This window comes from Anas acuta, chromosome 2 (genome assembly GCF_963932015.1).
Source record: "Anas acuta chromosome 2, bAnaAcu1.1, whole genome shotgun sequence".
Classification (NCBI taxonomy): domain Eukaryota; kingdom Metazoa; phylum Chordata; class Aves; order Anseriformes; family Anatidae; genus Anas; species Anas acuta.
The window spans coordinates 18,982,561-19,261,936 of record NC_088980.1 but is presented as its reverse complement, the minus strand read 5'-3'; the positions used below and the strand labels follow the sequence as shown (position 1 = coordinate 19,261,936).

At 40.5% G+C, this 279,376-nt stretch overlaps 2 protein-coding genes and 3 long non-coding RNA genes across 13 annotated transcripts; 1 reads left to right on the top strand and 4 right to left on the bottom strand.

The window, feature by feature from the left end:
- Positions 1–46,030: 46,030 nt before the first annotated feature.
- Positions 46,031–153,680, bottom strand: PIP4K2A (phosphatidylinositol-5-phosphate 4-kinase type 2 alpha). 2 transcript variants are annotated; one of them, XM_068673748.1, is made up of 10 exons: positions 153,285–153,679; positions 96,207–96,304; positions 95,088–95,184; positions 78,115–78,267; positions 66,740–66,886; positions 64,222–64,260; positions 54,637–54,750; positions 51,082–51,325; positions 50,215–50,318; positions 46,031–48,379 (listed from the first exon to the last, which is right to left on the bottom strand). In XM_068673748.1, exons 1-10 carry the CDS (start codon positions 153,423–153,425, stop codon positions 48,299–48,301), a joined length of 1,218 nt encoding a protein of 405 aa, XP_068529849.1. In that variant the 5' UTR covers positions 153,426–153,679; the 3' UTR covers positions 46,031–48,298. The 2 variants fall into 2 exon arrangements, with proteins under 2 accessions (XP_068529849.1, XP_068529850.1); XM_068673749.1 differs by lacking the exon at positions 64,222–64,260 and having other exon boundaries at positions 153,285–153,680.
- LOC137852235 (uncharacterized) lies at positions 127,549–147,587 on the bottom strand. 2 transcript variants are annotated; one of them, XR_011093743.1, is made up of 2 exons: positions 142,624–147,587; positions 127,549–127,933 (listed from the first exon to the last, which is right to left on the bottom strand). It is a non-coding gene; the product is annotated as an uncharacterized lncRNA (long non-coding RNA). The 2 variants fall into 2 exon arrangements; XR_011093744.1 differs by lacking the exon at positions 142,624–147,587 and adding an exon at positions 128,096–142,613.
- Positions 153,681–159,629: 5,949 nt separating the features above from the next.
- LOC137851669 (uncharacterized) lies at positions 159,630–162,183 on the bottom strand. The gene is made up of 2 exons (XR_011093341.1): positions 160,279–162,183; positions 159,630–159,929 (listed from the first exon to the last, which is right to left on the bottom strand). It is a non-coding gene; the product is annotated as an uncharacterized lncRNA (long non-coding RNA).
- A 19,230-nt stretch (positions 162,184–181,413) lies between these two features.
- On the bottom strand, positions 181,414–196,912 carry LOC137851668 (uncharacterized). Of its 2 annotated transcripts, none has more exons than XR_011093340.1 (4): positions 196,773–196,912; positions 195,681–195,747; positions 187,975–188,035; positions 181,414–181,520 (listed from the first exon to the last, which is right to left on the bottom strand). It is a non-coding gene; the product is annotated as an uncharacterized lncRNA (long non-coding RNA). The 2 variants fall into 2 exon arrangements; XR_011093339.1 differs by lacking the exon at positions 181,414–181,520 and adding an exon at positions 185,133–186,078.
- A 1,522-nt stretch (positions 196,913–198,434) lies between these two features.
- Positions 198,435–262,229, top strand: ARMC3 (armadillo repeat containing 3). 6 transcript variants are annotated; one of them, XM_068673744.1, is made up of 21 exons: positions 198,437–198,549; positions 203,089–203,132; positions 207,155–207,203; positions 213,772–213,852; positions 216,589–216,706; positions 219,410–219,535; positions 221,292–221,360; positions 221,690–221,865; positions 223,347–223,541; positions 224,334–224,517; positions 230,372–230,524; positions 230,650–230,755; positions 244,122–244,371; positions 245,401–245,537; positions 248,900–249,068; positions 249,934–250,034; positions 251,111–251,203; positions 252,709–252,798; positions 255,400–255,597; positions 258,384–258,546; positions 259,602–262,227. In XM_068673744.1, the coding sequence occupies exons 4-21, from the start codon at positions 213,829–213,831 to the stop codon at positions 259,809–259,811; spliced, it is 2,562 nt and encodes an 853-aa protein (XP_068529845.1). In that variant the 5' UTR covers positions 198,437–198,549; positions 203,089–203,132; positions 207,155–207,203; positions 213,772–213,828; the 3' UTR covers positions 259,812–262,227. The 6 variants fall into 6 exon arrangements, with proteins under 6 accessions (XP_068529842.1, XP_068529847.1, XP_068529845.1 ...); XM_068673741.1 differs by lacking the exon at positions 213,772–213,852 and having other exon boundaries at positions 198,435–198,549; positions 259,602–262,226; XM_068673742.1 differs by lacking the exons at positions 198,437–198,549; positions 213,772–213,852 and adding an exon at positions 198,567–199,597 and having other exon boundaries at positions 259,602–262,226.
- Positions 262,230–279,376: the final 17,147 nt, after the last annotated feature.

Sequence of the window (279,376 nt, the reverse complement as noted above, 5' to 3'; positions counted from 1 at the left end):
TTGCCTGCTCCTCAGAGACCACAAGTAGTTTTCTGTAACCTTACCAAAAACATTTGGATCTTGAAGGAGGGATGTGCTTCTCCTCCCACCCCAACCTGAGCAGTCCGAAGGACCAGAGCTGGAGATCCTTTTCTACTCACCTCCTAGTCACCTGTCTGGACCAGTGTGAAAAGCCCTTGCAGTAGTTATTGAAGGAAGTTAAGGATCCACAAAACAAAAAAGTAACTTAGAAAAATTCAATAGCAGGATCTTATTAAAACAAAACACAAGCTAATTAATTTTCTGTTGAATTTTCACCCCAGTCTGTTGCAGATGAACGCAACGTGCTGCTCGTGTGGCTGAATCCCGAGGCGAGCGGCACGTGAAGGATCCGTGCGAGATGGCTGTGAGTTAGCTGGTGCTGCAGCCCGGCCGCACCGCCTGCATGGGGAGCTGATCCCGCAAACCCTCAGCCAGGAAAAGCTTTTGTTGCTGCGAGGGTGTTTGGTGCCGCGAAGGGAAGGTTCCCGGGCATATGGCTATCAGATGAGGGCGGCGCGGCTCCCGCGATGTTCGGGGCTGCTGGAATAGCTGGCTGACAGAGCTGCGCAACTTCACACAGGCACGATGTAATCTGAAGCCCTTCTGCAGGGAAACTGTAGGCAGCGAGTACAATTCTGGAGCCTGATATAAATTCCTTCCTGTTCGACTGCCAGCAGGTCCACTGCTGCGCATTACCAAACCGTTGTTCCATAATGTAATTGAAAAGTTCCTCGTTAAAGGAGCATTTTCTGTAGCCCCAAGCGCACAGTGGTAAGGTCTTGGCTGTCTTCTGTTGCCATTTAGTTGTAAATGCTGGTCCATTTGCTTCATTCCCTTTCTTCTGCTGAATGAAATAATGGTTCTGACACTTTCTTCTGGATTTCCTTCATCTTTCCACCCATATGTATTGGTTAATACTATTATTTTAATTAATTTGCTTTAACTCCAATTCATTGATACATGCATCTACTCCATGGCTTTATCTGTGGAAGAGATGGAATTAACTCCTTTAGCTCCTTCTCAATGCTTTTCTAGACCTCAGGAAAAAGAAAAAAAGGAATCTGTTCTTTCCTTCAGAAAATGTTCTCGCATGCTTCCAGGTTGTGCCGCCTTTTTATAGTTCGCCTTGTGTTTTTGTTTATGTGGCTAATTGCTCGTCAGATTTCCTTTAGCCCTCCTAAGCTACCACTCCATGTCTTGCTTGTCGTAGTTCGTGCTCCTTTTAACTGATCTGCCTTTTTCTAAGGCTAGTTGCTGGGTCTTGGCAATAGTCAGAGCCTCTCACCAGCAGCCAGTTTTTGCGCTGACAATAGGCCGATGTGTGCCTTGAAAGCAAACATGTACAACTGCATATTAATTGCTAACAGTGTAGTGACAAGCACAATATATATTTTTTTTTAAATCCTCAAAAAAAAAGAAAAAAAGTTGGATATATGTTAAAAAAAAAAAAAAGAAATTATTGAAAAGCCACATTCTTAAACTGAGGAGCCAGCATGCATGAGGTGGGCCACACAATTTAATCAGCTCTGTGTAAAATCTTGAAGAAATTCTCTTGCAGGGAAAAACTTCAAGAGCAGAGGAAAGCATTTTGGGCCCCGTGATGCCCTGTGCATAGGAAATGTTGCACATGGGGGCCTGCATGGTTTCTGCTGGTTTGCGTCCCAGTAAAAGATTCACAAAGCAAACATAGCTGCCCTTCTCCAGCAAGGCAGGGCATTATTTGGTGAATTTATTCATTGCTTCAGATACGCTTTTATCAGACCTCAGCAAGATGTCATCAGGATCCCTCTGCGTGTGTTTTTATGACTGCTTTGCTTTAAAGCTGTGTGGAGCCAGCTACTGCCTTCGCCTTTCTCCCTCCTCCCCTTCTCTCCCCTCCACCTTTCCATTGCTTCCCCCCGCTACCTTCGGTGCAGGCTGTGAGGTCCGTCTGTCGGTGGGGATTTACTTTCCCAGCTTTTCTCTAGCCGTGTGTCTGTAAATGGCAGGCAGCATTGCTCCTAATTACATGTTGCCCCCAGATGCTCCACGGGCGATGCTGATGGATGGCTGTGTGGGTGGTGCTGGAGGCGAGGGGGAAGGGGCCCGGGACGCAGCTCCTGCAGTGGTAGCAGAGCTCTTTGGGCTGGCCTCATCCGTCGTCCCTCAGGATTTTACCCATTTACCCTTTCCCCATCATTGTAGAAACGACACAGCATGCAGCGCCGAGGAGCTGCCGTGGACTACAAGAGCTGCTAAACCCCTTCCATTGCTTGGCTTTGGTTCACCCCTAGTCCTGGCTTCTGAGGGTCTGCTGGCTGCATGGGCCCTGCTTCATTTCATCAAGGATATTTCTGACAGCGACCTTCGGTGTGACTGGAAGAGGGATGGAAAGCTGGGTGATGCTGCACCTGGAAAGGAAGCTCGCCGCACACCGCAGAAATCCCAGGGAAGGCGAGGAGGTGGGAGTGGGGATGTCCAAGCCCTCGTTTTGCACACAGCTTGACTCCTCAGGGGCTGCTGATGGAGGAGGAGGAGGAAGTGAGAGCGTGCACACGTGTGAAAGCGCATCTGCAAAGGCTGTTTCCTCCTCTCTGACTGCCCTGCGGTCCCCAAAGGGTGCTATTTCTTCACGTGCCCGGGTAAGCTACTGGCAAGATGTGGATGGAGGCAGGCAGCACCGGCCTTGGGAACTGAAGCAGAGGGGCTGCATGGGGTTTTACACCTCGAGCTTAGTGCCAGCCTGGGAATTCACCCCCCAGAGTGTGCACTGAAACTAGAAGGCATCTTGGGACAGCGTGCGGAAGTTCATTTAAGAACCGAGGGCATGAGGTGCAGTGTCAGACCGATGGTCCGACCTACTGCTTCAGCGAGGATGGATGTCAGGCTTCCTGGGCTCCCAGCACCCTTTCTGCAGACCTGTTGGTGGCTGGGGGGTGCAAGGGCAGCTTGGCAGCCCTCTGGCAGCCCCCTGCTTGCAGTGGTGCCCGGCGGCCTTCCTCATCCCAGGCACCGGGGCTGGGGGGTGAGGGTGAGCAGCAGCCAGGGAGCGAGTGGGGCTTCACTCAGGAGCGGATACCACCACCAGGAGAAATGCTGGTAGCTCATTGTTTCACTTCAAACCACCCTTGCTCAGTTTCTAAGTGAGTTCCGAGGTGGAATTTGTTCTCCCCTGCCCTTCTCTCCACGGGGACTCAGCGTTTTGCATGGCTCCTCATCCCACAGCCTGCCAAGTGCAGAGGGTTCGTACACAGATAAGGAGATAACATCGTTGCTGTCGTAGTTCTTGTGTGCCGTAGCTCTTTGTACATCATGGGTAATCGATGGGGATATTTCCTGCAGCGTGAGATGTCTGCATCGACAGCAGGATGGGGTGAAGGGGGAGAGGGAGACTGCAACCCTATGCCGAAATCATACGGATTAATGGGAGAAATGAGCACAAAAGTGAAGAACGTAGCTAAATACAGGCCCTTTGGGCTAAAGAAATGTAACAATGAGAAGTTTTTAGCCCAGCTATTAAGCATGGATATTTCTTACATGCCATTCGATGAGTGACGGATGCTGCCAAGGCCACTTGAGGACCCAGCGGGGCAAGGAGGCTGCGAGGCAGCTGAGCCTCCCCCTGCACCCCCAGCACGGTTCTGCAGGTGATGTTCTCTGCCTACTGCCAAGATGGTCAGAAGGGAATCCACAAAGACAAAATAATAACAGTGAACAATAACTAAAAATACAGGAGGCAGCAGCAAAAGGTTTAATTTTTTTCTCGGGCTGGATGTGGCCGCGGAGGCAGCTTTGTTCCGGGAAGAGAAAGTCCCGCAGCACGGCAGGCGCGCCTGGCTTGGGCAGCCTGTCCTATCTGTCATCGTTACGAGCACGGACAGATGATGATGATCTCCCCATTCTGTTTCTGCTTTCTCATGGTCTCCAGAGATGCTCATCCAGCTGTTTTCACCACAAAATGTATTTGGCTAATCCATCCGTTTTTCTTCCTCGCTTCCTTGCCGTGCTTCCTACCTTTATCAAGCTGTTGCTGCCCTCTCCGCACTCCCTGCTGCTCCCAGCCCTCACCGTTTGTGTTAACATCCTGGTGCTGGAAGGTGTCTTGCTGTCCTCCTCCTGCCCTGATGTTCAGGGCACGAGGTGGGTGCGAGGCGAGGGAGGAGCAGGGGCTCTGCTTTTTGGTGGGACCCTTCTCATGAATACGGGCTCTCCTCACATGGCTCCATCCTTGCACCCACATCTATTTTTCAGGGCTAAAACCAGGCAGCCAGTTCACCTGGCACCGTCAGCTTGCGGAGACCAGCAGGTTTCACAGGGCTGCAGCAGTCACTGCAGTGTCTTGAAAGGATGGCAGTCACCTGGGGAGCCCCGCCGAGGGCTGGCAGCCCTCCTGGCCGGGCTGTCCCTACCTGCTCACCTGCAGGACAAACGCCCGGCAGCGCGGTGAAAGCAGGGGCATGATGGATGCGCTCCAGGTGTGACCTCTCACCCGTTACAGTAGCCGAAAACCTTTGTGGGGAAGGCGCGTGATAGAAGATTGCGGGACAATAAAAATAAAAGATCAATCAGGTGAGGGGTTCTGTTGTTAGGAACGTGTTAACTGTTTGTAAAGCACACAGCCACCCGACAGGCCGGGACACACCTGGAGGGGCTCGTGATAAAGCCACTGGTGGCTGAAGTGGCTTGGTCCAAAGGGCAGCCCGGCCTGGAGGTGTACGCGGTGAGTATCTGCTGCAAGTGCTAGGGCACACGCAAGGAACTGAGCACACGGCCCTTTATCAAATGCCGAGGGGAAACGTGGCCCTGCAGCCATGTAACGCTCTTGTTTTTCCAGAGGAATGGGACTAAGACGCCCCTGTGCCGTGCCTGACCCTGTGCCATGCGTGTCCGGCCAAAACAGAAGGGGAAGGGCATGATTTGGTTTCTGCTCTCGGCCTTGCTATTTGTAGTGCCATTAAGGAGAAGGATTTGCTTCTTTTTTAGAGAACATAACAAAGCCCATGAGCCTCAGAATAAAAATAATCACGAAGGACAGCATCTCTGCTGTTTCTTTGATACCATAACTCTGATAACCGCTGTGCACTCCTCACGTTGCCTGGATCCAGAAGCAGCCGTCACGCTGGCATTATGAACCCCCTAGCTGCTCCAAACCCTCAAAGCCTCGCAGGGTTTCTGTAGCCAAAATAAATAATGCTCAGGAATGAGAGCTTCTTAATCCAGCCCCATCACTGACAAAAGACGACGTCTCTACTCAAATTTCCGTGCCACGTGCAAGAGGTGTTGGATCACGATTTTGGAGTCGGTTGTGTCTCTGCTTTGCGCTGCCACCTTCTGCAGCGGTGGTAGTCTGTAAAACACGGATTTATCCATGGCAGAGGAAAGGTGGAGGAAGGGTTGTGTTGCCATTCCTTTTCTCTGAGTGCCGCCTTCTAAGAGCCGCATGCATTCGCATCTCCTCTCCCCGCGGTACAGCTGCTATAATGTGCCTTGCGCCTTTAAATGTGCGAAGCACCATGTCTGTCTTGCAGGACCGTCAGCTCCAAGATGGGGGAGAGACAGGCTTTGTTTTCTCTCTTATGGAGATTTCGCATTTGTTCCTCCTTCACCACCACGTTGGCTTGCGGAGCGGGTTGGTAAACAATCCCATCCCGTTTGCCGACGTCTTTATATTTTCTGCACGCAGGAAGCAAGATGCACGTTTTCCCCCTGCATGGGAAAAGGAGAGGGAAGGCAGATGTACAAAGCTCCGTCAGGGAAGCAGTGTCTCCTGCTGCAGAGCCTCCTTGCAGCAGACAGGCAGCCCCAGCTCTCCCCCTTGAAACTGCAAAGCGCAGAAAATAAACAAGCAGCTGCATATTCTCGAGTGCCTGCTGACTATTTCTGTCCTCACCTCTACTGTCATTTCATTTTCAGGTTGTTTCATTATTTTTTTTTTTGCCCAGCTCGCCACTATTCTAGAGTGCAAGACAACAGCAGTGGAGGTTGTCCTTCACATGGTTGAATTAAGCAAAGGTCTGGCTCTGAACCCCACCACGGGTGGGCACAAGAGCCCGATGCCATCAGTGGGGAGGGGACTGGGTGCCTGGGGGCTCCCTGGGGAGCCAACTTTGGGGGACTGAGCCCGGATCCCCTCAGAGGAAGGCAGGTTTCCACGCAGTGTGGTGCCTCGGTGCTGAGAGGAGGTGTTTTGTGTGGGCCAAGGTAAGGGAAAAGCAAAATGAGTGGAGCCACATTAGCACTAGAGCTTGTCTGCACACTCAGAGGTTCACCCGTGCTGCCAGCCCCGAGGAGTTCATGGGGCTGTCTGACAATTTGCAGGGAGGCCTCCAGGCTTTCCGTGGTCAGAGCTCTGTCCTTTTTCCCCCAGTGCATGTGACCTCCTTGCAGTCGGGTTCTTGCACCTTCATTGATCCAAAGGAGATGGTCTGGTATCAGCGAGTGGGACAAAATTGTCCCCAGTGATACTGTTCTTAAGCAAATCTGCTGCTGTGGTAGTTCTTACACCTCTTCTTCCTGCCTTAACCCTACCAAGAAAACTGCCTTGCCCTGTACCAGGTAGGAGGCTACAGTCTGACTTCTTGCTGCCATTCCCCAAAGCATATGTGTGTATACATAATGCATACACGTACAGTATATATGCAATTACATAGCCCTTTTTTTTACTGTTTTATTTTAAAGTTTCCTTGAAATAATAATTAGGAAGCTGTTGTTGTACTTTCCTTCCAAAGCAGGTTCCACATGGATTAAAGAACCTGAACACGTGATTTGCTTTTTAGCACTTAGAGCACCAAAACGGCTATAAATAAATTCAAATGTAATTTTCTTGAGAAAATAATTCCTCTGTTATACAGGCCCTATCTGCTATAATCTTCAGAGCCTGTTTTACCTGTGTAATTTGAAATTATTCAGAAAAAAACTACCTTTTTTTTTTTTTTGGATGCAAATCTGTTTTATTCTGCTAAATCTCAGTCTCCAAGATGGCTTTTTCTACTATTATTAATTCCCACAAGTAATTGGAAAAGGCTTATATCTTCAGGACGCCACTTCAACCTTCCAAGAACCTATCTGCACACACACCCCATGCTCCTTTAACTACCTGGCTCTGTTTAAAGCAGCGCACTTGCTAACTAGAGGTGGATGTATGCTAGTAAGCTGCTCCTATACTGCTGCATCTCCTGCTTGAAATGGAGATGGCATCATGCATACTAATGCATCAAACATTGGTATGAGTAGAACTGCATGTGCAGTAAACGTTTTACCAGTATAACCACCTTGGTAAAATAAAATTATACCCCTGCCTAATTATAATGAAATAAAAACAGGCTGTAGACCAAGACACAGTGGTTAATTCATTATTACAGTATGTTTCCAGCTGCAACAGAATATAAATATCATCTTTTCCCATGTGGGTTATTTTAATTTTTTTCCATAATGTCAAGGATTTATTATTTCTAAACGCAATCACGACATCAGCTACAATGGGAACATTTTTATCTTTGCCCTGTGTGCCGTATAGACAAACCTCTGCAAGGCAAACAGCGAGCCTGCAGAAAGGAGCTTATCTCCGAGGTTAAACAAGGTGTGGCCACACCGACGTGGGTCTCCCACACCATGGGAAAGTCGTTTTTCCAGCCCCTAATAGTGGTCCTCAGCCTGCAACGTGAAGAAAGTTTTATAGCTCTATATTTACACGTTTTTAGCACCATCGTATACTTTGTTTTCAAAAGAGACGTTATATTTAGAAGTTGCTCAAAATGTGGAGCATGTGTTAAATTTCTTGTGCGTAATCTGTCAAGACTAATTTGATTCGAGACCAGTGCCTTTTTTCCCCCCATCTGTTTGGAAAAGTGCAGTTGTAGAGACATCAGTCATGTAACACTTTCCGTGGAACAGCTTTACTGACAGTTGGGAGTTGTCAGTAACCATGTGCATTTCAAGCTCTCAGTCTGGCTACGAGGAGAAAAAACCTTCTGACACATAATTTCCAGGGAGCAGCAGAATTTAAGGCCGGAAGGACCCGGCGCAATAGTCTGAGTGACCTCCTGCCTCGCCACGCACGGAGGAACTCATGTTTCAAGCCTAATAGCTGCAGAAAACACCCGCGTTTAGGCCAAACACACACCCCACTTAACAGCGTTCGCTCACCAGTCACCAGTAATTTATTTCACTAGTTAGCCACCATCCTTCAGCTCGCGTTGTGTACATAACTGTGCCTTGCTTCCTGTTTAAACCGATGGAGCTTCAGCTCCCTTAAGCTCTGTGAAAGCTTTGAGAGGTGCTGGATCTCTGTTCCTCGTCCAAACACGGGGAGACCAAGGCCTGCGGTGGGTAGGACGATGCTGGAAGACACAAATTGTTGGAAGGAGCAAAACAGACCTGTGAAGGGAAAACCATGAGCATGGGGCTGGTGCCTGCGGCCCTGCTTTGAGGTTGCTCCTCCAGCATCGGGGCAGAGCCAGGAGCAGGGCTGGCAGGGCTCGGCAGGTCCCCGTGCTGCCTGCCGTGAGACGTGGAGGAAGGGGCACGCAGGTGCCTCTGGAAGCTCTTGGGTTTTCAACGGAGAAGCAGCAAACTTGGGTCTTGTCCCTGAGCTGCTGAGAAATTTGGAGTTGTCTCTCTTGGAAACAGTGAAGGAACGGCCATTGTGTTCACCCTAGGGAAGCTAACATGCTGAAGGGTTTCACAATAAAATGTTTTCTATCCTCCATGACTCTTTTTTTTTTTTTTTCTCTTCATTTATATCCTGGGCCAAAGGAGGTCAAAGTCAGAAGTGATGTAGCTACCACACCCTACTTGGCCTTTCCTTTCATCCCCTCTGGTGTGCACCAATCTTTATATTTTACCTCCTTTTGTGATGACGACGTGTTCTGCAAATTCAGATTCATTTACTGTGCTCTCCAAATCTTTCCTGAGCAACCAGCTCTGAGTGGCCCTGCTTGAGCATGGGGTGGACCAGATGAACCCAGAGGTGCCTTCCAACCCCAACCATTCTGTGACTCTCTGATACCCTAACATCTATGGATCAGGACAACATCTCTTCTGCTGAAAATCTTTGACACTTTTAAATGTCTGAGCTTGCTCTTGGCTGCCTTGGAAAGGTTATGGTTTCGCTATGCCCCTGCAAATGTTGATGTTGACTCTTTGGGTGTACAGCCTTTCCTTCTGGTTATTTACTCTTCCCCTGACCTCTGAGATTTTTAAAAATGTTGCTCAGGAATTGCTGTATAGTTTCTGCATAGTTTCTTCCAGTACAGTGCAAAAATATGAACTAGCACATTTACAGTTACCTTTTTCCTGCAAATTGGAAACAAATCTGCTTAATCGTATTTATATTTTGTTGTAATTTCATACAGTTCTTATTTCAATTAATTAACCACTGAATTAAAGGCCCTCTGGAATTCATCCAGTCCAACACTCTGCTTGCAGGGGGCTATCACCAACAGCAGGTGAGGCCAGCCACGGTCCAGCTAAATCCTGGAACATCTCCAGGAGCAGAAGTTCCACGGCCTCTCTGGGTGACCTCTTACACTCCCTTCCAGGTGAACATTTCTTCTCAAGCCCAGCCGTCAATTTGTGGCCACCACCCCCTTTTACAGCCTCATGCACTGTGAGGATGAGTGGCTCATCTCATGCACTAAGAAGACGAATGACTCCTGTCTGCACAGCCACCCTTAAAAATGCTGTGGGCAGCTGTTCAGCAGCTATTGGCCTTCCCTTGATCAGACAAAACAAGCACAGCTTCCTCAGTCACCCTCAGTCCACGCCTCTGACCATCCCAGTAACCTTCCACAGGACCCTTTACAGTCTCTCCACACCCCTTTTTGAACAGCAAGACCCCCAAAATGGGTGTAAAACTGAATAGATCTGACCACTGCCCTCATGTAGCCCAGTTTGTGGTTTGCCCTGCTGGGGTGAGGACATGCTGGTGATTCATGCTCAGCCTCATGCTCTGCGTAACCTCATCTCCTTTTCACCAGGGTGACTCTTCAGTGAGGTGCTTCCCAGCCTGTCACCGATGCACAGGGTCATTCTGCCTGATGTGCATAATTTGCACTTGTTGAACCTCATGAGGTGTCCATTGGCCCAGATCTCAAGTTTATTAAGGAGCCTCTGCTCTGAAGCTTTGTCCTGTCGGTCCAAATAGTTTAGTGGCATCAACGTATCTGACTGTGCCACCATCGAAGATGTTGATGAAGATATTGAACGATGCAGATCTCAGTGCTGACCCCTTGGGTGATCCTCTGGACACTGGTGACCACCAGACATGGGGCCACCACCCTTTGAACCTGGTGTTTCTGCCAGTTTCCAGCCCTTCGTACAGTCTGTCCTCACAGCCCACACACTGAGCTTCCAAATGACGGTGTTGTGGCGAGATGATGTCAAAACCCTACCAAAGTCGGGGTAGATGACACACAGAACTTTCATCTTCTTCACACATTCAGTCATTTCCTCTTAGAAAGCACACAGGTTGGTTGAGTTCAGTTTGCCTTCAGTAAATCCATACTGACTGTTCCCAAGTCCTCCTTGTCCTCTCTGGCCTTGGAAGTGGGTCCCAAGCGGGATATGCTCCATCATCTTCTAGTGACTGAGATGATGCTGATCAGCAAATAGTTCCGCAGTTTCCTTTCCTGTGTTTCTAAAGGCAGATGAAGTTTTAGACCTTTGCAGCTATCGGGGACTTCCCCAGTCACCACAGTTGTTACAGACAGCAGACAGCAGTCTCACAAGCACCCTGACCAGCTCTTGCAGGAAATGAAATGTGTCCATCTCTGGTATGCTCCCTTTCTGCATTTTGCATCATTGAGAAGATGCTCATGTAGCCAGCGAGGTCTTCTGCCACAATTCCACCTTTGCACATAACCATTTTTTTTTCTTTTTTTCTGGGCTCTCAGTATATTTTCTTTAAAAATCATTCAAATCGTTTGGACACATTTCCACTTCATGGTTGCATCCCAGGAGACTGTATTTAGTGAGTCCCTCAGAAAACTGCAGTTTGTTCTCCTGAAGTCCAGAGCCTACAGCTTTGTTGCTTATTTCCCAGCCTTTTTCTACATTCCGGATTTAGTTCTGGTCTCCTAGGAGAGATCCTGACACAGTGACCACATTTGCCACCAGCAAGTCACCAGCACATAACCCCTGGCTCTCCCCTTCTGCTTTCACGGTAAGAAATGATCACCAGCCCAGTGTAAGAGGCCCCTGGATTGCCTGCTCCATGTTGTGTTCCCTTCCAGCACATGCCTGGATGGATGAAACCCTCTGTTAGGATCAGGAGATTTCTGCCCATCATCTCTAGAAATCCCTGTGCAGGATCCTCCTGGGTGGGTGCTCTGTGAGCTGCAGCCCCCTCTCCACTGGGACTGCCCCTCTGCTCCGTCCCCAGGGACTCCCCTGCTCTCAGCTTTCTTGCTGGAGCTGTGTGCTGTTGGGAGGCTCCTTAACAGCGAGCACAATTCATACTATTCACGTTTGATTCACGGTGACTCACATCACCTCGACTCATTCTGAATCTCTTGATTCATGTCATTCTCGTTTCCTAATCAAGGTGCCACCAATCCCCAACCTTACAGTCAAATGCAGCTGAATCTCAGAAATCTAATTCCTCTCCTTATTATCTGGGCTTGGTGTAGAACTGAAATTATAATAATAATGACGTATATTTCTTTATCCTCAAGCTCTTTCAACCTGACCTGCACAAAATCTAGCGTTCTCTGATGTACACACCGTGACATACTGACCACAGATAGCTGCATTTGCAACCTCGCATGTGGCAGCCGTGAAGGTGGGGGCTATCAGAGGGGAATGTGAACAACACTTTGCACTGATGGAGGTACAACACCAACGTTAACACCGGGCTGAACAGGCAGAATTTTATTCCTTTATTGGTTAATCCCCCAAAGCCCCAAACAATCATGCAAAGAATAGACTCTTTTGAATGAAAGTCACATATTAACTTTATATTTTGCTTGCCCTCCAGTTGAGCGCGTTTTTTTCCTCCCTCTCCCGCTCATTCATCTGACCAGGACTGTCTGTAAGAGAAGAACAGAAGTGAAGCTTGCAGGTCTTTGTTTTGAAGCAAAAATCCCAATGCAGAAGTTGGGCTGCTCCTGCTGCCAGCAGGTAGGGCAGCCTGGCTCTACGGTGACGCATGGCCCTGTGCCACATGGCAAATAACGCTGGTATTAATCTCCCCTTGCTTTGTTCTGCCCCCCTCCTCCCGGTGTCTGATTTCATGGGGCGGCATAGCCAAAGGTCAGATAAACTACATGATGGCCAGAGCTGCTACTGAAGGAAGAAATCGGAAATGCCCCTCCCAGCATTTTCAGCAACAGGGATGGAGAGCAAATAAAATTTCTTTTGCTATCAACCTGCCTGATTTGTCATCTCTTGTTGCTGTTTCAGTACGGAAAGCTGTGGTACAGCCAAGGGGAAGTGGCCAAGACCAGCTCTGTTAGAAATGTTTCTGGGTCTGCCTGGCTCAGTACGTTTTTTCCTCAAAATGTTCTTTCTTTGGGTGTTTGATCATTTGCAACAAATGACAGTCCCAAGCTAAAAAAGATGCTGAGCTTTGCCTATGAGCTGCTGTGACCGACTGATTCATTAACTACCCGCTTTTCCCCAGGTTTGATTCAACGTGCTGTTCACAAAAAAGATAACTAGCCACAAATTAGTCAAGCTGAAGTTTGATGCGCTTTGCTACAGGGCAAATTTTTTTTTTTGTTGTTACCAGTTTCAGATGACTGATTGCTCCTGTGAAACTCGCAAGTGCTTCTTGCATGTTGTTTCTTTTCCTCCATGACTACCAAAAGGGCTTTTATTCAAATGAGGCAGAGCCCGCAAGCACGGGGCACTCTGTGAGCAGCTAGCAGGGAGGGCTCAGATGGGTGTGCTTTGGTTGCACGTTTTTCCTCGCTTTCCTTTGAACCAAGCTGCCCGGTGGTTTCCGACGACGGCTGGCTCTCCGCTACAGGCGCTGGGTAGTGCTGACACATACAGGACTTAGCTGGAAAGAGAGAGAGGAGCAGAAGACAGAAATCACTTCCTGTGCACGCAGGCTTGTCTTTTTCTGTCTAATGTCAGGAACCCATCAGAGCTCCTTCCCAGAGAAACTCCCTGGGTCGTGTCTGAGCGACTTCAGGGGTGAGACAAGTCGCCTGCGGTTAGGGAGATGCAGAGAGCAGTGGGTTCATTCTTCAAAAGCTTCACAAAGTCATGGGCAGGCGTTTCAGCTCCAGCCTTGCCTTGTGACCTTCAAGACCACACGTAAGCAAGCCTGCAGCATGCAGGGCTTTTTCTTGCAGCTGGGCTCTTGCTGTGCACATGGGCATTAGGCTGCTGTCGGCTGGAGCAGGCAGCATTTCATTCCCAGCTTGCACAGGTGTGAAAGCCCTGCTCTCTTTGGTTAGCTTACCCAGGGGGTGTTACTTTGTGGAGAGGGGTTATTACCGCTCCGCTTTTGTTCTTTGCCATTGGTTCTGCCTTATTTTTATGTGGATTAACTGTTAATAATAATGGGGAGCGTTAAGCTTTAGCAAACAGCTGAGCTCTGCACAAATCCAAGGAAAATGCAGCCGAGGCCACGCAGGAGCCCCAGCGAGCCGAGCCCCCAGCCGGATCCATCACAAGAGGTGCAAAGAGCAGGCAAGCACGTGCCAGCTCCTCGTGGACCTGGGCATCCCCCAGTGCTGCCCTGTGGACTTCTTCCACTCTCCCTGCCCCTCACCATCACCCAGGGATCCTGCCCGGTGTGGATGGAGGGGGAGAAGCACGAGGAGAGCTGGCCTTGCCTCTGGATGTGGCCGTGGAGGGAGGCACCGGCATGGGAATGCGGATGGACAGGCAGAGGTGATTAATGGTGATATGTGTTATTTTAATCGAGTCATGTTTGGCTTCTCGCTTTTGTCAGCACTCTATTTTTTGCTGTTGTGGTGGTGTGAATTTGGAATTAATGTAAAGTATAACAAGAGTCCCTCAGCTGGCAAACATGGCTGAGACTGAAAATTAAAATGCTATGTAAATCTCACAAGATTAGGGCATAAACTGCAGCAGGCGGTGGAATGGCTGAAGCCTGAAGATGCTGGAAAGCTTCTCTCTACATTAGTCCTGATAATACAAAATCAATTTACATTGAATACATTTTTCTCAAATAACCATTCACCCTGTGCTATTTGATGTTACTAATGAATGCAGGAATTGGATCTTAATATGTTCCATGGAAATATGCTGCGGAGGTTTTATTAGTTCTAAAAATACTTTGTGGAATCGCCGTACTTTGTCATTAAAATTGCCAGGTTCTGTGATACAGATATACTGGAATTGTAATTAAAATGCTGCGGCACTGGCGGCGGCATCATCATTCTGAATTGAAATCCTGGGTCCTTTCCGAGGGCTTTTGAACCAGCATTTATGAGACCCTACTGCCCTCCTGCTTTATCCCCCGTGGTATTTATTACAGTGAAGGAACTGAATAGATCCCTGTGAGGGGTGGTGGTGATGGTACCCGGGGAGGTGTCGGTCGGAGTCACACAGGGAGATGAATGCACGACAGTTGTCCATGGGGTGCCTCCTCCTTTCCTGGTGCCCATGGAAAGACACCACAGCCAACTGCACCCCTGGGATGGGGAGGAGATGTGGGGCCGTGACCTGCAGGCGAGCGGCGGGTCCCATGTGTTGGGTGGCCACGTGCCTCGGCAGCCCAAAAATCCCCAGGGAAGAAGAATGGACATGGAGGCACGTCGTGCGTGGACAGTGAGGGATCCCACTGGGCCTGGTGGCGAGAGACAACCTCCAGCACCGCAGCACGTCTGCTGCTCGCGATCCCTGTGACAACCGGGATGGCTGCTGAGATTAAAACCTTCTGGCAGGGCGACCGGGCTGCACAGGAGTTCAGTACAACGATACAGAGCCCTCTGCTTGTAGGTCACCAGCTTAAATCTGCCTTCAGTTAGGAGGCGGTGGAAGTCCCCGCTCTTTGACAGTTGCTTGGAGCTCCATCTGCAGCACTGATGGGGAAAATATCATTTCTCCTGCGCCGAAGCAAAGCTGCAAACCCTTCAGCCGGGGACGGGTTCGGTGCTCGGCAGAATATGGCCGGAAGCAGGGCCCCGCTGTGCCCCGCGGGGCCGAGCAGGGCCGGGGCTCTCTCTGGCTCACCCATGGGTGCTCCCATCCCCACGGGGCCCCGTTGGTATGCCTTGGGACACCCTCCTTGCCTGCCTGAGCCGGCTGCCTGGCCTCACGAGCTGGGCGATCGCCTCTGCCCACGGGACCCCAGGGGCCAGAGCTGCCGAGAGAGGGCCGCATGTGGCTTGGCTTTCCGTCAGCAGTCCCTTTCTTTGACTTTCTATCCATAAAAGCGAAGGGAACTGAACGTGAGGCACCTAGAAGAGAAAAATCCCATAGGATGTCAATGGGACTTTATTTGTGCAAAGCTCTTCTGTCTTTATATATGCTGTCATGCATATAGGCAAGCACCCCAGGCTCTGGCCCAGCTGAAGGTTAAGTGCCCCAAAACAAAGACTGTCGGAGCAAAAGTGGGGAGATGACTTACAACAGCAGCGTTAATATTTTCCAAATCCTTTTCAGCCATGCTTACAGCTCCCGTTTATTCTGTCACTGATTAATTTGATCAAACATTGTGAACAAATAATTTGTATTAAAAATCATGCAAGTTCCACCCTTCGCGTAGTTCACTTTGGGCAGGTATTTATTGGATAACATAGTCTCAGACTAGTGAATGTTGACATTTAATTAATACAGAAGCTTAGCACTGTGAATATGAAGAATAGAAAAAGGCCCAAGAAAATCCTGTGATAATGAAAGGAGATGACAACCAGGTTCTGCTAGTCAGACATTTCTGTTGACATTGAAGGGTCAAATGTAGATATCTGGTGGAGGGCTGCAAATAACACACTGCAGGTCAGGGTTTGCATGTACAAATAGTTTCGTGTGACGCCTGACTTATACCTGCTTAAGCTGTTTGCACTTACACTGGCAGTGCTATGCTGGGTATTTTTGTCATGCCTATACAAGGAAGATGCTGCTGAAATAGGGGTGTGTGTGGTATAACGTGCCAAGACAGCACTGTGGCTGTGAATGCACACCACACAGCTATGGAATTGTTTTCCACAAACTATCCTGGTGAGAAAGCAAAATTAGGCGAGGAAAACTGCATCTATATTAGGGGATTAGCTATCATGACCTACATACCTATGCTGGCAGAACTCTGTAGTAGCTCATAAGCACTTGCGTGCTGTCTAAATTGTGACGGGTAACATCCGCCCACGCAAAAAGCAAACAAACTGAAAGAACTTGATTGTAATAAAAGGAAAGCATTTTATCATAGAAATCTACGGGAACGGTTTCTCTTGTCATGCATAAATCAGGAGCATGAGCTTGTCTGAATTTTCCATTCCATTAACTCCGTAGTTCTTGAGTTTAGATGAAAATAGTTTTGGAGAAAGGAAACAGAAAGAGCTATTCTGTGCTGCACGCTGATGGTACAGCAAGACATGCTAAATTGCCCAGCCACTTTGTTGGATGTAAACCTACCACCAAGTTCTGTTCATTCCGTGGCACACCTTAAAACAGTAATTGTGTTCAGGATACAGTTTATTGTGTGTGCAGGAAGTATATTGCTTTGTCTTTAGATTATTGGGCTTTATAGCTACATCCCTATTCTTTCGTCCATTTCAAGCTGAAATTTGACGGGAAAAAAAAAAAAAGCAAAAAAAAAAAAAAAAAGCAAAAAAAAAGATGTGTCTTCTTCTCTGTGTCACATTGAGATTCGACAGAGAGGTTTCCACTGAGTGGAAACAGATATTCCATTAAAAGTCCACTGCTGCTGTATAATTTAAATGCTTTTTCAACACCACAAACTACCTCAAGCCAAACAGCTGGTGTTGACTAAGAACAGTATTTCAGACTGTTACATGCTGTGATTATTACTTCCCAAACAAGAGTTTATACTTCATTTTCAGTGAAGATTAAATTAATTAGGGTGGCAATGTGATATGGGAATAAGGAGGTGAGTGAAATTAACAGTTTTCACCTACTCTGAGGTTTGTTTAATTAACTATTTCCATTTGGAAGTGTTCTTCTGGGACTGCATTTTAGCAGTCATACCTCTTTTTGAGCAAATAGACTTTTGCAGGTCCCTCACAAAAATACACAAGCTCATCAGAGAGAGTTACTTCTATTTTGACTACATGTGACATAGTAAAAGAAAAACATCACGTTGAACAGACTTGGAAACACTGTCTTTTCGTAGCATGTATTGGAAAGTGGTAGCATGCTCCTGCTAAGTGGGAAGAATGGTGATGTATGGAGAAATTGTATTCTGTTCCTTTATTATATTTGAGGGAAATTTTTTCTCATGTTGCAGGAAAATTGTCACACTACAGAGGGCTACAAATTCCTCTTTTCCTCATTAAAATGTGGTGATTATTATCCTAAACCATCAATACTGTTTGGAATGCTTCTCTCTCCACAGACTAAGGATTATTCCTCCCCCATCCATAATGGAGTTTAATGTTTAAAAGCTTAGTTCTGCATTCATAACACACCACTGATATAACAAATCTTCACTATTCTTACCGTTGTCTCAGTATTCCATAAGTCATTTAAAAACGACATAAACATGAAAATCTTCTGCTTTAGAGACCAGCTCCTAAGAACGTGATTCTGCAAAAACGCTGGTTGCCCTCACATGCCCTTAATGACCACTTATTGGCAGTAACATAACTTAAGGGCTGAATTGATGCTTAACCAGGCTTTTGACTTCACAATAGCATTTGTAAAAAAATCTAATTATCATGATACAGTAGAAATTAGAAAGCAATTTGTAAATCTTTTGGTCAATGTGGTTAATACAGTAACACTAGAGCAGCCAAAACATGCATGTAGCTTTACTGAGGGGAGTAGTCTGCATCTAAGAGAACTATCTAAAAATAATTGCAGATTCAGAGGTAAAAAAGCATCGATCTGACCAGATTTTCATTATTCCACCAATTCTGTAAGTATAGTTTGTATTCTACCAATTATAGAAATTAAATTAATCTGTTTTCCTGTTTGAATGATAACTGTGAATAAAGATCTGGATATGTATTTCTCATTTAAAATACTAAAAATTGCATAGAATGAGTAAATCTTAGTTTATAGTTTCTTCTCAAGAACTTTCTGATGAGCATTGAGACATATGAGCTGTTTGGATTGGACCCCAAGGAATGTTTCTTTTCCCTGAAACAGCCTGGAACTGGAGTTACACCAATCATGGCAGTAAAATTGAGACTCATTTTTTTCTGAATATTTTTCTATTTTTGGTTAAAAATGACTGTATTAGTGACAGTCTCACGGAAATTGAACAACCTCTGAAGTACATTTGAAAACAGTGGATACAAAAAGCGTGCAAATAGAGTGAAAACAAATTAATGAGAGAGCAGAAGTTCTTCTGTAGCATCATTTAACGCAGCAGCCTTCTGAATTCCCAGTGCTCTGCTTTAATACTCACCATCTCAAAAAAAAGAGCAATTCAGAGGGTGCATGTGCTATTTCAAACAAGTCAGAAAATCTTTAACCGTGCGTTACTTAAATATGTACAGTTCCTTAAAAAATCATCACTTCGCATTCACTGACCAGGGTTATTATTTTTGCTCATCTGCCAAACTGCGCTCATTCTATGCAAGAGCCAGCCATTAGCATTGCTCGGCAGCAGAGGACTGGTGTTTAAAATCAAGCTTTTTGACAGGATTCTTTTAAAAATTAGTTTCCTTTTGTGATTTGGATACAAGCTGAGCCACCTATATTTCATAGAGACAGAGAGGACAGAAGCATTTTGTTTCTGTGCAGCATGGAGTACCTGTTTTGAGTTAGCTCTGGCTCGTCTGACTCCCCTGAATGATTCTATTGATTTCAAGGGGTCTCCTCGCATGAGAAAAGTGAGCAGCAGAGACTGGATGCTAGTTTTATTGTTTCATCCAACGCAGATTCATTTTCTGGGATCAGTTATTCTGCTTGATGAATGGGAAGTGCAACTAAAAAATTGAGCCTAGAAACCTAATGTTAGCGGAGACCCTATGAAAGTCTGATTGTGAAATATGATCCAGAAGGCATTTACTAACAGACAAAATTTGAGAATCATTTCTCACACAGGCAAGACTGTTAAAGTCAGTAATACTTTGCTTTTCCATTACAGCCAACAGGAATCCTGCTGCACAAAGGCTGAGCAAAGCAAAGACGGAAAGATCTGGTGCTCGGAGCAGCAACACTTTCATTTACCGAAACCTCATGCGTGCAGAAGGTGGAATTAATTTAATTGCAAATAAATGTCAAGAAATAAATTAACGGAACAGTGCTAAATTTTGCAACGACGATATGTTATGGGTAAGATATTCTTTTGTGTCAGTCATCTTAAAGAGAGTGAGACAAAGGAAACAGGGTAGGGGGAAAAAGGCTGTACTGAAAACACATAGAGAAATCAAACACAGGAGAACTGTTGGGGACTTAATTGTGCTAGAGGTAAATTGGCCACTATTCTTTCTATCAGAAAGAGACGAGAGTATTTGATTAAGTTAAACAGGAGCCATTTCTTTGTTCCTGAGAACAGAGAAAGAAGCATTACAACCAGACAACTGAGACAGGGAATCCAGGAAAAAAAATCTATTAAAGAGATAACAAAAGAGAAAAACACTTATACTAATTCTGGCAAAATTCATAAAGCATCCTGAGAGGTTTATAAACGTGGCATTCACCTTGGGCACACAGAGAATAGACTACAGCGGAATATTTGAGGTAGGTCCAAAGGACTGGTGATTTCTTGCCATTTTTAAAAGTTGAAGGCCCAGTAATGCCTAAGAAATAAGCTGTGCAACTAAATCTTCCGAAGACCAATAAAAAAGCACAGCTGTGTGGATCTGAAATTAAATGTTATAAAGACAAAAGAACTCCACCTCCATAATATTTCAAATTATTTCATGGGGTACTGTAGAAAGGCAGGCCAGCAGATCTGCTGAATGTTTTATCTATTTCACCTGGCACAGGCAGCTCGCACATTCTAACGAAGGGGCCAGCACCAGCAGCATTATAAACAAGAGCGCAAAAAGCCGTAATTTCTTGAAATCAGTCACGTCACATCAGTAGCCTTTTACCTCCACAACAATCCATAATATTTACTGATCAGATTGTAAAATAAAGCAAAACCTTTGCCTGCACCTATATTCACTTAAATCACTGTTCACCTTCAAGCAAAAAACAATTCCAGCCATCTGCTGTTACTAATTCTTTAGAATTTCATAAATGTTGAAATAGTCATAGTTAAAAAATAAAATCTAATTCTTCTACTTCTGATAAACTCATGCAGAACGTATTTTACAGCAATCTGCATACTGAACACATTTGGTGCTTGATCTTACTGGGACTAATTTAGGATAGATAGTGTTTTAAGAGCAAAATATAGCCCACCAGCTTCCATATTTAGGTTAAATGCAAAGATTTATTATTCCTCTAGGTAAACATTGACCTTGGCTTCACCTTGGTCAATATTTACTTCTCAGGTTAATAAATCTTTATATTAACTGCAATTGAAGTCACTCTCTGCTTAAGAGATAAAGACCAAACAGGACCTCATATGAAGACAGCATTCATCAGATAAACTCTGCAACTTGATTTATCTTCTTGCCCACTTGTCTTAAAAAATGCTAATCCACAGATAGTGAAAGATCTTTCTCTCTGCAGTGGTAGCTTTTTGTTTTTACCTGTAGTTTTGTGCACTTCACCTACATTTTAAAATAATGGCAGAGCTTTGTGTCTCTTACACTTAGGAATGGCAAGTGTTTCCAGGAACATATCCTCATCGCTACATCACTTTGTTGTCTGGTTATCTATGGGCAAAACATAGACTATTTTATCCAGTGATGAGCCCTCTCGATCACAAAGTTGGTTGCTATTCAGTTTGAATAAGGTGGCAGGTCTGACATTTTGGAATTCATAATTATTTTGGAAACAAGGTGCTGAGTAGGGGTGGTGAGAATGACTGCAATCAAACAGCAGTAATAAATGAACAAACTAATGGGTAGTGACCTTGAAAAACTGGAAATATTGAACTTACCAGAAGAGAAGGGACATCAAAAATGACTTAACTCAACTACCAGGAATGAGGATCTCCATTCCTGTACAGGAAATTGTCATGAGAAGCAGCTTGAGAAGTAGAGGATGAAGTTACAATTAGAGATTCCCTTGGAATTAACAGTGAAAAGGGAAACCAGAAAAGAACAGGTTTATACATCTTTTCTTTCCACAATGTCAAACACTATTGCACTGATTAAAATCTCACCATGCTGTTTTCTCCACATTTAAGATGTACTTAAGGAAAAAAACAACAAACAACATATGTTTTTTTTTCCATGGGTCTGATTGAATCCAGACTAGATTGTACCTTATTTCAATTTGAGTGGGTTCTGTACAGTATGAAGTATTTCTGCTTAACTGTTGCCCAAAAATTGAGGAGTTGTAGAAAGATAATTACTCAGGTTATGGAGATATTAAAAATGGCACTTTCTGAGAAACAGAATCAAAGCAGCATTAACCTTAGAAACGAAATGGCCAAGCAGTGGATTCCATTTTTTAAAAATGGATCTCACTTAAATAAACATCAACCACTTTACTCATGCAAGATTCCCTTTGAAGTCAATGGGATTAGCAATGGATAAAATTCAGCCTAAATTCTGTGTAGAAAGGCAGGTACAAAGTCAGTGAATCATTTAAATCCCCCAGATTCTCAGCATTAGACTTAGAAGCTGCAGAAGTCTCGTGTTTGTCCTTTGCACTGGGGTATTTCATTATGCACAAATGGGGGTGCAGGCTGTGTCCTCTCTGAAACACACTACATCAGGAATCTCCACCTACGTCCCTCTCTTCCATCGAGGTGTGTTTTCAGGATCCCATTGTCTTTCTCCACGCAACGCTGATGAGTTTACAATGATGCCTCGATGCCTTTCTGCGGGCAGTGCAGGGAAATGTCATGCAAACTCCATTAATAAATCATTCTATTGGCATAAAGTGTTTGAATGGCACAGCCAGCTCTGCTAGCCAGACAATGTATTTTCATGGCTATGTGCGTAAGTGTGGGTGTGCAAAAACTATACAAATACATACACTCATCTTCCAAGCCCCAAATAAACTGATCTGCATATCTTTTTTCTTTTTCTCTTTTTTTTTTTTCTTTTTCCTTCGCTGAAAAGAGCAGCTTATTCACCAAATGACAAGGCATACAAAAGGATACGAGCTGCATAAAGCCAGTGGTGGCTGGTATAATACACCTCTGACTTTCATTGTAAGTGACGGCGCAGTAACCATTCATAGCTGTATTCGCCCTGCACTTTCTTATTTCTAGTTCATGAAAATAAAACGCAGCGAGGAATTCAACATGGCTGCAAAAATCCGCCGAGATTTTAAGAGAATTCTCCCAAGGATAAGCGTCGATAAATAAAGCCGGTTTTCCTCGACTCACTGCCGTGTGAACCCCGGGATGCGGATTTAACTGTTTGCAGCCAACACCGCGGCGAAAGGGGAGCCCTGAGAGAGGGAAAAGCAAACAAACTCCGGCTGCCGGCTCCCAGGAGCCCCCTTTCAGCCCCGGGGGATGCCTCGGGAGCCGGAGGGGAGCCCCCGAGGGGGGCACCGAGGGGGCGGCGGGGACGAGCGGGGCGCCGCCGACCCCGACCCGGGCGCCCCGGGGCCGGCAGCCGCTACCCGGGCAGCCGACGGAGGGGGACCGGATCCCGTGCCCGCAGGGGTTAGGGGGTCGAGGGGGAGCCCCGACGGCCCTTGGGGGGGGTTTAAGCCCCTTTCTTGCCCCCCTCGAGCCCTCTGCCCACCCCAAAGCGGCGGCCGCCCTACCGCACCGCCTGCCTGGGGAGCCGGGCGCGCGGGGCGGTCAAAGGCGCGCTTGTGTAATTAATAAAGTAAATTAAAGGGTTTTAAAAATTAATTCTACTCATTTAGCCGCCAATCTGTTAATGAGGCATGGAAACCCCCGGGGATCGATAGTCGGGAGTAAAAACGAAGTAGGTGAAGGAGGTGCCTGCTGAATGGTAAAAGGTTTATAGAGGAAGTATCCGTATCTCGGGCGATATAAATATATATAAAAGGATCCGTATAAATCTTTTCCTGCTCCGGCGGGGTCTGTTTTCCATCAGCAGCCGCGGTCTTCCTGTTTTATGGGGCTCCAAACTTTCCCCTCCCGCGGACCGCGGGGCTCGGGCCCCGCCCGGCCGCATCCTCGGGGCCGCCCCATCCATCTGAGCACCCCGCGCGCGGCGCCGTTACCTCCCCCTAATTGCGAGTGCAACCCCGAACTGAGCCTGCTGTCACTCAGGCACCTCTAAATGATTATAATTAGGGTGGTTTCTTTCTTTTTTTTTTTTTTTTTTATGTCAAGTGAATCCCGGCGCTGAGCCATGCCGGCCGGGCTGGGCTCGAAGCGAGCGCCGCGACATGGCGGGGGCCGCCCCGCCGGGAGAGCAGCAGCGCCCCGGCGAGGCCATCCCCGGAGCTCCCCTTCGCCCGCCCCCAGCACGGCGGCGGGGTCGGGCCGGGCCCACCCCGGGGCCGAGGCGGCTGCACGGAGCCCCCCGGGCCGGGCAGGAGGCGCCGCGTGTGCCCGCAGCCCCGGCGGCGTGCTCGGGGCCCGCTGCCCGCCTCCCGCCCCTTTGTCTGCCGCCCTCAGGCGACGGCCGCCATGGCCGCCGGGCGGGGCCCGGGGTGGTGGGGAGGAGTAGGACCGAGGAGGGGTACAGGGAGCCCCCCCGGCAGCCCAGGAGGCGAGGGGAGGTCCTCAGCGGGTAAATGTAGGGAGCAGGGTGGGCTTCGAGCCCAGCGGGGCAGCCTGGAGAGGCAGCAGTGCCTTCATGAGGTGTTGAGGTGCCAGGTGTTGGGTAGCTGAGGCATAGCTGAGGCTGGTCCCAGCCCAGTGCGGTGCTGAGGTCTGCGAAGAACCATGGTAGTCGTGCTTGTCCCCTCAGCATCTCCCCAAAAAACAGAGCTCTTGCTGAAGAATTGGGCACCCAGGCTCTGGGTCCTCCTTCAGGCTGGTGGAGTTAAGCCCCATCCTCGCCAGACCCAGGCTAAGGAGGTGCACCCCTCCGGGTGAGGGACATGGCTTGGTGGGTGACATTGGTATTGGGTTGATGGTAGGACCTGATGATCCTGAAGGTCTTTTGCAACCTTAATGAGTCTGTGATTCTAAAGGGATACCAGGTTTGTGAGGCTGGCAGGATGGGAAATGAGAAGGGAGCCTGCAGTCTGTGCTGAGGACCGTCTGCCAGAGCTGAGGGATTCTCACACCAAATGAGCCTGCCAAGATGCAGGGGTGCAGTCTGCTGAGGCTGCTGCCTGTGGGGTCTTAATCCAGGCTGAAAGCGAGAGAAATCGTGTTTTGTGTGGTGTGTTCTTTCTAAATGGGATATGGGGCACCAAGCTCTCGGAAAAGCTTAAAACACGAGGTTAGGTTGTACATTCGTGTTTGGGAAGCAATCAGAAAAACTGCACCAAATATAAGAGCCATGGGAGCACACCTTTTTGCCAGCCAGAAAGGAGATGCCCCTTGCTCTCGCATTTGGTGGAAAGACTTCATGAGAAGCTCTTTCTGCCTTATCTCTGGTTTATTCATTTCTGCCCTTGTGCTGCCAGCTGTGCCGTGCTCGCGGAGCTGTTTGGCCATGAGTGATGCAGACTGAAGATTTGTTATGGCTATTTGCTGGTTTTCCTGCCAAGTCAAATAACTCCAAATTCTACTGGAGAACTGTGCACCCCTCTTCCCCTGCACTGTCTCTTCATTAACATGGGTCACACAGCACCGACCTGCAGCTTCTGATGTCCCAAGGCAAATGGAGTATGGGACAGGTAGGATTATAATCAATAAAGAGTTTATCTTCTATTTTCTCATGATTCTTTGTGTTCTCAGTGAAAGGCTTTTTTTTTTTTTTTTTTTTTTTTTTTTTAATTTACAAGAAAATACTGTCAAAAGAATAATTGTATACAAAGGAGAATTCAAGAAGCATTCAAAAATTAGGAAATGCAGGATGAAGCTTTTCTGTGCAAATTAATGCAGCCTTACTCTAAAGAGCTTTTGGTCTACTTTGATTCTGAGAGTTGACATCACCTCTGCTACAAGACTCCGTCATTAATGCCGAAGATAGACCATGTCCTTTGAGTGAGTCGGGCTGTGCTTAAACCACTGTCCTTGTGAGCCTGGTGTTCATGCAGGCTGCGGCGTTGTGTGGTTTGTAGAACAGTGCTCAGGGGGCACTGGAGACATGAGGCAAAGGGGATCTGATTTTGGAAAAATATGGAGCTACCGTAGCTTCCAAGGAGAGCTATTCCTTGAACACATGAAGCCCTCCAGGACATTAAGATTTCACGAGAGCCCAGCTCCCAGTACTGAGGTCCAAAATTGATCCCAGCCTGGGGCCATCAGTCTTTGCCCCCCTGCTGCTGTAGGATGCTGGTCTCCAGCTCCCCACAGCCCCGTGCTGCCCGGCCATGGCAGGTTGTGGACCCATGGGCTGAGTTCCCAGACCTGCCTTGCCTCTGTGGGCCTGATCAGCAATGGCTGATCCCAGTTACACTCACAGGGCCTGGTCTGGATTTGCTGGCTTTCACTTCAGCCCTGTCATCCCCCTTCCCAGCCCCACCAGCCCTTCTCGCTCCCTGACAAAAACTGTTTGAGAGATCTAACGATTTGGCTTGAAATTTTGTGTTTCTAGGTCTTGTATGTACAAGAAGAGAACAATGCCATCTTGCCTCGCAGTGATGTAGTGCAAATAGTTCAGTATTTCTAACGAAATGAGCTAGCAAGGTGGGAAGACCAGAGAAAGACCCACAGAGAAATGACTGTGGCAGGCTGGAGAGCCCCTGCAGGAACATGGAAACAGCAAATCTCTCCTCAGAGCAACCACATGGGAATGAAGAACTGTGCTTTTATTTATTTATTTATTTATTTATTTATTTTTATTTTTTTTCCTTCTCCTTGCTGTTGTCTTGACCAGCTAAAGTGCTTAAAAAGAGGTCCTTCAGAAGTCACTAGGAGTGTCAGCTGTTTAAAATAAACCTGCGCAGGAATATTTTTCAGTATGTAGCCTGCTACTTCCCTCTCCCCATATTCGGTTTGCTGGAGGAGGATGCAGTGGCAAGGGTAACAATCTGGCCCCATGGAAGTCAACAAGAGTTTTCCACTGACTCCAGGAGAGTCAGCATTTCACTCGGGGCAAGAAAAGTTCCACTCCTTTGCTTCCTTAAATTAAGCCAAGGTCAGTGCAGACTTGGTGAGCCCCAAACATTACAGAAAGCTGTTTTATGAAGCCTGCAGACATTGTCCATGTTTGAAGTAAACCAAATTGTTTTAAATTCCAATTTCAGTAGGAAACGCAGATGTGATAAATGCCACCTATGAGCAGGAAACTGACTGTGTATACGGATCAACATGCTGCTTGGGCTTGGTCCAGAAAAGTGTTTTATTTATGTTACAGGAACCATAGTTTGTTTAGTAGGAAAGTTTGGTACTGTTTTTAGGTTAAATCTTAGACTTTTAACAATAGGTATTGCCGCTGAAGCTTATGCTATCACTACTTCTCAGTCCCGCAGGGGAATCATTTGCTTTGTATTTTATTTGCTTAGTATATTATTTGTAATAGTTTAATAGTGTTTGCAATATTAATGATTTAGGATGGCCGTAAACTTGTGCTTAACTGTGTGTGGGAAAATGGTTTGGGGTGCTACTTATATGGCCAGTACTATGAATGAGAGTCTGAATATTCATAGTGCTGGCCATGTAAGATGGATAGATGAATGCCATCTATGAATAGTGTTTTGCAGCTATTTGCAGCTATTATTTATTAGCACGTGGAGCTTGGTCAGAGAGCCTGGCTGTGCAAATGCCATTGCCTCACCCTTGAGTTGAGCTTTGGCCCCACAGCAGCAGCACATCCCAGTGAGCAGCGCAGCAGGAGGGCTCCTCGAGGAGTGGTACATGCTCTACGGTGCCTGGAGTCGGTCTAAAGCCACGTAAATGGCATATGGGTGTCTCTGGCCTGTGTGGCAGTGGAGGATGGAGTGAGGGTGAGCTTCTAGAGAAATGAGGATGCTTTCCCTGAAAGCATGGGTTTGCACTGATAATGGCTTTCCCCTGAGCACCTTCACAAGGAATGAAAACCAGTTAATGAAGTGCTGAGATCATTTCTGCCCAAGCACCCACGTAGCCAGAATCTAGTCCTCACTATCTGTGCTTATGAACATCACCAAGTCTCAGCCCAGACTTTCTTTGGGTTGAAAAAAAAAGGAATTTCTGTAACAAAGCCTTGTACCATAGCAGCTCAGAGCAGGAAGCCGGGGAGGGACCGTATCCCCTGGAAACTGCAGGGGGCACAGTGTCATTACTAGAGTTGCGCTGGGCCAGGATATCTCGCCTTCCTTAACGAAAAACTAGCAGGGGGTGCTTAGTGTCAGAAAATCAAGTCCTGGGCTTGGTGAGTCATACAGACGCCAACATCTGATGCTGGTTTTGTGCTACAGCTCATTGCCAGTCAAAAAAGCCATACCTGTTGGAACACCTTTTGCACTTTCAGCGCCAGCGGGTCGTCTAAGCAGCTCGTTTGTCCAAGCAACCCTTTGACCTTGCCTCGTATAGCACAAGGTGGTACAACTGCAGGTGTGCTCGCAGCTACAGCACCGTAGCAGGCCCCGAAACGGCAGTCAGCGCGGGCAGACAGCGCTGCTAAATCAGCACAGCGCGATTCCTCCACAGCTGAGCCTGGTGAGGAGCCAAGAGGCAGCTCCGAGGGCACCGATGCAAACTGACAGCGAGGCCTGTCAAGGAGCCCCGTGTCACATCAGGGACAGAGCTGCTGCCATCCCGTAACGCAGCATTTGTTCTGTGCTCGTATAAGAACGCGATGCAGAGGGATTTGCTGAGCACCCAGCAGGAGGAATTTGAGGGAATAGGTGCGCTTCGCCTTTTCAGAATGGTCGAAAGCACTTTGCATTGAATACAAAAGAATTATTCTTAATCAAAATGCTTTCTGCTAATAAACAGTACTTTGAAATAGGTTACTTTGGGAGATGAATACATTCAATGTCACTTTGGGTGTCTGCTTCTTACACACTGCTGTGAGAATCACATCCCTCTCACCTGCTCTGGTACAGCAGTAGGAGGAATTTGAGGATGCTTTCAGTGTGTGGACACAGATGCGGTCATTCTAATGGTATCTTTTATTTTTTTTTCTTTCCTGCAGGAATGCCTTGTAGAGCTGACATCACCAGTTCAGCAATCTACAGTGCTGAATAATCGTAAACATGTTTGTCCTACTTATTCCCCTGGAGGATTTTTCCACTTAAAATATTTAAAGGAATACGTACTTGCTGTGACATAGGTGTATTTCAGAAATATTGTAAGATTGTACTAATTCTAAAGTTCATAGACTTAACAATGATTTTTTCCACAATTAAAATCCAGTAGGTTTTCCCTGTAGATAAAAGAACTCTTGACTAGTTCAAAATGTTATAATTGTCCAAGTGAAAACATTTGCTTTATTTATAGGAAATCATCATGTGGTATTAAATACATACATGTTAAGAGACTGTTTTGTGATCTTCAGACTGATAAATTAACTCTAGAAACATTGGCTTCTTGGCGTGTCATCTCTGTGAAGTACAGCTAGAATAAAGAGCTGAATAAAGAGTTTGGTTTCGCTTGCTTTTTTCATGCACTTGTGACAGTGTCAGGTTATGCAAACCTTTCACCTCTAACCAATAATTGTCTGAAGGGATCGGAACAGAAAATACAGATTTATATTGTTTTTAAAAAGATTTATATGAAAAGGAAAGTTATCAAGAGAACATCACTAGCAGTTTTGAATAACAGTACAATGATTGCTTGCTCTTGTGTAAGCTTAATGTTTATCCTTCGGAGTAAAGAAGAAAAGAGAGAGAGACTGGGGAAATGATGTTTCCAGATCTGCTGGGAAACACTCTTAATAGCTTCATACAATTTGTTGTAATATGTGTTAGCGTTTCAACAAAAATGTTAAGAAAAATATAAAGACAGGGTGTACTTCTTATTTTAGTTTTTGTTGGGTACTAGCTTGGGTTTGCAGCTTAGTCAAATAAATATCCTGAGAACTTACCAGTACATTCTCAGGAGATTTTGTACCAGCACAGTGATTTGGATCATATACCCTCCTAGTCCAAAAAAATGGGATTTTTCCCATTTATCTTGCCCATCTGTAACAATTTACAACAGGATACATTTCAGTCGGTAGGAATTCCACCTATATTTAGGTGACTGCATTTTCAGATAACAAACTGGTCAGCTCGAGCAGGAACTGCTGGGTCCTTGTCATAGGTGGAGTTAGGAAAATCTGGTGTTAAACCAGACAGGCTCCCAGGATGACAGGGACCCGGTTAGGGAAACTATGCGGTGCTGACTCCTGCAGGTGAATTGCAGTTTAGGATTTAGAGATCAAGCCTCCCCAAGGTCTCTCCCCTCTGACTTGAAAGAAATACCTTACCCCGGCTCCGGCAAGCATTGTAACCATAAGCGTTCGAGCAGCTGCGCCAGGCAGAGACCTGAGGGGATTCTTTGTTCCACCTCAGTTCTGTGCTGTCAGCACCTTGCTGCAGCTGGGGCCAATCTCTGGTATTCCTGAGGCAAACCAAAACAAATAATTCCGTTAATCTGACTTCACCAGCTCCAGCACTTTCTGCAGATCCACATTTTGTGATTGATTAGGGGCTCTGTGTGAAGCTTTGCCGTGATTAGGATATTCTTATTGTGCCTTGCTTAGAGCCTAATATCTAGAAGGGTTGTGCTTCAACTTCCCCTAGTGTGGGGTGCTCACGGTGTCCCCCTTTTCTACCTGAACACCTGTTTCAAAGAAAATGTGCAGGAACTCTGTAGCTGAAAGTAATCTGTGCTCCTCTGTCAAATTTGGTTAAAGCTGGCCAGAAGATTTGGACAATTACCGGCCCGTACACATACAGAGACACATGGTGCCTGTACGTCTCTGCTTCCTTAGGAAACGAAGCTGAAAATGACATCCGTATCTTTTCCTAAGATCAGAAGCCAAATTATTACATCTGTGTGCGTGGGGAAATCCTTCCTTTATGACTCCTGTACTTAGTGGCAGAAAGCTTAAACGCGGAACTTGAAAAAAGAAATGCTGCCTTAGAGGAAAGCTGCAAAACTTATGAGGCTGGCCAGTGTCCATAAAGGAGCTGGGCTGAAAACAAATTCCAGGGTCAGACAGGACAGCGGCTATCCAGCCCAGCCTAGCTGTGCATTTGTTCCTTGGCTTGGGCTTTTACAGCTTGTTTTCCAAATTTTTATTACTTTTATGGAGCTGTCTGTAAGGAAGATGAGAGGTTTTTGAGAAGTGGACATCGGGACTGAGCACAGCAGTGGTCTCAGGAATGCATTGTACTGTAGCAAATTAATCCCTTTCACTCAGCGTTTCCATTTGCACCCTGTGCTGCAAGCTTGCGTTCTGGTGCTTGTTTGAACTGACTTCTGCTTGGCTCTGAGCAGCTGATTCTCCAAGTAGTCTTCTCCCCTTCCAGCATCACCTGCATTTCTGATCGCCCCATGGCTGTTCCAGACCATCCTGTCGGGTTATGGCCACCCAGCTCAGCTGGTAAGGGAGATGTTACCTTCACTGCTCTCTGCAGCCCTTAGTGCCACGTGCTGACCAAAATCAGTGTGTGGATCATTGCTGACAACATTAAAAAGTGGTAGATCTCTGGTTGCTCAATCTCACACTTCTGTTGCAATCGCCAAATAGCTGAGAAGGTTTCTGGTGAGGTGAGTCTTTCATTCCCTTCCAGCGTTGGTCCATGCAGATATAAAAACCTACTCTTGCTGCCAGTCACTTTCTCACCCTAAATTAGTTTGTGGTGGATCTAAGGATGTCAGCCTCAGTGGTGAGCCTTGTGGATCAGCATGACTCCATGTGATACAATCTATTTTAATTTAATTTAATTTAATTTAATTTAATTTAATTTTGTTTTGTTTTGTTTTATTTTAATTAAGAAACTTCAAGCATAAAGCATGTACGGAAAACTATTACTAAAAGTGCAAAGTCAAGCCATGGAAAAAATTCTCTGACCTCAGAAACGTAACTAACTGGAGGATTTTAACTGGGCACCTGTGTGTCATTCCCTGGGCATGGATTTTGATTCCACGTTCATGATGTTTTCCTGGAGCCTCGTTGAGCAGGGTGCCTCCTGTAGAGAATATCCAACGACACACATTGAAATAGACAATGGACTGCAGTCCGATTTCTTCATTTGTCATAGAGGTGATAAAAGCATTGTTAACGATTACGCCAGTTGAATGATTTTCTGGAGAACTGGCGTCCATCCCTGCAGGATTCTTCATTTTCCTGGACATATTATTTTAAAAAAATCTACAGGTAATCACTGTTTTCATGTTTGTGAAGTAGGGCTTGTGGGAGTTCTAGACACTCAAAGGTGACGGTGACCTAACGAGAGCTGTGCTTTGAATCCACGAAGTCCTATTTAACATCAAATACTTTGAAGAAGCAGGCTTCTGGCATCTCAAATTATTATTTATATTTTCCCCCTAATCTGTCTCTAGTTCAGTTCATGCTCTGTAAAATGGGAATAATAGCACTGGTTGCCATCTCCTCATGTAGGAGAAAAATAACAACATGTTAGAGAAATGTTCTGATACAGAGATAGATGCTCATGAATAAATGACTGGTTCCTTTCTTGATAGTAGAATTTAAACAGCATGTAAAAATAATGCTTTGGGTTATACCTTGATTAACAGGAAGAAAACCAAATGCTAAGCTTCTGTTCATTAAATTAACACTGTTTTATCTGCACTGAGTAATGTAGAAATCTTGTGGAAGAACACTGTGCAATTGTGTAACCAGAAATCATAGAGGAAAATCTGATGAATATTTATGATTCTGGAGGAAAATCAAAGTTGTGCAGATATTTACTTCTATTCTTTTCCCAAACTCAGTGGCAGTAATCCACTAACACATCACCTATTTTTTTTTCCTTTTTTTTCAGGAAACTGCATGAAAGATTATTTATCGGGAAGGCAATGTGAAGAACATCAGCAGGCATTGTGTGTCCATTTCCACATACTCCCTCCCTGCCTGTTGCCATATACATATCGTAAATCCTCTACATTGTTGCCCTCTAAGGAACTGTGCAACTGCTTCATTGTTCGCGTGTCAGTTTGCATATGCAAATGACACGATGCCATACATTTCCGCAGCAGAAAAAGCTGTTTCTATAATCAGGAAAACTAGCAATTAATGAGCTGGGAGTAGGAGCAGATCCTGCTACAGGCAGGAACAGCGGGCTTTTGTGCCCTCTCTCTATGACTTGTTGTGTATCTGCTCGGTTTTTCAAACTGTTACACGGCTGAGACAGCCCCTGGTTGTCTTTCTGGTTAATTCTCCCTTCTGAGGACTCAGCGCTGTGTAAACACGCAATTGAAAGCTCATTGACTCCGAAAAGGAATTTAAAGGTGGGGGGACTTGATGTGAAAAAATACATCACAGAACAGCGAGCTTTCAGAAACCTTATTTCCTCAGCAGATGTGTTGCTCTCCAGGCTGTCTTACAGCTGAAGGAAGGAAAATAGGAAAGCAGCAACAACTGAGGCAAACTTTCACCAGCAGCGAGCATGTGTATGAGCTGGGAGATGCTGCAGAGAGAGAACATTAAGAGGAGACATCGCCTGCTGGAAGCTTGCTCTGCTATACTTTCCGTATATACTTCCACATCATCCCTGTATTCTGCCACTTTTATCTACTAGCAGCCTAGTCTGGTACAAACTAACAAATTTTACAAATGCTTTTGGATTGTAGCATGGTATTTAAAAGGAAACACAGATGTTAGTGAACAATTCAGAGAGGAAATGAAAAGAGGAAGAGCATCTGGAGGCTTGAGTCTGGGCTGGAGCTCTGTTTGTTGGTTGATTTAGTACTCCTTGGCCTTTGCAATCAGATCTGGCCTTTGTGCTTTTGAGTAGGTGCCCCGAAGTATTGCACAGCATATCTGCCTCTGCTCTGCTCTGGGCATGGTGCTGTGCACAATGCTAATTCAAGGGCTTGGAAGAAGGACAGCTGGATTTCCTCGACACCAACTCCAGTTGCAACAGTCACAGCCATGGGTTTTACATCCCTCCCAGTTCTTATCGACCTCCTGGTAACGCTGATGCCCAGGGGCAGCTGTCCACAGTTAGAGAAGTTTGGCAAGGGACAGTCCTCCAAAGAAAAAGGGGGTCTGGGGACTCTTGTCTACCCAAGGGCTTTGGGTTTCAAGCATTGCTCTGGGTGGAGGTGAAGGTGGTAAACCTGTTCCTTTTATAGATTTAATGGAAAGGTTTGCGAGTGTCTGCAAAACAAACTTACACCACCTGTGGTGATAATAAATATTTTACGCTCTGCAGAAGTGAGTTTGTCTTAACAAAGCTCTTGGTTACAGTTACCTGCATGTTTCTGTTTTCCTCGTGCATGTTTACTGCATCTGCACATCTGAACAGCATTGACAGAAATTTCTTGCCTGCATTCAGCTTCCCTTGGACAAATACGGGGCTTGGAAGCAGCTGTATGTTGGGCATGAAATAGTGCAACGTTATCACAATTCCCCGATATTTCTTTGCTTAACATCCCAGTACCCCTCTACTCGCTCTCCCTCAGCCTCTCTTTGTCCTTGGTGAAATGTGAGAATTAACGAGCAATAAGGCTTCCATACAGGGTCTCTCTTTGGATCTAAACTTTACTATTTAAAGAAATAGCTTTCTGTTTTGCACCCTTCCATCGACTTTGTCAACGTGTCCTGGAAATACTGAATTATCTGTCGCTATCAGGGATGTAGTTCATGTCTCCTAATAAATGATATAGGTGTTATCTGTGTTTAATGTAGAAATGTCTGCCTTTCCTTGAGCCTTGGTGCTGTATATTGTATGCTGTCTAGATCTAGTCAAACTTAAAAGCAATGTAAAAGACATTTGATGGGGATCAGCCTAAAGGTCAGTTCTTTGTTGTCTTTGGAGCTTGACATGAACAGTTGGAAGGAGAGGGTACAATCGGTGAGATGGGAAGGGACATGGATTTTTTTCCCCAATTTATTTTTAAAATTATCAAAAACGTCATTAATATAAACTGTAAAGACAAAAGTTTTCTCCCTTTTCCCCTTTATAATGTAGTGATTTCTTCTTCTTCCTTTTATTTTTATTTGTGTATTTATTTTATTTTAATTTTTGTTATTATTTGAGGGGCATTTTATTCTGCTCTGGGGTATTGATGGTTCTAATCCTCAAAACACACTATTCAAACCTCCTGGAGGTTTCTGCCAATAAATAAGCTAATTTGGGCTTCTAGGGCTGCAGCGAGAGGAAAGTATTTAGAATAGATGCAACACTTGTGGAGGCCAAAGGTATGAGAGGGTTCAGGGAGGGGTAGGTCCACCGAGGGCTATTAAACGTAATGGTCCAGATGCAGTTGTGTTGAGAGTGGGGATGTGGCCTCTGAATGCAAACCGCTTGGTTAGATCAGAAGATTTTGAAGTATTCTGTATCTATGTTTGAAGATGGTTTTAGTTAGCATGTGGCTGTTTTCTAGATGGCAAAATTGTATATGAATGTTGCAAATATATCAGTTTTTTTCCTTCCTCAAAATATGGAAAATAAATTTCTGCCAAGCTGTTTATGCCCTTTATGAAGCTTCCTCTAAATAATATAGAGGAGAGTACAATAGCTTCAGGTTTAGACAATGCAGACAATGTTCTTTTTTGAGTGACCTGTTCTGTTCTTTTTGGAAATCTAGTAGAGTTTTACCAAAACGAGTAGGATTGAGCCTTAAATGCTTAAAAATTAGCAATGTGCAATACATTAATTTAGGTAGCCACATTTCCATACAGTAACAAAAGAGAACTGAGTACTGCTAGCAGAACAAGTAAAGGAGTGTACATATGGGTTATGCTGAGTTTCAGTGTTTAGAGGAAAAATGATGAAAAGAAAGAAGAAAAGCAAGCTGCTTATGGAAATCATTTTCTAGCTATCCTGAGTCATAAATAATTTGTGCCAAAACATGAAGAACTAAAAATATTTCTTCAATACAGGTTTGGCTTTTCTTGTATTGGACCAGGCAGCCGTTTGAACAACTGCTGTGTGCATATACATATTTTTAATTATAACAATTAATTATACTATCCCCTAAGGTCTAATGGAATATCTATCAACGAGGGCACAGAGACAAGTCTAGAGCTTTATCATTTTATGAAAGAAAAAAAGAACTGCACACGTACAAAAAGATTTTAATTTCTTTATATTCTTTATAAAACCAAATCACACCATTGTTGGCTGCATATGAACATGAATGTGTTTTTTTTTTTTTTTTTTTTTTTTTTTTAACCTGTATTCGTTGTCTTTTAAAAATAATTCAAGTTTTGGTGGTGCCTTTATGTGCCATCGTTCTCTTCATAATGTGAAAAATGCTTTCATGTTTCTGATAATTTGCAATCTTGAAGAGATTGTCACATAAAGGAGATTGCATGTACCGAACTGCATGTGCTGCACAGATGAGGTAATGTCTGTGGTGCACGCTTCAGATTAACCTGGTTGGAGCACAGAATGCCATTTTAATGATGAATTAAAAAACAAAGGGGCGTGTGTGTGTGAACATATTACTTTGGGCAAAAAGGTGAAGTCCTTCTCGGGGAAGGTTAAATGTGAGAGAAGGAAGCTATGCTGCAGAAATGAGCTGGGGAATTAATGCTTTGTCAGGGGGAGTTTGGAGAAAAAGGGTATCGTCCCGAGTTGACATATGACTTAATGAGGGGCTGAAGAAATGTAGTGGAGGTGTAGAGGGGAAACAGATAAAAATAATTCTAGTTTCCTCTTACCATCAGAAAGCCAGGTGTTATATGTTTTCTTTGCCTCTTGAGTCTAATAAAAGACTTGTGGGAGTCAATGAAAATATTTTTGTCTCTGTGTTCTATTTTCCCCCAATAATAGAAATTTTGAGAAAAAAAATGAAACACCGTTGTAGTCCTTAAGGCATTTCTTTAGATGATGCAGATTGCAAATGATTTCCTTACAGGGCAAACAGTATAATCCTAGATCATAGCTCAGCTTCGAAACCAGTTTTGATTTATTTTCACAAAACAAAGACTTAAGAAATTTAATTGCCAGACGTTTCCAAAATCTACTTACCATTGCACGTGCTAAGTTCTGTTGAAACGTACCCTTTCAAGAATAATTTAGGCGCAGTGGAAATACTACCTGAAATAAACTGCTTTATGTACAAAGTGGGGGAAGAGCACGTTTTGTAGATTACCACACCGAGGCTTTAGAAATGTGGCACAGTACTGAATATCTACATCATTTTTAGCAAACGCTGAGACTTTGTAGCTTAATGATTGAGAGTATTTACATTTTCCAGATGGTAGGAATTTCGGTCTCTGTTGTGCAGAAAAACTTTTTGCTTTAATTATATATATTTCTTTTAAACTGAAATCATAAGCTGTTTCACTGACATGCTCCATTTATCATAGGGGTCCACCTTCAGAAATAGATTTTTCATAACTGCAGAAGTGGAAAGAAAAGCTGAAAGATCAGCCTTTATTAATTAAAGTCAGTCAGTCTTGATGGTAAACTTGTGTGGATAAACACAAGTGAGCAAAACCTCGCTTGCCTGCTGATGTGCCGTTAGCAGGAGTTATGATGAGATACATTTATATTAACAGTCTGAACATTTCTGTTAATATTATAAATGTCTTTAAATAAATGTTTATAATTGACTATCATTCTCGATAGCCAAGTGGCTATTAAACAACTGTATTTAATGTCAGTAGTTTTATGCCAGTCGATGTAAATCCTTTCCTCCAGGAACACAGCTGGGGATACAGACAAAAGCATGACTCGGGACTCCAACGCAAGGATTTTTCCTTGAAGTTAAGCACATGAAAAGTGATTTCCATTAATGCCCCTTCCTGCACAAAGCCTAGAGAAGTGAGAGCAAGGAGGCAGCGCTCCGTGTTGTGCTCCACGTCACACAGAATCCGGGTGGTTCTCCTCGTCTCTCCCAGGCCCACCACCAGCAGCAGAGCAGCTGCCATTACGTGTTTCATTTCGGCTGCTGACTTTGGGCTACCACCACATCTTTTGTGTGCAGGGGATTTCCCAGACAGAAATCTCTACACTTGCACAGCGCAGAGCATGTGCGATGAGCCTGGGGCTGCTGGGAAGCGTTGGAGTTACTGTAAATGTGCAATAAATTTGGCACTCGGGGGGTGTTTTGGACTTAACTGTGAATGTGTGAATCAGCCATGCGGCACATTAATGGCAAATCCGAAGCTTCCAGGCAGTGTCTGACTTGGCGTCTGTGCATCTACAGATGATATGGACAAGAGCTTCGGCAATGCCTTGCCTTCCCAAACGACGAGTAGCTGGAGGAAGGGGACACGGCTGGGGGGATTTTTGCAGGGCAAGTGGCTGCCTTCCAGCCACCGGGGACACTTCGGGCTTTGTCTTAGGCTTGTGGTTTCCTACAGTGAAAACTGTGGGGCAAGACCCCATGACAGTCGGAAAGAAAGTTTTGCCTGTTTTAATAAATTAGCTGGAAATTTATTATTTTAATGTATTTTATTTATCTTATCTGGTTGGGAATTCTTTTGCCCAGTCTCGAACCTGGAAACTATTTTTAGTTTTAAGAGGAGTTCTACCTTGATGAGGTGATAACCTGCAGTGGCATAGGAGGATCTGGTGCAAAATGATTTCATTCACAGCCTCTGTTTTGTGAAACAGGCTTTCTCAAGCCTACTGATGGAAAAAGGAAGCTTGAAAATAAAATCTGAAATTAATTTTATAGATCTAACGATGTGCTCACGTTCCTGCGTATGTGTATATACAATTCTGAACGTTACAGTACAAATTATATGGTTAATAGTTAATTAAATGCTTGAATCTCATGCTGTCCTTCAGGGTTATAGGTTTTCAGAACCTTACTAAATATGGAGAAACACACATACTGCATAAAGAGCATCTCAGGGAAAAAAACTAGGAAACGCTGCCCAGCAGAGCGCAGAGGATGCTGAGGATGGGCTCCTAACAAACCACCGAAGGAGACTGGCACTAATTACAAGACTGAGGCGCAAACAAAAGCAGGAGGACAGAGGGAATGTCACCACGTTTGGAAATACGCACTGACAGCTAGGGCTGCTGCTGCGGCTGGACGTGCCTGCACAATGACTGGTGCCTGCCCCAGGGCCGCACAATTGGGGTTTCTGCCCTGCGCGCAGCTGGTCGTGGGTGGTGGAGCTGCTGCCTTGTAGCCACGTCGGTCCTCTGCCATCCTGCTTCCTTCCCGTTAATATTATTATAATAATGAGTAGAGATTACCAGTTCTCTCTAGAATGATGGTGTCTTCCCAAGACGTCCTTGATAACGTTTCTTCGGCACGTGCACAGAAGTTATCTCTCTCTTTTTTTTTTTTTTTTCCCATTTTGTTTAGAAATGAACTGCCTACTTCTTTCTGTTTGCAGCCCCTCACCCCAAGGACATGAGACCAGGCTGTGAGCTTCTAAGTCAAGGATCGGTCCCTTAACTACCCTAAAAAAAAAAAAAAAAAAAAAGCCAACCTCAGTGAACTTTGGCATATTTTTCTAATTGATGTGAATGAGATGAAAGGGAGAGCTGACTCCTGTGACCTCTGCAAGATAATTGTGTATCGTGTGTTGCGTGGATAAAGGGGTGTGCCATAGCTGCAAAAATGCGAACTGACACCGTTCTCCCCTCCAACAGCACCCCTTGGTGTGTGTCCGCAGAGTAAATTAACAGCTGTCGCCCTTCGTTTCTCTTCTGCTCACCTCCCACATACTTTGGTCATTTGCATGATGCAGCTTTGTGTGTTAAAAGGTTTGATGCTTCGAGTTACCGAGATTCTTGTTCCACCTTATTTTCATTTATGCAAGTGTAGTTATTATTATGCCGATTCTCCATCTTTACCAGAGCAAGACATCAGGACGGATTTGGCAGTACACCTGGGCAGGTTCTTACTCGTTTTGTGCTATTGTAATCTGGAGGAGGAATGCATGGACATGGCTCTGTAACAGTTAAAAACTTACCAAAGGAATTGGTTCTTCAGTGGTACAAGCTGCCATATACAGTTAGGATTGAGATCTGCTCTCCATTTTTTTTTTCAATAGCATTTTTTTGAGATGATTTTGTAGCATTTCTTAATCAAAAATGAGTAAGATTGAAAAGGCTTTGAGCATAATTGGTTTTACATTATACGTTTGTGAAAGAATTATGCTTCCCATGTTTTGATTTCATGAAAGCTTTCGTGTCTGGCTCTAAACCAAGCTTCTGCTCTATCTTGCTCCTCATTGAAGGTTTTGGAGCAAGCCAAGCTGAAATGCATCCTCTTACTACATTGCTTCAGTCAATTCAAAGTTGAAATGCTCGTGCTTATGTTTTAAATTACATATTTAAGCCTTTTTCTTCTGGAATTGAGAAGGTCTATCACAGATTGTATGAAGTCGCTTTCCTTGCCCTCGGTTAGGATAAAGAATTATCCTGTTGCATAGAGAAGCTGTATGGTACTAATTATGCTACAGGAAAGCTAGCACATATTGCATGTGTGTGCTGGAGCCTGATTTGTTCTGCTCTCATCTGGTCTGTGGGAATTTCTTTTACAGTTCAAGGGATGTTTGAGCCGGCTATTAAGTACTGTGGGAGCATTAGACAAATGGGACTGAAGACACCGTTCAGGGGAAGGTCTGTCCAAACATCTGTCTTGCTAACTGATTGCACTTAATATAGTTATACCCAATTAAAGCTTTTGGTGAGTTTTGGCTCTTGGTTTGCAGCTGCAGTTATGCTGTGGAACTCCAGTGCAGATGCACTCGTTCTGTGCAAAGCAGGCTGCACTTCAGTAAGCATCCTAAATAGATATTGAAATATGTCAGTGCTTTTGCCATGAGGTATCTGGATCCGTAATAAGGGAAACTGGAAATATGAGTTTGTGCTGGCATTGTTAAAACAGCAACACCTTCTAGTTTAGCAAGGACAAATTGCTGTGAGTTACTGATGATGAAAATGTTCTGCTTGAAGAATCTGGTTCAATACCTATTGTATTTAAAGGGAGCCTTTCCTGGGCTTTGGATCAAATATTAATTTCTAACTAAAGGTAGTTGTAAGTTAGAAGATATTTCAAGTGCCTTTGGATTTCTTTTGATGTGTCAAATGTGTTATAAAGTAAACATTAGCTTGAAGAAAGGGCTTGTGCATGGCAGAATGGACTTCCAGCTTTAGAAATAGCACAACTTACTTCTTAGCACTGCAAATCTTGGCTATAGAAGTGTTAGTTAAAGCAAAACCTGGCTGTGGCTATAGGGTGGTCAGTGCAAGGGAAGTAGGTGAGAACTGCTACCACAGTGATTAAAAACCAGAGCAGTGCACACAGGGCTGTGAATTGGTTTGGAAAGGTAACAGTACAAGTTGTGGGAGAAGCAAGAATAGGCGAAAGCACTTATTGCGAGCAGCTGGCTTAAACACAAAATTAAGCTACATGGGAGGTCTGTTTAAAACCACTTTGTTTAGCAGAAAAGGAACAATTAGGATTAAAACCAGTTTGCTTGCTAACATCCAGAATTAATTTCCTGGCTGTGACTTCATGTTAATATCTGTATCATATGAAAGACTTAAAACCAAACTTTGGTTGAACATGCAGAAAGTATCCAGAAATGTCTTTGTATTAGATTCCCGGCTAGTTTCTTTGAACTCATTGAACTTTTCCACCTTTCATTTTCGGGATAGGCTGTGAAATTTAGTCCTCCAGTTATGCCTGGCTGTGAAATTACATTTTCTAGTTGCTGAAAAGTCCTCTAAGTGTGCAGACCCTCTTCTTTAGTTGCTCCGTGTAATGAGAGAATGCATTTTTTTGGAAACATCTTATCAGGCTAAGTCCCTTGGCTTCCCTTGTTGACAACTACTTTCCCCCCTGACATCTCAGATGCTGCTTGTAGGACTTTATTCTAGAGCACAGCCCCCGTCTTTATTTTGTTGGTCTGTGGGTACCTTGCAGGAGTTGCACATGCCCTGGTGCTCACGAGGCTCAGTGAGTTTAATTCTCTCTTAGAGGGCTTTCAGCAGGGTGTCTGTCCTGCTCACAGCTTCTGCAGAGCGCAGTGACTCCCTGACTCCCTGCATTACCATCATCCTGTGACATCCTCGTTCTTCACATGGGCTGCCCATAAAGCATGGATGGATTTGAACTGATAGCTTTAGTTTTAAAGCACATAATAGCAATAAAGCTTGTCTGTTTGAAGAGCTTCTTGAGCTTTCACCTTGTGGGCACCTGTGGTTGGCTCATTGCTTAATGTTTCTCACCTGTTTGCTCTTAACACTCATCTTTGCTAGGGTGAACATGCTTTGTCTCTCACCTTGCTCAAACAGCTTCTTTTATTTTTAGTATGCGATGGGATTTGGTTGCTAACAGCTCTGTACCTTTTTTTCCCTCCTTTTGAGTTTTGTTGGACAGAAATCAACAAATGCTGTCTTGGTGTTCTTGCTGATAAACCTTGCAGTTGCTCAGAGGTAATTTAAAGCACTGTGCCTTCGGAGGGGGTTTGGATAATGAGCCCTGATCACCGGCATGAGAACATAAGGGAAAGTATTTTGTGCTTAAACCATTTCTATTCTGATCTTCCAGAATAGCCAACATTTGAAGCCTGAGCTTGCCTTGGGTACATAAAGGCCAGGTCACCCCTTCCTGGCCACCAGCCACGGCCACCAGCCACGGCCTGCTCCCTCGCTGTAGTTGTGGTTGTTGCATCTAGAGGCCTGGTGAGATGGCTGGTGCCCCTTCCCCAAGGAGAAGCCCAGTTAGGGGGTCCCCCAGTGCCTGAGAAGGAATAGGACACTTCATTGTGGACCTTAAGAGACTGACAATCCTTTCACGTCCATCTTCTAATCTGAAAAACTCGTTTCTTTATGGATTAGCTCCACCTTGCTGAAATGTCCCTGTGGAACCCATCATCTGCTGTAGGCCGGACACCTCAGTCCTCTGGGTGAGGTCAAGAAGCGTGGCTGTGGGGACTGTGCCTGATGGAGGGTCAAGAAGGGGGGAGATCAGCAGGCTACATAAAGCATAAGGACGCGTTTCTGGCCTGTCAGAAGAAAACCCCATCCAAATAAGCAGTGCTTCCACAGACGTGTTTGGTGTATTGAAAGGGCTGACAGCTGAGATGAGTGGAAACACTCAGAGAAACCCCTCAAGGCAGGGAATATTTTGTTGCTGTTATGTGGTTACAGGGTACAAAGGAAGACAGGGCCGGGCCCAGAGCATGAAGTCCATCTGAGCACCATGTGCCTGATTAAGGCCGGCGCTAATTAGTCACACCTACTGGGGCAGGAAGGATCCTCAGGCACCACTTGAGCCCAAGCAGTTGGGCTAAGCAGGTGCATCTCGGAGGGCACGGGACTTTCCCCCCAGCCAGAGTCCAATGCGAGCCTTTCATCCACAGCTGGGGGAATGCAAACTTAATTTCTGTCAGCGCAGTGACGGCAGCTGGCCCTTGTGTTGGGTTTTGTGTGCCAAATAGGCTGGGGACAGAAGTGTCTGAGATCCTCTTATAATGAAATGTTTTTTTATGGATCCACTTAAAAGTGCATAAAAAGGAAAAGAAAGTAAAGAGATCTGGCCTTGGGCTACTCACACAGAGGCAAGGGGAAAGAGTGGGAATGGAGACAGGGGATGAGTTAAATCACGTCCCCGTCCTGTATGGGGTTGCCAAACTGCTGCAAAACACGAGGGTTTCACAAACTCCATTTACGCCAGTAGGATACACACAGCTACATAAAACAAGCCAGTATGAATTAATTGGGCTGACTGGGAGCAAAGCAGGAACCCTTTATATAAACTCAAAGCACACTGTGCAATAACTTCAATGTCCAAAAACAGTCAGAGCACTGGGCAAGTGTAAATTTATGCCAGCTCACAAAGAAGTATTTTTCATATCTTAATTATCTATGACCAAATAATTATTTAATATCATATCACTGACAGAGATGAGACTAGAAGCTTGGAAAATGGAGAATATCATTAGGAAAAGAAAGATCGTGGTATCATTTGCTTTGGTAAAAAAGTGGTTGGTATTTTATTGCAGTTGTAGCAACAGCTACCGCTAAGCAGTATCTGCGTGCTCCTTTAGACTGAGTTCTGTACATGGATTACTAGGAAAATCTCAAAATACAAATGTGTAAATGTATTTATAAAATGGGACTGACAATTGAGAAGCACCATTTACTTTTTTTTTTTTTTTAAATTGGGCATTAAGATGGAATAGGTCATTCTGTCTGGCTCAAACTATTTTGATTATTTTGTTAAATAAGGAAAGGAAATATTCAATTTAATATGTGCCAAAGCTAATATTTACATTGTTCAGTACATAAAGGCGGGATCGTATTAAGAGAGACTGAAAGAGGGAGAGAATAAACCATTCTCAGGGCCCACTGTAGATAGAACAAATATTAATGGGCTTAAATTGTAGTAATGCAGAGTCAGGAAAGATATTAGAAAGAAGTCTGTCTCATGTTATAGCTAGTGAGGCCTGGGAAAGGCTAGCAGAGGGATGCCATGGACCTGCCCTCACTGGTAAAGATTAAACCACTTCTTGCCATTGTTTATCTACAGCTGACCTGCTCTGGGACAGACCATAACTCTTCCTTCAAGTCCCTGCAGGTCCTATTTTCTAATCCTTTTAACAAGGCTACTGTTAGATTGTGATTCTTAATCTCACACAAATCCTCTTCACCACTTGAAGCTGTGGCTCTCAAGCTCTTTCTATCACTCGTTCATGCACCTTCCCTTGCAGCATAGCACTGGATCTCTGATCCCTGGTGCAGCAGCCTGCCATTACCATCCAGACGTGCCCGAAGCCAGCACTGCTGCACTGCCCAGTGCCTGCTCTTTGATACCACGCTGCATTGTAGAGGCTGTGCTGAGTTCCTGAAACAACAGCTGGCACAGAGAAATTAAGATGGAAAGGAAGGAGTGAAGCGGATTTGTTCTCTAAGTTAACTGCTTTGTTTTTATTTCTATTCCCATTACATGAGAAGTGTGAAAGCTTGAAAGAAACAAAGAAGCAGGGGACAGCACACACAGAACAGACACTGAGTGATGGTGGAGCACAAGAACATCAGGACGACACGATGCCCTGTGCTGCGGGTACTTGCTAACCTGTACTGCATTGGGAAAGGAGAGGTAAGCACAAGGGAGTAAGCTGGAAGTTCAGATTATACATTTACATTCTGTATTTTATGTAGAAAAAATGTTTCCATGAAATTTTAATTTAAACATCATTTTTGCTGCAGTCCCTGCATTAACTTGCTAGTTACCTTGAATATCATCCGTGCTTTCAGGTTTTCTTCAGGTGAGAAAGAGAGAAAACATTTCATCAGAAAAGCTATTCTCTTCCTTTGCATTGTTGTATACATGCATTTCCTAAAAACAAGGGCCTTCAACTGCTTGCTGGAGCTAGCAATGCCTGTCAAACACTGTTTGCCCTGTGGCAACTTCCCCAAAGAGATATGGCAATCAGTCAGCCCTGGTGATGCAGGCCAGGCAGGAGGGGGATGCCCCTGTGTTGGGATGGCCACAGGTAGCTGCAGCCTTGTGAATCTGAGCTCTATAACCACGCAGAGACAACTGAGTGTCAGCTGGGGACTGTGCTGTACCAACAAGAGCAGCTCCTCACTAAGAACCATCACTTTGAAAGATGGGCTAGCTTAAAATTTAAATGTATTGTAAAAAAAACACCACAAATAACAAACAAACAAACAACAACAACAAAAAAAACACCTGAAATTTATCATGTCCAGAAAAGTGAAATCTAAGCAAGTCCAGAAGTCTTAGAAAAAAAGAGGAGAGCTCAACGTGCTGTAAACAAGCCGTAACACTTAGCTGCTGAGCGGTTTGCTGGAGCATGACCAGCACGTTTTGGCCCATTGTGCTGGGTTTGTGTATTAGAAACTTTTACTGTATGCACATCCACATTATAAAAGCAGCACAGGAATGTGGAAGCCTGGTCAGGGGATACTGCAGGTTTTTAGGTGACAAACACAGGGAACTGGCCTGGGAGCTTGCTGTCCACCTCTAGCACATCCCAGTAACGTGAGCAGCAGTCCTTGAGCACCATGATCATACTGATGCCTAAACAGCTGGAGCAGCTGTGTGATGTGCAGGCTTAGATTAATGCTGGAGACATCATTAAATGAGTAATTAAGAAGATTCCCTCCCCTCCCTATCACCTGCTTTTAATAGAATAGCTCCTCAAGAGCCTTCCCTGTGGGGAACATCGGCTTTAGCATTAAGTCTGTCAGGTGTATTTTATGGGTAAAAGTATTTCTGAAAATACTGTCTTGCCATGTCTGTGCCATAAAACACAAAAGAAGTAAAAAAATGAGAAATGCATTAAGAGAATTAGAAGTCAGGATAAAGAAAAAAGGCACTTTTCTGCCATTTACCTGGGCTGTGCGGTGAAGGCTGCGTCATGTGCCAGAAGCCCTGACAAGCAAAGCCCTGAAATGCCTGGACAGAAAGCCTCTGAATTACCCGGGCTTTTTCCCAAGTATTTTTTAAATAATTTGTTTAGCTTAAGATCTTACACACATTAACAAAGTTCTGCCAATGTTTATATCAATTAACTATTGTGGGCCATCTTCCCTTTTCTGTAGCAATATTAGGATTTAATCCATCACATCATCACTCCCAAACTTCTGTATTTGTTCTTGGAGCACAGTCTAAACACAAAAAAGCAAAGGCTAAACATTTCAAGCCACTTAAATAAGCATGGAAGGAGCAAGGTAAAATCTAATGCAAAAGTTTAAAGTGTCTTCTTACGCTTTCTTTATGATATAGTCTACATGCTCATTTTAACATCCCAAGTTCATCTGTAAGTGATCAGAAACGTAGTTGAAACACAAGAACAGAAGATTTACCTAGTGAGTCATCAGAGTGCTTTATTTTATAAAGCCTTGCTCATGTTTGGAGTGTAATCTAAGCACTAACATACAATAATGAGTCTTCTTTGCCCTGTCCAAATAAACAGTTTATCAACAATAATGAGTGACAAAACTGCTACACAGACAAAAAGAATGCTTTGTTGTAAATTTCTAAAATTGTCTAAAAATGTACACTAATTGGCCGCAATTAAATATTTACTCAAAGTACGTGTACCTCATTTTTAGTTCAGGGTCTCGCTGTGGCCTCACGCTTTAAGAAGCCGCAGCGTACTTCAGGAAATGAAACATGGGTGATAAATGGAGACAACCGGGGTGTACAGGGAGAGAACAAAAAAAAAAATACCAAGCCACAGTACCAACTTATTTAAATACATACAATACAAAAGTATACACATACATTACAGTGCTGCAGACATCACTAAGTCAAATGTAACAAAACAAAACAAAAAATAATCCTGAAGGAAAGGTAGGGGAAAGGAGAATAAAATTAGTACACAGCAACAGGGATAGTATTGCCTTTGGCCACTGAAGAGAGTGTAATGGGTTGCTATTGTATAGGCTCCTCGGAAGTAAAACACTACATACATTATGCACAGTTGCAGGCTTAACAGCACTGACATTAGTTGTGGAGAAGGCATGCTGGCACTCCTGATCTGAGTTAGAAATGATGACGGGGAGGGTTTGACTTCTTTTAAATTGCCTATAAAATCTAACAATTTCAATAAAGAAATTTCAAAGGCACAGCTTTAGCACAGTGTATAAGTAGATAAACTTTAAGCATATGTAAATTTGTCTTTCAAGCATGGAGTCTGTCAGGGAAAAATACAAGAAGAGAAGAAATACAATGTCGTGTTTTAAAAATTTTAAACAAGTTAAACATGATCAGCACAGTTTTAGGCAACGTACTATACAATCAGATTTGAGTAGATGGTAGGACAGGCCATTTTGTTGACGAAAGACGACCTTGGGAAGAATCCCTCTGCAATAACCTTTCTCTTTTTATTGTAAAAGAGTCTTTCACGGAGGTGAGCAAAACATTCACTTTAGTACACTACTGCACGTTACACCTTGGAAGATGACAAACATTACTTCATTTGTACTGCAAAATAACTTTACATGTAAACTCAAAAATCATATATTGTACACAAGTCTGAAATTCAGAAATATCCCTGCCTTCCTAATAATGTAAACAGTAAAATTCAGGGTTAATTTTTAGAGGGATAATCTATAATAAAATACCACTGTTTAAACAGTACAACATAAGCATTTAAACTTCAAATTCCCATTAAATTACAAGAGAATGGAGTTTCTATCAGTATGCACATCTCTCGTGGGTGAAAGATGTAGCTACTATTGCCCAAAACTATGCGCGTCTTCAAATAAGCTTTTTTCCACTTGTAACATTATTAGTTCCTATATTGCAAGAATAAAAAACAAATGAAAACTTCAGGTAACAAAGTAAAAGAAGCAAGGTTTTTCCCTTAACATAAGTTTACTGTAGCAAAAATGTACACACAGCATGAATTACATGTTAGCTCTTCGTAAGATAAGAGACATCAGCTCTCAGGTGTCTGAAAGCCTGAACTTCCTGATGCAATGTGCTGAAAAAAAAAAGGAAAAAAATAGGAGACAGAGGGGAAAAAAAAAAAAAAGAAGAAAAAAAACAACTGCAGTGAACCTGATGGGAAAAGCCTCCGGCACCAAGGGCTTACTGTTGCAGCTGTTTTTTTAAGGAGTGCCAGTGTGCATGGTATAAGTGTAACATTCGCAGTAAGGTTTTTATTATTATCATCATCATCATGAATACTGTCATGTATCTTTTAGTTCAAAAAATAAACTGATCCACAGTTTACAATTTGATATCAATATTGTAGATTTAACATGCATTTACTCTTCCCCACCCCCACCCCACACCTCTTTGCTCATTTATTCCGTTTCAGCTGGTAGCATCAGAGTATGACTGTCACAGTGCACTCTGAGTAAGCTGTTCTATTTATTTAATTTAATTATTATTATTTTTTTTTTGCACACACAAAAGAGTCAGAAATAGCTAGAACTATGCTGGGAATATCAGGCAGCTGTTAAAGCGAGTATTCCACCCCACTTCAGTCATCTTTGCCAGCAGATGTAAACAAAGGGGTTGCTTTCTGCAAGATGAGCGCTTCTCTGAGTTCCTTTTTTCCGTACACTTGTAGCCACTGCTGTTGTCCCCAGGTCTTGTGTCTGTCCCATGTAACATGAGAGGTTACGTCAAGATGTTGGCAATAAAGTCCAAGAAGCGCTTTGAATACTGTTCAGGATTAACGGTTGAAATTTCTGCACCAGCCTACGCGGAGAATTGGGAGGGAAAAGGAAAGAAGGAAGAAAAAATATTTTATTCAATGCCTTGTCATAGACAGCGTTACTTAATGCATTTCACTTGCAGTCCCAGAACGAGGTACTATACACAAAATCTAATAACTCCCACAAGCAAAATGTTCAGGATGCCTCTCCAGGCTCCATGCCAGGACAGGGACGCTTGTATGGTGGTTGGTGCTCACCACCACAACCCTACAATATCCACCTTCCATTTCTGAATAGCATTCTTCGCTCCTCTTTACTCTCACAGTACTTCTGTCTCCTCTATAATTTCTACAGCACTCACTTAGCCACGCTACCCACAGATTCTGGTCTCTTGAGCAGTGGTGTCTTCATGTTGAGCAGACTGAATTACTGTAGTTGGATCTGGTGTGTCACTACTTGCTTAATGTGTTTTGCTATCTGAACACTAATTAACCTGCTTTGGAACACATGGTAACAATGAGTAACATTTTTTCAACAAATATTCATCTAAACCTGCACTCCCTGAAGAAGCTGTACAATTGCTACTTCAATGAGGTCATAATTTCATTCATATTTTTTATTGGACATTTTCAGAGAATTAGTCATTTATATTTATATTACTCATTTATATTTATATTTCCTCATTTTACAAAAGGGAAAAAATGTGTGCATGCAATTACTGAACATACTTCAGTGTCAGGTGGCTGAGGATGTAGACAGTGAAAGAAACAAAATGTTTACACGAAAGTAATGTTCTGTAGTAAGTTCTAATCACAGTCAACTTCCACAATCATAGCTGCTATTTGCAATATAACTTTACCCCCTACTTAAGCCAGAAGCATGATTTTTTAAGTCCGCTGCTTTCAACGTTCATTAGTAATTGCCAGATAATGGTCTGCATTAACTTTCAGCTGCTTTGAGAGCACAGAGATTAATGAGCACGTTGTTTTGGAGAGACAAAAAACACCTTCTGCAAGCCTGTCCAGGGCTTATTGCTAAGCGTTCTAAATCACTTTCTGTTGGAAACTAAAAAGCTCTGAACTCTTTGGTTAAACCCCCCCACAGTGCCCTGATTCTTGGATACTTAGACAGAGGAGGGGTTTTAGCCTCACAGATGATGAAGCTCTTTTAAAAGAGTTTATGAAATTTGAACCTTAAATCACTATATGGTGATAATGGAAGATACCAATCTGAATTCTGCAAGACTGGGCTGCTTCACCATGGCTCTTTGGTGTCTGCTGCTGGACAGCAATTTCAGTCAAAAATAAATTAATGGTAGTCAAACAGAAGCTTTCACTGAATAGTATCCAGGTATTTGGTATGTACATTTCATACTTAATTTTGCAAAGCGGACTTTTTAAAATGTATTTTTTTAATGAAACCTTGTAAAGTGAGCCGCATTATATGCTGAGGAATTAACTTTCAACAGGCTATACCCAATAATGAAACCATCACTAGGGCCCTGCATCTGGAATAAGATTCACAACAGCTTTCACAGAGTTTCATACTGGAACAAGTGCCTGGTGAACAGCTTTGTTTGCAATAATAAGGTGCATCACACAAACATGGTACAAAGCCCTAAATAGGCAGCATCTCATTAGTCTTCTTTATGGGTAAGAAAAATGTGTACAGCTGAAAAGGGAGTTTTACTTATAGTATGTAATGTGTAGCTTTACTATAAAAAAGTAATCTGTACTTTTGTATTACTTATGAAACCAGGAAAAAACAATTTCACCTTTCCACAGATCTCCTGGAATGTGCTATATCAGTGTACTAAACAACAAAAATGCAGAACTATAAATGGTATCAGAGAAAAAAAAAACAGTAACAGATACTTACCCCATGCTTTACCGTTTTTGCAGCATGGGCAGCTTTCTTTTTTGCATCATAATGAGTAAGAATGTCAATAATGGCCATAAAGTATATTTCCTTCCTAGGTGCATCTGCAAAGGGCAAGTACATGACAGTAAGAATGACTTTTGAGACATCTTAGTCATGAGCCCTCCTTCTAACAAAGGAGACTTAAAGATCAGTCAGCAGCTCAGGCAGGTTAATGTCAGTCAGAATCACAGTTCTATAAAGACCACAGGCTCAAGATGTTCTTAACTGAGACTTTAACTGCACTCGTATATGATTCAAAACCCCTTGAATGAGCGTAAAATAAAACACCAGCATACAGAATACAAATTATTGCTCACTTAATGTGGATTTCAAGTTCCTTCGTGGTTATGCAAACAAGTAGGGAAAAACTATTTTTTTTTTTATATGAAAGGTAGTACTTCTGAGTCAAGAAGAACACATATACTTTATTTATAAATAAGAACATGCATTTATCAAATGCTGATGACAAAAATAAACAATTTTCCTGTCTTGAACAGCTGCTGAGAACTGCAGTGTCTGAATAGGTAAGCAAGTATATGGGTTGATTGTGCAGTAGGTGAACTACATGACTGCACCCTCACACATCACAATATCTAAGAAATATGTTCAGTACCAGAGCTGAGCATTACAGATGTCTTCTGCTTTCTCCAAACAGCCTGATGAAAAAGTTTGGTGTTTGCTTACACCAAACAGCTACCAATTTCCTCTCCTGCAGAGTGAATTTATATCATGCAATGTTACTTTGCCTTTGTGTGGTTGTGAGGTGCTAGGATTCTGGTGCAAGAATCAAAACATCTGAACATGCAAATGTTTATTACTGCTTACTTTCATGGGATTTTATTCCATAAACATCAATAGCTGGATCAAATTCCCCTGGAGCCAAAGGCAGCGAGCTGTTCAGCGTATTTCCTGGGCTGTCAGGAGGAGTTCCAATAGGGTGGGTCCCATCACTTTCACCTTCGTCTTCTCCATCGTTCTCTTCACACTCTACTTCTTCCTGTTCGGCTCTTTCAACATCATGAATTCCAACCAGCAAGCTGTAGTCCATGAGTTTTAGCTGAGCAAGGAACTAGGAAGTGATAATAAGCAATTTATCAGTATCACAGAAAAACGTTAAGATCAACTTTCAAATATGGTAAGTTACATGATGCCATCAGTCAAGGACATCAGTGCTTCTGAGAGGAGCAAAATGGAGGATTAAGTGATAAAGCTGGCAAAAAGGTACTTGAATTTATTAAGATATACTAACAGCACAGAGGTCAGTTGCAACTTATACTGAAAAAAGCTGTAGGACACTCTCCCAAAATCCTCAGGGAAAAGTAATTTTTCGTGTGGTGAAGACCAGTGTCTGTCACTCCAGTCTGGTGTTTTAATTAGGGCTACTCTGCTAACCACTCGGTGTCACACCAGCCTCTGTGCATCAGGCTCATGGGCTGCTAGAGCTGGTGCTACATCTGCTTCCTCACGCCCTTTTCAGCCTTGTTAAAGAACCAAGCCAAAATGTTTAAATATTCCCGCAGGGGAAACGTAGTGAAGGCTTACATGAAGAAGAAATGGAGTGGTGCTGTATTCCCTTCAGAGTGAAAGGTTCCCAGTGTAAGCCACATAAGCAAAATGTGAATAGAAGGGTATTTTTGAATAGAGGCTAAAGATGAGAGTTTGAAGACAACTAGAAAATGAACACAGTTGCCATATAGACAAATTGTTATTTCAATTGACTGGAACAGAATAAGGCAGAAAGTTGAGAGAGGGAGACGGAAATAAGAAATGTATAAAAGCAAGAAGAAGGGATAAACAGTTCAAGGGTGAGGGGCAGGCAGGGCAGCACTGTGCTGCAGCTTCAAAGCGATCCTGGGATTTTGAACTTGCCATAGGATGACCCGTGGAGCCTCTGCTTACGATATGCACAAAGAGAGCCTGAAAATACAAATTGTTTCAGCTTTTAGAAGCTCTAAAGGGCTACAAAACAGAAGTTAGAGCAGACCAGAGGAGAAGGGATTTAAGGCAGATTTTGGAATAGCAGCAGGGATAAATGAGTATAAAAACACAGGGAAATAAGAAATGGTCGTCAAAATCCTTATTCTGAGAAGAGAGAGGAATCAGAGATAACAACATGACTCTGAATTCAAGTGCTGGAAATACCTTATGAAGAGTGAGATTGAGAAGAGGTTTTAAGAAGAAAGAAGAAATTGGTTTCTAACCATTTCAATATAATAACGCAGAAGATTGTTCACAAGACTCAAAGAGATCTGGGCTGGTAGAGATGATATACAATGATATACAAGAAGAACAGATGAGATTGGCCAAAGGCGATGGAGTGGAAAGTGGAGGAGTGGAAAGACTCCAGGCACATCATTAGGTACTTGATAAATATCGAGAGAGAGGAGAAAAATCTACCAATAACCATAAAAAATAGCATGAAAGAGAACAGACCCTTGGGAAGAAGAGTGAACTGCAAATTAGAAGAAAATGGGTCTTGGGGAAAAAAAAAGTGTGCTGCTGATGACAGCAAAAAGATTTAGGAAGATCAGCACATAGAAAAGATCATCTGATTTAAAGTGGAAAAAATATCCTGATGTGCTTTTTCTCAGGACAGTTTCAGTGGGATGAGACAGCAGGAGAATGAAGCAGAAACGAACCGAGAAAAGTCACAGAGAGGAGGCCATCAAAACAGCAGCAATGTGCCTGTTTGAACACGAGAAAGAGATGTAAGAATTGATTGTGAGAAAAATACAGTACAAGAAAAAATATTTAATGCAAAAAAGAATGGATACCAAGTCATATACTTTAGAACACTACTCCATAACATGTTTAACTGTGAATACTGCCTCATAAGATACTCGTATGCCAAGTGCTGTGCATTTCTTTTCATTGTAGTAAAATCTGAGTGTCTAACATTGGATGCAAACTGCATGCTACTAGTCTTCTAGCAAGGGCAGAAGGACCAGTAAAGCAAAACAAAGCTGAGGAATAGGGTGCTGTTGTTAAAATCAGGTGTCAGATCACTTCACACTAGTGGTCTACATGTATGTTTAATGATGCTCTGTATAAATTTCAAAACCATAAAACACAGCCTCTCAAGACATTATCTGGAATCTGCCATTGTATTTGCAATCCAGTAAATGATGTAGAAGATAGCACACACAGTCCACATTCTGCAACAATTAAGTATCTTCTCTATTCCTTGCACATGTTTAAGATGTTGTCTGCAACCTACTTAATGTAAAAGCTTTAGTCAGCAACTGCAGTACGGTAAAAGGTCACAAAAATTTAGCTCAAATATACCTATCTCTAGAGCTGTGACATTGACAGAGCAGTTTTCTAGCACAATGCTCCAAATATAAAATAAGCGCATATTGATATTTTACAAAATACTTACATTTTCATAATTATCATCATCATACATTTCTCATCTTTATGATAATGGGAAATTAGATTTCTTCAAAAGCAAATGATTGCAAATTCTAAAGTTCCAGTATTGTGTTCAGCTATTGAGCTTTTGAACAACAACAGGACACAGCTCTGAAGAACTAGACCAGTCAATTCACAGAGCCATTCTGATAAAAATAGCTGAAAGCATTATTAAGTCACTGAAACATTTTGCTATCAGGTCTCTTCCAACAAGGCAAACAGATTTTAGGCTTTGAGTATAGGGACTGCAAAACACTGGGCTTAGTGATAATACTTTGAATTATGGAAACTGAAGCCAAGTTGTATGAACTAGACAACCCAAAATTTAGTTTACTTGCTGAGTAGATAAATCAGGTATAATAAGTATTACATTAAACTCATGTAGTAACACTTTCTATTAACTATTGACTACATTCAGCCAATTACAAATTTATGATATGACTGTGCTGTGATAATGAGTCCACCTGCTGCACACAAGCTTCTGAGGCACTCTGTTCTGGTGATACAAAAGAAGATTTAAAACTGCATTACTAATATGAAGCAAATAGAGCATGAACAACTGTAAGCAGGGGAAGCAACATGGGCTACAGTCCATTTATGGCTCCAGCTGAAGTCAGGTAGTCTTGGTGTACCTCCACCTGTAAAATACAACCAGCAATACTCACCAGGGGCATTTGGAGGTACTGTGCTTGTAAAGCACTTATGTACCAAGTAGTACCATCAGTTTAACATCACATCATCAAGGCAGGGACAAAGTATGGCCATCAGCTATGCCATCAAGCCATTTATCAGATCAGCAAAAGTAGTGATCAACTCCTGAAAGTTTAAATTATGTTTCATTTAAAACAGTCAGTGCTTACAGTCCTGCAAACAAGAGCTTTCATTTATGAATTACAGGTATGGTTTCCTGGGCTAGCTGTAATTTGGCACATATTTTTACTACATGTAACTGAACAGGTGCACTCTTACCTCAACGTCCTTTTTGAGCTTCTCAAGGAACATCTTTTTGTTATTTTCATCAATGTGAATCTTTTGGCCATCATTAATAAAATCATTGTCTTTGAACGTCGGCAACTCTTTGGCCTAAAATAAACAAAAACTACTGTAAGAGCCAGAACACAAACAGAAGCACATTGAAGTTGCTGGTTCAGCATGGGTACAGAGCAAAACCTTCCCCAACCCCACCAGAGCTAAACCTTCAAGCCTTCCAAAATGCAGAAGGCTCTCCAAGGCCCAAAAGAGGGCATTAGCGAGCTGTCACAGCTGAAAGCCCCACCACTGCTTCTGCAGTTGAAGCAAACACACCTCCACTGCATGCAGCTGTTCATAACTGCAAACAGAAACCCATTTCCTTAGTTTATCCACACTGTGAATAGCCTAGGTGTATATTTACTGGGAATGATGTAAATTTTAGTGAGACAAAATACCAAACTCAGCACTTCATTTGCATCTAACCTTCAAGTCCATGCTTCTTCCAAGATGTCATTTGTCAAAGTGACTGACAATAAGTGAAGTCGAAACACAATCTGTACCTCGTAACAAAGCACTTCTGCACCAGATCTTATAGATTTAGCCAGATTGGATTACATTTTATGTAGCCACCTCAACGTCTGTAAGTGCCTAATACCAAATAACTGTTTATAAAGTATCAAGTGAACATGAATTATGTAATGCTGCTTAGAAGTGGTGAATGTCAGAGAAGACCGCTGCCTTTTAAATCTGTAATTAAATATTCTTGTGATGGGAGCATTAGTTGAATATCTTCATCTTTAACTCTCCCATGAAGCAATTTGCAACAGCATTAAGGAAAGCCAGAAACTCTCACATGAGCACTGCAGATAAAGTAACCACTGGTTTTAGCACTAAGACCCTCAAATGGGCTCTGTTTTCAGAGGGCAAAGACTGAAGGCTCGCTTAAAAGAAACAGAAAACCAACAAAACAAGCAAAAACCCAGTTTCTCTGGGCTATTTGGTCAAGCAACCTGGAAGTAACAGCAACTTCTTCAATCAGAGCCTTGAAAAAATTTGCCCATTAAGACTGACGATCAGCCTTTCTCCCTGCCCTCACCTTTAATAAGCATTAGAGAAGAAAAGGGTTTGTTTATGCTGGAAATGTTGCAGAACACCTGAGTCTTCATATGGAAAGCCAATGGGAATGGAAGGCAGCTAACAGCATCCTGCTGGAATGGCCTCCACGAGTTTCATCAGTAAGACATTGCTTCTAACTTTAACATAGACAGAACTTTTTTTTTTTTTATTTTTATAGGTTTATTTTCTTTCTACAACACAGTAAGGAAAAGCATCCCCAAGTTACTTTTCTCCCAAACATGTCTTGGATTGCACAGCATTAAAATGTGAGTATCAGAGCAGACCCTGCAATGCCTTTCTGCATCTTCCCAATGGGCAAAAGTTCCTTCTGCTGTTGGGCTATGCACACAAGTGGCTCAGTTCCCTGACTGTCCCAAATTATTTTCTTGGACCTGGAATTTATGAATTGCTGAAGATCCCAGCATGCTCCATTTGTTTAGAGAAGTGACGCTTCTCTTCCAATAACTGTCCCAAACATTTAAACAATTCCCTAAGATTTTAGTAGTTATGAATCCATGTTAAATCCATTGCATCTCAGCACCTATGAACTTTGCAAAAAACTAAGGTCCGTGCCTCACTGCCCTGACACGTTACTGCGTCGCGTCTAGAATTTTATGATGTATTAGAATACCCTCTAGTGTTGCTCCAGAGACTCCGTCTATTTTAGCTGAAAAAGGAGAGGAAAACCCCGCCTCAGGCAGCTGAGATGGAAGCACAGCCGTGTGTCCAGCCCACACGGCTTCCCTGCACGAGTCGCTCTGAAGTGCGCTGCTGCTTCGCTCGCAGGCACCGTTAGGTGCTCCTTAAAGCAAACAGCGAGTTGTTTACTGCTCTGTGACAGCACGGTGGGCACTGATTTTCCTTCTGAACTACACAGTAAGTGGTTTAGGACGAAGAAGAGTAGGGGAAATATCAGATAAGCATTCTGGACTGGCAGCTGCAGGGATTATCATATGCGATTGAGCAAACTGCCCCACGGACGAGGGCTAACTCTGCAGAGGCGGGGCTGGGGATCCAGGGATGCTGCCAAGGCCAGGGGATGGAATCCAGCGCGTGGGATGCTCAAGAATGGAGAGGAGATTTGGATGAATTAATTTAGGCTGGAACAATAATGAAAAGAATGCAGGAAACCAAGCTCCCTTCCCTTTTAGCACCAAAATCACTGAAACGTCCTTATCTTAGATTATCTTTGCACCTAGTATATCCCACGAGGCAGAGGTTAAAGTGAAACAAGCCCATCGATTCTGAACAAAAAACACACCCTATTAATGCTGTTTAAAACTGGGGGAGGCAAGGAGGAAGGATGTGCCTGTGGTTTAGACACTGACATGTAGGTTCAGCGCCAGGCCCTGCCGCAGACTTCCTGCACAACGCCGAGCAGCTGATGAGACCCTGCTGGGGTGGGAGGGGAGGCGTGCTTTTCCTCTGAGGGCAGGCCTGTCTTCAGCAAAAATAAACCTCAATTGCAAACAGCATTTTGGGAAGATATTACGATCCAGTAGCGCAGGTCCCACACGCCACTCTCACCTTGCCAATAAGCTATTTTTATTAAAACTGAGCTACGAATCTGACACAGCTGCATCTTTTGCCTGTCATCACAAGGCAAGGGGCGCTCCCAAGGACATTCAGGGCAGTGAATCAGCTCTCCCAAAAGCTGGACTCTTACCAGCCTTGTAGCCTCCCCCGTCCTCAGTAATCACCCTGAGGATTTTTATCTGAGGTCATGTTTCCTCACCCAAATGCCCAGAGCAGTGAAGACTTGGCAAACACGGACCAGAAGAAATCAAAAGCCAAAACTGACGCAGGGACACAAAAGGGAGGAAGTAAAAGCAGCAGGTACAATATAAGAAACTGGAGCTAAAAAAGCTGTGAGTCAGTGGTTGCTCTCTCACCATGTCACTTGTATGATGCCTCCCAGCCTGATCTATTCCTTTACTAGACAAAGATCTTTTTTTTTTTTCCTTTTTCTTTTTTTTTTTTTCCTATGCTAGGCTATGTAACTCCACATTTACTTAAACCTTAATAGCCCTAGGGTACTGTTGCAATACCAAATAGTACTCATGACAGCCAGCACAAGTAGCAATTCTAGTAGCACTTATACTGAAATTAATGGCTTAAAGTTAATTTGTGAATTTAGGAATTAAAGCCCATGAAATATGCAACTAGGAGGGGCTCTAGTAGTTATTTAAAATTCTTAATATATGTACACATATTGAAAAATTCGAACACGGACATTTTCCTCTTATGCACTTGAATAAATACAAAGAAAACCACATTGTAGCAGTTTGAAACACTATCTGAATGAAAAAATTGAGACTTTGCTTTAATGAAATAATTGATATGATCAATTTTTAATGAAGTCTCAACTATTTCCAATGAAGCAAAATCCTTGTTGGAAAAAGATTCTCCCAGAATGTAATTCATTATAATGAACATATTACTATCATTAAAGAACTAAATATTTTAAGAGCTGCACAGGAGATGAACATCTAACTACTTCCACTAAATTAATAATAGATTTTCTTTCTGAACCACCTCCATCATTTTTAATCCCCTACTTAAAGATGCAAGGAAGGCATACATAGACAAACACAAATTTTACAAATATGAAGTATTTACTAAAAAAGCATGCTACCAATACACTTCAGGTTGGCATTCTAAAGTTTGTCAGGGTCACAGACAATTTTAATGACAGGAAGGTTTTACTGTCTTTCAAAAGGCTGAAAAGCAATAAAGGTTTCTTTGACTAAGAAGACAGAATATGTAAAGCCAGATAAAAAACTAAAATTACTGTGATACAGTTCACTGACTTAATGTTTTTGTAAAAAAAATATTGAAAGGTAAGAACCAGAGGTAAGGTTTAATTTTGGTGTGAACAAGGATCTAGTTTTTGCAGATTTCTTATAGGTCTCAATTCAGCATATTAAATATTAATATTAAATTATTACATTATAATACTAATATTAAAATGAAGATTTTTTTTTTCCAAAGGGATTTTTGTACATCATGACCTAGGATAATGATCCTGGCTAGTATTAATGCTGGTATTTTGGAAAAAGTTTGCCAAAATACCTGTAGGACAGCTAAGTTTGAGAGTAAGTCTTTGAGTGGAGAAGGAGAAAAGACTCACTAATTTCACAACCTGGCAGCAATTTCTCACCTAGCAAAAGCAAAGATGAGATTGTAGGAGAAATGCTGCATGGTAATCTTGTTTGTTTGTTTGGAACTAGTCACCAGCTAAGTTACTCACACAGCTAGTAACTGGCAAACAGTTTATAACTTTTGGAAGTGGTATAAAACATCCGCCAGGAGCGATGTTCCACACCCTAGGCTTCTTTTCACAGCGAATAGCTCCCATGAACTTAAAAAAATAGTATTTTATATTAAGTAAGTTAGATTAACTTCAAATTTACGGTGCTTACCAGCATACACAGCATTTAAAAAAGGATATTATGCTACATATAGTTTGCAGTAATTTGGCACAGGTAGTTTTGAACTGAGACAAAAGTCTGAGGTCACCAGATCCACAACATGGAAGAATAACTGGAGCCTCCCTTATGGAAGTCTGCAGCATTTGGTGTCATGGGAGTGTAAATGGCAAAGGAATCAGAAATGTAACCCCGAAAATGGGAATTGAGGGGGAACACTGGAATAGTTTTAAAAGCTACCAGAGAGATTTTTGTAGGACAAAAGACTGCAAGAAATTGGATTAGGAATTCAAGCATGTATCAGAATAGTAGCTATACAGCTTTTAAATGCACAGGGAAATGCATGCACAATTATCCCTAAAGTTAATATTTTCCTACTGCAAAACAAACATGCAACATATAATGCAAGACAAAGATGTCGTTTTATTTTTATTTTTTTAATATATGGAAAACAGACTTTTAAACAAGTAAACAAACAAAACCCCAAAACCAACCTAACAAAGGAAAAATAATGACTTGTTTTGAAAAACAGCAAGGGTTAGTGTCATGTGAAGGCTGAACACTGAAAAAGGAATCTGAACTCTGAATGTTCAATGTAATTTTTGCAGTGTATTGCAGTGTGAAGTTATAAACTCTGTTTATGCCCACTTGAGATTGATTCCATAGAGAAAGGGAAGATATGCTTCACGCCTGTTGTGTGATATTGCCATATGAAGCAGACTGAAATCGTTACAAGAAATAAGTAAAAAATGCTGTTCTGGCATTAACGATTTTAAATTAGCAGGAAAAAAAAAAGCTCAGTTTTGAGGATGATCTACCTTGAATCAAGTTTTACCTATCGACATCAGAAGAAAAAGGGTAAGCTTGTAAACAAGTAAACTTGGTGCTATGCTCCTGTGCCAAGATCCTAAAAGAAAAACTGTCCTCTCAGAAATCAGTTAAGCTAAGTACAAGTTGTTGTAATGTCTAAAATAAAAAGTTAAGAAGTGTCTTGTTATATCTAGCAGCATCTTCCAAACTAATTATCAAAACTATGTATTTTGCGTACAATTTAAATAAAATGTAATATAGTAGCTGTTAGTGATAGCATTTTTTCCAAAAATGAACTTAATTAGAAAATTCTTTGTTCAGATATATTTTCTGTCATTTTTATGCATTTATATGTTATGAAAAAACACCACAGAGTTGGCAATGCAACCAATTTTACATGAATTTAAAGACATACAGTTATCAGTCTATGACATTCACCAAGAAAGATGAAATAGGGTAGGCTTCACATCAGTTAGGCTTTATTTTTCTTATTCGAATTTCCTCCTGAGTTGTTCACTCACTAGCTACATCCTAAAGTTCTTTGTAAGTACAAGTATACTCAGCTGTAACTGCTAATTTGATGTCATACTGAAAGTACAGCATAATTATGGACAGACCACCAGGGGAGTTCTGCATTATCCTTGTTTCACTTAAGAGGGCAAAATTGTCCAAGGAATGAATAGAAAATGCCCACTACTCAAAAAAAAAAAAAAGAAAAAAAAAGAGAGAGAGAGACAACTAAAGACTAAAAAAATAAAGGAGCAGCTGTCAGAACTTGACAACTGTTGAAGCATACTGTTCTTTTTAAATTCAAGACATCTGTAAGTGCATGTTATGATACTTGTTGCCAAGAAAGTGATGCCTTTATTATTAAAAATATCACTTATAATGCAAATGAGAGGAATTGTGTGTTAAGGTGAAATCTTGGGGATGGAGCTTGTCTCCACACTGATTATCATAAAATATTGAAATGACAGTTTCGGAGTTTATCATCAATATGTTGGGATATTAAACAGTTGAAAACAGTCAAAAAGAAGATAAACTGAGAACAGGACAGAAAGTAACATTCTCAGAGTCATTCCAGTCAGCTTTTCTTCCTAAACACTGATTAAGATGTTTGAATTGTAATACCTATTTTACACTACAAAACTAAAATAGAGAAATACTTTTTTTTTCTGATTTCTTATTTTATGGTCCATTAAGTTTTCTGCATAATTGACTGCCTCTTATTTGTTAACTAAATAACAAAGTGTAGCTTGATAGGAAAAAGATTCAAGAACATCAAAATGTTAGCCTTTTCAAAGTAATTTATTTAAAATTTGCTATCTGTGTTAGAAAATCACTGAAAGATCTGTTTTTCTGTGTTCTGGGTTTCACAACTGTAAAGGAAGCCAAAATACTATGCTCAATATCCTGAAAACTATTTGATGACTTGAATCTGGTATTTCAAATTACTTAAGAGCCCATTAAAAACTACAGCATTGGCAGACATTTTTAGCCCTCTATTTGAGCACCAAAAGCTTCCCATCTTTTATTACTTTTTTTTTTATTCAGATGTGAAGAGCAATGGCTATCTTTATAATATGTAATTGATCAATGCTGTCATTAATTGGATTTCTATTGTTATTTATGTCATTTTAGGGTGATATTAATAAATTGATGATTTAATTTGCCTCTGGCTAAAAGTTTGCTAATAAGCTGCTACACCAGATAGTTATTTGAGATTTTTTTTTTTTTTTACTAGAAGAGCAGTTGAAGAGCAGTTTCTTCCACCTTAGGAGATTTCAACACAATCCTCAAAGTCTTCAATGTAGTGACATGCAAAACACACCTCCTGATAGCAGGTCTTAGCACTGCTTATATAGCTTCAAAAACCAAGCTTTCTTTGTCTGTTCACATCACTAAACAAAACCTTTTTCATTTAATCTCAAAAACTGCTCTTTAGAAATACTTGAAGTAGTTTATGCGAGTAAACTAGTGCCTATTGCAGGAGAGATTCAGATCACAACGATAATGACTGTTCCAAACATCTACAGTGAAGACACTTGATAGTGTATTCTTCTCACCCTTTCTAGATGAAAAGATAGATTCAAAAATTTACACAAAACATGTAATAAGCAAAATATTATTTTTTCCTTTGCTTGGAATAATCTGCAAGATTCTTTCTTAAAGTGTTTGTAAAATTTTGTTCCTTCTATGAAGTTAGCAGTCTGCCCAATTCATTCTCTTGCTCTGAAATGTTTGTTCTGATCGGTAGCTTGTCGCCTCCTTGCTGCGCTGTATTGACATTTGAGGGGAATTATGAGTAATAAAAATCTGTTCTAGCAGCCTGAGACTGTTTGCTTACAGCTTTGATAGGCTTAAGATATTTCTGCCTCCAAGAAATCAAATTCCTTTGAAAAGAAAATGATGTCTGAAACTTAAACTATCTGGAGAATTTTGGGGAGCAATTTTTTGTATATCTTTCATATAAACACGTGAAATGGAAGGGGAGGCTCTAGACATATTGAAGTTCATAGGAATTTTGTCATTGGCCTCACTAAAGTCAGAATTTCATACTATGTATAGAGAATATTTTTTCTATATAGTTATACAAAACTATACAGCTTAGTTTCAACTTTGCAATCATCAACTCCAATAGTAATTTTGCCATGAACTTGCATGGAAACAGAATTAAGGCAGTGTTTCTTTCAGGTTCTCACTCAGTTTACTAAGTGATACTGTATCACTTAGTATTACCATATAATATCTGTGTATTATTATTTATTTATTTATGATTGAGTGAAAATGCATAATATTGTTAATTTTTACATTATTATTCCAAGTATTAATTATAATCTAAAGTAGTCCCATCCAAATAATTTGCCCTCCTCATTTATACCAAATTATTTTAGTACTACCAGCAGAGCTTTTCAGTGACAGTAGGTTAGCACTTGCAAGACACTGAAGGGTTAATTTATTTGCTTCCAAAACACTAGGGTTGCGCTATTAAACAAGAACAAAAATAGACCACAAGAAAAGAATGAAGACCATTCAAGACATGATCTTGAGGGCCTAGTACAGCAAAAGAGAGCTAAAGCAGATTACTGAAACTGCAATTGGCATTTGGCACATGTTAGTTGCATAATGCTGGAAGAAGAATTTAAGTGTTGAGTCATACCTTAGGAGGAAGTGGAAAAACTTAGCACGCAGAGTTTTTCTTGCAGCTAGAACTGCAGCACTGACAGCTATTGCATGCCCCTTACCCCTTACTGTAGTTGTGTCATTCACAGAAGAGTTAAAGAGGCTGGTATGGTATGACTAATGCTTAGGATAAAAACAAGTGATCAGAATGGAATTTTGGGACAAAACAAAATGAAGTCTTTTAAGCAAATTGCTGAATGATCTTATGCAACAGCATAATTCAGAAGGAATATGGAAAACTTAAGAAAACTAGTGGTATGGGTTCCTAGACTTCACTCAAAATTTGGAAATCTAATAAGTCTTACAGATCAGAGACTATACCCCACCTTCAATTATTTGCAGAATCTTTAGACAAACCTCTCCTTAAGTGCCATTGGCGTATTTCACTGGAACCTCAGATAAATGTTTATTTTGAGAACGTTCAATTTTCCAAATGAACTGAAGTTGGAGATGGAGACAAACAAAGTGACCAACTTCCTTTTAGAGCAAAGTTCCAGCTACAGAATTTGAGGGAGAATTGCTCTCATTATAGCTACATATACGTCTAACTCTGTCATTTGTTGGCTTGTTTATATGACCTTTATATACCAAATGGTTCTCACAATTCAAGGTTTGATTCTACTTTGCATTCACATTAGAAGTGGTGCCATGTCACACCTTTCCATTAACTGACATGGAGTGTCCATAAATCTCTGTACTAAAGAGCAAGAAAAAGAAGATGAAGAAGCAAGAAGAAAGAGAATGAAGTTCTTGATGTTCTCCTACCACAGGGCAGGCCCTGAAGAAACTAAGAAGAGAAGAGAAAAAAGGAAAAGGAGGAGGTAGAGGAGTGGCTCACTTACCTCTGAAATTTCAACACCATTGCAAACCAATAGTCAAAGGTCTGCAGTAAATATGGGAAAGATAAAGGAGGGAATAAGGTAGAACTCAAGAGGGGAGAATATGACAGAAAACAAAGAAAAGAGGCAGAACAGCACTGATTATGCTTGTCCTGACACTAGCTAGCAGTTTAGATAACTGAATAGTAAACAGAAATGCACCATACCTTTTCTTTGTCACTGGCTTCTCGAGCCACAGTAGAGCCCTGAAACAGAAAAAATGGATCTAAAAATGTGCATATGTCAGAAACTAATTTGAAATCGTTACGATAACAGGTCAAAAAGTGGATGAACTGCATCTTCTGAACTTGAGAGCTGTTTTAAAGAAAGGTGACACAGGAGGTAGAATGTCCATAGCACTGAACTTCTGCCATCACTTGAAGAAGATGTATCATGAGAGAAGAAAGATGGATTAAATCCTCAAATGCTCTACATCTATTTTCCCCCTGACTGTTGGGTTTTCTTCCTCACCTCTCATCCTAATTTTGAGACAACCTTGGAAGCTCAGTTGGCTTGTCAGACTTCTGATCTTTTTGTGCCAATTTAGCTGTATAGCTGTGGAATAGCCTATTCTATATAACTACTTGGACATACGTAATACACATTTGAAAAGGATGTCACAATATAAATACATACAAATATTTAAAAAGATCATAAAGTACAAACAAGAACAATGTACCTCAGTGCAACATGAAGTCAAAAGAAGAGATGAGATCAACAGTGGTTTCACAAGATTTACAGTGTTTGCCAATGGCGTCTTGGGTATTTTAAAATACTAGTTATAATCATTAAAAAATTAAGTAAGTTATATGGGCTTTATGAATAAGCTTTAAGTGACCAAAAAATGTCTGTATATATTTCCTCTCATTTTTTTTTGGAGTAGGACCACACCTTTAAGTACCCAGAGTTTATCTATCATAATAGCAGTACAAGAAGTAATAACTATAGTTATATCTTCATTAACACAGTAACATGATAACCATTGGATATTGAAAGATGGGTAGATCAGCTCTCTTCTTGGAAAGTATGCACTGTGTAAAGAAATGCTGGAGTGGAGCTGCACTAGTTTAAAGAATATGAGGATTCCCAACCACACCTTTTCATACCCCGTTTGTTCTGTTTGCAGAGACAAACTTAGAAAACTCAGAAAGGATGGAGAGAAAAGATAAATATGACAGTACACCCTCAGTATTTTGTATGGACCAGCAAGCAGCGATTTCATTTCATTATATATTTAACTGATAAAACAAAACAAAAAACTAGTGAAAGTCTATGATATTTTGGTTTAGTGATGATACATCTTTTACATTGTATTCTGTGCTCCACCTACATAGCTATTGGGCCTGGACAAAGGTGAGCAGAAAACTAAACTGGAGAAAAAAAAAAGAGGATTTACAATAGTAGAAATTACGGAGGTTGTCAAATGTTAAGAATACTATTTATATTTCTTTTTGTTGTGCTTTTGTCCCAATTTTTTAATGCCTCTGGACATTATGATGCTCTAAAACACATGTAGTTATCTCAAATTTTTGGAAGTTACTCATCTCCAATTTAAGTATGAGATCGCTCACTCCTTCTTAGTGGCACTTTTGGAGAAAATCCTCCAAAAGAAGCCAAGTTATGACTGAATAGTTGATTTCTGCCCATCTACTAGTCATGTCATGCATCAATTGGTTAATATCAAATGAAAAACTGCTCAAGTCTGTGAGGGTAAATTCAAAAAAGAACAAAAACAAAATTAAAAATATCTTTCTCTGGTAAGCTCTGTTGAACACTGAAAACCAAAAAGTCAACAGTCAGGAAATCAGCTCTTGCAAACCAGGTTCAGTCAACTATCTAACCAATTTCTAGGTAAATACCTGACAGTAAGGAAGGATGGTGCAATATGTAATGCTATGTGTCTCTTAATACAGAATGCTAAGTAAATATCTTAAAATAAGTTTGCAGATGCACTTAGTGGTTCAACAAAGAAATTAAATGCATTAGAAAGAAGTAGATTTCTCAGGGAAACTGTATGGTGGAAATAAAAAAACAATTCCTTAGAGACAGGAAGACTAAGACCATACTTTGGGCATTCATTCTAAGGGCTTTATATTAAATATTGAGAAAAACTACATTTTGGAGCAAAACTAAAACACACCTTATGAGAAAAGCAACAGAAATTCTGTACTAAGAACCATTCTCTTCTTACTTGAATTATTTTTAAAATACAACATGAAATATGAAGCTTCCATAGCAGTGATGTACTTAGCAGCATAACTACTTTTTTAGTAGTTGGTTTATTAACAACATTATGACATTATGCATTCATTTTATAAGTCTTCTGCAGAATCAGCTGTGGCTTTCCATAATGTTGATAAAAGCCTATAGTAAGCAGAATTGTTATTTTACTTGTGTGAAGTGTTTTACCCTTAGACATTTAGTTATATTTAACAAACATATTTGGTTAAATTGCTCCATTTAAACCATGCATAGTACAGATAAATTTGTACAATTTCTATAAAATCATTTTTCAGCTTTTCTAAACTTAGATACAGAAATAAACCAGCAAATGCTGGTTGTAACATAACACAGTTTTAAATTAATTATATTTTTGAGCAATCTTCAAGCATCAGCAGAATATAGTAATTATGTTAAAGTTTTTCAGATACTTTGTCAGTTATATTATCAGCAGTTATTTCTCACCTTTAGATCATATTTTCTATAAACAGATAAACGATGGCTGAACACATTTCTTGTAACAATCATATATATTTCAACTCCATCGACAGTGAGCCGGTACATGCCCAAAAACTGGGGAAGAAGCGTATTCCCATGACACTCCACAATAAACTGCAGAAGCAAAATAAAAAACAGGAATGAGGATGGATATACTTTACACAAATATATATTTACACATTTTTAAAGATGAATCAACGAGAAAGAACATATCTATTTATTGAATATGTATTTGCTTGGAGACAAACCTTTGAAAAATCATGCCAGAAACAAACACTTCAGCAGGAGGCTATCCTGCTTTTAAGCCAGTGTTTAAAAAATAAAATCTTGAACTGCAAGTTACAGGTTAAACTTGTAACTCTCAACTTTTACAGACGATGTTATTGAAAGAGTAGGCTCCTTGTGGCAGACCTGTCCACTTCTGTGGTCCAAAAGTGCACCTAATGCAGATAGCATATCTGGTACTGACATCACGAAACAGAAATACTTTTCAAACATCACAGTGCTGTATTTTGTACTCTGTTGTCCCTTATTTAATTTGTATATTTCTCTGTTCTCAGTATTTGTTTATTATGATGACCATTTACAGTGCTGTCACCAGCAAGGCATATCATTTATTATCAGCAGCTATCTGCCAGTTCCCACGTGATGGCTGCATTTCAGGGTCAATAGAGTCGAGCAGAGAAATGCAAGATCTCTGTTTTTTTTTTTTTTTTTTAATTAATTTAAGAATCATTTCACACCCTTAAGGTTTCCATATTGAAATAGAAATGCGCTACCAACATTGGAAAGTTTGGTCAATTGTACCTGAAGCCCAACTTAATATGTATATATATTTATTTAAATCACCTGCCTTACAAATATTAGTTCACAGTACTATTTAACAACCACTGGAGGAAGCAGAAAAAGTACAGACTACATTGATGATGAGAACTATTTAAGGATGAATATTTATTCCTACAGTAGGAATGTCCATACTATATTAATCCTAAAACCAACTTGCATACATCCACTCTGTTAAGTCATGATGATGCAGAACAGAAAAGCAATCAACAGCTTTGTTCTTTCTGTTATTACCAGTTCTCAAACAGAGGAACTTGGAGAAAATTTAAAAATAATTCTTAATAGGAAGCAAGAAAACTAACCAAGAGTCAGCTTTCAAAGCACACCAGATTTTAAATGTTTGTTGAATAGTGAAACCTCAGTTTCTTTTCTGCCAAAGTGACCTGGTTATTAGAAACACATTACTCTAAAACACAAGAGACTTCAGAACAAATTGACAGAATAAGCGATTTGAATTGTTTAACAAAGATACTTTGCTTGATGACAAATTATGTAACAGAGCTCTTGGAACTGTGAAGATGTAATTTTCGTAATTTAACTGACTGTAATATTTAGCTGTGCTGGTTTTAAGGAATTTCTCTCACTAACTTTATACTGGAATCTGCGCATACCAAATACAGACTTTCCTTTTTTAAATGACAAAATCAAAAATAGCTTTTAAGAAAGATTTAAGAGTTTTGAAAACAACCCTATCTGGCATGAACCAAAGTGAATGCACAAGAAAGCTTGAAAGCTGCTGATGGTGCATGGAACAAAATTTTGGCTAACAACTCTGACACACAAGCTCTTGAGGCTACAACAGTTTAGGCTGTGACATTTTCTGTCTGCCCTGCAGCTTTACTGGAGGTTACAATACCAAACAGATGCCACACATGCTCCAGTCTAGCATTTTAAGCTCAAACTGCCTATGAATGGGCAAAACACCCTAAGCCACAACAGAGTCTCAGCGAAAGCGAATCAGAACCTCGGTAAGGAAAGACGTATCCCCCTGAATGTAAGCAGCTTGGCCACAAAGGCAATTTCAGTACTGAAGAGTGCGCAAAGATTGATCGCTTTGCATCTGAGAAGTGCTTCTGTTTTTACCAGATGCGGAAGTGGAGTTGTTGAATTAAAGGCTTTTTGGTCACAGGACTGTTATCAACCTCACAAAGCAGTTACAGTGTGTTCCAGGACACATCACTCATTTTGAATGTCAGCAATTTCTCCTAAAGATCTGATCATAAAGTGAAATTACAACTATTAACGCTAAGGTTATGGAAAACCTGTTTAAAACAGCAATTCCTGTTATTCAGGCTGCATTGATCATGCTGCTACAAGCATAAGTACATGGCATATATTCTAAAGGCAAATGTCTTTCTACTGCTTTAGAAGGTGGGAAGGATTGTTCTCACAACAACGTTCACTGGATGATTCTTTCTATAAGATCTTTAATTTCTGTGACAAATCTAGCTTCCAAGAAGAGCTCAGTGCCACTGAATTTTGGGGCATTCAACTGCATAAAGAATCCATCCATTTCTAATATTACAGCTCTTACTTAGAAAGTTTGACTTCCCATGCTGTAAAAGAAACACTATTATTCCAGTTTTCCAGATGGGGAACTGAGATGCAGAAGAAACAGGGAATTTGTGCCTCTCAAAGAAATGGACCTGGGCATGTCAAGTACCAGGCTAATCCCTGCCTCCCCTGTTGCCTTTCCTCCAGCTGCAAGGGCAGAGTTTTGACACTTAAATCATCTCTTCAACCCCAGCTCTCTGATTTTAACCTTTCTGGTCCTGAGAGTCCCCATCTGTAAAACACCAATGCCATTAACACAGAACACGTACAAAATACCCAGCGTAACAGCATAAAATGAAGCATTTGGTTGGCAGTATACAGCCATCTCCCAAACCGTTATGTGTGATGTGCCATGGGAAAAGGCAACTAATGAGAGTAGCTTAAGTCCTATTTGAAAGTTGGAGTCAGTCATTTGCTAACGTTGTTTCATTTTAATATTTTGCTAACGTGTCTTCTGAAAAGCCCATGTCAGTAGCATGGAGCACAGGACATCTGATAAAAAGGGATTTGGCTGTATGACTGCAGACTGCTAGAAGAACTTCCTTCCCAAAGCAGATCAGGTACTGCAACCATTGTTTCCTACTTGTTGATGACTGTGCAGACTTGTGCCACTGAAAGTTAAAGAAAAGCCCCTAAAATTATTTCAGTGCTTTCCATGACAGCATTTCTTATCCTGACGAGGAGACAAAGGAAAGAGGGAGGAATGCTGCTCGCTTCCAGAATCTACAAGGTTGGTCTAGAACTTCCTACCTTTGAAACTATCAATCCCCCATATCTGCATCACAGAGGAGGCAAAACGTGTCATCTGTTTGGGTGGGAGTCCAGCAGGACTTGCACTGGTGACTGTGGTTGGTAGATTTTCAATTTGTCCATCTTGATATAAATGGAGTAGCAATTTAGTCACCCCAAGGTGCTTTTTAGGAATGATTTCCTGAAGTTTCCCACTCACAGCTGGAATAAAAGTGAGCCTAGAAAATAAGCCGGTACATGCTTAACAGGACTGCTAAATTTCAGTGAAAGAAAAGACCTTCACTCCTTTTTGTTAATTCTTTCCAAAAAGAACATTAAAACAATTCTATCAAGCAGCCTTGCTAAATAATTCTATAACACTTAGCTAATACATTTACAAGTCCTTCTACGTAGTAACAAAATCCATTTTTTAAAGAGTGTTACAATAAACACCCTATAATTTTTTCTTATTAATTCAGACAATTTTCATTTTTCTGCACAGCATGAGGACAATACTACCATTAACAAAATAAAGTATGATCAGCATGTTGACACATTTTATCAGCTGTGCAGCATATAGTTTTTAAATATGTAATTTTCTGAGCTCTCTTGAATCCCATGCTTAAAGCTGAAAATGAGTAAGAAATTCTTTATGACCTTATATCCTCATTATTCTTTGTATAAATACAGCCTCAAATTTCCTTAATAAGAACAGAACTTATCCTATCTCATTTTACATGAAAAATATGACTCTTAGCTTCTTACTTCCCCTTGGTAATGCTAGTAAGCTATCAGGAAGACTAAAAGATAACATGGCGCACATAATTGTATTGGCAAATATACTATGCCATTTTTGGCTCTTTTAAAAAAATATAGGATAAAATTCCCGTTTTTGCTATTTCTCCTCTTCTTGAAAATTATCTGGGGAATGAGCTTGACATCAGTGAGGACTAATTCCTGAAATAGATCTATCTATCTCATTTCTTATGTGAAAACTCAACATTGCTATTTCTGACAGGTAGCTATTTGGAAACGTTAATTCAGAAACATACAACATGCTCATTCTCTGTTACCCCTTTATGTGTTATCTTCAAGATTTCCCACAACTTGATTAAGGGAACACTGTGCTTAAGTTATCAACTGCTTAGACGACAAGTCTATAAATTCACTAGGACACTTTCATTAATTGAACTGAATGGCAAGCAATATATAACTATTTACAAATGTTTTGGATGCTGAAAGACAATATATTTTTGGGGGGGCTCAACTTTCACATCTTCTTTCCCACAATCAGAAAATATCTTCCAGCAGTATGTTGTGTGTACATGCATGTGCATGTGGGATCAGCTCCCAGAAAGGAGGTTGAAGAGTTGTCCAAAGAGTTATATCAAGTTTCAGAATACTCAGATTATTGCCATTTACTTGAAACCTACTAATTTTACAGGAACATATCCATTCACTATATATATGACCCACTGAAAGAATTAATTAACTGAATTACAACACACAACAGGAAGTTACAACAACGTTAGATGTAGATTTTCATGATACATAAACTTGTTTTACTCTAGTAAATTATTTAAGAAAGTAATTTTATTTCAGGAAGTGTTCAATAAATAAAGTTTTTAGCATACAAGCCCTGTGATTCACAGGCTCATATTTCATGTTGATTTAGACTCGGCCCTGAGTTTAATTTACTGTCAAGTGCAACGTAACCTGAACGTGACCAACACCTGTGATTATCTAGGCTGCATATCCGCTACCAGGAACATTAGTCTTGATAATGCTACAATCAAACGAGGCAATTGCTGGTGTCTTCGGAAAGTGCTCTGCAGAGCATCAGGAGCAGAATACTAAATACACTGAATATACAAGGAACAGCTGCTGGTGAAATCCAGGCCTCAACAGAGACAGCTGAAAAACCTCATTGGAAGATGGGATATCTACCTATGAAATACCCAATCTTTCAGTGAGGTGTTTTTCAGTAACAATTCCAGTCCATGGTGGTCTGGCCCATTTGCACAAGTTGAATTCCATCTAATGCCCATGTTAACAAATTTCTTATCTTTGTGGTCACTTCTAGCATAGGTAACAGTGAGCCAAGTGATGGAGGTGAAACATAGTCTGTTTGGATAAGAACACTTCAATTCCTATCTCTATTTTTTCTGCTGCTCCTGTTTTTTCATATCAAAGGTGCTTTATAGGAAAGTTATCTTTCCACAGGGCAGAAGACCGTGTTCTGTGCAGCCTCTTGATTCACACCAGGAGCTAGTAGAATGGCTTTTCCAAAGCATGCTTTTAAGCGAAACTCCCATAAATCTTACCCTCTTACTACCATAGGGGACACATAGAGTCAGGGTCACCATTAGATGGAACATACCCTTCATGAAAGTTTGCATTTAAATAATAGCACTTTTTTTTTTTCCTTTTTACTGACCCTTCTCCTTCTTTTTGTCATACATACAGATGTAACTCAGGAAGAAAAAGGGAGCAAAAAGAAAACCCTACCCATTGACAACCCATGCAAGTAATGACATGGATGGGGGATGACACAAACTTAAATACAGCTCTGCCTTAGTAAGCTACTGGCTTGATGTTAGGTTACCTCAGTGCAAATTACTAAACACCTGGTTCCTACCTGCTTCTCTGGGATATTCCCCAGCCTAGGTTGCCACCACTTTGGGGACAAAACTGCTTGTAACCTGCAGTAATGATTCTCCATCTATTTACGATTATCATGTTTTCACCTACCTCCCACTCAATAACCTTGCACTATTCCTTGATTTGTGAGCAGCCCTGAACCATGCACTCTTGGTACATTTTCCCCATTTTTTGCATTATTGTCTATGATTTTTCCTTTCAATGTTTTTCCTGTTTCTTTCACATTTTTTCCTCTGCAGAAGTTAAGATCGTATTTTTCCTGCTTTTGTTTTCTCCTTTATGCTGTTGTCTTTCCCTTTTAGCTCCTTCCATCGTCTCCTTTCTTTTCATTCACTTCCAGATCACTCCCCTGTTCCCTGCCTCCAGTAAACGGGCACTTTCTCTCCTTTACCAGCGTGCTGTATCTACTATTCACTTCTGCAGGTTGCCATAGAAACAGGCAGGCAGTGCAGTAAGTATCAGTTCTGCATGCAATTACCTGTGCAAGGAAGAGAACATGCAGTCAGCAGCCAGCTATGGAAAACCTGAAGGATACCCACACTCGTGATTAGTTTTATCCTCGAAAGATTGTATGCTAACAATGCCCTCTTGTTCACTTGGTTTGAGATGGCTTCTCAATTTTGTTTTCCTTGCAAAAACAGTTAAATCACCTGGGTGTCAGCAGTGAGGAATAGTGCATCCCTTCTGAAGTCCATTTTAATGAAAAAAGGTGTGCAAAAGGTGTTGGTTTTTATGAGAAACAACTCAAGTTGTTTTCATTTTATTTTTTAAAATATCCATCCTGTCCTTCATCTTTTCTCGAAGAGGACATTGATTTACACCAATTTAATCTTTAAAGCAAGTTTAGCTTGCTGGGAAGGACAGCATGTCTTGATTCAGACAGTTCACAAACAACATCTTTCTACAGAATTTTGTTCAACTGGCACTGATTGTCCTTGAAAATATTTGTCCTTGAAAAATTTGTATTTGTACACCTGTTCTTACACACAGGTTGAAATCCTGGCAATGCACTTATCACAGCAGACTTTGCTAAGCTCTCCTGTAACAATGACAAAAGGAGCTGTAGGCTAAACTCCAGTTTTCTGATCCATGCTTTGGGCGTCTGGAGCACAGGTTTTAAACAAAACATCACTAGCTTTGAAGCCATTTCAAATGAATATTTGTTTGTTTTATGCCCTCAAAAACTATTTAAGTATTTAACATTAACACGCTTGATTAACTTACACAATTTTAAGTTGTTCAATCACTAAATGTAAATAAGGCCCACACAGCGAGGACATTTCCTGTATGGCAAAGTCTGATCCGCTTGACCATATTACAATGGTTCTAGCATATTTGAGAGGTAAATGATGTTCAACTGAAATAGTGCCTGAAGAGCAGATAGGAGAGTTCTACTAATAACTGATAGTATACCAATATTTTAAGCAGCCCAAACTGAATACGACTAAAAGCAGTATTTCACACTAAGTATCAGAAAATACTGTCGTAGTTAAAAACTGGCCAGCAAGGAAATTCACAGCAGAAGAACTTAACGCAATACATGTCTATATTTACCATTGTGGTTAGAAATCTGGCTGGTTCATGGTCTAGGCCATTTGATTTTTAAATGTAGATGGAAATCTGGACATGGACTTTACACTTGCTATAAATGTCAGCATCTTTTGCAACTTCAAGCACGGAGAAAGGCTTTAATCCCTCTATTTGTTTAGGCCAGAAGTGGTGGGCTTAGTTGTTTATTTTTTCCCCCTGATTTTCTTTTTTCAGATTTGCAAGAAAAAAAATAATGAGCTGTAGTGTTCTTACTCAGTGCTGAAAGCATCAGACTCATCTGATGAGTAGACAGTAAGTGTGAGTGTTTAGACTGAAGTGTTCACCATCTGTCTGAGGCTGTAGGCCTGACTGCCACTAACAAAAAACCAGCCGTCATGTCAGATGGGGTAAACGTATGAATGCAACTCACAATTCTGGATAGTAACTATAATTTAAAATTGTAAGAACTATTATTTACAATTCAACAGTTTTAATTTGGGTTTGCCATACATACTTATATGCTGTTTCTATAGTAACTTCTCCCGATAAACCTTCAAGCCTGGTACAGTTTTAGTTATTTACCAATTTCTAGTATGTAGCCTTAGGCTTGGAATTCAATCATTTCATTTTTAATATTGTTAAGGTTTTTATTATTATTATTTTAAATTTTAAATAATAGTAGTAGCAATACTGTAACTTGGGAGGCATCTAACCTGACTACTTTTGAAAAACACTACCCAACATTGCACTAGAGCCTCTACCCAGAAAGCTGTTAACTCAGTCAAACTCACAAATTTTATTTTCACTCTTAACAAGTTACTAGCCATTCTATTTCATGGAAATAGCCCAATTTCTCTAAGTTGTCCAGTCATGTCCTTTATAATTTTGGTTCATTAAAAACCAGGCATTCTACACTTGATAGTGGCAGTCTACGTCTATTTCTGATCTTTCAGTGATTTAAAAAAATCACTGCTAGTTGGAGGTGGATTTCAGAGATGTTCATGGGAAAACTGCCCTGCTGTACTTCTGTGCTGACCCCACTATCTCCCAGATGCCTCACTGGTAGCTCAGTAATTAAAAAAGGTGCAAGTGGAATGACAGCTATTTTGTAAGTGGCAGGGATAATGACTATTTTGATGACTGAAGAACATACACAGTCTCTCACACCTCTTGACTTATCTTAACATAATCCACTCCCTAGTCCTCCTTGGTTAAAGACAGCTACCCAATTGTATTTATTTTTCAGAAATTCAAGAAGTCCTGGAAACCATTTGGTAAGGCTTATTTGGTTCTAAGCAAGGAGGGAGCTACTTCCAAGGCCTAGAACAATTCCATCAACTTGGAGCTGTTAGGAGGAATAAGAAAACAGGTGAGTAAATATTATGGTTTACATGAAACTCACTCAGAGTTTCAATCTGTGGGAGAAAAAAAAAAAGAAGGACTGAGAAAGAGATAGGAAAAAGATGATCTGTCACAAATGGCACGCATTTCAATCATGATCGTGTCAGAAGTAACTGGAAAATAATTACTGCCTTCCTGGACAGGTGGTAGAGCATGCAAGACACAAAATGTTTATAAGTTACTGTTCATAATGGACAGATGACCTAATGTCAGGTCCCTTGGAGGTACTAATATGACGTGGGGAACTTGGGAACGTGGTAAACATTCACGTGAATCATGAAATTCCCACAAATCACCTCTCTGGTCTTCATGCACCTGAGAAAGATTATTCCTCCCAGGAGAATCCCTGCACTACATAACTGGGTCTCACCATGTCTGCATGCCCTTCTCCTAGGAAGACCAAGTGTCCAAGGTCTGCTCTAAGAGCCACAGCTCTGCTCTGAAAGCAACTGGCCTAAGTTAACACCACTGAATGGTTTGCCAGTACAGAAGCAGCCTAAGGCCCACCTGTGTGGGATGACTTGGTCAGGAGAACTATTTAAAAACCTGCTCACCAGGACAACGGGTTCTCTGGATTTTGTCAAGCATGCCAAGTTATGCTTCCCTTGTCTGAAAAATGTCTAGAGAAATGAGGGGACAAGCTGCTGTACCTAATGATACCGAGCTTGTAATTACCAGCAGCAAAACACAGGACATGGTATCAGTCACCTTGCCAGAGTTAGTGGGATTTAATTTAGATTTTCTTTAATTAATTAGAACAATTTTGTTCTTTTAACAGCACATTACTGAAGACACTGAAATTAATTTATTTCATTAAAAGTCCAATTATTAAATTGCCTCTGTACTTGAATTCCTTGGCATTTGTAAAGTGCTCTCAAGTTCTGAGACAAAAAGAAATACCAGTTGTATCTTTATGAATCTTTTGGAGGCAACACTGAAAGCTTTCAGATTGAAGCTATTTAAGATACTTACATAATGATGTGTAAGATGTTACTAATACTACATAAGCGCATGCTTCCATTCATATATGGACGTTTGCCAGTAGAAAATCAAATCAGATGCCTGGTACAGATAACTTGCAAATCATCATTACTCGTAACCTAGCCTATTACAAACCCTGATGTTTGGAAAGCATGAATGAATAAAGATTACAATAATGGTTAATTCATGTTAGCACTGTCTTCATGGACACACTCTTGAAAGGATGCGGCTGTTTTGAAAAGCAATATGACTTCTCAGCTGGATTAACACTTTCAAAAATCTGGATCATTAATACTAGTTACTAATACCAAACAAGAAATGGACTAAAACTTCTAATTTTCCCACACTGCTTCACAAATGAAAAAACGTTTTCAATTAAAGCTAAAACTGTAACTTTGAACATTCTAATAGGCAATTACCCCAAAATTACAATTAAATAATAGTTTACATTTCTCATTAGTAAAATTGTAATTAAAAGATGGTCTTAACGAAGATTTATGATAGGGACAATATTTGTCTGTTAAAATAAATACATGCTGGTCTTACATTTTATTTACACAGAACAACAACACGCAGAGGGGAAGGAATTAACATCTATCTCACTGAAGGCTTCACAGCCACTCTGGGCTTGAACGGGACTCACAGATCTTACTTGAACACAACAAAAGTGGAGAGGGAGGCAGATGGAAGAAGAAACCAAGGATGGCAAACAATTCCTTCAATTCCTAGCATGCCAAAATCATGCCTTTGTCTCTCTTCGTCCTCAAAAGATGGCTTTAAAACTGGTTTTACACGAGTAACAGTATAAAAAAATAGTCAGGGTGGGTACTTTATATTCACTTAGTGTTGCATTCAAAATGGAGTTTGTGATTTCTATTATAGTTGCTGAAACTATTAGAAAATGACTAAACATCACCACAAGACAAGACAAGACAAAACAACAAAAAACCTGATTGTCCTTAAGTCTTTACCTGGAATCCCAACCCACGGAAGTAAGCAAGAAAGTGGGAAGAAGGGAAAAAACACACCTCCTTCTGGGTATCATAGTTTATATGACTTTTAGCGTCTTTCCTGGTTTATGCAGCTTTAGATCTTATTCAAACAGATCTGGGACTAAGAAAGTTAGCACTGATTTTTATTAAGGCTTCTTCTGTTTCCCAAGTTCTGTACCTGTTCTGTATCCTTCTGTACCATCCACAAAAATCATACACTGGCACAGTATCAAAACTGCCAGTGTTGATTTGAGGGATCTCCTCTTCTCACTTTAAAGCAATTTATAGAAATGCATATTAGCAAAACTTTTTTTTTTTTTTTTACATTATAGCAGGAATTTTACATTAATTATATATATATATTTTAATTTCTCATACAATACACCATTTATTATTTGACATCTGTTGTTAGTGAAACACATTCAGTGATTAGAACAGGAAGAAAGAGGTCATCTGCAGCATTCATACACTTGTACACAGAGACCTCCAAGCTAGCCCAAAATAAAGTAGTTTCAAGCCTGAAATGCAAAGAGAATCTTCCTAATAAAGAAAAGGAGCTTACTCATTTAAAACCGTTAACACTAAAAAAAAAGATTGGCATTGTAATATATTAAAAGAGATCCCACACCCTGACAATAAATAGCTTATTACCTGATGGTATTTCTTCAGTATGTTGTGCATTTCTGCTACATCTTCACTTGTTATAGTTTTGATGATATATCTTTTGTCATAGGATGTATGAAACCGGGCACCACTGCGTGCTTGGGAATCATTGGCAAGCGGTGCACTTCTTGTCAATGAGTTCTGTCAATTGATTAAAAAATACACATCATCAGACAAAAATATACAAATTTTAATAAAAACAAATATAAAACATTTATATTTATTTTAAAATATTTTTCAGTATTCATGATGCATTCAGTATGCATTCAGTAAGCTGAATTCGGCAAAGCATTTATTTAATTATATTGCATTACCTTGACAAATCATTTAAAAAATATTTTCAGAACAAAAGAGTGTTTGGGGAAACGTACAGACCATCACCAATTTACAAGTCAATGAAAATTTACTGCCCTTTGTTATGTGTATGTTATCAGCATTTGGGAAGTAAACATATAGTCATTAAAATCCAAAAGAACCACTGTACTATACCATAGTAAGTATATATACAGGATTCATCCCTAATAAGATCATTTTACAACTGAGTAGGACCTATTCTTGAGCCAGTGTGATCTGATACGTAACAAGAGTTAGATTTCTGAGTTCTAGTACCAGAGCTATTCCAATGATTTCCTATCTAGTATTAAGAAAGTGATATTATTGTATAGTTCTTTTGGCAAAACAGACACATCCATCTTCCCACTGCCTCAGGAGGGGAAGATCAGTTAATGACTGTACAGCAGTCAGGAGAAAAGACAGCTAGAGGTTAGAGACCATTTTTAGACTGAAGCTTGAGACTACATGTGCTCCAACAGTAGCAAAAGCTGCTGCTTTATTTTTTATTTTTTTCCCCAGAAAGTAAGCAGTATTCAGATCAGAATTTTTATAATTAAAAACAGTAAAAATAAATTAGACAAAATATAACAACTTGCTTTTGGCTCATCTTTCTTTACCAGTAAATGTTACGCCAATTGTTACTTAATTGAATCACAGCATTTTAAAAAATAAATAGTAAGAGCAGCAGCACAGCCATGAGAATACACATGCTTACACCTTGTATACATTTCCATAAACACGGCCCATACTCTGTAAAGATTAAACAAGTTAATTACAGCCTGCTGGAATATAGTCAGGAACTGTAGTATTTCTATGCTTATGCAATGTACATGTACTTGCAGTAAGTCCATTTGGTATATCACTCCTGGTAAAAGGAAAATCCAGTTCCTGCTATCATTTCTCATTACACCACACTGCACCAACAGCTGTTGCTAAATTGAAACACACTTCCCCCCTTCCACACTCAGACGGAATAACGCTTTCTCTCCAAGAAGAAAAGCCATTTTCACAGAAAGAAATGTAATTAAATTTTGTATCTAAGTGGAAACTTTGCAACAGATTTTACAGATTCCTAAATATCAAAATTTCAATTCCAGCAGCTACAGAACCCGACATGTTCTTGGTGTTTGAAAAGGCCACACAAATCAAGTCAGAAAATACTCACAAAGTAATTACAAATAGTCTCCCTCTACCACAACCTGGTACCCAAAACACCAGCGGTTATTTTATAGGACTTGTATCTTCTTTGGAAGGAAGATTTATGCTTTCATTCCAGCAATGCAGGAATCTGTGATCACAAGCTCTAGGAGCTTCAGCAGGAGCTGCACATGCAAAAGTGTCCAACCACGGTGCCAGGAGGTCAGCACAAGTGTCAATTATTATTAAGTAGTAACCTCAACCACGAGATGAGGGCAACTAGAGCCCCAATTTAAGTAGGCACTTGAACACACGCAATTACAACTCTGTATTTCTAATTGTGTACAGGAAACCCACTGGCCTCAACAGGCCTTCAGAATATTTAAGTCCTGTCCCAAATGTGGGATGCTTTCTTAAATCAATTTAACATGAGGTAAGAACGTTTTCCCACAAGCTTACTTTGTTCAACTGAAATACTCAGGAGGAGTAGGAATAACACTAAATCACCTAAAAGCACACAGCTCTACGAGGCCTTATGAAAATGAAAAGCTTCGTTATGACACGTAGGAGAAATAAATCTTTGCGCACTTCTCCCTGTGTACTTCTAGACTTGTTCAATGAATTAGTCATTATTAATATCTGTGACAAAACGTGATGCTTTCCTCTGCAATCCTCTCTGTCCACTAAAGAAAAAAAGTATGTGAATGCTTCCCTACTGCTTATTATAAATAAATAATTTCTCTAAACTGAACAGAGCTTTTGGGACAACCACTGAAGATTCAGTTCCTGCTCTGCACTGGCCTTTGGTAGCAAATTTTAACAGATGAAAGCCCTGATACACTGAAGATACTAGACATGGGAATTTAAGCATTATTGTAGTTTTCCATACCTGCTTTCAGATGTTCCTTATTCAAATTCATTTCCCACCACTCCATCACTGAAATGTTTTTATGTACAGACAATGTCTACTCAAGAGAACACATACTATAAATTGACTGAATTTTCTTAGTACTACACTTGATGTCAGTACTCCATTAATTTTAAAATTGAATCATAAATCGAGGTAGTCTTAGAAACCACCCTCTGTTGAAACCTTCTGTGTTCCAGTGTCAGAACTTGGCTTTATTTCCAGGGCTTATATTTAATTGTTTTAAATGTCAAATTGATAATATATATATATTTTTCCAAATACTATGCAAATCCAGTTACTTTCATCACCAACTCTGGAAAATATGATGAAACATAATAATTATTCTTAGTTTTGAAAAAAGCTAAAGCATGGGTAATCATCAGCGTATATAATGAATTGAACTACTGCTAAATTATTAGGCTATAATTCAGTTAGCAATAATAAAGGCTACCGGGTAATTATTTGTTATTGTTCCCAGAAGAAAAAGGTGCATTATTCTGAGGTTAACTGTTGCAATAAAGCTAAACTACTTGTCAGTAACCACAGTTTTCTGAACGTATTGCTCCCAGAGAATCCTACCCTTTAAACTGTAAGCCATGTGGTATAAATCTTGAAAGCAATTAACCTAGGGGGAGCCTTAAGTTGTTTTGCTATAAAAAGTTGCAAAGAGTATACCTGCCAATCTGCCAAGGAACCTCAGAAGGAGGAGGGAAAGAGGGAAGACAATAAGGAGGACATGGACTAGCGTTATTGTCCAAAATTTCAGGTACTCTTAAGGTATATTCCAACATTCTTCACCAAAAGGCACATCAGATGTGAGTGAAAGATCTGGGAGTACTCAATATGACTGAAAAAAATGAGTGTTTTTTATTACAAGTAAAAGCACCCTGCTTCCAAAAGTCTCTCTGAATCTCTGCTGGTAACGCCACGGCTGAGATGAAGCACACAGAAGATGCTGCTTCTCTGGACCTTTCAACTGCTAAAACTCAGTCAACAATTCTGTGCCCAGAATGGGACAAAAATAAACCATTTTTACCACAAACCACCTCACTGCTATTCCTATAACCCTTCACTCCTTTAGAATCTGCTGCCTTTGGTCTTCACAAGCACTTATTGCACTCTTCCAAGTGTAAGACCTTAAAATAGTTCTTCCTGCTTTTCAGGTAGAGCGTTCCTGCAAACACAACCTCCTCATTAATAACCAGAAATATATAGTACATATTTATGTATTAACCCATCAAAAACAACACATATATATTCTCACTCTTCTTCTTCTTATTATTTTTTTAATATTTCTTGTTGGAATATGGTATGCGACACATTTAAAAACACAGACAGTGCAAGCAGTAAGAAATTCTAACTTAAAAAGAGTGACAGCCGTAAAAATAAGAGAATGAATTATCTACTATTCCTTTTATCATGCTTCTTTCATTACAATTCAAGCCAGACATAAAAAATAGAAACTAGTCAGATTCCAACAGAAATTAATAAATGTAGTCATATTCTAAATCAACTGGACGAAACCTCATTAAGTCACTTAGTTTTCACTGATTCTTGTCTTCTCCTGCAATAGCTATTTTTTCTAATGGAAATGAATTCTGCCTGATTGCTAACTGTAATGACAAGTTAATTTGCAAATACAACTATCATACTGAACACATTTCTAACAAGAGAATATAATACATCTGTAGATAATTATTTAGTGTACAATTTACTGCTTCTTAATGTTTTAATAGATTAGAAATGGTGAGGCATTTGTTTCTGAGTAGATGGCTATTTTATTATTAGTTATCTATATCAAGTTTAATTAAGAATGCATATAACTATCATTTTACCACGTACATAATTAATTTGTTAGAATAAACCAAACAACATTGTGTTAAGCAGCACCACTATATATGAGCACAGGTAACCTGACTGCCTTCTCTACAATACTCTGACTCTAGTAATAAATTAAAGATCAGATGTTTAAACATTAAACATGTAGAAGATAAGAAAACCCCTCTAATTAAATTGTTGACACTTTGTTTTTACTAACTCTCCATTCCTGTAATAACTCTTTCAATACAATGCTCTCTTCAGAGACAGAATACAGCTCCTTTGAACACTTGAAAGGAGGTGGAAAATGAAGGATATTTAAGATCAATGATAATTGCTGTGTGTTCTTTTGATACTTGTGTGAGTTTAATTAATATGTATGTTTTAAAAAGATGAAAAATTAAAATGAATGCCATCATATTGGGCTCATTACTAGTCAATGTATTATCACTTTGCTGATAATGCATGGCTCAGCGTTGTCTGTGGACAGTTTTCTTTGTCGTGTTTCACACTTACCTCTGTGAACAGAGAAAAGTTCTAATTCCTCTAAAGCTGCTGTGTACCATGCAAAATATCCTACCTTTCAAATATACTGATTATATTCCTTTATAACTAGAAATCCATCTTCAATAAAATACATGAAGTTGTTGCATGATTATCGCTACAATGAATCTTTTAAAAAAAATCACAGAAATTGGTTTGCACTTGAAAAATCATTATTCAACAAACAACGTGGAAACAATATGGCTACTTAAAAATATCTTAAAAACACCCAGGTTGAATGGGGCTTTGAGCAACCTAATTGTGTCCCTACCCATGGCAGGAGGTTGGAATTAGATGATCTTTAAGGTCCCTTCCAACCCAAACCATTCTGTGATTCTATAACACTTAAGATCCTCCACTTTTGAGGTAAATTAATCTAATGCACCTGTTTGACACAAACTGTCAAGTGTAAATCAAAGCATTTTGCACCCCATTCAACCTTGACAAACAAACCTGCTATACTACACCATCAAATAAATAGTACATATATAAGACATGGAAGAGAGTCTTTGCTGGAAAATACGAAGTCTCGTCTAAGTTAGCACATAAAGTGTCCAAGGAGGTCCTGCTAAAGTCTCTTTCACGCACAGCCACTAGTAAAGCTGAAACTGGAAGACATCCCTGACAGAAATATCAGTAACATCCCGTGTGGTGTCCAATATACAGTCTACCACACAAAGCATGTAAAGTTTGTGGAATTTTCTGTTTTAAAATTATGTATTACCCCAAAAGACATATCAAGATGAGGGCATAATAGCAGAGCAGAGCAGAAGAGAATGGAATGGAATGGAATGGAATGGAATGGAATGGAATGGAATAGGATAGGATAGGATAGGATAGGATAGGATAGGATAGGATAGGATAGGATAGGATAGGATAGGATAGGATAGTAAATAAGTTAAGTATCTCCTTTTTCCAAATGGAAAATAGAAGCAGGACTGAGGGAGGGAGGGAGGGAGGGGGAAGGAGAAGCAGGAAGAGACAGATGATGGTTAATGCCAGACTGAGTTCCCTCGGGCTCTGCTTCTTAATTAGGGGAAGATCAAGTGGAATATGAGCAGATAGGAAAGGAGCCTCTCCTCACTTAGAACAGATCTATGAGCCGCAAAGAGAACAGGGAACATAGGAATTTCAGACATAGGAAAAAAAAAACTTTTGAGTTTCATCCTCCAAAGATACAGGTTTGATGTCCTAACAACCCTTTTGCTAGCACTCACTGCTGATGATACCTAACACTTGCATACTGTGTGAGGAAACGGTGCAGTAGCCATACAGTATCAGAGCCCTAATTAGAACGAGGTAATAAAAATCACCTGCTTACACTATACCTTCAGTGAGCAGAAAACTCAAAGAAAACAGGGTCACAGTACCCTGTTCGTGTTTTCTCAGCTGTCTCAGCTTCTGCCTCTGCATGCCTCGGTCCTCGCCCTCACGACTCCAACATCTGCCAGCCACACATACCCTGCCCCACTTAACAGCTTCACTTAGCAGCTCTCCCGAAGCCTACTGCTCTGAGTGGCGGTGCTCTGCCAATTCCCCATTCACCTCTAATTTGTGAAGTTTTAATCTTGTGCCTGCTGGCTTTTGGTCTCAGGAGAATGGAAAGGGTTTGTACTTTTGAAGTGTGAATACTTTTATGAGGTCATTTAAAGACTACGCTAAATTACTTGTGTAATTACTTATACAACTGAAGACACATTTAGCGTGCCAAGTTCAGAGATACCTCTAGCAGATACATTTCTCTTTTGCGTACCTCCCCCTCTCTCCCAAATAGTTTCCCTCTGAGAAATAACTGCCTGAAAGTCTCACTGCCCTTACATAAATCAATATAAAAAGAATCAGCTATGTTGCACTGAATAGCAGGCAACCAGAAATATTCATCTAGTCTTTCCTAGTAACAGGCTACAAATAACAAAGAATTTGTCCTGTATCACAGAATAAATTTCTGATGAAATAATCTAAGTACAGTTATAAATATATGAATATATAAATAAATAAGAGCTACACCACTTACTAGTATGTCATTTCCCAAAGAGTTCTTGATACAGAAAGTTACTCAGCACACCTAAATTATAGCATAATTTCACCTAAGAATAGCATATTCTTTAACAAGTTAATTACAAGTTCACTTCATTTTACTATAGACCCCTTCTCTTCCCTCAGCATCTCGGTCAGTGTAGAATTTTAGCTTACTTGCTACAGTGAAAGTGCATTAGTTAAGGAAAATGTGTTTTCTAGAGGTGCTCTTGGCACTTGATCCAAAATCCTTTGAAGCTCAGAGGAGCTCCTCTTGAGCCTTCAACAGAATTTCACAAACTAGAATCCAACATGAATGCTACACATCACAAGCCATTTCATATCACCCAGCTTCTCTTAAATTGAACTCTGATCTAGGCTTTCGGTCAAAGCACAACTTCGAGAAAGACAGTCTTGATTTTTCAGCTTCAAAAGGCAAAGATTCACCACTACAGTTGTTCTAGTACTTAATCATTTATATTGCTGAAAAGGTGAGTCTAATTCTGAATTTGAATGATTTTCAGTTCCAGTCATTCTTACTTATCTAGTATCTACAACTGTTTCTCTGCAAGGATACTCACACGTTACTTACTTCTCAATTCTCATTTTTACAAATGAGGCAGGCCAAGCTCTACCACTCCCATCACAGGCATTCTCTATGTTCTTAAATTCCTTTGATGCCAGTTTCCCATATTTCTTCTATATCCAAATTGTCAACATGCTTTGTTTTTAAAGATGACTAGCACCAAAACTATATATAGTATTAACTTCAAGCATAAAACAAATAGATGTTCAAAATGTTATAGCTATTCCTGGTCTTATTTTACATCCACCCAAGGGAGCAGTTACGCCTCATCAGGAGCTCACACTAGTGCTAAATTCTTGTCCTCTTTGACCTTTTGTTCCTTTTCAGAGCTACTACCTCTTCAAATGCAGCCTTCCCCTCTGTAGTTCTGCTTCCCCTTTTATCCATATAATTATTCATCTAACTGTATTAAAAGGCATCACGTTTGGACAGGCTCAGGATGCCAGGTGATCCAAGTTGTTTTGTATGAAATCCTTGTCTTTATCACGCTTTGCCATTTGGACAGATTTTGCATCTTCTTCAGGTTTTCACTGCACGAAATGTCAATTGCTCATTGACAATTAAATTTTGATTGTTGTCATTTAATCATCTATTATTCACATAATTTTTACTATCTGATTACCCCCCCCCCAATAATTAGCATTTTAGAAAATAACAAAGTCACAGAATATCAAGCCAAACACTTTGTAAGAGGCATCCTCAGTCTCCTTTTATCTGGCACATTGGTCAATAAAAGTAGCAGCCTATTGTAACTAAGAAATTACTGTATAATTGATAATGCTAATTATACCAACACCAGATAGCAAAAAAAGGTAGCCCGATTTACAGAACTGTTGGTTGCTTCTATCAGCAGCAAGTAAAGCTGTTTGGAGCTACATGCTCGGAATGAAACATTTTTTGTGAGAAAGCACATAGGGCACAGCCATAGGCCCTGCCACTGGATTACAGGAAAGGTTTGCCCCCCCCATCCATAATTGCAAGCTGTATTTATAACTGGCAAAGCAGTGCCCCCATCTTCAAAGACGAACTGCTGGTGAGGCTCTTCCTCCTCTGCCCACTTTGCTTGAAGCGTTCACAGCAAGGATATTTATCTCCACAGTGGGAGGCCAAGGATTAGCCATGGCCTCTGAGAGGGTGGGGAGATTTAAAGGTCAATTTAATTAGCTCATTCTAATCTTTTACACATCTAATGTAAATGTCATTGTTTTTTAACTGCTGCTTTAGCAGACGAGATTATATTTTAGAAACTTTGAACGTGTGAACTATGTGTCGGATGTAATAGAAATACTTCATGTAACTAATCTAAAAAGAGAGTCTAATAGAAATTGTCATCGAGACAGAGCTTTTCATAAAAAGAGAAAAAGGGCAATAGGAAAATTCTGGTGATAAAGCTTGGAGAGATTTAGGGGAACAGTAATTTTTCTAACTGACTGGCTTAACAGCCTCTCATTGATTTAAATCTTTCCCATCTTGCGACGTCTGGACAAAAGGAAAACAACAGCTTCTGGTACTGTGATCTCATTCAGAAGTCGTGGGATGCTAAAATGAGCGTCACAAGACATTCCCCTACTATTTCAACCACATACCCCAAAGACAAATCAGATCAAATCCCAAGCTATTTACGAGCGCCTCCGGGCAAGCTTTGCATGAACGAATAGGCAAAAACAAGTGCACAGATGATGCTCTGTGATGACTGAAATCATAGGTCAGTGGGAAAGCCTGGCAGGGGTTCGCTGCTGTTAGGGGAATTACGTACAGAGGATCTGGCTGTTCTTCTGTGACACTGCCTGAGCCATGCACAGGTTCTTACAAAGACGAGCTTGCAGCTTTCCCCAACTTTTTTTTCATTTTATTTTTAAAAGACCTTGGGAATCATTGATGTGGACGAATTAGACCTGGATTAATGATTAAGAAGCATATCAGACAGAAACAGTGTCATACAACTGGATGTAGAGCCTCGGAGGCTTGTACTTTGAGTTGTAATTTGAGTTGTAACATCAGAAGCATCAAACGCAGAGATGCATGGTTTTGTTACACAACGAAGGGTAGGGAAGACTTTGGGGTTTACTTTGAGTGTTGGCATCACACGTTCTACCATTGCTGTTGAGCACATTCTTATATGCAATAGGATGGTACAATGGAAAATACTTCACAGTAAATTCTTTTTTTAAATTTTTTTATTTTTTTCCTTTAGAAGGATAGCTTTAAAGGAAGACATTTCTCTCCTAACATATAAGTTGTCACGTTAGGAGGTGGGAAAATTGCTTTTGCTAGAGCCTGTGCTGATAAATTTTCTGGAAGGCACACTCCATTACATCTGCGGGTTGAATTTGTCTGTCAGTCCATCAAGAAACACTGATCTCTGACACAGACATATGTCTAAGAAGTCTAGCATGTAGCAATGCATACCTGACCACTAACATATCCTGCAAACACTCATTGGCATGACCTCCCCTTGCCTTTGGCAGATGTATAGATAACACTGCACGAGGATTTCTTGTCAGCTCAAAAGCAGGGCTCAAATGAGCTATGGTGAATGTCATGGAGGCTCCGAAAGAGAAAAACAAACCACTCTGGTCCTATGAGTCACCTGTCAGAAATATCAAGTACCTGCTATGGCCTCATTCAGATGTGGATGTACACAGTCTGAACACCTATGAACATTCAAAAGCAAATTGCATTCAGAGAGTCAATACTGTGGTGAAAGACATGAACATCTTGAACAGAGAAAGGTGAAACAAACTTTTTCTTCTTTTTAGCACTGAGCCATCCCTTTGTGAGCAAGGTCATGAGTTCTTTGACTTGGTGTAATGAGAGCATAATCAATAAAATACGAGATTCTTTCCTAAATCAAGTTACCCTATTCAGACTGTCTGGATATGGAGCTGCCAGTTTAAGCCATACGCTTGCTTTGGAAAGAGTTAGGGATCTTTATCTATGAGCCTTTCTCCTTCAGCCCTGCAAAGCTTGGCTTGATGCCTCATTTTCAAGGGCTGCCTCTGTAATTGCTCAGGGTGCTCCTATTTTTTTGCTCCATTTTTTGATGTTGCCCACACATGCTAAATTACTTTTTTTCTAGTTCGAATATCTATTTGTGAATGTTATTTAGTTTAGGCAAGACACTGCTGAAAGCAAGGCAAAATAACTGTTTGCTCCAGGGAAGACTAAGAGAAGCCAGAGGTTAAAGTACCTTAGAGCTGTCATACCTACTAATGTTCAGTCCCACAGTCCATAAATCCCTATTTGGACTCACACTTGAGGCACCAAATCCTGGAACATCATATTCACATTGCGTACTTTTTTACATGCTAGAAAGACTACAAACACCACAGCTTTTGTTAGTACAACTGGCTCAACACCTTACTACCACTACCACACGTGCCCATGTCAAACAAGATGTTGGCAGCTCTGACCATCTTGGTGCCAATGTCAGTTTTGGATCCAGAGACTGATGCTCTGCTACAGGTCCCTCATTTGGCAGATGAACTGAAGAACTTTTCATGAAGAACTTTTCCACAGATTTACCATGCTAAAATGACCATCACAGTAATTTTCTTTCAGATGGCTCTTGCTTCCAGGACTATTTATGCATTTTATTAAATAGTCAGTGAAAGGATATTGTCTTAGAAACAAGATCCAACTCTAAATGTAGTTGTTGCTGAGACATTTATTGCTGATCTTGTTGTCTGTAGTTTGATGTTAGAGGCATCTTGTCGCTTCCCAAACCAAGGGCTGATAAATGAAGGAATTTCAGTGCAGATGCATGAGCATAGAGCTCTATTTTAAGCCTCCTAAGGAAATGAATTGGACGTGGGAAACCTAAAAGATACGCATTCATCTGGATCATTCTTCCATTTACAGCCCCCCTCTCTCATACAGGAGAAATATGAAATTACTAAAATGCACCTTGGACACTCCCAGCTGGTTCAATCACAGAGCCACAGAATGGCTGAGGTTGGAAGGGACCTCTGGAGGTCACCTTCCTCATCAATCTAGCCACCTAAGGCCTAGCAAGACTTTCACAGCTCATTTTCATGAGGGAGAGACATTTAAGATCACTCCTCACTGTGTGTTTTGTTTTGAAAAAACAGCAGCTGATTAAAACAGTGGCACTACTGAGTAACACTTAATCACTGATGGCACCAGCTGTACTCGTCATCCAGAGGTGCTGTGAGGAATCTCAAATTACTTACAACTTAGGGGCTGACACTTCTGTTGAGGGGTAGGTCTCTATAAGAGGATTATATGCACAACTTTTGCATGGATTTTTTTTTAAATACGTCTCATTAAAGACTGTAGTTACAACAGATTAGTATTAATAATTCGCTTTTCCTAGCTGTAATAGGCAAGTTGTGCCTCCCTTTCAAGGACTGGAGAACACAGATACTTCAGAGAACCCTTAATAGCCGTGGGGAGTCTAAAGAAATTGAAACTCTCCTTTATGCCTTCATCTGTGGTCAGCAGCCAGCTCAGGACATTGCCTCAACAGCCATCACTGCTCAAAACAGCCTCGATTTCTGTGTGCTGAGCACACAGCCATGCACTGAATGGGGAACCTCTGCAGACAGATGTGGCAGGCTGACCTGACCAGCAGCCAAGCACCCACACAGCCGCTCACTTATGGTCAAGAGCAGATCCAGGACACAGCACCATACACGCTGCTATGACGAAAGTTAACTCCATCTCAGCCATACCAACAAGCCACTAGCCTGTTCCAAAATGCTGCACCATTGCTGATATTTTTTTGTTCCAATGAACACATCGTATTAGGATGTAATATAGTCTGTAAACTCCTAATATGTTATCTTGGAACTGGATAAGTCACACAAAATGAGCAAAAATGTTCACAGGTTGAGAAGAATCTTGGTGATTTGAAATGTAAGTACCTCAGAAGGAAATGATATTAAAGGATAACTTCTGAAAAATTAGCCTAGAATTTGCAGTATTTACCTGAAGCTATGCTACAGTCTCCACTACAAGCTACTTCGAGAAATTCTTCTGTATAGAAAGCTGTGAAAGATACTGAAAATTTAGGAGAGACTCACATCAGGAGAAGTGAAAGACACTGAGTTCATATGTTTTTTATTAAGGCAATTTCAAATTTCATTTTTGGATTTTAAGCTTGTATATGAAAAAATGCACATGCAGAAATAACAAGGAACTCTACACGAAAATGAACTTATGGATCATCTACAAGTGCTTTATGAATTGTTTATCCTGCACAGACAGCCTCTACAAATTGCTCCTGCAGACAGGCAAAGCGAGAAGTGAACATGTCTCCTATTACACTAAGTAATAAAACTTTAAGGAAAATCAGTTGCCCTCTCCCCCATCGCCAGCAGAACATCAGTGCCCTCTGGTATGAGAAATTCTATTTTATAGGGCAAGAACTCTTTTGCCTAGTGGAATCCAGATGTAGGATTCAGCAAGAACTTTAAACAAGAACAGATGTGTGAGAGGACAGTAAATTAAGTTTTTTTTTTTTTAAAAAAAAGCAACAGAAGCAGAAGCACTTGTAACAGTAGTAGACCCTCTTTTTCTGGAGTTGGTTGGAGGAGGTGTCAGTTAGCTGCTAGCTTGCTTATCTGTCATAATTTTACAGTTTCCAGAAGCCAGTCCTACAACTTTTGACAGAATTGTATTAATGGATTTTGTTAGGTAAGAAATTATGTCAAACAAGTTGAAAATAAACTCCAAGTGACTCCATACATTTTGGAAAAAAGGCATTTTTGTAGAATAACTTTTGCAAAACCAGTATCTGAAGCTAAGGGGGAATGCAGAAATTAAAAATTAATTTAGGACCGTAGTGAGTGATTTCCTTTACTGAATTATTATCTTTTTCCCCTGCTAGGAACAGTTAATGTTCTCAAATATTTTCCTGTCAATGTTATAACAATCTTTAGAGTTATGGATTCCTCTTCAGTGAAATAGAAGACACTAACAAAAACAGTATCTCAAGGTAATTTACCCTATCAAGGCAAAATTTGCCACTATTTAATGCTCTGGGCTGTGGAATTTCTTTGACACTTAGAAATTATCTTCAGTATGAGATCTAAATCACACAAAAGCACAAAATCTCCTTCACTTTGATAATTTATCATCTATATAAGTGGTTAAAATGGTTTTAAAGGTTTTACAGTACTCAAATTCAATTTTGATTCACACTAACTAATCATCACCTGTGTTCCCTTTCACAAGAAAAACAGCCAGACCATTTTTATTTGATGCAATAAATACCCTAGTAATAGGTGATCAACAAGAAGGAAAGTCAGGGTCCGATAAAGCAATTTTTGACATAGGAACAAAGTTTCTTAGCTTAGGTTAAAGATATAATATGTCATAACAAGTTTGTAATTTGTCATAACAAAGGCAAACTTTGAACAAAGCCCAATGTTTAACTTTGTACTATATTCTCCACATTGCTGTCCATAATAAAGAATGAATCACATGTGTCTCTAGGAAACTAACCCCATCCCAGTACTAATCAAAACATCTTTCAGAGATGCCCAACTAGCTATGAAAGGCAGACAGATGTAGGATAGGTTACCAAAGATGCTTCAACAAAAGGAGTAGCTTTTCATCATGTGAAAGGTGGGAGCCCATTACAGGAACTGTAATCGTCATGACTAGAAATGGCTTCCTGCAGGGCAGGAACTATGTCAGTTCTCCTGACTCTGAAGTTGGATTGAATGTAGGGAAAAAACTGTACTTGATAAAACTTAAATCCCTCTTCAGGGTTAAGAGATCTCTGCGGGGAAATATCTGTATTAATCGCACTGTATGTGAACTAAATCTGTCTGTGTGTTAAGCAGTCCACTAAACTACTGTACAAAGCAAATAACAGAATGTCAAGAATTAAAATGAGTATGGCCTAGTAACTAACCATACACTAACAAATTCTTTTCATGAGGTAGGGTAGTTTTTTGTTTTTTAATCTTTCCTTGTGAGTTAGCGCTATCTGCCCTCTGGAACAACTCATCAAGGGTATCTGCAGAACAATCTGAAAAAAAGAACGTTTAAAAGGAGTGTTCTGCCTAATTTATACTGATGTGTCTGACTAATGAAGAGGGTAAATGGCTTTATTTATCTACACCAGTCCTGTCTTGCTCAATAACAGGAATGACATTGTTCATAATTGATTGAGACTCCTTTCCTGAAATATTTTATAAGAAACACACTATGTAGAGAAACTTATGTGCTATCTCTTCCCTTAACTATCTCTCAGTTTGATATTGTGTTTTTCCATATCGTGTTTGGTTTCTGAGTATAAGTCAATCATTTTAATCAACATTCAACTTCCTGAACGCAAATATTATCTAAAAAAAAAAAGTATATACATACAGTCAGCTCCCTTTGTCAAATTAGATTCCTTTTCTATATCACAGGAAATGTAGCATTAAAATGAAAACAACTTCTACTTTTAATGGGGGTAACCCCTTTTTTACATACAAGGCCAGGGTGACATGGATTTTCATTTATGTGTATTGTAAAGATAACTTAAGTTTAAAAATGTGTTCAAAACATATTACTACTCTGAGTATTTTTATTTTATTAGAACAGTCCAGTAGAATGAGAATTCAGAGTGATAAACTGCTTGGATTGAGAAAAAAAGAATGGTGAATGCAGATATTGTCTTCCCTTTGGTCAAAATTATATTAACTAATCTTTTCCTTTATGCTAGATATGCTTGAAATACTGAATAGCACTGAAGATGTTGCAGCTAACGCATAAGTGTTGAAACAAAAAACAGGATGTGGTTGCACTTTCTTCTTTTGGATTGTTGTTTGGTTACATTGTCATAAAAATTCAAAACACATAGCTAAAAACCACTTATTTTTAATCTGAAAATTAGGACATTTTATTTAGTTACAATTAATAAATCCAATCAGTAGTGGTTACAACACAGGGATTCCTGATTTGGCGAGCATAGTACTAGAGATAAAAACAGCCCACAATACTGTGGTTTGCAGAATTTTTGATTATGCTAATTTTACCAGGTTTAACTAATGACAGAATCTTCTCATATGTATTTACTGAAGTACTAATATATGTTTACTGAAATACAACTTTGCCTACTAATGTCATTACCCCATCTTCTCAAAGGTACAAAGCATGAACTGACATCATAATTTTAAGTTTAGGACCAATCACATCTTCCTCTCTGACACACTGACCCTTTTCCTTTATATCAAGAAAAAGGAAAACCTTCATATAAAAGGATCATATATTCCCTAACAAAGCGTATCTCTTTGGTTCACCAGGAAAATAGTACCAGGAATGCAAACTGGTATTTTTGCAATAGCCCCAGCTGTTTTAAGTGTTGGCCAAGTCTTGATGTATTTCCTCTTAAGCAGTTCTTCTGTAAACAGGACAGTGAGGAATCCTGCAACAGGCTCATGACAGCTTTACCAAAGGAAAGTAAAACAAAACAAAACAAACCCCCTTCTCCATCTGCTGGCAAAGTGTCTTCCCAAAGTTAGTGGTTACATAGTGAGATTCATACCCGAATTTCTACCTGCACTTGTGCAAGCATACATTAACCAATGTATGTATTTTAACACAGTGTTTCATATTGGGAAAGGTGAAAATCAGTGAAGAGGACAGCTGAAAGAATTAGATACAGATTTGGGCTGCAACATTCAGTCTGCTCTACGTAGCATGAATGGGCATGTTATCACAAATGCATTTTGTACAAATTTTTTAGTTACTCAAAACCTTTTCTAAAATTTATTACTATTTATTAAATATCTTCTAAATATCTTAGTGACAGACTAAGGCACAATTGCAACCCATATCAAAATAGCTTAAAAGAGCAAAAGACCAGGACAAGAAGCAGACAGTGGGTCACACAGCAAGTGCTATGTAGGACAGGCTGTCTAGCAGTGTGATTGCAGAAGGAATTATCCCTATGATGGAAATGATGTGCATTAGGAACAGTTAATGGAAAAGGGAATGTCAGTGAGTATTGGCAAATCTGACTGAAGCAGAGTTCAAGAACTTTCCTTTGCAAAGGCTGAAAGAGGCTTTGACTGCAAGAAACAACGCTGCCAAATGTAGAGCAATTTCTTGTTTTGCTGTATCTGCTCTTAGCAAGCTATTTGTTTCCAGGCCCCTTTAAAAAAGGGAAAAATGGAGTGTAATGAAGCAGTATGAAATTGCCTGGCCACAGATCATTCTTGTCTAAAGAAAAAAAAAAAAAAGCATGAAGGAAACAGACATGGTGGTTTCTGAAACCACATCTCACATACACATATCCCTAAAGCAACTGTTATCAGAGTGACTCAGCTGAATACAGCATCTCTTGTCAGCAGCATCCAGAGATTGTTTCTTCTTCCTCCTGCAAGAGGTATCACCCCTCAGTTTTAATGACTGGGAGATACTGGGAAATAAGGAGGACAGAAGATAGCAGCAGACTGCCAGAAGACAGCCAGGGGAGGCAAACAAGTAAGTCAGAAATGTTCTGGCTGCAGGTGGGGGAAGGAATAGAGAGAATGTATTCTTTTTCTCTTAGTTTTCCTCCAAAGTGTTTCAGCACTTTGTCCTGTTAGCAACTGCAGCTTTATGAACCTTTAAACCTTGCATATATCCCTGATTTAAGAGTTTTGAAAGTGAACTTACCTGAAAGTCTTGATCATCAATTCCAAACCTCTCTCTTAGATTACGGAAAACCATTGGACAATATTCCTTAAATTTGAAATGACTTGGCATGTTTTCTCTGAAAGAATACAAAACCAAATCAACTTCATTCACCTGCATATGTAATTAAGTAACTCGAGAGTATTCTGTTCATGCAAAGCAGAAAATAAGGAGATTTACAATCTCCCCTCTAGAGCCTTCTCTTTTTGAACAAGATTCGGTCTCACCATGTTCTTTCCTTTACCATGTTTAATAAACTATTTGTCTCTAACAAGCTGAACCTGGACTCAAAAGCAGAAAAGACTGTTTTGTCATTGCCCTTAAATTATTTCAAAAGTGAAACCTTAGATTGCATTATACAAGAATTACTATACCTTTGGTAACACTAGGAAGTACTGACAGTGCCAAACTTCAAGAAAATTGGACTCACTGAGTACAGAGCTAGTTTTAATATTCAGTTGTTCGTTTCATACTTATACTTGAGAAAAGTAACTTTGAACTCTGTCACAGAGTAAAGAAGACCCAAAATAGCAGAATTATTCATTTTTTCCAAATATTCTTAAATGGGTTGTACACAAAGCATCATTAATAGTTTTGTATGTATGCACATCCTTTTCATGTAGCATCATTTTAAAGAGATGTGGATATTACATTAAATGATCTTAATACATGTGGAACTTTGATTGATATAATATCCTATTATGAATTATTAAAAGTTGCACATTATTAAGCTTTGAAATATGCTTTAAATTCTCATTCAAATTTTTAATTTAAAACACTAAATGTTTATGCACCCCAATTTATGTTTTAAAAAATTCCCAAATAAATGTTTATATCAGCCATAAATAAACACACCAAGAGAGGATCATCTTCAATATATAAGATATCCATAAGGCAATAATAAACCATATGGAAGAAGAATACTACCCAGCAGCCCCTGCTGTTACTTTTTGGAACAGCACAGATGGTTATGTTTATCACAGGATTAACTTAATCATCAAAACTTCAGTCACATCAACTGAAAAATAACAGAGTTCATAGTACTTCATAAAATATCACTGCCACTATCCCCCTCTACAAAGAATTGTTGCTTGTACTTACTTGTTGAAAAGGTGATTGTCCACCTTAATCTTCGAGTATGCTTTGAAATCATCTGGCATCAACATAACAGGGATTTGAACATGGCTCAGTTCATTGATCTAGAGAAAAAAAGAATATATTTAGTTGCTGATATCTTTGCAAAGATTCTGCATATGTCTTAATTAAAAAAAAAAAAGTTATTTGGCCTATGGTTTCTTGTATCCTGGGAGTGAAAATTAGTGAAAGAAAAATGCAAACCCAGATTTATTCTTTCCAGATTAAATGCATTGACAAGGTAGACACTTTGGAAAAGAAGAAAGAGCATTCCATATTTATACTGGTTTCAGAAAAAAAGTGCTTCAAAGCACACCTGGAGTGTGCTCTTTAAGGAAGGTCAGTGAGGATGCCAGCAAAATGGTCTTTAATGCTAACACACTGTTCTTGTTTAGCCAACTGAGCTATATTTTCCTAAGATGATTCAAATTTTGTATTTCAGATGACTATTTGTCTTTTCAGCTTATGAACTAGTCTTACCCGTCTATGTCTTGAAACTATTTCTAGAAAACAATCCCCAAATTTTGAAGGCACACGCTTTTGACTCAGTAAAGCGGCTTTTTTTGTACAACAGTGCAGACCCCAGCCAAGTTTTTGCAGTTGCAGCATTCAGGCACATTTTTGATTGCTCAAGTTTGACAAACTACTTAAATATTCAAATTTGTGCTTAGAAATAGATGCAGAAGTTTTATGGTTTTCCTTATTTTATTATATTTACTGGTACCATCTGCTCTTTCTAGTTTGGAAATAAATATTTCCAGTCTCCTCACTATTATATACTGAGTACATAATATATAATATTCCTATATATTTGACATTTCAGAAGTATGCACTTCTGGCCATATCTTTATGACAAAGTGTAGACAACTTCACAGTTACGTAGTTTGTAGGTGTGTTTTTATAATTGTATTAATCTACTGCTATTTTAATAAACTTTAAGTAAAAGAATGATAAACATAACAGAATATTGTTAGCTTGCAACAGCTCTTTCAAATCATTAACAAAATATTTCTCCATTTCCATGATCAAATCTTTCCGCATAGCACATTTTGCTTCAACAGCTTTCTACAGAGTGTAGTTAGGGGGAGAACTCTCTGTATGAGAGCACAAACATTCAGTAGAGGTGGATGTAACGAAATAGGGGTGACCTGTGCTCTTAGCATTGGTTTTGCTTATCCAAAAATGTTTTCCAACTGGAAAGCTGGTAGTTCCCTGCAGATGCTATCCTGCTTAAGGGAGGCTTTCTGAGAAGCTTTCACTGAAGCAGCCGTAGGTTATAAATATTGGAGGATAAAAAGCACACTCACTGCAAGTATAACCTTCTGCAGAACTGAACTTAAACAAAACGTGAAAGCAGCGAGGAACCTTTTTGCTCTTAAACAGAGGAAAGAAACCAATGCAATCAGGCAGGTCAGACAGCCTCATCACTCTTCAGTCTTTTTTAAGTCGTGGTAATGTGTCTTGCCATGTCTCATTTTCATTATTCAGACCCCTGCAGCCCACAGGAAAACTGATAAATATCAGTTGAATTTACTTTACAGAATGCTTCCTTAGAAACCCCTGAAACGCTATAGATCGAAGCACCACAGTTGCAGAGCAGAGCAAAGAAATGGAAAGGTATCTGGGATGGGTGAACGTGAGCCGCTCCTTGGAGTCCCTGGGAGAACGCTCTTTCCTCCTTCCAAAGTGGGAGAAAGAAGAAACTCCAGTAAATTTTTGAAAACACAGCTGTGCAAACCTAATAAATCATGCTGACACCTCATTAGCTATGACATAAAATAACAGCGCATTGATGGAACATCACAACATCTACCATGCATGCTCTTTACTGCACTTGATATCGCTGCACATCAATCTCACCCTGAAACCACAGGGCAGCTTCACCAGCCTGCAGGACTAATCTAGCTCTAGTACAAATAAAACTAGGGATGAGTAGATAGATTATACTCAGTAATGAAACTTTAGGTTTGCTCATAAAAAAATAGCTACTCTCTTAGATTGCCAGATTGTACAACAAATTCTGTGCTTGAAAATGGGATAACCGAGACCTACATGGCAGCCAAAAGTGATCCCAGGTCCATTATATTAAATATGCTGAATTCACACATCTTAAAATGACCCATCTAAAACAACAGCAAGTTCACTTGCAAATTAGGGAGGTTTAGACTATCACAATTGCATCAATCAAATTTTCACATGCATTCACTTTCTTAATTTGCTAATGTACAGCGTTTCTGAATACATTTACAGATTTGCTTTACAGACTTAGATTTGTGCTATAGCGGCACAGTTTTAATTGTGCCTGTAGGCCTTATAAACATCGTCTATGCAGTGAATAACAGAGCCACGTGTAATTCTATTTGCATACTTCAGAGCTTGTTGTATTCTAACCAGGAATTCCAAAATAGTTCTCCCAGGAAGTTCTCTACAAGATGTGAATGTACATACGTGCCTTCCTCACGGGAACAAAGAAAAAAATGCAGTTTAACACAGAGTTACTTTTTTTTTTCCTCCTAAAATTTTAGTTTCAAAGGAGATTCACTAACTGAGGTGTGTAAATATAATTTCTCTAATATTTTAGAGAAAATATTCCTCTCTAGCAGGAGAGAAGAAAAAGCAGGTGATGAACATACAGTAGAAGTGACCTTTGGTATAGCACACCAGCTGAGTAATGGCATGTCCCAGTGGCACAGGCCATTAATTAATTTAAACCCTTCAAGTATAATAAGGTCTGCTTCTTTGTGCAGTAGTGCATTTTTCGGATGGATTTGATGAGGCCACATTGAAAGTGAACACCACAGAGGAAGGAATAGCTGTGACATTACATCTTGGTGCAAACTGGAACCACATTGGGGGAAAGAAACAAGATCCAGAACTCCCCCAGAAACGGGCCTTGGAAAACTGAAAGGAGAGGGAAAGGTCAGAGGGACCCATCCTGCACTTTGCTATCCCGGTGTAAAGAAACAGCCACGCTTGAAACAGACCAAATCTGAAACACATGGAGGACACTTTCAGCCTTCCAACTCATCTCAGACAGTATTTTTGTAAAACAGTTCTAGTTCTGCCACTTACAACCTTTAACTGCACTGTGGTGTTTTTTTCTTTTTTTTTTGCCAATGCAAAATTTTGCTGTGGTTTCTCATGTTATTTGCAACAGACTGCTTACTACATCTTTGAGGAATTTAAATCCCATATAATAGCCTCGGAGAATAGATTATTTTAAAAGATGAATGACTAGGATTTTAGCTGCACAGTAACCATGCATATTATGTGGAAATACCTCATGTCTATTAATAACATGTGCAAATTCATGAACACAAGATACTAAGAAGTGACCCGGAAACCTCTCTTTAAGTAATTTATTCAAATATCTTCTGTGGTATTGGTACAAAACCTGCTGGTTATGTGAGACAGAGACATCCCCCATGACTACCAAGCTTTAAGGAATACACTTTTAAAAGCTTCACATGGCGTTGTCCCTTTAAATATTCGGTACAAAAAAATAAATAAATTTGGCTGTAGGGATCTGCTCAGCCCCTTGGTTCAGCGATGGCAGGTGGGAGGGGGAGAAGGGGAAGGAGGCTTTCAGGCAAAAACCGACTGATTGCAACTCATTTTGCTCCTGCAGGTTCAGGATTGAATTCACACTGTCAGGAAAACAGAGGTTGTAATTAAACTGCAAATAAGGGAATAATAAAAGCTACTGGACATTGAATAAATAGTAAGACTCAGCTGGTAATGATTCTGAAATTAGCACACAGAGAGGTGTTCCCAGAAAGCCATCTTATATTGGTGACATTTCAAATAAGCTTCTCTAATTTATATGATTTGAAATCAAGCAATGAATATATCATAAATTGTTAGGCATTATTAACGACCCTTATTTAATTCAGATACATTCACCCTAAACACCACATTACTAGGGCAATGCATAATTAAACATTAGTTTTCATCCTGTCAGAACATAAGCAGCAATAAATTGCTTGTATGCAAAGCAGACAATGAGATATTTAAGCAGCATATAATAAAGGCAATTTACAGCACATATTGCATGTTTAGCTGGAGGAGCCAGAACAATGATCCTGTTCTCCAGCAGATACAGTCTGATGCCTATCAGTACGACGCTGCAGTGAGAAACCTGTGTAACACACTACAGCTGGTGTTACTGGTGAAAAAGAAATGGGAACAAGCAAGGCACAACACTGCCCAAAATTTCATTCCAAGCATTTCACAAATCACATGCAGGCTACTTAGCAGTGCCTAGTGGCGGCTTCTGAAACTCTCTTCCTTTGTAAAGCCTTTATTCTATCTGTGGTTTCTTGTATTTAATATCTCAGCTTTAACACACAGCACTGATACTGCCTCCTTTTAATTTAATGTATCAGCCAACCAGACTTAAGATGAACCTACAGGAGGATTAGGTATTTCCACACCCAACAGCTTGATAAAACACTTTAATCACAGTCCTGGCTTTTGGCAGTTTCACAAATAGAAAAACTCCTGCTCCTGCCGATGATGGCTGAAGTTGTGGAAGCTTCTCCTTCCCTTTTCTGTGTTCATCTCCCAGCTCGCTTTCTGAATTGAAACCCAGCTCACAGCAGTCTGATCTACTGAGACAAACAAGCTACAATTGGTTTGTTCGTCTGAGAGAAAGTCAAGTGCATTTTTCTCTAATTTATGTATTCTTAAACACAGATTTTGGAAGAAGTGGGAGTGGAAGAGAGTTTGCAAGAAAGAAATCATTGAGGTCTAAAAATAGAATTGAACTTTTAACACCAGCAGCAATTCTGGGATTTTTATGTGCAACATATTTTTTTTTTCTGCATTTCAGTTTCTTCTCTGGCAAAGAAACTCGTACAGAGCTCTGAAAATAAAAATGTTAGGCGGCATTTTTCGTTAAGCTACAGGGCCACTATTTTGGTTCATCAATCCAGGCACACTTCTTCAAAGGTGCAGTTAATTCATTTACTTGGAGGTGAATGCTTACAAAAGCAAGCTCACTAGACTTGCCCTTACCAAGCAAGGCTGAGGAGTAAGAATGCAGCAGGGGAAACCAGCTGAGAGCATAAAATGTTATGTTTAGGAGACTCATCCTTCTTTCTTCTGGCACCTTTTTGATAACTGAACACTCTACAGGTCTTAGGAAACAGAGCGTTTTCCTGCTTACTAGAGCGTACTCATCCAGAAGATAAGGATTCATAACGTAATTCATCCTATTATCCCACAAAAAGCCATTTCTAAAGCTGCTCCTGGCTTGCTGCAGCCTGGCTAGAGGCACAATGGGCCCCGTGGTGTCGGGCACGGCCAGGCAGGCTTTTGAGCAGCCCCCTGCCAGATGGGAGCACGCTGCAGCATCGCTACCGGGACAGTAACCGCCTTCTGCCCAAGTATAAACTGAACCCGAAGTGATTACTTTACGGCGCTTTGAAATCTACCTTGAAGGGTCTGAAAAGGGTGGAGGAGGTCAGCAGCTAATCAATTTTGTGGAAGACATTTGCCTGTTACAGGGCAAAATCATCATTTGATAAATGTCATTTGACAGTTTAAATTACACTCAAAGCCATTCTTGCAAGAGAAATAAAAGGTTAAGCTAAGTTCTGCTGTAGAGAAATAAATCAGTTCGGCAAAATACTCCTTAATTTGTTTTAAATGAGGTTTTCATCATTTCAATCACACAAATCCATCTTTCTTTTTTTTTTTTCCTAAAAGCACAAGGTAAAAAGTATCTACCCAGACATTTTTTATTAACTACACAATGTACTAGGAGTTTAAATGCCATAGGAGACTTCTCCAATGTAAGTAATTTCTAGTTACTTATTCAGAAACAAGTCATTAAATTAAACCAATTATATGATTAAGAGAAAAGCACAGGGTAAAGTATTTCATTTTCTCCAAATCTTTAGGATCATTTTCATGTCAGGTATACGGAGGGAAAAAAAAAACAAACCAACATAAAAGCCCAGCTAACTGCCAGAGAAATACGTGTTGAAGTTTTACGTGTCTCAAAACATCTACCTGTAATTACTACAGAGCAGCTTCATGTTTTTACAGTTGAGGTGATACCTGTCATTAGATTGTTGGCTTTCAATGAAACTGAATAATCAAGTGCTGGAAAAGCAAGCCCAATTGAGCCAAATGTTTTTCAAATTGTCTTAACGCAGGAAGACATACTTTTCCCTAAGAACTAAAACACAGAATTTGAATTACTTAGCAGAGCCACTAAATACACTTTATTTATTTATTTTAGAAATTCTTAGAAATGAACACATCAATTAATGATGACTTATTTTTTATAAAAACAAAAAAAGACTTACGGTCTTCGAATTAAAACAAATAAAAAAGTTGCATAGTAAAACAGATGTTTTCATGAAAATTTTGGTTGTTGTTCTCAATGTTACAATGTTATTGTTGGGCAGGGACGTATGTAGTTCATGCATTTGCTGGAAAACAATATTGTGACATACCTGAGAAAGCCCCGAAGAAGATATTGTGCCATACTGAAGAAAGTCCCAAAGCAGAGGAAAAAATGGTTGAGAAGAGCATTCATTTCTTGGTGTTTATCTTTAAATTTGGAAAACCAAGGCCCAAAATTCAAACCGAGAATTTCATAGCTCGGTTATCACTCATGTTCAGATAGTGTTTAAAGAGCCTACAGCAAAAGCATTAAAATCACAAAATCTTGCATCAAAACATTTGTAAAGAGAGCGTAAGTCTTTCAAGTCTCTTGGACATTTCCACAGTGCAGAGAATCCAGAACATCTGCTATATACTGTCAGACAAGTGCAAAGCCATATTTCTACAGATTTGGTTAAACTTCCTGTGCATCTGCTTACACCTTTCAAGGAGTGCAAAAATTAACACCTTATAATGTGCCAAATAATCAAAGACCTAATTTGAATTAAGAAGCTCAGATATAGTGTCTGTCATGATATCCCTCCCATATTCCTAAAAAGCTAGGAGAAATGCAATTCTGTACAAAGACACTACTGTACATCAATTAAATGGAAAATAAAGTAATAGGAATGTGAGTTAGAGTGGTGATTTTGTCACACAGAACAGTTTGAGTAGTAAATGGCATACAAAAATAAAATGCAGTCTTGGTCCAAAAGGAAACTGTAAAGCAATGAAAGTCCTTCAGATCTGGATGAGATGTGCCGTACACAACAGATGAGCTCATCCTTGTTTGCTAATGCCACAGTCAGAAGGAGAACAAGACAAGGCATACAGCTCAGACAACAATTTGCAAGCTACTAGCCACTGGGCTTAGCACAAAATTGATACAACAATATTTAATTTTTTGAGCAGAAATATCTCAAGTAATCTTTCTTGAACCTCAACTTGTGTGTTGGGAAGTTGATGCACTTTAATATAATCTTTGATAGAACAGGCATCTTCAGCTGTTGTTTGAAATACTGATTTAAAATAGACGTACTTGTCAGAAGGACTGATAGCAATCTGGTTTGTATTTTTCTAATTAAAGAACAAAACTCTTATTTGGCAAGGGATAAACTTTACTTCACTTGGCTGTGTTCTCAAAGGTTCACAAGAGAATAAAAAGAGGAGGATGCTATGAGGCGGCAAGCATTTATTTATACCACAGATGTAAAAAATAGGTTGAATTTTATATGTGAAGAGATACACAACTCAGATAAATGTTCTGCTGATTTCCTAAATGATCTATTGTGGATTCTGGAAGAAAAACTCAACAAGCAAGAACAAAATGAAATAAAATTACACTTATATTCCATGAATCATGTTACTCAGACTTGGAAAACAAGCAAACCAAAACAAACAAACAAACAAACCAGGCTTAAAAGAGTCTATTAAATAACGATCATCTCTCATAACAGCCTATAAGATCATATTTGTCAAGTATAACTTTTCTGAACAGGAAAAATGAGTTCATGCAGTTAAATGTAATATTCCAGTAAACCACTGAACAGATACGGAGATGCTGTAGTCTTACCTGAATACTATAACCACAGAATGAAATTCAAGAGAAAAAAAATACCTATTCAGCAGAGAAAAGCAAATTGTAATGGGAAAAGAAACCTAAGGAATCATTTCACATATAACACATGCAACTCAGCTGCTTATTCAAGAGGAGGATTTCAAGAGCATCCTGCCTCAGAATGACAGGATGGAGCAGTTGCAGAACGAAAACCATAAAGCAACACTCTGATGTGTCAGATGGGCACCATTACTGTCCAGAAGCACTAACAAATGTAGAAAAGCCATATATACATATAAATATATTTACAATGACATAAAGGAGCTAATGTACTGCATATGATTATTATTACTATTACTATCATCATCATCTTTTTAGGGAGGATTGGTAACACACTTTAATATGCTGTCACACATACCACCCTCTTAAATATGCAGCAATTAAGGAAATTGTTGACTTGTGGAAAAATGACATTAAAACTTAATTCCTTTGGGTCATTTCTGACTATTGATCAAGTGAAGGCTGAAGCAAATTTTCAGAAAACCAGAAGCAATACCATTTGCATTACATAAATTTAATTTATGAAGCAAAATAACTGGACATGTGTGACACCAGAGACAAGTACAAGTTAGCCTACAGCTAAAACTTTTTGTTAGCACTCCACCAGTATCCTCCAGTCAAAGTAACGTTTTTCGGTGCAGCACCAGAGAAAAACCCGTACTGTAAGTCCAAATGGATGAGAAGCACTGCATTTTCTCTGTGTACAGAAAACCCTTGATTTATCTCCCTGAGGCATCCTGGTTGCACAGTATTCTTGAATTTACATTGTTTTTACTTCTAAGTATTGTAATGCCTTGCCAACAGTTGAGGTCAGGCTAACTGCGAGATAAATTAAAAATACACAGTTGCTCATATGTATACTCTGCAGTTTCTTGCTACAGAAGCCATGATTTTACGTGCCGGTTGTTTAGGATTTGGGAAAGAATAGTGTCCTGTTGCATTTACTGGAACACTATGAACTGGGTTTTACTTCTACCCTAGATATCCTTTTTCCACACTGAATTCCAGTTTATTTTGGCAGTAACGCTATATACAAAATTTCACAGATTTATTGTCATTTCTTACTGGATATTAACCGACCATATATAAGCACTGCGGAGTTCATTTTGCTGCAGGCTGAGTGTGTATATCACGATATGGCGTGTCATGACTGGAGGAAGCCTCTCCAGCCTGCAGAGCTGCAGGCTGTATGGGCGGTTCGGAAGAATTGAGGGGCACTGAGGCACCGCTTGGGGCTCAATGATGGCAAGTCCCATCACTCTGCAATTCTGATTAAACAGGAAATTGAAACACTTAAACAACTCAAGGCAAACATCTTTTTATCCCTTGATATGATGCAAGGTAAAAATTGTTAAAAACACAACTGCACGACCTTTTTCCTCAGTTTACAGGTCAGACTTTTGTTACCAGAAGATTTCATGAGCTTATGGGGACAACAGGACACGTTCAATAGGCAAGAGGATGCAAATCTTCTTTCTATTTGTATTTGTCATAGTCCATAAATAAAAAGCAACCAGTGGTTCCAGTGTTTTCAGTGCTGTTTATCTGAACATGCACTGGTGTTGCAGTGCTTCTTTGAAGGGAGCTCAGACAGAAACACCCAAACTTTGTCATTCAGCAAGCACAGCAACAACAACAGCAACTTTTACCATAAAGCTAAAGACAAAGATGCACTGTAAAGATACTATATTTTATGCATAGCACTTCACAGCTGAGCCCCCTCACTGAGTGCCAGAGCCCAGGCCTGTCCCACAGGCCAGGCCTCAGCCATCACCCAGCCACAGCAGGGCTGTGTAATTATCAGGGTACGGCCCTGAAAAATTGCCAGAGAAGTGGATTCAACGACAGAGAACCAAATAAAAAACTGTATGGAAATTTCTTTGGCAGCCAGAACCCTGTGTGCCTTCCACGTGCTGGGAACATACACTTGTTAGACACAAAGTACACGACACACTATTAACAAGTGCATGGAGAACCTAGATGAAAATTCTTACTTTTGGTGAAAGCTACTTGGTTCATAGACTGGGTATACATTGAATTAGTTAGGATGACGATGACAGCAGCACATTGGTTTCTACTACACTCTCCATGGCAGCATTGACTGGGTTGCTTCAAACCCAGCCAAAAGCACTTTCTCTTGATTTCATGGTTGATGTTACTATTTGATCAGCCCCCACTCATTCCTGCTCCTGAACTTCAGGATCACATTTCTAAGACTAGAAAATAGCCTACAAAAATGCTCTCTCATCACTGACATTCGTTTAAGGTTATGTATTGCTGATGAACATTCTGAGAAAGGAAATCTGGCTATCTTTTTGATTAACTCCTTACTTGAAAATTAAAATTAAAAACATTTAAGAGATTCAATTTATCCCCTAAGCAAGAATTTCATATACAGAGATATATTTTTATACACACAAATATACATATAAATTAAAAAAGAAAAAAAAAGAAAAAAGCCCTCAGCTACTGAGCTACCAACACACATTTTCAACCATTAGTGCTAATCATAGCATACAGAATTCTGCAACAAAAAGTAAAAAAAAGAAACAGCAACAACAAAAAACCCCACAGCACAATCATTTGATAGTTCTGAATAATGCGCCCACAGCAAGCAAAATACTGCATTTCTGAAGATTTGAAGCCAGGCAGTATCAAGCCAAGCACTATGTTTGGGAGCAGAGGCATCAGGGGCACGGGCCGGTTAACGTGGCTCCCAGCTGCTCGGCATCGCCGCACCAGCGGCAGCGCTCAGGAATGTGCACTCGTGTGCCCTCTGCATTCCTCTCTGTGCACACACTCACTTTTCCATCTTCAGTCTTACATAAAAAATATTTTTGAAAAACTGAGTTAAGAAGGAAACACCGGCCTTAGTAATAATTTGAATATAAACCAAAAGAACTGAATAAAATATATTTTTTTCAGAGAACTTCGCAGTAAAATATACCGCCATCGTATATCTTACCTCAGGGAGGCTTAGACCAAAAGCTGCTGTTGTTAGAGACAGACATTAATTTCTGCTGTTCCCAGGGGGAGAAAAGTGGCTGAAGGGTAAGTTGGTGGCCCTCCAAGCCACAGGAATCAGATGGAAGCATGCAAAGAACAAGTGAAGAAATGTGCTTGCTATTCTTCCACCATCAGGAAAGATATGAAAATTAGGGTGGATTGAGAGTATTTACTTCAAGCTTGAAAGCTCAGGCCTTTTCTCTTGTAAATATTTTGCCCAATTATTTATGTAATCATGTATGATCTTATACAACTTTTGACTTAAAATGCACAATTAAGACCAGAGCAGTTTTCAGGGAAGCTAGAAGGGACGCCTCTGCCTAGTTGCAAGAAAGATCTCGAGAAGAAAGGAGGTTGAGTGAAGCACAGATGTTTTCAGAACATATGAAGACCTCTGCTTTAAACAAGTCAGCGTTACCAACAGCACCCCCTGAAGCAGCACTTCCAATTTTCCCTGGTTTCACCTGCTTTTGCACCATCACTTCTCTTCTGACACACACGGTATGGGATTGTCAAGTGCTGAACCCAAGCTGAAAACCAACACAGCTGTAAACAAACCTGCTACCAAGACTTTTTTCTCATTTGGGTCAGTTTGCCAATATCGCCCACTCTGAGGTCACATGAGAGGACAAATATGTTTCTTTCTGCAAGTCGTTGGCTTAAAATATTCAGACTACAAGCAAAAAAAACTCAAGTTGGAAGTGCTGTGTGTTGTTCTAGATTTAATTATTAAAAGGTGAATACAAATTCATCATAAAACGTATTTTTGAAATTTAAATAAGTATTAACTTCAACACCTTGTAAAATGTACTGTAAAATAACAACAACCTGCACTAATGACTGGACTTGCTGCACACAAAGCAACTTTGGTATTAGCTTTTGCTGATAGCATTTAAGTACACTAAAACAAACAAATAAAGAAACAAACACACAACAAAGCACAAACAAACAATAACCAGAGTTTCCTGAACTGCAAAACCAACTTTGGGGAACTAACTTCCTTTTCAGGTGCAGGCAAAATATTTTATTTGTTTCTATTGGTTCAACTAACATTTGCAGAATGGATAGGTCCTTCAGACTTGAGGAACCAACTGGAAGCCAAAAAGGCAAGAAGACTTGGTGTTGTTTTTTTTTTTTTTTCTGTTCCAGTAATAAAAAATGTTACAGAAGATGAGATCTAGTTTTGAAATACTGAGGCACAGTTGTGACTTGAATTGATTATAGTCTCCAGATAATACCTGATTTGCTTAAAAAATACTACTGTGTCAAGTATACAACTTCCTTTGATTAAATTATTTTCCACTTTGTGTACCCGGAATATTTTAAGACTGTTTTATTTAACTTAGGAAAAAGAATGCCTGTTTAGTGCATTGATTCTCAATTTATCAGGGTTTGACAAAAGTGATTTACAAGAGGATCCTTCTGTGAAAAAATAAACTTTGTCTGCCACCCTACTGTCAAGAATCTTCAGAGGAGATGGGGATATGTTGTTCTTTCTACTCAGAAAGACAATAATCACTTCATTAATTACAAATGCAAAACAGAATTAAAATCAGCTTCTTGTCTATCAATTTAAATTATCACTTAAATGACATTTTTATTTAAATCATTACATCCAAATTCATAGTTTGTAATGTAGAAGTAGAATTTGGAAGCAGATGTAAGCAGATTTATCCTCTGCTTTCACAGATTACCAAAAATGGAGATTCAAGTTCAGTCAACTATAAAATAATAATAATAATAAAAAAAACACAACCAAATCAATCAGGCAAGCAAACAAACACCAAAAAGAAAAAGCACACAGCAACTCACCAGCCATCAAACACATGCTTGTAAGTACTTCAATTTAACATTGTATTTTTTATTTCTGATGCAAAGGTTTGCCTCAAAATTCACTAGAGAATTCAGGCTCAGCTCTACAGATTCACATAAAGAGGGCTTTGACATAATTTTGTCTTATGCTACCTTTTGGTCTTGAAGAATGAGGCTTCTTTAATTCTGAAGGAAACATAATTTTATCTATTCATAGCAAGAATACATACAACTGCTAAGCAGTATTGAAAAACGCCTAAATAATCCCAAATACTTGGCTAGGAACTGCCATGACTAAGCCTCAGCAAGACTGAAGAAGTATATATCCTAAAAAAGAAAAGCAATTAGATTTCTTTTTATGTCTTAAAATACTGTCATTCTCCAGTTCCGTATACCACACACTCTAAAAATGTTACACATTCTTCCCAGGCATATTTACTGCCTCAACAGAAAAGAACACTCATACCAAGTCTTGTATTAGTTATCACAGAACCACAGAATGGTTTGGGTTGGAAGGGACCCTAAAGGTCACCCAGTCCCAACCCCTGCCATGGGCAGGGACACCTCCACCAGAACAGGTTGCCCAAAGCCCCATCCTTCTGTGGGCAACCCGTTAAATCAAATCCAAAGAAGTGTCCTCTCTTGGACACAAAGATATATGAAAAAAACAACCAAACAAAAAAAATAGTTCAGTGACATCAAGTATATATAGAAAAAAACAAACCATTTAATACTAGGGCTGTAGAATTTCGAAGTTGGAAGCAATCCCTTTTGAAGTGCACTCTACCTCTGCCTACGCGTCCACTTGCAGTTAGGTATGACCTTCAGATCATCAGTAAGCTCTTTATCAGCCAGCCCTTTATACTGCAAACTCCCAAACTTGAATTCAAGTAGCAATGAAACTAAAAGCCCTGCTGAACTTTTGGTTAGGATTATCTTTCCAATGCTCATCTCTGTTTTCCTTCCTTAGACAAAAGACTCCTTTGCAGGCTTCAAACACAGGAAGCCTGCCAGCAGTGCACTAATTTCTTCTTGTCTCCAGGCCTTCTGTATTGTCTCCCTCCCACTTCTACTGCCTAGAAGTAGATAAGCCCAGAAGGTAAGGCAGATCAACGAAAGCCAATTTTCAGGAGAGCTGCACTTGGCACAACACGAGGAATATGTTGTTTTTCTAGGGTCATACTCCAGGAAAAAAAAAAAAAAAGAGGTAAAAAGAAATGCTTTAGACCACAGTGTGTAAACTCAATGGGATAAAGATGACTCATATGGCCCTGGCTGGTTGAAGTGACCTCAAATACTAACACAGACGCCATTAAAGAAAAATCTAAATAAATACACATTCTAAAATCACATACCATCTACCCGTCAGTGCTAAAAATGGCCTCACATTAATCTCTGATAAAATACTGGCTGATGGATAAACAAATGCTGTTGTAACTGTAACCTCAACAGTGAATGTGCCCATACGCAGGACTGAAAGATCTAGAAGCAAGAACCAGTGTTTTGTTTCACGTCTGTACACCACTGAGAGGAAAGGTCCTCCCTTTCTTTCAAGGCAAGGACCCCTGAGCATCACCTGCTGTGCAAACAGGCATAAGCTAAAGATGTCCCAGCTTTTAGGTACACACAAAGAACTGAGATAATTCATCCCTCTCCTTAGACGCAGTTTTGTTTCTCATTGATGAAGCAAAATATTTCCAGGAGAACTGAATACATCAAGCTCAGAAGAATCCCACATGGAAAGCAGCCAAGTTTCCTCAACAGTGTGGTGGAATTAAGGACAAGTATCACCCAAGAAGGACATCTGAGATATTTCTTTTCAGGCTTTAGTACATGTGGACATGCTATATACAGAATGCTGTATTCTCTTATTTCATTATCTGGAAATTATTAGTTTTATCCAGGTCATAATGAAGTTAGAAGCTTGCTTTGCACTTGAAAAGTCTCACTATTAAACCGCAACTTAGGACAAATACACGCCAGGAAAAATTTGCACTTTTGCCATTGTAGCTTATTACTTCATCTCTTGTGAGCCAGAGATGTTTGCACAAGCTGTTTTGGAAGGAGCACGGTTTTGTAAGCACACTGAAAACACGCAGCAGTGTTTCATCAACCTGTCTTTATCCCGGCTCATCAACCATGCCTGTCAGAAATCAGTTCCCTTTAGAAGCACGGCTTCACACTTGTGACTTCAGCACCTTGCCCTGATTTTTGGGTGCTCACTTTAAAATGCTCCTGCTCTGATTTCCAGGAGTGCCCAGTGCTGTTCCCAATGACTTCTGTTCAGTTTGGGATGTCTATACTCCAAAAACTAGTCAGATGTTTCTGACTGGGGCTTGAATAGGGCAAACATCACAGCCACCACTGGAGATTTATTTAGGTCAAAGTTTTCAAACTGAGGGAGCATTATTTGCTGCTGAGATCTCTTCCCTATGCAAACTCTGTCAGTTACAGAAAAAATAAGAATCCACAACAGATGTATTAGCTAAAGACTTATGTAAATAAGTTAGCATTAAGTGGTGAATTTATTGTTGACTAGTGGCACCCTGTAAGCCAATCATCTCGTTTTCACATAAAACATACAGGTCAAAGATTTACAGCCCAAGAAAAGTATTAAAAAGCCAGTGACAGAAAACTGGCTTTAATGCTTTACGAAAGCATGAATATTGATGTTTAAGGAATCTTCTGCTAGAACAAATGCTGAAGGTAGCATAATAATTACATTAAAAACACTGTTGCCCAATTTTCCTTTCAGAACCTCTAACCCACAAACTGTCACCAGCTGCAAATTTATTTTTTTCTGAAAAAAAGGAACAATTTGCTAAAAGTGACATCACTGCAATAATCTCTTGTTCAGTTTATGAGACCATCTCAGCAAACCAGATATTTGAACTCTGGTTTAATGAGTCCTCTGCAGGACGTGAGAAGTCCAGACCATGAGAAGGATTTAATGTGCCACTCAGAAAAAGAGAAGAAATGTAGTTGCAGTGAAATTACTGAAATGCTTATGTGACTCTTTAACAGCATCTATGCTGTATTTATAAAAAATGGTCATTAATTATTTTTTAATAGATTCTTTGAAAGGAGAGTGCTTAAAGGAAAAATGTTTCCGAGTTCATAAATTACTACATTGATTGCTTTATAAAAGCTAGGGACAATTACAAGCGTAATTATTCTTAAAACATCCACTTCATTGTTAACACCTTAAAAGTATAGTGAAAGCGTTTGGTGCAATAAAGAGGAAAAATATCTGAAACATTAAGCAAATCGTTACAACAAACAAATATACATCACTTGCAACATTCTTACCTTACTACTAATTACAGCTTGTTTTATTGCCTTATGCTGCTGATGTATCTGAACAGCAGCCTGAATTTGGCAACAAAGTACTTCTGAACAGTATGCTTAAGTATCCTGCTTACATTATTGTCTCTGGGCAAGCAATAAAACCAAAATCAAACCTGGCATTCACTGGATGTGATGGGGTTGGTGAGCAGGGGACTTCCAAAACAGTTAACTTGTTTTTACTAAAAACAAAACAAAAACAAAACAAAACAAAACAAAAACAAACAACAAAAAACAAAACCCACTACCAGACAACTAGGAGACGTGGAAGCTGGCATCTACCTACCTCTCAAGTTGGTTGCTCTTTCAGCTGCTATCAAACAGCTCCCAGTCACAAGCAGACTGGTAAATAACCAGGATCCGAAACACTGGAGTCTCTTAGCATCTCAGTTACCAGAAGCACCTCAAGTTTTCATGCTTAGCCACTGCTAGTCTCTTAGCCTCCCCTCTTCTTAACCCATTTCTGCCAAAATGAGCCTTTAGCAAGTCCCATTTTGCAGGAGATGGGCAGACACCTAAGTCTGTTCTCACCTCCTCCACTTTCTTTCCTTCAAATTTGGTCTTCCCCATGCAGAAATTACATCCACTGAAGAATCCAGCTTCAGGTTGCACTAAGATTAAATGCAACCATCAAAGCTGTAAATAGCTTTTGCAACTATTAATAACACGTCTGAGCAGCAATGCACAGAGCAGAATTCAACTGACTACTGACAAGATGTGAGCTGAGGCATAAGGTTCAGCTGTGCTTATCTGCAGTGAGGGGTCCAGATCAGTCCTGTCACGGTCAAGTGTTTAAAACAGTTTGTAAGCACCTAAAAGCACCATTTTCTCCCCATTAATCCCAAATGCAGCCTGGGGTGCCCAGTTCAGTTCTAGATGCCTGTTACTGTACAGGCAGAGTTGACTTCACTTACAATTCTTTCACTACTCCACTCATCAAATATTTGCAAAGCACCTACTTACTGAGAACTATTATGTAGTAGGAACAATTTTTGGAGACCGAGGATGAAGACCACTGACTTCTAAGCAAAATACTCTCTGCCTAGCAGAGGATATAAATACAGACAGGCACATGAGCAATTATCAAATAGCACGTGTAAAGGTGCTGGAAGCACAAAACCCAACCAGTGATGCTGGAAACACACATTGTAAGCAGAAGACCTGTGAGCAGCTGCTCATTTTGTGAGAACTAAACCTATGCATGTGAGGTGAAGCAGTAGCAACGCTCACTGCAGGCAACTTTTATACATAAGCACTTCTCTGTCAACACACTTCAATGAGAAAAATGTTTTTCATGAAATAGAAAATCTTTTCTATTTCATGCACTAATCCAAACCTACTTCTACTGTAACTTTAGAAAGCCCCCCATTATTTAAAAATAAAATCCTGGATGCATTATTTAACCTAGAAGCACATCATCAAGTCTGATTTAGTGAGTTTTTGTGTTCGTTTGGTTTTCTTATCTGGCACAGTCTGGATGAAAATATTTGTTTGTAGCAGGAGCACTACCCATGAAAGACAGTGAGCGAACTGAAGGAACTTAACGATAACTTTAGGAAGAATTTGACAGGACTTCGGTCGACTCTTGCAAAAAGCAACATATACATATTCTAGGAGCAGAGAGGCAAGAACCTGCTGGCACATTCGTGAGGAACTGTTTAGCAACAAGGTGATGAACAGCAAACTGGAAAGCAGACTTGTGCTAAAGATAACCAAACTTTTTCTTTTCTGGAGCAGTTTCCTTAACAGAAAAGAAAGTCTGTAACAATGATAAAGTCTTAAAAATAGGCTCTATGTGCAATGTAAGTAATTAACTGGTTAGCTGTTGGATTTGCTCTTTGGAAAGTCAGGAGCGATCCCTGCTCCTGATCCTAGTGCACAGGCACTCATCTCACAGCATCACAGCTCCAGAAAAGGTGGCTGCCCTTGGACAAAGTAGGATTCGGGTCCAGATACTTTGATTTTCTTCTCCCACTGCCTCCCAGATTGTGTCCTGGGAGTTGTAATGGACTGGGAGTGATGAGTAGCTCTGTCGTTGTGGGCATAATCTAGATCAGAGCAATACTACGGAAAGCGCACACAAGTCTACAGTCAGAAGAAGGCTTCCTCACAAACACTTTCTGACATTCAAGGATGGTGACTAATCTTGATGGTGTCTTTTTCAAATGTGTGTCAGTGTCTCTTCTGAAATAATCTCTCGATTTTCCGCTGAACTAACAATAATCAAGAGAAGCAGAACAAATCAAACAAGCGTCACAACAGCTTCTTTGTGGGCAGCCTTCCCCCTCTCTTACATGGCACCCTAAGATGTCGAATTTAAGATTAAAAAAAAGAAGCCAGAGCCATTAAAGCAGTAAGGAAATAAGAAAACAATGTACATTATCTTTCAGAAAATGACTGTTTTTTGCACAACAGAATTGATACTGATTTCAGCATTCAATTTCAAGATAAACCAGTACCATGCAAGATGTACAATGCACAGCATGCTGTTATAAAGACGGGAATTTCCAAGTGAAGGTGCCTTTGGACGGAATCTGATGTGAGGTGCTGAGGCATGCGACAGTGATGAAGGCCCCTGTGGTGTTTCTGAATGTGAAATAACTACACCCACAAGTGTCTCAACCAAAACGTAGCAGACTATTGTGTCCTCTGAACAGGTGAGGAAGTATTTTAAGCATCAGCTATGCTACCATAACAGTACTTCTTCTTATAAAATTCTCAAAGTCTATCCACGAGTGATCTGCAATGCCTTTATGCTGTCTTTTATCTCATGTTTTCTCATGGAAATGGGAAAAACAAAGCGTCCACTGAAAAGAATTTTAAAACCTTTTAAATGACGAGCTCTTGCAAAGGGGAATATGATGTGAATGATTCTGGAGCAGGCAGAAACACAGAAGTTGGATGATCTATTTGGTATGCAGCCAACAACCCATACCCATGGAGAAGACGGCTACATGAAAAAAGGAGGTGGACCACAAGAGGTGAAGGACACGGAAAGGTTTGCCACGTCTCCTGAAAGCACGCAGGATGCACAGTCATGATGTTATAAGCTTCTACTGAGATTCACAGAGCCTGACTGTCCTCTAACTCGAAAGGCTGTGAATCAAAAATATCTGTGCTAACGTCTATGAAGTTCCTTTATAAAACCACTGAAATAAAATGGTGAGTCAGACTGGCTGTGTTTATCTTCCCCGTATCCAGAAGAATAGGGCCTGGGCTGCAGTATTCAAACTACTGTAATTTAATGGCAATTCCTACTGACTTTGACAGGTTAACTGAAAGAAAAGTCAAGAACTGTAGAAAGAAGCTAAATGAAGGAGAGGAGAAACTCAGCAATAGGAAGGAAGCTAGCCAAAAAGCAATCCAGGCAAAAAAACAAGGTATCAGCGTGACACTCAATCTAAAACATCTATTTTTGGAGTTACAAGTTGTTCTGGGCACCACATCTGCCCAAGTATCTTTGCAGTTGTACATGTTTCTAAATAAATACATAGAAAAAGCTTACCTGGCCTTTCACACACAGCGATTTGGAAAGGAAACAGAAGGAGACTGACCAACAATACGGGCAAAATGACAATTCTGGATTGTAAATAAAGCAGTGCAAATTCAACAGAAAAGAACACTATTCTTGTTCCAATCTTTTCTGACCTAAATCTTGTTATTGCAAGGAACAGCTAAGTCAGCTGCTTTCTGAATTAAATTTAACTGCTTTCCTATAAACCGAACAACAAAAATCCTAAACCCCAAGCACGAAGAAATGGCAAAGGGCCCTTGCAATGGCCTTTCCTATTCTCCTGAAAACCACTTTACGTGTGAGTGGTTTGTTATACTCAGTACTGATGGATATTTGGGTCCGATGCTGACTGTGGTGGGGCGTCCCAGACAGCCTCCATTCCACTGCATCCCCCTCTTTGCCTTTCCCCTTCCTTTCCCCTCACCCCCAGCCAGTCCCCAGCGTGTGCTTGCTCTTGCTGAGCCACAGGGAACACTATGGTGGTTTGCAGCTCTCCTTGCAGTGAGTTAGCACTCCAAAATGGTTTGTCCCCCAGCCAGCACAAGGCAGCAGGAGGGGGGATGCAGGACACGACAGCAAGCAGTGAGACAGGTAGCTCGAACACTGCACTGTCACAAGTGTTTCATCCTGAGCAGCCCGCACTATAGCTATGGTAATCCTTCCCACATCAAGACTTTTCACGTATTTATTTCTGATGCCATCAGCTGATGGCACGAAGCCATCACCTGGATCTAAACAAGCAGCGTCTTGCCTCAAATTTAAGGGGACTCTCAGGTGACAGATGGGACAGGACTGGAACAGTTTGACTTCCAGCACTATGATTATTAAAAAAAAAAAAAAAAAAAAAAAAAAGACAGCATACTCCACATAATTTTCTGAAGCTCCAGAAGTTTGCTGTGATCTACTTCTAGGTTTCAAATACTGGATGCATCAAGCTAATCCTTCTCATACAATCCTGACAATCTTGGCTGGAAAAGAAAACTGGCAACAGATATTGGTCTCTGATTTAATCTGGGATATCTTTGGATAACCAGGAAACACAAGGATGCTTTCCCTCCAAACAAACAAATTTTAAAAAGGAACAAAAATATGTGTTTGTACCAAATCATTCTATAACCTGCTTAAAAGGGGTATTTAGTGTTCTCAATGTGATACATTCAGCTTTTTGTTTTGCCACTCTGTATACATGTAAGTTATATTTATTTGAAAGGCTGTAAAATAAAAATGCCATGAACCACTGCATTTGCTGGTTGGCACTAAGCTCACGGTGAGGCTCCCACTATGCTACCCTACACGGTAACTATAATGCATGGTTAGTACTAGGAAAACCACGTTTTGTTAAACAGTTATGTCTCGGTGTCTGATAGGAAGTTCTGCTTTTTAAGAGAGCAGAACACCAGCAGTATGGCACTGCAAACTCTGTAGAGGCGAGCCACCCTATTTCCCTGGAGAATACAAGGAAAGCAGGGAGCCTCGTGAAAAACACAGTGATCCAATTAGAGTGCTAATCTTCCTGAAAACTTACAAATGCATTTAAAAATAACAGCGCCCCAAACCTGGAAATATAAAATGTTTTAAAAGCCCCCCTCTCAGCTGGGTCGGATCCCATAAATCAACCAAAGCACGAGATACGAAAACACAAGGCAAGTTTTTCAGGTTTCCTCCGGTACTTGGGAAGCAAGTCACACAGCTGAGAACAAACAGAGAGGCAAACCTGACGTTATCAGACCCGAGGTTTTGCTTGTGTCTAGACAGCTCCAAGAGGAGCCCACACAGGCACACGCAATCAGGCGAGGCGCGCAGAGCAGTGAGCGCTGCCCACCGAGCGCCTGCACACCTCTCCCAGTACCTTTCCTTTACCTCTCCCAGTATGCACGCAGGTCCGTGCTGCTCCTGCAGCTGCCCCAGCCCACGGCTGCTGGACCAGCCCGAGGGACAGACCAGAGGAGAGAAGCACCCGTGTCCAGGACTATGCCAGAATCCCCCATCTGAGCAAGAAGTCGTCAGGCTGGAAGCCACCTTCTGCTGCTGGGGTGATGAAAGCAATAACATCAGGACAAAAATATTGGCATCTCACAACTTCAGCAAATTATAAATCCAAACACCTCAAGAACTTCAAAGTGCACAGAACTTTTGTTCTCACCATACATATTTATCACTGCATACAGCTACAAGAAACTTGCAGTGGGTTTTCCTAACAAGGTCCTTTTATTCTCAGACTTGTTTTGTCTTTTCGATAGGAGGTTCTCCCTTGGATACAAATACTATCAAATTTTTTGGAGATCCACGGACAAAGTAGCCTGAATTCAAGACCAACATTTTTGCAGAATTGCTAAAGAAGATAACAATCTCCTTTGTGGTTGTGAAAGACTATGGAGCACTTTGGTACACGCTGTGCCAAATCCTGACTCTCAGCATCCCTGCTGTGGGTTTAGAGAACTACAGGTGCTGCAGCAAAACATCTGCCACAACTGAATTAAAGGTTTAAAGGCTTTTTCTTAGAAAAGAACAAATGCCAATCTTTGTTAATTATCCTGAAGGTTTCAAAGTAACAAAGATGGATCTAAAAATATGAGCAGTAAAATCTCACCAGAAAATATTCTTCCTGCGTCCTTGCCTGCAGCTGGGGACCAGAGTAGCTACAGGTGAGGAAGGGGAGGCTGACTGTGTTTCACTCACTATAGTCTTCCAAACCACAACCTGATAAACAGGAAACAGAAAATCTAGAAAACCTGCATTTTACAGCCTTTAATATCTCCACAGTGGAGTGCAGTGTATGAAATTCAGAGCAGGCAATACAGCAAACTACCACAGACCCGTTTTTCTCCTGTCCTACCAAGTACCTGTTGAATAAAGTAACGCAGCTGATGAAACTCCACACCATTTCTGTCCGATACAGAAAACCAGGCCCATCAGAAGGAGAAGGATGGCTGTTTGTTCCGATAATCTCTTCCATGTGGAGGAAATCCCTAGGCACACCACGCCACAGCTGCGTGTCCCAGGCGGGTACCCTGGAGCCCACGCTTGCTGGAAGCTCCCACAAAGCACAACCCATGAGCTAGATGTTTAGGAGCCCAGTTTCACTGTAAGCAATGGGTATTTTTTGTAAAGCACCAGGGATCAGCTCGGACTAATGGAAGCAGCCTGTGCTGCAGGATGCCAAAGCAAAGGGCACTTCTCTGCCCCTCGCTGCAGGGATCACACAGCATCACCAAAATCCCGGTTCTGCCTCATGCCAGCCATCACCACCCAACCACAAGGCAGAAACCAAAGGAGCCATTTAATTGCTAACCACTTGTCAGATCAGATGTAGATGCTTCTCCAGCAAGGGTGTGCATAATTTAAGAGACAAAGATAACACAACAGGAATGTCTTGATATTTCTTGGGACGATGATGGTGCTTGCAGAGCATTTTTTCATTAATGCTACTGAAATTGCTATTATTGTTACACGTTTGGCTCGCAGCCCACGAAGATAAAGGTGTATTTTGTGTGATCCAACGCTTGATCAAACCACCACGTTTATCAAACAGTTCTATGAAAAAAATGCAGAACTACCATTTTGAGGAGTCTTGCCTGTTTTCCCTTAAAACATTACAGCAGCAGTCTGACAGCAGGGTTCTTGTGGGCAAGTGTCCCACCTACTCTGAGGATGCTCTGCTGATGCTCTACAACCAGATGACTGTAGAAATCTCTTTACTGGTTCTTTATTATATTAAGAAACCAATTTTTACAGACTGTAATGCAAGCATATGGCAGACTACACAGCAGATGACAAGCAACTGAGGGTTGAACCTCCTGAGCTATACCTGCTTTGAGTTATAACTCCATGGTATCTCAAACGCTTCACAGAGTACAAAGAGGAGAAACCTTCCAGAGAATTAATCAGATGAAGGTATAAAGATTTGGCTGTGGGGCAATGGAACACCTCCTACCAAACACAGGCTACCTGTACCAAGATCCTTCTCAGGAAAGCCCATTCACTCCTAAAACAGCTACTGCTAGTAATGGGAAAGGTATCCTATTCCATTCACATCCTCTTCCTCGTTATTTTTAGGCAGAACAGTTGACTAAATGCGTCTCTGAGATCTGGCAGCTTTCTTGTAGAAGCTCTGAAGTGCCTTTACTCCTTTAACACAGCTTAAGACCTAACTTATTTGGGCTCACAGAAATCGAAGATTCATAACTTTTCAATATTTCAAGACAATATAAAATAACATCTATTTTCTATCCAGGAAAGCAAAACAATCAAAAAGTGTTAAGAAAACGGAAGGGGGCAGTGAGGCCATGGAAGTATATAAATAATGCAGGGAAGGAAGAAAAAAGGGGAAGCATGGTCACCAAACTCCTCATCCCTCGTTACATCCCATGTTTTATTATCTAGCCGGTGAGATGTGGTGAGTAAGGAGGAAATGAAGAAAGAAAAGGTATTTACAGAAGGAAGGAGATCCGTCAGTAGCTATGCTTCTTCTGATACAAACTATTGTTAGCACAGCTGTAAAATTCAGTCAAGCAGGTTAATGGACTGAACTCCTTTTCTGACATCACACAAAAAGGAAAAACTTTTACACTCCGCACTGATAAAGCTTTATAAGGAAGGAAAAAAACAGCACAGATAACATCATTATTGCAACATACTATCTGAGTCATTAACACTTTTAACCCTTAAGGAAGCAGTAAAAATGGGAATTGCATGCTTTTTTGAGCAGTAAGTTTCTCTCAGGTGTTTGTTGCTAAAAGATCTCTTTTTTTCCAAGAAGAAGGTGCTTAAAAAAGTGTGAGGAAACCTCACTGTAGAGGTGATTCATCATAGAGATAGTTTGAAAGTTAAAAGATAGCCACAACCAGGTATCAGAGCAATTATTAACATCCTTTATTATTATTTTTTAAATAAGAATAGATATTTAGGAAAGCAAGTGTAAATTCAATCCATTACTAGCACAAAGAAGGACTGCACATTTCCTTACTCACTGGGACATGCCATGTAAGTAAGGACTACTGGATAAAGGAAGGTTTGCATGGCAAGTTTCTCATCTGGCAACAGTTTGTTTCTGGAGGTGTTTGAAGGGCCAGATGGGGCAGGGAACCTGATGTGATCACGTCTTGCACAAAGAAGAAATCTTTACCTGCGCTCCCATACGTGCTGTCACAGCAGTATCAATTCCTGCTGCAAGCATCCCTGCTATTTACTACAGAAACAGATCCCCTCGAGGACAAAATCCAGCCTCCAACCAGGCAGTAAGTGGTGGCCTCTCCAGCTCCTTTGAGACTCCAAGTCTCCACGAGCTATTTAGCTCCGAAGTCAGCATTCCCTATGTCTCTGGGTTTAAGTTTCCACAGAAACTTGTGAACAAATCATTATATCTGAAAAAACAATTAACTCACTGAGTAAAGATTATGCTACAGCTGGCTCGTTATTGTTCCCTCTGTGGCTTCAATATTTAGGGTTTGAAACGAGATTTCAATGGAAATTATTGTCGGTTTGAATTCCTTAATGAAAAGCTTCAATTGCCTCCTCACACAAAGATGTTTTTTCATTGTAAGGGGATCTGTGCTAGCCATTGCCGTCTCGGGAGGAACACGGTGTCATTAGCTGTCACACACAGCACTCCGAGGCTGCAGAAACACAGTCTGGCTTGTCCAGCTCCTGCTTTTTCCATCATTACAGAAGCAACTCTGGGATCTGGGCTAATTTAGGTGTTAAAATATTTAGTGCTGCTCTGTAAACTAGATGTCTTCCAGTCCTCCTATTACAGAAGGGTATTTTGCAAAATATTCATCACTTGCAAAAAGCACTTAAAAACGAGGCACAAGGAATTTGTTGAAGGTGTTATTTATGCTCTAGGGCATTGTCCACTGTGAGAAAAATGGCTCAAAAACATGTACTATAAACAAACAGGAACAAATTTAGACTAAAATAATTTAAGGGCACACATACAGAACGGTAATCCTCCAGTCCAAAATGGCAAATTCCAGTGTAAAGTGATTATAATCGTAAACACAACCACGGTACAGGCTGACCCCTTTCTACTTACAGGAAAAAAAGCCAACCCAAACGTTGAGTCAGAGGCTGTCTTAAGAACTGTCCTGCCCGGGGAAGAATTTTGCAGTAGGACTCAGCTGAGAAAATAAAACAGAATTTGATGCTGGTGTTATAGTCTAAAGTTTCTTCTCAGAAACACCTGGTCAACGAGAGCTGCCAAAGTGACTTACACCCTTCTAGGTTCTAATCCTTGTGGATTCAAAGATATAGCTTGTAGGAAGCTAAGATCCTGACTCCATCACCGCTAAGCAGTCTGCACCAAGGGAGAGGTTCCTTCTCCCCAGGGAGAGTACGAGGAGCTAACCAAGGCACACTGAGCTGGATAGCAGAAGTCCAGCTTCACCTTTAGACAATCCACTTGTACGGCGCAAGCATTGTGTGAGCATGAGTTCTCTTTCCATGAAGGTAGCAAGTCTCTTGCAGGTAGTTTGATATACCAGCCCTGGGCTCTCTCAGATTTTTTTTTACAATACTTTATGAAGAAATGGAAAGCAAAGCTTTTCTAATCAGCTACCCTGGGGTTTTACAGAACAATGTTCAATTGTTTTGTTAGAGAAGTTTGACTATTTCTCCCTTCCTTTCTCTGTCATAAAGTTGATATGCAAATAAGAATTAGCTGTGTCCATCAATATTTCTGATTTTCTGCAGAAACACTTGGAGAAGATGGAAAAGCTCTCATATGCTTGGCTGCAAATTGTTCCTTAAGAGTTCAGAAACTAGCTTAAGATACTTACTATCCTGCTGTAGTAAGATGAGCATTTTTGGTTCCAAAGTACCAAATATTGGTCAGTACTGATGTAGATTTGACTTAATGCAGTCCCTTTCAGCAAGAACAAAAGGTTATTGCTTAGAAAGAAATACAGCTTTCTTTTCTTCCTGTTTTTGCCCATATTCCAATGTCCTTGCATCAGAAATGCAGGTCCACAGACTGTGTTTATTCACTAGCCCATCAAGAACAACCCTTCCTCATCTCCCACAAGTCAAAGCACTTTTGGAAATCGAAGGTTTTAAAAGTCCTGTGTTTAACTATTTGAGTTTAACGTTTTGGCTTCACACACCAATACACCCGGTATGCCTGTTACACCACGCAGTGCTGCTAATTGCTTTTAGCAGGCTGGTGTAATGCTACAACCACAAGGGCCAAAGTATACCACTTAAAGACGATGCAAGAGCCCTGAAATGCTTTACTGCAAATTGTTCTCCAGAGATCTTTCAGAACCAGCAAATTCAGGCAACAACTGAGATGCTCTTAACCTCATCTTATCATCATAAGTGCTGCTAGGAGAAATTCTGCAAGTTTAACAAGATTCACCAGGAGCATCAGAAAAGCCCATCCCTCGATGAGGAGAGCAGAGATGGTGTGACATGAAGGATGAGGGTCATGAATACTCAATGTGTTATCAGGAGGAGTAACTTAAGTCCCGGAGGAAATGCCAAACTCTCCTACAGGACACACACTTCCCTGCAATAAGTACTATCAGCATGACAAAGAACCCAAAATGTAAGATCATTTCCTTTTTTGTGTAATACAGTCCACAGCGTTCTTATACCTACTTCCCTGCTTGCAGAAAGTTGGTTTCATAAGTAAATGGACTGGATACTGTTTTTCTCCTCACAAGGATGGGGTCTCGACCTATTTTTAACAGCCAAATTTCCCTGACTACGTCAGCTGTCAACAATAATAAAATGGAAGCAAGTTACATATTCACCATCCTCAAGAAAGCTTCTGTAGGAAAACTAGTGCGATACCAAAAGAAATCTCTCTCCATATACATATTAGCAAGCTGATTTTATGCCTCCCCACTCTCGGATTACATTCACTACCTCCCACATGCCTGAGTACCACAATGTTGCATCCACCACAGTTTTGCCAACAGGGAGAAACCTGCTTCTCTTGGCTTCCTGACATTGCTGGGGTTTTGGTTGGTGATAAAAACCTGAATTTTTAGACAGATCTTTTACATCCTTTAGGAGTCAGTAATTGATACGGGGTGGTCCTTTGTCTCAAAATCCCTTTGATTTCAGTTTCTGTAAGCGTTAGGTCAGGTTGTATGACAATTATCTGTTTTTCCTCATTTGCAATATACATTTGCTTTCCTCCAGAGCCAAGGGGAAATGAACAGCACAGGGGATATGCTGCCACTTCATTACAATTCTCCGGGTGTTAGGATGCAGTCTGCTGGCAACCAGTCCTCAGAGCTTTCCTTTTAGCCTTTTGGTCCTGACATAAACAACGCATTCCTCAGCTTTTACAGCTAGGAATGGTGCCCTTGGTTATCAACACAGCCCAGCTTTTAACCCTTTGTTCTGCTGTTTCCTCTGTCCTTACAGCACACATTTCTATTCATCCTGCATTTGTATCAATCGCAGGATTTCTGTTACAAATCTCCACAATTCCACAGCTTTTTCAAATGATTAAAGAGTTCATACCTAGATGAGCTTAAAGGCTTAAGACCCTAAGATATCTTCAAGCTTTTATCTAGTCTTGTTCTTTGCTATAGGAAGGGGATGGAAAACAAAACACCTCGGTTTTTATCCTCTCGCCTCTGCCTCTAAATCCCCCACGGTATATATACACTACTTCAATCTGAAAAACTTATTGGGGATTTCACAACTAACAAACTGAAGTCTTGAAGCTCAGTAATTGGTAAAGAATAACATATCAGAAGATGAACCTGTCTCAGAATGGGAGACAGGTTGGGGAACATTAAATAAACATGGATATAAAAAATAAAGCAAACAAAACGGACCGCAAGTGTAACATGAAGGGATGCATCACCTATGTAAAAAATCCCTTGATTTACACAATACATATTCATCTTACTTATGTTTGAACTTTAACTATTATTTTCATTTACCCGCAGCTAAATATGCTCTCCACTAAGTTAAAGATTTTTTTTTTTTCTGTATAATAGGGCGCATGCAGACACACGCATAAACTTAGGAAGCACAAGGAAATTAAAGACTTCCTTGGCTTTTTAGAATATTAGAAAACAGCTGATGATTATTTACAAAGTAGATTTTTTTAATTCAGAATTTGTATAATGTACTGAAGCATTAAATAGTTTAAAAGTAGGTATCAACTAAAGATAATACCTTAAATACATTTGACTGTGCTTTAATGGCAGAAAAACAAGCTTTGCTCAAGTTACCTGTGCTTTGCTATCCAACACAATTAATCTTAACTCACCATCTCTCAAGATTTTTGAGATAATATACTTTACTGTCTCATACCTCAGTTTTTATACATATATGAAGCAAGAAAGGAAACGAAAACTCAACTTTAACTTGTTGAATCAGCTTGAATTATAAAAAGGTCCACTTTAATAGCTACAAAACAGGCTTCTGCCGGGCAAAACTATCAGTCTAAAGTTTGGATCAAAAGACTTATTGTAGGTGAGCTCTTCTTCCAGTTGTGTACTATGATTTTTAACATCTAAGGAAACAAATATATACAAATACTTTCAAATTACAACTACTGTAGCTACCAGCACTAACACTTTATATTTCAGAAAAAAGCCAGTGCCTATGCTGCCTATTAGGATAATCACTAAAAAAAAAAACCTGTTTTAAATGGATTTTTAACTGTACTGTGTAGGACATGACCACTTGCTTGAGTGACTGACAGGGGTGAAGGCATTAGGTGATGCCTGCATTGGCATCTCCTTCTGTGTTAGTATCTAACTGCTCCAAAATTAGTATTTTTAGTGCAATATCTGTTGCTTTCTTCTTCAGCCATACATTTCACCTCCTGCAGTACTGCAAGAAATCCCCATGCCTTTATTTACATCCAAAAATGGTGTACACACATCAAATGTGAGCCTAACTTTATCAGAGAAAGAAGGAGTTATTTATGTTCGTACAACGCTCTTCATTCCCCTGCTCCAACACGAAGACACACGACCATTCACATGCTCAAGTCTCACTATCACACCTTTACTGCTGTGGGCTTAGATCTTTGAGCTGCACTTTGAAGCTGTTGGTGACTTGCTAGAAAGACACAGGCAGCAGCACAAATTGGGCCAATGCACACGTGTACCATCCCTGGTCAGCTCCAGCATGCACCGAAGACAGCAATGGCTTGCTGAATTTCACTGCCCTGTTTTATAGTGGGCACTGCCCCCACCACCCATTCCATGCAGTTGTCTCTTGACACACAGGTAGCTAAAATGGTATATTGCAAGAATTGAAAAGAGTTACACCTTGGGAAGGAAAGAATGACTTATTTTTTCTCCTCCAGGACAACAAAATAAGCTACTACTACCGTTACAGAAATCTAAGGAAAGAACCCACAACTGTTACATGTACTTCATAAAATCCTTTTTTACTCCAACAAGGTATGAAAAACTGTTACTATTGAATTTTAAAGCAGAAACACTGGTTTAAAGTTAGTAACTCAGGCTATTTCACAAGAAGTCTTATTGTAAAGTCCCCATTTCCAGAATTGCTCTTAGCATCCATTTTTATATCAGAGCAAAATCAAAAACATCTAGCCCACACATCTGCAGACAGAAATCCAAGCATATAATCCAGAGAGGCCTGAAGCTAACAAAAATAATCTGTGAATGAGGTTTTAATTTTTTCCCCATGTCTTATTTTCATGTGTCTGGGAACACGCGTGTTGCTCGCACTGATGTTTCGTTTTCAGATTTTTCAGACTGACCCAGGTAGTCGAGGTTGCTTTGTAGGTAGTAAGAACCTGAAGCCAATAGGATGATGATTTTCTCCCATGTTTTAAAGCAGCACTCGCTTAAAATGGCCCATTTAACTTTTCAGACAGCCCCTTTTATCTTTGCAACCTAGTATTTTGCAGTGATCTAAGCTTCAGGCCACATTTGCCTTGTGCATTCAGTAATTTTCTGGATACAACAGGATTAAGTTTGATCCTTAAAACAACACAAGTAGGTATGAATAGGTTTACCACTTTCTATTTTCAGGGATGTCTGCAAGAGAAACCCCCACCCCTATGCAGCTTCATGAGAAATCACTCGGGTTTCTTCAAATCACCCCTCAGAAATACATGGGCAGGGGGATGGGGTTGTGTTTGTTTGTTTAAGGACAGTAGGGAGGAAGAAGTAAAGGGCAAGAGGAGAAAGGAAGGCAGCTGGCTTGCTGCTGGCTGGCTTTTACATCAGCCAACACTTCTGCTGGGCAACTCCTAGCTTGGCTACCAGCAGCATGTGGCAGAAGAGACCTTTGAATGTTGTTTCCTCATTCCATATACTTAAAACCTCTATGCTATGAACAGTGTGACTACATAAACGTTTCCTAAACACATTCCATATGACCTCCAAAAATTGAAATGAGCTATCTGAATGCCCAATCCATCCAGAAAATGGAACGGGCACGTTCTGGTCAGGTCGGAGGTGTGGAACCCAGAACCTGCTCTTTGAGAGCTTGCGAGGCTGGCCTTTAAACGAGCTCCTCGGGTATCACTGAGGAACATGTACCAGCAGCCACCTACTTCTTGCAGCAGCCTCTCAGATGCAGAAGTAGCATCAGACAACTTTACATAGCAGAAATGAAAAAAATCTCACAAGACACAGACAGCAAACTACAAAAAACAGCGAAAAGGGCAGTGGGAGCTGAACCAGAGCTTTATTGTGATTAAATCCCTGTATACAATCTAAACTGCTTGATTTAATCCAGTTGTTCACTAGAGCCAATCAAATACAATTGATGAGCATTTCATTTCTTTTCAATATAAAAATGGCATCCGTATCCAACATCCAAGTGATGGGGACAGTAAGAGGTTAATGTTAGTAACCAAGAGTAAATTTATTTATTTATATAATTTCTGTTCAACTCTTTCTACCGGCAGTACAATGTTTCATTAAAAATGGGCTAAGCAATCTGGCTCACACAGGTAGGCATTACATTGTGCTGGAACACACCACTGGAAAGCACTGTTTTTTTAAGTGCTGTTATTTTCTTCACACTTCAGTTTGCTTGCTGCATTAGAATCTGTAAAATACAAATATTCCAATAAAAAAAAAATACATTTTAGTGGCATATTTAGTAATTACTTTTTATTATAGGTATTTCAGTGAAAAGCTAGAGAGAACGAAATGGCAAAGAACTGCAGTGCCAAAGGTTTGTCTGCCCTGGACAGGGGAGCTGATGTACCTTGAAACCGTGCTGTTCCCAGTTCCAACAGAAGGGGATAAGGCAACCATCCCCTTCCTGCTCCCCAAAACACCCCACTTGCATTACCTTACAGGGCTGTGCTGGAACAAAACAGCACGTACCATTTATTAGGATGAGGGCACGGTGCCTTCGCAACTTTGTGGTAGCTTGCATTCAAGCATATACATGGGCTGTGGAAGGACCCATCATTTCACCACTTCACCACTCAACTCAAAATACTACTGAAAAAACTCTACTGATACTGTTTTGACACCTAAACTCCCATTAGCAGCAGTTTCCCATCTCCACCACAAGAGTTGGATTTCTAGGAGGCTGGAGGCAAAAGTGAGTTTTAGAGACAAAATTTATCTAACATTATAAGTTAATAGAAATGTTAAGAATTAAAAGTTCCCAGGCATTACCAAGCTCTTATATTTTTATTTTTGTAGATTTTGTTCTTCTGTCTCAGCAAAGCATAAGTGTTTTTCTTTCTGGGGGTCACTTACAGTGATTGCTGCTGTGTTTAGGCTGCAAAACATGCAGGGAAATGTTCCTATCTTTACTTTAAAGATGGGTGTCTGTTTCTGAATTTTAGCAACAGTTTAAGTTCAGACTTCAGAAGGTGCTAAATTCTTTAAAATCCACGTGGATTTGAAGAGCATGGCTCATTGCGTTTTATGGAGCCTATATAACAGCTCAAAGAGTGCCCAAAGGGGACGATCTTGCTCCCTCCCACACAAGCCTGCTCCCTGCAACTTGCAAAGGGGAAGGAGGAACAGGACAGTTTTCTGCTATCATAAGGAGTTAAATCAACTTCTGGGATCCCTTTTAAGTACAATCCAGCCTGAAATCACTTGTGCGCTCCCATGCAGTGGATGTTGCAGTACGGAGGTATTCTGCCTATCAGTTTGCAGATTACTTCCATGACACAAACATCAACTTTGAAGTCTAAATATACTTCTGTGTGCGGAAAGTCCCAACACATTCCTCTGAGCCTTAAGAGAAGCTTAAGAACAACATTAAGACATTTTATTAAAATACCACTGTCTGATGACTTTTAAAACTTAAGAAACAATCAGAGGTTAATAAAGAAAAGGGTAAGAGGTATTCCATATTAGAGCAAAAGACAAATATGGGTAGGAGGGTAGGTTGGGGTATCAGTGCTTACTGGTTTCAGCCTGCTCTCCTGCACCTACTGGCGCCCAAGGATGAAGACAGCCTGGCTTCCCTTCCAGTGTTACTGCACAGCCAACTCCTGCCACCACTGTTTTCACCATGCATCCTCAAAAGCAACTCAGAAGATGAGAGTTAGCTGCCCCATCTCCCAGGAAAGGTTTTCCTCCATCAGATTCAGTGATACACAGGTCTCTCAGTTTTTGAGATTGACCATTACAGTCTTAATTCAAGAATAATTGAGTTAAGCCGTGCAACAAATGCTATCTTCTTTTTAAAGGTGTTACAGATGTTTAACAACCCCTTTAAGTGAAACAAGGTCAAGTATTCATTGCCCTAAGAAACACAAAGAGAGAGAAGTTAGCACACACAGGGAAACAAAGTATATTTCCATCCTCTCCCAAGCACAGCAACTAGATTTACATGGAAGGTTATTTATTACTGGTACCACATACGGAAATAGTATGGAGGTTTAAGAGCTTTTCTATTGGAAAGTACATCTTTAATGTTTTTCAAGTCATCTTTTCCCATCAGCTCAATTTACCTGAGCAACTTTAAGGCAACTTTAAGTCTCACGGATCATGTAAGATGTGCTTTATGGCACAGAGGGCAACAGAATCTGGTCACAATCTATCTGGATGCCTCAAGTCCACCAGAAAACATTATGCTGAATATAAACCATGTAACCTTTATGCTGTCATAAGAAATTCTATGTTAATTATTAAAATACTTTATAATAAAAACTTTCCTATAAATAATATGAGCACGCTAACCAGGAAGCCTTTAACTGCACATATTACACATTACTCAGAAGTAATCGTTATTTTCGTTTAATGCTTTGATGTTTATGTCACAAAAATCAGATTAGTAACTCTGCCCAGATCCTGTTAAAGCCCAAGCAAAGCATCAAAGCAGTTTTATTGTTTTTGTTAGATACTGTAAAGAGATTACACAGTGTCCATCTCTGACCATTCGCTGTAATTCCTTTAGTTCTCTTCAGCCTTACATTTTTTCCATTAAGTCTCAAATGGAACAAGCGGCAGCTTTGGACTTTGATAAAAGGTCACGTCTCATAACTTTGTACTTTATTCATCTCCTCAGCTAAAAGTTTTAGGAAAAAAAAAATTAAAATAGCAGCTCGTTCTCAGCCATCTCCTAACACAAAGCCAATGATGGTGGTATTATTCCATGCAAGACTAGATTTTAGTCACTGTTTCAGAAAAGAAGTGAGAGGGAACTAACACAGCACCAGAAATACACAGACGCCGATGGAGGCCAGTGGTCCATAAAAACAAGCACTCAGTCACTGCTGGATGATGCAGCACTTGAGGTAAAGGCTTGAAACTTGACCGTAAAATTCCTGTGTTTGAAAAAAGCTATTAACCTAGCTGCTGCTGCTATTACTTGAATCAAGGAAGCAATCTTTAATTTTAGCTGAGGTGGTGCATTGAGGACAAGGGCAAGATTTACTTCCTACAATAAACTGCTCAGCAGAGCTTTCCCTCTACCCATTCTTTTACAAGGGAAAGTAAGGTTCAGCATTTCGATTATCTAGGTGGGCAACTGAAAGCATGAAGATTAGATGGTAAAGCGAGAACTGAACACGGGTCGTGATTATCAGTTGCCTCCCTTACCAACCCTTATGAACCTTTTGTACAGTATCTAACATAAAATTGATTGAAGTCTCCCAGGTTAAACCAATGAAGGGAACGTTAAGTTATATCAGAGGAGCACCCTCTGCGTGAGCTCATTCGAGTTAGCTACACATTGCAACATCTGATCAGAAACATTTTTATTTAGACTATTTTAGTAACAAATATGAAACACATAACCAAACTTCAGAGAATTTGCCAGCAAGCCTTCAGAGCAAGAAAAACAAAACCAAAAACACCCCACACAGTACTAGTGTTTTAAGTTTCAAATTCACTACAGCAAGATCATAAGAATTCAATTAAATTTCTACTGTGCTGAAAAAAGTTTAAGAAATAATACAGAAAACATACATAAATTATGAACTGGAGTAGCAATAACTTGTCACTGACAAAGCAGATGTCCATCACCTTGACAGTTTAAAATTCAGTGCTCTTCTTGCAACATAGACAGCAATGAAGCCTATAGTATATCATAGTGATTTGTGATCAAAGATTAAAGATAGCTTATATTATCTAAAACCTCAAATTTGCAACTCTTCATAGGAATAGCATCATATTTAACAGATAAATTTTAGACAAACTTGAGATATGTAATGTAAAGGTAGAAAATTCCATAAAAATTCTTCTGTGAGCACCTTTTAATGTGAAGCAAACCCATCAAAATAACAACCTTAACCTGCTGGACTTTCAAAGACATGACCCCCAGGTGTCCCTAGCAGCCCTGTCTGAGATATAGCACAAGGTCACAGTGCAACAACAGCACAACATGAGCAGATGCTTACAACTGAAAGCCCACCCAGCCCAGCCTTCTGTGTGACAGCACCTATAAATAAATACCTTGGGGAACAGTGTAAGAAGTGAACACACATGCAATTTTCCCTGGCTTCCACATAGCACAGAATGTAGTTTCTATTTAGCAAGACTCAATGGGTTAGTTTTATAAAAATTAATCCACTATAACCCACGTAAAGTTTTAGCACCCACAATACCCTTTAGCAACAAGTTTGACACCTTGCTGCAAGAACCACAACTTGCTTGCAACTTGAACCTGGCTCCCATATCTTGCATGGCAAAAGTCAAAAGTTGCTTCTTACCCAATCCTCAGCTTAACTCTTGATTTTTAAGACTTATTACATATTCATCAGTCATCTTTTTCAACACAAGAGTCTTGACTTATTAAAGAGTTTTTTTTCTTCAGAGCTGTTCCAAGTTTTTGACCATTGCTGTTGCCATCATCTGAGCTTTCAGCTCTACTGTATTTCTTGGCACGAGGAGAGGATTGTAGCATTCAGGATGTCACTGCAAGCTGGATTTACACAGTGCCATGGCAACCTTGTCTGGTTTACTCTTTGTTCCTCTTCTAGTAATTCACAACAATTGCTTGTTGGATTCCCATCGCATGGTGGCATAACACCAAGATCTCACTTCTGAATGGTTATGGTCAGCTTTGATAAAATCTTCATGTCCTGTATCCGTCTCCTTGTCACACTGAGAGATCTAGGTCTTATGAGCTGTCTAGTTATTTTCTTCATAAAGTGGTTTGCGTTTTTTCACCTCCATTTTTTAGTAGCATCTTTTTGAATGAGATAGACTTTGGGATTGTATTTGATTGTACACATTAGAAATGCTTAAATTTTCCTATAAAAAAAAAATCAAAGTAGTCTACTCTCACCTAGCATTTATTTGAGCCTTTCTATATGATGACAAGTTTAGAGTAAGCACAACTAGTCCACAATACTGCTGTAACACAAGCAGACACTTCCACTGATCCTTAAATTATATGATTCAGCCCCTTTAAAAAAAAAGGGGTTAAAATATCCAGAGACAGAAGCATGGGCTTGATAAAGTTAGATTTACGTCTGTTTCTCTCAAAAAAAATAATATCTGGCAGCGATTTAAGTGGTAGCTGAACTTTATTCGTTGGCCAGCTCCTCCTCTCACTGCAATAAACCCAGTTTCCACATAAGTAGTTTATATTTTAATTAAAAAAAATAATCACACACAGCCCCAAGCTTCATCATCTAGCCAGTGCAGCAGTTCACTGGAAGTCAATCCATTCAGAGATTGATGTACTTTTGTAGACAGAGTCCATGCAGATTTTTTGACAAACTGCACAAACTCATTCACAAACAAGCTCACTGTATTTTGTTATAAAACCCAGACTACTACCACAAAACAACTGCAGAGCAGCAGCTTGCTACTTGTGAACTACTCTCAGCAGAGTGCCTTTACACCAGCCACACTGCACCAGTAACTCCGGGTACAGAAGGCTTCAGAAGAGTTCATACAGAAACAAGATTAATCTGGGAAACACATTTTCAAATGAGATGACATGTAAAAACAGTACATTTATGCTCACAGACATGATTAGTTGCAATCATTAGCATTACCCATGTATCTCACTGCTATCTCACATTTATGTTGCTTACGGATGGGCTATCTACATGTCTTATCACATACTGGTACATTACATTTGTGGGATAAGCTATAGCAGCACCACCATCTGTTTTCATTTCATGCCTTGGGTCTATAGCAGTACAGGAGTTTAGGGACAAGGGGAGATGGAGTGAATCACTTTGCAGGAAAGTGAAGGGATTCACCTGGAAGAGCATACAGGTAGGTTAGCAGTTCAGAAGCACAGGGTGCTGCACTGCAATGTGCAACAAAGAGGAACAGGTCAGGTTCTACGTTAATCCCATCGGTTGCTCCCTAGGCAAGCAATCAAGCCACCCATTTTCATTAAAGATCCACTTGCCAATGCCTGGCTCCCCAGCAGAAGCAGAGCCTGGACAGGAGCAAAGTCACTGAGGATCTGTCCTCTGGTACAGAGTTTAACAGATAGAAAGTATGTGGCTTGGGGGTGGGGACGCTGCAGTCAAGCTCTTGCTTGTTTTCTGCCTTCTGGAAGAGTTCCTGCATAGCCAGAAGAGCTTTAAAGGACAATTAAAGATTTCTGAGAAATGCGGTGAAGAAGCAGGTGAACAGAGCCGTTCTCTCCCACCTTCTGAAACGGAGACATGAAAAATACCTCCATCACCCTTTCTGAGAACTGCTGTGTCTGAACACTAGTTAGAAACACAAAAAACAACACATATACAATACCACAGGAAACAAAAAAGCCCCGCAGGCTGCAACACAGCATGCAGACATCTGAGCTTGTGCTAAACCCACAGCTTGCACTAGAAGCTGTCAGTACACAACACCTCAAGCTTAGGTGAGCTGCTTACATTAACCACCGTGCCCAGCACACTGCAGTTCCCAGGACCCAGATCAGCTCTCTGCCACCATGAGAATCTCATTTTCCTTCCAAGATTAGTCTGGCTCTTAATGTCATTCTTACCATTGATCAGTGCCACACATCCCAAAAGGGCAGCACTGTTCTTTATTTTGCAGCCATGCATTCATTAGCCAAGCCTCAAACAGAGAAGACTCAGCGTTGTACAACAGCAGGTAATTGGTCTTATTAAAAAAAAAAAAGTCAGTTCAGTCAGGATCCTGGCTTAAACATTTGAGAAGTCTGGGGGGAGCAGACTAAGATCATTTCCAACAGACATTTGCCGTATTTAACTCTGAAGATCATATTTATACAGATTTTGAACTGAAGCATTTCCTACAGGAATTAGTAACTGCTCATCTTTAACCTGATCCTTTAATATGGAGTGCTCCCTATACACAATTTTGCAGTTGAGGCCCTCATGCACCTCAGGAACTTTTGCTAAGAACACTAAAAATAGATTACTTGATAAGATTGAAAGAGTTACATAAATCAGTAATTTAAAACAGCCTCATCTTGTTTACTTACAACTTAAGCTGAGGATATGCAAGTTACCTAACTTTTTTGGTTTGGTCAGATACTTGCACTGAATGACTGGATGTGCACAACAGGAACTGAATGTAGTGGATAAAGGTGGTGCACTTAATCAAAATAAAAACTTTATCAAAAATAAAACATGTATTTTAACTCCTGAGAAACATTAGTTTTAAGGAGATGGGTCCTGTGCTGACACATAGGAGAAATTCCCCTCTAAAAATTACACAGCAGCTATGTACAGGAACAACTATTCTTCCCATCCTGTATCAGGTATTTCTTCATGTATTTCATGCAACCACCTTGGAGCAACAAGTTACTGTCACTTTTTGTATAGAGGCCTCTACAGGAGGAAGGAAAACTATGAAGTTACATTCAATCCAAAAAATGTGCATTGAATAATAAAGACTGTGCATCAGTTCTTAAACAAAGCAGGTATGAATATGTAATGCCACAGAGCAAGCTCTATACTTGCAATAGCGATACAATTAATTTCCTTATCAGTTTCTAGAATACTTATATATGGATAGCACATTTCAGTTTCTTAGATATTCAGAGTTTAAAGGCAGGGCACTGCTTTACCCACAGTGCACAAAAGATTTGCAAATACTCAAAGCAAACATGATTTTTCAGTTTTCCCTCAAAAAAAAAAAAGTGTTTAAAATAAGATATTTAATACTTGGCACATTTAACATACAAACAAAATGCATGCTTGGCATCCAAGTACTCAATATTTCTTTAGTTTTTAAAACATACTGAAATGAACATATACATCACGCCCAGCACATCAGCGTCATGTAGTCACTTAGCAGTATGTTTTTCAGTGATGGATAGAATGAAGCTCCCTCGTTTTACCTCCCTTAGCTTTAGCCTCCAGATAATTTTTGTAACCCCTCTGCACAATATACATTCCCATTTCTTTAACAGCCAGGATGCTGTTTTGCACACAATAGCCTCCTGTCATTATACAGCCTTGATTCATCTCTTCAACATCAAAAATGCTGAGCAAAGACATAGGAGTCTTGTTTAAAGATGTGCTAAATATTGCTGCGGTCTTACCAGATACATGGTGAAGCTTAGCATGAGCTGAGAAGCCTGGCTACACAAACACCTGCCTATTCAACTACAACATTATTTGCAAGCTAACTAGAAAATTAATTTTACTAACCAGCGCAAGAATCAAAAGAAAAATGCAATCAGGCCTTTTTAATGAATAAAAGAAATCATGATTTAAAGATCAGACCTCTACAATAAGATATCGTAGCATATCTAATGGTGCTCTGAGACACTGCAAATTTTATTGCAGAACTTAAGACTGATGGAATGACAAGGGCAGTTCAATGATGTTAGAAACGTCTCTAGACAATACAGTGACATAACTGCAGTGACAATGCAATTATATTCAAGTAACTGGGAACAAAAAACAACCAAGCGAGGATTAAGAACCTAAATGACTTCTCCACTCATTCAGTTAGGCAGCCTTTATTTCTTTTGAAGACACTTTATCTGAAGGCTCCTTAAATACTTGTCTTTACGATAAGTTTACTGATGCACACCCATTCACTTGGTAAACATTTACGCAGTTACAGTTTGCATCAGTTGTCCAGAATATTTTCCAGGGAAAGCGTTATTTCACTTTTCTTGCTCCCGAATTCAGTTAGACTGAGTTCTTGACCTGACAATCCCTTAATGCAAGCACCTCCTAATACACTTCTACACAGAAGAGCTGAACTAATCCCACATCCAGTCACCTGCTCTCATGATCACACCAGCACTCCTGCAAATATTACAGTAATCTACTTCCCCCCTTCTCCCAAGCTAGGTACAGCATCAAAGAGAGATACATTTGTGAACATTTTAACAGGAATGCACTTTTACAGCTACCTTCATCTTTGACAGCAGCCTACCAAATCTTACATATTTATTCTTCAGGGTCTGAAATGTGAGAAATTTTCAAATTTTTCTAAATTAAATGAAAAGAACCACCTCATTCTGCCACCTCACTTTAATGTGTTCTCTACACTGACACATCCAGAAGCATGAAGGCTTGCCCTGTCATTCCATTGCTTTGGACCAGGGAAGTGATTGTTGCTCTGTACTCAGCAGAGTGGGGCCACACCTTGAGTACTGTGTTCAGCTTTGGGCCCCTCACTACAAGAAGGACATCAAGGCCCTGAAGCGTGTCCAGAGAAGGGCTACGAAGCTGGTGAGGGGCTTGGAGCACAAGTCCTGTGAGGAGCGGCTGAGGGAGCTGGGGGTGTTTGGTCTGGAGAAGAGGAGGCTCAGGGGAGACCTCCTTGTACTTTACAGTTACCATAAAGGAGGCTGCAGCAGGTCTCTTCTCCCAAGCAAGAATAGATACAGGAAGAAATGGCCTCAATGAGAGGTTCAGTTTGGATATTAGCAAAGATTTCTTCACTGAAGGGGTTGTGCAGCATTGGAGCACACTGTGCAGTGGTTGAGTCACCATCCCCGGAGGTATTCAGATGTGTAATGTGGTGCTTAGGGACATGGCTTTGTGGTAGACCTGGCAGTGCTAGGTTAATGGTTGGACTTGATGATCTTGGAGGTCTTTTCCAACCTAAATGATTCTGTGATTTGCAACCTTTTCACCAATAGAAAAATGGACAGGCAGATAACTGATCCAGCAGGCCTGGGGCCAACCTACAAGCCTGAAGCCTTGTCAAAGGCCCCATCCACCACACCACAATTCTGCTACGGTGGATTTTTTTGTTTAATAGCTCATTACACCAGCAATAAAACAGACTTCAGAACAAATGCAGCAATGTTTCTTGGGAGGATCTAAGGCTGCTGACAAATATTGTAAAGCTTTTGAAATGCCTAGTTGTTTTTTTTTTGTGTGTGTGTGTGTATGGAACCCTAGGAAATGTAACGCAGTGGACTACATACTCACGTAACACTGATGTTTCAGCCCTTATTGTGCTTGACATAGGGAAGAACTATGTCATGAGGATACCAGATACCTGATCTTTTGAGTATTAAAACAGATTTTTAAATGAAATACTAATATTTAGAACATTCATTTTAACACATACAGAAATATGAAGACCCAGACTCAGTGTCCATAGTTAAATTTAATCAAAATACACTATTAGCACCTGGAAGTCTTCCAGGAGCCTTCTGTGTCCTTGGCCATCTGCCAAGACAGCTGATTACATTTTAAGTCTGCTGAAATTACAAGGTTGTATTTGAATACACTATTCTCCACTTTTGGTAAGGTATTTACAGGTTTTTTTGTCACACATATAAAAAGTAGCTACCTCACTACCAATGTTACATTTGCACTTTACCAACACAACCAGACATACTTGGTGTCACCTAGATTTCAGATATGTTTGGTTCATTTAGCAAAGCAGTTACTAACCATTACACTTCAAGTTTCTTCAGCCATAGGAAAGCAAGGAACTAGTGACAGCTTACATGAGCAAACCATAGCTAGCACCAAGATTTGAATCCATGTATGAAACATGATCTACAGAAACAAAACTAAAGTTCAGGTATTGGCCAGTGCTTTCTATAAGTATGTTGGAGCCAAGCATCAAAATTCCTGGTTCAAAAACCTCACTCAGGTTCACTGCTAAGCACAGTCAGGGTGTGCAGCAGCAGATAGCTCTTACAATAGCATTGTGTGGAAAATGCTGAAAGGGGTAGGAAGCATGGAAAGCAATCACAATGATAAAGTCTTTACAATATATCATCAAAATGAGCTGAGGTAGCTTGTCCATGTCCCAAGAATACTGGGGAGTATTACACCTCCTAAGAATATCTGCATATGCATGCAGTCACAATTCTTTCTGGATACCTTCAGACAACAGTATTATTTAAGATATCAGAGAATATCCAGGATACAAAATATTATAAAGTTAGACAGTCATGATTCATATAGCTCTTATAAGAACAGTAGAAAAGTTAGCAGAAACAAACAAACAAAACAAAACAACAACAACAACAAAAACCAGCACCCTGGTCCTGAATAGTTTAGAAGTATTCAATGCACAAGACTTATTCAGAGTTACTTCAGCTCTGAAGATTCCTCAGGCCCAAAGTAGGGCTTGCTGTCACTAAAAAAGGAAGAGCTAGAACACTTGCACAAAGCAGATGCATCATAACTCATGCACAGCCTGAAATCTGGTGTTGAAAGCACACTAGCACCTTAAGTATTGCCAAGTATCAGATCTGACGTATGGAAGCCTAAGAGAGTAAGAAATTGAAAATGCTCATCGTCAGACCAATTCATCATCATCAGAACAACAAACTCAGAAGACTTTACCATACAGCACAGTGCTACAGAGTTCATTTTGTTCATCCACTGCTCTGACTGTAGCTCCACGGCCGTCTAAGCCAGCATGAGCGCTGGATCCAGCACTCCTACCCCCTGGCATTTGACATGCCTTTTGTTGAGCTCGGTTAGCGGAGACTGACCTGAGCAGCAGCCAGCAGTTAGATCAGCTTAGGCTGTGGTTTTGCAGCCTTTTGCTTCATGGCTGAGCTGAATTACACAGCTTGCCACTTGGCAAGTGGGAGCAGCCTCACTTCCCCTGCCCCCCTCTCCACTAACCCCATTTCATAAGAAGGCAAGCTGGTCCCATCTATGATCCCAGGAAAAGTGAGAAGGAAAAAAAAAAAAGGCAAACCCAGACTTTTTGCCAGATTAGTTTCTGGTCTTTTAGCAAGCTGAATTGATTTACTGGATGATCAGACAAATACTAGAGCCAGCATAAACTAAGCAGGAGGCACTGGGCCTCCTGTTATTAAAACCAGATGCAGCTGGGAAGGGCTTGACCGGAATCATTCATCCCTTTACCTTATACCACAGGTAGTGCTGCTGATCGGATGTGACTTGTACTGACTGGATGTAGTTTAGTACAAAGACTGCCTAAGAAAAGGCTAGCTACAAACAGCTCTCTCGGGAGAGAAGTCTCTTGAATTTGAAGCATGTCTTCTGTTGGAGTGGCAGAGAGAAGAGATTTAAGAGAGTCTCAAAAATACCTCTTAAAATGTTGTGTTGGACAGCAATCGAGAAAGCTTTCAGTAAGCTAGTTACCTCTCATGAAGCACATGGTAATGCATGGCAACTTCATAGAAAATTGTCATTTCAAGCAGAGTCCTCTTACATTTTTTGCCCATGTAAATTACACATGCTTGCTTGAGACAACTATAAAGTAATACCGCTATGAAATTTTTCAAGTACAATATGAGTGAGGTTAAAATCTCAACAAACAAGGCTGAAGGGACACACGACTCTGAGCCAAGCACCTTCTCCCCTTGTGAGGGGGACAGACCAGACTCCAGCCACTCCTTGCAGCCCATGGGGGCAATCCTGCCCCTGCCTTGGGCACTGCTACTTGCCAGACCCCACCAGAAATAATTACTTGTTTTCCTAAAAGTAACTCCTCCTTCCCAAAAGGTTTTTTCCTGCTGAATTAGTTAACAACCAAGCTAACAGTAATTTAAGGGTTGGAAAAAATTGGGCTAAGAGCAACAACTCTTGCTGCTGGTAGGAGGTAAAAGTGAAGCAACATATCACAGCTGAACCACAAGTTAAAGTTACCCACTCCAAGACTCCCATATGCACTCAGATTCTCACAGCACACGTAGATGCAAATTATTTGTTGGTCTGGCAAATTGCTCCTTGGCGTATGCATAAACTGTCCTCACAGGAGGGATTTACTAAGACAGTCACAGACAGGAAGGGGACAGGCACAGAAATGAGTGCAATGCACATTCAAAACTAGAAGACGAGAGATCCTATAAGCATGGAGAAAGTACACTGTTCCTTTTCTGTACTGAAGACCTCCTTACATGATGTCAGGAAGAAGTCTCATATCAGAAGACTAATCGAAAAAATAGAAGCATTTTCCAATTTCTGCACAAAGATGCTGGAGAACAGGCAAAGGTTTCTGTACTACTTGCTGAAAAAAAAAAAAAAAAAAAAAAAAGGCCCAAAGCATTAAATGCCAAATTCTAAGATGGATGAAGTCTAACACATTAACTTCTAGGTTCAACAATAGCCTTAGGCTTGGTGTTGGTGTCTCTCGCTGGTACAAACAGAAGTGTTTCCAAGATCCAAAAAAAGTTACTATGGATTTGGACTGTCTGTACTCCAGTTTAAAAATAAGAGACTGCACCTCCATTTCCTCCACATTTTAGTTTGGTTGGCATTTGCAGCGAAGAAAAAACCTTCTGCAGAAAGGAGAAACACAGCCCAACTCTCAGCATGTTCTCCCGCCCACTAATTGCTACCACCAGTGCTTAAAAAGGCCACGAGGAGAATTAAGTAATTTTGGTAGTTATTTTAGATTAAAGCAACTCACATCACATCCTTGTCCTCCCTGCTCCCCCCACACAAAGTTAATTTTCCGTGGGGCACCGCTGAGGTGACAGCGCTGGGTTTTAGTTGGTGCCACCCCTTTCTTCTCACTTTGTCTCACCAGGACAACGAAACCATGCTTTTATTGCACATCTCCACCAGAAATTAGAGAAGCACAACTGTCCCAAAACACAAGGCCCCAAACGCAGGACCTCCACACCTTAGGTTACGCCCTGTCCCCTTCCCAACAGGGGCAGGGGAGATGCAGTGCCAGCTTTAAGCAGCTGGAAGTCTCTTGGAGCAAAGTGATTGCACTGCAGCTTTACTGGCTTCAGGTTAGGTTATTTTGTGCTTCCTGAACTTAAGCACTCCTTGGAGGAAAAAAAAAGATAAATAATTGAAGCAGTTCATTAGTAAATCACCATGCAAAGTTAACAAGATTAATTAAATGCCTTCAGTTTCACAGCGCTGGAGTTAAATGACAAGGAAAATGTCACTGTTATGTAAATTGTTTATATTCACACAGGAAATATTTTATATTTCCAATAAAGCAACGCAACTATTCTGCAATCATAGCCTGGATAGTTAAAGATGATTAACGATGCTGTGGAGAATTTGTATTGTTAGCTTAGCTCGGCTTTGATGCAAACTTTAATCCAAAAACTCGAGACATCCACCTAAAGCATCTAATTAATCACCTCGTACACTTCAGAGTGGATTTCACTGCCCTGAACCCGAGCCAGTGTGACCTGCCTAGGTGGGGAGATCTCACTGGGTTTGGTTGCTTATCTAGCACAGTGTCATCTAACACACCTTTCCTTTCCAGCACAGCTGCAGAGCTGCCTGCTCGGAGAGGGGCAAATATATGTAAATAGACTGGATCAAGGCTTCAGGAAACACGAAGTGGTAGGTTAATCAGGCAGAAAATCAGCTGTTCTGTCCTGGAAGGCACAGCAAAATTCAACAATACCAATCTTTTGACTAGTCCGTTTCTAAAAAAGAAGAAAGAAAATTGCAAGCTGCCCTCAGTTATGCAGTGGCAGTGCTGTGACTCACAGCACATTGTTTATTTTATGCTCAAGGAGTCTAAAAGCCGAGCGTTTCTGTTCCTGGTTTGTCAGGCTTGCTGTAAAAAAAATAAATACATCTCTCAAGCCTCAGTTGTGAAGAGCCACTGCAGTGACAGCTCCCAAACCATGTCCAACATGAGAGGTGAGACTTTATGCTCCTCTCCACCCTACCCTGAGCTCTAGGCTGCTGTATATATCCAAAAACTTGGCCAATACTGGCAGTAGTTTTAAAAACACTTCTCTCACAGAAGCCTGATCAAGAAGTTTGGCACAAATCGTTCCAACAAACTATGGCACAACTGCATCAACAGCTCTAGGGCAGGTTTAGCCTTCCCGAACTGAAGGCATTTCAGCAAGCAAGAGATCATTTTCATCAACTAAGTATATAAGGTTACAGCCTATATATAACTAACCTATATGGTTACAGCCTGTAGAACTTTAAATAAAACATTTGGCACATCAAGCACACAAGGAGAGGGAAAAAAAATGACTACCTGGGCATATGCCATCAGCCCACATTTGAGCCTGGTAAGAAAAATGGGGTGCACCAGAAGCACAGCACAAAGCTCTGGATATTCGCTGCAGTGCCTGGAAAGTGAGATACAAGATCAAGCTTCATTCTGAGGCAAACTTTTTCTGTTCAGTGAAATGGGATTATAAAAATGAGAAAGTTTTCATCAGCATTTCATAAATACGTGAGTTAGCAGAGAAATAGTGGAGGATGTTTGTGTCAGGAGACTTGCATGCTTGGGGTGTGGGTATTATGGACTGATCAGCCTCTAATGAGCGTGTCAATCCCAACACAAATAAAATGCAGGATAGAAAGCTGTGGGAGAAGGCAGCTGTGGCAGTATCTTTATCATCAAGTCCATCTTTTGTAGGATCTCTGCCTAACCCTCAAAAATTCATGTTGTTATTTATGGAATACCTGAACGGACTTTCTGCAAGTCCAGAAACAGGCTTTTTGGACAAGTAAATTGCAGAGTTACAGTAAGGTTTTTCCCCTTTCCCTAAGTTTACAGGCCCAGAGCACTTTAACAGTTTAAATGACTTTTTTCATAAGAGTCAAACAAGACTTCCATTTCTAACAGCACATTTTCCCTCTTCACTTGTTAAGATTAGATCCTAGATGTGATTTCCTTATACACTTTGCCTGATTACCAGTGCTGTTCTTGGGACGGCAAGGTTCTTGAGGGATCTTTACAATAGCACATGCGAAACTCTTAAAGCTTTCTTCAAAGTACTTGGAAAATGAAGCTGCCAAGACTTCAACATACTTTGAGAAATGGGAGAAATGGACATAAAATAAATTAAGTTAGGGTTCAATTCCTTAGTCTATCAAATAAAGGAGAAGACCAAACAGCTGACAGGAATCTGACAAGCCAATTTTGAGCTCAGACAAACTTGTCAGCTAGGCAGGTAATGGTAAATAATGGAGAACGTGTAGCTTGATGTTTTACTAACTCAGTCCTGTTACTTATTCCACCTACCCGAAGGTGTAGTATTAAATTTCTTCCGAGTGACCAACTAGCATCAGCATTTGAATTGATTTTCAGCAACAGGGAAGTTGTTGCAGTGAAAAACTTGTCCAGGTGAGTAGTTATACAACTTTCATCTTGAAAAATATGCAACCAAATCTATATCCTTCCTTTAAATAGTCTATGTTGGTATTTTTGTGCTTGCCATGTCAGAAACAAATTAGATTAGTCTCCCAAGTTAACTCTTTTCAAATAATTTGATCTGCAAATCCACCAAATCTACTAAACACAGGTGACTGCTGTACCTGGGGGGCAAAAAAACATCCTAGCAAGTGACAGAAAAGGAAAAAAAATCCTTCCGATTCCAATCAGGAAAAAGGCATAGAGCACTCCAAGATTCAAGGGTTTGATACTGTTTTGCTTTGACATGCAGCAGTGGAGCACTGAAGAGGGAAGAGTGCAGGACTGCTAGCCAAGAGACATCTGAACCCTATTAACATCCCCAAGCCAACACAGCCTGAGGGCATAGCTCATTCCAGTGAAATAACCAGCTACAACTGCCTGCAGCTGTAGGTAGGAAAGAGAAAGCAGCATTGTTGAATCAGCTGAAGACCAAAATAACAGCTGGGGAAACTGCTACATCAGGAACTCAGGCACCTATAGCAATGGGCAAAGGCTTCTGAGAACAGGGGTCACGAGGCTTTGTGTGTGTGTGTTAACAGACCAAGATTTTGTTCCTGGAAATTATTTTCCCCCCAGTTTATAGAAGACGAGCAGTAATATCCAGAAAGCTTTTTTTTTGTTAATTCAGTCCCATCCACTGTGCAAGAGCAGCAGGCAGGCTTGCTTATCGCGGATAGCAAGTGCAGCATGAGTCAGACCAAAAACTCACCGATACGATCATTCTGCTCAGGCCCAGAAAGCACAGCTAGGCCAGAGAATCTCTTCAGCTCTCCCCCAGCCTTACCATCACCAGAGGGGGAAAAATAAGCGAGCATCAGGAGCAGCAAGGCCCCATCCACAGGAGCCACCAGCTGCTGCCCCTCGGCCCCGTGAGTCATCTCTTCGGCCTCCATGGGAAGTCTGTGGTGGCTGAGGAGGAGGAGGAGGCCACGTATGGGCTTTTCCAGTGAAGTCAGCGTGTTTTTGGCCGCTATCTTTCCCAGAAATACGACCAAGTCTTTTGAATAGCCAACTGAGAATAGGTTTAATAAGGACTTCCTCTTAGAAGCCTTACCGTAAAAATTTAATTTCAAGTGCAAGCTTTTAAATGCTGTCACTTCTTGTAGCAGACAGTCTATACATCTTACACATTGAGAACTGATTTGCATACCATCTTAAAAACTGAAGTTGTACATCTTTATATAGGCTTCTTAAGCAAGTCTGGAACAGATGACAGGATTTGCTTTCACAATCAGGAAAGGCACAGAAAACCCCTAGAAACAGAACAGCAAATGACAAGCAGAAACTCCAGAAAAGGAATTTACCTGGACAGGATCTGAGTGATTTTTTTTTTTTTTAATATATATATCATTTGCAGAAGGAAAATCACACAATACTTCACGAAAAAGGGGATATTTATTAATGAGTCATAAGTTTCAGAACCAATAGCCTGAATGCAAGCGTTTGTTCTGCTGTTCTCAAAATTATACAGAAGCCAAGAAGTAGCCTTGCTCACCATTAGGCTTTTACAAAAAAGGATTTATTAGGATCACAACTTCAAAGTCTTAAAAAAAAAAAGAAAAAAAAAGTCCGATTCTTCATCCAATTGCCCTCTCAGTTTTTGTTATTTTATGATTTCGTCTTTCAGAACTGGCTGAAGATTTAGCCCAAAATACAGAAAGTTAAAAGACTGAAGCAAGAAGCTTATAATTTAGCAACCCTGCTTTTGTTATGCAAATCTACTGATTTTTGCTCAGCTACATGCAACTATACTACATCCGATTTGCACACTATGAAGTGCCCTGACAGTTGCATACCTAATGAACAGTCTGAGCTCCTCTAGGAAGTTTTCTGTCATCATTCCCCAGGACCCAACCCATGAGCAGGGCCATGCTACAGCAGAATACCAATAAATCCCCTCTAACCACAGACAGCTTGCAGCACTGGGAGAGAAAAACAGTATGCAGAGCAAACAAGAAACACAGCCAGTAGCTAAACAACGTTTGGGTACCTAAATGATCTAGCAGGGATCTACAATGTGCTGGGCAACACGATCAAAGCAAGAACTCAACTCTGCAGAACAGCTTTGAGCCTACCTCGCACCAGGACATGCCTCCCACAGACGAAGGGCACCACAGCATAATTGCTAGTTTGGTAACAGAATTAGTGAGGCTTGGCACCAAGCTAATCAGATATTGCTCGGTTTCAGCTCGGTATAATAAAATTCTTATTAAGCTGTTTTCTTCTGACTGGTCTCATGCTAACCAAGTTGGATATTTTCCTCTCTCCCCTCCAGAAAAAGTCACTGACTGCTATAACCACAGGCTTGGTATTCTACAGCAGAACCTTTAAGGCAGGACTCAAGAAACATCATTTAGGTGGTCTTCCAAAGGCTGTCGCTTACTTTTAAGAAAAACTTCAAAAGGTGCAGCCCCTACAAAGCCACTGCAACTGTTCTGAAGGCGTTCATCTTCTACCCAGAAATGCAAACTAAGAAGTTAAATGTTTTAGCATCTTCCTCAAGGCCATTGTGGAAGAGATGACAGGAAACTGGCAGGTATAGCAGGCAGCTGTGCCTCGTACAAAATACGTGTCTATTTCAAAAGGTTAAAATAATTGGAAAGGCCTCCGCTCTAAGAGCTCTCATTTTTTTTTATTTTTTATTTTTACAAGGGGCAACAGTTCAACTCCACATGTGAAATCAAACTGCCGACACGAAACCCCTCATCAGCTGAAGAGCACAAACCAGAGCTAACACAGTCCCTCTAACTGTCCTACGCAGCCATAAAAATGTACCTTGTAGCACATCATGCCAGCCTCTTCCTTCCCCTAAATTTTGCATCTCCCCAGAAGAAGTCACCACTGGATCAGTTTAGTACCAGAAAAGGAGAGGAAACAAGCCCAACAGCCCTCACTTTGGCCGGCTCAAGTGTTACAGATGTTGTGGTGTGACTAACCTTATGCTAGTACAAATTGGCACTTCCTTGCAAAGGTGTTTTTCCCCACCATCTCTGCTTTTCCCCATTTTTTGTGCTGGCACAGCCATCTGCGATCCTGGATGATGAACTCCAGCAAGCTGCGGTCCATCCAAAAATTCAGAGCATATTAGTTCTGCTGGATTATTAGTTTGGGGCTGGGTAATTACTGATCAGGAAAAGGAGATACAGCTGAGCTTGTTAACCAGAAAGACTGGAATGGCAAAGACTCAATAAGATGCAAACACAGAACAGCAGACCTGCAAGAGGTGGTACAGCACATAACTGGGACACCAGAGGGTCACTGGGAAAAGTGAGGGATTAAACCAGTTAGCACAGGTGGCAGCTAGGTGGTTCTGCAATCCTAGCCTCACCGAGCAGCTCCATAGGCTTTCTAATAATGCCACAGAGGGAAATTTGCTTCTTTTCCTTTTTTTTTTTTCTTAGAATCCAAAAGGACCACGCATATACTCACAGCCACATTCACGATATTAAGGTTGCCTTGGGAACTTAAAATGCACTCAAAAGAGCTGGATTAGTCTAATTACCTTGTCTCAGTACACGAGGTGGTAGTTCACCAAGTCTGATGAAAATAAGTACTCTAAAAGGTGCATGGCCGTATGTATTTGTACTGCAAGCGATTCAGACCTGTTCTTTGAAGATAAAGCTAATGTTTTCTTTTCAGTTCGTGAGATCCATCACTGCAGCATTCAGCTACTTCAAACAATTTTCACAACATCGCTATCGAGCTATCTCAGCACAAAACTAATTAACTTGTTGTAGAACCCGGGCTCTACAGGAGGATCATAGAACAGATGTTCCCATAGCGAGCCACATACCCGAGGTTACCATCCCAACAATTCAAACCCAGCCCATTTCGCCACAGCACCTGGATGCAGCCTGCAGAAGCTACCAAGGTTTGTCATTACCATCCCAGAGGGGCAGCAATTTTCTTAAGACTGTTGCAGCCCTTTTGCAAGGTAAGATGTGTTTCACTATCAGCAAGAAGGGGAGAAGCCAGGAGTTGTTAGATACCTAAATAGCAAGCATCAAGGGTAAGAAGCAGAAAACATGGAAATGGGACCTAGGAGTAAATATAAAGTAGTAAATTCATACCGAGTCTGTTATCCACAACAGCACTCAATCACCTAGAGTTCAGAAGAAAATGAAGACGAATGCTTACTTCTTTCAAGTCTTTAAAATGTCATCCTTCAACAACAAAGACTAACCTTTCAACAAGTCAAGATACCTTTCAGCCAACATGCCTACAACTCTAATTGAGTGCTTAGGCAAGATTAAACTGAAGATCAATAAATAATAGGTAGCTCCAGCTTACTCCAAGGGTCTGATGAAGCTGCACGACACATGGAAGCGAGACCATCACGAGGCATTCTCCCAGAAGAGCAAAAACCAGGATCATTCACCGGGAGAGGCATAATGGGGTGGGACAGTTGTACTGAACAAAGCTTGTAATTCTAGGATAGGGCTCAAAAAAACAACTACCAGTCTCTAGCCCATGGGCATAATATAAGTGTCTGCATTGGAGTTTTAAAATAATCCACTACAGAATTTCTTTTAAGGCATCTGGTGCAGGATACTCAAATAAGATGACAAAGTTGATTCAGAGAAACAAATTTATGTTGCCTGTTTGCTTCGCTGAACATTGTCCAGCCCTCCCCTGCTGCGGTTAATGAAATTCAGTTTCAAAACCCTATAGGCAAAATAACCTAGCCTTTGCAGCGCCTTATTTTGTAGAGGGGAAGAAACAGAAAGTAGCTTTGAGACTGCTGTGAGATTTTTGTTCATAGCTCTTCCTGTCTCATCCCTAACAGAAGCTATTGTACATTTCCTTTCAATAGTTCAAAGAAGAACACCCACATGAGACATCGCTCCCGATTTTATTTCATGTAAGAACGTTTGCTACCTTTATTCCAACCACAGTAAACATTTGCAATTTGTATTTTTCCTAGAGTTTGTCCACCGAGATGCAAAAGCATTATGAAATGAATTTCTGCAGCAACGCAGAGCTTGACACCCAAAAAAGAACCAAGTTTTCAGTAAATAGCTTTTCCTGTTCTACTTCCTTCTATATACAAACATCTGGGCTGAGTGCCCAGATAACTTTCAAAAATACTTTTAATTGCTTTATTATCTGTTATGCTGTAATCAATGCTTTTTAATACGTTGTTGCTTCCTGCTTCTTCGAAAGAGCCTTCTCCCATGCAATCTACCACCATTGCCATTAAACAATTAATAAGGAGGGCTTTTCTCCAAGCTCACGCTTACAAATCTGGAGATCATTCTAAAACCAGTAACTTGCCTTTTACTTCGAAAAAGCCCTGTTGGAGCCCATGTGCAGTGGGGATGCTCTGCATTAACATAAACACTAGCAACACAGCTGACAATATAACTGATGAGCAGCCCTGCCCTTCTCAGTTTCCCACCAGTCTGCTGTGCTGACAGCTGATGCCATGAATCAACGCTATAGTTCCATATCCTCAGGGTTTAACCAGTCTCACTATCGTTTAAAAGTACATAAAAATACAGACCCAGGAGTTTCCAAGTCCTGTCACTTAAGAGCATGCACTCCTAGCAGTAAGTGCTGCCATTTTTTCTTTTTTAAAAGAAACTGATGATAAACATAAGCTATTCGTTTTTACTCTATAGGGCATGACCAAGCTTTAATTATTCTGTATTTCTGTGGAATTGCAGAAGGTTTCCTAATGCAATCAAGTATATCTTAGTATATACAAGGGGGAAAGCTGCATTTACTTGTCCCACTGGCTTTCTTCTCCCCACATCTAACTATAGGGGTGAAGACACTGCACTGGCAGACAGGAGTTCATAGCTTTCACCCCTTTTATTACACTGTCCTTGTGTTGTTGCTCCACTTTTCTTAAAAAGATCAAGCCAGATTACAGCTGGGAGTGCAACAGTAGCATCAGGCTTCGCAATGCCTCGTGTAACCAGCCGAAGGTGATTCTGGAGTTTATTGCCTGTTGAATTCTTCACCCATAGGAAGTACACGCTTTCTGATGCGCTCTGTAAATACGCTGGAGGAGAAAAAAAGGCATTTGATCCATGCATTCGTATTGTTTCACTCGCTTATCAGGCAGCAAGTGCCACTGTGAAGTCAGGCACTGGTAAATTTTTAGATCAGCTTGTAATCATCCCGAAACAGATGGCGATTACAGATTCTAGGGGCTGAGGGCTTTTTTTTTCCCTCTATAAACTCAACATTATGCTCAAGAACTTCATTAGGCATTCATTCTCTTCTGCCTTAACCATTAAATGCAGTCAGAAGCGAGGTCTCTGGCATTCAATTCCTTACCTCAAAAACAGTTACAAAAAAAATCCACTTCTGTGATCTTCCATATTCGTGGACAATACATTGCAAAGGACATAAGCCCGGTCCCCTACAAATTCCCAGCCTTCCTAACAAGCTTCCGACAGAAGCAGACAGCCGACACGGGAGAGAGCAGACTCACCATGACTGGGCCCGGACAACTGTAGTGTGCTGCAGGAAAGGCAGGGTATGTATGCCTGTCTCCCATTTTTTGGCACAGATTGAAAGAAGGGAAGCATGACTTCCCAAAGCATTGGACAAAAACTTACGTGCCACCTTCCTGCTCCCTCCCCCGGCTGCTGGAAGTCTGCCGGTGGTGACAGTATGAAGGTGAGAATAAGGATGTCATTTACTACGCCACTGGTAAAAGGAATTTTCTTACAATTGTAAGAGTTAGAAATGTAGCTCTAAGTCATATTAATTGCTGAGTTTAAACAACAGTTTCAGCAGCACTGACAGATTATCTTTGACACAACGTAAAAGACCAAGATAAGATCAATTCATACTGATGCAGATGCCCGGAAGATCTGAGCACAGCAGCAATTAGCCTTTGATGCTGCAGCAGCCACCAGTATCACAATTGCACCTCGGGACCGGGACAGGGCTGCTCGCCTTTTCACGTGGTGGAAAGTTTCACTCAACAGCATACTTCAGCACACCAAAAAGTGAATTTATTGCTCTGAATGCGAGCATATTTTCATGCTTCTTAACATCTTTGGGTACTGCTTACATGTCATTTTCCCCCACGTGCCCTTCTAATTTACTGAATTTGACTGCATTCCCAATTAGGATTATGCATTTGGTATCTCTCTACCTAAACAACAGCCTGGACCGCCACAACGATTTTCTAACAGCTTGAGGAGGGAGGAGGCTTTTGCTTGTTTTAAGAGCCTTAGGTAACAGGCACCTCCCTGCAGGTTTTTTCCTGATTAGGAATTCATGCACTCGCTATAAGCCCCATTGCTTTGTGATGCTGATGCACTACACCTCCCTTCTTAGAGACGCATTTCCTTCTAGGACAGGAGAGTTAAGAAAACAGATCTTGTCACTTTCTTTTTATATAGATCACCTCTATGAATTCAGTTTAAAATCCAAGGATCCCTCAGAACTCAGCTATCACATTATAGCAGCATTATGGGCCTACGCTCAAAGTTGAGAAGCCTACAGAGAATCCCATTTTTCACATTTTACCTTCACCAAGTGCTTCCTTCCAGCATGCACCACATTTTGTCAGAAACACGGGAACTGCGTCTCAGACGCACCGCTTCGATGCATCCTTCCTCCCAAATCTGCTGTGAGACACGGGGACTGTTACTGTCCCATTAATTGCTACGCACAGCAGTGGAAGCAGTCTTAAGTCAGATTCTTCAGATGAGTAATATGCTCTAAGTTTATTTAATTACCATCATCATAACCTATGAATTACGCTCATTTCCTAGACTAACCTTTTATTATGGGTTTCTGTTTATTTTGCTAAGAAACACAAGTATTCTTAATTCCCGTTTCTAATGAATCCACATAGGTACTCTGCATTTTGCCTGCAAGAAATTCTCATTTGTGATAACAGGGCCTGCTCCAATCACACTAAAGACTCATTTTCACAAAGCCACATCAGGCGTTACAAACCAACAGGGTGAGCACCTAACAGAAGATCCTGCAGCGCTTTGGTGCTACGTTCTTGGCTAAGAAGTATTTAGATTCGGACACAAATTATTTTTCATACTCAAATGTAGAGGGATTTCCTTTCCATGGGGCCTGAAGTATTATTCACGATTACACCTTGCAGCAGGGTGAGGAACCAGAATATCTGTAGCACACGGCAGATGCTCAAGCCCACAGCCATGCCTTCTACAAACACACGGCTGCACTTCTCCAAGTTTATCGTATTCCCGAGCGTGCTCTTTGCGCCCACCCTCCCCAACTACAGGACTCCAATCTGCAGTTTTTAGCTTTGCAAGCACGAAGCAGCACGCCTCCATTGCTTCTTCCACTTGGCACAGCTACGCGCTCCCCGGTAGCACATGATGGTAGGAGTCATGTACACTATTGTGTTTGTCACTATTTACTTTGCTATTAGGCACGGCACTGGAGAGGGCAGAGCCTCTGAAAGCACTGGTATTTCCAGAACAGGCACGTGTAGCTACAACTACAGCCAGGTCTCTGCTCCCACCCAGGGAGACCCCAGGAGCGCCTCACCCCACCTCCACCAGCTTTCCTTGACACTGTCTGCCTTGGAGCTGTGCAAAAAAATAGCCACTAGGAGCAAGAGAAACTCGTGCACGTAAGCCTAATTCCGGCAAGCGGCACGCTGCGCACTTCCACAACCAGAGGGTTTTTTGCTGAGCAGATAGCTATCTAGTTCCTTATCGGTTCGTGATGCAGGGTGTCACTGCTTACAGCCGACCTAGGGACAGCTCGAAGCCCTCTGTCACCAGCTCCTGCCGGCTCGCAGGGCCACCCTCAGGGGATGGTTCAGCCTCACCCCGCTTCCCCCCCTGCCTTGCTGGCACCCAGGGGCCCCCAGCACATCCCCCCCACCCCCGTGGGATGCCCAGCTTTGTGCCCGAGCTGTTAAACCACACACAAAGAAAACGACACAGGTTGGGATGTGCGGGAAACAAAGGGAAAACCGGCTTCGTGCCACGGACTGCTCTGCTGCCACAAGGCTGGCAGCCTGATGCAAAGCCTCTGGCTGCCCACCAGCAGCGAGCAGCACCTGGAAGCGGCACCGCGGCGCTGGGGGAGGCGGCAGCTGAAGTTTTCGGCCTGGCAGCCCCCAGACGGCTGATTTTTGGGGGTGATCTTTGGGTGCCGCGCTCGCAACCTGCCGCGGAGGCTATTTAAAGATGCAAAGCTGCGCCCTGAGCCCCGTAATGCCCGGCCATGTGACAGCCTCCTCAGCAGGCTGCTCGCTGCTTTTAAATGCCCAGCACCACACCAGGCACCGCCACCAGCCCCGATGCGAACCGCACCGGAGGCAGCCGTGAACTTGAGCAGCTCCAGCTTTAAGAGCAGAGCTTTTTGGGGGTTTTCATCGCCTCCACCCCCAAGGAAAGGAGCAGGGGGCACCGCGGCGCGTCCCCGCAGCGCTGCAGGGGGGGAACACGACCCCACCCGGAGCCTGAGGGTGGGGGGGGGGGGCACGGCGGCCCTCCCTCCTCCTCCTCCTCCTCCTCTTCCTCCCCGCCGCTTACCGAGTGGTTGACCCCCCACATGAGGACGCTGAGCAGCGGGTCGCTGGCCCGGAACAGCTTCACTTTCTGCGCCACGAAGTGCTTCTTCTTCGTCTTGGTTTTACTCGCCAGGGCGGGGGCGATGGTGCTGGGGGCCGCCATGGCGCGGCGGCGGCAGCGGCGGCGGCCGGCAGGGAAGGAGGAGGGCAGGAGGCAGGGAGGGATGGAGGAGGAGGAGGAGGAGGAGGAGGAGGAGGGAGGCGGCGGTGCTCAGCTCAGCGCCGCGGCCGTGCGGGCGGCGGGGCGGGCAGGGTGCCGCGGGGCGCCGCGCGCATCCCGGCCTGCAGCCGCGCGCCGAAATGGCCCCGCTCCCGCGCCGCGGCCACGCCCCCTCCGCCCGCCCCCTCCCCGCTGCATGGAGGGGGGGGAGTGGATGGGGGGGGAGCTGCCACCGCCCCCCCCCCCCGCCCCGTTCCCAGCCGGCGCGGGAGTTTCGGTTCCTGCCGCCGCAGCGCGCATGCCCCGCGGGCGCGCGCAGGCGTCATGGCGGCCGTGCGGCTGCTGGCTGAGGGGAAAGGGGGAGAGCCCGCTCGGTGCCCTGAGGGGCTGGGGATTGCTCCCAGTACGGTGAAGCGATCACAAATGGCACCAAGGGAGTTAAATACACACTGCTCTGCGCCCTTCTCGTGTTCACTCCCCACCTCTCCCCTCTAAATAAATACACCTGAAGGGACACCTTGGGCAAGGGGACACTGATGTCCTCCTGGGACAGGGCATCATCGCCAGCCCTCTCCTCACCTGGCTCCTGCCTGCAAGCGGAGCTGTCACAGCCAGCACGCAGCAAGCACCACAAAACAGCCTCCTGCAGGCACCACGCAGGGGTTTTGCTGTGCTGTGGATGCACTGCATCCCTGTAACACCTGCTTGCCCAATTGTACTCACAGCAAAAAATGTTTAAAAAATGTTTAAAAAGTGTTTCTGAACTCTCTCTGTGACCACAGAGGATGTGGTCAGGGGTAGATGACATCCTGCAAAGGCACATCTGCCCAAGTCAGAAGCATTGTACATGAAATACACTTTCCTTCCTTGCACAGTGAAGTCCTCCTGGCAGCACTGCCCCTTCCCAAGAGCCAGCACACTCAGGCTAAGCCACCCCTTGACTTCCAAGGCACACAGAGGGATGTGCCCATTGCAGGTCCTGCTTTGTGCATTGGCTGCTTGCTCAGCAAGGTCACCAGGTCCATGGGGAACAGCAATAGCATGGCTGCCCCATGGGTGGACAAACCAGGAGCCAAGAATTGTCCCAGTTTAGGCAGCACCCTCACCAATGGGGCCCAGTACACAGCAGCAGTCCCAGAGAAGCCAGGTCTACCTGGGAAGGCTCAGCATAGGCACAAGGTCCATCCAGGAGGCCAGGCTAGAAGGAGGCAGAGGCCTGGAGGCAAGCTGCTGCTGGTATAGCCCCAAGGCATATGCAGAAGGCAAGATTGGAGACAGGCATACCTACAGCATAGCTCAGGCAAAAACCCAACCTCACCTCATCCCTGAACTTAAATAGAGGTCATGGGCAGAGGGTGGGGATGGACCTCCCAGGTGAGGCTGCTCAGGGCCATTAAGGTCTACAGGTGCGCTCATGGGACTGACTTACACAGGTGCTTATAAATTTAAAACCTCATTGTCCCAAACTCAGTTGGTCAAGTGTCACATCCTTTCCATTTCTCTTTTGCCTTTGTGATCTCAATAGCAATGTTATCCAAGTAAATAGTTTTATCTCCCTTCAGCATTGAAACAGTTACTGGGGCTTATTATATGGCCTCTTTTCTGCGTCTTATTGAGAGTAGGAGAGAGCAGAAATGCTATATTTTATTATTATTATTTAAGAGTAAAAAGTTATTAGGAATTACAGATGGTTTCTAAATTCTAATATTTCTTGGAAAAAAAATCTTACAACAGCAAAAATCCCTGATGTTTCTACTGCAGTCAATGGAAGCAGCTGAATAGTCAGCACCTCTGAATAAAAGCAGGTCACTTAGATGCCTAAATATAGATTTGAAGTCAGATTTTTAGAAGAGTTCAGTACCCATTTTATTCCTTACGTTATGCTTAGAACATGACATCTGAGCATTGTGCAATGCTGCACACATCAACGTGACTAACATCTGTCATGTTTGTCTTTCATCTTCTTTCCAGAATAAATCCATAAAATCCATATAGTGAAGCATTTTGTTTTTTAAGCGTGTCATATACAACACGCATTTTTTTAGGTTTATTATAGGAAAGGAAAGGCTGCGGAAGGAAGTTGTTTTTTGTTTTCATATTTCTTTTTTCTTCCAGGAGACTTTCTTGTCATCTTGGCCTAGATTCTGAAGAGTTCCTTCCTGCAGATGTGAATCCTTAGCAAGGAAGGTTATGTGTTATCCGAGGAACAAAAGATGTTGATCATAATCTTTAGAGCAGAATCTGAACAAATCAAGTGCCTGGACTACCTAGACGACGTCTAAGGCACAGGTTTGTATTCTCCAGTTTCATGCACCAAGAACAGGATGGTTACCTGCACTTGCCTATCTTGTTGGGATGACACAGGTCTACCACCTGTGCCATGATATACCTGGAGATGGACATGGGCATCACTTGAAGAGGCAAAACCCAGTCACACTTGCAGCCTACGCTTTTCTTTTGCACCTCTTTCTGGCTGTGCATCAGCTAGAGCCCCAGTCTCTTTCTTTCCTTCAACTGTAACCCTAACCTTAGCTCTTAAACCTAGCCAGAGGCTTAGCCTGGGACTGGATTACCCAGCCAATTCCTAAGGCAAAAATTTCCCCGTCAAGTTCTTGCAGCCTAGACTTCTCTTTAAACCCTTTTAGCTCCCCTCCAGCTGGAGCTCTGGTCTTTCTCTTTCTCCTAGCTCTAACCCTGGGAGACCCGGGGTCGGTCTTGTGCTAAGCCTCAGCCTAGGGGCCCTAGCCAGTGCCCAAGCTAAAACCTTCTCAGAAGTATGTTTTTTTCACAGCCCACCTTTCCTTTGGCATGTTCCTTTCGTGTTCCCCTCCAGCTGCAACTTTAGCCTGTCTCTGCCCAGATACTAACTTTAACACAGATCCTTAGACCAGGACCCCCAGCCAGTGCCCACAATGTGTTCCTTTTGCCACATTTTCTCTACACCACATTTTATCTACACCGTTTTTTCTTTAGAGCTCCTCTCCAGCTCCACTCCAGATGCAGCTCCAGACTCTCTCTCAGCCCTAATCTTAATGCTCGCTCAAACCATATGCTTTGGACATGGCCCCCGGCCAGTGCCCACACCAGGAAGTTCTTGCAGCCGAGTTCTTGCAGCCCACACGTCCCTGTGACAGCCACTTTCTAGCCCTGAGCCAGCTGCAGCTCTTGGCTCTCTCCTTCTGTCAGCCATAACCTCAGACCTATCCCTACCCCGACAGTACTGAGCCTTAGACCAAGCCCCCAGCCAGTGCACACACCTAAAAGATCTTACAGACGAGTTATCTTTGTGTCCCAGCCTTTCCTCTAGCAACTGCTTTCAACCTCTCCTGCAGCTGGAGGTCTGGGCTCTCTCTTTCTCCCAATGTTAACACTAACCCTCACGCTAGCTGTATGCTTAGCCTCAGACCAGGATGCCAAGCAGTAAAAACAAAAACCAAAACAAAACAAAACCAGCAAAAGCAACCAAGTTCTTCCTGCACCCTGCACTTCCTAGGCCCATTCTAATTGCAGCATTAGGCTCGCTCTTGCTGACAAATCTAACCCTACCTCCAAACCTAGGAGGAGGCAGAGCCTCAGACCAGGCAGCCCTGCCACGTTCTCCTTGCAGCCTAAAGTTCCCCTTCAAAGCCCCTTTGTAGCTCCCCTTCAGCTGGAGCTGTCTGTCTCTTTCCTCCAGCCCTAACTCTAACTCCAAAATAAACCTAACCATAAGCTGAGCTTTGTCACTGCCCCCTTTTGGTGCCATCACCAGAAGGATCTCCCAGCCAAGCTCTCCTTGCATGCCACCCTTTCTCTGGGCAAGTCCTTTCTACCCGAGTCCCACCTCAGCTCTAGGTTATCTTTTTCTCTCAGCCCTAATACTAACACTAGCCATATCAAACTCAAACAAAGGCTGAGCCTTGGCCTAGAACTCACCAGGCCAAACCAAAATGTTCTGGCAACCACGTTCTTGCAGCCTACACTTCCCATTACCAGTTCCTTCCTTGTCCCTCTGCAGCTGGAGCTCTCATCTCTCTCGAGTGTAACCCTGGCTTTAAGCCCAACTATATGCTGACCAGGCCTCACTGCCAATGCCCACACCAAAATTTTCTCTCAGCCATGTTCTCTTTGCAGCCCACCATTTCCTTTGGCAGCCTTTTTCCCATCTCCCTCCAACTGGGGCTCTTGGCTTTCTCTTTTCCTCAGCCCTAACCCTAACCGTGATCACAGGGTGAACCTCAGACCAAGACACCCACCAAACATTCTCCCCTCCCAAGTTTTCTCTGCACCCCACTGTCTCTTTCTGAAACTCCTTTCCAACCCCAATCCACCTGCAGCAGCAGGCTCTTGCCCCTGATCCTAACCCTAACCATGGTCCTGATGCGTTCTGAAGGCTGAGCTTTGGCCACGGGCCCCTTCCAGCACTGACACCAGAAAGTTCTCTCTGTGGCCATGGAACCTTGGCAGCCTCTTGGGATTTCTCCCCACCCTAACACAGGCTGACTATCTCTGGGGAGAGAGAACCTGCATCCAAGGTCTGCTCCTTGGTCTCTTGTAGCTTATGGACATTTTTGTGCGTGTGTGAGGAGGTGTTTCACATATACTGCCTGGCACAACACTTGTACTTCAGTCCATTGACAGATTTTTTTATAGCATGACACTGTGAATGTATGTTGCTGATCAGTTTGTGGTGTACATCCAGTATCAGAAGAGGAAAGACCTTCTGGGAGAGCACTGTAAAACTTCAGAGCTAAACCCAAAGCTGGTACAATACTGCCTGTAGTGCCTATGGGGAGATCTCTCTTGTTCAGTGTATCTCCACAACAGCATTCATGAGCCATTGTAAGCAAAACAGCTTGTTTCACTTCACAGATAACCTGTGAGCATGCTAACGTAGATGTTGAGATGATGGCCCAGGAACTGACAGAAGACTGAAGGGCCAAATTATGACAATACAACCTCTTCTGAGGAAGCAGTTGGTCTTTAGCTGTTTCTTAGAAGACTGTTTGGGATCTGTATCTTCCAGCGTTGGTAAGAACAGTTTTTGGGAATAGGAGATTCATGCTCTGAGTTACCGCACACTCCAACAACAGAGCGGCACTTCCTACTTGACTTTAAAGAAATCCACCCCCTGTGGATTTACAAGCGTTAGAGACTCCTTTAGAGTGTCCAGAACTTTTTGATGGCTGAATATAAAGCTTTTGAACTGCCTGAGGACTGAATAGGAGGGCACGGCCAGGGTCAATTCACAGTGCTTGGGAACTTTATTAAGGGTGTGATATCACCAGTGGACTAAGCTGGTCAGAACATGCTCACTCTCTGATGAAGTGGTTTACTATCCTTATTAGCACTGAGCAGTAGTTAGAAGCTCCAGAGGAGATGAAAGTGTTTTGTTTTGTCATATCTGCATCATTTTTTTTCTGTCATTGGTACTATTTTTTTTTCTTCTGTTTCTTCCTGTGCCTGTACAAGATGCTCCATTGGGAGCTGGTGGACAGGAGAGAGGGAAGGAGAGAATAAGCTAGCAAGACTGTGCTAATGACTGGTTGCCCTTGACTGACTTCATCAATAGTTTGCATAAATTAAAAACAGGGTGCAGGCTCTCACCTTGGCATTTAAGTAAAGCCTGGGACTAGCAAGCTCACCATTAAAGTCCCTTTGCTCTTATTGATGCTTGCAGCAAAGTCTTGCTGAGCCTTACTATTTAAACATAACACTTCCTAACTTAATACTTCATCCCAGCACATATAGGAATGACTTGCTTTTTGTTTCACTGATCATCGAGAGCAATTCTGGTGAGTTAGGGTCTCTACTCCTGAGGAAAGGGATATCACACAGTTTGTAAGTGAAGCTTTGCCTAGCTACTGGAAGGTAATACTGCCCTTTACAATTATTTTCTGCAGCTGCAAAGAACAGAAGGCCCACAGAGTATCCCTGGGCCAACTGCCATAGAAACTAATTTCAGCTAGGGCAGACTCATAAATTGTTCCATTACTCTATAAATTGGTCTGGGTACATGTCACTTCAAGCCAAGCTGGGTTACTTTAAATCCAGCCCATAGTTCTAAAATATTGCTGTTTTTAAAAAAGAATTCATCTTAAAGACATGATGAAAATAAATTCCTGAAATAAATTAACCTTCTACAAGAGCATAAAACCCACAAGGATGTTGAGTTATTTACCAATTTATTGGAAATACAGAAAGAACAGTCCAAATATTTTGAAGACAAGGCATTTCCTTCATTTGTAAAACTGAAAAACAGAAAACCAGTAAGCATAAACTTTTTTTAAAATGCAGACTCCTTAATTGCTCTGCTTTCAGAAGAACAAATACAATTTGTATATGGAAATGATTACTGCCTATATATGTTTACAGGCAGAAGGCATTGCCTGCCAGTCGTCAGATGTGCCATCAAGAGTCGCTGGGTTTGCAGAATTTCACATCATTGCAGAGGATTTCAAACAAACTCTGGAACATAATTTAAAATGCAAAAACAAAGTTATTAAAATTAATTTACAGAGATCAATGCAGCAATTCCTTAAGCACAAAGGAGTCTTACATTTCATTTTAAGCATTACCAATTTCCTTTTGTTCCCCAACACAAGGCATGGCACATAACCAAAGACCTATGAAGGGGGCAATCAGCCTCAATTAGGAGTCAGGCATCTATCCCAAGTGATGCTTTGCTTTCTTTTTATTTATGATGAAAAAAATAGACAACCTACTCCAGCCTAGGCTTAGGAAGTTATTACAGCCAGGGGTAGCTCCTTTAGTCACCTCCCCAAATGCAATGGAAGCCAGGACAGCTTCTTCTCACCTTGTTCAACTCTCCATAAACAACCCAACTGAAAGCCTTACGGTGATCGTGATCGGTGTCTCACAGTAGCCGCATCCATTTTAGTTCAAACAAAGTAAAATTCCCCCTAGCCAGAGCAACGCTGAAGCCCAGCTATCCCACTCCCTCAGGGGCCCTCTGCTTCCCTTTTATGACTTCCCCCACTTAGGCAGCACAGCTGTCAGTTCCACCTCCCAGCAGTTTAACAAGCCACAACTGCCAGGTTTTGCAGCTTATATAGTCTTTAAGGGCTAACCTCTTCCTTCTTCTGAAGCAAAGGGTTTTAACCCTTTCTAGGTTCACAGTGACTACAGCTCAGCTGGTGAGTTGTTTACGTGCAGCTTCCTGGGATTTTCTGGCATCTCTTTACTGATCCTGTTTCCTCAGGTGTAGTTGGCAATGGAGTTGCAGAATTGCTCCTGGGTACTGTTGCTCCAGCTTGGGGACAGAGAATCTAAACCTTAAACAATGTGTAAACCTTCATGTTGTTTTGTTTTGTTTCAGCAAAAAGATCTAAATTGATAGATTTCACTACTAAAATTATGGTATCAAGAACATGTAAGTTCAATAAGGACATTCTGTATATGCTTCTTGTTTGTTCTTCAACCTGCAAGGTATTTTGATCAACACTGGGTAATAAATGCACTTTGAAAAATCCATTAATCACATTTGTGCCTGTCTAAGAGCTGATTTATTTCAAAATATACTCTTTTTTCTGATGGAAAAGATTTTGAGCTTCCTCTGTTTTTAAATGTAATTAAACATGAAATGACACATTTTAAAAATAGTCTAAGAAATAAAATGCAGTATTTACTTCCTATAGTGGCACATACTTTTAATAGAAACTGCTTGGTGCAGAGCTCATCTTAATTGGTAAAGCCAGTAAGTTCCATTTTCATCTAGCTATATTTTTCATATTTGTGAAGTTTCTGAGGAATTTTCCTTCCTGCTACAGCACTGGAGCAGCCTTTCCAATTTCTAGCCCAGAAATACAGCTTCCTTAGCATGCACCATTTTAGAGTTTCTCGCTTGCTGTGGTTAATCACAGGAACTACCGTAGCTGATGAACTGTTAAAGAGCTGCAGTAGTTCCTGCATGCTCTAATTTAGATGGTTGCCACTGTTACTAAGGATTTTGTTTTTAGAGGAGGTTGTTTGTGCTCTCTTTCAACGTTGCTAAACAACTCTCAAGCGTTTTTCTTCTGGAGACATTGAAAAGCTCCGCTAATGCCAATACTGGAGAAATAGCCCTTAAAAAAAGTCCTTGTGAAACTCATGGAAAAGTAGAGTATGTAGTTTTCAAAGCTCAAGTTGCAAAAAAAATACTACTAATAAAAAAATCCTTTAATACTGGATGCCTCCCTTTTGGACAGGAAACACCAGATACCAAGAACCTGAGCACTGACAACACCAACTGAATCCTGAAGCTTCAGTGGCACGGTCCTTGTGAGAAGCAGGTCTCTCATGCATGGTATCTAAATAAAGTAATGTTTTAAAAAAATCTGGCCTTACCTGCATTTAAAGAATTTACATGGATAACATTTCACCACACATCAGCTTGCTCCAGACCTTGTCCATTCACATTCTGAATTCTCCAGGGAAGGAAATCCTGTGACCTTTCCAGCATTTTGCCACCTCCACGTTTTTTCTATGTGTCCAATAGGAATTCCCCACACTCCGGCTTGTGTCTACTGCTCCTTGTCCTGTTGCTGGACACCTTTGAGAAGAGCCTGATTCTGTTTTCTCTGTGCTCTTCCATTAGGTATCTGGAGGCAGCAGTAAGCCCTCTTTGTTGCCTTTACTGCTTACTGCGGAACAAAACCAGGTCTCCCAGCCTGTTCTCATGTAGGATGTGGTCCAGTCCCAAAACTATCCTGGTGATCCTCCACGGGGCTTGCTCCAGTATGGCAATGCCTTTCTTGGCCTGGGTACTCCAAAACTGGACTCAGCATGCCAGGTACAGGCTCAGAAGTGAACATGGGGGAGAAACACTTTTCTCAACCAGCTGGATACACTCTTACAGCCCATTTATTCCGTCTCAAATGCAAGATCCTAGATCCCACTTGCCTTTGCTGGACTTCAGGAGGTTTCTGTCAGACCATGTCCCCAGTCTGTTCAGGTGCCTATGCACGGCAGCCCTGTTCTCCTAGCGTAACAGCTGCTCCCTCCAATGGCATATTGTCTGCAAACTTGCTGAGAGTGCACTCCATCCCATCATCCAGGTCATGAATAAAGATATTAAACAGTATTATCTCCGCTATGAATCCTTGAGGGATGCCACTTGTACAGCCGGTCACCAGTTCTGCTTCATATTGTTGATTACCACCCTTTGAGCCCAGTGGCTCAGCTGATTTTCTGCCCATGTTATCATCCACTTACACAGTCCATACCTCACTAATTTGGCTCTAAGGAGATAATGGGAGACTGTATCAAAGGCCTTGCTAGAATCAAAGCATACAGCAGTCAGTGCTCCTCCCTCCATGACAGAGAAAGTCACCTCATCACAGAAGGCAATCAGGTTGCTCAGGCATAATTTGCCCTTGATAATTCTGTGCTGGCTATTCCCAATCACCTTCTTATCCTTCTTTTGCTTGGAAATGGCTTATAGGAGAATTCAGTCCATAACCCTCTAAGGGCGTGCAGTTAAGCTGTCTGGTCTGTACTTCCCCAGATTCTCCTTTTTGTCCATCTTCAGGATGGACATGAGTTTGCATTTTCTTCTTCATGGCTCAGTTGTAATATATTATTGTTTCAAACAATATGTAATTGACAATGAGACCCAAATATGTTATTAGAAAGTTATAGTCTATCATGTCTCTCCTTTTTAGGATATTTTATATTTCTAATGTAAATAACTTGCAATATTTAGGTTTTCAGTAAATTATATGTTTCTGCTAAAGAAGTTTTTATCCTAGATAAAACCAATCTCACCTCGAATTCTTTTGATTTACATAACAAATACATGTTTTCCAAGAAATATTCTTTAAAAAAAATGGAAATGAGAAAAAGTCACTTCCTTAAGCCTATTTCAGTTACTGAAAAACTTTCTTGATGCCAACAGATACTTAAAGTTTTTAGTTTTTCTAAAATAAATGCAAATAATCAGCTTGCCCGACATCAGATTAAGAAAGGAGAAAAATGATAGGACGAAAAATGTGCACATCTTAATTACTTTCTAATTACTGTGTGAAACTTCAAGGAGCTGAAGAGAAAACGAAACCCAGCTCTCACGAGAGCAGAAGTGAAAATGCTGTAGGAGCTGGTTAGACATAAGACTGAAAGAGATTCTAGTGAAATCTCCAAGCAACAGCATAAAATGTTGTAGAGATGGATAATGAGATAGGCTTTGAGTGTGTGGTAATGTGTTTCAAACCTCAGGCCCCATCTGTGACAGGCCTACATGGTTGCAAGCCCCTAGAGCACCACCATTTCACGGGAGGCAGTGCTCGTGGTGGGGTTCGGTGTACTATGGCTCTTTCCTCTTGGGCATGTCTGTTTCAAGATACACGTGCTTCAGGCCTGATCTACACAGTTTTTTGTTCCTGTAAGTAAATGTGTGTGGTAACTTTAAACAGAAATGGTTTTACAAGTGCGGAGGTGCTTACAGTAAATGGCTGCACCAGCCCGGGTGGGTTATCTCCTGTTTGTGGGAGAAGCCACGCCATGAGAGCACACACGACATCTTCCAACCATAAGACGTAGCAGTGCTTTGCCTACTCTGGTATTAAAAGTAGGCTAAGCAAAGCAACCATAGCTATTCTAGGTGTGAGGAGGGGCCTCTTGGCCCAAGCCTTCCTCCTTGGCAAGCATGGGGGTGGCGTTTCCTGGTGATCCTGGGGGTGACAGGGTACTGCTGCCTCTGCACAGGGGGTCTGGTGGCAGGGACCAGAGTCCTGGTACGAGATGAGTTAGCAGGGATCGTTAGTGTTGTTAAAACAATCTGACCTGTGGGCAGACAAAGCTTTGATCATTATACACTGCCGCTGAAAATGTCACGGCAGTCTTCAGCAACACATCTCCCAGGCTTGTTGTCGGAGCCAGCAGGCTTGAGGCTCCCTCAGTTTCACTGGGGAAGCGTGAGCATTTCTAGGAATTCAGCTCTGGAGAAATCCAGTGGTCCCACAGTGAAAAAAAAAAAAAACAGAGCCATTCTAGGTGTTAACTAAACTAATAGGTTATTGGTGTATTCTACTTTTTTTTTTTTAGCTATTTTTTGTTTGAAAACAAGTAAGAAATATTCAAAGATTCAGTTCGTATCTATTTTGAATGAGAACAAAATCCAGCAGGGAATGATTGGCACAACACGGATGAAGGCAGGGCATAGAGTTATCCGTGTGAGTTACTGTAGGCAGGAAGATGACTTACTGTATGCCCTTTCCAAGCACAGAGCACCTTAGCTAGTACCACCTAAGAGGCCTAGTTCTTTAAAATAAAAAAAAGTTTATACAAGTTAACACCAGGAGAACATCTTGTCTGTGATTATATATAAAGTAAGCTTGGAGATTAATTCATTAATGAGGAAAAAAAAAAAGGACAAAAATAACAGATAAACTATTGGTATATGCCCAAAGCTCCCTTTACAGTGTACAGTTTCACATGTGTGAGGTGTGCAGAGTAAGAGGGGCGGAAAATTGAAGCAAAAGAAGAAATACTGCAAAACCGCAGCTTTTTTACGCTGTCACCATTTCTACATTTGCAAATGAAGTTGCTACCATGTTTCCTCTGCCAGGCAGGCAAAAAGGGCCACCTAGCAGCTTGCAGGCTGCAGAGTAAGTGCAGCAGAGCAAGAGCTTTTGTGTTGATATAAACGACAATTCTTTGATGTTAGGTACTGCACGGTCCCACAGAAATTAAGTTTCCATTCAATGTGGAAGAATAAAGGAAGGAAGCCAAGAAGTTTTGCTCTTCTTTGAAGCAAAGATGAATAAAGTCTCTTTAAGAATGAAGTATTCATGTGTGCCAGTGTGTTTTTTAGTTCCTTGAACATCTATATTCCGGGATGAGCTTGAGCTTAAGAAACATCTTAAACTACTGCTGCACAGTGGGGAAGGGCTTCGAGACCTAGAGGCAGTGCTGGATATAGTCAGAGTATTGGTGGCACTGAACCAACACCAGGCTGACTGCTACAGACCCCGCTTTTCAGTTCAGAACCAGTGTTTACTCACAGAAAAGCATCAACACAAAAATAAAACCCAGACACGCTTAAATATGTGTGAGGGGGAAGGAAACCATCTCCATGCTGCTCCCAGCTTGCAGACCACAGGGTTTCTGTTCGGGTTCCTGCGGGGAGCGTGGGCGAGGACAGAAAACCTGTGGCACGTTGCTGGGCTCCTCTGTTTCCAAAGCAGACAAAACTGCAGTAAACACAACCACATAACCTGGTATTTGTGTGTGCTTTTCCCTATTATTTTGGCTGCTGATTATTGAAAGGAGAGAGTTTAGCTGTTCTTATATGTGGCAAACAGGTTGGTTCTTTCATCTAACTGACAGACAGAACCTACTTTTTAGCATCGCTATCTGACTACCAAAAATAGCATGAAGACATCATTAAATATATGCATATATATATATATGTATATAAAAGAAAATATTATTCCTTGTCACTTACTGGTTGTGCAAATATGCAGACCCGTATACACAGATGCACCAGGCAGAAAGAAGAGGGGCTGGCACAGAAAAGAGCTGACAAAAATGGAAATGGAGAAGAGAGTCTGAAAAACAAGTAAATAATCGAATGAAAAGGAAGGGAGGAAGCAGCAGGGGTTTTCTTTCCTCTTCTGCACAGTCTTTGTGACAAGAAAATTACTTGGAAGTTCAGGCATCAGATAGATGTTTAAAAAGGAATGGCAGAGAAAGCTTGAATGAGACTGATCTTTTGAAACAAACATTTCCTTATAAATGAAATCAAATAGCTTCTGCTGGGACAGTAGGTCTCAGGAAGACTGCCATCAAAGTGACCTGCTCTGTCAGATACTGTCACGTTTCCCCTTTCACTCAGAGCAAAGAAACAATTTGTATGACTTATCACTTCATTATTTTATTCGTTTGCTTCTTCATCCATTGCTGGGATATTTTCTGTCAGTTACCAGGCTTCTCTCAGCTCTGTCTTCAGTCATGTTCCCTGGCAGAAAACACTATTAGCTTGAAACAAATCTCTCAAGGAGAAAGATGTATTTCTCTAGGCATTCCAGTAAGTCTGAAATATTGTTGCTTCTAACAGCCTCTAAGGAAAAGTAGGAAAAAAAGCCAAACCTAACTAACTTTTGCATGAGAAACTATTTTAAAAATGTGTAATTTTTCTGTATATTAATCTGTTTTCCAGGAGGAAAACAATAGTTGAATACCAGAGGGCACGGGATATGGTAAAGTAATAGACTATGTTGTGGTTAGCCCTAACAAACTGGGCAGGGAAAGGTAGTCCCCCCCCTCTTCCATGCATGGAAAGCTACGCTGGTCATCTCCTCACCATATTTTAGGAGTACTGCAGGCATCATCCCCAAGGCACCATCCCATGGATCATCCCTGCTGCCTGGTTTTAAGCTGTCCCAGCTGGTACACAAGAAAATTATATTCCATTAAGTTCTTAATGTTCTTCCAACTAGCATGCCACTTGTTAATTAATAATAGTCATACTTCATTAGTGATTACTAATGTAGTAATATTAAAAATTGGAAATAAAAATAAAAATCCTTACAAATACAGTTAGCAGTTTATAGGTAAAAGGAAGCAATTTCGCCGTACTGCAACTCAGAGATTATTGTTATATATAACTGTTTTAAGAAGCATGCCTTAACAATTTGAGGCAACAGACTAGCAAAGTGGATAGATGAATTAATATAAGATGAATATAGGATGTAGGTGAAAACTTGCAGCCATGTATTATATCCTAACACATGAAGATAAGTGGTTTAAGGTTGGTGGCTGAACCTGCTAATAGCTCCAGTTCTACTGGGTCTGGAGTGCTCCAGAGCTGATTTCCACAGGCACAGTGATTACATTTGGGGTTTTAAAGTCTCGCCTGAAAATCATCCATAAATATGCAGTTCTTTTTTCCATGATTTCCAGATGAAATTTGTCAAGTTTACAAATAATGATTCATCTCGGGACTTAGCCTTGAATTTGAAGGTTTTTCTTTGTTTTTATTTTTCACCTATCATCTTTGGTGCTAAAAGTTCAGCAGCATAAATGGTAGGCTCATTGATCTCACTTGGTCAACTGATTGGGTTGGACCTCAGCAAGGAGTTGTGGCCACACGCGGAGTCCTTCAGCTCTGCAGGACGGGTAGTAGCGAAGCACTGCAACCATATTTTAAACACTTGAGTAAAGAGTCAGCATGCCAAGCGTACACACACAGCACTGAGGAGTAGGAAAGGATATATTTATCACCAGATTAGAAGTACACTTGAAAAACATTCAGATAAAAAGAACTACCTGCAAAGTAGCTGTCGGACAGTAAAACTGCTTCCAGCTGGTGTCTAGAGAGAAGAAAGTGTGAACAAGTACTTATAGCTGAGGGCTGCTTCTTTGGGTTTTCATTCAGGAGCACAAGTTACTGAAGAGAATTTCTCTTAAAGAAGCATGAGAATGCTTGGGTGAGTTGGGGTCTGCCTATACAGGCCTTGCTAAAAACATTTTTGCCCTGGAAATGAAAATGAATTGTCTAAAGGAGAGGCCCAGAAGGAAGGGAGCCTAGGAACCAGTGTGGAGCCAGGCAGAGCTGGACCTCGGGGCTCAGCAGGTCCATGCACCTCCCACCGCTGAGCCTAAAAACTACTATTTGGGAATTCTTAGCTCCCTGGTAGGATGAAATTTCCAACAATTTGACCTTTTCCAAATAGGACATTTTTTTCTCCAGGACCGTGCAATGCTGAGAGAAATCTGAAGTTTTAGCTAAGAGGACAAAAATTTCCTTTTCTAGGCAGAATGTGTTATTTTAGGAGAAGTTTTATGAAGTATCCCAAAGGAAGTTCCGAGTATTATTTGACATTTATATATCATACGAGCTTTTTAAAGCAGAGAACAAATTACAGTTGACTTGTTAATTAACTGATTTTCAGCAGATGGGGAAACACAGACATTGAGAGGCTAGAATAAATTGGCCGTATGAGTTAATGGCAGTCAGGAACATGAATCAGTATCTCCTGGCAAACAGGGCACGAATCTTTGCCAACTGTGCCACTGTGACAATATGGGCTTATCTGGTATCATGTGCACTCTCTCCCCACGTTTGCCTCCTGCCAGAGGCACTGTGTAAGGGCTGCCAGGAGATCCCTCATGCTGGCATGATGTAACATGGGCTAGCCATAGCCACTGTCCTGCCCCAGCCCTCTTTCCATAGTGAAGGACTATTTTTCAAGCGCAGAAAAGCTTTAACTGTTGGCTTTTCATGGCTTAAGTTCAAGCTTCTTTCTTCATGTCATTGTCAAGTCTTGCAGACTCGATCCACGGCAATTAGGCTTACAATTAGCCATTAGGCATTTTAATCCTCAACCCTTTTAATCACTTTCTAAAAAGTCATCAAATTTATGAGATGATCTATGTGATTCAAATTATTTATTTTTTGAGGTTTCTGAATTTCAGTCAAGGCATTCCAGGTATGATGGACAATAGAAGTCCAATACAAACTTCTTCAGTAGTTTAGAATCTATGATCTGGTCTGCTGTACTTTTGTTAAAAACTGCCAACTATTCCCCTTTCAGTCGGGAATCAGAGAATTCATCTTGCACATCTCTGTGAATGATGCACAGCCTTTAAGAAAAGTTTAAGAAACCCTCTCTGAGGCACTCCCCTACTCTGTAGAGAGGCTCACTTCATCCATGTCAGTGGGTGACAACTCTGTGACTTACCCTACCTCCTACGGGGGCTGCTGTGCTGCCAGGTCAGCTCCTTGGGCTTCATTTCTGCCCAGCCATCAGCAGGGCTTAATTGCACTTACAAGGACAACTGCTGGTGGTAGGGAAGGACTTGATTTAGGGGTCCTGAGCATCTATGCCTGGATTAAAATCTAGATCCTCAGAAATGTTTACTGAACTGAAACTGGAGTACTAAGAAGAATTTCTCTTAAGACCAGTTGGCCATACTCATCCTTTTCTGGGAAGCAACTTACCATATGTATGTTTCTTCACATGAGTTTGGTTTACCACTATAAAGCTTAAAATGAAAATACCAGTTTTATTCTTGGTATAATTATAAAAGAAAAGCCATTTGCAAGTATAAAATATACCACTACCAATCCTTTGTCTCAGCTTTGGTGTATGGAGTGGTTTCATCTCACTTCACTCACTCTTCACCTTTTGGCCCTCCCTGCCTGTTCCCTTTCCCTCCCTTGTGCTGCCACTGTTGTGTGTCTCAACCTGCAGTGATCCAATTCAAGAAAATAACATTATTTTTTTTTTGCTCGTTTAAGCCCACAAACTGATATGCTGTGGATCTGATGAGCACAAATGCCAGCATAAGAGAGGGGAGAGAAGGCAAGCCTGACGCAGAGCCAAATTAGGTTTAATCTACCTGGGAATCACAGCCTTAGGCATGCTCTGAGGTATCTTTTGGCCATGGTTACCAGGAGCCTACTCATCAGCACATGCCTATGAAATCCTGTCCTTAGGTGTGGGTGCCCTTGCAGGATACCTGTGTTCCACTTGGAGGTGTTCTGGTTGCCCTGGATATACAGAGCTTCAAAGAACCCCCTGTTTCTCTAGGAATGCTGCATTTCTCTGCCTCCTGTTTTTTCTCATTGTGCTGTGATAAAGGCATGGAACTATAGCTCAGCATCTGTAAGAATGAAATGGAACAACCTCAGTTCTGCTTGAGACTGCCCCTCCTGTGAAGTGCAGAGTTCTGGTTCTTCCCTTCTTTTGTCCTAGACATTGAAATTTGTGCTTATTTCACTGTAGCTTCACTAATTGAAAATTACACATCACAAGATTACATAAAAATGTTCGTACCACGTGGAAATTTCAGCCGCCTTTTGGGATCACTGGCATCTTATAGATGCCATGCACGCCATGATAATACCTCCCTATTTTTAGTTTCAGAGGCCACTGAGCTCTTCTGCATGTCCTGTGTATATTTGAAACACTCTTGCTTTTTTTTTTCTCTCCTTTCTTTCTTTCTCTCTGTCTTTCTCTCTTTCTCTCTTTCTTTCTCTCTTTTTCACTTTCAGAGGGAGGCTTGAATGAATCCCTTCCTTTCAAAGGGCCAAACTTTTACTCCTTCCTTTCCAACAGAGAAGTAATTTATTGCTATTAAAATCAAAATGCTTAGATAAGATACCACTGGTTATTAGTAAATGAAAGAGGAGATAGCCCCCAATTCTTTGAAAAGAGGAACCTGCTACAGTGCTGGCTACAAAGATAACCCAGAAAACCAAGAATTGTACTGGTACATAGCTAACTAGAATTGCCCTTACCCACAACAGCACAAAGTAGCTTTTTATGTCTTGTTTCAAATGGAATAGAGAACCACAAATACCCTCTTCCCCACCACACCAGAGTAATACTAATGGTGTTAACATTAAATGCTTTACCCTTTCTGAGGATTTTGCAAAAACAAAGAAACACACAAAAAAAGCCAACAGTGAACAATCCAGAATTACCTCCCTGCCAGCAATGCGTGGATTGCTATTGAAATGGCAGTTTGCAGAGCAGATACTCAGACAAGCAGTGGCACTGGGGAGTTACTCATACACTAACTGTGTTTTTGACTTCGTATTATCCTCTACGCCGGTCTCCAGCACTTAAATCATACTTCATCCTTGTGCTCTATTCAAGTCTGACCCCGGTTTTTAAATGGAAAAATATATTAAGAGAGTCATAATCATAATGCTCCCTCTGGTTCCATTAGCTTCGGAAGAACTGCGTTTTGTACATTATATGTGACCAAATTAAAAAGCCCAACTTTATTCTGTGCAATTCCTGGCTTATAGAGGCTGGGTATAATTACTTCTGCTAGAGTATTGCATTATACTATAATTTGCACAATGGTCCAAAAGCCTTCCAATGTGCCAGCAGAGTCAAAATCTCCACCACTTTACAGTCAAGTGCAGTGCTGCTGCTTTGCTCGTTTCAGCATGGGTAGACAATTAGGTAATTAGGGTAGAATTAACCCCCTCATCCCCAAATTAGGGGTTGCACTGAACTATAAAAAGAAATGCTGAGTTTAGATTATAAACATATTGATCTCATTTCATCAAAAGTCACAACCATAATATTAAGCTTCATATAAAATAATTATTTTTAAGTGTGCAACTTGAAAGGCTGAAGAGGTGCTACATAAAATCTTCATACTGAGATTCATAGGACTGTTTCTTCTGCAACCTTTAACGCAGAAGCCATCCTTCCTATTCCTCTGTACATGTAAAACTATGCACCATTGAGTTGCAGCCATCTCAGTGAACGGAAACCATTTTTATTATGACCAAAATCACCTTCATACAGAGCATTTTAGCAATGTCACCATTTCAGACTCAGCTTGACTGAACAGAGACATTTATAAGGTGCCTTCAGTGACATTTCTGCAATTGGATTCACTAACGAACCTGAATAATCAGCTGATGATAGCTGAGATCAAACCGAAACAACTGAAGCACATCTTCAATTTACACTTATGGTAAGAATTGCTAGGAAAGTTTGATTCTAAGTAGTTTTGTGGTCTGTTTAGATCTTGACTGAAAAATGGATATTACAGAAGCAAAAATGAGCAAGGAAAACTCATATAAAATCATTGCAGAATTGGTGCACCTGGGCTCACCATTCACTTCTTACAAAATGGGGGTATCTTGTTCTTCACCCCACTAGCATTTCTGAATAGCTTACAGTAAAGTTCTCTGGTTTCTCTGTTTCCACATTAAATAGTCCTTTCTTCAGACTGGACGAATTCCATGAATTCCATGAATTACCATTTTCGAGAGATTAGTTGAAATGGAAAAGATTTTGACAGATAACTATTATGAAATAGTACCAAAGAAAAAATAACAGAAAGAAAGTTTAACTTTTTTCTTTGAATTCTCAAACCAATTATCTAAGCTCTCATTTCAGGATTTTTTAATGCAATTTTAGTTTCCCAGGATATTCAGAAATTGATGCCAATTATTCTGCATTATTACCTTCTGTAGAATGTGGAAAGTAAATGCTCTGTGAGTTATATCTTCATATTTCGTATCTTGAAATACATAATTTCATTGATATTTCCTATTAATGTTACAATTTCAAATAGAACTTACTCTGCTAGCACCATTTTAAGCATGTCCTGACATGGAAAATTAAAACACATCACTTTAATGAGTTGCTGTCACTCATTCTTTCTCTTGTTATAACATGGCTAACATCAGCACTACAACTTGTTACATCTGTACATCTGTACTCTTAAGGGTGTTTATTCAGAGATATCCCCACACATACCCCTTTGGAAGTGATGAAAGCTAAATGCATCGCTTACTGTTATAATCTTTAAAGAAATGCAATCACTTTTGACAGTTCAAAGGAACTGGATATCTCTTCAGTACTTGCCTCGAGGTTTTTTTGTTTTTTTTTTTTTTTTTAAATTTGGAAGATTTTAATTCCCTAAAAACTTTACTTTTGTGCTTAGAAGCAAACAGTTTCTAAAATCTGTAGAACAGCAGGGAACGGGGAGATTTTCATCTCAGAAAAGTTATTTTCAACTCCTAAGAGTTGTCTTTTTCACCTGAACTAGTCATCTGGACTCCCTTCTAAGCATCGAACGCCCAGTCATCACATCCTAGGTCAGGATGGGTGAACCATGACCTGAAGGTGTCTGCTTCCTCTCAGCTGAAGATAAAAGGAGCCTGGGATGAGCTGGTCTGACAGACAGCTCCTGCTGTGGCCATTCAAGGCAGGGGGAGATGAACCCCACACGAAGTCCCTACCTGTATATTAAGCTGTGATAAAGCCACTGAAAACTGTCAGCTGGTGATATGAAGAAAGGTCAGCCTGCTTAAAAAATACACAGGGAAATATTTGTTTCTGATGAGGCAACTTAGACACAGCAATGCTATCGGGCATCTGGCATTTGGTTCCTATCCCAGGGAACAGTAAGGACAGGTCAACACTACAACCAACAGAAATTAATTTCCTTACAGGAACTGTGCTGGCCGTCTTCTTAATTGCTTCTCTTTCAAATGCTTTCATTTTATGACTTTGAAAATACACACTTCATTTTTATACTTCAGCGGCTGATTGTGCACCTCTCTAGACTTGTAACTAAAGTGCTATCTAGAGTGTTTCCTCAAGAGGAAAGAAACCCCAAGGCATTTCGGTAAACTGAAAGCTTAATTGGTATTTTGGTCCATATTGTCATTCTATAGAATCGTCTATATTGGCACAGAACTCAGGGGAGCACCCCCAGCCCAGTTTGGATGGCTATACTGGAATGAAGATGCTTTTATGTAACCACCTTCGTTCTTCTTGCACCTTAGATTGTCCCAAAGGTGCAGAAACTGCCTTAACCTACCAGAAGTAAATTATTGAGATTTACAATTTTTTATTCTTTTTTGGTCTCTGAAAAGGAAGTAGCAAGTAATTGAAGCAGATTCTTCTTCCTGTTGCTCCCAGGTCTGAACCCTTTTCTACAGTCCTTCTGCCCGTTCTTACCCTGGTCCTCCTTTCCACTTCTGGCCCATCACCATCTCATAGTCCTCTATAACTCACTGCTCTGCAGGCTTCAGAAGCTTTTTCCCCATTAAATTGTCATGCCATTGCTTTAAACTGCCAGCTTGTAAATTGCTTTAAACTTGCCTGTTTGTTGTTGTTGTTGTTCATGCTGTCCTATTCCACTGTGCCTTTCATTATCTGTGGGACAAGGAGTGCACAAGGCAAGCTTGTGGGTTTGCTTCCCAATAAAATACTCCCAGCACTCTGTACTTCCCAGCCCAGAATTCCAGCTGTCTTGTTGTTTATTTATTAGGTGTCAATGGGTTTCACATAGGACAGGATCAGCTTCAAGCTCAGCCTCAACTCCATCCAAAGCATGTATCAGCCATGACAAAGAAAGTTCAGCTTTATCCCTGCCTGCATCCTCCTTTTGGAAAGAAGCCGCTCACTTATTTTGTGGAGATTGCTCTTGTGAAGTCTTGACAATTCTATGAACTGTCAGAGACTCGAGCACGCAAGGGAAAGTAGAATCTTCACATTTTTAGTTTTAAAATGCAAATTTCTCTGCTGAGCATGAGCAATCGCAGATTGCTCAGTCTTATAAGAGGGAAAAAATGACTAGCTGAATCTTTTCATCTGTGCAAGACGGACAGCTTCAGCCTTGATTGTCAAAGATATGCCAAAGTAAAAAAAAAAAAAAAAAAAAAAAAGGAAATTATCAGCTGAACCTAATAACAGTATAACAGTACTGTTCTCTACCCTAACTCACGCACACCTACTGACCACAGCACCTGTAGCACACTGAATTAGGTATCTGTGTGATCCCACCGGTATTTGCAATGTTGTACACGTTTGCTATAGACAAAACCAACAGCGTACCACTGCACTAGGAACACAGATTACTCGACTTCCTTTTCTTGACACTATGCGTGGTGTATGTGCACAAAAACTTGATTTCCACCTGCCATCCCCTGGGATCTCCCTTCAAACCACTCTGGTCACTCGAAGCTCAGGAATGACACAGGTTCATTTCACCAGGGGCTTAAGGCACCAAAGACACCAAGCCATCCTTCAGCTTGTGATGTACAAGGCACACTCATGTCTTAGATCTAGACAAAGTGGTTTTGCATCCCGGCCTCTCTGGCTGCTGGGAGGTGACACCTATCTCTGTGCTCCTATACAGCACCATCTGCTGAGGCTGGGGCTGACATGGAATCAGTCTCAAAACCAAGGAGCTTCACCAAATACAGCAACCCACAGCCTAGATCACTTGGGCCAACTAGAGCACTAAATATGCTGGTGTTTGTGCTGATATATTGAAGCGGTATAATATGCTCATCTTGAGGAAAAAAATTACAACTAGTAGTTGATGTGTCTTCTGGAGAAAAACAAACAAATTAACCTTTCAATAATACCTTTCATTAAAAATTCCTCAACTTTATTCTCCTATTTTTCTGAAGAGTTTTTTTTTTTCCTAACTTATTCTCGTCCTTCGCATCCCTGCATTAGCTCAGTTAGTCTTTTTGTAAAGCCTCTATTTTCAAGAAAAGTCTGTTTCCACAAGCATGCCATGTGCTGGTGTTTATTGCAACCTGCGTATCAGAACCATGGAGCTAACAGAATACTGTGCTCGCTTTTAGCCCTCCTCCCATAGACATGATTGCATGTGGAGAAGCAGTCATCTAACGACACAATGGACTTTTGTCTACTTCTACAGCAGCCTGCACAGCTAGCCAGTAAACAGAAAGCATTAATTCATGCACGGTTTGTTTAAAAGCATCACTCTGGTAATCCTTAGGATGTATGTTTACCATAATGCAAAATCAAAGTAAACTGCTAACAATACGAAGCCTTGTTTGCAGTCCATGGTCTGATAATATTTTGTTTTTAAAAAATAAATAAACCAGCTCCAAAGACTAAGCCAAATTCACCCAATAGCTCAGTGGGTCTCAACTTCAGACTTAGATTCAGTGGCATTCAGCTAAGGAAGAATAGGGCCCACTCCTTTAATTTTGTTTGATATTAGCCATATGAAAGGACATCATTTACATTAATACAAATACGCTGGATAAAAAGAATTAAAGAAATGGTGATGCAAGTAAGTTAGGCTCTACCTTTCACTGACAAACAACCTTCTTGGGCAGCAGAAGTTGGGAGAATATGAAGCAGATCATTTGTTCTTCAGATTTGGACAGTGATGGCTTACCACGTTTATGAATAATTCCTTACAGTTTTTTATCACTTTCCACCCCAGAAGCTAAATGAGTTTTACAACTATTAATTGAATTGTCCAACTTCACTACGCTCTGTGCGATAGAAAGGATTATTAACTCCACTTTACAGATAAGGAAACTGAGACAGGGAGTGGAAACAATTAGCTGGAGGTCACACAGGGAATCAGAGACAGATAAATCCCAGATCTCTCAATCCAATGCATTAAGTGTTGAACACTGTTCCTTCTCCACGCAAACAGCCACCAGAAATGAGACACATTCCAAACACAAGCAATTAAAGCAACATTTCATTAAAGATAAAAGCTGCTGAAATTCATCCTATGCTGGCGATCCGAAACATTGTTTTCTTTTGTCTCTGTCACATTGTTTTAAGTGCAGATTACTCCTGCTTCCTTCCTTCCTACACCATCAGAGCAGTATGTGCAGCACATGCTCTCACATTGCTTGGTACAGTTGTGCAGCCCTCCTGAAAATATCTGCCCTAACAGCATGCCGTACACTGCTTTGTATGCATGTCATCATGATTTCCATTGTAATATATACAAATCATTCCTGATCATTCCTTGGCATTCATGGTATGTGACGTATATGGCTCTCTCTCTAAAGAGACCAGTCTCTACATTGCACAGACATAGCACGTTTTTCCTTTAAGAAATTATTGGGCAACTTCACAAACACACCGTGCAAGGTTTAACTCTGAGAACACGGGAGAAGTAACAATAGAGCAAATACTTCATACCTTTGAGATCTGTTTGGCTTGACCACACTCAGGGTGTTTAGGAAAGCTCTAGCACGCACACCTTGTACAGCACACCTACAGTTTCAGCTATCACCACGCTGAATAAGGTGTTTGATTAAGCCACTTAGAGTGGTGTTTATTAGCTGACAGCCATTAGTAAGTGAGCTGGTTAAGCACTTTCCACAGTGTATCAATCAGCAGATTAGAATTTTCTTTGTTTTGCTTTAAATCGATATGTGTTTGTTATAATTATCTTAGCACTTAGATCTAATCATGGATTTCTTTAAATCAACAGATGTTCTGCCATTAATTTCCACAGAGAAAAACATCAGGATCTCTATGAAAAACATTTTACATAACACTCTGTGTGAGCAAATCGTGTCTCTATATGAATCCAGTTTTGAAGCAACTTTAATTTCTGACTTCAGCATTTCTCTCTGTTCTTTCTCCACTGAGTAGCACAATCATTTGCTCCATTTCTAACAGTGAACGAAGTCTCATGACTGTTTGGTGGGACAGATATATATTACTGTGGAAGAAAATAGAATTATTACAGAGCAAATATTGCGGCACAAATGCAGATTAGTACAAAACAAAGCAAAATGCTTCAAAAGGTGGCATTAACTATTGCAAAATCTTGTTTAAGTGACATTTTCAGAGTTAAAAGCTGTTAAAAGTTAAAAAGTAAAAAGTTCTCTCAAGCAAATTTGTAAAATAAAGAGCTTCTAAACTCTTTGGATCAAAAGAAGCATGGAGGACCAAAATCAATGTATTTTAAAAGCTACTGCTAATTCAGTATAGAATTTTAGATTTTTAAAGAGTTACATAAACTATGTTTTTCTAAATTGGTTTCAGTGAAATTACTGGCAATATGATCTGAAGGGTTTTATTAGAGGTATTCAAAGTGTAGAGCTTCAACAAACAATATGGAATTCAAGAAAATGTAATTAAATAAAATTAAAATGACTTACTAATCATTACTGACACTATTATTGTCTTTGCCCGCTACTTTCTATAATTACACGTGGTTTTCTATGTGATGGTCCCAATCACCCTTACAAGGCTTAGAATATGAATGCATTCTCATGCAGCTATGACTTTCCTTAGCTAAATGTCATAATGAGTTAAACATTAATATTTATTCTAGTTCCAGGCAAAGTATTTATTGTGCTTGTGAGAGCAACACTCCTCTTATTTAGTTAGAATTGTTCTTGGGTGGAACAAACCTATCATGTAAAGAATGATAGATGAATGTTTGAAAAACAGTCAGAGATCCCTCCCAGTGTTCCCGCCACATTACAACAAAAGTTTAGTTTATGACTTTTTAAGATTTTCTAAGAAACAGATTTTATAAGTCTCCTGTCTTGTCAATAACAGCTGTAACAGCCTGTCTTAAACCCCAAACCAAGTGTTTAAAACTCCAGCTGTAGGCCATTAAACACCTGTGACCTTCTCCCTTGAGCTGCTGAACATCCTTGGAAAGGACACTTTACCTAATGGCAACTGTGCAGGCAAAAATGGAAAAAAAAGAAAAAAAAGAAAGAAAGAAACAGCCCTAAAACTCTGTAATGAAGCACTGCTCCCCTTTTTGACCTTTTCTTCCAGGCTGGCAAGGGTAACACTGGCTCAGGAGCCCAGGGAAGTTCCTCTGCCAGAGGTGTTCTGCAGAGGACAAATGTGCTTGGTTTATGATGTTTTTAAACGCCTAGGGCTGTGTAAGGGAATGGGATTGTCAGTGACACTTGGACTGCCATGTCTGCACACAGATTAATTTTCAAATCCATCCCCAGAAATTCTAATATTTGTCGTTGCCTCCCGAGACGCAGTGTGGAGGCTCGGTCTGCTTCAGCCCCATTTTGGATGCCAAGAAGAACCGAATGTTCTGCCACAAAATCCAGACTACTGCTATGTCTGTATCAGCGCTTTGTTTTGAGGCAACGCAAGTCCCAGCAGTCCTCATTTACTGCAGATCGGTGCAGTCTGGAGCAGTGCTCTCAGGCACTAACTAGGTTTCCTTTCTGAGGAACCTAACCTGCTGTCTGTGCTCCATATGGCCACCGATTGCATTTCGGTCCCGTACGGGGACATGTGGGCCTGTGACAGCGCTCGCTGCTTCAGGGTATGTCTACATTACTGCTTGTCAGCTCAGATCACACATGTGGATTTGAAGCCTATCTCCTGGCTGCCTGACCCACTCCTCAGTTCACACAAGTCTCAGGGAGCCTGAACTGGAACAGGTGAAACTGAACTGGAAAATGCTTTCCAAGAGCTGCTCTGAAAGTGCCGCAGTTACTAAAGGACATTCAGCACATAGGCCAAGATCTAATTTGCAGTAAACCTTCTGAAGCACACATTGTGGACATTAGGCTCTCAGCACCAGCTGTTTCACTCTGCAGATCTGTTTTCCTCCCAGCCCACACCTTGCTAACCTCGACACAGCCTCAGATAGCTTCAAACCACATGTGCAGTGGTGATGATGATGGTGCAGCGGACCAAATTAAACCCAGTCCAAACTAAAGCCCTTGAACAGCACAGAATGTAGACGTGCAGGCCTCAGGACTGATCACTGCATTGACCAGTGGTTTTGTTGCACCAAATCGCTTGCCAGTGTGGGTACAGCCTACTGCTCTTTGCCTTCAGACAGTGACCTCTGATGCTTAGGCATGCCGAGCAGAAAACAGATATTCTAGCCGCTTTAAAAATGTTTTACCACATTTTTGACACCTAAACATTTATGCTCATCTCTCAGATGCTTTTACTCCATGGCATTACTGAGGCTGCAAGCAGGGAGAGGTTAGGTATGTGCCACCACGAAGACCCTGCAATGGGCTGAGAAAGTTGCTGGCTTTCATTGTTCTGCTCAGCTGAGATTTAAATTCCATCGTACAGCTCTTACTGATGGTTTATTTAAATCCTGCAAATGCAGTTTTATTCTATTAATGTGCTCTACATCCGATTAAATTTTGTATATATTTTTTTCAATCTCTGCATATCACCTAGCATTAAAAGTAGGCTCACTGAAATATAAATAAATACATAAGTGAACTCAAATCCACCATAATTCTGCTGGGTCTGATTCTGATTTCACGCTAGCATTAATCAGAACTAAAATCACTGAAAATATCAGAGCCATTTACTTGCAGAGTTTGCATTAGTTGATAGATGGTATCAGAAGGTAGGCCTCCAACTGCACAGCAACTTCTGCCGTGGCAGACTGTAAATACTACACTAAAGAGTACATCGTGATAGAGCCTAAAATTAATCTCATGCAAAGCCCAAGATATATCCTCCATGGTCCTTGTGAAAAGGGAACATGAAAGATTTGACCAAGTGTTATTGATCAGAATTTAAAAAGTGGAAATGAAGGTTTCCACATATCTCTAACTTCTGCCTTGTGAATTCAGCCTGCAATAGAATTAACCTACAAAAGAAAATAAATTGTGGCAGGACTACAGATACAGATCAAGGCTGTTTTAGATTAAGTTCTCTGTATATATCATGGTTCTGTATCATCTGTTTTGTATCGAAAAAGAATAATACTTAAGGCACATTTATTACAGTAAGAATCTTAAGAGCTCACATACTCCTTTAAAATACATATTGAAATCAAAGACAAAGTCCTACATGGGAAACTGAAGGTCCTCGGCATCTTTCAAGACACAGTCAATGATTCTATGATAACACTGTAAATAAAAAACATCCCTAATGTACATGATTCTTGCCTGCATCCTGTAAAAATCATCACCATTACTTATATTGCACTACCCATATTTTACACACATATTCTGTAAGTTACACAGAATAAACTTCAATCATGATACTCACTGACAAATTTCTGTTACACAACTATATTTATGGAGAATTTTATGAAAGGAATGTATTTGCTTCCTTCTAGCCATGCATGGATCTACTTAATTTTCCTATACTAGACTTCAGATAAACTGGATTTAAAATGCATACAGCCTTTTATTTATGCACTGTATATGAAATTCATGCACAGTGTTGTTGTTGGTGTTGTATAACTTTCCTCTCACCATTCTGATTTCACAACGTCCTCAGTGAATTCATTATTTTTGTTAGCAAATAAAATCTTGATGAATAACCACATGCTATCCTTGAGCACTGCAGATGGGTGTTCCTCCAAACAATTTCAGCCACTCGCCCATGCTAGGAGAACTCACAGTTGTCGGCTTAAATGAGTTATCCAACCTCATGATAGACCCAGAAGGGCCCTACAGGGATTTGGGAATTTTTAATGATTCCTAGAATTTGGATTTACAAAGACCACTTCCCCGCAGACTCTCTGGCTCTGGAAATCACAGCAGCAGCAGCAGCGTTAGCTGCACACTGGGCTGCACTAGCCGCAGCGTAGCCAGCTGGCTGACAGAAGTGACTACTCCCCTCAATTCGGCACACACGGCCAGTTTTGGCAGCCCCAGCACAAGGAAGGCATGGACATACCGCAGTGAGTCTGGCAGACAGCTGTCAGGGTGTCTAAGGGACCAGAGCACCTAACGTACATGGAGAAGGTGAGATACCTGGGGCTGTTCAGCCTGGAGAAGAGGCAGCTCAGTTGGAAACCAGCTGCTGCTTTGAACTGCCTGGTCAGGCTTATGGACAGGATGAAGCCAGACTTATCTCAGAGCTGCACAGGGTAAGGACAAGAGACAACAGTCAGGCAGCAACAAAGGACTTTCTGAGGGAACACAGAAAAAAACAAACGTCCTCTCTGAAGTTGTTAAAGCACAGAAACAGGTTGCCCCAAAGTCATAAGGATCTATCCTTGAAGACACTCAGAATTCATCTCGACAAGGCCCACCGTGACTTAAAAGCTCTGCCCTGCCTTGAGCAAGGGGATGGATTTGATAACCTTCAGAAGTCCCTTCCAACTAAATTCCAAGCCTAAGTGCATGGGTTGCTACTCCTTGCACTACAATACTTCTCCTATCTAGTTTTTCACCATCGATACACTAAATCTGTCATCTGTATCCCCATAATCTTGCATCCTGATTAATTCAAAACTGCTGTTTTCAGGCCATCTGTTATGCATATCCCCCCCTCAACCGAGTATACACAAAATACAGTGGCTATGATATTCCCTGACCACAATTTTGATGTTACTGCCTTTTTGTGTCTCATCACACCACTGCTTATCTCCCCCCACAGCGCAGTGGATTTGTTTGCCAATTTGTCAGATTCTGCCACCGGGATCTGCCTGTGTTGGCAGATCCGCACGGCAAATCACACACCGTGACTACTGCTTCTGAGCTGGTGCATAAACACCTTCCAGCCTTCCCCTTCTCCCACACAGAGTTCATTTACTGCAATTTTTTTTTCCCAAGAAGCTGTCAGATGATGTCTACCGAGAAGGGTCACGGTGTCTGTCAATCTCCTTCTTTAAAATGATTGCATATTTTATGTGTTCTCCAATACTTTTAATGTGGTATGTCTTCAATTTCTCAGCAAACCTCAGAAATTATTCACCTTCCGTTAAATAATTAGAGCAGTTTTCCAAAGTGCATAGATTCCCAAAGACACTAAGGGACGTGCTTTTCTCTAAATGCCTAATCAGGGTAAACACCTCATTTCCAGAAATACCAAAGAGGCAGGTGTGCCCTTTTTCAGCATATTTATCCTGCCTTGATATTTTTCAAAGTCCCACCAGGCAGAAGTCTGCAGATTTAGCTATGCAAGTCTTGAAAATTTGGTTCACAACATGACACAAGAACAATAGCAACAATAAAAATACTGCAAAGGCTCGTGATTGATCTCCAAGCTGTTTTACAGTCCAGTATTCCTTAGGGTTTCCTCTGAATATGAAAATTAAAGTGAAAACAGAAAAGAAACTTCTGAAATTTATACAGTCTGTTTTTGTGCTCCTGACTGTTTCTTTGATGTATGTTCAACTGCAGTGGAAATCTGTAGTTGAAGTGGGAGCAAACACACTGCAGAAGGGCAGCAGTAAACTGGGAAGTAACCAGGAGCAGTTGTGAGTAGTGGGGGTGAATTAATTCCTAACAAAACAAGCCTTGAAACAAACAACAAACTACACCTTTACAATACAAGTAAATTGCATGTGTACAACATATACAAACATAGCCAAGCAGGTGTAATCACCACAGGACTGGATGCTTATTTTCACCAGACTGCCCTGCCACGGCTTTGATATTAGAAATGGAGCCGTTGCGTAGCTGTCTTGTCTCGAGTGGGATGGAGGTTAAATCCATTAGGCCCCCTAAGGTTTCGTAAGTATGGGAATCCCTTATCACTGTAAGAAGCTGCATTTCAGGGACAGACTTAAAAAATAATTTGTATCACACAGCTTCCCAAGCCCCAGCTAGAGAGAGTGACAGAGACAGGTTCCTCCACCGGGCATTTCAGAGCAGGAGCCAGACTGTAGATCTTTGTAGTGTCCCCTGAAGTCACAGAATCACAGAATGGTTTGGGTTGGAAGGGACCTTCAAGACCACCCAGTTCCAACCCCCTGCCATGGGCAGGGACACCTCCCACCAGCCCAGGTTGCCCAAAGCCCCATCCAGCCTGGCCTTGAACACCTCCAGGGATGGGGCATCCACAGCTTCTCTGGGCAGCCTGTGCCGGTGCCTCATCAGGCTCTAATCAGAGATTTTCTTCCTTATATTTAATCTAAATATATCTTCTCCTAGTTTAAAACTGTTTCTCCTTGTCCTGTCACTACAGGTCCTTGTAAAATCTCTCTCCATCTTTTTTATAAGCTCCCCTATAAGTAATGAAAGGACTAGAAATAGACCATGAACACAAGGGTGAAACTCAGCCTGCATATCAATAAATATATATAAATATCAATACACATAAATTTGGGTATATGCATGTAAATATCCGCATGTCAGTCAGGTGCCTAAGCTCCCATTTTGTCATGGTATTACAGTCACTCCAGCCATGGAGTCTGTAAAACTGTGCAACTGAGTGAACAGGCATGTACGATTGCTTATACCTGCATCGTGCTGCTGGACAGATTCACCTGGCAGCATGATGGATGACACAGGGTGTTGTTCTGGCCTCCTGCTGCTGTTCCAGAAAAACACTGGTCTCCCACAAATCTGGCTTCAGATCTGCCAGCTGTGGATGAATACCACAGGGCGTCTCAGATAACACTAGATAGCTCTGTTGAGGGCTGTGAATTGGCCCTAGGTGTTTGTGCTGGGATGAGCTCAGTTTTGTTCTAGCTTTCACTCAATGTCCTGGCTAGATTGCCACCGAGTATAACAACTCCAGTGAGTACAGTAACGCGTGCAGATTTCCCTATGTAGACACAGAAATCTGCAAACAAAAGTCACTCCCAAAGGTCTGATTTGCATACACAGGCACCTGTGGTGGCATCTGAGATGTCCTAGAGTCCTGTGTACCTCCCATGGTCTCCAGCAGGTCACTGCAAAGAGAGAACTGGTCTTAAGACACATTTGGCAGCTACTTGAAGGAATCTCAGGTTCTCAATCATAGAATCATAGAAAAATTAAGGTTGGAAAAGATCTTCATGATCACCTGGTCCAACCATCCTCCTATCACCAATGTCACCCACTAAACCATGTCCCCAAGCACCACATCCAACCTTTCCTTGAACACCCCCAGGGATGGTGACTCTACCACCTCCCCGGGCAACCCGTCCCAATGCCTGACTGCTCTTCCTGAGAAGAAATGTCTCCTAATTGTTTTAATTGTTGACAAGCAGTGCTCTTTGTTCAATTCTTTAATTGTTGAAGAGTAGAGGCATGATGTGACATCACCTGACTGCCAGGACTTTTCAGCTATGATGCAGAGAGGCTTGGCAACTCCATCAGCCAGTTCCCTCAGGACCCTGGGATTCATGTCATCAGGTCCCACAGACCTGTACCTGTTTAGATTCACCAGGTGGTCTTGAACCTGTTCTTCACGTACAGTGGGTGGGACTTTGCTCCCCCAGCCTCCATCTATGGGTTCAGGGAAATGAAAGGCTTGGGAAGCCCATCTACCAGTGCAGACGGAGGCAAAGAAGTTGCTGAGTACCTCAGTGCTCTCCATGTCTGTCGTTACCAGTGGTGGCCACTGTAACCTCAAAAGCCTCTGTGATGGAGTGGCCCACGCGTGGCCAAAGGCGGCTGCACTGGGAGAGGCCTACGATGTCTGAAAAGACATGTGGTACCTTTCTGTGCAGGCAGCTAAGTCCCTGGCTTATACACAGCTTTTAAATTAATATATTAACAATAAAAAAATAAACTAATTATAAATTACACTGAAATGATTAAAATAAAATTGTAAGAAATCCAGAGGAATGAAAAAAAATTGTCACCAGGTATTATTCAATTTCATACGTTAGGTGAATCAGTCGTTGGCACACTCGAGTGGAAAGTGAGTCCAGTTCCTGCCACCTTTGGCACGACATCCCGTGATACTCTCCAAAAACACAAGTCCTGTCCTTGAGCAGATATAACCTACTGCTCTTCCAAGTAACAGCCAAATGTGTTAATCAGCTATAGCTCCCAGAAATATGTGATAGTCAGACATATGCAGTGCATTTCACCGGAAGGACCCACACTTTGATTGTTTCTTGTGCTCTTTCCATTATTTTGGAACATGTTTAGACCATGATATCACTCAAGCTGGATATCAAGCTGCAAGTTACAGGGTATCTGTTTTCAACTATCTGTCCACAAGTTTGTTAGAGAAAGCGGAAGCACTTACTAGACAAAAACTCTGAATTTTTCATCTCTTCAGAATAAAAACTGCAAATAATGATATCATCCTTTCACTACCTCTGTCCATTTTGGACTATCACCCACATAAAACCTGATGTTTTGGTCTATCTTATGCCAAACCAAAAAGGGAAGAAATAAATTCCATACTGATGTATCAACACAGAAAATTACTCTTTTTCAAAGTGGTCTTACAAATAAAGATGGAGTAAGGAAAGATTAGTTATATAACTAATAAATTAGCTTTGTACTGGATTGTCTATGTAATGGGGCATCAGAAACATCTGTGGCCGGACTCCAGGCTACACAGTCAACAGAACTTAAACCCACTGACTAGAACTGAGATGAGGATTTGGTTTTAATTTCAAAGGAAGTAAGCACTGGTCACTTCCTATATCTTTTTTCATTTGGGGCTTGAAAATCTTTAGTGGAAAATTAAAAAAAAAAAAAAGATACAGGAGGAAGGATACAAATGCCAACTTGGTGCCAAAATTTCTGTGGAATGTGTTTGAAAAAAATGAAATCAGTGTACATCAAAATTATAGAAAACTTTGCCTGCCAGAAGATTAAGAGGTGCTAGATTATAAATAACTGCGTTAAATTATTAATATCTGTGAATATAACCACTGGCAAAATCTTAAATAATAGTGTCTATATCAGTCCAAACATTTGTGTACTGAACTCACCAGAATACCCCCAATGCATCCACATCATCATCATTTAGCACAACATATTAATTACAGTTTGAACTTGACAGCCATGACCAGCTTATACACACACTCCGAAATAAAGCTCAACCCGTGACCATACTTAGAATAAAGGATTCTTTTCTGGTTTTAGATCACTTGTTATAACAGTCAGTATTTTTGCTTTAATGTTATTACAATATTCTGTCCTTCTTCAGTAGAGAATTTGAAAATATCTGACTTGTTTTCTTGCTATCTGTTGCTCCGGGAAGCACAGTGTGGGTCTAACCTTCTATCTTTTCTATCTGAGAGATGCGAGTGATTGTGCAGGGTGTGAGTCTGTGGCAATTGGGTTCACAGCATCACTGAATTTAGACTTCAGACCTGCCAAGTATTTCATGCTGCTTGCAGGGCTCATGCAGTTAGCTCCTGCCTGGCATTTTCTTGCAGCTGGGGATCCAACGCACACATTTACTCAGCATTTACACAGATGCTTTGATTTGGTGCATGAAATCATGGAGCAGGAATGAAGCTGTTGCATGCCCGTGCTGTCCTAAAAGAGCCTTCTGCTCTCAGAGGTCCTACTGAGGGGTGCACTTTTGGATGCAGCCCAGCTCCGTGTTAGCCCACCACTCAGTGCTCCCTCTGTCCCCTGACCTAGCACAGCATTCTCACAGGTACCAAAATAAACAGGACCTGAGAGCACTGATACCTGATGCCATACAACGTGCAGAACTCGGAGTTTAGAATAAAGCAGACCGTGCAATAAATCCCCCAGTATTATATTTAGTAATGGTATCATTTGTGTCATTCGGGAAAGTGATCTTGATTTGTAAAACCCCACAGCTCTGAATAAATCACTTCCACAGTGAAGTATTTGACTGATGAGACACTAACTGTCCTATAGTGAGGAAATTATTCAGACTGGGAAGATGACAGGTTCAGAGCACGAAAAACAATAAGCCATAGAGAAGCTGGAAAGAACAGCATGTACAAAAGACCAAAGGGCAATTGTCAGTATCCCTGAGTAATGACCATAACAACAGGTGCTAAAACATACAATACAGCTATATAGCACTAGCCAATTTCTAGACTGGCAGAAAGTTCAATAGCCAAGTGAAACCCTTTATAACCGAGAGAGTCTCATTAGCACAATGAAAGGGACAAATAAAAATTGGTAGAACCCATTACAGTTGCCTGCAGTGTGAAAAAGCCTCCTGTTTTTCCATTTTCATTTGATCTCCCTATGCTATAGCTAATATAACAGTTGCCAAGTGGAAAAATAAGTAGAATCTTCAGTTAAAAATGACTACAGCTTTGAAATTGTTATAATTTCTTTCTTCGTCTTTCATTTCAACAAGATTCCTGTCTTACCAAGTACACTATATAATTATTCCAGGTTTTACTTGTGAAGATGTGTATCCTTTCTTATCTAGCCTGCCTGTCATATCTTGTTATAATTTACAGAAATCTGAAATATGCTGTTCTGATAAACCTGTCAGAATAATGAGAGAAATATGTATAGTTAATAACTGTGTTAGGGTTTCTACGTTATTCTGAGATCGATAGAAGTGAATATTATGAATAACACTCTAAATGTAATTTATAAAAATGTATAAATCCTTGCCAGTTGTTTCAGTTTACTAACACTTTTGAAATCTTATCAGGTATTAATTGCTAATAAGCATGATTCACTATGACTTACTTGCACTGATTTACTGCTCTCAGTGGTGAAGTAAGCAAACACAAACTGGCATGAAGCACTCCTGAAAATGGAAAAAAAAAAAAAGTTTTGGTTATCTATAGGCCTGCCAAGTATGAAGTAATATTTGTTCTAAAGCACATCAGTATTTCTGCGTTGGTCTACAGTACTGATGTTACTCTGAGCCTTTTTCTGTGTATAAATTCACAAACACTTTACAAAAGAGAAGGAACTCTGCTGTAACACTGTGCAGCAGAGCTGAGCTAGCTAGAGATATGAAGTGTTATCAGACTGTCAGCTGGGGAAACGCTGCATCCAGATTCATTAGGTCCAGCCAGGGAGACCTGAAGGGATATTTAGCTGAATCTTCTCCTGTATAATTGCTAATGACTTCAATGTTAACTTCAAGAGGTCTGAGAACAGAAAGCATAAGCCCCAGAGAATGATTTTTTTGTCTGAAAGGCACATTAGCTTTAATCCTAAGCATATGTCCCTGCCTCCTTCATGAATGCAGGGAAATCCAACAGAATAAGCAATACTGTCCTTTGATTTATTTCTCTGACTGCTTATGCTTCAGCTTTGTCATCAAGTGATCCATTTCAGCCTCATCTGTGCCCCCTGCATCCCTTTTATTTCTGCTCTTTCTCATTGCAGTTCTTCTTGCTGCTGCTGCCTCCCCAGACATGCACACGGAGATCTTGGCATGAACATTTAATGACGAAGGCCTTCAGAAATTAGAGAACTAATTTTTTAAAAATTGTTTTGTCTAGTTGATAGCTTGCAGCACCAAGCCAAACAAAATCATTAAATGGCTCAGTGGGCTAAGATCAAAGACGGACACCTGCGAGCAGAATCCTCTGTTATCCTTTCACTGTCAAAAGTAATTGTTGCTAATTGAACAAGTTTGTTTAATACTAAAACAGCCCAAGAGACTATATTCTGAGCTGCTGAAAATAGAGCTGGTTCTGCTGAAGTCAGCTACACTAATCCATACCAACTGAGGAACTGACACAAGGAGACAAACAGTTAACCCTTTGCTTAAAGTCATGGGCTGCACAAACAGTGTTGCAACTGAAATACGTGTCTTAAAACTTGGTCTGATAAAGAAAAAAAGAAAAAGTTTTCTTGGCTACTTTTATCTGAGAAACTATTAAGCACACACTTTCATATAAGGAGTCTAGAAGATGTCCAATGATGAAGGTAAAACTTAAAACTTTGGAAGGACTGCAAGAAGAAACTAGCCAGCTTCAAAGACTGGTTTGCCTTTGCAAGAAAGCAAGCTCCTCTCCCCTGTAATCAAATTTAACACATAACTACAATCAACCAGCAAGCAGTGAAAAACACAGTTTTAGCACATCGATATAAATGGTTAGAAAGTAAATAATCACAAATCCAGCATATCTTCAAACCAGGCATCTTATAAAAAGAACTTGAAATAAAGTTTGGTTCTATCAGTCTCATGTTAAATCCTGGCACAGTGAATGGAAAAAAAAACAACAAACCAACAACCCAACAAAACCAAGCAATCATCACAATGACTTCCTGTGATATCAAATGAGATAGAGGTTTAAGATATAGGTCTGTTAAACATATCACACCGCCTTGATCATCAACAGCAAAATTTTACACAAGCAATGCTTTCTGAGGTAGCAGCACACATTAAAACTGAAAGAATATCATTTAGGGAGAGATTAAAAAACAACTGTTATTGTAAACATAAGGAGTATTTATTTCAGAATCAGAGCTGGCTCCTTCACTCTGCTAAGTGAAGAGAGCCTACAAATACCTCCAGTAAAAGCTCAACTTATCCTGTCTTGCTACCTGGCCATTCACGTGTTCCTGTTTTATTAGAGCTTCCTGGATTGCCCATGCAATGCTGAGCTGCTGTGCCAACAGCCAAGTAAATCCCAGAGCTGAAAAGCCTCCACATTACCGAGGCTGACGCAGGCACAGTCTGCAGAGAGGTAGATGGGGGCAGCTACATGGATAAACACAAGCAGATGCCTGCTGCATCTTGTGGTGCTCAGCAGCAGGTTGAATTCCTATGAGCCCCAGCGTTGACCCCAATGCTATTTACTCACAGTGCTCTTTTACTACTGTTATTGGTTTTGTTTATCTCTTATATTCTATCCTTTCACTTTTTACCTTTACCATTACCTTTTGCTCTTACACCATTAATAAATGAATAAATCACTGAAGAAACTAAAACATTGTGAAGAGAGCTTGCTAAAACTCACTCATGTAAGTGCACAGGCGTGACAGTGGTGATATTTTCAGCATGCAAGAAGTCCCCTTTTTTTGGTCTAAGTGGCTTTCCAAAACCAAGAAACAGTAAGAGCCGTTGCCCAAAATTCAGGGTGCAGCTAGATCCTACCAGTGACTGAGCCAGGTGTGTACCTGGCACTGGGACCTGGAATTTGGTGCCAACCCCAGGGGATATGCAACATGCAGCAAGCAGTAATGTAGGCCTGGCATCAACAGTTTTTGGGACAGGGCTGTCTGGAAAGAGGCTTGGAACTATGAGCAAAGAAACATCTGTGGATGTGCAAAGAGGACATTACTTAAATGATCTCTAAATAAACAAGATTATATTTTAATGGTGTGTCTCTAGCTTGATTCCAGACTACAGAGCCTCACTATTAGCTAATTGCGCATGGTACAAGGGAAGAACATATAGAAAGTATACAAACAAGACACGAAACAGGTATTTAAACACTGCTTAGCAATTCTACATTGTCTGTGATAGTGTCTCTGACTTCAGGGTAACCGCAATGAAAAAGGAGACAGTACCATCTGGCCTAAAAAAATAATAATAAAAAAAAGCTTTTAGATGCACCACTTGCTGGTGGCTTCCTAGTTAGGTTAGTGAAGACACGAGGTTCCATATATTATGGAAATATATACAGTTACCACATTTATCTTTTTTATTTATCTCAGACAACTTGCAAAGGTTTCCAGGCTGAGATGCAATGCCGTGACATCGTGCTGTGTGCTGCAGTGCGTTATCTGTAAAGGCCAATCTATTAGAGCACACATCATGTAAAGAAATTGTTTTAAATGATCACCAAAACACAGAGACATGAAGTTAGCAGGTAACTTTTCAGATCCTGATCTATATTACTGTAAAAGAAAGCTGCCCAACACCAGACTCTCCAGAACAAAAGTCCTGGGCATCCGACAAGAACCAAACCTGCATTAGCTGAAAACAGTGGGCCCAGGGCTGCTGGTTTTCGTGTGCTCAGCTGCATGCATCCTGTATCAGAGACCAAAACCTATGAGCTCTCCAGTTTGCATCTTTCCCCTTCTCATCCCCTGCTTTGGTTTCTGCAAGAAGGTCCCTGGATATGGACAGTGAAGAAAAGAAGATCCCAGGGTGCACAAAAGCAGCTCTCATTCAGTCTGGGTACAGTCATTTGTGTGTCTACCTGACACACGAAGGGAACCAAAACACCATTATATATACTCTAAAAGCCTGTTTCAATACCCTCTGCATTAGAAACCACACCTTGACGTTGCTGCCCAGGGGGCTGTCCATGTCTGGAAAGTTTTTTTCTGTGTTCATAGTATCCATCCATGTAAGGCAACAGAACACAAATTTTTACTACTCTGGACAACAGTGATTTTACAAAACCACATAGCATGTAGTCTCATTCTGATTTATGCTTAGTAAAAAAATGCTAAGCTGTGATTTCTGAGTACGTATCGACTCAGAAATCAGGACTAGGCAAGTACAGAATGTGTACTTACACTAAAGGCAAAGGGAGTGCAAGATCCAACAAGCTCTACCGGAAAAGAAAAAGCAGAAGACAAAGGAGGGCTGTGTTGCACAACATGTTGGTTGTTCAGCATCCTAAACTAAACACAGCTCTGTAACATTCAGCGCAGATGCCCTAGCAAATGCTCCTGAATGCACTCTGCCAAATACCTCAAATGACCGGGCTGATGACCAAATTTTTAATATCCAGAAATAGGTAACATTTTGGTAGGCTGACAACATGTCAAGAGAGTTTTCAATGCAAATAATGCAAAAAAACAAGCAAACAAACAAAAAAAAACAACCACACACACAACCAAGAACTGGATAGTAATCAAGCTAGGAAATGTGGTTGAAATTAAAAATAATTTAAAGTTAAAACAAGAGCCTCAGTTCCACGTGGTTGCAGGGTGACTGTCCTAAAGCACTGCTAGTTTCCCTTCATGCGCTCATCTTTCACTCTGCTTAGCTTTTATAGGAGCAAAAATACAAGAGCTTGGCTAGTTTAAACCTATATTCAAGCTGTGAATTACATTATTCTGACAATAGGGCCTGGCACCACCAACAGGCTTTGGAGACAGCACTGCTGGCACCTTTCAAGTTACCCATGGGCTCATTAAGCGGTTGGCCAGGAAGATGCTGGATTCTCATCTCCAGGCTGAGTCTGGCAAAAACACTCCAAAACAAGTGTTTCCTTAAAGATTAGTTGGGCGTGGGAGTAAATAGATGCTCTGACTTCTACAAAAAATCCTGACTATGAAGGGGAGAGGAAAGCAGTTTGAAGATAGTTTGGTATCTCTAAATATCTGACTTAAAAATATTTCAGAAATAACAGATTTACACACTCTTACAGCTAAACATCTGATAGCACAAGAGATAGAGGTATCCCAGCTAAAATTAAGGAATGAGATAAATAACATTTAATAGCAATATATGAGGTAATAATCTCAATAACCAGAGATTTTTTAATCTCTGAACTAATTTTCTAAATCTAAAGAGCATTTTCAGAGAACAAAAAATCAGAGCTTCCATTGAAACTACCACCTTTTTCAGCAAACAGTATTTGTATAACTTTTCTTTGCATAACTTCAAACTTAGAAATGTTTGTTTCTTTTTGGATTTCCAAACTCAGAAGAAAAATCCCTACATGAAAGACTTATTGTCCCTCTCTCAGCTGCAGACCTATTTTGCCTCAACTTTTTAAAGTTACACAGTAAGCAAAAGGAAAATTAAAATGTAATTCTGTACTCTAGACTGTTTTCAGAGTTGAGAAAGTTATGTAAATTACAGAGTAGATTAATGAAGAGGAACTAAAGAAAAGCAAAAAAAAAAAAAATTGCTCAATTTCCCTTCCAAACAAGAAACAAAGGGAGGAATACAAAGGAAGCAAAACATTAAAATGATGAATGAGAAATGAGAATTCTAAATCTATAATTAAAAGAGCAGACTTTGACCAAGAAAATATTCTGTTTTGAATACTACAGTAGTGAAACAAGTTAAAAATATTCATTAAACTATCTTCTATATTTTGCAAGTCTAGCCTTCAAAGCCAAGATAAGAACAGAGTTGTCATTCCTTGTCGAAACACAGCCTTTGGCAAGGCTTACCGGGAACAGTGTTGCTATAAGAATGGAAATGATACGGCATAATTTGTCCTGAGGATACTACAGAGCGCTTTATTTCTGAAGGCTGAAGTTGTAAACTGAAATTTGGGCAAAAAAAAAACTTTATTAAAACATAGTGTCTGTATTCCTTCATCAACACAAGAGAGAAAGGCCTCTGAGAACATCTGATGTCAATCCTAGGATGTCCAGGATGACACTTAGTAATATGCTGGAGAATTGATTCAGTTTAGCTTTAAGAAGGATCTGTGCCTTTGAAAACAAGTGATGCTTTAAAATATGTTTGCTAACATGCTGTGAAAACATTTAGGCAGAATTATCTGATATTTTAGATGTATGGTCAAAAAGGTGATTCCTTCAGTCAGCCTTTCCTTCAATCCTTCCTTACAGTCATCACTTAACATCTCTTGACAACATACAGTTTTCACCACCTTAGACATCAGGTCCATTTATGTTAGCTAAGCTGTTGGGTTTTATAAACCAAAAAATATAATCGGCAAGGTGACTTAAAATACAGCCTCATTTTCTTAAGATACACATGCCCTAAGAAACAAGTGTGCCACCTACTGATTCACCAGATACCACTGAGGCATACTCTTCCTAATTTTGTATTGCTTCTGTGCTGTAGCAACTGTATTTGAGGACATTAATGAACATCAGATCAAAACACTCTGCATAATAATGTCCTGTCACTCAGAAGTATCCTGTTTCATAGCCAGAATTTCAGGTATAGAAATGCTAAGGTATTTTCAAATGTATTTAGTCATTTCAGTTAAAAAACCAAATTGGTTTCATTTTATGAGTTTATTTAGAATCATACAGGAAGTCTATGGCAGAGCTGAGACCTCAGCTCCAAGATTAAAACTTTCACTGCTGAACCACCTGGAATGTTGTATCAAAGGAAAACCTGCCAAAAAATACTCCTGCAGTGGGAGGGCATTTTTGAGTAGTCCCAATCCATCCAATCCATACCCTTGGTGAAGGCAGGGTGCCTGCAGAAAATGAAGACTTACAAATCTCACTTGCAAGCCAAAAGAATGAAAGGCTTGTTTCTTTTTTTTATTTCTTTTTTTTTTTTTTCCTAGAGAAAGAGGTCAATTTACATCGATATTGGGTATTTTAATGTGAGAAGTAATATACCAAACTGAAATGAGATGATGATATGTTGTAAATTCATTATTCCCAAAGCCAGCTGCTTCTTGTCAGAGAAGGAAAGCTCCTTTTAAGTGTCTTCTGAGACTGACATAAAGCAAGCTATATGACAAGACTGTATGTACTGTATGTCATCATGCATTTCTTAAAGCATAAAATATGAGTGATTTTTTTTTTTTTTAAATGGAAAAAAGAATTATTTCAGACAAGCAATCCAGCAAATAATAATTCCACTTCTGATGTTTCAGGAAATGAGAAACAACTCCCCCAGTGGTGCTTTCAGTAACACTAGAAAGATAATTTGAAACACCTCAACATGCAAATTTCCAACACTTAAATTCAAAAACTACTTTGATTTAGCAGTAGTTTATGTGCTTAAAGACCTTATGAAATTAAATATTAAAAATGTTGTTCCATAATATTCTTTCAAATATGTTTTTAATCCACACTTGATTTATTTTTGCAGAAGCCTTAATTTAATCAAATTGATAGGACATTTGGCGCTGTTCCTTCACAGGAAAGCATACAAATTCGGTAGTGGCTTTGTCATAAGCTAAATCATCAGAAGAAATTTCATTAAAACGTGTAGTTAATAAAGTCCTTATTCACTCTATTAGGTATTTAGTTTCTAGAAAACTCTTTAATTTCATAATCTCCTATCTTTAATGCAATCTGTATTATCCTGTTTCATGTATATTTTTTTAGTGCTAGAATAAATTAACTTTCAATAAAATATTTCTGTCATTTGTGAATATTGGTCAAAGTTGTGAATTTTCATGACATTTTGTAACTGTTCTCATTAGTCGTCTTCCTTTTTCTCCTTATTAGTATGTTGTTACTTAATGACACCCTCAGAATATTTTCACAACATTAAATTAAAAAAATGTTTTCCTTGATATATTTGTACAATTGTGCCAAAACATAATAACAATACTGCAATTATATGGCTGTCACACAGTGCTTGATTGCCTCTTACCCATGGTAAACACAGATAGAAATAAAGACAGAAAAGATAATCTCTACAAAATTCATTTCCATGGCATGACAATACCACTTTTATCTAGACCATGGAGTAGGTAAAGTGCCCACAATGTGCTCACAGTCTTTAACTTCCAGTCACACAACTGAACAGAAATCCATACTGGGCTAAAGAACATAGAAGGGATGTGCTCAAATCTCACCTGGCGTGGAGTCAAAATGCCACAAGAGCACACACCTGGATGTGCTTCAGGGTCCTGGAGGTTAGACCTGTAAACATGGCATGAATAACAGAGCCGTGGAGAAGCTCTGAAGCATGCTCATCTTTCTCCAGGTCATCTGTTGCTGTTCTTCTTGCTGTTGTCTGTACGCCTGTCTACTTCACAATGCAGATGCATGCTCTTCATAGAGTTTGTGTGACTGTTTCCAATCTGCACGAAGCACTTTTATCTTCAAGTAACTAAACCCTTTGTTCCAGGACTGTCTTGAAACACAGCAATTGTGCACCTGATTACCACTTCTCTTTTCACGTGGATTCTACATTGTCAAAAGTTTGTGCGACAGTTTAGATGGAAATAAAGATGTAACTAAGTGGAGATTGGCCAGAATTATGTTTGAAATAGTCATAAGAACAATCACCACCGAAGATATGTAAAAGGAAAGCTATTGTTATGGAGACCATTGAGTTTCTGGTGAGCTCATCCCAGCCAGCAACTATGCATCCACCAGCAACTTGCTCACTACTCACACTCAGCAGGATGGGAGAAAGAATCGGAAAAGCAAAAGTGAGAAAAAAAATGTGGTTCAAGATAAAGATAGCACAATAAGTGAAGGACAAAAAAGGAAAAATAAATGATGTAAAGGCACCAGCTCTGACAAGCAGACCGATGTCCAGCCAGTTTACAGGCAATGGCTACTTTGGTGAGACTACCCCCCAGTTTTTATTGCTGAGCTATATTAGTACAGAAAAACCCCATGGTCGGTTGGGGTCAGCTGTCCCAGCTCAGCCTCTTGCCCACCACCAGCCTCCTCACTGTGGGGGCAGTGTGAGAAAGAGAAGGCCTTGATGCTGTGCAAGCACTGCTGAGCAACAGCTGAAACACGGGAGTGTTATCAGCACTGTTTTAGCCACAGATCTACAACACAGCAACATACTAGCTGCAGTGAGGAAAATTAGCTCCATCCCAGCCAGCCCCAGCACAGAGTTTAAACCCAAATCTTTGCCTTCTGTAGTTACATTCATCTCTCCTTACATTTGTCATCTGCAGTGCCTCTTTAGAAAAATAAAGACCCACAAGAAGTTTGTGAAGCAGGTGACTTGCCTCTCTCTACCAAGCAGCTACATTTTTCCCCCTTCTTTCCCTGTCTCTAATATCCATTGTAACTATCAAAGATCAGTGAGACTTCATGGAGAGTCAGTCAGTCTGAGACTGGCTTTAGATCTTCAGTGTGATTTCTCTGGTTAGATACAGATCAGTATAAATGGCTCCGACTTGTTATCGCAGCTGTTTCTAGTGAAGGTGATCGTAAATCTCTATACGTTTTCTACGGGAGTGGTGATGGTAAAAGTGGAACAAGACACCATTATGTATGGGGCTTGTTTACAACTAAAAATGACCCACCAACTCTTCTGCTACAACTGTAATCACATTTATCACAGAATAAACCAACAAGGCCTGGACCTATTTGTGCTACGATCTCTGCAGATTGATATGGATTATAAAAATAGAACTGAATTTATACGTGCAGTGCAATGTAATAAAAAATCTGGGGAGAAAGGAATGAGATATGTGATAAAAAAGAGATCACAGGAGAGAGTTAATAGTAGCTGTAATGTCTTTACCTATTATTACCCGACTTTGAGGTCCAAAAATGATTATATTTGCCTGTTCCCATTTGCTTCTGCAGTTACGGATGGCAATTAAACTGCAATTTGAAGTTAGAAAATGTTATTCGATTTCAGAATTTGGCTTAGCATTCACTCCAAAACAGCCTTAGCTGGCAAAAGAGAATACGACAATGAATTCTTGTTCTGAAAATAGCATAACTATCTGGCATGGCTTTCTCCATCATCAGCCCAAAGCTGATAATAGAAAGGAGATAACTCTTCTGGTCCTCTAACAAAGCTCTGTGCTGGTGTCTTAACTGCGGGGCCACCACGCATGATGCTCTAACAGAGATTTGCCTCTGCCTTGCTCTATGTTGCATAACTGTTTTATCTGCTTGCTCCCAAGAATCGACGGCTTTTTATTTTCCCACAAATGCTCTGCAGACAGTGAAACAAGAATAATATGAGCCAAAAAAGAAAGGAAGGAAGGAAGGAAGAAAGAAAGAAAGAATATGATGGAAGGATGCACAGGAGAACTTTTAGTTTTTAAACAGATGGTATATATTTATTAATTTTCATAAGAATTCAGTATTACTTGTGTGAGGAACTAGCCTTTCTCTTTCATTTAGAGAAGTTAAGGATTTATTTTTTCATCAGTACGCCAGCCCACTGTATTAAAGACTTAGCCCTTCCCTAAAAGAACTGCCACTTGCACTCCTGAGTGGGGATAAATTGCAAAGGGGACTCAACTGCGTGCCATTATTTGCCATTTTCCCCTCTCCCACGGCTGCTTACAGCAAAGTCTAGGGCCAGAAGCGGGATCCTCGCTTCCCTCTGCCCTGTACCCTCAGCTCCCCCCTCCAAAGCCCTCCCCGAACTCCTGCCCCGCCACACTGCGGCCAAAAACAAGCAAAAACCCGCATTTCTAGCAGCCGGGGCGCGGCCTGGCGGGGTAAAGGGGGCGGCACAGCGCTCTGCAGTGACACGGGGAGGGCTCCAGGCGGCGGCAGGGCCACGGGGAGCCCGCTTGGCCCCGCCGCCGGGCGGCTGAGGGAGCCGAGGGGAGGCGGGGGGGCCGCCATCCCGGGCTCCCCTCAGCGGCGCCCAGCCGCGGGCGCCACCTTCCCGCCCGCCGCCCCGCGCATGCGCCGCAGCCGCCTCCTAGCAACAGGGGAACGGCGGCGCCATCGGGGAGCGGGGCCGGGGGGCTGAGGGGAGAGCTGGTGGCAGAGGAATAACGCCCGGTTGGTGCTTTGTTTCTTAAGGTTTCTTTCAGGCTTACTGCTTTGCCTACACCAGTGAGGAAAGTAGTGTAGTCTCAGGGTGATAATAAAGCTGTGAGGTTTACCTGCGGAGTTCGTGGGGGACAGCAACGTGAGAGGTGCCGCACCTAAAGCTGTGTGGGTAATAGACGAGAGGGGGGAAATGAGAGAGACTAAACCTTAAAGACAGGAGTTTTACCCTAAATACCGCTAACAGGTGGCTGGGCTGTGGGGGAGCAAATCTCACCGAATTTTGGATGTTTCAAAGGTTGGGGGCATCTGCAGGCAGGCACCACAACACCAAATAGGGGCTTGCTGGTAGAGGAGCATCGTCTGCAGAACAAAAACCTTCCTTTGTAATCTGTTACTAACCTGAATGTGTCATCTATATAACATACTCCAATACTGTATTATCTTAACCATTTTTAGGCTTTTGATTATTGTTGCCGTTTTCTGATTATCTGAGTTAAGTGATAGGTCTGCCCTTGTAACCATAAAAATCATGAATGTGACAGTGACACACTTGAGGTGTTTCCAATAGTATAAATATTTAGTGTAAGTAACATATTTTGCTATGTGCTAGTAAAGGAAGGGAAGTAATTGACAAAAGCTCAAACACAATACGAATACAATAAACTGGTCATGAATAAATGGACACTGAAAACTAAAAAAGGTCTCGTCCGAGCAATCAGCTCAGCAACAGCTTTTCAGTGAGAGGAGTGGGAACAAAATACCTACTGTGTTGTTTTTTTTAAGGTAGAGCGTTAGAGTTATCTGGTGGGATTAATGGGACGTGGTGCATGTGACAGGCAGGAATGAATCTGACCATTCAGAATGTCACGTTCAGCCCCATGTCCCTACAAAGCTGGCAGATGGAAGCATTTGTTTTAAGACACGTACATTGGCACAACTGCTTAAAAACTTCAGCGTGTCTTTAATTTTTACTTGTCTTTAAAATGTGCTTCTTCCAAAGGCAGACCAGCTTTGACTTCTATATGAGAAATGTCCTGCTATTATTCTTCAGGAAAAGGTTGCATAACTTCTCTCTCTCTCTGTTTTTTTTAGATTAAGCCAATTTTTCTTAGACTCTTTCTCATGGGATGTGGGATTTCACTGTGTCTCAGTGAGACATTTAAAATCACACTCATAATTTCTAAAATTCTCCTTCATTTGGGTTGTCACAGCCTGGATTCTCCAAGGATAGATCCTGGGTTTGATGTTATTTAATATATTCATTATAATTTGGAAATGAACAATAACATAGAGAAATCAGAATTTTCTACTGAGATGAAATAGTTTGTATTAATTAAGACTTCAGAAGGTTGTTAGAAACATCTGAGAGCTATCCTGATTCTGCTATCATGGTGTATCTGGTAACACCATGGTAAATAAAATTAATTGGTGATGAATGGAATATAGTTTATGCTCCCAGGAATATTTGGAATACTGTATTCATCAGTAGTGAACCTGAGTTAACTGTAACCTACTGGGGAAATGACCTGTTTACCATATGTGGATGGCTTAGTGAAAATCTTCGCTGAAGAAATTGGCTAAAAATTAATCCTCAAAAAGATGTAATGTCACTGTAATAAATCAGTGGTGCTCTAGAATTGATTATGGTATTCAGGGTTAGGTTATTCATATCTGAGAAAGATTTAACAGTCACAGAGGGGCTCTGAGACAAGAAACATATATGTCTGGAAAAGCTGTATGGAAAAAATAATTAAGACCGTTTAGAAAGGTGATAAATCAGAATGTACAGGAAATTATAAAAGAAAGTAGAAAGGATCAAGTCAGGGTATCTTTTAACTAAATTTGTAATACAAGAACAAAGGAATGTTGTGTTGAATTGAATAAACTGTTTACATATTTTTTAAATCTAAGGAGTAGTTGCTTGTAAAGTACACTTGACAATTGGACCTGTGCCATAGTGTGTCATAGAATGAAGAGTAAAGGGATTAAGCATTTATGTGGACAGTAAAAATAGCTACTATTGTGAGAAAGAACATAAAAACTTCAGGAGATCTAAACCTTTGTACTTCAGGGAAATAAAAAACCTGTAACAGATGGAGGAAAACTGACTTTTGGGATTGGTTTCATGAATTTATCAGAAGCATTTGGCTCTTATCACCGGAGGCAGGATACCAGTCTGCCATGGAAGACTGTTCTTACTCAGTGAAGGAGGGTTTTTTGAGCTGAGGCCTCTCAGTTGCTCTGTGATTTGTAGAGAATGCCGTCACATTTGTTAATTCCTGTGACTTCGTTTTATGAACGTTCATACACCATCTTTCATACACTACTCCTTAAGCTAAGGAGTGAGATACTCCTTAGTGCACCTCTTGGTGTGCCAAGAAGTTCAGCTTCAGAAAGCAGTGAAGTGTGGTCCTTGGGCAGCATGAAAAAAGGCACTGGTATCAGAAACTACTGTATCAAAATTTTATCGCAAATTTTGCTTATTTTTACAGCATTGTGTTAAGGAATCAAATAACTTGGGTAACTTCAAAATCTAAGCATCTGTACTTTGGAATTTTGAAAGTAACAGCTGAATGTTAACGTGATACTGAAATGCAAATAAGCAGTACCAGTACATCCTGAAAGTTCTGAGGTTTTAAATAAGTAATTGTATTATTCTTTAGCTAGCCTAAAATTCCCCTCCTTTCCCTCCTCCTCCCCCCTTTCTTTCTCTCAGCTATTTGGTCAACCCGATACCTAACTGGAAACTCATTTTGTGTTTAAAGGTATGGAGTACTCCACTCTGCATCTCTCAGTATTTTGTTAATTGTTTTGTGATTCCTTTGCTCTGTATAATTTCGTGTATTATTTAGAAACAAATAGATCATTAAAACTCTCAGAATGACCAGAGTGTATTTATTTATTTATTTATTTTTCTGGAATGGGATTGACTTTGTTCAGCTGAATCAAAACGAAAGATACGATCTTGAATCTGTGAACAGATTCTAGTGAAGTTGGGCTAGTTAACATCTGTTGCACGGTAGCTAATTCTTCACTTAATCCTCGTCATTTCTTGCCTAATATACGTGTAAGCACAGATAAAACAGCTAGCGGATTTGAAGGTGTTGACTTAATTGGTCTCATATGTGATGTACTATTTTTATACAGCATGTATCTTCTGGAACCAAATACTAAATTAGGCCTGGTATCTCTCTTTAACTCTTTCCTTCTCCGAAGCCAAGTTTCCCCAGGGTATCAATGTTTGTAGTCCTCATAGAAGAAGAAAACACAGGGTAGTTTGGTTAAGAAGAAAGGGGAATCTCTTGGTCTGCAATTAAGGAGTAGGACAGATGAAAACCAAAAGAAGGATTTGGGAGAAAGAAATATGCAAATTTCAAGATAATCACATAACAATGTGGAATAATGACAAAGTTGTCAGAGAATGATGAGAAAGATGAAGATGTTTAAGCTGCCATACAAAAGATGTTTGTATGTAGTTCGTGGATTCAGGAAAGGAGTGAGATTGTCTGCTAATGCTGGGATTATAAATTTGTCATCTTCCTTTTGATTGCACTGCAAGGCAGAAGATCTAGCATGTCCATACAGAAATCGATTGACATAATCAGTGAGCTGGACCAGTTTATAGGCGGTTTCCACTGTTAGCAAAGAAAAAGTTTTGAGTGTCTGAGACAAGAAAAAACAGCAAGACTTCCCTTAAAATGGCTAGACAGATTGACATTGGTTAAATATCACTTGGTTGTTCTAAAGAATCTTGCGTGTTCATCATTTTTGGGGAGGAACTTGACAATCAGGTGCTAGCAATGTGTTGTTGCAGCAAAGAAGGCTAAATCTGTCCTGGGCTGCTTTATGCAAGGTATTGCCAGCAGGTGGAGGGAGGTGATCCTTCCCCTCGATTCAGCACTGATGAGACCACGCCTGGAGTGATGTGTCCAGTTCTGGCCTTGGCAGTACAAGAGAGACATGGACACACTGGAGAGAGTCCAGTGTGGTAGGGCCATGAAGATGATGAAGGGACTGGAGCATGTCTACTATGAGAAAAGATGGAGAGAGCTGGGACTCTTCATCCTATAGAATAGAAGGCTCAGCAGGGATTTTATCAATAAAGATTCCCCATGTATAAATACTGAAGGGAAGGCGCAAATAAGACAGACCCAGGAACTTTTCAGTGCTGCCTGGTGACGGGACAAGGGGCGGTGGGCACAAACACAGGTCCTGTCTGAAGGTCAGGAAGCACTTCTTTACTGTGTGAGTGACAAAGCACTGGCACAGGCTGCCCAGAGAGTTTGTGGAGATCTTCAAAAGCTGCCTGGACATGATCCTGGGCACCCAGATATAGGTGGCTCTGCTAGCAGGGGCTTGGACCAGATGGCCTCTCAGAGGTCCCTTCCAAGCTCAGCTGCATTGTGATTCTGTGATCATGGTCAGGTTGTAATAACACAGCTTCAGACTTCCTGAAAGCGTGGTACTGTCAGATCCCAAAGGGGATTTTGTAATAAGTAATGTATTAGAAGCCTTTCTTAAATCCTCCTTTGCCCTGCTTTTCCATAGGAATAATTGTTCTCAGGAGGGACTTCTGAGTCTGTGACAACGAGGTAAGTTTTGCAGTCATCTGTGTCTTTGACTTACTCTTGCACGTTACCTCATGTCTCACTAACATTCAGTATGTGCAGGGTCTTAGGTTACTGTGTCAGTTATTTAAGGGCTTAGAAAACAGAAGATGCAAATTGAACAGGTAGTTACTGTGTAAATGCGTTGTATAAATTAAAACCAAAATAGTATGGCCTCCAAGTGCATGCAACAGGACTCTGACGATGTCAACGTACACCCCATGCTGTAAAGGAAGTACTTACAAAATTTCCTTATTTTGACTAGTACAGCCACTGTAAAACTTTCCTCATATTTCAAAGTCAGATTCATATTGAAAAATACAACTTTTGTTAATTATCTTTTTTAAATTAATGCTCATTATCTAACCATTATCTTGTATTTAAAAAATAATAATAATGAACTGTGCACACTCACTAGTGAAAAAATGTATTGACAAAAAAGGTATTAGAAATCTGGTGATAGGTGTGTTGTTTTTTTTTAATTTAAAAAAGTAATCTGTCATAGAGCATAAAACTAATACTCTGCTATTCCAATAAAGCATTTAGTCATCTATAGTTAAAAGCAGCAATGTTTAATGTCTCCCAGCTTCTAACCAGTGAGATCGAAAGCCAGATTTATTTATTTATTTTGGTATAGTGAGTAGAAATAGGTGGCTATCTCAGATTTGCAGTGTAGGAAATGATTCACACTGTGCAAAGAAGTTTATAGAGCAAGTCAATAAAATAAGTACAGGAATCATGCCCATCATTATCTGCAGATCTGGTGCTTAGGATCTGTTCCACTGGGCAGGCATCTACAAGAAATCTCTCAAAAACTAAATACATTTTCCTTGTTTTATTTGGAGATGCATAGATGCCAGGTCATGATACAACAGCCAATAGGTTAGAGGGTTCTGCTTTTGAACTAAAAAGTACACATTCGTGACCTTCTTTAAAGTCATTTTCCATTTACAGGCAAAATGTCCTAGTCACAGAGATGTTACTGGAGATGGGCCTGTTCCTTCAGCCCCTTTAAAAAAGACAAGGCTGTGTTATGTCGTGTGCCTAGTTCTGCTAAAGCTCAGTCTGGTGTGATAGCATCAGCCAGGCATAGCCTGGCATGTGGATTGTTGTGGAGAAACAGGGTAATATGTCTATCTCACTGATTTTAGTCAATGTATGAGCTAGCAGCTCTAGACTCTGGCTTTGGTCAGAAGAAAAAATGGTCCTTTTTCGAGGTGCAATTTACCTGATGAATTTTAGATACATACTTTAGGTTGAGCTGCCTTAACAGCTATTGGATGTACTGACTAGACCTCCACTGACTGTAAAGGAGAGTGACTAATTTAAGTACCAATGCTTGATTGAGTTTACTGGACCTCCACACAGAGTTTCTGGATTCTGAATGAACTGAAGTGAACGGGTTGCTTAGGCTGGGGTAGTTCTGGTCCCGTAGAAAACCAGGAGGCCCTTGTGGAGTTCAGAGTGAAAGATGGAAATGCCACAGCTGAGGGAAAGCTTTGGGGGCTGCAGTTTGTGTAGGAATGAGATGTAGTTAGACCTAACGACTGCCCTGCTGGTTGGGGGACAACATCTGATCATATCACCCCACTAGAACTGGGTGGGAGCAGATTAGAACAGGCTAATTTATCTACCAAGGAAATCAGTGAATTCCAGGTGGAGGACAGGAAGTAGCACAGAATGATAACTTCATAGACTGCTTGACCATGCGTTGGCTACATCTGTTTTGTTAAAGTCCTTTATTACCTCTAGCGCTACATGATTTAAGCAATCAACCCTTTAATCTCAAGACATATGTGAAGAATTACACTCCTTCTAGAAAATTAAAAAACATGAAGTAGAGAATATTACTTAAAGAAGAATATTCTTTATTTTGTTATAAAGATTTAATTACATTTAGTCACTAGTGAATAGAGTTTTAGCTTTTAAAGTAAGACTTTCAGATAGCATAGACCCAGCATTTAATTACATTGAAAAATATAAATCCCATTAAAAAATTGTCTGAATTCAAAATATTTAGAATACCAAGCTGAGAATCAGATACACATTCTGTAGGTCTACTTAGAAGAAGACTGTACACAGTTATGGAGAGAGAGGGGTTTTGAATAAGAAGTGGACTTATGGGCCAGTAGCTTTTCAGCACATGAACTCAATGATTGTCTGAGATAATGAAAATTGAATACGGAAGGCAGATTTTTAATTTTCAGTAAGTCAAAGAGTTCCACATGCGTCATAGCAGTTATTCTCTGACTCGAGGCAGAATACAGAGAGCTTTATAGGGACCAAGCTAACACCAACATCTGATGGTAGAAGGCATTGAAATCCAGAATAAAAACTGCAGTAAGAAACAGCCTGAAGGGCATAGTCCACAGCAATTATCCAATTATCTGGGATTTTTGCTGCAGATGATACCACTTTTTTAATATTACCAAGGAACCAAATGTTTCTGAACATGGAGAAAAACTTTCAAGTTCCTGGACAATGTTCTTGGACATTAGATACATTTATATAAGCGTGAAGAAATATTTACAACTAAAAGTTTTAGTGATTCACAGTGTTGGACTATGCATAATTATTTGAAACTGTGAGCGTTAAAAGAAAGTGGTGCACAGTTCTATTGGTCCCTAACCAAAACTGTGCTGTTTGAAACACTGAATTGTAGTGTGTGTATTCATACATGTACCTGTATATGTGTGCAAGGGTAAAGCAGATTGGAGCTGAAGAATCTTTGGTTATATGGATCTTCCTCTCAAAGCCATAATTCGTGACCAGCCTATAAAGTTCTAAATTTCAGATTTCTAAATTCAGTTCTAAATTTCAGAATTTTCAGATGTGCTTATCAGCTGGTATCGCTACTGCTGTGTTGTAGTTTCTTTGGGAGGCTAGTAAAGGAGCAATACCTGAAAAAGGTCAGAAGATTCAAGGAAAGCTCCAAGTTTTTAGTGAACACAATAAATTATAGCACTGTGTTTTGTAATCAGCCAGGCAACAGCTCGTATTGCAGAAGATAATAATCTCATATACCACAGGAAAGCTGTCAGGGTAGTCTTGGCTGAGGGTGAAGGTGTGGTTTCCCCTTGAGAACTAACCAGGGAGTTACTCAGGGGTACTGAGTGCACATTTTGCTTTTACAGAGTGTTAAAATGAATCTAAATTTGGCATAACTTGGTCTATGTTGTGTGCATAGCTAGTGCTAGTGGGTCGTGTTGTTCTTTACTTTTTTGCCCGTAGCTTAACTGGAAGGCTCTCGGCTGAAGTTTTGCAAGCCATATGAAATTAGGTCCACATGGGGTTATTACATCCATATGCTTCAGAAGCTGCTATTAGATGCAGCTGAGAAGGTCTTCCAGGTTCACTTGCACATGTGCTAATACAAAAAAAAAGCAGAAGCCAGAAGTTGGACTTGGTGTAAATAATGTAACTTTTAAAAAATCAGTGAAAATTGTGCTGTGCAAAACTGTTTCTTAATAACTGCAGACCTGATTTTTGTCTTCCGTAAAATATGGGTGGAGAATTTGAATTGAATTTGAACCCCATTTTTAAGGTAGAACTTATTTGTACATTCTGCAGCTGTGTAGAATGTTTGCCACCACATATAGATGAACATGGAGAAACAGGTCCCCTAGCAGGACCTTCATGTTCACGTACAATTTGTAGATGTACACAAAACTAACATATGACAGTGCATGCCATATGTTTGTACCACATTACAGCTTGAGCCCGTGATGTCTTGCATCTCTCTTTTTAGTTTAGTTGATAGACATATTTTACAAAATGCATTCAAGTGTTAGAAAGTTTGTTGTTTTGGACAAAAGAAACCTTACTGTTTAAAACGGATATCTTCGTGCATAGAAATTATGATGTCAAAGAATTCCTCAAATTGATTAGATGCATTAAATGAATGCAAACATCTGTCCTAAAAGCTTTCCTAAATCACTGGTAAGCTGATTCTTAAGACATAGAAGGGAGTTTGTTTGTCTGCTTTTATTTTTTGTTTTTATTTTCAGAATGGGTAAAAAAGTGAAGAAGGAAGTAGAGCCTCCACCCAAGGATGTGGTAAGTTTATAAACTGCTACGTGCTATAAAATAAACATTACACAATTATAGACCCAGCTCTACCATCCTTACATAGTTCCTTACTATGGAACTTACACGCATTATTCTAAAAATGTCTTTTAAAGATGATTCTGTTTCTGCTTTTTTTGGACAGCATACAAACCAGAGTGACTGGGCATGTGTAGTTCTTTGTGAAGATTGTTGTCTTTGGCAGGCTTTGCAAGTAGTAATGTATGAAACAATCCAGGCTTCTTTTTATTTGAAGAGCTGTATTAGCTTTCCATTTGTAAAAATCAAAGGACAAAACAGCAGAGACCTGAAATCTGCCCCTCTTTTGAACTGTGGAGACATTGCCTAGGATGAAAGAGTTAAAAGCCTAGATGAATCTGTGGAGTTTTTTACTGAATACAAAAGTTTAACAGATATTTTGAATGACAGTACTATGTGTTCTAGATCTTTTGCAAAGATACACAGTCTCTAGCAGCAGTTTTTCTGGTATCATTGGAAGTGCAACAGTGAGAAGTACTAGAGCTGAAGCCAAGTACGGAATAATTAGTTCTTTTGAGCCAAGAGTATTCAACTCATAAACTACACTTATTTATTTATTTAAAAGTCTGACACTAGTTTATGCACACTTTTTGTGATTTTATGTAAAAAAAAAAAAAGGTTCAAAATACAGGTTTAAAGTCTTATTGGTTTATTCAGAAAGAAGTAGAAGAAATGAGACTGAAACGCTAAACAAAATATAACACAAATTCTGCAACAGATATTGAGTAAGTTAATGAAGAATTGGGACCTCATCTAGTCCCAGAAAGAGCATAAAATTAAATGCAAAATTTACTATGTTTTTTTTTTTAAAAAAAAGTTTTTTTGTCCATTACGAGCAACACTACTGCAAGATCTTTTTCAAAGGTCATAGAAAAATTGATCAGCAAAATTTACATCATGATTTCAGTGTTAGATAAACATAAATAATTTTAAGGAAGACAATGACAGAAGTCATTATGGTTGAACTCAAATACCCAACGCCATGATGTCACTGAGGGTGAACAGTTGTCAGTTCTTGCACAACTGTTCTGTGGAAAGGTGAATATTACAAATATAATTGAAAAGCTACAGTCAATAATAAAGCCTTATAAAGGGAGACTTGAGATAAACCTTTAACATGAGAGAGTTAACTGATATAAAGACATTTCTGTATGGAATAACCCAAAAACCAAGGAGGAGACACTAAGAAGATACATGTGAATCCAACTAAAACAGTCCTGAAGAATTAAAATTTTATAATCTAAGAAAAAAAATGGAAAGGCATAATAATAGATTATGGCATACAGATAAGCTAACCCCCTCCAAAGTAATGAGATTATTTTAGTAAATGTCTAGAAAATCAATATAAACAGCATCACAGTTTCTGGATTCAGAAGCCACCATTTGTTTCTGGAGAAAAGTACAGTATAGCCTTCTACCTACTACAATAAACTGTGAATAATGTTAGACAAGATAATCAACATTTGAAAAAAAATAAACTGATGAAAGAGGTTAATAAAATAATTAAAACGGAAAACATTGGAAAGAGTGAACTCCAGATGGCATCTGTGGGTTTTGGCTTAGACACTTACCCTTATTGTACTTCAGGCTAGCATATCTCTTCTAGCAGCCCTATCAGGAGAAAATAACGGAATGTTGCATAGCAAAACAGTATTAAATATGAAAATAGATCCTTGATTAGTACTTACTATCAACCAAGAAAATCTTCTAGCTGTGAGAATATTGTTAACACTGATCATGTAAAATCAATTTTCAAACCTTTACATTTCACCTGGATATTTCAGATGGCAGGAAATGAGATGCAGACAAAATACCTGATATATTAGCTTTTATCTTCTGATTGATAAGCTGCTTATGAAAATGTCAAGTCCAAGAAAAGAAGCCTTGAGATAATGTGGACAGATTCATATAAGAGGGCTTTTGTGCATGTGGGATTCTCTGAGAATATATGATAGTGCAGATGACCGCTGTTTTTTTATAGTTTTCTAGGAACAGGTGGAAAACACATATCCTAGACCAACCACTGCTTATATTCTTCAGAGAGTATTCGTGAGGACCCTCTTTTCACCAATTTCCATTACTTATTTATTTTTTAACTATTATATGTTCTGAGGGCTGGTCTTCTCCAGAAAAAAAAATATATATATATTCATTTGAGTCTCTTTCTCTATATGGATTACCTTAAGACTATATGTCAGGCAGAGAAAATATGCTAGCTTTGACGTAGGTCAATAGGAACTTTTCATATGATACCTTCCGTAAGTTTGGTCTGGACAGTATTACTATTTGATTCTCAGTTAGGGCACAGGCATTAGAAGCTTAAGGTTACCACTGGAGAAAGTACTGAGTCATTTTCCATGAAAGAAAGCAGTAAGTCCCTGCGTATTTTTGAAGATGGCTTCACTCACAACAGTCATGTTACAAGTCAAAGTTTGGAGGAACAGAAGTGGCACTGTCAACTCCTGAAATTCAGACTCCACAGAAACACCTTCTTTTGAGCAATCAATAAGAAACCTAAATATTAATTTGACTTTAGTAAGGCTTTCAACACTGTCTTTCATTATGTCCTGATAGACAAACTGATGAAGTATGGATAAGATAAATAGCGAGGTGAATTGAAAACAAGCCGAGCTGCTGAACTCAAAGGGTTGTGATCAGCAGCATGAAGCCCAGCTGGAGGCCAGTGACTACTATTGTACCCAGGGGTTAACCTCTTCATTAGTGACCTGACTGATGAGACAGAGTGCATCCTCAGCAAGTTCACAGACGATACGAAATTGCAAGGAGTGGCTGAGACACCGAATGGTTGTGCTGCCATTCAGAGGGACTTTGACAGACTAAGGAAATGGAGAAAATATGAATTTCAGTAAGTTCATTAAAAAAAGTGCAAAGTCCTGCACCTGGGTGAGTAATAGCCAATACAGACTGGGTGATGACCAGCCAGAAAGCAGCTTTGCAAGAAATGACCTGGTGGTCTGAGTGTACAGTAAGTTCAATATTCACTAGCAATGTCCATTTGTGGCAAAGGCTAACAACATCCTGGGGCACATTAAACAGTGTTGCCACAGCAGTTTGAGGGAGATGACTTAAGTCTTTCACTCAGCTTTGGTGAGACCAAATCTGGAGTGTCACGTCCAATTCTAGATTCTCCGGAAGAATAGAGACATGGGCTTAGTGGAATGAGCCTGGCAAAGGGCCATAAAGATGCCCAAAGGCTTGGAACATTTGTCATGTGAGGAGAGGCTGAGAGCTGAAGAGTCCGTTCACTCTTGAGAGAAAGCTTGGAGGGATCTTGTCAATGTGTACAAATACCTGGTGGGAGAGAGTAAAGAAGTCAGAGCCAGACATCTCACTGGTGCCCAGTGAACATATGAGAGGCAAGAGGTACAAATGGAAACACAAATGAGGTTCCATTTAAGCATAAGTGGGGAAAAAAAAATCTGCTACTGACAAATGATGGAACATGGGTTGCCCAGCGAAGTTGTGAATGGAGTCTTCATCCTCAGAGATATTCAGAATCAGACTGTGCCTAGTCCTGAGCTCTAGGTGACCCTGCTTTGAGCTAGATGATCTCCAGAGGTGATCATTGTCAACTATTCAATGATTCAATGGAATATGTCGGTTTTGTATTGTTAGTATTGGAGATTATACTTGGACAGAAGTGAAATAGATAGCGTGAGCAGGTATATGTTAACTCCATTTTTTCCTAGGCAAAAGATAAGGGATTGAGGATTATGAAAGATATTGGTAATTCTCCTAAAGAGTCTGTGAAAGCTGTAAGGATAAAGAAGACCTTTAGTCATTTTGTTCAAAAAGGGCTTTTAAAGGATCTTTAAAAAAAAAAACAATAGAATGATTAAACAATAGAATAATAGGAGATAGATACATCCTTCAAAAGGTGGGATTTGCATCTAAATGGGAAAGCAAAACAGAAAAAACTTACACTCACAGATGAAAAGCAAAAGTACAATGACACGATGCACCAAAATATTTTGGGAGAGATCCAGCAAGGATACAAAAACTAGCAGTAAAGCTGTTCCAAAATCACTAGAAGCAAGAAGCTTCTTAGAGGAGGACTACTGGGTGATTAAAGCCATAAAGGAAAAGTAATTACTTGTCAAAAAAAAAACCCACACCTATGCAGCAAATCACCTGAAATTAATGTGAATGAATTATTTTAACTGTAAAATGACTAGAATATGAAATGGAGGTACTCTTTCTTATGGTATTTAATGTGTAACCTTTGTACTAGAGGAATGGAGAGCAGAAAAAATAATTTTCAAAAATAATACATTAGTAATTACAGGGCAGAAAGTTTGTCTACTACACGGGGTTAGTTAGTAGGAAAGATTGCCCCCCCTCCCCCCCCCAAAAAAAAAGTTGCATGGATAAATATGATAGTAATGGGAACCCATATTGCTTGTGTAGAGGAAAGCTTTGTCTCAGAAATCCATTTGAGTTCTGTAGAGGGAGAAGTCAGTGAGCAAGGGAATTGTGGTGGTCTGGTTGATACAGTTATTTAGATTTTTTATTCACATAAACACTGACAGATAAAAAGAAAATCCTTCCCTGGCTACAACATCTGGTTAACAAAATAGAAAGCAAAGGTTAGAAAACAAATCACCATTCTGGTTTCTTAATGAAAGAAGTTGCCAGTGGACTGTCATCGAGTTTTGTTCTGCAGTCTGTGCCATCCAGCCTCTCAGAATGCACATGGATTCTTTCATGAAAACGGCAGCCAGTACTAAGTAGGTAAAAAAATGAATAAATACAATATTTCAAATTACAAAAAAATAAAAGGCAAAACACTATATGACTAACAAATGCGTGATACCTGTGTATGTTGAATGCCATTAACAGTTCTGATTTTTCCATATCAAGAAGGGTACAGATGAACTTGAAAAATACTAAAAAAGACAACAAGAATAATCAGAGTGACTTCTATATCAGGCAAGATCAAAGAGAGAGTAGGTTTCTTCATTCCCAAAAGGAAATGACTCTAAAGATGAATATCATAGATGCTTACAAAAATGTGAACATACAGAGAGGGGTGTTATTTATTTCATTGTTCCTCCACAGTGAATGAATTGTGGAGGACAAATAAAATTGTCAGGTGATATTTTTAAAACAAAGAAAAGGCACGACTATTTGTCTAAGACTTAAACTCTGATACTTGTGTCTCAGAGTATTAAGGGTGGCCTGAATATAAATGGCTTCAAAACTATTTGCCAGATAAACTGGTGGAAAATTTTTCTTTGACTTTTTGGACACAGATAGATAAAACCACTAGCTCTCTACATTGCTGAGTGCTGGAATCTGAGGGAGAATGCAAGTAAAGTTTAATAGTCTGCTTGCCCATGTGTTATAAGCCTGTCTCAGAGACAGGATGCTGGGCTAGATGGACCTTTGGTCTGACTGTAAATGTATATATTGCCTTCAATTTAGCATTTTAACTGAGTGAAGTTGATGGAAGGCAAAAAAAATACTCTGCAATTTCTAATGGCTTCAAAGTGGAATGCACACGAACACTATGATCAGAGCTACAGTTTTTGAATTACAGCATTTTTGTTCTCCCTTTTCATTTGCTTTTTTCTCAGCACAAATCAAGTGCTGGGAAAGTTGTTGCTTATAATCCAGATGCCCATGTTTATTTAATTCAATGCCATTTGTCAGTTCAGGCATATTGTTCTAGCATTTAGGCTGTCCTGTATGTGCCATTCAAGGAAGAATCTGCAATGATGTATGAAGATTTAGGGGCAAGTTGTGATAGCAAAAAAGGGAACTCTAGCTATGCTGCCATTATGATAAGGAAAGGTCACATCTATTTCTATGGTGTTTTTGACTGCGAATGTTACTTCCAGCAAATCACTGGCCCACTCAGACTGCTGACTTCTTAAATGCATATAAATATTGGTGATTGTTCTTATTGTGTTTTCAGCCAAAAGTGATTCTGAGTCTCTTGTTGCATATTTCACAGAGTAGTAGCAAATCAAGTATGTATACAAATGGGTAGAGATTAGACCAATTTCACTCACCTCATAAGCTGACTTGTGATTTAAGTCTAGGAATTATCAGTGAATTGTAGTTTATACAATTACCTGTGAACATGAGAGGCAAAGAAAATGGAGCAACATAACAGCAATTTTGTTATTAGATCAATGTAAATAAATAACAGAGATTTAAAACTCTTATTTCATATTTCACTTCTTATTAACCTTTATGTGAGATCAATCTTTGTGTTTGATTTATGTTTCTCTGAAGCACTAACATCCTTTACTAAAAATTACTGTTTCATCCCATTGCCACGTATTTGGCCAGACTCAGCCCTACAGATGCCAATGAAGTTTCTAGAGGGTTGGGCTTGATTCTGACTCTCTATATATCACGTTTCATTCAAAGCCTAATGTAATTAAAATGTCTGCAGTTGCTTGGGACAGCTATTAGGAGTCCATTTTGAATTGCTGTGGAGAAAATGTAGATTGTGATTTATTCTTTTATTATTCATATTTTTACTTTATAGCAGAATGTATTATTGATGGAGCCCTACAGCCAGTAGGGATGAAGAACACTTTCAGGGATGTGTGGAAGGAGGGCATACAAGGTGTGGAAAGGGTTCTGATCTACTGCAAGGTCTTTTGTGGATGTCCAGGTCATTGCTTCAACCCATGAGGTGCTTTACCAGAGGTGTACCCCTGTGGAGCAGCTGCAGGGAAATGGAAAATTGTAGTTGTGAAAAACCTTTCAGTAGAATAAAAAAGTGCCCTAACAAGCTTATATTCCACACCTACATAAGGATTATTGACAATATATCTTTGTTGGTCATAGAGGAGTAATCAGCCAAGCTGAACAAATACAACTTCAGCATCAAAAGGTTATCATCTGTTAGGTCTCTTTTTGTATCAGAAGGAAGATCTGTTCCACAGATTTAACTATATCCATGTCAGCTGCAATTTACAGGTGGAGTGTACCCATACTGCTAAAGCAGTAAGAATTTAGACATCGTCCTAATGCTCTCTAGTAATGAAAAATCAAAATGCAAAATTTAATCTAGATGTGTGTACGCAATTTTCCCCCCTTTGCATGGGAGAGCAGAGCTACCTGCTCACGAAGGGAGATGCATGCTGGCTGCAGCCCATAAGGAACAGTCATAAATGGCTTCCTTTTCTCCCTGCCAAAGTCTTTTTTTTTTCTCTTTTCTCCGTCTTGCTGTGTGCTATATACTAAAAGTCCTCAATTTGCAAAAGATTTGGAAGGTAGCGTGTGTACATCTGGGTTTGGTTAATGACTCTGCCACATCTGTTTAGTATTCATGTAATACTAATGGTAATCATTTAAATTTACAGTATGTAAGAATCTGAACTTCTTACCTGAAGCATCATGACCTTTTTACAAGCTGAAGTATAAATATATGTTTCGAATAACATCTCTTCTATCTGTCATTGTTTCAAAGGAGCGGTTTCAATAATAGGCTAGAATGGACTCAAACACCTTTTTTCCCAGAAAAAATGTTTTGTCTCTGCTTACATCCTAGTGCTTACTTGAAGGATCGTGTTCTGTTCTCTCTCTGCAAGGAACACACATGTGCAGAAGTAGAGATGTGTGAGGGTGGATAAAGGGAGTTCCACGCGTCTCTTGGTTCTCCTGTATGTCTCTCATATGGCTAGAGTGAATCAATAAAGAGAGCTGTTGGAATAAGCTGAACTTTTTGCCTCCTTACAATGTAAAAAGAAGATTCCCAAAATGAATTCCTTTGTTTTAGGCCCATCATTAAGATGTAACTTGGACCATTGTGCCTCTGTTTGGTTTAAACCTTGTTGCCAAGTCATTACTGAGTACAATGATTTCTGGTGCAATAAGCTGATTATAGAAAAGGAGCTTTGTTCCACAGCTTGTCCCTTGCCTCCAACTTGTCTCAACAAGCATGAAGTTGGACAGGTCTTCAGGTTTTCGGACCTACTTGAAGGTCAGGAGAGCAGTTAAACACATTAGCCAGGCAACCTCTGAACTGTTAGGGAAACCTGGATCTTGATCTTGCAGACTTAATTTGTGTGATGTGCCTTGTAGAAGAGGATGAAATTACTTAGATTTAAGAACCTACCAAAAATAAGGATTTAGAAGTCCATATCATATTTTGCCTAATTTTGGAACACGTCTGGGTGAGCCGAAAAAAAAACACTTCATTTTTCATTTTCCTTCTAGCACACTCATAACTTTGTTGAATATTTTCTCCAAAAAATTTCCTTGATTGACAAGTGACATATATATGTATACATGCCCTTGATATTCAGCAACGTGTGCCTCTGATGTAGCTATTAAAGTGTTTTAAAATGAAGTAAAACAAATTATAGACATTTTAAGATATACACAACATAAATATACATTGTAATAGTATATTGCTATCCTAAATGATTGATGTGCTGTATTTTAAAGATAGGTATATTGATATTGAGAGATTCTGCATGACTCCAGTATCTAGTAGCTTCTGTATGCAAAACAGATATTCTATATGTCAAAAGCATTGGGACAGATGAGAGTTTATGCATATATAAATCTGTATTTTAAGTCCAAATTAACTTAAAACTTTTTAATGGGTATTTTTCTTGGAAATTCTTGAGTTGTGCTAAAGAACGAAAAGCTTTTTCAGAAGAGTTCATTTTCTGAAGAGATGTTATTTCCAAAGTCTATCAAGAGGGTGAAAGCAGACAGATTTGTTGGAAATTATCTTTCTGTATGAGGTCAGAAATGGAAGTGAATGCTGCATCGTTTCTAGCTGACTGAGCATGGATTATCATAGAAATACTTCAGCTAGTATACAGGATCGTGGTAAACTAGTGTTTGAGAAGTGAACTGAGTTGCTGAAGGCAAAGGAAGAGTCATTTATGGTAGTGCCACGGAATGACCAAATCCTATTCCTTATACAACATACAACTTCATAGTTTCTGTGCACAGCAACTCATAAAATATCCCATCCCATGGTTGATTCCGAAGCTACAGGATGCTCTTTCGTCTGTAACAGTTAAATAGTCTATTGCCTTCAAAACTTCCTGGATGTATAGTGAACGGTCAGGTTTTTTCCAAAATCGTCATAGTAGATGGAATCATCATTGTATGAAGGCAATTATTCTTTCCTATTTTTCAACATCTCAAATTGTTATTAAAAACTGAATTTCTTCAAGTAAATAACAACTTGTTAATATTTCTAATTCAGTGTAAAGTTCAAATTTATGTTTGTTTGTTTGGTTTGTTTGGTTTGTATTTTAAATGAAGTATGGAGTCTACTGCAGCACACAGTAAGGCTCAATATAAACAAGCTATTCTTCCTTTTTTTTTTCCCTAGTTTGATCCTCTATTGATTGAAAGCAAAACCGCAGCAACAGTCGTGCTAATGCTTAGTTCTCCTGAAGAGGAAGTTTTGGCCAAAGCATGTGATGCTATATATAAATTTGCGTCAAAAGGTTAGTCCTTTTGCAATAAGCTTTCCTTTGCCTTGTTTGTGTTTTGATAGTAGTTCAGAATTTTTTATTTTCCTAGCAATAAAGTCTTCATTTCATTTCAAAGATCTCTGTCAAGATTTTGTGTTGTTTTTTGTTTTTTTTTCCTGAAATATCTGTCACTCCTGTATTTGAAGTTATAAAAAAATCTTTGATTTACATGTAGATTTTTAGCATTTTATTGTAGAAAATTATATTATCTTTTCAATAGAGTTTGGTTTAGATATAACCTGTACCTGTTTTGTTAGGAGCAACAGACCTGCTTCTGGGAAAATGATTCTCCTATGTTACGCTTTGAAACTTCTGTACTAAACTAAACAACTAAATATTTGAAAATGGAGGAATAGTTATTTCAAGTCTGTGTATCTCAGTGAGCTGTGTACTGTGAATGAAAATTACTTTTTAGCCTGCTTCTGTTACTTTTGCATATATCCACATGACAGTACTGGGACAGATAATTTACTGAAGATCTCAGCCTCCTTTATCAAGCTTATTTCTGTATGTATTGGGAATCTAACAAGCCTCCAAGATTCCACATGTTCCAAAGGTCCTTGCATTATATATAACTAAGCATCATGTTCCGGGTGCCCTGTAGACAACTTTTAAGAAAGGCTCAAAGGGATGTATCATATAGTTTGCTGAGTTTCCTACTCGTTCATCATTTCCAAAGTTGCCTACTCATAACTTGCCAGCCACTCAAATTGGTATACATTGATAGAATTCTTGGTATAGTTAATCTTCTTTATATATTAATTTCCATTTAATCTGTGTTCTTAAAAAATATGTTTTTATATGCTGATTATTGTGCTGATGGCAATTATCAACACAGCTGAAGTTACGAGAGAAAATCTGAAGGCTCTGACAGTTGGTTAGGAATCCCTAGATTTTGGAAGATGTCTACGTTCAGCTTACAGTGGCAAACTTGGCTGAGGACATGCAACCAAATTTTTAGTATGTAAAGAGAGAATTTGAAATGTTGTGAAGCAGCTATGAACTGCATACCATAAACTCTTGCTGCCTTCTTCCCTGCTGTCCACAGTAACATATGGTATGCTGCAAGAGGATGGAAATTTAATTTTTCTGTGTCTTCTAAATGAACAGTCATTTCAATTGTTCATGTAGAAATTATTGTACTCTTTGTAGACTCTCTAGGCCATAATTTTGCACTGTGGCAAAAGAGAAGGGTTGTTTTCACATTGAAATTAATTTATTTCTTAAATGATGTTAGTAATTTAAGTTCCATCCCTCAATAAAAGTTAGTTCTTGTGCTTTAATTGTGTTTTGGCTTGAGAATGAGCACAGTTCTCCAGTTTCTTCTCACACTGCTGTCTTGTAGCCAGGAAGGATCGGCAGCTTCTCCCACAGTTCATTGTAAAATTAATTATAAAAATGATGTGGGAACCGAAAATAGGAGTAGGGTTTGTTGTTGTTTGTTTTGAGCAGGGAACAGAAGGCTGTAATCATACAAAACACGTCTGTTGGTAAAAATCTCAGGTTAGATTTAATGATCCAAATCCTGGTAGTTGCTTTAGGAAAGTAAATTTAGGATGCAAGAAAACAGGAAAATAAAATGAGGTTCATAGCAATATCAGTCACCTACACTTAACTAAGTAGGAAGCTATCCTTTGTACTACTGTGGTAATCTCTAATAAATGAGTTGGCTGTCCAACAGACAGAGGCATCCTTTGCTTTAAAAATATAAATTAATCATAGAGAATTGATATACAGATCCTAAGGAAGTGTTAGTGTGTAATGATGTCGTTAAAGACTAGCCACTGTGCTCATTGAGAAGGTATAATTTAATTTGAATAGTAAACTTTAGCACTGGAACTTCTGGCTTCTGAATACTTTTTTTAATGTTTCTTGAAGTAATTATTTTTATCATATATTACTTAATATATTACTTACAATGAAATTACAATTACATTGTAATTATATATATATAACTTTACGTATACACTTTATATTACTTTCATAAAAATATCCAGGTTGAGATGAACCCTATTGTAACCAGTAGCTTTATCCAAAAACATTTTAAGGACATATTCAAAGACATATCCAAGACATATCCAAAAACAGGTTAAAGGAATTAATGACCCTTGATGATGATGACAAACCAGCCTCTATCCTTCCCCACCACTTGGCACAGGACTGACAGGTTCTTCCTTACTTCTCTGCAGAGCCATATGGGACCATCCTTTCCTGTGGTGATCTGTTGTGTAGTAATACTTTATCCATCCAGTTACCATGCCAGTGAAATGCCTCACTTTCAGGGCAATTGTTCTGGATTATCTGTAAGCTCAGTTAACAGTGGGTGTCCCCACAACTCTTACAGCTAGACCGTGTTCCCAGGTAGCAGCAGGGACTGGCTGCTCCGCAAGGGATGGGAACCAGCAGTCAGGGTGACAGCAGAGCAGGTGAGGGACCAGGACCTCAGGGGCAAGAGCACAGCCCTACGCTGCCTGAGCAAGGAGAGCAGAACGTGTCCCATGATGGTAACAGCAAGGTTTTTTCCTGCTCTGTCTTGAATAGGAGCGCCCATGGTCCTGTCCAGTCTTTTTTTTCCTATGTTTCTGTGGTCCAGTGAAAGATGGTAGCTATTTTACTCTGTTATATTAGAACTGTGAGCTTGTTACATTTCTTACTTTTAACCTAATTACTCTTTAGGTGATGAAAACAAAGTGACACTTCTTGGTCTTGGAGCAGTGGAACATCTGTATAAACTCATCTCGCATGAAGATCCAATTGTACGCAGAAATGCCATGATGGTATTTGGTATCATGGCTTCTAATCGTAAGTCTCAATTTTTTAACATTTTTCAATGTGTGGTTGTGGTCATCAAAGCAATAGGTGGCTCATGTGATTTTTTTTCTAATATTAGCAACTCAAAACAAAGGACCTAGTTTTGCTAGAGAGAACTCCACTGATTTTGGAAAAAAAAAATACAAGAGAAGTGAATTTTCCTCCAGTCATTAGTTTTGTTTTGACAGGAATAAATTGAAAGAGTGTAGTACTGGAATTCTCTATCAGAGAAACCCAGACTATGTAAGATGCCCAACCAGTGTTGAAATTACACACTCTCCTCTTTTACAAAAACTGGAAGAGAAGGGTAAAGTAGTATATATCATGTACATAAAAAAATGCATGGTTAAATATCAGTTGTTACTAGAGGCACTGGTATTACTGTAGTGATAATGGAGAAAAAGTGTTAAATTTATAGCAGCTAACTCAAGTGTCAATGGCAAAAAAAAAAAAGCCCTGAACTCTGAAGCATTGACATGCACATTTACACAGCTTCTTTGGCAGGTCAGTGCTGCTGTGTAGGTATTTGTTACTTATATCTGAGCTAGTGGTATTCAACCTATCTCTCAGAGACATTTCAGTCATGGCAAGCCAGTGTATCTTGTGGAGCCATTACCATTGTTAGATGAGTTAACCACAGTATATGCAGATTTTCTTGTTCCTTTTTCTAAGGTATGTATTACATTCATGCTGGGTGGCTGAGTGCCAGTTGATCAAGCCTCAGTAAGCAGAGTGTAAGCATACCTAAAGAAGATGAAAACATAAGTGACATAAGGTTGAGTTTCAGTGGCAGTTATTTTAGCATCGCTTTGTAAACCTATACCCAATCAATATAATGAATCAGGCCTTATTTTGGAAGATGATTTGCCCAGTTGTCTTTCATGATGATATCCTAACTGCTATTTATATCTTTTCACCAACTGCTACCTGCTTTTTATGTTGCATTAGATCTTATGCTCTTTACCTTACTTTCAACTCCATGCTAGCATGCAGTTATTCTCTTCAGACCGTGGCTTCCTACACAAGCATATATTTGCATGGCTGAAGATCTTCCATTTATATGCACACACACATATATATATTTCCTTATAAGTACATTTGTCGTGTACCATTTCTCTTGCATTTCAGCACTGCAATGTGTTGATAGTAATAACGCAGCTCTGTAAGATCACATGAAGTCTGTCCCAAATGTTTCTTGTTTGTTCTGCTTAGTGGTTGTAGTTTTGCTAGTTTGCCATTAACAAGAAAAATGCTTCTGGGAGTCTTTGCTGTGATTTCAATAAGACCTGTGTAATTAATGTTTTCAATTTGCAAAGTGGGCTCTGTTATCAGAAAATTAGAAAGTGAAGGCTTGAAAATTAAATAAAGGAAGGATTGTTTTTAGTTTGTTTATTTTAAGTACAAATATTTTTAACTGTTGGAGTATGACTTCCTTGACAACTAAAACCATGCAACATGCAGTAAGAACCTACTAGAGACAAGTATTTTGAATGAAGTTTCAATGAAATGCAGAGAAAATTTCTATCTATAAAATGGCAAAGAATGTTGTCTTGTACTTGAAAATCTCCTGTATGTTTTCTGGGCCCATTATGATCTTGGTATAACTTCAGCTGTGTCATTTCCAGTCAATTCTTTTTGACACTCAGGGAGTAGCCTTACGTACATTCCCCTTGGAGCAGAATCTGTTTCTTTACTCCGTCCAGCTTGCCAAATGAAAGACTTCATGTGTGCATTTATTTCATTGTAGATGACGTCAAGAAGTTACTGAGGGAACTGGATGTCACAAATGCACTTTTATCCCACCTGGTGCCAGAAGGTAGCTTACAATATTCCTTGTGCAAAAATACTCTCAAAAATATTTTTCTGTTGTCATTTGATCAGACAATTTAATAAAATCCTCCATGTAACTTATGATTTTTCATAATATATATTAAATAGGTAATCACTTTTATAAGCATAGCTCATTTTTTCAGAGTAATGTTTTATGCTGTACAGATGGAGCAACATGTTTATGAAGAAATAAGGTATGATTAACAGCTAATGTTTATTTACTTTCAAAAATGTTTTAAACCACCAGATTAGTGAGCATATATTGTGCTGAATAAACTTGATCAAAATATTTCTTTCTTTTTTTTTCTCTTATAGAAGATGTGGTTATTCATGAATTTGCTACTCTGTGTCTGGCACAAATGGCTGTTGAATATACTACTAAAGTACAAATATTTGAGCAAGGTGGATTAGAACCACTTATCAGACTACTAGATAGTCCTGATCCCGATGTTAAGAAGAATTCAGTTGAATGTATCTATCTCCTGGTACAGGTGAAGTTTACTGTTGTTTTAAATTACAGAGAGATAAACATTTTCAGTGGGGTTAATAATCTTAAAATATTTGGTTCTTTTACTCTTCAGGATTTATCAATGTATTTTAAAACATTAAATGTCACACCTGGAACAGGTTGCTCAGAGAAGCTGTGGATGCCCCATCCCTGGAAGTGTTCAAGGCCAAGCTGGATGGGGCTTTGAGTAACCTGGTCTAATGGGAAGTGTCACCATCCATGGCAGAGGAGTTGGACCTGGATGATCTTTAAGATCACTTCCAACCCAAACCATTCCATGATTCTATGATTAACTGTGAATACAGCTCATTTCACTGTACTTCTATTCAACTGAATGCAGTTATCTGTGCTGTACAGCAGTGTGAGAACAGAACTGGATTCAGATGTGTTTTCAGTTAAATAGTTTCAGTTAAATGTTTTCTTATTTGGAAAATATTAGTCTTAGTAATGGGAGTTATAACCTGCGTATCCAAAAGGCTGGAATAATTCTAGAACTATAGTAGTAATTGCATTGTGCCTTGTCTTGGCCAGCAAGTCCATAGTCACAGTTTTTGAACATCTTCCTAATGATAGGTGACTGCTGTCAACAGCTACTTTCCATACTGGAGGAATAGATTTGTTATTGGCTACTTTCACACTAAGCACTATTGTCATCCATATGCTGCTTAGCAAAAGAATGGTGCATTTGTATGTCAGTTCTCTTCCAAGGCTTAAGCGAATCAATTCAGTAATGAATTCAGTTTATAACTCTATCTCTTTTGGGGCATCAGAGCATGTCTATTCAGAATCACATTTTACTCTTTCTCCTCTTTTACTATCTCCCTGTCTTTGTTGCAGGGTATATCTGGATAACTGCACCTGGTGCTTGCTTATATTGATAAGGATAATTGCATGCTGCACATGTGCAATAAGCTATTTAAAAGCAAATTGTAATTTATTTATATTTTTTTCTATTTTAATATAATCTACTACTGTCTTTTTATTAAGCAGTATATACATTGTTTAAAGTTGAAAATTTTAATCATTATTTTATAATTACTGAAACAAAAGAAGAAGTAACCAGGCAACCACAGTGTACTGTTAAAACTATTTTCTCCCCCCCCCCCCGAGATGAATAAAAATGATGAAACGAAATTTTTTAAACTTTCTCAAAAAAATGTGTGTGTTGAGACAAACATGGCAAAACCAAGAGTAAACAGACTTCTTTAGCCATAGCTAGATACTGTAGGGTATACTTCAGTAATGCAAAAAAAATTGTATTTTAAGGTTAGGGGGGAGGTTGATCATACTCAGTTTGATTCTTAGCAAAGAAAAACGAAATCTTCAGAAACTGATGTTCTTCTGTATTGGCTCGTTTTTGTATGTTTGAAATCAGATTTTTGGCGTTCTTTTCTCTAAAGTCAGTAATTGCTGTACTGCTGTATTTTCTATCACTGACATTCTTTGTTGAATATTTTGCTACAGGATTTTCAAAGCCGTGCTGCAGTTTCTGAACTGAATGTAATTCCACCCTTACTGGAACTACTGAAATCCGAATACCCAGTTATTCAGTTGTTAGCCCTTCAAACCTTAGAAGTCATTAGCAAAGACAGAGAAACCAGGATAATACTGGGAGAAAATCAAGGATTAGATTGTCTTCTGAAGATACTGGAAACCAATGTACAGTTTACTTGCCTTAAGAGTTTTTTGTTCTTGCCACTGTTGTTTGTATAACTAATGAGAAATATTGGTGTTACAGGAGAGTGATAACAGAAAAACCAGTTCCTTACTTGGAGCTAACTATGATAGAAACAAGATAAGCTAGGATACCTAATTTAGTAGAAGAGGTAGCAAAGGGATTAAAATTGTTGCCATATTGTTTTGCATCTGCAGTCCATTTCTCAAACTATTGTAAATATCAGGAAAAACTCACCATGTAGCTTTTAATGTTATGTTTTCTCAATTTTTTATTAGATGGTGAACTCTGGTAGTGGCTCACAGTTTGAATACCGATCTTGTTTTCTGCATTTCCTTTGATATTCATGGCTTTAAATATAATTTCCTACCTTGGAATTTTCATTGTTTATGTTATTATGAGACTCACTTTTGTGCATCTTGACTTCAGATGTCACCTAGGGAAATATAATAGAGAAATAGAGAAATTTGTGACATTTTTGAAATTCCAAGGTGACAGGTCCTTTCTGAATACCTGCCTAACATATTTAGATATAAATGAGACACTTTCTTTTTTTTTTTTTTTTTTCTTTTTGTTAACTGTTTTTAGTAAGTTGTGTTCAATCCTAAGACACATCAAGGAAAGTATGTGACTAATATAAATATGCAAATATGTATTTTGTAATATAAACAAAATGTCCTAAAGAAAGTTATGACAATTATCCTACAAAGTTAAAAGCCTGAGATATTTTAATCCTGATTTGAAGGTTATTTTTTATGGGATTTTTTCCTTTTTAGGAATTTAACGATCTACATGTGGAAGCTCTTGCTGTGTTGGGAAATTGTCTTGAAGATGTGCATGCTATGCAATTGATTCAGCAGACAGGAGGCCTTAAAAAGCTGCTTTCATTTGTAGGAGACTCTACTGTTCCTGATATTCAGAAGAATGCAGCAAAGGCAATTGCCAAAGCAGCTTATGATTGTATGTGACTTTTTAAAAATCTGTGTATGTGAATTTGTTTGTGAAGTAAATTTTCATCCAGAATGAGGCTGTCTTATCTGGTTGAGGATAGTACTTGTACTAAGGAAAACATTGCCAAGAAAGAATTGCAATGATGAATCTTGGCAATCAGAGCACAATTGGGTAATACATATATATGAATATTTTAAGATTTTGCCTTAACTTATTTTTAAATATAATGGATTCTTGCAAAATGCTGACTTCCTAAAGAAAAATGGACCTCTGAAAATACAACCTTTTTATTTTGTTTATTGATGCCAGATAACTGCCAAGTCACCACCATCTTAAACTGTCACCTCTGCTGGCACAATTTCTCATCAATATCAGTTAAGACTTAATCACAAGCTTAGCTCCTTTTGCATACAACTGCTCATCTAAATGTCAGGCAATTTCAAATACAAATTCCTTTAACAGGGACATGAAAAAAGCCTTTCAAATGGCTTGCAGATTAATATTCCCAGTGGAGTTAAATAGTTTCATTGTCATCTTTTTATAATTATTCGTCCTATGGTTCTTTTTATAGACTTTTCTATAATTCACCAAGGAATTCTGAATTAGGCAGAACATACTCATCACTTTTGCCCACGAGGATGATCTTTAAATAAATCTACATTTGAAATTCCTTCCATACATTGGTTTCTGAGTTGCAACATATGCCTAGGACTGCTATATAACAAAATGCAATGTAAGAAATAATATACTTCTGTCTATAGAAGATTTTGGTTCTGTCGAGGGATTTTGATGACAGTAACTATGACAGCAGAGCTTAAATATTTTGTTCATATTTCTGTCATCTCATGGTTGAGTCATGTCTTTAATTTAGGTTTATTTTACAAATATGCTGTCTAATTCAATGCATGGCTAAAACAATCTCTCCTTTCTACAGTATTTCAGACCTCCTTTCTTCTTTCCCCATTTTATCTTTCCACTTCTTTTCTCACCTTCCTTAGTTTGACTTTCTATTTGTAATTATTTTGTTTGTAAATGATATATTAAAATAATAGAGTCTACCTTTCCTAGTATTCTGTGTTTCTGTATGCTTTTATCATTCTTTGTTGGAAGCTTTGCAAATCACAGAAAATTATTTTCATTTATGTTTAGATATCAGAGATAGGAAGGAACCTTCTTATGCCAGTGTTTTCTTTGTGTATTTTTCCTGCATTGTTATTTTATTATGCTACTTAGGACTGTCAGTATCATTTTTATAGTCCTGTGACAGGCTTGTAAGTAGTATGCTAAGTAGATTTATATTTGCTCCTATGACTTTCTATTGCATCTTCATCCTTTTTCATATTTATTTTCAAATAAGCGTAGCCTTCTTTCCCTCTTTCACTCCTTTTTTCAGTTTTTGTGGCCTAATATTTTAGCAGCTGTTAGTAGAAGCATGTCTGAACACAACATTTGTAAAGCGCGGTGGCAAGAAGTACACGTAATATATTGCAGTACAGCGTATGATCTTATATCATGGAATATTACCGTCAGTGAAGATGCATCTTCTTGTCATGTATCTTTACAAATGGAGTCAATGTGGTTTCATTATAAAGGTTTGCTCTCTTCTTCAGCCTATGACAGTTGGTATGGATGGAGCAAGATGGGAAAATAGATCAGAAGATTTAAAATATTGGCTCCCCAGCTGTAGAATTTTGGTGACAGCCAGTTAGATAAAGGGCAACGTGTTGTAGTGGCGCAGGAGAAACACAGTCCAGGTGCTGCTCAACATGGCCCCCAGAAGCACTGAATTTATTACAGATACCAAGAGCTGCTGCTCTAAAGTTGGGCTTCCAGTGGAAAGAGAAGTGGCATTGGGGCCATTTTAAGGAATAGTCCAAAGACAATAAGATAATGGAAATATTTGTCACGACATGCAGTTGTTGTTGTTGTTTTTTGTTGTTTTTGTTTTTTGTTTTGTATTGTTTTGTTTATATCCTGGTTGTAAATACACCAAGCAGCCTCTTGTGGTGGTTTTACCCAGCTGGGCAGCTGAACTCCACCACAACTGCTCTCTCACTCCCCCTCCTCAAAAGAAGAGGGGGAGAAGAAAGTACACTGGGAAGAAAAGAAAAGGCTTACGGGTTGAGATAAGGATAATTTAATTAAAGGGAAAAGGAAGAGGGGAAAAAAAAATAAAAAAAACAAGCAAAGGCCATGTGGAAGCACAGAGAGAGGGGAAAAAACATTCTTTACTTGCTATCAACAAGCCATGTTCATCCATGTGCTGGGAAGCAGGGCTTCAGTACACAGAGCGGCTGTTTGGGAGGACAGACACCTTTATAGCAAAGCCCCCACCTCTCCTTCCACTTTCCCACCTTTCATTGCTGAGGGACACCGTATATCCCTTTGATTGGTTTAGGTCAGCTGCCCTGGTGATGTCCTGTCTCCAGCTCTGGCCCACCCCCAGCCTACTGTTTTTTGGAGGTTTGGAGGGAGTCCTCTATAACACAACACAGCTTGAAGTTCTTACATGGCTTTTCATTAAATTTGCAATAGCCATAAGGTCGTCCACATTCTTCAGATTTGATAATCATGGTTGTATTTTACGAACATTTCCTGCATGCATATTCCTGCATGCAAAAAAGTATTGTGTTTCCTTAAATGAAGTATTTTACTTCTGCTATGACAGAACATGAATGTCTTTTTTAATCCTGTCAGGCAGGTATACTGCAGTGTCTGTTTTTGATTTTTTTCTGTTTTTTTTTGTTGTTTGTTTGTTTGTTTGTTTTTTCTGTGATGGTATCATGGCAAACAGTTCTGTTTTATGCCCCTCTGAGCCCTTTAGAAAGGATTCCTTTAACTTTTTGTTGTTGTTTTATGTTATAAGACAAGCTTAACCCTTAAGAGCTATTCTCAGTATCAGAATAACTTATGTGGCACAAACAATATGTTCAATTTTAAATAGCATCTTCAGGGTGCTACTCTGTTCGAGTGAGTTAAAGTTGATCAAATTTCTGTAATCATTATCCTTTTGACACTGGAAATCTGTTTTGTTCTGTAACATAATTTTGAATTTAATATATCAATCTATCAGTAGTTCTATTAGTGTTGAATTTTATTGTGATTCCTTCCTTGCACAGCAAATAATGCAATCACCTCAGAATGCAAAATATAATTTAAAGCTGTCAATTTTTGAATACCTGTGAGTGGATTATCCTGACTTGTTTCAGGAGGGCCTGACTTTCCTCTGCCAACACTAGATGCACCACAACAGCAAAATGCTAGGGAATGTGTAAGGAGAAAGTGATGATCATGCTCACTCAAGTTTGGCTTCACTCTGCCAAAATTCTGGTTTCAAGCTCTCTGAGTTCTTTGCATGTATCTAAATGCAAATCTTTTCAAAAGAGAGCATACTTAATATGCTCTGTAACTTGATTAACATCTGCTTTTTTACAATACAAGTTTTTATATACTTGGGTTAGCTCAAGATCAGTGGAAGTTTATGATACTATTTAATGACAACATTTTTTCATTTGAAATTGGTATAAATAATCCCATAAAATGACATCCATGAGCTGAACGGATGATCAGTAGAACTCTTTGATCACAATTTTAGGGTAAGAAAGCGAAACAGGAAAACACACTGAAAAACAAAGGTTAGCTTGTGATGGGGCCGATTTATGAAACACTGGACAGAAGCGTTAGTACTCCAGACTCTTGTGGTTGGGTATTTTATCCACCCTGAGTATTTTACTTAGTGTTAAATCAATGTATTCAAATGACTTAGGGGTCAAGAAATTAGGCCAACAGAAATTAGGCCAAAAGAAATTCAGTACCAACACCATGTAAGTATGGTGTTGGCAGTGAACATGAGAATTGCTTTAACACAAAGGATGATTTTCAACTCCGCATTCTTTCATTTTTATTATAAAAACCAAAGGGAAAAACTTGTACAAGCAGAGAGAGGATCAGCAGAAAATATTCCTCCCTTAAATAGAATTGGTACCTGGATCTTAAAATGTTAATAATTTTCTGTTTATCTAGCTGGCTAAACATAGGTGCATACTGCTTACAGTGGATTCAAAATCTGTTTTTCCTCATTATTGAAAAATTCTTCATTCTGTTTAAGATACTTTAAATCACTATTTTTACTCATTCAAAAATTATTCATATTATTGTAATGATGATTATTCTGACTTCATACAGGCATAAAATATCTTTAAAATTATCTTTAAATTGACTGTGTAAACAATGTTTATCTATCATCATAGCTGTCTTTAAAAACAAGAACAATTTTAAGAAAAACCTGTATAGTACTAAGTAACTTGGTGTATAAGAACCAAATTACTGAGGCATGAAGAACCTCTAGAGATCATTATTAGGGATTATGGACTACTTTGGCAAGCAACAGGCCAGGGGCATACTTGATTACTTGTCAAAACGGTCTGTAATCCCAATTAAGGCCTTCTCTTGAGAGCTGGCTGATACACATCAAGGTTGTGGCCAAGGTTCTGCTGATGCTTAAAATCCTCCCTGTTTTATCTGCTGCGTGTTTTATGTTCAGATTTCAATCACATATCTCAGATGATTCTAAAAGCATTTAAAATTGAGCTAGCGAGGACAAAACAGCTAGCTTCTCATGTACGTGCAGTAAGCCTTTTGGGTTTTTTTTTGGTCATACCTAGGTTTTCAATGAAATTGTCTTTTATTTGGCTTTGGGGGCTTACATTTCTTTACTTCTGTTCTCCATAAGTTCAGTTTTATTTAAAAGGATACTTCCACTGCTTTTCTTTTCTTTCTTTCTCTCTCTCTTTTTTTTTTTTTTTTAATTGATTAGACAACTGACCGCATAAGGCATTGATCCATGAAAGCGTTAGCAAGTATTAGTAAAATTTCCAAATATGCCAAAGTCTTACAGACTTCTAGGTTCCTGAATTTCTTTGATACATTTGAAAGTTTTACCATGTAGATATAAATTCAAACATGTAATTAATCCACTTCAAATTATGCATATAGTTAAATTCTTTTTGCTTGACTCTTAACAGTACAGTTTATATGCTGTGCAGTGTCTTTCTGGCTAAGAAAGTTTGACTTAGAGCAGTTTCTAACAAATACGTGCACACTGGGAGAGGAGAGAGTTTGGACGTGTCCTCCAGACTTCTGATCTAATCCATTTGGGGCTAAGTGAGGTTGTTAACATACTCGTCAGACTCCTGTAGGTACTTTGCAGAGACTCTCTGTTGTTACTTATGTAGAGGAACATCTGTGGCTTTTCTTAGCTGCTGCATATAGTTGGTCATCACTGAACCCTGCGTGACCAGGCAAAAATATGAAATTGAAATTCTCTGCACAGTGTGCTCTAATGAAGGACTGCAAGCTATACAGAATTTAAAATTCAATTTTAACTCTCCCTGCCTTTTTTTGGCTCCGAGAGCATGCTAACTGGTGTTCCACTAAATTCAGTTATACATTTACTAGTATGTTCTTCATTTTATGAATTTGAACTTTGTTAGCATAAACTGGAGTAAGTATGTTCCTGAGTAAGTATGATCTACTGAATGGAAAAATCTCTTTTCATCATGTCTGTTGACATTATGTGAATTTAAGTTTTAAAGTGCATTCTGTTGGGCTGTGTGTGTTTAAAGCTGTATTTAATAGGCATCTTTTGGGCTTGATTCAGAGTTCACTGAAGTCTAATGGGCTTTGGATCAGGTCCTTTGTGCACATTTCTTAATTGCTGGTGCCTCCTAGCAAAATGTTTTAATTTCCATGGTATCAAAAGCAAGTGTTAGATTAGAAACAAGTATATGAAATCAAATTCATGTCCTTTCACTGATTTGGAAAACAAATGCAGATTAATGCTATTGTTCTTTTTTGTTTAAAGCTGAAAATAGAAAAATCTTAAATGAGGAAGAGGTTGAGAACTGCCTCATAAACCTTTTGGAAATTGATAATGATGGAGTTAAAGTTGCTGCTTCCCAAGCGATTTCTGCCATGTGTGAGAATTTATCTAGCAAACGTGTGTTTGGACTCCAGGGTAAGTAAGGTGGGAAGGAACAAACTGGCAGTCTGTGCATTTTCCTTCTGTAAGGAACATGTTACGATTTTGCAGATTGTCGTGGTTTATTTGAAGGTTCATGTATACAACTGTTTGTTTTAAAGGGATTCCCCAGCTGGTAGAGTTGCTAAGCAGTAACAACGAAGAGGTAAAAGAAGCTGCAGTCATAGCATTAGCTAATCTGACTACAGCCAGTCATAGCAATTCAAGGTGAGTCTGCGATAATTAATTATTTAAAACACTAATCTGAACACAAGTTATAATGTTTTGATTTTTAATGAATGTCTCATCTTGTCCTTATCATAAAAAATCTGTTTGAGTGTGTCTGTAAAGCTCTTTTTGGTGTTTATGAGTCGGCTGGATTAGGTTGGTTCTCGTCAGTGTTACAAGACTTACACTATTTCCACTAACATTTGCTCTGTCAAGGAAAGGTATGAAGCAGATGTAATGAAAGCAGAGACACAAATCATGTTTTGAAGAGAACATATGAGGAAAATATGCCTCATAATCTAAGACATTCAATGTGGGATTACTATTACTTATTTTTTAAATTCAAAATTAGTAAGGCATCCTTTAAAATTTGATGGTTCCTGCAGCTTTTTTTTTTGACTGATTTGAGACATTATACACTCAGTTACTCTAAATATCAGCACCATCCTTCTTTTTCTTTTTGTTTCCCAAGTAATAGAGAATACTCACAGTGCACTCTCTAAAAGAAAATAAATGTAACTTCAGTATCCAGAATAATTAGCAAAGGTTGGTTAGCTGACTGTAAGCTCCAAAATAATTGTACCAACTAAATTCTACTGTCAGTTGGAGAGTTCTGCTATCCCAACTCTATTAAAAGTTCTGTTCAAGGAAAAGAAACAGAGCAGTCTGACGTATATGAGCAATCACATGTAACTAACAAACCATAAAATAAAATTCCTTAAAAGTTTCCTGGAATATACTCAAGGAAGTTGTAATCCATTCACAAGCATTCTTTGAAGTGAAAAAGTAAAATAACTCACCAAATAAATTATTTGTTTCAATTTATTGATCCAGCTCTAATAGTCACCAGTATTCACTTAATGTTACCAGATGGAGCCATAATTTGACACAAGAGAATAATACTCTGTTCTCAGATTCGCATAGGAGATTTTTTTTTGTCTGATTTTCTGCTCTCCTCATGTGCATGACTCTCCATTTGGTGTCAGTGGGAGTCATGCACACATAAAAAGAGCACAGTACTGGAGTCCAGGGGTCAGACTCTCAGCCCCGCTACAGCTGGTTTTCGTAGCACAGCCCTTTGAGGTTTCGCATTGTGAAAAGGGAGTCTCTGGAGAGTTTTGAGTTGGTATAGCAGCTTATGCCAACTCATTCAGTTTCTTTTGCCAAGGAGATAGTCAGGACATTGTTTAGCTCAACTGCTAGAACAATTCTCTGAGACCTCAGGCAGGGAAATAGCTGTCTCTGTTCCTCCGAATTATAATGGAGGCCGTATTTGTTTCTTGCTAGACAGAGTCAGAAAATTGTAAAGGTGGCTTGCATATACTTCTCTGTCTTTGCAATCCAGCTCCAACTACAATATGCAAGCACAAGATAATCTAATCACAGGTCTTCTGCGAAAATCAGGAAGCAATAATTTACATTAAATATGTATATTGGATGAATGCCATGTGACTATATAATTACTTCAAAGCTTCATTTCTAAATCAAAACCATTAATAAGTCATAGATGGCTCCAAGTGTGACTAGGATCTACAAATGAATATATAGAATTGGACCCTTGGCTGATACAAATTGGTGTAGTTCCAGCCCACTGACTGACTATCTGGCCCATATGTATTCTACATTTGTGTAATTAAGAAAAAAAAAATTAGTTTGGAAAAAATGAATCCCAGATTGAGTTACCATAATCATAATTCATTCTGGAGTATTTTGTGTGTATGCCTTGTAAACCACTGAAAATAAGTGTATATATAATGAAGATGCTGATACACTTTTATAATGATGTGACCTTGCTGTGTAATTATGTTGACAATATTCTGGTCCCAAATGGGACTAATGAGACTAGTGCCCTTTTATTGGCTATGTATTAGATTCTTGTTAAAAACCCTCCAAGAATATTAAATCATAAAGCTAATAGTATGAGGAAGGCCTTATATGGCAAGAACAAGAAAATGGCTATAGTAGAGGGGAAGACTATTTACTGTAAATATGTTTTCACTATTTACCAGCCAGAATATAAAATTCAGTCTTGTTGAACTCATATGTGTGTTCTGCCACATTTCATTTAGTGCCCATTTTTGCATGTGTTAATATTAATTGAAGGATGAGTAGCTTGCCCTTTCTTTGTGCACAGTATATATTACAGAATGTAAACGGGACAAAACTGCTGTTTTTGCCAGAGATTTGTTGTTCTTAGGAATATTTGATCAAGTAACGTTGCTTGCTTCTCATATAATATGGAAGAAAATACAAGTTAAAAGAAACGTGTAATTAAGGCTCCCACTCCAGCCAGCTCATTAGGATAAAGTCTTCCATTGATTAATAACACAAGAGCAGCACAGGCAATGGGCAATACTGCCCCCCACTAATGTATATTAACCTTGACCTCTAGGTGCTTCCCCACAGCAATGAAAGGCTAGTTCTGTACCCTTGCCCAATCAATCCTTTGTTTCTCAACTGAGACAGCTAATAAAGGTGTCAAATATGGTGGAGGTTTTGTAATTAGAACACCTGTTCACAATGTACGGGACAGAGACCAGCTTGTCATTTCACACCAGTCCCCAAGCAACTGTTATTTGGCAAAAGTAAATAAATTAATCAATGACTCCAGCCCTCGCAGTATTTTAACCAAAGGTCTAGAGCAGAAGAGAACATGAATCCAATACCAACAATTTGAGTTTTCAGGCGTACTGGAAAACATAGATTTTCAATATGATATCCACCAGGATACATAAAAATTACTGCAAATAACTTTAAAAATATTCCATCATTTAAGCTTTTGTTGCATAACTGATGTGGTCATGCTTCAGTAACACATAGAAAAAAAATACAGGAGTAAAATGCCCTCTGATGATGCTTTTATCCGAATTTTATCATAAAGTATGAGAGAATTGAAGCAGTTCTGTATACTGATAATAAACTGTTAACCTGAAAATAGTTGGGTAAATAAAAATAAAATTGTGAAGTATGCTGCAGTTTAGAATCCCATGTACTTACTCTAACATATGGCAAAGAAATGGTTTGGGGTTGTTACTATGCGCATAGCTCCGAGGCCATCCTTCAGATATGTGCCAGAATTTGTTTCTGTTTGCCTGCTTCTGGGAAGAAAAGAATTGTATTCAACTAGGTATTTGCATCCACTTTACATTTTTTAAATCCAGAACACTAACTTGCATTGTTGAAAACTGTATACAGTTATTTGGATGGCTGAATGCCATTTTATAGTCTATGAAATCTGTCCATTTTTGATGTGTCCAGGCATCAGGAAATGTAGGCACAGTCACTCCAGTAATGTGCATTATGCGCAAATTGAAGAATTAAACACAAATAAAGAAACAGCAGTGCCATCTATTGGACAGAAAAACAAGTTGTTCTGTGTTACACAACTAGCTACAGAACAAACGTTTTACTTTTTCCTCTGCCGATATTTTCTTGTTTAAAGTATAACTAATTACTTTTTCTCATCGTGTATTTGGGGTAATCTAACTGTGTTAAATATAAGCATGATATTGGTTAGAAGTAACACGTAGAAATAAGATCTCAAATATACTAGTTAGGCATTAGTTAATTTGGCCAACCATTTTCTTCAGTATTGTCTTAGCACAAATGCCATTTCTAGTAGCTGGCCTCATAAATCTGCCAGTGGCTGAATTGTGGGCATCTACTGGAGTTACCACTAAAGAAAAACATGAAAATTTTCAGCTTTCTAATGAACATGAAAATTAATTATCAGCCTCAATAATATTGGTCTTTAATTGTTTATTTTAAATGCAAAATCGATAGCACTCAGTTGGTTTGGTCTGGGGGAAGAAGGAAAGGGATGAATATTGTTCATCTGTACTCAGTACTGCAGGAAATTGTGGTACCCGACAGCCTGACGATCTGGCAGAATATTTCTCCTGGGGTTTATAATTAGTGTCATGTTACATATTTCTAAGAATCCTATCCGGACTCAAGATAATAAAATATCATCCCAAAAACTGCAAAGTCAGCAAGCTTGATGTTACTTCATTTTCTAATTCTTGAATTCTTCAGAGGAATCTCTGGACCTGTTTACAGCAGGAAAATTATGTCTGTATAGGCATTTACAGGCATTATTACAGCATCTGAATGTGTGCTTTGTGAGATGTACGAAGATTTCCACGATTTGGGAGTAGGCTTGGAACAGGAACATAGGTTGGGATCTCATTGCTTAGGGGCAATGCCCAGTGAGGAGAAAATTAGTTTCTCCCTTGACTTCAGTGGGTTTTGCATCTATTCCAAACTGAAGTTCATATCCTGATCTAACGACCCAAAATACATCCTTAGTCTCTTATGAGTGGATAGGGCTCACCTGTAGTGAGAGTCTCACCCTCTTAAAGGGAGATTATCATTATCCACAAGAAATTTTTATTATTTTTGAGAAGGGTCTGGCTGTCAAGGACTCAATTTAAAGACTGTCCAGTTTCCTTACATTTCAGCTGTTGTTTATATCATTAAAAAGTAATGATTATTACAATTAAGTAGTAATATCATTAGGTAGTAATCTTGCCTATTAGAAAATGGAAAACTTAATTATCAATTTTCTTTTTCAAGACTGTCAATGGGTACTAATTCACGTAAATGGATGAAAATTGAAGAGTCAGTATTTCATGAATGTGTTAATTTATGAGAATATAAAAAAATGTCTAGCATGTGAGTGTTAAATTTAAAAACAGAAATAGGCAATAATCCATAATAGAGGTTTTGTCTTTTTTATGGTTCAGCGTAAGTTTGTGTTGCTGAAGAAGGAAATCAACAATGGAATTCCTCTAACTGTATTGAATAAAGGTAATATGTTTTAATACTGACCCCTAGTGACAGAATTACATTTTTGAGCTATTATTCTGCAATGAAAAGGGATTTTGTTGGGTTTTGTGGTTTGGACTGTTATTTTTACATTAGCACCCGTTCTGCAGAGCCCTATACAAGTACATCCAGTTAACTGATGCCATGAATAGATTCCTGGTTTGACTTTCTCTCACCGTATATCTGTAGTGTGATAGGTACTTTCTAAACAGAAAAGACAGCATGGCCATTACCCAAGATCTCACAAGCTTCTCCTTACAAGTAACGTATTGACTTGATTGAAAACTGCAAGTGTTTTATGGTAGATTTCTCCCTTAGCATAAAAGCTGAATCAATGCCTGATGCAGCGATGTCATGCAGAAACGCATCAGATGACTGATGCACAACTTGTGGATAGTACCCTAAATCATCCCCCGCTGACAGGTGTTTCACTCAGCCAGCTGCTGTTCTCTCCTAGATTTGTGAAGGTGTGGGTATATGGTAACGTTTCTCTGAAGACTGCATTTTGTTCCTGGTACAGCTCATTTTTCACAAAATAATAATGATGATGATGATGATAATAATACATTTCTGTATTTTCCTGGTTGATTTATTTTTAACTGTGTTGCTTTCAGGGGTTATATTGAAAACAGAGACTAATGCTCCACATTGGTCTAACACAAATCTCTAACACGAATCTCATGTCACAGCATCCTGAGGCTTATGAGGTATCGGTTTCACATAGAAAATAGAATGCTTCCAAATTGCAGACACTAAATAGAAGTTTTGCCTTGTGGAATAGAACAAAATCTTTGGGGCTGTTTATACTCTCCTACCCTCAAAGCCTTGCAATATGATCCATTTTGTTGTAGCTTAGTTTGGAGTTTCCTTCAGAGCATCTGTGTTTTCACCTGTAACTTCACAAGGTAGATTTCTGTGGGATCACAGTGGGATTTTCTGGGTCCCTCCTGGATGAAGACTCCTAAGTCTAGGGAAAACAAAACAAAACAAAACAAAAAAACAACCTACATTTTATGATGTGGTGCAAATATGCTGATTTCTCTTGAGTGTGTATCCCTACGATGACATTTGGTGGTACACACTGAGATGAATTATGCTTTTTATGAATTAAAGGTGCCAAGGGTTATCTTACATTTGAGTACATTTCTGGCAAGTCTGTTGATGGTTTTGCATGCACATTTTCTTTGTAGCTGTTTATATATTACAAATCTAATTAAATACGAATTATTAAAGTATATGCTTGAACTTACTTTAATCTAGTACGAAATCATACAGAAGGAAGTAGCAGTTCTGATCATGCAAACTTCCGTGTTGCTGTGAATTTAGCCTGTGCACTGACTGGGGCATGTTATCTAATTAGAGGGTATCATACACACAAGGGAATTAAATTAAGCTTTCCAAGTGGCTTTAAACCTTTAGACGTGCAGCATGGAAAGTTATCTTAATGTAGTAGTGTATGTGTAGTTTCTTAGAGATGAGATAAGAAAATGGTGTAATAGTTTATCCACTTTGAATCATCCTAAATGCTTGAACCTTTAGCAGGGCAAAACAGATTGCTGCCACTTGAGATAAGTTAGCAGTTGTCCAAAAAAGACTTATCCAGAAATGAAAGATGGGCTCAAGTTTCACAGCCCGAGTGCTATTTGTGGAGGCTGACTTGGCACAGCTTTGTTGTCCTCCTCATCTGCTGCTTCCGAAGATGGAGAGGAGCCACTGGTGGCTCGGTCCCTGTGTTCAGATGAGTTGTGTGGACCCTGCTCGGGCTCTTTCTTTCCTTTCATTACACCTCCATAAAGCTGCTCCGACAGCTCCTGAATGTTCTCTGTTATTTTGCTTTTTTGACAATGTGGATTACAGACTCTCAACATTTGTGCTGAGTTATTGATTTTTTGCATGCACTGCCTTTTGAATCAGAAAAAAAAAAAGAGGGGGGATAGTCTCTTTTTCATGAGCTTATTCTGGCTGAAGCTACGTGGGATTTTTAAGGGACAAAAAGGCTTGCTTTTTCTGAATTTCAAGCCCTTCTTCTAACAGCAGAAGTGTCAGGACTTCTTTATAAAGACTGCAAAAAATATTATAATTGAAAGGCTCAGATACGACGAACAGAATCATTACCAGTTCATTACCAATGCCTCTGTAATATTTCAAATCCAAATTAGCTATACTGGAGTTTTGGAAGTGAGATCTTTGTAACTCTGTCAGCTGAATTCAATGTCAGATTTTAGAAAATATCGGTGTCTCGCTCAGTGAGAGTCAGATATCACGGCCTCTGCTAGCCCAGACAGTTTAAGGTTTGATTGCTTCCAGACCGTGAGGTTTATTGAGTTTTAGGTTTGTTGATATTTTAACAAGGTACTTGCCATTAAAAAATAGGAATGGAGGGCTCTGTTCCCAAAATGAAAAATGAATTTTGTTTGCTGATATAATCAATATTTTTATTGTAGTACAAAGGGTCCCCAAATTGTAGATAAGATTCCCATGTGCTAGATTCTCTTACTTGGAATAAACATACTGACATTAGTTTCCCTTGAATAGTGAAGAAAGCAGAAGTAATGATAGTCATTAAATAAAATAAGAGTGACTATATAAAACAGTCATTGCTTATGAAAATATCTAAATTGCAAAGTGAGATTTTTGGTAAATGCAGAAGACATTTACTGTATGTGATTATTCAAATGGCATAAGAAGGTAAATAAAGAATTAACAAACCAATACATTTAAGGAACAAAAAGGAATGTATTTCTTGAGGTTTTTTCAACTTCTGGTTGTGATGTTCTTTTTCAGCCTCTGAAGTTGCTTTACAGTCAGAAATTATGTAATAGAGCTGGATCAAAAACGTCTTGTGTGAAAAAGAAGTCATGCGATTTAACACAGAGTTGATTTAAAAAAATGTGTGTGTAATTAGATGCATAATTCTTATGCATAATTTACATGCAATTATGTATGAAAATGAGATATGCACATGCATAAATGGCTAGCTAAGCACCTCACACACAATCACAGTAATTTTGCACAGAAATTAAACATGCAGTTGCAAATGTATTCAGAAAATGAAGTCCATAAGGAGTCCAATGGCTTTTGTGAGGAGGAAAATTTTAATTCTTTTCTGAGCAAAAATTCTATTAAATCTTTCTTTAGTCAAGAAAGGGAGAAAGGAATAGAACAGAATCAAAAATAAAATTTAGTACAAGCCAATTTATGTTCAGTAGTGGTAGAAGGAGCAGACATGAATATACTTTATGGTTTTTATGACTTGTCAATCTCACAAGTGTTAATTAAGCACAACCCAGAGCAAACAGTGATGTGAAGCTGCACCACAGCTCTTCCCCTCTGTCTCTGCTCCACGTGAGGTTGCCTACTTTGGGGTTTGGAGGGGCGGTCTCGGTGGTTTCAGAGGTTCTTTGAACATTATTCTCTCTCCATTATGCTGAACCTTCTCTTCAGGAAGAAATGCTGGCTGGACCCATCCCTATGCACTGAGGAAGTCAATAATCCGTTGCCTTTCTTGCCATGGCTGGGAGGCTTAATCGGGGAGCAGAGCTATTAGATTTGATGTGATGCTAACAAAGAGATAGTTCTTGCCCCAGAGAGCTTGCTGTCCTAAAAAAAATCTGTAGTTTTATTCTGATTTTTACTGGTTGTTTACACAACACTCTACCAGTGCCTGAGCTTTCCTATTGCACCGCAGACAATTAAAACAATGAAATACTCAGTTAAATGAAATTAATATGCATTTACAGCTTAACTGTTTAAAAACAGTTTGTGTTGTGAAACTTTTGTTAACAATATTATTGTCTACTTTGAAATGAATTTTGCAATAAAAACAGTGAACAAAACATTTATTTTTCTCAAACTCTCAGCATTTATTCATTGAGTCCTGAGAGATCTTTTAGAGAATTTTCAAGTAAATATCTTAATAACTTCTGCTATCATGTATATTTAAAATTAATCATTTAAGATAAATTTTTAGTATCTGAATATATGATGTTTGCCTTTCCAATGCCAAGTGAGAAAAATATTTTAGCTATTCTTGTATGTACTCATTTGAAACAATCCAAATGTAATCAGAATTGTACTGTACACTCTGGTTCAGGTTAATGCCTAGCCCTGTGAGGTTAGGCGCCCTAATGATCATAACCAGGCATTTCTGTATCATAACATTCAAATTATTTTAACTTTAACTTAAGCCTAGACCTATCTTGTCTGAGTTTCTTGTGATTCAGATAGTCAGCTTCCACTTCTCAAAGAAACTGATGTTGCAAATGTGACATCCTTTTTTTTTTTTCCCTTGTCACTGTCTTCCTTTCCATCATCTTTTCTCTGATTTGATGTATTTTGGGTCTCTACACCACATGAAGAAAAAAACAACAAAAGCAAACAATAAAATTAGGATGTATATAATTTACTCTTTTTCGCATCAGGAAGAACTCTATTGCTATAGTAGAATACTTTCTATATAATAGTGTCTCTATATTTTTTTTTCAGCTGGACCACCACTCACTTCTTCCTTTGAAGAGGTAGTCCTGTACTGGTAGCACTGATGAAGTGTGCCACCCCAGCAGGCTCTGTCTGAGGCAGAAGGAATGTGTTCTGTGGGCAGGGAGAGGCTACCACCACCTACGCTGGGCAAAGCCAGTGCTGGTGGAAGCTTCTTGCTCTGACTTTTCTTTCCTTGTCATTGAAAAACTGCAGAGTGCGTAACTGCCAAGATGGAAGGGAACAACCTCCATGCTTTGGTCTTAATGTTGTAGTGTTTCAGCGCCTTAAAAACTTATTTGTATTAATTTGTTCGGTTCCCTTTGGAGGTCAGGCACTGCTGTCTCGTTAGCAGCTGGAGCTCCGTGGCCGTGGGAGGCGGTGACACAGTGTTTCCCTCAGGTGTTCCAGCCTCTCTTTAAATCACATCCCTGAAGGTATTGGTTACTTTCCCTTCTTATTACCTGCTGTTGTCACTTCTAACAGGAGTTCTTGTTGCCGTGTGATCCATTGTGCTACTTGATTAAACTGCAGCCACGAGGCTGCGATTCAGAATGAATCCACGCGGAGGTAGAATGCAGGGCTGAAATAAATATGTATGATCTTCGGAAGCAGTGCTTCTCAATCTTTCTGAAGTTGAGTGGCACTTGAGAAAATTGGCTGTGCTCTGTACCTCGCTGAGGTCAGCTCTGAACGCACAAGGGGCTGGCACCTTGCTCTTTTGTTAAGTACCTGTGTACTCGCGGGCTTTATGCAGATTGCAGTAAATCTGCTTCTAATGTGGTCGGCTGCACAGCCCCGTTCTGGGTGTCATCCTGGAAGCAGTGTGATAGGCACTGTGTGCTGAGTAGGATTTCCTGTGGGAGAATCCACGTGTGCTTGGGTGTAGTGCAGGAATAGTAGGTTGAGCCTTTGGAGGAGTGCTGGATGTGTTACACCTGTGAGACACAAGGATGCAATTCATGAACAGCGCCTCTGTCCCATGCATCCTGGGAGTACTGCAATTTCTGTGCATTTCCTATACAGAAAAAACTGCTTGTTTGCTTGTTTTCTGGATAAGGTATGTGTGTACACACTGTGCAATGCTGTAAGTACGATAGCTTGTGGATGTACCTTACTGTGTGCATGTATGGTGAGTCTCTCCCTCACTTTGCATGGGTGTACGTACATTGTGTCATTGATACACATGCTCCAAATGTGATACTTTCCTGAAAAGCTGTGGTTTGTGTGCTGTATAGCTGATCCTTACATGCAATTGCGTACGGGATTTCTTCCTATAAAGCAGCCTGGATAGAACTACAGAACTACTGGAGCTGGAAATCTGGATAAAATATTGGGGGAGAAGAAAAGACAGTATCTATTAACAGGAAATCCTAGAAATGCTGTGGCCTTACCCAAGTTTAAAAAAAAAAAAGAAAAAAAAAAGAAAAAAGAAAAAGTACATTTTCAGCTCTTCTTATCTGGTCAAGCAGGGAATGAAGGGGAGGACACCCAGATATGCAGCAATCCAACTAACTCTGAGTGCTCTGAGGAGCACAGTGCAGGACATCTGAAAACCTGGATTCACTTCTGACCAGATCCTGAAGTGCTTGCATTAAAGTTACAGGTGCTCCAGGAGGATTAGTTAGCCAACACCATACTGGCCCTATACCTTTACACTGCACCCCAGCTAATAACCCTACACAATGTCAGTCCCTGGATTGCTGCCTTTTGCATGTTTTTCCATACTGGGGACTGCCACTTGCCTGACAGCCTTCCTTATACACGTCTTCGAGCCCTGCCTGCAGCTGCCACCACCTTGGAGCCAAGGTTCAGAGATCAACCCAAGAAACCCTGCTGATCTCTACTGATTCATTCCAGGTCTGCGCAGGAGTATCTGCATCCCCCCTCTCTGCAAGCGTGGTTTGGAGATACTTACCCTAAGATCAGTTCACAGTAAGATCTGCATTATGTTGCCATGTAATGCGATTATATGGCAGGGCTTGCCATGTACTCTGCTTTGTATCTCCTTTGCAGAAGTGAGTGACCACCAGCATCCCTGAGGTGTTTTTGTTTTATCAATGCCTTGACGGTCTTTGAGAGTGTAGCTCTTTCTTGCCTATGCTATACTTTTATGCTTGTGTTTACTTTGTAATTGTAAAATTTACCAAAAGATTAATTAGATTTTTGGTAAGAAGCTGTTCCAGTAAAAGATTTTTCACATCCAGATTTCTCCTCTTAACGTGTTGCCAGGAAGTCAGCAAAGCTTATAAAGACTGCGTGCTCTTCTGTGCTTCAAGAGCTCAGATATGCTTGGATAGAGGTGGGGGAGTTTGTTAAGTTTTTGATATAGGAAAAATGTACTAAAGAGGTGGTATGAAAAAAGCAGTTGCAAGGGAAATTCAAATTGCCATCTGTGCATTTCCTTTGCTAACAATATTGCCAACTTTTGTTTAACAAACAGATGAGCCCAATGTAAAATTACGAAGAGCAGACAGTAAATTCGACATATGCCTCAAATCATTTGATCAAATTTTATATACAAACCCAGAAGGAAGACAATTCAATTTTTATAGCATGCTGGTTTATAGTAACGTTGGAAAGAATACCCCTGAAATGAACGTAAGATGATATAGACGTAAGATGATGCAGGCAAAGAAATAAGTGCCTGTTCTCGAGCAGAAAGCAAAGCCTTGGCAAGAAGGTTAACAAGAGTCTGAAGTTATGGAATATCTTACGGTGTTTGAAGAAAGTAAACTCTATTTGTACCAGCAGTCTCTTTTGCCTGTGGCAAGGAATCCAAGGAATACATAATGAGGTGGTAACAGGAGCGTGTGCCTGTTCAGCACGGCAGATTCACATTTGTCAGAGCATGGTAGTTTCCCCTCAGCCAGATCCAGGTTCTCTCTTTAGGGTCTGCATCAGTTGTAGTCAAGAATTTACTGTCATTATAAGCCACGTCACCAGCTGCTTTTGAATATATTATTTATCTTGGGTATTAAATATGAGGTTGATTTTCTTTTTTTTAAAAAAAGGCACTCTTCAGGTGACTGCCAGAAGCAGAACAGCAGTGCTAAGATGAGGTGCTTATAGGCCAGTTCCCTCTGCTGGGACTGAGCTGTAGCCACACGTGACTATTAGTTCTGCAGTCACATTTAAGCCCTCCAAACGCGTCTTCCAGTAGTGCAGCTGCCTGCACCTTCTGCTGCCTCCTGCCTAAAGGTACCACCTCCTCACTACTGCTGCTTCAGCCTGCCTGTTCTCCTACCTAGCTCTACGAAGGGGTCCTTACAAAAACCCCAGCGCTCTTCCCCATTTTATTTGCTGCTTAAAACGTGGCTGCAACAGCAGCCTTCAGCCACGGGCTGCAGTGGTCAGCTGGGGGCAGAGGGAATATTTACACTGGGTCTCCTGGTGATGTGGAGCCACAGTCATAGCCAGCCCTGAGCTTGGTGCTGATGTGTCTGCTGTATTCCCGTCTAAATCAGCTTGTATAAAGCCAGCTCGGCAATTTCTACATTGCACTGAACCGCACCACGTAGACCTACTCAGTAAGAGTGGCAGAAGCTTGCTGTGCTGTGTTTATGCCACCCACATATCCTAGCATGGAAATTTAAGGAGACAGCAAAAAGAGCAGCAACGTGATACTCTGTGCACTAAAATCCTCATTAGAAAATGTGCTAGAATTATTATAAGGAAGGCTGATAAGACTCTGAAGAGGCATTTGGCTGGAACTAAAGATAGAGAATTTCAGCATCTTTGAAAAGATGCAAAACATTCAAAACCTCAGAAAGAATCCATGGGTGTGTGACGTGGTTTGCCTGCCTAGGTTGTGCCTCTTGAGCTTCACACTGTGGGTCAGATCTAGGGAAGGCATCAGAAGGAGGGCTTTCACAATGCAGTTTTTAGTTTCAATTTCAGATTGTAATTTAGATATAAACATCACTTTTTCAATTTATTGCAGGTAAGCAAAAATTTAAGTTCTTCTTGAAACGTAAGGCTAATTTAGTTGGTACACGTAACACACTAAGAGGAAAAAATGGTCCTAAAATAACTAAGATTTTTTTCTTCTTTATTTTACTAGCACAGTTGCTGAGGCTGAAGGAATTGAGCCACTAGTAAAAACCCTGAATGCTCAGAGGGATGGAGCTGTTGCTAATGCTGCTGCAGTGCTGACAAACATGGCCATGCAAGAACCCTTACGTCTAAGCATTCAGAGCCACGGGGCCATGAGTGCGCTCGCGGAGCCGCTGCGCTCAACCAACAGCCAAGTGCAAAGCAGAGCCGCGCTCCTCGTGGCTGCCTTGGGTTGTGATGCTGATGCCAGAGCTGAGGTAAAAGCCCTCTTCAAGGCCACGGTTGTTTATAACAGTTTTGAATCCTGAGGTTTGTGTCACACTTACCAAGCTTGCACAAATTCATGCTATACAGATTCCAGTGAAGCTTCAGCTGTAGCTATATCTTAATCTATGTTTACGGGCATTAAACAGGAAGGTTTCTTTCTGCAACTCTTTCAGCTGCAACTGAAGGCTGTATTTTGAAGATGAGAAGTTCTCTTTACTCTCCCTCAGTGTTTTATTGCTGTCTGCTTTCAAGGCCCAAATGGCAATGCCTGACTTTGATTTATGAGATACTGGATGCGAGTGGAGTAAATGTAATACAAACAAAATTCAAAATATAATTAATCCCTTGATCAGTAGCATCCAGCAAGTTGAACTTTTCACTGTTTATCAATGGTCATATTATTTTCTTTTCATAAATAAGGATGGTGCTGTGTGCATTCATAGATCATAAGCTAGAGATTTCTCAAGGGTCAAAGCTGTTAATTAGGACATGAATAAGGGGCATAGATAATCAATCTACCTCTTTCACTGTTCTTAAAATGTTTTTCTCTTCAGAAATCCAAATGAGCAATATTTCCTCCAGCATGTATAGGAAAGATACTGTGGCACACAAGAGAATAGGATGTTAATAAGATTGTCATGCATACAGTACAATACAAATTCAAATATTTTGTGATGTAAATTAGTTGCTAGGAGGCAGCAGAATGCAGAAAAGAGCTGGATAACTCTCCATGGCAGTCTTGGGTTGCATGGGCTTTTCAGTTTCTGCACCGCAACCTAATAACTGAAAAGCAAGCCAGAGCCAAAAGAGATGTGGGTCTTGAACCACTCCGAAGCTCTCTTCAGCTCCAGCCTGCACAAGGTTCACAGGAGCAGAGAATTCCTATAAATGTCTTTCTGCCAGCCCAGCCTTGCTTGTCTACAAGGCTTGAGTGCTTTGGATGGAGAATTTGATAGGCTGTTCTTGCTGGGATGGAATAGATGAGTTGTGTCAGCAGCAGTGTCTTTGTGTTTTTGTAGTTAAGAAATGCAGGTGGACTGGGACCACTTGTTGAGCTGCTGCATTCCAAAAACAAAGAAGTCAGAAGAAATGCCTGTTGGGCTGTTATGGTCTGTGCAAGTGATGAACTCACCGCTGTCGAACTGTGCAGGCTGGGGTGAGTAGAAATAGTATCAAGGGGCAGAGGGAAGATTTTAATGAGAGCTCTGTTAAGTTGGTCTTTATGCATTTATAGCAGAACGACAAAGTTAAGCTATGCTTTTTGGCAAGCAGAAACTACTTTTGTACTACCGATGTTGCAGTTGAAATGGAACTGATTTAAAGTAACTCAAATCTTAAGAAAAAATGCAAGTCTGAAGAAAGAACTGTCTGGAATTATAAAAAGGTTTATTGTTCCTGTGACTGAGTTAGGCTTTATATCAAAGATGTGCTTATATCCATTAAAATTAGGGACTGCAAGTGCCTCATATATACGAAATTAAAATTAAGGTTTCAGGCTAAGTTCAATGCACAGCAAATTGTTTGTCTGGTTAGCTGCTGGCTTGCTGAACTGCCATGTAAAAGAGAATCAGTTCTATTCCTTCTTAGAAACTCCAAGATCCATATACTAATATCTGAATTAGAAAAGCTGTTTTAGCTGTAAGAATTATGTCACAGGTCTCTTATACGGGGTGACTCTTTTATTGTTAGAGTAAAATATATGTAATTGCCCTGCTCCCTCTGCTGGACACTCCTCTGGTTACTGCACAGCTCCTTGCAACCCGTCTGTCAGGGAATTCTGCATTCACCTTAAAAATGTAGGTCCGCCCTCAAAGGGGATGCTATCTGTGTGCCCCCTGGAACTGAGTCAGGTGCACTGAAATTTTTTTGCTCGCTCAGTGCAACTGTAAATACCAATTGTAAAGGGGCTTCATAACATCCTGAGGTAACCTGTTTGGGTGCTGAAGTATCCTTGCAATTAGAAGGGTTTTTCAAATTCTGAATGTCCCTTGTGGTAATTCCATCCAATTGCATCTTGTCCTAATTTCAGTAGGATTGAATAACCACCTTTTTATAGCAGTTTGTTTGCTTTTTTAACTTACTGAATTTTCTCATGTTCCCTGGCCCTTTCTCAATTTCCTTTTCATGACAAAGTAAAAACATTGAAGACTGTTTTGAAATCTGGTATCATTTTGTCACACATCTCTGAATTTCCCTCATTTATTTATGCCATGTTGAAGTGCTGTCTCCCAGCCTGGATGAGGTACTTCAGCTGAGGTCATACCACCATCAAATAAAACTCAGTAATTATTTTCCCTATCTTGCATAGAGCACTGTTCTTATTTAATCCTTTCTTTGTGACAGTATCAGAGTAGGACTCTAATTTATGTGTCCTTCCAGTTTGACAGCATATTATTGATAATAATACATTAAGCATAGTTTTTCAACCAGTCAGGCACTACTTCATGTTATTTTCATGTAGATCATATTTCCCTGACTTGCTCATGAGTATTCAAATAGGAATATTTGAAAAGACTTATTAAAGTCAAAACATAGCTCAAAGTCAAGACATATCTTGCATCTACGTCTTGCACCTATACATTAAGTCAGTTACCCCATCACAGAAAGGATTAGATTGGCTTTACATGATTTGTTCTTGACAAATACATAATGGCTATTTCTTAACACCTTATCTCTTGCTTGCTTGCAAACTGATTATTTAATAATTTGATACGGTGTCCTCTGGAGACTGAAATTTGGCTGAATGATCTCCATCATTTCCTTGGTTTTCCTTTTTAAATCTAGGTAGTGTCTTTGCCTCTTTGCCCTTCTCCACTCTTCTGGCTCCCAGCCTGTCCTCCCTAAATTTTCAAAGATAATTATAAAGAGCTCAGAGCTTGCTTTTGCTGTTTCATAGTGTACTATGGGGAAAGTCTTCTCCTGCGTTACAAACTTTGTCTTCTCCGGCTTACTCTAGACATGCTAAGCCTACTGTTTTTACCTCCTTGTTAATATTGCTGCTAGGCATCTGCTTGCAACCATTATATCAAAACTGAAGCAAAAAAGGCAGCAGACACTTCAGTCTTTTCTGTGCCATCTGTTATGAGTTTTCTTCCCACATTGAGTAATAGGCCTACATTTTCCTCTCTGACTCGTAGCATATGAACCATTTATTTTTGTTTCAGGTCCCTGAATAGTTGTATCTCAATTTGCCTGCGGGTTTTTTGGTTTTGCACCTTACTTTTTCTTCCCTGTTGGAAGCATCCGGGTTTCCATTTCTGCATGAGTCCTTTTTTGGTTTTCAGATTGTCGCAGAATATTTGGTGTTTCTGTGTTTGTCCCTTTTTGTCTTCTCTTTCCTCCAGATGAGACTAATGTGCAAATGTGCCTCTAATGTCATGTCTTAGACATTGCTGTACTCATTAGACTTTTCTTTACCCTTTTTCCACTTGAAATTTCTTCCCTGCATTAGCTTACTTGCTGATTGCCTGATCTTGTTGAAATTTCTTTTATGACAAATAGCTTGATGGTTGTTCCACAGTTTTCTCCCAGTGCTTTCTTCTAAAACAGACGGTTGTCACTTGCCTTGTCTGCAAAACTTATCTCTGGATTTCTTCTGACATACCTTCAGAAGTCTACCCTGTAAAACATCCACAGCTGAGGCTGCCTGTGTAGTTCAGAGAGAGAAACAGGCAGTATAAATGTGGAGTTCATTTTGTATTAAATTTATTCCTTTGGATGTGAAGAATGTCTGCATGTGCATATATGCACATGCATGTGTTTGAGTAAGTGTGCACTTACATACTCAAACGTATCTCCCTCTTTCTTCCATTGTTTTTTCCTAAATATTTCCAAAACTGCACTATGTTATTTTCTCCTGATTAAGCTTCCTCCTTACTCCTTCTTAGTGAGCTTTTCCTGAGTTTCTCAGGTCAGAAGCTGTCAGTCTGTGGGTTTCAGCACCAAGGAATGAATCCCTGTCCTCCAGCATCCCCCTGTGATTATTTGTTTCTATTTCCATGCTGCAAAAGCACTGCCAGCCTGGTTGTGCTGATATAACTGCTTGTGCTCGTGTGCTAAACTGAGTTCAGCACATATCTGCCTAATTCCCCTTCCCCAAGCACAGGAACAGCCCTAAACCAGGATTCACTCCTTGCATAATACTGAACTGGAATCTGCCAATGTATTGTATGGTCAGTTCTGAATATTATTCCTTTTACTCTGACATTTCTCTTTTTTTTTCCAGTTCTCTGTGGTACCCAGCATCTTTCTGATAAAACGTTGTGGTATCCTGTCAGCTTTTCTTTATGTAACTGTTTAACTGCCAAAAGGAATTCCTTTTACTTTTGGCACCACAAGGCATTTTTCTCCTCTAGAGAAAGAATTCAGTGTAGCACAGCCAGCTCCTTGCTGGCCCAGAGGACACCAGGCTACCAGCTGGAAATGAATCTGTACCTTAGCGTTTGTAACGCTAACTCTGAACTGTGTAATAGCAATTAATGGTTACTTAATGATGAGCTATTGTATTTTGTTTAACAGTGCTTTAGACATCCTAGAAGAAATTAATCTGTCAACAGGGCGCAAAAATAACTTCAGTGAAGCTGCTTTGGAAAAACTACTTGATAACAATCTTTCCCAAAAGTACAGCCAGATGGGTTATTTATCATCAAGTAACATCATTACTGATGGATTCTATGATTATGGTCAGGTAAGCTACTTTAAATTACTCTACTTAGAAAGAGTAAAATTGTCCTCTCAGTTTAGCAAAAGTAAGAGGTCTGTAGCAAAAGCTAGAATCTGACTACCTAAAATACCTTGGTGTGTTTTCTTGTCCTGCAGTTTTCCAGCTTTTATACTAATTTCTTTTGATTATCTTTCCTCATGGGTAAAATCTCATCATCTTCATACTATTTTCCAGTTGCAGTCTTCTTCCCAATCCTGTGTAAGCAGTGTTGCTCCTAGTTCCTTTCCAGAGCCTTTCTCAGACCTCAGTTCTTCTGGTCTCTTTCACTGCAGTATACTTAATACTAACCTGACACTGAATGACCCTGTAGACTTCTAGTTTATTTATTTTTACATAAAGAAGGGTTCGTATTTTCACCTTGGTCATGACCCTTTCTTTCACGAAGCACTGTTTATATATAAAGACTGACCCCACTCTGTATCCTCAATTACTGCTCTGTTCAGTTTAAATCAAAGAAATGCTTTTCAAAATGCCCAGATGAATTAGAAATACTATTCTTACTGAAAATCAGTGAAAGGCATGCTTCCAAAGCATTTGGTTGCTTTTGAAAATTTCATCGTAAATTGTAAAATCTTCAGAGACAGGAACATTTCCTTATCCTAGATTTTACAATGACATAATGACAATAATTACAAGTTATATTACAAGTTAGAAATGGAGTAAATGTGAAAATGGAAGAAACTGATTTCATATATTTTGAACAGGTTTTATAAGTTCTCATGTAAGTCTTCTGTTAAAGATTGACTCTTTAGATACCTTTTTAAGATATTTTTTGTCTTCATCTTTAACTGAGCAGAACGCCTTACCTTTTATTTTAATTTTCTTGCAGATAAAACCTGGAATTAAACTTTTATCTTTGGAGGAACTGAGTATGCAAGAACTTACTGACCGTAGGGCCACAATCTTCATTAATGCTAAACCACAAGAAGAGTAAGTCATGTTTGATCTACCAACGTTTATTGCAATAACTCATTTTTCTATCATTTCCACTGCTTCCAATATGAAACTACTATATAGTTGGTATTGTGAGAGATCTGTTTTAATCCTAGCACTGTGCTACATGTCCTAAAAGGCAAAAGATTTGTATTTTATAAAATAGGTTTTTGGAAAATAACTTTTTTTCCCGCTAGATAGAAAAGATTCATTCACTTGAGTCAGTCTACTTTTCGTTAGAAAACTTAGCCATGAAGACTCATTCATTTAACACCCTTTGATTTCTGATGATGGGACACCAGTTATTTTATTAGTTATAACAAAGCTTGTCATCTGCTGTAATAACAATGTCGTTGAAGCTGAATGTCAACAAGCAACAACGAAATCTGTGATTTAATGGTCTTCTTGTACAGACAAATGCATGGAATTTTAAGCATAATGTCCCAAGAGGCTGTCCAAAGCTTTCAGGCTTGATAGAGAACCTATGTCTATTTCTTCTATGTTTAAGTTGAAGCCAACCTAACAAATCTTCTTAGATTTGAATGCAGGAAGTTGGTATTGAGCTTGTTTAACTGGGACTCGTTTCCTATAAACAGTCTCAGAGATCAAAGAATGCTCTACCAGTATTTTGCAAGTCCAAAATCATCTTCTCTGTCAACACATCACATATTTGGTTTACAGTGTCATTAGCTTTCCTTTTAAGCTTGTATATGACACCATAAAGATGTCTGAGAATATCTATGACAAGTTAACCTTCCATGCTCTTTGTCAATCCCTAAGCTTGTCTTTAACTATCAGGTTTTCTTTTCTTTGACTCGATACAGCTTATTGCCTTTGCACCTTGGCAGCAATCTTACTCTACAGTTACTTTTGTGTCCATCATTGGTATCCCATATTTCATTTCTGATCCCTGAATCAATACCAGGTTTATTAGTTGCTATGTTATTCCTTCCAGTTATATATTGCTTATGAATATATTTACTGTCCTTTAAAATCAAAGCTCTATTTTCATAGCTTAACGTACTATACAATCTCTACAAATAATAATGCAAAAACATCTTGCTCCATTTCAGTGTCCTTGCAGTAGAGGAAAAGCCACAAAATTCATCTTATGAACAGACTACCTTGTCACCTGTTTCAAGAAAAAGCAGTAGAGAAAAATCAAGGTATGGTCTTAAGATTTACTAGTTGTCAATGTTCTATTATTGTGCTACCATTGGAAATAGAATTCTGGTTGAAAATAGTGATGAACAGTTTCCTAACAGAGTACAATAGCTCAAATACAATGTTAAATATGTTTTTAGAGTCTTTCTTTCACATCCTAATTGCACTAATCTTCCTTTGTCTATCTTAGTAGTTATTTGTCCTCCCCATACTGTATTAGAACATCTCCCATTTATTTGGCTGTTTTTTCCTTTCAGTATCCTTAGGAGACAGTGAAATGCAATTATGTTACAGCTTGACAGCCAAGACACAGGGAAATGAGGGTAGTTCTTTCTCAATTTAGAACATACACCTACAAAAAGTTCCTATACTGCCTACATCCATCCTTATTTCTAGATAAAAAGTCTTCCAGTGAAATTCCTGACTAAAAGCTGAAAAGGATGTGTTCAATACTGTCCCAGTTTTGACAGCAATGAGGCTAAAAATGCCTCATACTTGCAAGGCTCCCTCCAATCCGTACAATTCAGTAGGTACAGCCCTAGCAGGCTTTTTTGTGGGACTGATCTGATGGGCATGTCTGCTGGTACCAAATAGGTCTGAATCTCTAATGTTGTGGTAAACTTCATTTCCTTCCTGTACAGAAAGAGGATTTGAGCCTACCCCTCCCACCTGCACATTGATCATAGGGTGCTTGGGGTTTAGCAGTCTTACTCTGTTTCATTGTAGCTTCACTAATGATGAAGCTTAATGAACAGCGCTTTCTGCTTCAGCTGTTAGGACATTTATCTGACAGAGCCGAGACTGAAGTTCTAGTCCCAGTCATAATGACTTTTAATATAAAATACTTAACCCTGAGCTTGTTCTTGTGGAAAAGAAAACTGGACCATGGTCTTCCAGCTCAACCGGTGAACTCTATGTAAAAGAGCAGCACAGTCATCACCACAAGGGTGCTTTTTAGAGAAGGCAGGAGAACATACCTAGTTCCAGAGGATTGTTCAGAATAGCAAAACCAGTCCAAATACAGCCTCCTTGCAAACAAGGGGATGATATCTAATCCTTGATAGTAATGTGATGCAGCCTAAAACTCTACTCAGCTTTCCTGTTAGCTCACTTAGGGAGCCAACCGTGCATCATGCTGGTTCCTGTGGGACCCAATGCTGACTTCCAAATTCTCCTTGTTTTGTGGTACAGGGGTTCTTGGATCTATCTCAGGGCTGTGAATTCTAGTGAGTGATGACATTACAAAATGCTAACTTCTGCAGGGTTTGAGTAAAGAGTGTTTGTCATAGGAACTGAGGTACCGCGTTTGCAATTTTTGGCTTGAAGCTCATCCATGAACTATGATATGCTACTGTCTATACAGACCTTTAATTAATAGAATTGTTGATTTCTTACACTGTTTATATATTTCTGTTTATGTATGTATCTGTGTGTGCGTGAGAGATGAAATTTGCAGTAAGAAAGATGAGAGAAAATGGGAACTGACCTTGCTTTGTGTTCTCAATAGCTTACTGGTATCTCCAGTAGAGGAAAAGCAGGAGCCACCTGGAAGGAGATCTTCGTTCAGCAAAAGTAGCAGTAGAGAAAAAGGCTTAAGGTATTACATTCTGAATTGTGTGTGTATAGGTTCATTCAGAACTGCAGTACAAATTTTTGACAGGTAATAGCTACTGAAGGTGAAGAGTTGAGGTTCTGACTTTGAACCAGGATCCAAATTGTGAGATTAATCTAGCCAAAAGTTATTGAGCTACAGGACAGCATTTACATTTGGCTGGTTATTTGTGCTGCGAGCACTTCTGGAATTCAGTTTAAACAATTTCATATTAAATACCTGAAATGAATCACATTGTGGAAGGTTCCTATTTCGGGATGCAAAAGAATAAATTCTGCATCGTGAGTGTCCAACTGGGCCTATTCTAACTTCTGCTCATTTGGAAGGTCCTCCTGATGCTCAGCATGTTTTGGCCATGACACACTAAGCATATGCCAGTTTACTTAAATACAGCAGGAGAGATGGGGAGAGATCAAGCCAATGATATTTGCTGTGCACTTGTGGGGGATTTCTTCATTTCAGAAGAAGCTCTGGAGACTTAGAGCATTTTGCATAGTCTCAAAGTACAGAGCTGTTCTGACAAGATCGTGTATTTGTTTATTATTGTGTAAGGTGAGGATACCCTTAGATAGTTGCTTTTTAATGTAATTTATGTCAATTACACAGTAAGTGACTGCATTGTTAGCGATCATAACTGTTCCAGAAAGCAAGAAAAAAAAATAGGAAAAAACAAATGCCTGGCTCCATTTCCCTGTAGTAAACTTGCAGGGATACAAAGCCTTCTTTCTTCAAGTATGAAATAATTGCTTTTGAATGTCATGATCAAGTTGTATGATTTATAACCCCATTGTCATTCATTTTGAATCCATAATTCATACACCATTATTACTATTAATTTGTGAGATATATGGGAGTTACTTGAAGGTCAATAGCTGACTCCAAGTCTTGAACATGCTTAGACTTTTTTCTAGATATTTTTTTCCTTTGATCATACATTTTTGTTCATCATTATTTTGCAGAGTACCACTGAACACAGTTTAAAACCATTGTTTTTGAAAAGTGATACTAGTTTATATAAACTGTAGTTGAAAGCTAAGAGAAACGAGAGTTATAATTGTCTGCTGGAAGTGTTTGAATTAGATGTAGAGGAAGTGCCTAGTTGATAGTTTGACATATATTTGCATAGACAGATAGCAACATTTTTGATCAAACAGTTGTGTATCTGATATACACAATGACTGAGCTAAAATGTTATCTTTAATGTAGACTGATATATGTGTATTTCTTCCACACTATGTTCTCGTAGAGCATTTGAGGAAATACTTTCCAATGCTCATTTACTCCATTTTGAAAGACAGACGAGAGGTTAAGTTATGCAAAAAAGGAAAGAAAATAGGCGTCATGGCTGTCTTTTGGTGGTAGAACAGTGCATTGGCTGCCATCTTCCTCACACTGATTCTCTGGTGTTGCAGGACATTTGGACTGAACTTATAGCAGGAATCCTAATAGCTTGGAGACTATTAATTGCCATTAGTTCTCCTTTTCTATGCTCCTCTGCATTTGCAAAGAGTGCAACCACTTAGCAGTGCAGTTTTCATTGGGAAGGTAAAATATTGGGTCTACAAAAGGGAAGAGCGGGGGAGAAAAAGAGGAACAAAAAGGTCAAGGAACAAGAATTATACTATCTATAGAAGTCTGTCATTTTGAAAACTTGCCAAATCAGACATCAGAGAGGTGGGAGTAGTTCATTTTGTTGTTGTTTTTAACAGGTTATTCTCAAGCATTATGCCTACCTCTATAAGTGGACAAGTAGGTAGTGGTTTAATCTGCCTTTATAAGGTTCCCTAGCTGGAGTTAGATAGAGTCAAATTAGATAAGGAAAACAGTTTGTCTCCTTTTCTAAGTGTAAGTATAATTAATAACCAGAACAGTTTATTTAACAGGGTGGTGAATTTTCTATAATTTGAAGATTAAATCTTAATTGGTTGTCCTTCTAAAAAATGTGCTTTATAAAATCTATGAAAAGGTCTTTTTGTGAATATGATGAATCTCAATAGGTAAAAGAAAAGTTTGAAAAGTAGTCTGAAGACAAATTGCTTGAATTAGACTTCTGATAATGGTATATGCCTTTCTGATTTGTACAATACCTTCTTAAGAGTGCTGTACATTGTAAAAATTTTAAGAATAATTTGAAGACCATACAGTAATGATATTGTGCCCTCAAGCACACTACTCTCTGGTGGCCCTTTCTTTCTTTTCCTTCCAAGAATATTGGAAATATTCTGGATTTTTATTTTTCTTTAAAAAAGCCAGTCCCGTTAAAGAAATAGAAGACATTTTGTCATATTTCCCACTAGAATTACTCAAAACCTATGTTGAAAAAAGACATGATGCTTACAAAACACAAATTCTGCTTGTTCCCAGAAATGAAAAATCCTAAGCTGTCTGATTGTATAGATTTTAATGATACTCCTGGTAAGATACTGATTTTGTAGTTGCTATGTAAGCTGTGAAATGCACAGTATTTCATCTAAGCAAAACAAGCATTTAATTTATACTTCTGCTATTTGGTTATGGTACCTGTTCAGGATTTGGACTTCAGAGATTACAGTACTCTAAATAACTGTACATTGTTTTCTATATAAGAAAAGGGAAGGGGAAAAAAGAAGAGGAAAAAATGATAGATGTTACTCAGGTTATATCCAAAGTCCAGGATGAAATAAATCAAGAAAATGCACAATGGCAAGCACCACCTGACTTCATTTTACTGGATTATATTAATGATGCTTCTAAAACAATCCTACCACTCACTACTACGCGGGAACAGGTTGTGGCTCTTGCACAGTGAGTACCAAATTATATTTCCGTAAGTAATGCTGATATGTTCATTTGGTAGAATACTAGCTTTCTCATCGCAGGACAACATTTTTCAGTTTATATTTCTCATCTTTACTTGGAATCCAGATCAGCTTTGGCCCAATGTTATTAGAGAACTTGTTTCATGAACTAAGTCCACTTCCATTCCTCCTCACATTCCACCTATTTTGTGATAATTCAGGTTGCCTTTATTCTTGGTTGTGATCTTTGCTGTGATAATACCCTGAATATTGTTGAACAGCAATCCAACATCAGTAATTAATGCTTTTTTCCTCCCCTGAATTTTAAAACAAAGGACTAGAAGGAAGCACATAAAGCCATTCTTTTGTCACTGCTACTTGGGTATGGCCCAGCACAAACAGGAGTGCCATGAGCACTTCTGTTGACTCCAGTGAGTTTTGGATGAGGATTGAAAAACTGACTGAAATGCAAAAATTCAGTGCTCTGCAGGAGAAAGTCCAGATTCCCAGGAGATGTCCTTTTAGTTCCTTGCACCTGGAACTTTGTACAGTTTGCATTTACTTTTAGGCAGCCCTATGATTGTCAGGTGTTGAGAGGCCTTTGTGACCTTCTGCCTGGACCTTCCCCAGACAGCTCTTTTCCTCTCTATTTCTTCCTTCCTATACCTTCACCGGCACTTCACGGCAGCACATGTAGGCCTTCCCAGTAGCTGAGACAGCACAGCAGCCGTTCACATCTGGGGAATGTGCCTGCCTCGCTGTAGCCCATGGTGGGCAGAGGCTGGAGGGCCCGGCTCTCCTGGGGCTTGGGCCCAGCTGGGGCCTGCGACAAAACTCTGTTTTTTGTCTGTTTGTTTGTTTTTCTGTAGACCCAAAAGCACAAGACATTTTTTTAATGTAGTTTTTAGGTGCTGCTGTAATTAACATCCCGATGGTTAAATAGCACCAGAAGATCACACTGATGTGTGCACAGACTGTTGTTATCAATGTGTGATTCATTAGTTACCCCGACTGCTCGGCCTGGGCACCAATCACTGTCATCTCCAAGCAGTGTGGCTGCTTTCATCTTCTCCTCAGTTTAACCTTTACTATCTCACCAGTTTCCTGGCTGCCTCCTGAATCTGGAGAGTTTGGCGTCAGATCCCGCTGAGTCTCAGAATTTGTTTCTTCTACTAACCTTCATTTTTAATGAAGTGGTCTGCTATGATATGAGGAATGACTTTTCCATTGATTGCAAAATTTGACAAGACAGGTATTCATCCTTAACTATCCAGCTGTGTATAAATTACTCTGCCTTCCTCAAGGTGGAATCCGTAAAATACTCTTTCAAGTCCGCTCTTCACACACACGAATGAAATATTTGCAAATACACAACCCAGTGAAAAAAAATCATCAGGAACGGAAGTAGTATATTTTCTGTGGGGATTTTTATACGCATGCGGCATTTTCAGTGACTGCCTGGGTGGCGTGAGCTGAATGGGAGGGGAAGGAGGGGGCAGCTGGTGGAGCCCCCAGCAGCTTCGGCAGGGTCCAAGCTGTTGCTTGCTGGGCGGGAGCCGGTGTGGATTAGGGGACATGCTGTGGTGCTGGCTGCACCCCTTTAAACAAGCACAGCACCTTGTTGTGCATGCATGGGAGTGGTGTGCATGCAGGCTTGGGAAGCTTTGTTCCCTTTATTGAGGGCTGGCTGCAGGCACAAGCAGTGCAGATGAGTGCTTGGAGCCCCTCACTTCTTCAGGCTCACCCACTAATTCCCAGGTTAAGGATATCACATCCAGTCACCTCAGCTCCCTGTGCCCATGCTGTTGGTACCGGCACCTCTGTAGGCCCTAGATTTTTAGAAATAAGGCCCCTGCTAGTGCCTCGCATTTACTGAAGCCAGAACCTGCGCACAGAGAGTTAATAGAGATGTGGTGGTGCAGGTTTTCTCCTGGTCTGAGGCAATGGCCTCAGATTCCCATGTCAGCTCTGCAACACTTTGTCTGGAGTTACAGCCCTCAGTAACACCCATGTCTGTGTCTGAGGACACCGTGAGGAATGAAGGTCTTTACATACAGGAGCTGCACAGGGTGAAGGTGTGGGTAAGAGGAGCCAGGGACTTACAGATTGGGGGTTGATCCTATCTGTGCAGAATCACCCCAAAGGCACTGTTTTGGGCAGTGTTTGCACAGATTGTGAATTCTGATCTTCTCTTTCTTTGATGGAGCTATTCTCTTTTATGGATAAAGACAGCCCCTTGCCCCCAGATGTTGGCTTTGATGTAAGAAAACACATGTAGAGGTTGAAGTACCCTTTCTGGATATCATTGCTTTCCTGTGTTGGGATCATTACCTTTATTTTGGTCATATTTATTCTCATGTCTTTATTATTACTTCAAATGAATGCTAGGGCTAAGGATTGTAGTATACATGTATAGCTCACATAATCCACTAGCTGTGAAGATGAACATTAGCTTCTGAACCACTTCTTCAATAAATTCACTTTTATTGATGATTTTCTCTGAGTAGTTGGTTCCTACATCAGACATCTCCAGAATCGCTGGCAGCTGCTGCACCTTGGCTTAGGTCTGTGACAAATGTGAATGACCTGAGTTAGGTTTATCTGGATTTAATAGCGAGCATATGTAAAATACCAGCTGCTGAATAAAACAATTCAAGCACACGTAGAGACAGTATTAATGTTTTATATATGATTATCTTGCTGCTTCTGTACATTTCATTTTGCTGATGCATTTTTGTAACAAATTCAAGAAACATTATAGATTTAATTGTTGTAATTGTAAATTTGTTGCAGGTTTGTTGCAGACAAGATGGGTGGTGCAATCGAAAAAGAAAAACTACATGACTTCAGCTGGGAACTTCATATAAGTGAAATAGAATATGAACTGAAATCCAATGTTGTGCCTATTGGGAAAGTTAAAAAAGGGACATTTTACCACAGGGCTTTACTTTTCAAGGTACATTAACATTTATTTTACAACACAGAGTTATTTCTGCTAAATGTATATTATAAACTAAAGTATACTTGCATCAGTATAATATAATATTTATATTAATGTAAAATCTTGTGTATATATTTAAGTCATTTTTTACTGGCAAAGTTGATTTTCCAGTGAATGAAAGCCAGCATCGCTTCGTTCTGTAAACATTCTTGTTGTCATTAAATTGTCTTAAGTGATATCAGCAGAATACTTGATAAATGGCAAAAAGCCAAGTTATTTGAATGGTAGTCAAAACATTTTACATTTTCTGTAAACTGTAAAATATTGAATTATGCAGTTTCCTGATTTTTTTTTTCCCATGCTGTAAATGTAAGCTTCTTGGGACAATTTCTATTCAGTATCTGTCCAGTATTCTGTGACAGAGTATAACAGCTTTTATGCTCCAGTTTCACGGACTGGGAAGCTTCATTTCTTTTTCTGGCTTCACGTAAGCCTGCTTATCTGTCCCATCCTCCTTCCTTGGCCATTGGTTAGCTGGACTTTACTCCTTCTTGGATGGAAAGGAGAAAAGAAGCAAAGGCCTAGGACACTAAGCCTAGGAGAAAGAGTACAATCTGAAATCTATGGTATACATGGGCAGAGAACATTCCTGACGTATTTTGTGGAGGTCTGAGGGAATAAATTATTTGTGCTGAAGCAGCACTGGTGTTCTCATACCCTCGACTGTTCTCTGACTGTGATGTTTACAAAGAAACCTTTGTAGGGACAGATCATCCCTCATAGAGACACATCAGTCTAAGCACAGGATATCTGTGTCCATTTGTAAAAAATGTAAAAAACTTTCAGGATTTCATTTCTGTGCACAGAATATGGTAAAAATTGTATTTATAAGCCTGCACTGTCTAAGCAGAACCAACAGTAAAGATCTGTAGTTCAGAACACCTTAGCGATTTACACAGTCTCTATCAAGAAAGCTCTTGGCCTTTGAAGTATTTCTTTTCTTTTTAAGCATCACTTGCTGTATGTTGCACAAGCTAAGTGTGATTAACACCTTTTTCTTTCCTTTTTAGGTAATAGCAGACAGAATTGGCATTGGCTGTAGTTTAGTTCGTGGCGAGTATAACAGAGCTTGGAATGAAGTTAAATTGGTTGATGACTCTCCACAAGGAGTAACTGGGCTTCTGCTTCCTCCTCAAGAGTATATTGTAGATCTAATGTTTGAGCCAGGCTTTCTGATGAAACAGGGAAGTGCAGAGGCAGATCAGTACAAACGTATTTAATCATCCCCAAATTTCTCCAAAATAAGCATTTTAAAGATGATTGCAGTGTTGTTACTTATGAAACAAAAGGGGCTTGTGGTCTGGTTATCAAAAAGAAGCATATATTTCTATAGTCATTAGCTGAAAGATGTTCTTTGTTTCTGAGAACTCACTTCAGATGTCTGCATCTGGTACATTGTCCTAAGCATTGAATTAAACATACTTTACATAGCCAACCTCAATTCTTAGATATTTGTGGGGACTTGGGTGTGGGAGGTGGTACTATTTTAAGATTAAATTGTAAAACTATAGATTAAAATTTGGTAGATCAAGAATATTTGATATGTGTTAACATTATACTACTTATTAAATAGGTTTAAATTATTTCCAAACTACAGTATATATATATACATATATATATTTATTTTTTTCTTATGTTCCTTCAACCCCCATGCACAATTGCAGAAATTATGTGTTCATGAAGCAAGAAAATGTGATGTCTGGTGAAATAACAAGTCGTCTAAAAACAATTGCACATTTTTTTTGTGTGTGAAATAGCACAAGAACTGAGAATTAGAAGAATTAGGATAACAGTGTACTTTCAACCTTTGAAGAGGCTGAAATATAAATACTCCATTTATATTTCTTGGAACTTGCCAGAGTTAATAATTATGGATAGAAACATACTCTGGATGAACATAAATACTATTTGTCCTGACACAGAGAAGACAGATGACTGATAAGTTGCTGCATTCAATCTCCCTTTAAATTCTTCATTTTTCACTTGAAGATAAAATGGACTCTGAGAAGGGAGCAGTTCTGGGTAGAGAATTTGTACTTCTAACAGCCTTGGGTAACGTGGTGTTGCCAAACTGTGATGGTGCACCTAACAGGTAAAACACTGCTTAGAACACTCCAGTAAACGCTTTCTGGTGAAGTTGTCAGGAATGTACTGGAGTATTTAAGGGAGCATCATTCAAATGAGTATACTTAATTGTAGACAAGTGACAAAAAAAAAAAACAACAAAAAACAAACGGTACAAAAGTTAAGCCAATGCAGTCAATATTGTGCATAACTGAATTTCAGAAGAGAATGACAATGAGGCATTTACTTCCTGACCATCAAAAAAAAAAAAAAAAGATAAAATTTCAGTCTGTGTTTGTTTAATTTTTTGATGTTTGTGTAAGCCCAGTCACTTGTATAGTCTATTTTGTTTTAAAAAATATCTGTTATATTCAATACTGTTTATGAGTACGATGCCACGATATTCCCTCCTTCCTCTATTGACAAGCAGCATAATTTTCTGGTAGCCTTTTAGCGAAAGATTTATCTTTTTTTTGTAAATTCACATTTATGTTATGTACAATTTTTACCTTGTGTTCAGCAGTAATGCAGAAATCAGAATGAAAGAACTCTGGAAACAAAACATAGAATATACTAGCAGAGCAGAGTGGAAGGTGAGGATGTATTTCTTATCATTACTATGGTGCTGGCAGGAGACTGATGAAAAGTGATACACTCTCACTGACAGACATGATTGGATATAGAAACCTGCAACTTTCAGAGTGCAGTATATGGCAGAGAATTAATTTCCTATTACCTCTCATTTTGTATAGATTTCCTGCATTAGAATGTCATTATTATGTATTGGAACTATAGCGTTAAAATGTGACGTGCTCTTTGTTTGAGAAGGTCTTGAAAAACAAAGTAATTTCAGTTGTTTCTAATAAAAGTCCATTTAAAAAGTAAGTTATTCAAAATAACTGTGAAACATCCATTCTAGACACATAAGCTTACTTTATGTAAAATAGTTAGCTAGGGAAATGAAAAGAATACTGCATAACCTTATATACTGCAGACTTTGATTCAAAAATATCAGATGGGGGTAGGTTTACGCTTTGCACAGTTTTTAGCTTTGTATTAGCTGAGTTTCTGTCACTTCATTTCTGACCTGAGTGTCAGAAATGAGATCTAGGATCTAGGTAGAAAATAAACATTTAAATCCCCAAAATTGTTATTTTGAAAAACTGGAGTTTGGTTGTCACATAAATCAAGAGATGCCACACTTTTTTATTTGATGCTTCTCAGAGACCTGTAGTGTGCCCACAATTTAGTCAAGAATTCCCCCAGCTTTGACAAGAGCAGTCCATATCACACTCATTCCAGAGCTGAATCAGACAATAAAATATTCAAAATTTTTTGCACTGCTCAGCTGGGTAAATACTCCCAGAACATGCCCAGAGCACACCATTTGGCTTGGGCCATGCATAAGTGGAGTGATGACCCAACTTATTTTAAGGATCAGAGGGGGAAGGACCTCATATTTCCTTCTACATGACAGTTCAGGAGGCAGATGGGTCACTCAGGAAATGGAAGGAATCAGGCTTGATGCTCTCCTAAGGATGAGCAAAACAGTCTGCAGCTACCTAATTGACAGGTTATATTCTAGCCACTGCTTAGTTTAATATTAGTAGTAGTGTATATTATTATTACTACTAATAGTATTAATTATTATATAAATGAGTTATTAGTATGTACATATAGATATTATTTCTCTCTCTTGTTGAAGCACTGCTATCATAGAAAATAATGCAGGATTAATAGAATAATAGACTATATAGACTAGTAGAGCTCGTGTGGCACGGGTTTGGTAGCAGGAGCTGCAGGGGTGGCCTCTGTGAGCAGAGCCCAGCAGCTGCCCCATGTCAGAGCAGAGCCAGCTCCAGACGGCTTCAAAAGAGACCCACCGCTGCCCAGAGCCAAGCCAGGGAGCGACGCTGGTTAGGCCTCCGGGATTGAAGGAAGGGGAAAAAAACCTGCTGCACAACAGCAGCTGGGAGAGAGGAGTGAGCACCAGCACTGCAGACCCCAAGGCCAGTGCAGCAGGAGGGCAGGAGGTGCTCCAGGCACGAAGCAGCAGTTCCCTTGCAGCCTGTGGAGAGGCCCCTGGTGGAGCAGGCTGTCCCCCTGCAGCCCATGGGTCCCACATGGAGCAGATCTCCACGCTGCAGCCCCCCCCATGGGTGGAGGAGCCCCCGGTGGAGCAGGTGGATGTGGCCTGGAGGAGGCTGCGGCCCATGGAGAGCCCCCGCAGGGGCAGGCCCCGGGCCGGAGCTGCAGCCCGTGGAGAGGAGCCCACGCAGGAGCAGGGGTCTGGGGGGAGCTGCCACCCGTGGGGGCCCCGTGCTGGAGCAGTTTGCTCCTGGGGGATGGGCCCCGTGGCACGGAGCCATGTGGGAGCAGTGCTTCAGGAGCTGCTGCCTATGGGCAGCCCCCGCAGGCTCAGTTTGGGAGCAGCATGGAGGAGTTTGGGAGCAGTGAGGGAGCAGCGGAAGGAAAGCATCAGGGACTGACATTCAGCCCCCATTTCTCTGCGCTGCTAGGGGTTCTTCAACCTGTTATGAGGGGTAACAGTATTATTTGGGAGAAGAGAGTCTCAAGTTCCTCGAGAAGAGGGCTTGAGTACCTGCTGCCAGAAGTGTTCTTACAGTTTACTGAGTGTCTACTGTAACATTTAGAAACTGTACCCTACCTCAACCAACACTGTCCTGGTTAGGCACTGCGCTGCAAGGTAAAAGGCTCTCTTAAGCAAAGACAGCAGGTGAAACTAGGTCCATTCCTCCACAGCTGTAACCAGTGGGCAATTACGTGAAAGTAGCCGTCATGACCAGCAGTTGTACAGACTGAAAACCAAATGAGACTTGTGCAGCTTCATGACAGACAAGAATATATAGATGATTATCCCAGGACAGTGCTGTGGACCGTAGACCCTTATTTGAAAGAGGCACCTTTAAGTCATCCCAATTGTGATGTCTGTGCTTCTGAGAGAGGCTAGGACAAAGACACTGTAGTTTTGGTTCCTCCAGTTCACTGGGAATAGCCAGCTTCAAACTGCTTCTGCCAAACGGAGGTAGCACCCTGCTCAGCGTGCTGCTCACTGAAGGCTGTTCTAGGGCACACCTCATACTCACTGCATGCGCACAACTGCCATTTGTTTTGATAAAAAAGAATTTTGCTTTTGATTTGGCATTGAAAAACACCTTTAATATATAGCACATCTGCATATCAAGAAATACAAAACTGGATTGTGTTGATGAAAGGTCAGACATGGTTTCGACTTTTCTAATGAATGTGAACCAGCAAAGCAGCAGACTGAAATCGGTGATGCTGTCAATGTGATTTTGGTTTGCAATAGAGCTTTTGATACGAGAAGGTCTAATGCTTTGACCCTGCACACTTCTCTACATTTACTTGTTCATATGTGGAGAGCATCACAACTAATAGGATCCTAAATGAATAATTCCAGGCTTTTCAGACCACTTTGCTGGCTCAGATAAACCTCTAGCTACACAAATGGATTCTTCATTTTTTCCCCAAAGCAGGTGCAGAGGCAGTAAAGATCGCTGGCAGCAGCAGGACCCGCACTTCCATGCTTCCCCTCTGTTACCCTTGATCCCTGATCAGTGGGAGCATCCAGGTTAACTTCCACTTGTTTTATCTTTATGTTAGCAAGGAACAACTGCTGTGTAATTTATTGAATGAATACATTTCAGATATATTCTGATTTCCCATTGCTATGCTACAGCAACGGCAGAAGGCTGCCAGTATGTCACTCCCTCAAACTCTGTACTCCCTTGCACAGTAGCAATTTAGCAATTGAAATGAACTCTTTCTCCAGTAAATCTCTGTTACCAGTCCTGAGAAGGATCCAAGGGTCTCGGAGCAAAACAGGTGTTGAGTTTGAGATCCAAGAGGAACTTTTTCTATTTATTTATTTTTACATCAAGCTTGGCTTCAGGGGAAAACAAACAAACAAAGTCTTTTATTAGTGAATATGGATTTTGGATGGTGATGTGTTATTTCATCCATAGCTCTATTGCATGAATCCACACCTCTTCTACTACATGATTCATTTCTCCACAAATCTGGCTCACTATCTTAGAAAAACAGAATCACAGAATGGATTGGGTTGGAAGGGACCTTAAAGGTCACCCAGTTCCAACCCCCTGCCATTGGCAGGGACACCTCCCGCTAGACCAGATTGCCCAGGGCCCCATCCAGCCTGGCCTTGAACACCTCCGGGGATGGGGCATCCACAGCTTCTCTGGGCAGCCTGGGCCAGTGCCTCACCACCCTCAGAGTAAAGAATTTCCTCCTAATATCTAATCTAATTTTTCCATTTTATTTTAAAACCTTATTTACAAGAGATAGTTACTGACCAGTTAGCTACACAGTTTCCTTGAATGGAAGGATATGGAGGAGTAAGTAGAGCTCATTTCAAGAATCATGCTATGCAAGGTCTAATGAGATGTCTTTAAAGTTCTTCAGTTTAGCTGCAAAGGCAGTGGTTATCACTGACTAATCTAATCCTAAACTATATCAGTGTCCTAGAGCTCAGGATGTTCTGTCTAGCTCCATGCTGTTCTTGAGCCCTAACGTGACTCAAGGTTTCTTTATGACTCCCTGACAGACATCATTGCCATGCACTAGGTGAACAACTAGGAGGTACTGAATTGACTCATCATCGAGTGGAAAAAATAAATAAATGGTCTCTGGAAATCATACCCTCTACATGGCATTGCGGTTCATTCTCCAGGCCTTCTAAATACCCAATTTCCTTACATAATTATGCCTTTGTGCCATCCTCTGTTGCTAAATGCAACAGTAAAGGACAGCTGTTATGCTCCACTAGCTAGAAAGTGCAAATTTCCTGGAAACACCTTTTTGAGTTCATGGGCCTGTCCCCATTTCATGTGTTTACTCTCTTACTTCTGATCTCAGAGGAAAGAGTCTGAAGAATAGGACGTATCCAATAAAGACAAGTCCAAACTTCAAGTGAAATAATAAATGCACAGCTCTTTTGCTTCTGGTATCTTCCTTGATTAACTAGAAGAACATGCGGAAAGCTTCTTTCCTTCGATCCCACGTTTTCATTCCCGTGGAGCAAGGACTGGCTAGCTGGCCAAAATGGGAAAGTCTTCCATAGAAGTCTTCAATATTTTGGTCTGTAGGGTCCTACTAGCTCCAGGTGTTCTCCAGTTATTATTCCTTCTCTGCCCTCAAAGGCAGAGAAAAGGGGGGCCCTAATCCTGTGCCCCAGCTCCTGGTGCTGCAGAACTCTGCACTTCCAGAATGAAGGTTCAGTGGCAGCTTCATTTAAAAGCTCCAGAACTTCAATGGTACACGAAAACAGCAGTCGGCAAAGCGGCCTGTATTGATTTAGTCATTCAGATCAATTGATTTTGTACTACAAAGGATTTCATTCCTCATAACCCATCTTTTCCCCGTAACAATGGACACGACAGCTGTAGCCAGAGGGGAGCCGATGGTTCAGGCAGCAGGAGCAGGTTTGGGTCCCTGGGCTGTTTGGAACTACGGGATGAGATATAGGCTACAAAATCCTGCTGTAATGACCGATTGTCGGGCACTGAGGGAAGCAATAGGCCTTAATGGCCTGACCAGCCTTGCCTGGGGCCACCTGGCACGTTCATCCATCAGAGGTATTTCCCAAGCTGTCTGCTCTCGTGGGGGGACAGTGCTAAATGTGGTTTATGTGGCGCTGCTGCACAGCAGGCGTGGGGCTGTGGCCAGTTCCCGAGCTGCAGAAGGGGACACGAGGCCAGGCTCTGCTCGGAGTTACAACCAAGTCACTGGCATGTCCTGTTCGGTGGCAGCTGTCGCAGAGGAATGAGGTGCAAAACAAAATGAATCCTCATAATAATGACACCACACACCTTGGGGTGGGTTTTATATGACTGAGTTGAACTGGTTAAAAGATTTAGTATTTTGTCCTTAAAAAATATAAAGCATTGCTCTGTGGCAAGAGCTGGGGATTCCTAAAGGCCAGTGATGCCACCCAAGCGCTGGGAGGTGGGCTGAACATGCAGCAAGCACTTGGAGGCAGTTGCTACCCCTGGGAAATCAGTGGTCAGCAGAAACATGCCAACTGCTGAGTGCCCATCAACACATCCAAAACACGGGGAAGAAGCACTATACAAGGGGTACAAACACCCACGGGGTATCCTGAGAGCAGATCCTCTACTGCTGGAGCTGTGCTGATGCATCTCCTCCTGTGCCAGGGCGCAGGACCCCAGCTGCACCTCACCCAGACAGGAAGGCCAAAGGGCTCCAGCATTTTCCAAGGGCTTTGCAATATAGCTGTGTGGACACGGGGCATGGGTTTTTCACTCTTTACCAGTACAGCTATCAGAGCAGAACTTTGCAGATAAATGGAAAGCTCTTTAGCCCTCTTAATGAGCTAATTATTTTTCTATTATACAAATGCTGCCTCTGACATTGAAAGATATCAGGCATATTGGGATAACTTCACCTGGCTTTCACCTATCCACTGTCACCCAGGCAGAATTTAGGCTTCAGGCACAGGTAGGGTACATGCAGAAATGCCAAAAATGTAGGGGAAAAATGCGCACACCTATATGTCTTTGACCTACAAACATGTTATTTGCAGGACATAGCAGAAACTAGTGTGTTGGAGACACAGTGAGCTAGTAAAAGCTTTTCTCTCATTAAGGACTGAGCTTATTTGCATGCTAATTAACCAGCTTGTTCTTCCAGCTCATTGATGTTTCACTGACATGCTGAGATGTCATCCACGGAAACCACGTGCAAAGCATAATTGAAGCCAGCTCTTGCTTGAAGTTGGCTAAACGTTGAGGGAAATGCAGGGAGATGAGAAAAGCCATCATATCAAAGAGAGCACCCAGCAGGGGCTGCTTTCACCCCGTCTTCCAGCAGCCCTCATGTGTGGTCTGTGCTGGATGAGCCAGCAGTGTGACTTGGTGGCCAAGAAGGCCAGTGGGATCCTGGTGTGCATTAAAAGGAGCGTGGCCAGTAGGTCAAGGGAAGTGATCCTCCCTCTCTACTCTGCCCTGGTCAGGCCTCACCTGGAGTACTGTGTCCAGTGCTGGGCTCCCCGGTACAAAAAAAGACAGGGATCTCCTGGAAAGAGTCCAGCGGAGGGCCACAAAGATGATACAGGGCCTGGAGCATCTTCCCTGTGAGGAAAGACTGAGAGACCTGGGTCTGTTCAGCCTTAAGAAAAGAAGACTGAGAGGGGATCTTAACAATGTTTACAAATATCTTAAGTGTGGGAGACAGAGGGATTTGGCCAACCTCTTTTCGGTGGTTTGTGGGGACAGGACAAGGGGTAATGGCCACAAAATGGATCACAGGAAGCTCCGCACCAACATGCGAAAGAATGTTGTTCTTCATGGTGAGGGTGACGGAGCACTGGGACAGGCTGCCCAGGGAGGTTGTGGAGTCTCCTTCTCTGGAGATATTCAAGGCCTGTCTGGATGTCTACCTGGGCAGCCTGCTTTAGGGAACCTGCTTTGGCAGGGGGGTTGGACCCGATGGTCTCTTGAGGTCCTTTCCAACCCCTACAATTCTGTGATTCTGTGATCTTGCCAGTGTATTTATATATTTTTTCAGCAAGCTGGAAAATCTTACCTCCCTGAGCTGGGCCATGCTGGCCAAAGGCCTATTCTAGACCAAGAGACAACAAAAGGAGATGCCCTTAGATTGTCTCACTGTTTTCTGATATTAATTTCTTGTGCTAACCTGCATCCTACAGATCAGCAGCGCTTCCTACTTGTAAAAGGATTGGGAGGAGGGGGGAAGGAACAAAAAAATGTAATCACCGTGAGGTGTATTAATTTCAACTTTTTAATTTCAAGTTCTCTAAACAAGATGCTTTTGGTGACTGGTTTTGAAAGATGAGGCCTTAAAGGCCAAAAGGATATTCAGGAGTCAAAAGGATTTTCGAAATGTCAAGTCATTAATTTTAATTGGCATTAGGGAACAAATTATGAGAGGATATAGATGTAGTTCTGCTCCATGTCCCAAGATGTCAGAGATTTTGGTAATGACATCTAAAGCTGGAAAACTAGAGTATGCTCTGACAAACAAGCACTTTGACACACAGTTATCTGTGCTTGCTGCTGTGCAGAAGAATCACACACCGAGACCCAATTTCTTTCCATTACACTTTTTGCTGTTGACTTCTGAAATAAATGAGTTTAATTCTAGATCTGCTTGCTATGAATAGGAGCTGCGGTACCAAAAAGAGAGTTAGAGGTCTCCAGGTTGGCCTTCAGGTATTAAGAACTAGTCAGGGGCCATAACACTAGAGACTGGGTGAGCTTTGAGATATTCAGGTATTAAATCCCTTTGGGAATTCCCATGTCAGGACAGCTGAGTACCAGGAATTAACTGGGGGCTGGGGCTTTGCAGCACTGGCCCAAAGGCTGCATTGGGTGCCAATACCTCATGGCACTTTGCACAAGTGCATTCCCTGCCAGCAGGTAAGGGCTGCTACTTTTATCTTGGGGGCAACGAGATATCAAGAGGTATTTTTAATTTCACCCATTTTCACGATGGCAATTAGAGCTGAGGAGGTGCTCCAATCAAACTCCACAGCCAAACTTTATTCAACACATTCCCCTGCATTGGGTTCCCTTCCCTTCATGTTTGTTTGCCATGGGAGCATCACATTAGCAGAATATTTATGTATGGCAACCTTTGAATGAGTAATAGTAATTTATATCCTAAAATTTAAGTTAAAAGGTCATGAAATTGAAAAACATCTCATTCCTGGAGGACAGAAGGCTAGTCTTTTCCAACAAATACCTGGTAAATATTCTGGAGACCAAAGATGATAACAAAATCTCAACGTACTGCCGAAAGAAAAAGCTTAAGGAAAGCAAATCACAGTAGGCAGGCCAGCCCTGTGCGCTGTACATCTGTGAATCCCTCAGGCAATCCTCCTAATTAGAGTGACCTCTTGTACAGCTCCCACCTTCCGACGTTCCTTATTTCTCAAATAACATATGTGTTAGAGGAAATTGCATCTGGTTTTAGATAACTGGGGAATGAATAAATAAATAAATAATTAGAAAACATCCAAAACCCCAGGTGCCAAATGATTAGTTCTGAGGTACTTTCCCCCACCTCTCCCTCTACCCACTGCCCATCTACTCTACGATGGCCCCCTTCATTGCTCCATCTCTCACAAGTGGGGCAGTGGGGGACCTGGTGTCTGGCCGAGAGCACGTTTGAGTGCCCCATCACCTTCCCGCATGGACCACTGACAGCCCCCAGGGCTGCTCGAGCTGCTGCAGATTCAGAGCAGACTTTGTCTCTCTGGGAAGTGGGGCTGGTGGCAGCGGGACGAGCCCCATACAAGATATGGAGGACCAAGGCATTACCATGCAGCCCCGTGAGTTGTTCAATTGCACCATTTTTTTTTTTTTTTTTTCAGTAGACTTCCAGAGGGCAAAGGAGGATGGACACTGACAAAATTTGAGCTCACAGCTAAAACGTTACCTCTGCTGCCTGCTCACAGTAGCACCATGACAGAGAGAGAACGAAAGGAGGTTCATGACTGCACTTCTGTGAATCCCAAATTTTAAATATACCTAAGACGAATGAGCAGGAGACAAACCTGCTCTGGTGAGCCCAGCTCCTCAGGTCCTCCCACTTGCTGGGAAGGGGACAGCCATTCCCCTTGCTGGAGTGTGGAACATAACGTACCCCACTCCTAAATCATTTATATTTTACTTTTTTATGATGCAACCGTGAATTAGCTCTTTCTGCATTTGTGATTAGAAGGTAGAACAGATGGTCAGGGCTTAGTTCAGGGTGATAAATCCATTCAGATAACCCACAGGAAGCTGCTGCAGCGGCGCTTGCTGCCAAATAATTGCTCGTTCGATGCTTTGTTCAGGCTCTGGGCGCTGGGTGGAAGGAGAGCCACCACAGTTCTTCACTGCCTTGAGGTACAGGGGATAAGAAATCACACAGACAGGTTTGGGGAATGTGTTATTTCTGTCCACGTGCCTCAAGTGACTTGCATGATATGAGATGGAGCATACAAGGGGAAGCCCAGGGAAATGGCCTGGAGTTGTTGCTTCCCAGCTGATGCCTGGCATAGGGCATGTCTGCTATGAAAGGGGATGAAGTTTGGCTGAACAGGGGGCCTTCCTGCAAGGAGTAGCTCCAAAATATCCGTTGCACCTTGAATTCACGTCCTCACTCATTTTGCAAGAAACTTCTCACAGCATTTAACATCCTCAAATAACCTCGGCAGGGCAGGACCTCTGGAGAGCACTTGGTCAAAGCCAACCCAAGCATTTGTCATGGCAGGCCAAATTCCAGCCTCAGACTCCAGCAGAAGGCTTCTCCTTAAGCTTCTCCAGAGGTACAAACTACGTTTTTTCTCTCTAAAAACAGAAGTCAGAATAATTAGGTATCCTTTAGCATGTGATGAGCAAAAAGAGATACTAAGCTGCAAACCAAATAAAGCAGAACAATTGTGTGTTTCTGATGATGGCGTTGACCTAAATCACATCAGGCTGCTCTGCAGAAGAAGCTCAGCAGGATCCATGAGTCAGCTGCAGTGGGTTTTGGATCCGTGTAAGTCTCCTTACCCCCAGAAACTGGTGGTACTTTTCCATGATGCTTCAGCATTTCTGCTGCTGGGCCCAGCTGGAGCCGAGGGTAAAGATGCAGAAAGCAATTCCAAAAGATTTTTTACTGAAATCCTTTTCCAGTGTTGGAAGCCAGCACCGGAACATTATCATGTGTCTTTGGAGAGCATTTGTGTGTGGTAACAGCACCTGCATGTACCAGGAGCTCAGTTTCATGCTACCTGAGCAGACAGAAGCACGCTGTGGAGTTGTAGCGAGGCTGTTAGGGGAGAGGTGAGACTACTGAGGGTGGATGTGGAGCTCCTCCAGCCACCTCCTGAAAAAGCAGTGGGGATTTCTGTGGGGAAGCTGGAGCCAGGCACAGGTACAGCCTACCCACCGAGTGCTCATGCTGGTCTGTCTTCTTCCTTCTCCTGGGCCCTGGGCATGCAGCACCACTGCCAGTAACAGGTCCAAGCACATCCTTGCATGCCAAGCTCCCAAAGGTTTCAATGGGAACACTCCTAGGAGGGGACGTGCATTAGGTATGCCAAGATGAGGAGAGGAAAACCGAGTACCTACAGATGCATATAAAATAAAAATGCTGCCATTTCAGTATTTTTTTCCATAGGTAGTAACATCGAGAGGCTTTATTAACACAAGCTGCCTAAACAGAGGTTTGAATTCGAGAAGGGCTCATGTGATTGCCGCCCCTCACCGCTCCCTGCCTGACTGCTCAGTATCTGCCGGCGTAGGCACGATGCGATGCTCTGCCTGTCCCCAGAGCTGTCAGTCAAGGCAGAGCCTGGGCTGGGAAGTGGTTAGAGCCTGAATAAATATTAGCAGAATAGCCTGGACCGTGACCGCTTCCCTCCCACCCGCGCCTCCGCCCGCCTACACGCACGGTGCTGGGGCTTCGTGCATGGGGGGACTGCAGGGAAGGGAGGGCAGGGAGGGGGCTGCTCCCCCTGCACACCTCTGGCAAGGAGCTCTGCTCGGAGCAGCGACCCTTCCCCGTGTGCAGCTCCTGCCGATGACATTTTTTAACAATAAACCAGCCGAATTACAATTCGGGGAGAATTTACTTTATAATTTGCATACTGTAGCTAGGGGAGACTTTCAACTGCTTCCCCTTGTGCATACGGGGAGGAGGGGGGGGAAAGGAGGAAAATTAAGTAACAGCCTAATTGGCTTTTATAACAGTCTATGGGGAGAAATGCAGGCCTGTTCTCTGCCTAGCTACGAAGCTTGGTATGTGCTGTAACCATGGGAGGCAATATTACAGGCATGACAGGACAATGATTTTGTTTTTCAGCACTGAAGATCAGAAAAATGAAACACCTCCAAGCAGGGAGGGAGGGGGCTGCTTTCCGCTCGAGGAAGACTTGTCGCAGAGGCTGGGAGGGTGGCAGGTCGGGCTTTTGTTGGAGACACAGGGCTGGTGAGGTGGCCGAGGAGCTGGCCCACTGCTACCTCTGCTCACCTGTGCCCCATGTGTGCTGAAAGCAGCTGGGGGGCATCAAGGTGAGGCAGGACAGCGGTCAGGAACACCACACCATGCCCGAGAGTAACTCAGCATTAAGTGTGAGCCCTCAAACGTGGGCTACAGGCATTGGTGTCAGCGGGATTTGCCTGTCCTGCTCCTGTGCTCATTGCAATCAAGAAGCAGCTTGCAATGAGATGGGCAATGAGGAGGACAAGGTGTCTGTGGCTGATGAACCCAAAGGTTTCTGCTCCTGCTGCTGCCCTGCCTGCACGCCCCATACACAGCGCTCCTCTGCAGAGCACAAGGAAAAGCACAGAGCAACTGCTCTGCTTCGTTTCATCTCTCGTTGCCTCAAAATTGAAGCATTTTGGAGTAGCAACAGCAATGGACAGCTGTAAGGAAGATATTGACAGTCCATTTTTTATTGAGTTTTGTCTAAAAAAAAAAAAAAAGAACACAACAACCAGCAGTTAAATCAATGTCAATTACATTAAAACATGCAAGTTGCAGGACTAATCTCTTTCTCTTACCGTTCTTCATTTTCTGGATACATAAGGGAGGGCTGCATTGATTACCTGCTCTGCCTCGGCACCAGGCACGGCCTGGGGACACGGCCGGCCCAGCAGCAGCACTGTGCCTGCCAATGCTCCTTGTCCCCAGGCCATTTGGGGAGTGTCACATTGGGTCCCTCACCTCCAAAGACTCCCTACCATGTTTCAGCCCCCTCCTCAACTAAATCACTGCAGCAGGGATTAACTGGAAGGGTTTTGGAGAGATCTTCCCCTGGTTTTGCTTCCCCAAGTGGCAAAACATTGCCCAGGAGAGGGAGAGAGGCTCTGTCCCCTGCCAGCCCCTAGGGCTCAGCCTCTCCTCCGTGTCCAGCAGCACTTTCCCCCAGCCTGGAATTGTTGTCCAAGGCCTCGCAGGCATCACATCTCCAGCATTTTTATCACGGTACTCTGGCTTCACTGCACTGTGTCTCATTATACAGAACAAAGCCATTAATCACCTGCGTGCCCCCCTCCCTGCCGCTGCAGACAGCAGAGGCGATCATCCAGGAGCCTTCCTGCCATCCATCTCGCGGTGCGCGGCGTCACGGGGCTGAGCAGGGGGCTCGATGACAGCCGTGGCGCTGCCCACGCCGTGCGCTGGATGTCCTCGGCTGCCGCTGAGCTCAACGCCTTACACACGCGGCTGCTGCAATGGAAAGGGTGTGCACACACAGGGCTGATCACACAATATTTTTATTTTTTTTTGCTTTGGTTTAGAATTTGTGCTAGAATTAGTTGAAAAACAAAGTTATCTGATATTAAACGCTATTATTGGCTTTGTTGCCCTGCAACCAGAATATTTTGTTCTGTATCATACAGTATTAACTACCTAACCAGAAATGAAACTATCAGAAAAAGCAGACGACACCATCAAGGCTTAAACTGGCAAAAGCACTTGTATTTGGGTCTGCTATTTAAGGACTGGAGGCCAAATTAAACTGGGTACTGCTACAGGTGTATTTATAGGGAAAGGCAAAGCAGCTGCAGCTGCAAATCACGCCCTGTGAACAAGCAGCCACTTAGATGTCCAGATAGCACATCACCCTTGCAATTACTCGATCGATACAACTAAGAGTAATGCATGTAACATGCATTTAGGAGAGAAGAAGCACGAGTGTTTCTGCATGCAAATACTGGCCTTGCTCTCCTTACGAACAATCCATAACAGCCCCAGATAAATGCCTCGGCAGGATTTCTTTTTCCGTTGCACAAATTAGAGTACATGCTGCAGCTTCTGGCTGCAGTGCTGATTTGATTTTAAACCTGTGGTGGTGAGAAGCAATTGATACCTGCCAGGCTCACCATTTTAAACACCCCACCTCTGGCAGAACACGGGAGCTTTTTCCCCATGGTTTAAGCTGTGCTGATGGCGGATGAGCAAGGATGTAAGTCTCAGTTTTCTGGCACACGCCTGGTTAAGGAAGCTGTTAGAACAGTTTATTCCTCATTGTTTTTCAGCCAATCTGTTAATTCTTTCCTGATCATGAATCCACTGCTCACCGTGTACAGACTGACAGGAGGTGTTGCTGGAGGTTTGTGCTGTGGTGGGTGACCTCTGCTCAGCTGCTGTGTGTCCCCCTGTGTAACCGTGTCCCCCTTCCCTAGGGCTGTAGCCCAAAAAGGAATGGAGCCCCAGTAACCAAAGCTGCTGAGGACCACAGAAAAACTTGCTTCAGGGAGTTGCTGCCATGTGGTTTCTTCACAGGCTTTCCCCTGATGACCTGGTGCCTGGAGCGAGATGCGTGGCACTGACACTGGTTCTCAGCCTGGTGGGTTCGGAGGTAGCACGTTCATCCTTCTCTGGAGCTGTTAGAGCAGGTCCAGAGGAAGCCACGAGGATGATCAGAGGGCTGGAGCACCTCTCCTGCAAGGCTGAGGGATTTGAGGCTGTTCAGCCTGGAGAAGAGAAGTCCCCAGGGAGACCTTACAGAGGCCTGCCAGTACCTAAAGGAGCCTACAGGAAAGCTGGGGGGGGACTCTGTGTCAGGGGGCGTGGTGATGGGACAAGGAGTAATGGCTTTGAACTAAAAGAGGGGAAATTTAGATTAGATATTAGGAAGAAATTCTTTGCTCAGAGGGTGGTGAGGCCCTAGCACAGGCTGCCCAGAGAAGCTGTGGATGCCCCATCCCTGGAGGTGTTCAAGGCCAGGCTGGATGGGGCTTTGGGCAACCTGGTCTGGTGGGAGGTGTCCCTGCCCATGGCAGGGGGTTGGGACTGGGTGATCTTAAAGGTCCTTTCCAACCCAAACCATTCTGTGATTCTGTGATTTCTTTATTACTAATAGCCAGTGAGGCCCCAGGGGAGCGCAGGCCTTCTCCAGCCCAGAGCCTGCAGCTCTGCACACAAAGCATGCACCGTGGGATGAAACCATGCGAGCTGCGCCCAGGTCCTTATCTCAGCAGCAAGGATCCTCATTCCAGACTGTGCAGGGAGGAGGAGGTCCCTCTGCAGAGCCACTTTGAAGTTGTGGAGCCCCGTACCAAAAGCTCACCCTTTGGGATCCTGCATGTTTTGCAAGTTCCTCGGAGGTCGTGACTCCAGCGCTGGTACTTGGGTGATTTATGTGTCTGACTGCTCTCGAAGTTTCTGGGGGCAGGGGGTAGTCTTCGCTATTAATCCAAAGGCATCCTCCCCTTCGTTTCTTTGGGCTGCTAATGTTTGTTCTTCAAAGCCCCCCTGTGAAGCCTTCTTTTTATGGTTTTTCTCCTGTTTTGAATCTGATTCCTACATGCTTGTTCCAGATGGTGAGCTTTTAAAGACCTACATTATTAACTTCCCTTTTTTCATCCCTTTTTAGAAGCTATTTAGTGGGATCTATCTGAACTACGCAGAACCAGGAAGGTACTGCTGTGTGTGCTACCCCCTGTTCAGGTAACGTCCTTCAGATTTCACAGCATCATGAAAACGTCCCGACTGTGCCAGGAGGTGCAGTGTCTGTTTGGGAGGAGTGGAAAGCTCAGTTAGGAGAGAAGAACAGTTCTTTGGTGCTGGAGTGCTTTGTGTGGCCCTTCCAGGACACTTGCAATGCTATAGGTACCTGCCATGCCTTCTTCTGGAGCATGTAAGGTCTCCAGGGGCCAGCAGAGCTGTTGCATTCGGGTCTGCATTTCTCTCTGGTTGACAATAATTCTCTGTTTAAGAAGTCTCTAAGACACAGATTGCCACAAATTACATTGTGCTGAATATCACCATGTGTCTGCTCTGGTCTTGTGCTCTTCTGTAGCCATCTCCTGGCATGCAGAACACCACCAGCCGTTGGTATGCCCCAGCACAGCTCTTGTCATGGTCTCATTGCCAGGCCCCTCGTGCTGGAGCTGAGACCCTGAGACTCTGCCCCCACCCCCTTCTTGTTCCCTAAATTAAATTCCACTATTTTTGCCTTTTTAGCTTCCTCTACTTTTAAAACTCTGGCTGCAAATGACTCTGCCGTTAACCTCTGTGCTCTTTACAATACTATATATTCTGCAACTTCATTAAAGTCTGAGTAAAAGGAAATAGAGTGCCTCAGAGTAGGACATGCAGATGGTGTTCTGTTCTCTGTAACTGAACCAGAAAGGACAGTTCCTCATTTTTGATCTAGAAAATAGCCTTTATACATTTCCAGCTGAGAGTCCAAAGGAATATGGAATGAAATATGAAATATGAAATGATCCGCCCTTTTTTGTGTGTGTCATCTTTTTTATTTTTACCTTAAAGGATGCATCAGAGATCAGAATTTCAAGTGGAAAGCTGAGGGACAAGATACCTGGGTAATAAGAGGGGGGAAAACTGTATTAAAATGGCTGTCTTAAAGATAAACTTGAACTAAGCAATTAATTGGTAAAATTGGAGATAACTGTGAACAGTTAGTTTTCCTTTGGCCAAGTACAGGAAGCTGTTGTTATACATATGAATATTTGCTGTAATGTCTGTTTTTCTTTAGGAGGTCGGTAATAAACATTTTTTGATTTCAGAAGCTAGTGCAGCATTGCAGAATATTCTAAGGAGAAATACAAAACCAAAAAGTACCTATGGAAAATTCAGATAAATTAGAGAAATTTAAAATTGCTCAGCTGTGGAAGAGTTCCTTCAATACCTTCAAATGTTCCTTCAATTTAGGCATTCTTTGTGTTAGACAATGGATATTGACAGGCAGACATGAAGAGAGGTGAGCACTGAAGGGAATTGCTTCTGCTGCTAAACTAATAACAAAACAACAATATAACCAAACAGTCATGCTGCTTTTTGTAATATCCAGCTCTCAGAGAATATAGGTACTTTTGTTTAAAGCATAAAATAATGCAAATCCTTAAAGACTGATACGGGGGTGGCGGGGAGAAGCAACAAAAAAGCAACTACAACAACAACAACAAGAAAAAAGAAAAAACCTTTTAAGGAAATTGAAAATGATTAAATGTGCAAAATGGTTAGAAAATACTTTTTTTCCATGAATGTATTATGTTGTGAAGGACACTAACAATCACAAAGGAAAAAAATAAAAAGGTGTTTGATAAGAGATTCATTCATCACGTTTATTTCCTAGTGCATTAAAAATGTCCTTTCTTTTTCCAATGCATTAGGTCATTAGCTACAGGTAAATGTAAAGCATTTCCTCCTCTCTTTCAAAGTATACATGGTTGTGTATATACTTATGCCATAATTTATTACCTTCTGCTACCAAATATTCATTTGAAAGAGTTAGAAATACATGCAACAAACCCCTAACCTTTATAGATAGCAAATTGTGGTGCTTTAATGAAATCTTAAACCCTCAGCGAACCATAAACCTACAGCTGAGATTCATACAGCAAAAAGCACTTTTTAGAATTATCTGGATTCCATCCAGGACGACTGAAATAGGGATCAAAGTAAATGACATGTGCTGGCGGAATGGTGTGTCGAAGGCTAATCTAATGCATATGTTTAGGGAAAGTCCATTTATCCATAAATTAAGTGGTGAAATACTTCAAAGGACAAATATGATCTTGAACAGCAATATTTTGGGGTACTAAAATGTTTCTATTAGGGAATCTAAGTGATATTACTGTTAGTAAAACCACACAGAGACCATTTCTGCGGAGAGCTGGTTTAACAGCTCAGAAGATTGATCCTTTAGCAGTGGAAAACATCTACAATAAATTCAAGTATTGTGGGCGGCGTGTAAGGGACAGAGTCAGTCGGGGTCAGAAGCAAAACCCACACAGTGTTACAGCAGAAAGACCTCTCCTGGCTCTGCAGGGTTTCAGGGAGGAACCTGGTATGTCTTCCCCATGTCTGGATGAGCAGAAGGATCCTCGTGTCTGTAAATGAAGAATTCCTGTTGAAATCTGTTGAAAATAGAAAGGAAATTGCACAGGTACGTGTCAGGGAAATTCAGAAGTGCTGTATGGGCATTGTGCTCGCCCAGGTGACTCTCTGGGGGCCTGTGCCTGGCAGGCATGGTGTTTGAGAGGTTTTGTAGCATGGATGGCAGAAAGCTGGAAAGAAATGGGCCTGGACCTCTAGGTACCCTCTCAGGAGAAAGGAGAAGCTGCACAGTGTGTTTGCTTTGGTGCTGCCTGCTTCTGTGTCTTATTTCTCCCTGGTTTATGGAGGGGGAGGAGGTAGGAGTGCATTTCTCACCTGTCTTCATGGATTAACGTAACAGACTGAGCAACAGCCCACGCAAACACTAGCCTTTGGTCATTCTCTGTTTGCAAATCCTCTTTTATCTCCATAGTTACATTGCTCTGAGAAAGCCACATACAGTTAATTATAAAATGCATTCTGAAGCTGTAATACCGAGCTTCGGGTTAGATTTTTTTTTTATTTAAGCTTTTGGGCCATCTTGTTTATCATGTCTCTCTAAAATGTATTGCAAGGAAGATTCTCAGATTTTTCTTCGTGATATTAATATCGCAGAAAAATGCACATGGCTCTTTTAACTGGATATTTTGCTTTAAATCATGCATTCAATAATGCAATCATCGCCTTAATGACAGCAAGGCTCGTGGCTGGTGTTGGTGCCTCCGTCCACCACTAGGTGCCAGTAAGAGCCTGGCGTATGTGAAATGGGGACAGATGCTGAGCATGGGCAACCTGGTTTGTCCTAATAGTGACAAGGAAGGCATCCAGAAAGCCCTGTGCTATGAGGTTTTTAAAC

What these genes read in the sequence shown, in the direction of transcription:
- PIP4K2A (XM_068673748.1), bottom strand. Translation starts at nt 153,425, where the DNA reads ATGGCGGCCCCCAGCACCATCGCCCCCGCCCTGGCGAGTAAAACCAAG. An exon ending in TGTGGGGGGTCAACCACTCG is followed by an intron (nt 96,305 to 153,284) that starts GTAAGCGGCGGG and finishes TTTTTTCTCTAG; the next exon opens with ATCAATGAACTGAGCCATGT. An exon ending in ATAGAAAATATGATCTAAAG is followed by an intron (nt 64,261 to 66,739) that starts GTGAGAAATAAC and finishes TTTCTGTTTCAG; the next exon opens with GGCTCTACTGTGGCTCGAGA.
- ARMC3 (XM_068673741.1), top strand. Translation starts at nt 207,156, where the DNA reads ATGGGTAAAAAAGTGAAGAAGGAAGTAGAGCCTCCACCCAAGGATGTG. An exon ending in GCCAGTCATAGCAATTCAAG is followed by an intron (nt 230,756 to 244,121) that starts GTGAGTCTGCGA and finishes TTATTTTACTAG; the next exon opens with CACAGTTGCTGAGGCTGAAG. An exon ending in ATGCTGATGCCAGAGCTGAG is followed by an intron (nt 244,372 to 245,400) that starts GTAAAAGCCCTC and finishes GTGTTTTTGTAG; the next exon opens with TTAAGAAATGCAGGTGGACT.